General features: G+C 37.2%; 1 protein-coding gene across 3 annotated transcripts; it reads right to left on the reverse strand.

Moving 5' to 3' along the window:
- Positions 1–28289: 28289 nt before the first annotated feature.
- Positions 28290–205755, reverse strand: PREX2 (phosphatidylinositol-3,4,5-trisphosphate dependent Rac exchange factor 2). 3 transcript variants are annotated; one of them, XM_040058544.2, is made up of 41 exons: positions 205620–205755; positions 200618–200821; positions 156144–156215; positions 155947–156069; positions 154021–154125; positions 150972–151073; positions 149147–149308; positions 141687–141820; positions 139520–139623; positions 132422–132571; positions 129673–129817; positions 127984–128084; positions 124131–124234; positions 122769–122818; positions 122145–122220; positions 121328–121400; positions 120043–120185; positions 119799–119891; positions 118365–118513; positions 113755–113840; positions 111387–111523; positions 108175–108292; positions 107148–107332; positions 106109–106270; positions 102519–102741; positions 101963–102170; positions 96855–97034; positions 94077–94171; positions 92024–92106; positions 91602–91692; positions 89780–89908; positions 84940–84981; positions 82105–82322; positions 79372–79474; positions 77517–77660; positions 73391–73505; positions 60506–60572; positions 58313–58503; positions 46305–46407; positions 36553–36620; positions 28290–33725 (listed from the first exon to the last, which is right to left on the reverse strand). In XM_040058544.2, exons 2-41 carry the CDS (start codon positions 200756–200758, stop codon positions 33680–33682), a joined length of 4821 nt encoding a protein of 1606 aa, XP_039914478.1. In that variant the 5' UTR covers positions 200759–200821; positions 205620–205755; the 3' UTR covers positions 28290–33679. The 3 variants fall into 3 exon arrangements, with proteins under 3 accessions (XP_039914478.1, XP_039914487.1, XP_039914496.1); XM_040058553.2 differs by lacking the exon at positions 205620–205755 and adding an exon at positions 200918–201050; XM_040058562.2 differs by lacking the exons at positions 28290–33725; positions 36553–36620; positions 46305–46407; positions 58313–58503; positions 60506–60572 and adding an exon at positions 73053–73185.
- Positions 205756–215962: the final 10207 nt, after the last annotated feature.

The following is a 215962-nucleotide window of genomic DNA, read 5'->3' on the forward strand; positions in this document are numbered from 1 at the left end:
ATTAGTATCCCACCATTTTTGGAAGCAGGATCATAACCAGCTTTTTTTTTTTTTTCCTTTCTTTCTTTCTTTCTTTCTTTCTCTCCCTCTCTATTTAGAGAAGAACAAACAAAAACATGTTTCTTGAGGTTTGACACTTCTGTTCTTCTGCAATAACTGATTCTGCTGTACTAACATTAACCTGTTAGGTAAAAAATATACATATATTTTATTTTAATAGGGATTTTTGTTTTGAAGACACAAAACAGCTTTGGAGACTATTGGGAACATTTAGCACATCTGCTGAATCAGGCTGCCTGTTCCCAGTCAAGCAGTGTTCTGCAAATGCAGGAGTACAAGCATCTCCTGATTCAGAAACCGCTAAAGGTAAGGATGAATTTTGTCAGGAGTCAGAAAATCCTGAGTTCCACTCCCATAGCCATTGACTGTTGTTTGACTTCAAAGTCCTCCGTACTGACCTAAACCTCAAGCTTCTACCTAGAAGGAGGTCAGGTGTAAGTATGATAAAGAGTTTGCAGTGCATCCTGTAGTGTAAGCAATAGCCTGTAGAATTCTTTAATGGTTTGCTGGAATGTGCTCATCCCAGTCTTACTGAGGCAGTGTTTGTTTCCATAGTAGTCACTTAAAAATGGCACATTTTTCTATTTGAATTCTTAGTGGGTAGTCTTCTAAAATTCATATCAGCTCAGAGTTTTAGTTCATCTTCTTCAGCAAAGTACTGCCTGGTGCCACTTAAATAATATGGTGCTAAGCTAGTTTAATCAGCCTAATGAGGATCATGCAATCATAAGGGTAATTGCCAGTGATGCAGGTTCTCTACAACAGCTCTAATGATTCCCATACAGTGGGGATGCTTGTAAAATTTCATAAATCTCACTAGAACCCAGACTGCTCCAATAAATAAAAGTCTCCCACTTTGTAAAATGGTGCCCCCTCCCATGATGCAAAAATGAGAGCATACGTTTCTATAGCCCTAGACAGCCTGATTTCTCAAAGTAGCAGCATTTCCAGACCTGCTGGGACGTGGCCATATCAGGACCTGCAAACTGTCACTGTGTAGACCAGGAAGAGGACTGAAAAAAAAGAAACAAGACCGTTAGCAATATGAATAGAAGAGAGAAATTATTAAATGAGGTTTTAAAGATAACTGTCTATGGTTGTGTATTATACAGTTAGATAGATGCCAAAATCTCACTGTCAAAACCTGAGAGTTTTGAGGATTTCTGTGTTTTGGTTTATTTTTTCTTTCCTCCCACTGAATCACGGAATGCTTGAGGTTGGAAGGGACTGGTCCAAGCCCCCTGCTACAGCAGACTCACTTAGGGCTCATTGCCCAGCACTATGTCCAGATGACCTTTGAATATCTACCAGGGACGGTGGATTTTTTTGGTGTCCATTGTCATTCTTGCTTCGTTTTTCCCTAGACCATTTTTCCTTCTCTTAGTTCTCACTCAGACATATAATCTAGATTTTCCAGTTGGCTTGAGAGACACAGTAGCAGTTCTGCTGTGGCTGGGAAAGTTTCCAAGGCCAAGTGCAGAATTAGCTTTCTAAACAGATATCTCTTGTAACCCCCACAGCTCCCATGAGACTTAAATGACGCGTTATCCTTTGATATGGATTAGGTACTTTAGGGAGACATGATCACAGTTCCTTACCAAGAGCTTCATGCTACTGTTACCTAGTTGAAGGTCTTCAGCAGTTCCCTGACAGTAAAGCCTTCTGACTGCTAAAATGTGGGAGTTCAGGCATCTCCTGCAGAGTGCACAGGCTGAGTGACATGGTATAAGAGGAAAAGGAACTTCACTCTTTTCTCTTTTTTGCCAAGAAAGCACAAAAACTGTTGTGAGATTTAGGATGTGCCACACCAAGATAGCAATCAATAAATACATGTGATTTGCAAATAAGCACAGAAAGTTGGATATGTCTCTGCTGTCCTCTTATTTGTTAGGAGAAAAACATTAAAAATTAATTAAGATATTCTAAGTTTTAAAACAGGTATTAATACAGTCTTTTAAAATTAACTTTCATCTTAATACCAAAGGAAAAAGATCTCTTGAATTAAAATTACTGGTATTTAGGCATGCCTGAATTTTTATGACTTTCAGCAACCTTTTTGTATGAGCAACTGAACACTAAATTACTTTACAATCTAAGTAATAAAATATAGTCTCTATATTGCACTTTCCAATGGTCCTGGTTTCATTTCATGGATATTTTTCTTTCAGGAGCAGTATACAGGATGCAGATCTACAGAACACTCAGCAGTGAACTGCAAGAACAGAAATGACTGAAAGAATTTGCACACAGGCATCAAAAAAAGAAAAGTATCCCAATTTTAAGATACATTCACCTCACAAAACAAGATTCCCAAAAACAAGGAGAAAGAGTCACAAGAACAGGGCTAATATTAAGATGCTCATGACCACAGTCTATTCAGTTCTTATCCTGTGTCTATGCCTGTGATATCTGAGCTCACTGCTTCTTACCATCATATGATGGTGGGTTTCTCACACTTCACTCTTTTCTTCAAGAGAACTGTGTGCATTTTTTGATAGGTTGTTTCTGGTTTGTCTTACTCAGTTCAAGGACTTCGCTAGAGTAAGGACCCTTTAAATAATTCCATAGTATTCTACATCATTTCAGTCCTGCCATCCATTTTTCAGGAATAAGTTTGCTGCAGTTCCAATGCTGAGCACTGAATTTTCAAAGTTGCAGTCAGTTGCAGTACCCATTCATCATTGCCAGAGTTAAGTTACCCAGGCTTCACATGCAAAGGTGTTCTTCAGGAGTCAGAGCTGCCACTGCCTAGCAGAAAAGGAAAACTGATGACTTGGCTGGCTGTAAAGATACTCCGTGGGTCACAAATACTGAGTGCCAAGTCAACAAATTTTTCCCTTCTGGCTAAAATTTGATCCATATTATCTGTATGAAGTTTATTTTTTGAGATGGCATCTGGAGTACAAAAGAGACATTACAATCTAAGAGAAATATAGTGACAATATATGAATTTATTACAAACCTTTAAAAGACTTTCTAGTTCCCATTAAGTGCTTTATGTTTCAGCTATCAAAAATCGTCAGAAATTCCTTAACAAACCTTTCAAAAACAATTAGAGAAAAAGTAGCAGGCGCATCAAAAGAGGTAGTATTCATCAAAACTTGGTGATGTTTTCCTTAGAAATCTTTCTGGTTTGTCAATGTTTCCTTTCATGTAATAACTCTATAACAAAAAATTCTTTTTCTGTTACTGAGATTGTTTCTATTGAGTTTAATATTCTATGCAAAGTCATTATCTGCTTATGAGGAGCTAAGAGCCATTAGTCAACAGCTGACTAAATGCAGTTCTTGAAGTATCCTTGTACTTTTAAAAAAACGCAACTGAAGTTACATCCAGGAGAATAAAATCTCTGCACTTTATAAATGAGGCATTATTTTTTACTGCCAAAGCACGGCCTTGGAACATTACAAACCCGTGTTATAAAATTTTCTATAAAAGCACACATGCACACACACACTGGCTAAATATTGCAGTGCTCCAAGCTATTTAAAATAATGGTCTAGCAATTCCTTACCTAGAAACCTGTCATCTTGCTTTTTATTTAGTATTCCCCTAAAAATGGATTTGCTCAGGTGTCATGTTCTCAAAAGAAAATGAAGCATCTTACTCTATTGAGCTGAAATATCCAATTTACCTTTTATCCCATATCAAGTCAACTGACAGAATTGGGAATAACATCACTGGAGGGATGATTTTATACACTTAATTTTATCAGTGGAGAGTTTTTAAAATGTACTCGGTAAATGATAATATATGCACAAGCTTGAGGTTAAGCAACCTCAAATATCCTTTGTATGGTTTTCTATTCACATCAAGACAGGAGACCTACAGCTTCAAAATCTGGACTTGACCAAAGCTTGTTGTAAAGAGCAAGGATTTCTTTGCATCTTCATTCTCACAGAGGATTGAACCTGTGGTTTGGGTATTTTGTCTTTTATACATTGTGATCTTGACCACAGACAGCCTCTGTGGTAAAGGATTTCCTGTTCTCTGGAGGGCAAGAGCTCTTGGGAGCTTGAAAGTTTGCATTATCCTCAGGCTCTCAGTAAGGACAAGAACAAATCACTGGGAAATCCAAGATTCGTAAACCCCCACTGTGCTTAAGGAGGATGAGTGTCTACCTCCTTGACTCCTCTTATTCTCAGATGTATTCTGTAATTTGTTTTCATGTATCATGTTCACTTTCCTGCTTCCAATTATTTGTTTGGGAATGCTCTCATCCTATTCAGAAAAAAAATCCATCTCAACTTGAAGAATTTAGCTCATATCATATTAGCAATCCAACCATTAATGGAAATCACTACTCTTTCAAGCCTTTAGTGCAGCTTATATCCATTTTTAGCGCCTTTATGGTTGTCTTCTTTTTGTTTGGCTACACATTAACATAACACATAAGTAGCACTGCTTATGAGAATATTGGTAATAGAGTTGGCTGTATATATTAAATACATTTCAATGACAAATATGCTCTGAGAATTTACTTTTATTTGCATTATGGAAGGCTGCGGACAGGCTTTATTCAGAACTCTTAGTACCCTCCTGGGTTGGCCAGGTTCATATTTGGCTTCACTGACGCCCAGGGACTAAAGTAATTAAATAAAAGACTTGCAACACATACTGACAGTTACAATCTTCTTCCTTTCTGAGGAATAAAACTATTAATTTAATTACTTGGTAGCGACCAAGAACATAAAACCTCAACCCTTCAAAAACTGTTCCTTTCCCCTCCTTCTGTATCACTGCCAGAGCACAGACCATTTTTCTGTGCACTATTGGCTTTCTGGTAGCGTGGATGGCAGCAGGGACTGAAGCAAAACCTTTTGGCATGTCCTGCTGTCCCAAGAGTCTGATCTAGTTCTTCTAGCGCTCGACTAGTAACTAATACTATGCAGACCAGCCACTAGAGGGGAATAAAGAATCATACTGTTCTAACATAGGTTACTGCATAGTGAACTGCTTTGCAGGGACATTTCAGCCATGGCCATGAACAAGTGCTGTATCTGACTCAGCTGGCAAGGCTGCTTCATGCTGCAGCCATTACATTTGTATTCAGACAGCAAGTTTACTTAAGGGTCTTTAAACCTATAATATGTTTGTACACTCACTGCATAATTATTATAAATGTTTGTACTGCTAACTGTATCCTAATTACTTGCAGTGGTAAAGTTATGTAGGCTCTGAACCACCAAGCATTTCAGCATGTTTTATTAGCTGAAAACATACATCCAAGTTAGGTTTTTCAGGTGCTAAAGATAAACATATTCGAAGTGTTTTGCTAGATGATGACGTTTTCAAGGGCAAGGAGGTGTGGCCATCAGAGGAGATCAGTCACAGCTAACTAGCCTAGGAGGGCTGTCAAGCCTTAGATGCCTGTAAGACCCTCATTTGGGAAGCTACTGAAAGCAGGTAAAGCTGCTGAAGAGTGAGTGAACCAGTGTAAGTTTAGGACAACTGATTTTCAGATGGTTGAGTTGGCTTTTATCTATACAACTTTGATTTCTCTGCTCAACAATGCAAGACTAGTCGAGAATTCTCATTACCCATCAGGAATCCCCCAAATATACAGGAGGCTGTTTTGCAGGCTGGTTTTTATTACCAGAACAGACCTAAGAATGAACAGGATTGTATTAAATGAGCATAGCAGTAATGTTGTCTTCCAACACTTAAAAAACCAAACCAAAACAAAAACAAACAAACAAACAAACAAAAGAAGCAGTTCTAATCCAAAATCGGCAAGAGATACCTTGAAATAAATTTTAAACTATTAAATTTCAGTTTCAAGGCCTCTGAACTCCCCTTCTCTTCTGCCCACTTTCCTGACACAAAGCTGTGATCTCTAGTAACTCTTCCTTTTAATAAGGAAGGCAAAGATTCTGCTATAGCCATTTGATTGCAGGAAGTAGAGTCAGGAGGGGAAAAAAAAAAAAAAAAAGGAGTAGCGGTAAAAAATATACTAGTTGGCAATACCGCTGTATCTTATTTTCCAGGCTTAATAGAGCTGGATTTGAAGACAATATCCAGGGACAAGAGCTTAAAAATGGAAAATTTACTAACCTAAAGATTCTTATCTTCACACAAAAATCCAGGCAAAGAGGTATGTATTGGTTTTTAGTAAGAGGGAGGCTAGCAATGATCCCATTTAATTTCCTGTAGTAGGAAGCTGAGCAACTATTCAGTAATAATATCTCCTTAGATGATTGCTGCTTATACTTGGAAGGATGTGAAATTAGAGGAAGTCCTTGAAATATTAATGCCAATGCCCATTAGAGTCCTTGAAGAGGAAGACAAGGACATTGGACTGAATGTGCCATTGAATGCTTGCCCTTGGCAGTGTTTCAGCCATCACACACACATCTGATTCTCTCTAAAGTGGAAAAATTCTTGGCTTGGGACACATCCCCTTGGGTTGTTTCTCATGGAAAATACTGGACACAGGGTTACTTCATCACGACTGATTTGCTTAATTGGAAAGAGAGAATGATATTTCTGCTGTGAAAGTAATTGATGTTTAACATTTTTGCATCTAACTGCTTTCAGAAAGTTTCAACTGATTTTCCTAAAGCAGTGTGTGCACAGGTCTTCACAGGCTGATGATGAGTTGTATTTTCCACCTGATACACCAAATCTTAGCCATACAGCTGTCTCCCACTAGCAAGTATGAACTTGAAACATATAAAATAATATGCATTACAATAAGAACGTACATCAGGCAATTAGCAAAAATGTAATTGAATTTGTCTCCTCTCTGAAAATAGAGGGAAAAGGTTGGCTTGTTATTAGTGACATGACATCCCTAATAACATTTTAAAATGTATATTTAATCTAGGATTAATTTTCTAGCACTTGATAAAGCAATTTAAATTTCATAAGCTTCATTGTCCTAAACAATTTGGAAATAAAGGATTATCTGCAGCAAAATTGAAAGGCTCATTTGGAGACTATGTGCCTAAGCTTTTTTATGAAAATATGTGGACAGTTATTTTGCTGGAAACTTTTTTCATGCAAATACAGGAATATATTGTCTATTTCACAGAAACATTTTAGCTTGAGTCATGTTCTTATCAAGAAACTAAAATTCCAGACTGTATATAAAAAAGAAGAAGTGGGTTGGTACCAACTTTCCCTCAAAACAATAACCCATGGAAATACACACTACATATAGAGATACTAATTCAATGCTTATAAACAATACTGCAATCAACTATTAGCTGGATTTTATATGAGTCAAGATTCTAATTTTTTTGTAATCACTGGCAGATCTGCTTTAAATCTTCTTACTAGAGTGTTTACATGAATTGGACTACAGTTCTATTCTCGCTGGATTTGTGAACTCAGTCTTGAATGTTTTGTTTGAAATATTCAGGCCAATTGACTCATGTAGAATTAATGTGGGTTTTTCATAATGTGCTCTAGAAATTTAGCATAGTGGCTTTCTTTACTGCAAAAACTATTTTCTAATTATTAGGTAAGCATTTGTACATGATTTACAAAACTGTAATTTAGGGACTTCAATGCATAAGAAATTTGTCACAATTTTTCTGGCTTTCAAGGCTTTTCAGTAAATTCTGTAGAGGAGGGATTTTTTTAAATAGAAACAGGAATACTCACAATACTGTGAATCTATATAACAACTTTTTGATGATGTCTAAATGATGGCACAGAAGCTGTAAAAAACATGGAGAGAAGCATAAAGACTAACTGATAGGGAAACCACTAAGGGAGGTATGTGTGTATCTATATAAATACCATGAGCAGAGTGAGTGAGAAAAGTGCTAGATTCAAGTACTGTATCACATTAAGTTGCGGGAGAATGTGGAAAGGGTGGTGGACCAGGTATCATGGTTCATTAGAAAAAGATATCTGCCAAGCTTGCTGTACTATGCTATGATGACAGTTTAGCCAAAAATGACAAATTTATCTACTTGTACCTGGGAAGGGAGGAAAATATTCCAAGAGATTTGGAATCCCACCTGCAAGACAGAGACTATGAATCAGTATCAGTTCCACAGTAAAGATAATGGGTAAAAATAACAGAAAACCTAAAGCTTTGAAAGGAATTTTTAAAATTATGTTTCTGCCAAATTTGTTGGTGCAGCCTTTTTTGTAAGTAGCAATATGCTGCACTTGAGGGAGGAAAAAGAAGCATGAATGAGCAATCTGTTCAAACCAGAGAAAATGTAAGAAAGGTAACACTATTGTCAACGTATTGTGAGCTTGTACACATGTTGCTATTACTGAGCTTTAGGAAAGTGGTATTTGGAACATTTCAAAAGGTTTGGAGAATCTATTCAGATAGTTATCAGGACTGATACAGAGATGGAGGTGGTGGTGAACATTCTGCTAAACAATTTATCCACAAGCCCATTCAGGAATGCAGTACCCATCTTACTCATATTTTTTCTATTTCTTTTCCCCCTGTTCACTTCTTATTTAGAATTTATGACTATTATCAAGAGTTACTCAAAATAGATGAGTACATTTTCTATCAGAGTAGATAAGTGCATTATCTACTTCTTTATTGTTTATTAGTAAGGATGGTCTTCAAATTCTATAAAAATGTGGGGGTAAAAAAGAAATAATTATTAATTTTTGGAACCTAAGCACATCACACAAAATAATCCAGATGCTCACTGACAATGCATTTTCCTACAGTATTTCTCTCTCTTTTCCTACTTTCCAATTACTTTTCTATCTAGTCAGTAAAGGCTTCTTTCATACCCCACTATCTCTTCTACTTTTTTCTTTGGCATATATGAAGCATTCCTGCCACTGAAAAAGTTCTGTATCCCAGGATCGACCCTAACTATTCTCAATCCAGACACTGACATGGGTTCCAAGGATAGGAATATCAGTTTTAGTTACTTTAGACTTTGTTATGTCCTTCTCACTTCCTTTATGCTGAAACATTTGTAATAAAGATACTTCTGTTTATCTTTAAAGAAGTCTCTCTAAAGATACTTCTGCTCTGTTTGGCACTTTCTGCAGATGTGATGTTTCAGTTCAGTTATAAAGAAGTTAATGAGCTTCAGTATAACTTTGTTCCAATGACATTAGGAGATATTTCCTCAGGAAATTATTAATTTACTCTTCTGTCTCAACTACTGGTAAAGTTTTGTTTCAGGGAATCACCATTTCTGCCTTTCTGCTCAAGGTCCTTAAGTCAGAAAAAATAATTTGTCTCATAGCAGCTCTATGAAAAGAATTAATGCATTGCAAGTGTCCTCCTTCATCATGAAGTTCAATTCACTTCTGCACTAGTATTGAAGTTGCACTGATGTTCAAATCCTTCAATGGTCCTTTTCTTCACCATTTTTTTCTAGAATGTTTCAATCTCGGTTACTGCACTCATTCCCTCTGTGTCGTCATTTACCTGTTCCATTGTCTGCAATGATGAAAAGTTTATATTCTGCCTCATTCATTGGAATATTAATATTTGGGATATTTCTCCAAATCACTTATTTGCTAGCATCCCAACAAAATGTTTATTTATTTTTAGCTTACAAATGAATGTCTAGTTGTTTCATTATGCATTACCATAATGACATTATGAAGAAATATATTTTCTTTATAGAGTTATGATTGACTGGTCCAAATTGATGAGTTGTTTTCTATGCATTTCAGTGCATTTTAACATAGATTCCAATATTATATACACCAGCATGAGTTAACAAGTTACAATCGGTTTCATGACAAAGCCAAATCTCATGAAAACAAAATTTTCTTCTTAGTTTAAAAGTAAATTAGCAGTAAGAAATATTATCCTTCCAGTTAATGTTTCTTGCTATCTGAATAAACTGCTGTTTCAAATATGAAACCCCTTTCCATCATAACCCCCATTTTATACAAGTACATTCAAGTCAAAACCTGGATAGCATATGGACATCTTCTCTAGATTTCCTTTCAATATATCAAAATAACAAGCAAGCAAACAAAGAAAAACAACATTATATTTCAAAATTATCTGGTTCAAATTTCTGAAAGACACTGAAATTACTTCTACCTCTTGTGAAGATAATCCTTAAAGAGAACAGGAGAATTATTTTTCAAATATTTTTAATATATCTTTAAGTATTTATAAAGTAGTTTAAATGTTCACAGAAAGCAGTGCATTGAAAAGGAAGGAAACGGAAAGAAGATATTTTCCTTTAGAAGTACAAAACAGTGTAATTTCATTTCAGTTCACATTCAAGAAGCTTGAAAAACAACGCATCAAAAATGCAAATGCATACAATATGTTTAAAGACATATAATGCAATTGGTCTGTGTAGAAGCTAGATCAGGAAATTGACTGTAATTGTAGTTTATTTTATGAGAACATAATATAATTACAAGACTGTTGAAAGAGAAGCTTATATACATCAAAATTAGTGGATTAAGACATAATGTTCTTGTATGAAATTCTGCCCTCAGACTCCGAGGCAAAGGATAAAGTGGCAGTGTGTGGTAATGGAGTTAAGAGCCCTACAGAGGATTAAAGAAAGCCATACTGCCAGCAGTGCTCAGCAGGGGAGCAAGGAAGGAATCAGAGTATCATTTCAAAAAGAATTGACAGGAGAACATGGGATGAAGGACCTGTTTGAGCCCTAAAACACACTCTTTCTTTTTATAGGCTTTAAATCAGCCTTGCCCTATACCCATACAGAAAGTCAAGAGTGTGAGGACACATGCAGACTTCAGTGTCCAGCCACATAATGTTCCCAATGGACAAAAAGATCTCCCAACTCATTCAGAGATGAAAGAATAATGCTGTTTTCTTAGAGTTCAACAATTGCAGAGAGTAAGATTTGCCACTAGCACTGATCATAGAGGGCAGGAAAAGCAAAGCTTGTAGATTTCTTGGACATAAAAGTGACCTGTAAAAGGACAAGTCTTACACAAGTCCTAGAGCTTCCATTAAATATATAGAGTAAGTGAAATAAAAATTATAGGATGACTAAAATATTTATGTGGAATACAACATTGACAATGAACTAAAGGATAAGATCAATTGTGTTTTCTCATACGAGCTACTGGAAAATAAGATCAGAGACTATTTTGGATATAGTCCAAGGTGCATGCCAAGCAGAGCAAAAAGATTATGACCTGAAAGAACATTAAGAAATGAGTGATTACAATAAAATCAGATATAAAATATGTGCAAAATGCATGCCGCAAGAAGAGCTAGTATGCTTTTAATAAATGGAGTGGAGCTGAGGTTTGGGAAGATATAAATTACAATGGTTGATCTATCCTAATGACAAAAGTAATGTCCGTTTGGACAAAAAAATGAGAAATTGGGACATATAGATAAAAAATTCTCTAGTGGCAGACTAGGAATCAAATAGGTTTCACATACATTCTATACAATGAACCATGATTATAATTTGCAGTCTGATATTAATATGCCTCCCAAAAGATTCTTAAAATGCTACCCTATGCTTTGGCTAAGCGGCAGCCACAGTACAATCACATTTAAAACATTTGTGAAACATTTCAAAAGTGTGATCCAGCTGAAAAAAATTGCTACTTGTTACAAAGACATTTCTGTGGTGCTGTATTTTCTATCAGCACTTTGCATAAGTCCACCTGAACTTCATTCCTAGATAATGCAGGAGAGCTTTTAGTTTTTTCAAAAATTTCAAATTTCTTGGGTCAGGATTCTAGAAAGATGAGTTTTCCTCTTCTGTGTTAGACTAGGCCATGAGACTGCCAGGCCTCATTTGCACAGAAAAATAAAAGTGTTAGTTTCTACCAGCATTAGAAAAAGGCATTATCTTTTCCAGTTAGGAATTTCTAACACATATGCTAAGTAGAAATCCTCCTATAATGTGTTGAGGGGTAGTAAAGGTCTTTGGTATACATGTTTCTCCTTATAAAACAAAAATGTGCAGCTTAATGCATTACAAATGGTGATGTGAACTTTCCACTCCAGTTTTATCCCTTTTTATAAGTTAATATAGAGTAAACAACTACTAAAACTACTGCAGCTATGTAGACTTGGCAAAGATGTAGATTGCTTGGATTGGCCTTGTCTTACCCAGTTCTACAATGGAGCACACATTTGTATTTGCAATAGAAATATGCAAAACACCTTAAAGTTTCAATTAAAGAAGATCTAAAATCTAAGAGTTTTCAGTCAGCACATCTAACAGTAACTCTTCTTGTCTATGCATGAGGCAGTTTGTGTGTTCCATCCACAGAATGTAGCAGAAGCTAGCCAGGAGGTAGGAAAGTTTTGGCATTCACAAGTATAACTGTCACTGCAAAAAAATCCAAAAAAACTTTCTCTGCCCTATGTCTCCCTCTTTCCTTTCCTCTGTCTGGCAGTCAGCATGAACTTTCAGATTCACAGTGAACAGCTACTCTTATAGTTTTCTACTACAAATGAGTATTTTATTTTGCAACTTTTAGCTATTGAGATGGTATTATGCATATGTTCATATTTAATTATTTAATGTAATTAGCAAGTCCTTGTGGCTTTCCTTTGTATATGGTCATTGTATTTTTTACGTGGTGACAGGAATGAACAGTAGTTCTTGTTTTGTGATCTCATCAGCTCATACAAAATATTTTAGATCAGGCTGCACCAGGTTGGGATGCTCATCGAAAATCCTTAATTGAGCTAGTGATTTGCACCTTGAGAACTAATCTGAAGTGATTTAATGCCAAATTATCTAGAAAGTACTAGATTGCTGCACAAAGGCTTTGTGAGGTGAAGAGTGGATTCCAGTTCCTGACCAAATTCAGCTTCCTTCCTCGGAAGGCTTTTATCTAAGTAATATTATTACCACTCACATATATAATAAAAATTTACACTCACACATATATCAGGAATTCCTGTGGACAAAGGTGATATCTGTGCTGAGTAAAGGCAGGAATTAGAGGAGTATGACGGAGAATACACTGTAAACCTAACAGCAAAACAATAACTAGCTTATGGAATTTGGTAGAAGACTACTGATAAATATCAGAACTGGAAAGGTGAATCATGAGACAAATTTAAAGATTTTTCTTTCAAGTAGGATTAAACTTCTAGGACAATATTTACTAAATAGTTTCAGTGTCTCCTTTGGGTAGTTACTCCAACAGATAACATGGCCAAAATTTATAACTACTTACTACCTTCAACTTCATTGGTCATGTATGCATTTCCTCTAATGTGCATATATGTTAATTTAAAAATGTTTAAAATCTTTTAAGGCAAGTGTTCTCTATGCAAAGAAAACATATTAAAAGACATATAAATGTACATATATGACATTTCAACAGAACCAATGCTTTTAGTTGCAGTTAGATTTTGCTTTCATGGGGGTATTACATAGCAAAGCCAAACAAGTTCTGCATCTGGAGAATAAGTGACACTTTGAAAAAAACCACATCATATAATATATAAAATATCCAAACATATTTACAAATGAGAAGGAAAACTCAGTAATTAAAAAGTGGTGACAAATTGAACAATTTTTTTGTTCAGGAAAAGATTCACTGCATAATTCAGAATGGTTAGAAACTCCTAGATAAAGACACACAAGGCAAAAAAAGAAGGCACAGAAATTGCCTGCTACAATTCAGTGGCAATCCACATGACGTGATGCATAGTATTTCCAGTATCAAATAAGTGAGTCAACAGGCACAATAGGATCACATAGGCAATTAAGTTACCCTTGTTGTAATAGAAGTAATGGAAATTGCAAAATTAAATAGGAGTAATATCCAGATGTTTATATTTTGGTGCCTAGAGACAACCAAGTCCTTGTTCCTTGGAAGTATTTATATATGTACTTAAATTTACAGAACTTGGAGCTTCATGAGCCCAGAATTGTCAGGAGTAGAGTGATCTGCATCTCAGGAAATGTGAGATCAGGCCACAGAGACAAACAGGACACATGGAAAAGAAAAAAAGCCAAGGTGAATGCAAAAGAAAGGATCATATTTAAATACGTGCATACACACATATATTTATGTACATGTGTGTACATATGTGTCTATATATGGCTGTATTTATGAAGCCTGAGGAATGAAAAAGACGATATAAAAAAGTACAAGATTCCATGTCTGATTATAAATGCCTTGAAAAAATAACACCAAAGCACAGTTAATTTGAAAATTCTCCATATTTCACTGGTTATTAATAATTCTTTATTAATATTAATTAATAAATATTAATGATAATATTATAATTAATTCTATTATTAATAATTTACAGGAGAATGTGAGTAGGAACTTTCTAGTTCCTTTGATTTTCAATTACAACTTTTACACAAAGTGAAAACACACAAACCTTTCACACAGACCTTCCATATTTTTTTTCCCCCTAATCTACAGTTGGCTGGATTTAGATCTTATATATTACACAATTTATGGTAGGTAAGACAATCCAATCCTGGCAGGTAAGACGGCAAGAGTCTTCCCAAAAGCCATGGCAGACAGTAATTTTTACTCCTGCAATGGACACACAGGTGTGTTACAAAGTGCTAAATATGAAATAACATTTTGGAGCAGACAGAAGTGGTTTCATTGATTTTGATAATGCCTTCTTATATATAGCAGATAAAAGTATCTTCACGCTTAATTCTATTTTGCATAACTTTAACACAAACTAAAACAAAATTACTACACTCAAGTCTAAAAAAAACACTTCTGTGGTAATGGTAGCTCTTGACATAAATTTATGTTTGTTCTACATGACAAGATACTCTCAGTTCCAAAATAGAACTTTGAACATTGAAAGTAAGGAATGAGCTTTTCTTTTCTATTGATGCCAGAAGATGTGCAAACCCCCAAATGATACAACATTAACATTGACTGAATTTCCTTACCAGGCTGTGGGTCAGGGGAAGCTCAGGTTCACACTAGAATGTCATAACAACTTGAAAATTAGGCTTTAAAAGGGTTTTGAGATGTCCTTTAAGCCATTCTGTGGACCAAAGGCAAACTCAGCCATATGTGTAACACTCCTTAAGATTTGCAGTGTGAAAGTCTGCACAAAAAAAAAAAAAAAAAAAAAAAAACAAAAAAAAAAAAAAACCAAAAACCAACCCCCCACCCCCCCCCCCCCAAAGGGGGGGGTAAAAAAAAAAAACCCCCACAAAAAAAAAAAAAAAACAAAAAAAAAACACCAAAAAAAACCACAAAAAAACCCCAAAACGGAAACAAAGAAGAAATTGCTTCGTTTCTGGTTGGGGAAAAAAAAAAAAAAAAAAAAAAAAAAAAAAAGATTTAACAGAAAAGTGTACTTGAGTAAACCACTTTTTTTAAAAAAGTACATTTTTCTTTAGAATATTTAACAGTCAAGAAAACAATGCTTATTCTTGGCTTTCTAAGTTTCTCTGAATCATTGTGCTGTCACTGGTTGCTACACTGGATGAAAACATGTATACTTTATCATCAGTATCTCAGTCACCTATTGAAAAATTAAAAATAGAATACAAAGACCCTTCCAAAAAGGGAGGAAGCAGAGTCTTACAGTCCTCATGAGGAGGCTTTATTTTAGCCAGATTTCCATCTCTGGATTCCCTTGAGGAATCCTGTAAACTATTTTTACTGACAGCAAAGAAAACGAAGTTGTTGGAGTCCAGGGCATTCCTTTGGTTGCCCTGGAGGGTCAGGGACCTGGGCAGGGGGGTCTGGGACCCCAGCCCAGAGCTCAGAGAGACACTGGCTTTGATTTCAGTCCATGGGAAAAACTTCCTATACTAAGAGAAGGTTTACAGGCCACAAGAATGTGAAAAAATAGTAGTTTAGCTTATCACAGGATGAGAAAATAGTAATTTTAGGTTCCTAGCATTAAAGTAAATGGGGACAAGATGGAGAATCTGGGGCATTGTCTCCTTCTTCTTCTCCTTCTCCTTCCCTCACTCCATTGCTGCATTGACGTGGCACAAAGTAGTTAGTGAGGATTGGGTCAAAGTAAAGATGACCTTTTTAGTAATAGTGATAGACATTGGTAAGAAATAGTAAACAAGAAATACGTAACAATTAGTATAAAAGATAAGGACAGCCCAGCTCGGGGGGAGACGTGAGGAATCCATACAGCTGCAAACATCTTGTCAGACTCCGAGAAAATTGTAAGATAAGAAACAATAAACGAAGTATGCAACATTGAAAAATCTAAACCTGAGAACTCCGTCTCTTCGGCTCGGCTCGGCTCGGAGCTGTGCAGGGGAGCAAAGGACCCTGAAACCACCTCAATGTTGGGGAAAGCCCCCGACACGAAGTTTTCAAATACTTTTTATATTTATACTCATACCTTATCTTCTTTTAAAGCTCTGGTTTGGGATTCTGTTCTCCATCTCTCATCCAGGCCTAAAAACTTAGAAGATTTGTTACAGCTCTTTTGTTTGCATGTTCTTGGATTGAAACTTTTTATTATAGTAAAGGTATTCTGACTTAGGCAAAAAGTCATGCTATATTCATTGTTCAAGTAACTACTGTATGGAACAATTTGATGGTCCTTGACTATAATTTATAGTCTGGAATGCCCTGCTCCTCCTACTTTTGCTCTTTGTTATGCTTTTTCTAAGTGTATTTACTACAGAAAATGAAATCTCTCAGCTCCTGACATGTAGATGTCAGGGATATTTGAGACGGCCTGAAAATGTGGTATTAGTTTCAAAATGGCATTCACCTTTCTACTTTATTTTTTATCTAATAGTTTTATCCAGAAACTATTATATTCAATCTTTTTTGCTGTTTTTTTGCCTTTCATCTGACAGTTAAATGAAATTGCTGACACATTCACCGCACATTTGAAGTCAATTGTAATAATTGGATAAGTGGCATATATTCACATTCTTGGCATGGAAAAAAACGTAAATATATGTCTCTATTATCTCTGAGATCTATAAAAGGGCAAAGAGCCCAACTACTTATGGGAAGGACAAATTAAAGATAGGTCTTTGTGGAGCACCTTGGCTTCATCCACTCTGCCAAGCCGCTGCAGTGCAGCTTGGCACACCCCTTACCTTGCGTCTCTTCACACCTGCACAGAGGCTGCTCACGTGGCGCCTGTAAAGCATCAGGGAAGCAGCACAGCCAGAGGTATCCACAGCTGCCAGCTGAAGTGCAGAAGTAACTGCTGCCTGCTACTGCCCCTCTTCCTCTTCCTGCTCAAGAGTCCATGCCATTTGAAGTCTATCTGTCTTTCCTGAGTCTCCACCATTGCAGAGAATGAGCCATTGCTATGTAGACAGTAAACTTTCTGCAACAACTGGTGTTCGAAACCCAGGTATCCAACCACTGAGCAGTTTGACACCATTCTGGCCCGGCTTCCCATCCCAAAGACAAAGTTTGAATCCAGAGGAGCAGTGCTACTAGTTGAATACTCCTGGTGGAACACCCCTAGCAAGAGCTTTCAGAGGCAGGTGTATCTGAGTCTGTGGCTCACATCTAGCACCTACAGGAAGCCTGTGGAGTCTACAGCCCTCAGCTTGTACTGACCAGCTGGCCACCAGTGTGGGGTCAGCGTGACTGGAAGGAACATGCGGGTGGCTGAGGGCTTCATCTAGTGGCAATTGATTCAGCAGCCAGAGTAATTTAGGTCAGAGGGGGCATGAAAGCCATGCTGCCTTCAAAGTTAGATCATATTGCTTATGGTTTTCCAGCTGAGTGTTGAAAATCTCCAGGATTTTACAGCTTGTTTGGGGCAGAATGTGCCAGGGGTTGAGGTGGTGTATGTTTTTTTCCTGTTACACTTATCATTCTGCATGTCCCGTATTTTATCTTGTGACCATCACATCTTGTGCTTCAACTCTGAACTTATCTGAAGAATCTGGCTTTTCTTCTGTAACCCCTCCTCACATGGCTATGTGCCAATCCTTGAACCTCACCTTGTCTGCCATGTGCTCCAACCCTGTCTTCTTCTGCTGTACATTCTACAGTTTGTAGACATCTTGGCTCACATCTATGATATGAAGTATAGTTTGAAAATGATAAAATATTTTAAAACAAAATCCCAAGTAAAGCAAAACACATTACAAAAGTACATAATTGTTTTAAAGTTGGGCAGAAACAACTTTCATCCTAGTTTGATTCTGTCCCATTGTTGATCTCAAATGTACAAGGTGGCAGCTTTCTTCATGAAAGGCTTGGTGATATATATAAAAAAAAATGTTAGGGCTAATATTTTGCACAATGAGCTGTTCTTTATAGAACTTTTCTTTACAGAAATTGATACAGTAAGTACCTAATGAGGCTTGTTCTAGAAGAATCTTATTTTGGAGGAGAGGATGCATTTCTGTGATTGCTTGATAGAAAACTTTATTATTTGAGTTTATTCTTCTGTTAAGTTCTTTATATTTTAAACTGTTCAATTACATTATTTCTTTTACCAATTGAATTTGGAGGTCTCTCAGTAAGACAGTATGCCTTATATCTTCAGTTTTTCACCAAGACAGAACTCTCTGCTGTACGGATATGGATGAAATCAATGGAAATTCTCTTTATTTGTACTTCTCAAAATTTTATCATAATGAGCATATGCTGCTGTCTTCTAAGATCTTTAAAGTACATGGAGTTGCTTCACAAAAGGGTATCACCCATAAAAAACCCACATAAGCTTTTTTTCCCCCTATTACTATGTATATTTTCTAGAAAAGGAAGGGTTTTTTTAAAAAAAACAAAACATAAACCTTCTTCTCAATGTGACAAATCTAACAAAATACTAGAGTATCAAAGAAAATCCTACCTTCTGTCTGGCAAAAAAAAGCCTTTACATTAAGAGCATTCAAAGTGTTGTTACTTTATAGCAGAACACAGATGCAAGATGTGATATTGACAGTGACTCATTTTACCAGAAAAACCTGGCAGACGTAGTTGTAGCTTGGTTTTATGTTCATAGCCATCATGCTGCAAAAAGCTTTACCTCAATAAGCTTCTTTTGCTGTAGGCCTAAATATGAAAGCTTATGGTAAAGTACTCTGGACTCTCAATAACACAGCCCTGCAGAGACTCATGAACTCGGCTGATGTGGTCTGTTTTCAGAATAAAAGCATTAGGGGCCTAAATCTTATTCCTTTTTGCTCAAGTCTTAAGCAGCTTTTGATCGAGTTCTCCATTTAGATATGCAATGACTCCTGCATCCAGTAAGAGGCCATGGACCATGATGAAATCCAGATTCAGTTCTGTGTTATAAATTCCATCCAAAACAAACATCTTGACATTCTGGGTAAGTGCCATGACTAGTATTTCAAGAAGGTGTCATAAAACTAGAGTTACTAGAGACATTAATGAGTCAGAGCCGAGCACACCTACTCTTTAAGCTAACTACCCCTTTCTCTGGTGCTTCAACAGAGCCAAGCAGAAATAGCTTTGCTAACACACTGCACGAAAGGCAAACCCATAGAAGGATGCTGTGTTTGCCTCTGGAACCATGGGAATTGCAAACTCCCTAATTCAGGCTCTTTCCTTTCCAGAGGCGATAACACCAATCTAATTCAGATGTCTGTAGCTGTCCCTAAAGAACAAAGCTCTGGTAATCATTAGCCAACGTTCAGCTCTAGGAGTCACTTCTGAATAAAGTCTGAAAAACTGAAACGATTGATGCAGTTTCCATCTTACGGCTTTATTTAAATGCTTAGCAAGTCTGCTCAAATGACAAGTTACAATGATTTTTCAACCTGTTCACAGCTTCTAAGATGCCAGCCTTGGGTTTTTTCCTGAGATAGGTGGCAAGAAACTATAACTAATACAGTTTACCTGAATATAGAACCCTGCAAATTCCTTTAGGGATAACAAGATGTGACAGCTCAACTGCTTCCGTTTGTATTACTTGCTTTTGCAACCATTGAAATAAAAAACCCTGTAAGAATTACATTTTTATTCATGTGCTTATTTTAATTTAAGCTTGAGCCAGGAAACTTCATTCAGGGAGTAGAATCTGTAGGAGCAGACATGTCTGAGAATTTTGAAAATACTGTGCAACAGTGAAAAGCTATCATGATTGTTTTTTCTAGAAAGGGTGACCCTTGATATTTAAAATGCTTCACGAAAAATATAGAAATGCACTTCAAATTAACCATGTCAGTCCTATGTACAATTTTCATAATTTCAATCCCAGATATTTAGTAATACATGTTTTTCAGTAGTCAATAGTCATTGTCTCATAAGGACGTTCTCAATATCTTCTTTATCACAGAAAAAAAAGTTGCTGGATTTTGTTTCCAACAAGTAAAACTATTTGATGTTACGCAAAATCTACTGGGGAAAAAACAGAAAGGAAATATAAGTGAAGCAGACCCACCTCTACCTGGAATTAAAGTTTTATTCAGTACACAAAACTTCTTGTTCTTCACATTTCTTTGTTCCATCACTTGCGTTTGCATTTGTAATCCAACCATACTGAAATTTCTACCTAAGTTTTGGGCGGGTTTGCAGAATTACAAAGTTACAGTTTATAAAATTTACTCAGCCCAAATCATAGTAACTACACAGTAACTACAAAGCTATTATCTTAGCAATTTTTTTGAGAAAAAAAGTCACCCTGAATTCAATCCAAACCCTATTCAAGTCAAAATTTTCCTGAATATGCAATGCTCTTTGTACTTGCTCATGTTCCAAGACCAATGAAATGTAAGAACTGAACTTGGAAAGGTTTTATACTGCCACTCCGATCATTCTTGCAGTTTCATTTGTCAGATTGAGAGCTTTCTCTCATCTTCTCATTCAAATGAAGGCTCATTTAGAGGCACCTGAAGCCAAAAGAGGTTTTGCCATTGGATCTGAGTTTTGAGCATGGCCTCTGTCTAAAAACCTTACTCATCTTACCAGCTTACTTACTTCCCCTTCCTCCTCAGCTGCTCTCTTCTTCCTTGCCAAATCCTAGCTAATTTGATTTGGAGGTACTTGAGGAAAAAAAGGTCTGTACGCTTAGAGAATGACACCATACTAAATTATTAGTACACTGATGCAAAACTTTACTTCTCTAACCCACTATGTAGACAGAATACAGAAATATTGCTGAACATTTTTTCTTTTTTTGCACCTGACCTATTTGTTAGAACATTTAGGGCAAAGCAGAGCTAATTATCACCAACAGAATTATAGACTCAGCAAATTGCATAGCTTCTCCTTTGATAGCTTCAGAATAAATACTAACCTAGTAGCCTGAAGAGTATTGACAAGTGCCTGACTTGGCAGGTCTGGTCCTTGAAAGCCCTTATAGGAATAATCTGTAGTTACGTGGTGAAATAATTGGGGCTCAGATGTTCCTAGAAGCCTCTGCCAAAAGAACTGAGTGATTAATTACTGCAGTCCCTCTCTCAGTTGATGCCTCTAAAAAGTAACTGATTCTCCGGAGAGTCCAGAAGATGCAGATCTTACTCTTCCACATTCTGTATATAGTGCTTTACTCATAGTAAAATCAACACACATGTGGGCTGTATTCCCTGGAGGATGACCTGGTTAGACTACCTCAATCTCAAGGTTGTATGTGAGCTATGATCTGACATTTGTATTCTGACAAAGCTCTGGCTAGTGAAATATGCAGGAGAATGTCTACTTTGTATTTTTAAAGAAGTTAAATAGATTACTAGATTGTGGTTGAGACTTGCGTAGTTTTGGGCACGCCCCAAAGCCAGCAAGCAGGCAGGCAGGCAGTTGACTACAGCAGTTTACTGGTGCAAATATGAGGAATTAAGTGTTGGTTGGCATGAAGAGCATCAAAAACTTGGATAGGGATGCTTGGAGGCTGCATTTGAATGCTTTTATATAGAGAAAAGGGAAAACCCTAAAAGTCAAGGGAAAAGTATTATTTATGTTCTACAGATGTTGAAACAGAACAGATTCTATAAATTAGGGATTTACCCTAAGTAAATACTTAAGTTCATGTTAGATCTGAAAAGGGTTCTTAATTCCTTTATAGTAATGAACTATACCCCTTTCCTAACTTCATTACAACCTTGCAATAGGATAAGGAAAATATATGTAATATTTCCAGGTGGATCTAAGAATGATGTAGTACCTAAAGGACTGAACAACATAAATATGACAACTGTCTAGTGATACTTTCAGATGATTATGGTGCATTTCATTATCCTAAAGGAAAACTAGTTGGGGATTTGTTCTATCTCTAATGTTTCAACAAATAACTGACTTGACTTCTGATTTTCCAGATTATGCACAATTTTTAAAAATCTTTGGATAGTTGATGCGTCTGGGAAGTTGCGGTATTGTAAATGCAGCATGAATAATAAGGTTCACAGTAAGTGGGAGCTGGTCAGAGAGCCTGTCATTAGGTGTTTAGCTGAGACATTCATATATTGAGGGATATTTTTAAAAGAAAGAGAAGAGGAAGTTCTGAACATAAACCAGAATCTTTGAATAACTGATGAATTTGCCAGTAAGCATTTAAATATAACTTGCCTTACAGTGGGATTGGCAGTGAAGGGGAAAGGTCTCTCAACAATGACTCAAGCCAAATTAGATAAATATGTAGTGAATGGAGTTATATATTGGAATTGCATGTGAGTATGAAAAAATGTGCATACGTAATAAATGTAAGTGAAAGATCAAGCTTGTTTATAAGAATTGGTACTTCACTCCTATTCTGAAGGTAGTTAATGACACCATGAATATTACCTCATTCATCTTACATTTTTTAGCTATCTAGATGAGATTCTTAAAGCTGGTCCTTTAGAAATAGTGCAGATAGCCAGGTGGGATTTTTAAGAGCATTCTGATGCCTAACTACCATAGAAATATTTTGGATTAGGCTTCAGAAATTTTAACTAGTGTTTGTGTTTATGATTAGGTAACCAAATACAAATGCCTCATAAAAAGGATTTAAGACTTTTCTTGCAATAAACCAGAAGAACTTAGGCATTAACTGTAAAATTATTGGAGCTTGCTAATGGACAGGAGAATTAGCTTTGTTCTCAGAGTGATGGATATATCTGGACACTTATCATTTGTTGACACCAGTACCTAAATGAGGAAAAGACAGGTTGCACATCAGAATCAAAGTCCAAAGTTATGATCCATATCTTAACACCTGTTGGATATACATGTGTGTGTGTGTGTGTGTGTGTGTGTATACATATATATGTATGTGTGTATATATATATATATATGTATGTATGTATATGTATATACTCTGATAACCCAGCCCCAAGTCACCTCTAGGAAACATGACACAATTTCTGGTTTTACTTTTAGATAACTACAATTTCAGTACCTATGCCATAATGTCAATATTGCTCAAAATGGTTTGTGAGTCTCTCTAGAATCTCCAGATGTCTCCCTTCTGACTGACAAAAAATCCTGAGTGACTCTAGCTCTGCCAGGTACACCTAGGGGGCTGGTAGGCAAATTGGTTGCAGTCTCGTCTCGTCTAAGTGCTTCTGGAATCTGAAACAAAGAAGACCTGATCCCAAATACATACATTTAAAACATCTAACACAAATGAGGGTATAAAAATCGTAGAGATTTTGGCCTGGCAACTGAAAGTTTATAGTCCAAGCTAAACAATATACACTCCTGTGAACATGCTTATCCCAGGACTGCACCCCAGTGGCCTGGCTGTCCTTTAGAAAAGGAGAAATTCTTTATCTCTCCTGCTGTAGCTATACAGGATATTTACAGATATTCTGCACTGGAGTAACAAGAGTGCGAGGCAGAACCACCTCAACACCTCCTCTGGTCTGTCCTATCTAACTCCTCCCTGCTATTCTGCAGTAGTTGAAACACTGCATAGCTGCACTGCAGGATGCAGAAAGCAAATTATTCTTCAGCAGACTGTAAAAATCTAGGTTGACAAAAAGTCTCATTTCCCATAAAAGCGTAGTTAAACAGTCCTGTATGGGAGACAAACTGCAAATTCACAGGAAGGGCAAAAGAGAAACACATTTCTTCCATTTCACCCCATCACATTCAAAGCAGACCTGCTTCCATGTATCACAACTTCTAAAAATCTGTCAGCTGCACTGAAAGCCCTGCTCCATGACACGCTTCAAACCAATTCTGAATGAAACAGAAAATGGTTGTGGTTCAGCACATTTAAAAGCCCTCAGCATCTGTGATTTTCTTTCCTTTGAATATGAGCAGAGTCCCTTTTCCATGTTGCTTTATTCTTTGTCCTCCCCACTGAGTCTGTTTTAAGGAAGGTTCACAGGGATTATTAGCATTTTGAAACACAGAAATAGAACTCAGTAGAAGAACTGTAGAAGGAGTTCCTCACTTTATATCAAATTTCCTACTTCTCTGGAAAAAAAATTTGAACTGCTTTGAAATTTACTGAAATTCTGATTATCATGAGGGATATGTCCCCAATTCTTTTGATGTAATGTGGTCTAAGGCAGATAAAAAATGTTGAGAATACTTAGGGAGAAAGTAGGAATTTCCACTGTTTTTCCTGCCCTTCTCATTGTAAAATACAATATAGATTGTCCAGTTTGTATTTTAGCTGGTACAGAACATCTGTTCCCTGTTCTTCTGGCAGTCAGATATATGAAAGACCATCAGAAAGGCTCATATTCTACTTTCACGACACCAAACTGAGTTTTTTGTTATAAGGTCATTTAGATCATAGATCTTAGAACACTAATGTGCACAGGGTACATTTTTACCACAATCTCAGCAGAAAGCACTTCAGTCACACCTCCATCTTCAGTCCTCTCTTTGCCTGACTGCTCACCACTAAGAAAAATGCTCATGCAGGGAGCTCCAAACATACTGTGGCCATCAACAGAGGTGTTGAAGGCACAATAAGCTCATATGATCAGTGAGACTGGAATATTAGTTCCTACTGTTCCTCTGAAAGGCATGTCATCTAGCTGAATAAATGAGTTTATTAAATAAAAAAAGGGGGGAAAATTCTTAAAATCTCATTTAATATATTGCTTTGTTACTGAAGAAAGTAGAGAGATTATTTCTCACCTTAGATATAAAAATAGGAGTTATGATTAGGTAGGGGATTAGTGTTTATTTAAAGATAAGGCCTAAGACTAAATGAGATTCTCTTTCTCCTCATGACTGCTGTGTAGTGAATACCCAGATAACGTAATCTTATCCTATGCTACAATTTCAAATATTAATGCCTTCTGTCAAAGTCATGGGAATTAGTCCAGAAATTAAAGCCTACTGTCTGTTCTGTCTGTATCAGGCCCACAAATGTCCTTTAAAATTGGCACATGACTGTAATTATTTCCCTGTTCTCCAAGCTACTAATTTTCCAGGGTGTGCTGTCAAAATTCCAAACACCTACTCAACTTCTTAATGTATAAAAGCTTTATGTATTTTCCTATTTCGGAACAACATCTAATATATTGCTAAGCATTCAATCAAGCTTCACTTTGTCTTGACTTTGAATTCAGCTGCCACTCAACATGTTTTGAAATGTATTACAATATGAGCAAGTAGCACTGATTAGCATCAGACATTATTTCCGTCTTAATCTGGATGATACTTTGTCATTAAGTTTTGTGATGATGCACTGGCTGTAGATAATACAGTGCTGATGTTCATTTGCTTGCAGTCATGTCCTGTATTGGTTTGATTAGACCTACTCTATGGCTGGATGATGACAAAACCTCATTGATTATATGTGGTCTGCTTCTCATTTCCAGTCAAGCTTTCTGTCTTGAGACATGAATAGTTTCATTAATTAGGAGAACTGAACACGTTGACAGCCATTCAAGCTAGTCTGGGTCTGGCATAATAGTGCTGGTATTATGGATTCATTCTCTCCAGTCAATGAAAATTTGGTTATTCATTTAAATGAAAGCAGAATCAAAACCTATTGGTGTTCCTTTCATTTGATTATGCTCCCAGAATATATCCCATACAATTTCCTCCTAGTTTTAGAGGCTGTTATACTTCACAAGGGGAGACATAGATTATTTATTCCAGATGTTAAAATCTCTACTGCCCTGATAAGGAACTCTAAATAACTAATGCCTAGTTAAAACCTAGAACTTAAAAAAAATCTAGATATAAGTTAAAATTCTAACCATTTATATTGAGTCTTCTATAAAGCATGCAGTTGTTTATAAAACATCAACTGTGTTAAATACTGGGAAAAACTAAAGCCAGATCTTCAGGACATTCCACTGCTGTGTTTACACTGCTCAGCACTTGCCTTATCTTACACTCCTCCTAAGTACCCAGTGTCTTTTTCCCCCTCTCCAATCCTGATTACATTCCGGAAATCCATTTTCAAATCTTTTTCCCAAATTAGAGATACAGACATTTTTGTACCTTACCTTTAGTCCCAAGGTTAAAATGAATGGAAGAAGCCTCCCTTGTGACTGGAAATGGGCATTTCCCCTTCCACCTCCCCATCAACATAATTCATTGGTCTGCTTCAAGACAACATAAGCCAGGAGTATGTCACACATGGACAAACCTGTACCAGCACTGGATATTCCTCTTGGGAACGGGAGCAGCAAGAACAGGTCCACTCCCTGAAGGAGGACAAGCTGGGACTTGTGGGTGAGCACAGTGCAGTGGCCTCCCCCCGAAAGGACCAGGGAAACAAAAAGCTGTGCTGATAGCCCAGGGATGATTAGACAGGGCAAAATATTGAAGCAGGTTCAGGTTGTAAACAGAAAGTCCTACCACAAAGAGTAGAAGATGGGACTAGGGACAAAGCTACCCATAGCCCAAGTTTCAAGGTTCACCCTCGAGGTGCTGACAGGAGCTGCCCAGGCCTGATCTGAAATGCTGCCCAGAATACATGGCCAGTGAGTGCAGGGATGACACTGTTTTGGGCAAATAGGGAATTTTAGTGTCCTCAGTATCCTGGCAGTTCCACAGAGCAAAATGAATATGAAAATAAGGAAGGGGAGGGGGCAGGGAATCAAGTACTATCTGGGAAAGTAGTTTCAGAGAATTAAGATTCTACAAGCAAGAATGTAGTAACTGTTAGCAATTCCAATTCATTAGTATAAGCTAAGTATGAGCTTCATCTATCCTGTTTCTGCATGACATAATGAGGTATTAAAAAAATCTCCAAAGCAATAAAATACACACTAGAAGTAAGTTTATGAGTAGCATTTAAAAGGAAGTGTCTTTACTGTCAAAGCTTAGCAGACATATTTTGATGGGAGGCAAAGATATATCATCTTTTTGAAATCATGGACTCACACTGCGCTCATTTGACATATAAGTGCCTTTGCAGACTTTTTGACTTTCAAATCATGATGATAGCAACACTTTCTCATGAAAGATGCAAAATTACGGGACACTAAAGTGCAACCAAGGTGTAATTGATTATCTTTCTCAACAGTTGTTTCAAAGTGTTATGTATTCCCATTGTGTACCCCGATCAAGAAAAGAATTCTTTGGACTTTATTTGAGGTATTCATGGCAGCAAGACCATAGAAATGAGGAGCACTGAAAAAATAAACCTCACTTGTAATGGTAGAAAAGTAGACCATAGTTGAAATCCTGTGGTCACTTCTGCTGCTGAACACTAACATGCCAGGCTGCCTTCCCTCACAAAATTAGAGAGAGGAATACACAGACAGAAAAAAAAAAAAAAAAAAAAAAAATTTAAAAAATCTATCTTTCAAGTCTAGTTATCCAGAAATACTTACATCCTCCTCCTTGCTTGCATAAGATGGAAAACAAAAGGGATTTTAAAAAGTAATTGTAGTTGCTTTTGGTCCTGTCTCCACTGTTCCTTTCAGTCCTGAACATCTGTTGATCACAACAACTATGTAGAAATCAGGACTCACTTCACATAGAGCCAACTGCTCTGTGAGGTCTAACAGTTCATCAGCTTTCAGTCCTACAAAAGAAACAGTGCAAACTCCTCAACCCCCTGGCATCCCAGAAGATCCCCCTAAAGAATAAGTCATTTATTGGTGTTTTGTTGGCACAAGGAGTACAACACTCCACACTATGCTTGGCAGATTACCCTTGCGCAGAGCAGTAAGCAGAAAGTCCTCAGACAAAGAAGTGCAGAAATGGTGGGTATTTCAGAGCTTTGTGGAACAGTGATGGCACCACAGGGCCAAAAAGCAATTTTCATGCTTGTGTCTCTTCCAGCCTTCACAAAGTACAGCTGCCCAAAGCCAGGGGCTACTGCTCTTTCAGTTTTCCAGTGGTTATAAAGATATATTTCAATTACCAGCAATGAGCCTCAGTTGGGCCTGGGTTTGCAGAAGAGATTCTTATTTTAAACATTTATTTCTAGAAGTTTAATTTCTGTTCTCCTGCAGTGGAATTCCTAGGCAGGCACAATGAAAGGGCCAAAGACCCTCAACCCCCTCCCTCCCAATTTACTTCTTGCTTACAAATAAAGAGGTTTGCCGTGGCCATATTATGAATGGTTTTATTGCCCTCTGACATTTTGTAATACATTGTTACCATTCCAGTCTTTACTATGTAACTAAAAAAATAAACCATAGATCTAAAAGTACACAGTATTAGTTTCACCCATAATCAATATAGTAACTGATTCAGTGTGCTACAGAGGCACTTTACAAAATAAAGGAAAAAGTAATTTAAATCCATCTTCCAAGGATCTTTATTTCCAAAGGTTACTCCCAACAAACTTAACTACCCACAGAACTGCTAGTTTGATTGTTTTCAAACAAAAGCTGACTGAGACGTTCTGTGTATGGCTGTACTTACAAATAATATTTCAAAGCAGTAATGGTCTCTTGTGCTTAATGAGATGTTACAAAATATATTCTTAATTTGAAAAATGTGTGCAATACTCAATGCAGAAATTAAGTTCATTTTTAAAGTGTAACACAAGTAAAACCAAATACATACACTATATACAGGGTGTAAAGAAGTTAATAAGGCTGCTTAGTCTTTTAAATCTGGTGTATGGTACTGCAGATAGGACACACATACACACACAGACGATGTCGTGGATATTCCCATGAAAGTCCAAATCTAAGTACTTGCAGAAATGTCCCAACTACTTTGAACACTATATTCGACTTTGAAACTGATGTAGAAGTTATTTCTAAAGCAGATTTCTAGTATGGAGATATATATATTTTAGAGAAGAACATAAGGGAAAAAAGCCTGATTACCCTCTGGACAATCTGAAATTTCTCACCGGTGTTAACATCTGCATGACTGTGCATGCTGTATATTCATTTTTGCATACATAACAAGAAAACATAAACCCACATCTTCTAGCAGGAAAAGGGAAACATTAATAATAATAAACTTTCTTTAGGAAAACTTGGTTGATATATACAGTATATAAAAAAACCCTACACAACTGTCAGCATACAAAAATATGAGTTAAGTATCTTTTTATACTTCAAAAGCTTAATGATGAAAAATCCAGGTATCCTGAGTCAGGTATGTACTGCACATCTAATTTACCAATGCCAGAGTACTGTTGGAGTACAATTAGAAAAGCACTACCTGCATTTATCAAGTACAAAGTTAAAATACATAAGGCAATGCATTAGCTCTTTTCCCACTGTTAAACAAAAATGGAGCAAAATATGTGTAAAATACCGGCAGACATATCCATGAAGGAGATGTAAAGCAAAGAGTATGGAACAATATGTATATATAATACAGTTACTGATTTTCTCATTTAAATGGAATAAATGAAAGACACTTTCCTTTTCTGAGCATCATGCTTGACCACGATGTGTATACTCACATTCAGGCAGTTGTCTTAAATACATACATATATGTATATATATACACACACACACACACTCTACATCTGACAATGAATTAATAAAACACATTTGCTTGTGAATTTCTCTCACTAAAAACAGATCAGTAGAAGTGGTTCATTTTGTTTTTCCATTAAAGGATTCTAAAAAATGAAATTAACTATGACTATTATAAATCCTTGTTGACTGAAGGTTAATTGTTTTGGCTCAAAACCAGTACAAGAGCAGTTCTGACCACTACTGACTGCATTAAAATAAACAAACACAAACCAATCCAAAAACCTGATGCATTTGCTAAAACCCAGTGAAATCTACCCAAAAAGCCACTAAAGATTCCAGCTATCTCAGTGGACATGAAATTGGTTGGTTGCTTCAGCTGACAGCAGGAACATTGACTTTAAAGTGGATCTCTAAACACAAAGTTTGACATTGAAAAACTGGCCTATATACATTTTTATATTTATTTACATTTACAATCTACAAGGAAAATAGATATTAAAAATAACTAATTCGGGGAACTAGACTGAATCAATGGCCATTTCATAGACTAAAGACTGTTTAACATCCTATTATTCATAGATGATAGTTGGAAAGATAGGCCAAACATCCTAAGCTTTACTTAAAATTTACATTTTCTCCAATCATGGATGCTATGGCAACTCAGCTGTTCCTTGGCCTGTAACCCTCCCTTCCCAGGCTAGCATTGAATCATAGTAGTATTTTGTAATGTATGCCTCTAGGTTCTTGAATTTATTCCCAGAAGAATTACACTTGCCTTGAGTGAAAAAGTAAAAATTACATACAGAATGCTTTCCCTAAACCAGTGCAACACATTGTAAAAAAAGGCTACATAACCCATTTCTGTCAAAACAGAGATTTAAGAAGCTATAGGTGATACAATTCTTGTAAATCATCACTCTTGGTCGTCTCTTCTTGTCACCTGTGAGTTTAAAATTTAATGAGAGGATAAACATACTGTGATGAGAATAGATATATATATTTTTTTTTTTTTACTCTGCAAGTGCACCTTGTATAAGGAATAAATACATCCTATACATATAGCAAACAAGATAAACAGCTTTAATAATGAACATGTCTTATATTTTAAGAATAGACTTATTAAAGTCCATTTAATGTTAATAGAAATCAATAGGATGGTGTTAGAATGTGCAGTGTGCTCTGTAAGCAGAGGGACAAGAAAAGCAATCTGAATTCTACACAGATTTCACACACAGAAATTTCTGTGTGAAACACTACAGAATGTTTTATACAGGCCACTGAAGAACATTTTGAGAGATCAGGTCTCACCTTTTTAACAGACAGTAAGTGGGCCATTTGTGCCCCAGTTCCTCAGAAAATAGATTGGACTGGATCTACAAGTTGGAGTCAATGATCCCAGAGATCTTTTCCAACCTAACTGATTTTGTGATTTTGTGTGTTACTGTGGAATCATATTTTTATGTGTTATCTGTAATCTCACAAAACCAGGGCTTAAGTTTTGCAGCTCCTTTGATACCTGGCTAAATAGACACTATACTTTGCAGTATGGGTCACCAAAACAACTCATAATGTTGAATAGGTTTTTGAAAACTGTCTCTAGAGGTGGCACAAAAGAATAAAAGACCAAAAGTTAGATACCAAAACAAGAGGTCAAGATTTCTGATGCACACTCATGAAACAACATCTGAAGAATTTTGTCCAGTGACTAGCTTATAACTATTTATCCCTTACAAATGTCTGTTATCCCATGATTTCAACAACAAAATGAAACAGGGAATTACCATATTATACAGGGAGACTATTTTGGAGTATTTGCACTCCTACCGTTTTCAATGCTATATAAAAAAAAGCGATGACTAGTTACAATAATGCATGTACATGGAACAGATTTTGTCCTCTAGGTTATTTTATTGTATACAGGCTCAGCAGCTCCATGCAGCCGACAGCTGACTTCCCTCACAGTAAATCAAACCTCATGTGAGCTCAGAGCTGGGCTGACACTGGCACACCCTTGGCTTGAGGTGCTTATGGCTTCTCTGTACTTCTGATGTCTGAACAAGCAGAAACTGAACAAGCAGAAACTAAGAAACTGGCGCTTTTGTCTGGAGCAGGAATTACTGTAGCCAATAGAGCTGCTCTGAAGGAAACACATCTGAAAGTATGAGATCCTGACTAGAACAGCAATTGTAGAAAACATAACTCTTTCTTATGTGTAAGCATTAGATCATGCTAAACAAAAGCCTTTAAAAATATTTTTTTTAAAATTTTGATTTTGTTTTTGTGTATTAAGGGGTTTTTTTAATCAAAACAACCATAGTACAATAGCTTCCAGTAACTATGAAAGAGAGTAAACTTTAAAGCACAAAGGTGAAGTTGTTACTGGAGTGTTCATTACTGCATGTCTTTGTCCTTGTTTACGGCAAAAATGCTCTATTTATGGTAGGACTAGTTATTGATACGACTACATAAATATATACGTGTTGAAATGTACATATATGTGCAGACATATATATTTGTAGAGATATAAAAATATTTATTATCTTAGCAAAGTTAAGGTCTGTGTAAAAACATTTAGAATACTGAAAAAGGTAGGAGCTCTAGTTCCTCCTTTGGAGAAAAGTAACAAGTTCCCTAAATATCCTCTATTAAAAAAAAACCGCTCTCTTCAAGAGTACAGATCCCTTTGAATTCTCACTTATGTCATTGCAGATGAATAGAGTCATAAATATTTAGATCATATATAAAATTATGTTGTGAGGTTTGACTGCTACAGCATGACTACAGGCCGCTGTTGTACAAAAAATAATTTTTATTCAGACAGTATGTGTCTTGCTGTAATGGAATACACAGCTAGTGCTACAAGTAGAAATATTTCAGAATACAGTTTTTGTTTTAATATGTTCATATAGAAATCCTCATTTGGGGGCATTTTCTCTGAAAATTCTTTGGCCATAAGAACAGCCAAATGCAGATAAATTCTCCCTGGACTCTCTAAACAGTTAGTAAAATTTCAAAATAAATCTATAACAATTACCACTCCAAAGAACTGAGATGCTATACAAAACCATTCTGTCAAAATGTGGAAAATGGTAGCATAAAACATCAAAACCCCAAACTATACTTGAACTTCAAGCAGTCATTTCCAGTTTAACAATACTGACTCATCTCTGCCTTATGTAGATTTGTTAATGTAGTGCTATAGAAGAATATACACAACTGGAAAACTCTGAAGTGCAGAGATGTAATAATGCAAAAAAATCTATTAGAGTCTGAAACAGCCTAACAATGGATGAAAGTCAGACTCATCCTTCATTATAAGGCAGCTGCAAAAGGGCAGAACTTTACCTTATATGCCACACCATTAGGCACCCCTAATGCCATGTAGGCACTCCTTCCAAAGCAGTGCGACAAGCACTACTTCAGACATGGCTGAGTTTACTGATTACAAGCACACATCCATAGCAGCTGCCTGCAGTCATTAAACACAATTCTGAAATGAGCATTCCATCTTTAAACCTCACATTATATTCTTGAAACAGTAAAGTCAACATTCCAAGAAATTATGATGGTGGCAGGAAAAAAAGATTTATCAAGTGCAAAGGGTCCCATATGAAGTGCATGCTCATTATCAAGCCTCGTTTATCTAGGCTTCCACAAGAACACAAGAACATTCTGCAAAGTGTACAAGTGAAGACATTCCCTCTAAACAAGATTATTTTTTTCAAGCTGCTGGCTATACCTATCATGTGGCTGAACAAGACACAACAAATTAATCTGATTCCAGTGTAAAATTCCCAAGGAAGAGTACTATCCTATGAGTGTAAGGCTGGAGTGCACAGATTTCAGAAATGCTTTTGGGAAGACATTTTTCAATGCTAGTAGGTAATATTCAGGGTATTTCTTTCTTTTTCCTGAGTAAAAGATTTTTTTTTCTCTCTTATTTATCAAAGCTGCAGAGACATACTGCTACAGTGCAGTTGGATTTTTGTCATATAGTCCCAGTATCCTGAAGACCATTACTGGGTTGTTTTCTGGAGCAGATCTCCTCATTCTTCTCCAACAGGTGGTGGTGGCTGGCACAGCTTGTATAATCTGACAATGACAAGAAAACAAAGCAATTATTATTCTGAGAACCTGGTCATTATTAAGATGAGTAAATTTAAGGAACATAAACTACATCTACAACTTTCTGCACTGCAAAACAAAAGATACTATTAAATTCAGTTTAATACCATCAATGTAAAGCTAATAAAATTGTCTTCATAAGTATTATTTACATTGAAAGTAGAATCGTTAAAACACGTTTCAATATTGCAAATTTTCGTATTTCTGCACTGAAGATGCCTTCATTAACCCTATTATCAGTTGTTGCCCTGGATTTCTCAATTGGAAGAGCTGCTTGATGAATGTAATTGCCTCCAGTTCTGTTTTGTCTTGGCGCAGTCAAATCTCACTCTAAAAATATTTCCCTGAAGAACTGATGCTATTTGAAGCACCTCAGACAGGTGTCAGACATGTGGCACTAGCATGCAGATTTTAAACTCTCTCCCCCCTCTAGTATTTCTTCATGGATGAAGTCAAAAGCAGTTAGATTTGGTTCAAATGACTACCTCAGTACAGACTGAAGTAGCCACTGCTTTTATAAAGGTTTTTGGACTTCTATTAATCCCTTTCGCAAGGACTTGGTTTGCAAGGACAGGTGTTTGAAACTTTACCCTAACAATAGAAATACTGAAAATACAAGGCACTCATTCTGATCTCACACCCCACATTTTGTACTCCTGTCCAGCATACAGCATCTCCTCTGAAACCACAGCAATTAGAACCAGCCATAGACATGATCTCATTTGGAGATTACACATATTCCTCAGGGAAAAAGTATCACTGAAGGAATAACAAAGAGAAGTCTCCACCATAATGTGTTCTGAAGATAATTGGGCTCTTCCACATAGTAATACGGCAGATTCAGAAAACACAATCATTCAAGGTCACATGGTGGAGACACCAAAATATCTGTTAGGCATATTGTTGTTGCCATATATAAGGCAATGTACATACATCTCACATTTTTATACTGATGAGAGGATAAGGTCTGACCTTTATACAGACAAGGAAGCAGAGAAGAAGAAACAGGGGTTGAATTATTTGATTCTGCTGTCATTACAAAGCAGTAATATTCAACGCTGGCAGAAGACAGAAAATTACAGTCAGAATCTCATCTAGAGTAACTGCAGTGGGATTAATACTTGATGATGTTGTAGCACTGTTTAATTTCTATGGAGCAATGTGCAGAAAACCTCAGCTCCAAGTACTAAGGTCTGTGTATTCTTCAGGTTATAGCGGTAATCACTAATACTGTCTTCAGAGCAAGGGATCTAAAAGAATTGTGAAGCAAATTAACAATAAGGCTGCATAAATCCCTAAGGATCTAAAGTTGCTGAAGATGCTATAGAGCAGAAATAGCCTGTTCTAGGTCAATGTATATGGAACTATTTGAGGTGATACAAAACAGAAACAGTGGCAGCTACAGAAAACAAGGGAACCCTGTCAAGTGATGTTAAATGAAACCAATTATAAAATTGCTTTCAAGGCAGAGAACTGAGAATCATAGTATTGTTCAGCTAGATATTTAAAGCATCCTGCTGTTGACAGATCTGACTTGTGCATTTAATGCCCTGGCCACAGAGGTTCAGGATGCTCCTGTGACACTGCTATTGCTGCTCACTGGCAAGACTGCCGGATACATCAGTCTATTCTATGTTCACATAATCCATCTTCAGCATTTCAGTGCAACATTGTGGGCATTTCAGCTGGGAAGAGGCAGATTTTTTTTTCCACAGATGCAATGCTAAAAAAATCTTATTGCTAAGTTTCAATTTCTGAGAACTTGATTTTTCCTTTATCACAAAAGCTTGAAATCTAGATAAGTATTCTGTCTTGTTCGGATGGGAAAAGTTTAGGTTGCAAGAATTCTTTGGCTGTCTCCACAATTATGTCATGAAGGAGTTAATTTAAGGTCCAAATCATACTGTTCAAAATATGAAAAGTCTTCTCCCAGTAATGCTTTAATGGCTTTTAGTGTAACGAAATCATACTTTTTTTGCCATGGATTCGCACAAGACAAGACAGCTGATCAGGGATCTCTGGTCCTGGACTGCCTCTAAGTTAATCGCATCATTCACATATTCATCTTTATCAGGTTTTACTAATTCCCTGTTTTCTTACTGAAATTTAAACACCACAGTGGATCTGTTATGTATTTCCCATATCTGTCTAGCTCATTCAATGTGTTCTCCTTAGTTAACAAAACCACTATATTCAAATTGGTAAAACCCAGTTTAAATTAGTTCTGAATTACTAAAACAATTTTAAGATCAAATTAAGAACATGGTTGTTTGGTTATTTTTATTTATAAGTATTGTGCTTTTAAAGAAACCTTCCAGTTACCTGCAATCCATTACAACATTAAAAAGCTGGATAAATATAGAACAGCCCATTTTTTATTGTAATGCATGTTTCAGAAAGAGACAAAGGAAGACTACATCATCCCCAAATGCAACTAGAACATGATTTTGCTGAGATAGTGAGGTACAGTATTTCATTAAAATGGGGTTATGGATCTAGTGACGAGTATTTACCCAAATGAAGAACATACTCCAGTGTTTTCATAATTAACATGAACTAGGTTTCATTTTTCGAAAATGAGCATGTTTTGAGTGCTACATAGCGTAGTTAGTTCAGCAACTAATCACTTGAAGTATAATTGTATAGCTAAGAGTGCAACTGATTATATTAAGAGCCAAATCTTACCAGCTAGTTCATGATATAGTCAATGTTTACTGTTAGTTTTAGAGCAGCTAGGACTGAATTTGGCACAAAGTAGACAAAACCATGGTCTAGGACACAAAGAATCAGTTACCGTGGCACAGACTGTGGCGTTCGATCTCTCACTCCTAAATTCTTGGCTGTGTTTTGTACTCTCGCTCCCTGTGGAAGAAGAACAACAATTTTACTTCATTTATCCCACAATAAATTCAGAAATTTTCTGAGCTTTGTAGATGAACATAACTATTGATTATAATTAATTAACACAAATGTTTCATCTCCCAAGACAACTATTATCCTTTAAGGTGAGGAACAAGTTAAAGCAATAAAGAAACAAAAATCTTCCCGCTTGTCACCAAATAAATGCACACGTATAGATCTTGCTAATTTAAAAAAGAATCACAAAAAATTGACATTTAGAGTTTAAAACAATCCAAACACATCTTGTTTCAATTTGTTTGATTTTTGTCACCATTCTGTGATGAAGTCATAGATAAAGTTCTTTTCTGACACATCACTTGTTTCCTATGAACTTTTAAACAAACAAATATTACAGATTATTATCTATGAAAATACTAAATAAAACTAACAAAAAAAGGGCCTAAACTCAGGCACTAAGTAATGATTAGAAAAATGCAGGTCCTTATCTTCCTTTATAATCAGAGAATCTCAAAATAAACCCCAAAAACAAAACAAAAAACAACCCCCAAACTAAAAAAAAAAGAAAAAAACCCCCACCCCTAAACAAATAGGCAGGAACCTCCTGAGATTGTTTAGTCTAACATCCCTTAAGCAGGGACAAAAGAAAAGTTGGTCTCTCTCTACCTCCACTGATCCTTTCAAAAACAATAGTGAAAGTAGTTTTGTCTCACTGACTCATCTAGCAAGGAGGAAATTGATAAAACATGCACAATATTCATACACCATGAACTGTTGTGTGCAAAACACCCTCTTCTGCAAACATACCAGCTTACACATATCAAAGAACTTAGTAAAATTTCTTTTTGATTGATGAGGTCTAGCTCTCAAAGTTCCCTTTTTTTGATGTAAAGTAGTCATAATAAAGAAATATCTGTTAGGCTTACTGTGTTTTCTATCATTTTAAAGGAGATGGAAACTACTTGTTCAGTCAATAATAAATATACTGACTCTCCATTTATTTCTCCGGTACTATGTAAGTTCAGGACAAAAAAACAGAGAATAAAAATATATAACCTCAGATTTCTTACTGCGTAATCTTAGATTGATGGGAAGCATCAAAGATAATTTATATTTCTAACAGAGCTGCAGTGCCAGATGCACATGATGTAAAATAGATATAATAACTGGTTCCAGACATAGAGTAAGAGTAGACCTTTCATTTAACTGAAATCAAGTACACAGGTAATTGACAAGGTATGAATTCACCATCATGGGCTGAAACAGCATATGAAAAAGGCTGGCTGTTTACATACAAATAGGCTCTCAGATTGTATGTAAATCAACATGTTCCACAAAAATGTACTGCGTCCTTACATTTCTTTAAGGCAATAAAATCGTAATAAAGATAGTAAAAATAACTAGAGTACATATAAAACTTAAGACAGAATATAAAATTATTTTACTATAGCTGCATCAAAGTAAGATTGTCTCCAACAACTGCAAAGGCACGTAACTACATGACAAACATATGTCTTTCCCCAGAAACTCCTCCGGAATTCAGTCATTAGTCATTCAATACTTCCTTTCTTCATCAACAAGTATGTATTTAATCAACTTTAGTGATTCTCTCCTCTTCTTTCCCATCTCATTTTGTACTCAGTAATAAAGACACATCACTAACTTTGTGAAAGATCCACATCGTTGGTACAACCGTAGCTTGCTACCTCAAGAATCAGAGAATGGTTTGGGTTGCTAAAATTTTAGAGATCATCTAATTTCAATCTCCCACCATGGGCAAGGACACCTCGCACTAGACCAGAATGCTCAAAGCCCCATTCATCCTGTCCCCAAACATTTCCAGGGATGGGGCACCTATGGCTTCCCTGAGCAACATGTTCCAGTACCTCACCACCCTCACAGTAAAGACATTTTTCTAAACCCAATGTCTAAAATTTATTCTAAAATAAGGAATCAATCTAAGCCCACTTTCACTTTGAAGCTATTACCCCTTGCCCTATCACTACAGGCACTTGTAAAAAGTCCCTCTCCAGCTTTCCACTCTTTTCATTTGTTTTAAATCTGACAGTTTAATTTGATGCTTTTAGTTCTGCACTGGTGAGGACAATGGTCAGTCCCTACTTGTGATACATGTTCTTCAGAAGTCTGTTATCCCACTACATGAAGTTGAACAGTCCTATATTAATTTGTCTTTCTGTCTGTTCTGTCTATAAACCTTTCCCAACCATTGGTAAGTTTTTTTCTGACCTCCTCTGAATCTTTTCCATTATGCTATATCCTTATGGAACGGATAAGAACATCAGATCATTCCAAATGCAGGGTCATAACAGCATGAGTTTTACTTTGTCATCTATCCCTGCCTAAACCATTATAATTTCTGCTTTACTGGTAACTGCTGACAATTGAGCTGATGTTTTCTCCTCGTATCCTGAGGTCTTGAACATGAAATGGAATGGCAAGCTCACAGTCAATTATTCTGAATGTGAACTTAGGGGTTTTTTTCCCCCACACTGTTCTTCACTTAATGAGTAATCTACACTGATTTTGATCTACTATTTTATTGCTCAATCATAAAGTCCCACAAAATTATTTATAATTTTTCAGCGTTACGTCTCATCCTTAATAAAATAATTGAAAAGAGCTCAGTGGAGAATAGGAAGAATGATTAGTTAAGAAAACACAACTGAAAAATGACAGATCAGATAAACTGATCTCTTCTATCTACACAAGTGACGGCTTATCAGGGAAATGATAATCAAATTTGGGACAGACTTTTTAGCAGGAGCTGTGGCAATAGGAAAAGGGGTAATGGCTTTAAACTAAACAAAGGTAGATTCAGAATAGATATGAGGAAGAAATATTTTATGATGAGGGTGGTAACACAGGAACAGATGGGCCAGAGTATGCTAGATGCCCCATTTCTGGAAACAATCAAAATGCTAAAACTCTACTGCTGAATAGGGAAGAAAATCTGGTCACTAAGTTTATGGCATACTGGACAGAAAAGGGGTGTTGAAGGGGAAAAAACAGAAGAAAAAAGCCACTTAAATGAGGCACAAAGTAAAGCATCCTAATGAAATGGTTAACTCTGGAACAGACCACATGGGAAGCACTGGACAAGAGTCCCCAATACTGGAGGTTTAAAAACAGATAAAACAAGTATCTGTCAGAAATGATGTAAGGATAGATGGTGCTCACGGGTAGACATGTTGTGTCCAGACCTTCAGCGCCTTCAGTGGCCTTTTCTCAGTGCTGTTTTCTAAAATTTTATCATAATAAAGAAACCTCACCATGACAGACTGCTGAGACTGGCACATATTAACATGAGAGCCAGAATATGCATATATTTGCAAAAACTATCTAAATTAATCACACCCTGATCCTGGATGTCAGTGCTGTCACTACCTCTGAGAACAAAACCAGCCTATTTTTACTTGCATCATTCACTAGACAATTTTAGTATCTTGCTCACAAAATAAATCAAATTCATTGATTTAAAAAGGAGCCTAGCTTTATATAATCATGTAATTTATTGTTTAGTTGGGACACAAATTAGACCTTACTTAAAACCACCAAATTCTTACTTCTTTTGAGGAAAAGCCCCCAAGAATCGCTAGCAACTTGCTATATGACACCTTGTTGGCACCACTGAGCATCATTATACCATTTCTATTTCAAGATACTGCTAATTTATACTTCTCCTATTCTATTCTTAATTGACACTGTCTCACATGGGCATAATGTGAGAGGGAGAACTGTGCTACATGACTCTAGACTTTATACTGTACCTTTTTATACTGGTACTACCAGAGCACAGGGAATGATGATGTCAGTTCTGAGACACCATCAATCTGGACTCTTCCATATGAACTAGTATGCCCATCCATTCAATGGTTCCAGGTCTCTCTGCAGAGCCCTCCTACCTTCCAAGAGACTGACACATGCTCCCAGCTTAGTGTCATCTGCAAATTTACTAATCAAAGACTCAATACCCTCATCCATGTTGTCAATAAAAATATTGAACAGAGCTGGCCCCAGCACAGACCCCTGAGGGACCCCGCTGGTGACTGGCCCCAGCTGGTCGCAGCACTGCTCACCACCACTCTCTGGGCCCGGCCATCCAGCCAGTTCCTAACCCAGCACAGAGTGCTCCTGTCCAAGCCACGGGCTGCCAGCTTATCCAGGAGTGTGCTGTGGGAGACAGTGTCAAAGCCTTTGCTGAAGTCCAGATAGACAACACCCACAGCCTTTCCTGCATCCACCAGGCAGGACACCTGGTTATAAAAGGAGATCAGGTTGGTCAAAGATGACCTGACTCTCCTAAACCCGTGCTGGCTGGGTCTGATACCCGGGCCATCCTGTAAATTCTGTGTGATGACACTCAGAATAAACTGTTCCATTATCTTGCCAGGTACTGAGGTCAGGCTTGACTGGTCTATAATTACTAGGATCCTCCTTCCCACCCTTTTTGTGAATGGGTGTCACACTGGCCAACTTCCAGTCATCTGGAACCTCTCCAGTGAGCCAGGGAAATTGGTAAATGATGAAGTGGCTTCACAAGCTCATCTGCCAGCTCCCTCCTCACTCAGGGTTGGATCCCATCTGGGCCCATAGATTTATGAATATCAAAGTGTCTCAGCAGTTCTCTGACTGCCTCTTCCTGGATTACAGGGTGACCATTCTGCTCCCTGACAGAACAGCTGTCCTGAGGACAAGCTGTCGTCCCACTAAAGACTGAGGCAAAGAAGTTGTTAAGCACTTCCAGTCGTTAAGCACTTCCAGCTTCTCCCCATTTGCAGTTACTATGTTCCCTCCCTCATCCGATAAGGAACAAAGGTTAGTCTTACCCTTCCTTTTACTGTTAACGTATTTGTAAAAACATTTTTTTATTACCCTTTACAAAAGTTGCCAAATTAAGTTCAAATTGAGCTTTGGTGTCTCTAATATTTTTCTACATGCTTTAGCAGTCCCCTTAAATACTTCCTGAGAGACCTGACCCTCCTCCAAAGATGATACATTCTCTTTTTAAGTTCCTTCAAAACCTCCTTGCCCATTCAGGCTAGACGTTTACCTCATCGATTCATCTTTCAGCACACAGGGACAGTCTGCTCCTGTGCCCTCAGAATCTCTGTTTTGAAGCACACCCATCTCTCCTGAACTCCTTTGTTTTTAAGGGCTGCTTCCCAAGGAACTCTCTGAATAAATCTCCTAAGCAGCCCAAAGTCTGCCCTCCAGAAGTCCAGTGTAAGAGTCTTATTGGTGTTCCTCCTGATTTCACCAAATATCGAGAACTCTATAATTTCATGATCACTCTGCCCCAAGCGGCCTCCAGCCACCACATCTCCCAGCACCCATCTCTATTTGCAAACAACAGATCTAACATAGTCCTTTCCCTGGTGGGCTCAAAATATAGTGCTGTCATTATACTTTTAAAAAAGCATGATTAGTCACTTAAAAGACAACATAAATTCTCTTCTGGCCTTTTCTGTTTATCAGCCTCTTAGTTACCTTTTTTCCTCAGAGCTCTCTGCCCTCCTGCAGCTCTTTTCCTAGGCCTCTGTCCTCTCCACTCTGCAGCATCCTGAAGTCACACTGCTGTCAGGATGGTTGACATAGTATTTTTTGCATGCAGATGTTTACATGAGTATATATATCAGTAAAAAAAAAAATTACCAGAAGATAGTTGTGATGTTTCAACAATTTTTCTCTATTTTATTAATAAATCAAAACTACTTAACTAAAGCCATCTCACAGACCCGAGTTTATACCTGCTCTCACAAAAGCTGGTCTCCTTTCTTTAGTTGTCACAGACCAAGTGCTTATTACCTTAAAACAGCTGACAAGACATTTACTCTGAACATTACAACAGTAACAGTTGAAGCTACTATTAGTCTTGTTCAACATGATCTTGACCTTATTCAATTAAAAAAATAAAACCATTATTATTATCCAAAAATTTATCCATTCAATCAGGTGTCTACGGTTATTCAGTACTGGTACACCAAGTTGGAAAACACATCAGCTTCGAGTCGAGACAATTTCCTCTTGTGGAAAGCTGATACTGATAGGAGTTAATGCTGCTGAGTAACAGATGGAATATATGTCCTTTGACTTGTACCTCCCTGTGGCTAATATCTTTATCCCACAAAGGGTTTAGTGTGTAAACGGGATAACAATTTTGTTTGTTTGTTTTATTTGGAAAAGGCACTAACCCTTAACTAAATGTTCTTGCATTAAGCCCCAAGAAGCCTTTTGACTCCTTTTTCTTCCAAGTTTTATGGCCTGCATAATTATCCTGACAGTTAAGTCCTACAGATGATTTGAACATTAAATCCAAACAGATTTCTAGAAAGTACCATCGTGCATTGTCAAAATTACTCCAAAACATTTAGAATTTAATGGAGGGTTATATTTCTACTACAGAACTCCAAGACTAATTGAAAATTACAACAAATGGTTATTACCCTACCAAATGCCACAGTGGTTTCCTGCAAGAGAAAGAATGTGTGAAAAATCTCTAGATATACTAGCACACCTTTTTGCAGTGTCTGTGTGTGGTATTGAGATATTGGTGTCTTTAACAGATATTGATCACCTGCTGTTTTACTTCAAAGAATGTAGCCTCACCAAAAGGCCTTTTTTCACATCCATACTTGAGCAAGTATAGCTATCGCTGCTCAAAGCCAAGTTAGTTTCTTTCATTTTCATTAAATAAACTGAAGAAGATACAAAAATGAATCAGCATTTTTAAATGGCCTAGATCTGTATTGTGAAAATGTACAATTTGACAGAACACATCCTACAAGTAGATTTATGCAAACCCCAACAACCATATTTTTTGATTGCAAAATACACAGGTCTGTCTTTTGTCTAGAACTGCAGAAACAGCCAAATCAACCTATATACGCAAGTTCATCTGTATAAAGCAGCAGCCTTCTTCTCTAGTCAAGTTAAAGCGGTAATTCCTGAGCAGATGTACATGACCTGATTCAAGAATCTCGAGGGTGTTTATTCACCACAGAAACTTAATTTATGCACCAAAATAAGTGAAAGCACAATACAAAAAGGAATGAGACTAAATACTCTGAGTCACCCATGCTCAGCAACAATTCTTACATACAACTAATGGGAATCTATGGTTTCAAACTATCCACAAAATTGCTTTAACAGACTCAAGATCACACCAAGCTTACATATATTTTTCCCTCTAGTGAGTTAGAAGTAAAGTACAGCTTTTTAATCATTTTCATTACTGCAACTGTTGCACAAAATACATAGCAAAATTAATGACTAGAATAAATTAGGTGCCATCTAGAACCCAGAAATTATGAACCTTGTCTTATCTGTGATTAATTGTTACAATATTTAATTATGGTTTTTTTCACTTCAAGATTGAGTGCATCCTGTATTTTGCTTATGATTTTGTTGTAAGGTTGAAAGCTGCCACAGGCTGGGATATATGTTCCATGTGCACGCAGAGTGATTAAGTCCCCCCTCAACCTCTCTTTCATCAACTGAACAGGTTAAGCTCTTTAATCTTCAGTTTATAAGCTTTGTCTAACAACCTCTGGACCATTCATGCTCCTCCTTTGAATTCCTTCCAAAATACATACTTCTGAATGTATTTTCTGATAACAAAATATTCTAGAAAATGTTGTGCTAATACAGTAGAGTGCATACCCCATTTTCAGTTGATATTACTTTTTAATCCAGTATTTTTGGCATACCTTAGTGCCAAGTTTTCATGTTGAGGTGGTTATCTATCCTCAACAGCTTCTAGATCCTCATATCTTACTATAACCAAAGAGTGAAAAACACTGTTTTGTAATAAGAACATTGTCCTCAGGAATCTTGCCTGGAAAGTTAAAAAGAACGGTATTTATTTCCCTCCTTCCCTTCTACACCTCCCTTTAATTCAGTGCATGAGTCACTTTTTACTGACAATAGTTAATAATCTCAAGTTGTTTTTATCGATCATATATATATATTAAAAGAAAGGTTGTTTTACTCAACAGATTACTTTGATATAAGGTGATAACAAGGCAGCTACTATACAAAAATCATTTAGTAAAATAATAAGAGAAAGGAAACAACTGGTTAAAAAATGGCCGGGTTTGGTGCTAAAATTAAATAAAACACCTTCAACAATAAGGGAAGAAAATTAAAACAAACCCACAAACAACAATATACCCAAACTAAGAGAACTCAAATAGACACTGCACAACATTAGGATGGAGGTTAAAAAATGCTTGGTCAAGTCATTCCTGTTTGATGACTGCTGGATTTTAATGCTTCTGAATGACGGGACTGGGCTGCCAGGAGATGTTCCACAAGCTTTATTGCAACATCAGTCTCAGTATGAGACAGATGTCTCAGGTGAGACAAGAGAGATGGCAACAGCTCACATCTTGCCAACAGCAGCCAAAATTCTGTGTTACAAGGCCTTTTAAAAGTTTTCTGACTAATATAAATTTTTAAAAGCTCACAGACATCCGCATAAATCAATCATTAAAACTACACATATACCTTATATCTAACAATATGTGCTTGTTTCATATTTCTTATTACATTAAAAATTCTGATACTCCAAATATTTCCAAAGCCTAAAATTCATCAATTCTGTTTCAAACCTCAAATGTAAGCTTATTGCAAGGCTGTGAAAGTCCTCTGCTTTTTCAGTTCCCACAATATTCCCACAATTCCCCCTCTTGCTAAAACTAAAAAAAAAAAGAAATATTTTTTGAAATCTCTGTCAATTATTAACTATATTGCATTACACAGTTCTCCTATGTTGCATTACACAGTTCTCCTATAGTGCATCTTTTCTCATCTAATAAAACAGTGCTATAATTTTTCTAAACAAAATTACATTGCCATTGCTACTGATGACTACATGTGTTGTTTGGAGGCACATAGATGTGTTGGGTTCAATGCAAGATGTATTTCATTCCCATCTGTTGAAACTGGTTGGGGAGGTGTTGTTTTTTTTTCCTTTATCTCTTCTATGACCCATTCCTCATAGCTCCGCCGGGGGGCAGGGAGGGTGCGGGTGTCTTCTATTAATGGGCCAGCTGCTAAAACCAGGTAGGGCAGTGTTCTTATCTCTTCCAAGACCCATCCTCCCTCTGGGGGATATCTGCTGTTAATGGGCCATTAAGGCTCACCACTTGACTGAAACAATTATATCATCCCATTGTGAGACGCTCCACCCCGCAGGAGGAGCCAAGATTTCTACCTGGATAAAATCTGAGATTCAGAACACCAGGACAACCTGTTTTCCACTGGCTTCCCAGAGGAAGACTGGACCCATTTTACCACCATTGGACCCTTCTACAGGATCATCTCCACTCTAACAGAACCACATCTATCACTCCAGGAGGACTTAACTGGAATGCTACCAACACCCTGACCAACAGGGTGTCAGGTCATGTTCTGACTCTGTCAGTGTTTTTTTCTTTTTTGTTCATTTCCTTTTCTGTACTACCACATTTTTAATATTCCTAGTAAAGAACTGTTATTCCTATTCCCATATCTTTGCCTGAAACCCCCTTAATTTCAAAATTACAAAAATTCAGATGGAGGGGGTTTACATTCTCCATTCCAAGGGAAGCTCCAGCTTTTCCCTGGCAGACATCTGTCTTTCCAAACTAAGACGACAGCAGGTCTCCCCCACAGCGAGCACCTCACCTGTTTGCGCATGACGTCCGTCGCTTGCATGATGTAGCGAGGGGGCAGCCCATGGCTCCGTGCCAGCGTGATCGCCTGCTCCAGGGTGACGCTCAGAGTGCAGCTGCAACAGGGGAAAGAGGTCAGCTATCTGCTATCTCCTTAAAATAACTGCTTTTAAAGCTGTCATCTTTTAAAAAAACTTATAAATAAAAAGATTACAAACATTACATGCCCCCTAAGCCTCCCTCACCCATGCAGGCATTAGCCTGATGTATAATATTTCTAAGATTTTGAATGTAATAAGTGTTCCTGCCGACTTACAATCAAATGCATTTGTTTTGTTTCATTCTCAAGGAAAAAAACCCAAACAAACAACCCTAACTCACTAAAAAAAAAAAAAAAAACAAAAACCAAAACAACACGAAAAACCCCACACTAAAAATTATGGCTTGGCAAGTGTACAACTTGGAGTGTAACAACCCCAATTTTTTTTTTTTTTTCAATTGTATAAATCTTTTTTCAGGTGGTTTCTGCATATTATACCTCACCTTCTACTCTTAAAGCAGACCAAGGCTTTGTACCAGGGTCCTAATCTCTTACAATTAATTTAGCTTGGTTATTCTCTTGGTACATCAGTGCAGTGCAAAATTAAGAAACATTTACCCTTTTCAAAAAAGAAAATAGATGAAAAGTGCATTTCTTCAAATGAACTGTCTGTCCTGTGCCGCTTTGCCAATTTTTTTCAAATAAACACCTGAGGACAAAAACTGATTGTGATACCTCATCTAACAGAAAGGCTGTCACTGTTGTATCAGAGCAACCAGAAAAGTGTCACAGCTAAAGATTGTGCTGTAGGACAGACAACCTGCCAGCAAACCAGGCAAGAAGTAGTAGGGAAAGTCACTTTGGACATGCCATCTCATTTACATTGTCATCATGAGGACAAGAAAAAATGGTTGGTTTCTCATGCAGCTAAGACCAAAGTCATAGAAAACTCATGGATAAAGACAAAACACCTGAATAGAAACAGTTGCTTTTAAGAAAGAACCTGTTTGAGGGCTGCTGTCACCCAAGAAGTGAGAGTGACTATTCTGCACCAGTAAGTTGCTCAATGATTTTTCTCTTTACAACCAAAGTACTGCAATAATCAAATCTCTTGAACCAGAAAGTTGAGTTGTACAGAAAATGATTCTACCTCAGCAGAACCTGACAAAAGCTTTAATTTTTAAGTTCAAATAACAAAACTAAGACACATTATTAATATATAATTTTGAGCACCCTTTTGGCAAAATCCCGACAGAAGTGTTCTGCATAGTTTATAATATGCACACGGAACAGACAATATGTTTCAATCAAACACTTATCTTGCTGAGCAGAAGATCTGTAGGAGGAAAAATGTGTCTGTACTTATTTTCCTACTGAACTGAAAAAAACCCGAAACCCTGACACATTTTAAAAACTGCTTAAGTTAATTTCTAGACTGCAAAAAAATTCACAGAAGTGAGCGTAGAAGATACTAAATTTGATCTGTAGCTTCATTAATGGCCTTTCATAAAAAATTTATAAGCTAAGTGATTTACCTTGGTAATGAGATAATTTTCATTCCCCAGTTTCTTGTATACACTGACCTCAGGGTTAACTTGAGGCAAAAGTGTATTGATCTTTTCTGTTGTGTTTGATTAAGGTGTAATATAGCTAAATGTTAGATTAGAAATTCTAAACAGTTTTCATCTTGTTTTTGCAAAGTGAAATACTGCAGAAAATACATGCTCATAATATTTGCCAGCACCAAAATTTAAACATCCAGCCTTCAAGACCAGACTGCAAAGGAGGCTTTGTTCTACTGACAGTGGAAAAAAAGCAAAAGCATCTGAAATGTAGTTTGACAGGTATAATCTAAACCAAACAAAAAGGGCAAAAAGCTTCTCAGTAGGTATAATATGTATTAATGGGCTTAAAGTGCAGCTCTCGAGCAAGCAGTTCCTGAGAGAAGTTTCCCAGAAATCCCATCTTCTTGGAAGCCTTGAAGAGTGAAAGAACTGCAAAAATTATATTCTGCATGCATGAATCAAAACTAACAAAAGAACCTTCTAAATGAAGGTCACCTTGAAGAATTAAGTGCAATTTTGTGATTGAAAAGGACTGCCAAGCTGCTCCCTTTCCAAAACCTGATGAAATGGCTGATGATCATGGACATTACAAGGCCTCTACATTTGGACAATGCCAACCGTGAATCAGAAATAAGGCTGCCGTGGAAAAAGCAGAGACAGAGCAAAATAGCATAAAAAAGGTTTCTTTAAGAAGTTTCTCTGGAGGCAGGCAACAACTACAGTACAATTCTATATTGTAACATATGAAACATATACGCTAAAATTGAAGATCTCTCTTCACGGCAAGTAAGAATAGCAATTCTAAAGATAGTATTTTTAACATATCCTATGAAATTAATAGCAAAGGCACTCATAATGACAGCAGTGATGATGTTAATTATCATCACACCTCTTCAAGAGAACATTTTATGTTTGAGGTGAAATGCTGGAGTAATGCTGGTTAGATACATCTATTTTCTCTTTTAAAAAACCTTCTTATTCTTTATCAGATGTTAAAAGATGTTAAAATACCATCAGAGACACGATTGCATTTGAATATACTGTTACATGCCTCCTATGGCAGGTAAAAGGTTCGATGAATGGCTGAGTTAAATATAAACTATAGATTACGGCTTTTGTCCTGTGATTATGAAATAAGGTTACTATTTTCTAAATAAAAAGACCAACAACACACAAATAGTGTCATTTTAGTTGAACACCAGATCAGTGAGATGGCATCTTCTAATACAACTGATCATTTAACCTTCCACGAGACTATGCTGGAGTGACTCACATTCATCTACATACTAGTGCTTTCTCTCAGCTCTTCAAATAGTTTTTTTTTTAATTAGTACATATCCCTTTTCACAAATCAAACTGCCCTAGACACCTGCTGTGAGAGAAAAAATGCACACACAAAACATCAGATGGTAACATGGAAAAGTCATAACTGAAAAGTACCTCAGCAACAGGGCTGCCAAGCATGGAGAGATTAAGCAAATGCAAATTTAAGTCAATGTAACTTCTAAAATTTTATTAAACAATATGAAATCTGGTTATTCTTCATCTTATAAGATTCTTCTGGTGGCCTGAGCAAAGATCAATACCAAGGACTGTAAGCAAATATGAGCAGTAAATAATAATCCACTCATCTCTCACATTTTGAGAGCTGATAAACAGATGGTATTAAAGTTTACAAAGCAATCTGGAAGCAGTTCTGACCTCGAAAGTATCTGGTCATTTGGATGCAATCAGCCCAGACAAGCCAAACAAGGAAAGTATTTGGGGAAAAACCCTCATAACATTCTGTTATGGGAAGCATAAAGCCCAAATCCATAGATTTTACAGTGTAAACAAATCAAAATCTGTTCTGACTCCCTTTCTTCTCCTCTCACCCCTTTTTTTTTTTATTCAAGAAAAACAAAATACCTAAATTCATCATCTCAGAATTTATGTCAGTTAGAATGACAAATTCCCTGCCTTGACAGATCACAACAGCAAGGCAGAGACATTTTGAATTCCCAGGACAACAAGACTGAGAATTCCTCATTTCACCCATTTGGTTTCCAAGAAACAGAAGGGGCTGCAGCTGCTACCAGCTCCTGCCTGCTATCCCCAGTCTCCCATCAGTCATGACAATATTGATGTGAAGATTAAATATAAACTTTCAAACAACTTCTGGATCAAACCATTCTGAATGTGCCTGAAAAAGTAAGATTAAATTATTTTCTATCACCAATAGTCCATTTGTTTCTGACTGGATGTGATTTTCACTAATGGGCTGCAAATTGGTTGGACAGATACACCTCCAACCTGAAAAATGGAGTTATAAAATATGAATACAGACAGAAATTTTCTGAGAAATTGATTATCTCACTATAGCTTGTCTAATGGCTAACTTGAAAGGAAAGATAATTTGAGTTTGTGTTCACTACCTACAGAGGTGCCATCCAGCAAAGTGTTTATCTAGGGTACCAGAGTAAAAGGAATCTAAATCATCCAATTCATTCTCAGGTTTCAATTAGGCTTTCAGCCATTCCACATCAAAAAAATGCACCAAAACATCCCTTAGAAAAAAGCCCTGAGTAGAAAAGATGAGGTGAAGCAAATCGGTTTAGTAGTTACCACAGTCAGAGATGTCAAAATTAATTATCTCTGTGAATAGGAAAAAATATGAAAAGGGTACATGTATGCTTAGTCTAATTATAATCTAAAGCTTCTACTCAACATGTAATTTAGTGCCATTATTATTATTTTAATTACTTTTCCTCCTGTACATCATAAGCTAATCATTCCTCCCTTTGACCACTTTTTTAGACCAACTACACTACAAGTGTTCTTTTTTTTCCTGCTGTCATTTAACTTAATATGCATAGAAGCAATATTATTTAAGTCAGTGCATGCAGTAATTAAAAATTTAAAAGATTTACTTGTCAAAGTAAATCACTCTGGGGTAAACATTTTTGGGGGCAATTGTCTATAATTAATAGTGATGACTGGGTAATATGCATTGATTCTGATGAACAACCTGAAGAAGAACACAGACACCATAAAACTAAAAAGAAAGACAAATGTTGTTCAGGACAATAAAAAATAGGTGTACAAAGTATAGGCAGGTCTAATTTAAGATTCTCCCACAAGCTCTAAGATGTTCTCATTGTGGGAATATGTCTCCATTCAAGGAAACAGAAGCTTGCATTCTCTATGCCTGTATACTGAAACTGCTGAACAGCATTGCTTTTCAACAGAGATAAATTTGGCCAGCCATTAAGTATTAGAGAGAAAAATTAGCATGAAGTTCATACACCAAACTACAATACTGTATTTCATAATTACAGTAAACTCTGCTGAAATTCAGGATCTAGTTTTAGTCCCTTTATGAACCTTTGAGAAGCTGAGATGCTGCCAGTGTGGAAAGGCCACTACTTTAAAATCAGTTTTGGATGGAACCCATCGACTGAAGGCCGATCCAACATATAGAAAGACATTATTATGCATATGAAGTGTATTTATTCCACTCTGAATCAAAAACAACACTTCAAAAAGTAACTGTCTGTGGAACATACACCATCACCACACAGAGCGGGCATGTGCAGCCCATATTAAAGGGATTTTCTGCCTTTTATCCATTAACCATCAGCATGCAGGTGTTTCAATCACAAAAGGCACCACTGTGGTTACGTAGTTGTGTAAACCTCAGAACAGAGGTATCCCAACTCCCTTATCAGGCATACATCCACCATATTACAACAGGATAATCAAACCCAGCTCTACCAGATATTTTCAGACAAAAAAATACTTTTCTGACCCACTGAAGTAGATGGCATGAACTTATCAAGCCAGAGAATCAGTCTTAGGAGGTAAGTATTCATAAGTCATACATCAGACCTATCCTTGGTTAATTAATTCTTTTCTAAGTTACAAGCATATTTTTATCTGGAGTACTTGGTTCAATATTAGTAATTTTTAATAATGAAGTATGAAACACAAAGGACCTTGTAGAATTCCCCACGAGACTAGACGGCCACCGATGGCAAAAGTAACAGAGTCTGGCTCTCTGGCACCGGCTTGGATATTACAGCTTTTATTCTCAAGTCCTGCTCTGCTTGCTGGAGACCTTTCCCGATGACTCGCCAATGCCAGAGAGCCCTGGCCCCTCCCCTGTCGGGGCTTTTTCCCCAGGGGGCAGGGCCCAGAGGCAGGGCCCAGAGGCACCACCCAACAAGGAAGAAGTGGGAAGGGAACAGAGTTAGGTTACATTTCAGTGTGGGGGATGGGCACTGCTGGGCAAGGACAGATCACATGATACATAGAAAAAACATTACAAATCCGATGAAATATAAACCCAATTAGTGCACTGCAACAGGACATCATATTGATTTTTTTTTTTTTTCTGTAGATTGAAAGATTATTGTCATCCAAGCTATTTCCAGAAATATATTTAACTATTCTACCTCTTTTAAAACAGAGATTTTCAAAGAAAAATTAGGCAGAGAAAAAAAGAGCACTTCTTTTCACTGCACATCATCTGTCAGTGTTAAAAAACTGCAGGAAGCATTTTTTCACAATCATTTTTCCTGTAAGATCTTCACACTTCTAGTCAGCTGCAAGGAAGAATTTTCACTATTAAATATTTTTTGCTCAATGAGAGAACAGCACTTCCAAAAATTTTAATTATTCCATGCCTTTTATTTACTCATTTTCCAGCATACTTGCTAAAATAAACACAATCTAAAAGCATCTGAAGCCCCAGCTTTGGTCATTATCTTTCATTCTGTGCAGAAAGTCTTTCCATTAATGGCTTCTTCCTCTGTAAGCAAGCAAGTAAATCTGGTAAAAAAATTGCAATTTACTTTTTGTCTTGTAATAATTCAGGCTATTAACTTACCTCTCTTTTTGCCAAAAAATTAAAGCAGATCTGGTTAAGTTTTTAATATCAGATTGTCAGAGGTCCTATTTCATTTTTATTGTATAGTAGAAGATTTTGCATGAAAACCACCAGTTTAAAAGACCTGGACTGCAGATAAGGCAATCATGCAGGAACTGAAGCATGAAAGGATGAGAGCACAGTAATAGCACTGCGTGTCAACCCTGCTACTAAATATCCATAATGTTAAAAGATGATCAAATAGAAAAAAACCCACACCTTGAAATCCATACTAGTAACAACTTAGATCAATCTTTTCTGTCTCACTGCATTTAATTCACTTCTCTGCATTTTCAGATTGCATTTAAAAAAAAATAGTGTCTCAGAATTTAAAATATGCAAGAGAACAGTAAGACTATAATCTATCCTGTACATGTATTGGATATACTAGAGGTGACAAAGCAAAGATGTACCAGATTGCCCATGAAAGAGAAATATAGAGCAAAATAAAAAATTTGGAACAGTAGGAAAAGTATAGCACTATTTGTGCTAAATGTCTTGCTTATTTTATTCTAAGACTCACATTTTGAAATTCTCGTGTTTCAATTTTTTTTAGCTGGTTTTAGGTAGTAACCAGTACAGAATGTAATACTCTATTATCCTAAATTTTTTTACACAAAGAGAAATTTGTTTATGCCTCAGTGGGTATGGTATCATAAAAATACACTAATTGTAAACAGACATAACATAACTACCATTCAAAAAATAGAAGAGAATCCTGACTAAATGGGAAGGCAGCAGGACTGAAAGCCCAGGACTAAAACCAGAAGGCTGGAGAAGGGTATGGATCGGTTTTTCAGTCTGTGCTCATCCGTCTCCTGAAAGCAGTCCCATCGATCCCCGAAAGCTTTCTTACTGGGGAATTGATAGCCTAAATACAGCTGCAAAACTCCAAAGATTTTCCTCGCAGCATGCACTCATTGAGCTCAGAACTAAATTCTTACAGGAAAATTTCTGAATCTAAAAGGAAGAATTCTTATGATAGAATGTCAAAAATACAAATTTGGAGTACCTATTTTTCACCTTGTTTCACTCGATTCACAGAAAGGCAGCTGGCTGTGATGGACAGCTTATGGTGCTACTCTGCCTCACAGTGTGGAAGATGAAGCAGGTTTAGCTGGATTGCAGGACCACTGCCAGCTACAGGAGACAGCATAATCAACACTTGGCAAAACCTGCCTCATCCTTCAGCCAAGTGTCTGCCAGCCAGAACCCCACTGCTTGAAGGATGGTAACGCTAAGGAGAGAATTTCTGTAGGGGAAATTAAAATTCAGAAAAGAAAATAAAACTGTGATTTTTCTGGGTTTCATCAAGATTATAGAAGATTTTTCCCTTGATCCTCCAGGAAACACAAAAATTTAAATAAACTTGGGATTTGTTTCATTTGGATGTTTTAAATTATTCCTTTGAGCCTGTAAGGATGATGGTCCCTGAACAGACTTCTGCAGCTGCTGCACCTAATTTCATTTTGGCACAGAAAGAGACTAGGACATGCCTGTGCAGTGCAGTCTTGCTCTTCTCCCTCTAGCAGGAGCTAGAATCATGATTCAATAAAATTTAAAAGTGCCTTTCATCACCTGCATTTGTACAGACTGATTACAACTTCAAACAGAATGAACACAAGCAAAGAAAACGGAACATTGTTTACAGGGTGACAGCTGGCTGGCAGGCAGAAATATAATTATGACTGATTAAAAAAAGGTGAAATAAAAATACAAACTATTGATTTCTCAAACTAATTTAGAGCTCTGTTCCTCTTGTTGATCAACAAGGCATTTTCGCTTATCCAAGGGGAGGTTTGTAGCACTCATACTTCGCTTAGGACAGTGAAGGTTAAAGGGACTTATCTTCCCCCACCCTTGGTTTTCTGGTGCTCAAAAAGTATTTGAAAAGAACTGCTGTCTGAAATAGATATAGGATTGCAGGCTGTGATGTAAATTGGTAAACATATTGTCATAATAAAAATCAAAGAAAAGCAATCACTAGCAATTCAAAATCCCTAGCATTATCTTGGATATAGGGATGAAAGTATGAACTCTGTCAAGCTGTTTTAGCCTAGTGCAGCGTAAAAAGCAATTTAATATGGATCACAGAGAAGTCAGAAACCAAGGCACTGCTGATCCAGAGATCAGCAATCACTGTCAAAGCAGTGAAAGCTGCTGTTTCATAGTTCTTGGCCTCTTCTGCATTCGACTGTCACTCAGCGCCTCCCTTACAAGCTACCTGGGACTTGCTTCTGCTTAGTAGGAGCCGTGCCAGAACCTCCCCCTACTCCCTTGTCACCCCATGACATCTAAATTGAGAGAACACAGAAAGGGCTCTCCAGTCAGTTCAGTAAGAGATGAATACATTGAGTGAGGTATATATATATATATTTAATTCTATTAAATGTATTTAAACTTTGATAGATTAATGTCTTGCTCACGTCCCACTCCCCATGAACAAAAGGAAGGTGTTGATGAGTAGAGCACCCTGTACTCTTCCAGAGATTCTCAGACATTCACTCCCTTAAAGACCAATCAAAGAAACTCAGTTAAAATTAGGGCTTTTAAAAAGAAAGTATGGGGGAGCCTTGCTCCAAGTTGAGCTTCATTTTTAAGCTGGAAAGACTGAAAAATGAGATTTTCAAAATTTAATCTGCAAGAAAAATTCACATCTTTCCCCCATCCATTAATCTAGTAGCATCTGTAGATAACACCAGTTTTCAACTCATTTAATATCTGCGGCCTAGTGTTAAAAAACAGTAATGAGTCATTGATCTGGGCCAACAAAATGTGAAATTCTGCAACTGAACGCAATCATGGACTTCACAGTATTTAGTTTCTAAGAAAACAGGAAGCCAGACACACTGCTGGATACAACCAGAGATAAATATCCCCTCTAACTGAAAATCAGTAGCTTGAGCTTTAAAGAGCTAGATAACAAGCTAAGGGACACTATTTCACAACATTATCCACCCTGATTAAACACTACTCCAACAAACAGAATTTAGCCTTCAAGACTGCAAGCATAAAACAAAATCCTCTGTGTCTATTGGACTTGATCACATCCAGCACCTCTTTCTTCTTTTCTTCCTCACAGGATTTTGTGCTGCTGCAAGACTGTCTCACTCTGAGAGCAACAAGGACTGTAGGTCCACAAAAACACTCCAAAATTTAGCACTAGAAATTCTGGGCACAAAATTCACTGAGCAAACCTACTAGCCAGAGACAAAGCAAGTTTTCCAACTGAGCAAAAGCAATTTCAGAACGTCAAAACCCAAAACCCACTTAGTACTGAACTGTAGGATGTGTTCTAGGGAGACCAGAAAGAGAAAACATGAAGTGACTTTATATGACTCCAAATGCTAAGGAAAAACTTCTTCATCCATCCAGTTTGCATGTGCAGCAGTAATTTCAGGAAATGGTTATTAAAAAACTTTCTTGCTTTTAACCACTTAAAGGGACTTACTCCCCCAAGAAGAGTCAATTAATCCTTTCTTTTCTCTAAATACATGAGTTTTCTTCTGAACTTCTGGGTACAAACCGCTGAGTACCTATACAAATTCTCACCTACCCCATTCATTTTGCCTGGAGAGCCTATCTTGAAATATTTCTGATAATGCCAAGAGCTGATGTTTCTTTCTCTGAACAGATGGTAGCCACAAAGGCAACATTAATTCACAAATGAATTAGCAGCATCTTTTATCAAAACTCAAATGGACTCACTGTAAAGCAGAACTAGTCATGCTTTAGAGAAAAGTATCTTGCACCTTTATGTAAATAGACGATGATGACATCCTTTAACATCTAGACAGAAACCCATACATAACACTTCTAAATCTCATTCCCTTGTTCCTAATACAGTCTTTAAAACCAGTATGTTTGTTTTCTAATTTTTTGTGAATTTTAAATACACTAACATAGACATTTTAGGAGTTTTTACCTTTGAATTAGCCCTAGTTTGAGCAGAAATTTGATGACTAATTAATTTTCATCTTAGAACAGCTCATGTTCAGATTTAAGCAAACCACTTTTTATTCAGTTACCAAATTACTCTGAATAATTTGTGACCCACACACCACAGGGCAATAGTTTATTTGGGCAGTTCTGACTTTAGCCTTAAACTACCAGAATTTTTGGCACAAATGTACTGATAAATTCATGAAATGGTGATCAAACCCAGAGGCAGTCTTTTTCACCCATCAAGAATTATGCCTACAGTCTTTTCTGATCATGTAAGACACGAAACTGAAAGCAAGACAAAGAGAAAAGCTGTATAGCCTCATGGTCTTCTGAAACAACAGTGTTCATGACAGCCCATGCTCTATAGCATCTTCATATGATATAGTGACTAGTGTTACATAACAAAGCTTTTTCCTGCTATTCCCTAACATTAAGGACAGTATAGAGTATGCCATATACACTTGTATCATTGACAGAGAGTAACACAAATACTCTGTTGCCAACTCTCAAATGGTAAACACTGTCTTTATACAACTTTTTTTTTTTTTTTGGCTGTATATGAAGCTTTTCCTTTTTTTCATGCATGATAATCTGCATTGCAGCTTATGGTGCAATTGCTTTTTTTCTTCTCCCTTCCTTAAAATTCTTTGAAAGAAAGGATATTACTTAAAATGAGGAGAAAGTAATGCTCATTCTAACACAAGCTGTTGGTAACAAAGACTGTTAAAATAAGGACTTGCATAGATCAGAAACTTAGCAGCATTTAACACACTTCTACCCCAATCTACAGTTTGGAATTCTTATGAAAAGAGCATATTTTTAGTATCAGATTATTTGTTATGTTAATTCTTTTCTTTGTTGGGGCTTTTCCTGCTCTCCAGTTTTGGTCTTTGCGGTTTTGGTACACTGTCCCAAAAAATTGTAATCTGCCCAGCTGGAGTATAAATATATTGCTGCCTGTGACAAATATGATTAAGTACTAGAGAGCTCTGTGTTGATGCCATATGTATATATTTGTCTATTAAAATCTCTTAGGGTTGATGAAAAAGTTCAGTTGATTATAGGTCAGTCTATTTTTTTGTATTGTATTAAACTCATCAACTGTCCTTTAGGCTGAACCTCTTGTTATCAGAAGGTGTACCTGCAAAAATGCGTATGTCTTATGTTTCATCTTTCTTAAATCAAACTCTAGTATTATTCCCTGTACCATACAAAGTAAATACAAATTTCAGCATTTCTTGCCTGTATTAGGAGTTCAGTATCATACGTATTATTCATCTAGGCAACAATCTTCTTTTGACTTCAGCATTTAAGATTTCTGCCTTTTACCGACTCGAATAAGGAACAATCTCATTTAAACTGCACAAACCAAAAAAAATTGTACTGTTCATTTCTGTCAGTCACTGCAAACACAGTTCTAGAATTTCACCACAGATCTTTCAAGCGCACTCACTATTTCATGTAAGATATTTAGTGTAAGACCCATCTCTAAAACAGCAGCAGTCTCCAACCTGCAATGACGGAGCGACAGACTGCAACAAAAGGAGGGGGAAAAATTGTCATACCGGTGAACTCCGCTGTTGCACATGATGATGTGACAAGCTCCAAGCCTGCTACAGAGTTCCGACGCCACCGAGAGCAGTCCAACGCCGGAAGCGCTGCACGCGGTGTAGGCACAGGCAGCCGTGCGCTTGGATCGGATGAAGGAGCCTATGAGCCGGTAAAGCTCCTCCAAGCAATTGAGAGGCCTCATCAGCTGCAGGAGAGGAAAAGAGAGGTATTTGAATGTTTGCTCCTGAGAGCACATGAAATGCTCTAACAGAGTAGGTCATCAGAGATGCAGGTAGAACACCAGGTCTGGCTGAGAAAGCCAAATTCCATTACATAAATACAAAACACAGGGTCTTCTGTTACAGGACATATGACAACCTTCTAAAGCTTTTCAGTTCTTCCCATCACTGACTGTTTCATTACCAGTCTTGCCTACAGAACTGTTTTTCATGTCAATAGACTTGACTAACCCATGGGTGGTGCATCCATTAACAGACTGGGAAAGAAAGGGAAGCCATAAAGAGGCAACCAACAACCTACACAGGAAAATACCAAGACTTGTTACTTGACTTGCTAAGAAAATCAGCTTACGTTTATGACAACACTGTCCTTTATTTATCAAATGTCTAGTTCCTAATCCTGACTAACAACATTAAAAAATAGAAATGAACAGATGTGACAAAAACATATTACAAAGCAAGAACAGTTAACTTCGTACCAAGACTTAAAATAATCCCAGCATTACTGTACTAAGAATGAATGAAGTAAAGAAGGCAGCTTTCAAGTGCAAAGCTTATGTCAGAAGAGAAGCCTTCAAAAGTGGTCTAGCAATGAAAACTAGTATCTCATGGTGTTTTGTATAAATGAGATGTTCACAACAGAAATTTTCAGACCACCTAATTCCAAATTCCCACTCTTCTTTATTTCAGAAACACTTAAAGATTCCAACAAACCCCCATGCTACTCAAGGAATTAATCTCTTGAAAGACAGATTAATTCCCTAAAGACAGTTTTAATTAGTTAGAGAAATGGCCGCCTCACTTGGTCCCATGATAGTTACTTCATTGAAAAGCACAGATGTCACGAAAATCAGCTATAACAAAAAGCATATTTAAACCTGGGTGCAAACAGATTCAACTTGGTTTAGGTCTGACTGGTTTAACTGGCATCTGTCTGAATTGATTTTAGCTAGTGTTACCTACTTACACAGAGCTACAGACAAAAAAGTGAAAGGCACAGCCAAAAATGGGTCATGCACTCACTCTTGGCTTGCTCCATCTGCAAAATAAATGCATGAGCTTAACCTAGCATCCCTTGGTCAGATGTGGATTATGAGATACTTTTCTCTTGCCCTTGAACTTTTTGCTGAAATACATAGGGAACAGGTTTAGGGATAACAAGCACTTCCCTCACAGATAAACATCCCCTCCTGCACTTGTGACTGCTAGGCAAGCTGCTGACTCCCCAAGGAAGGAGTGGCAAATGTCCTTCTCCCCTCATGTGCAGTCCTGAATGGATCCAGGAATTACCAGTCTGTTAACACTGGTGCTGGATGGTACTGACATGAAATTTCAGTCTGTCATAGGGCTCAGCTGATGAGCACTGTTATTTCTCAAGCCACAGTAGTTCAACCACTTTTGCAGGCAAGACCCCAGGAATTTCCTTACTCCCCCTACTGGGGTGCAATACGGGAATTAACTCGCCAACAAGAGAAGAGAGCATTAAATTAATTTTTATAGCCCCTGGGATCTCTCAGCCACAGAGGTTTAAAGACAGATGAAAGCATTTGAAGAAAGCCTAAATGAGAAGATTCAGAGGAAAACTCTGAGCAGGATGCTGAAGTAGTATTTAATTTGGAACAGCACTTCCAGCTTTCAGAACAAAGGATTTCTGCCTGCACCTGTCTTCCCCTACCCCACATGCTCCTAGGACAGTTGTATTGCTCTGAGAGCACAGTGAAAAAGGAAAGTAATGATTCCTCTTCTCAAACACAGATAACCTCCAGCCCCACCATTTAATACAGAACCACAGGGCACCACCTACCCCAAAAGACATAGGTGGGACAAAACGCTGCAGGAGAGCTCCTCCTTTCCCTGCCCCTCTCCTCCCAGCTTTAAACAATTCAATTTATGATGGAATAAAGAAAGTCTCAGTAACATAGTGCATAACATGCAGAGCTTAATTAGGCACTTAATATTTTTATTTACCTTATCTATATAAGCTGCCTTAGATGTTGAATTTGGAGGCAAGTTTGACTTGTCCAGGTAGAATGCCCTGAAAGAACAAACAGATAGAGTAAGGTAAAAACTAATTGTTTCAAGTCCTGAACCAAATTTCTACAAGAGACTATTCTTAGACACCATACTAAGGTTGGAGAGTTTTTTACCTTAAAGTAAGAGAGGGTCAAGGATCAATACAGTAATAAACAGTCACTATAACTCTTTCTTTTAAAGTAATAAGGAACATACTTTGTTCTGAGACAAAAACAGTCCCTCTGCTCTTTGACAGTATAGTGCAACATTTTAACATCTAGTTATCAGGGGAAAAAAAAAAAGGATCTGAAAGCAATTTTAAACAAAGCTACCCATGAAAAGGTCTGTGGCAACTGTATAGATTTTAAGAGTGGCTTTGGGAAAACTGGCATACAAACAGTGCCTGATCTTCACATTTTACAAGCTTTTTGTTATATTTGCTGTATATAAGTGCAGTAATGTAAATCAGAATCCCCAACATGAAACATAGTACTGACAGAGGAAATATATACATGTTCATAATATAGACAGAAACAAAAAAGCAGAAACCCTACAGTGGACAAATATGCATTATATATGTCTTCTTCAATACAGGAACCCTAGAGGAATTTTTGTTTTAACTTTCCAACTTATAAGCAACTTAATTGCTCACCACAGAGGAGCTATCATTAAACACAGGTAGAGTAAATATCGTATATATCTTTGTGATAAGATCACAGGTTTTACTGTCTCTTCAGCAACACTTTTTTAAGTCTGCCCTGCCACAAAAGTGAAGTTGGACCAGATGATCTTTAAAGGTCATCTAACCCAAACCATTCCACGTTTCTCTGATCACAAACTCATTCTTCTGGTTGTAAGGCTCCTAAAATCTCCTGTGGCAGCTGAAAGTAGAACTATTTGATAGGCCTCCCTACCTACCAGTGCGAACCAGGCAACAGCTACTAATACAAACTCTGGGCAACATTTAAATGAAACAGAACAAGAGAAGCCCAACTGAAATGTGGAACATACAGGAAAAAAAAAAAAAAAAAAAAAAAAAAGATTCTCTAGAGACAACCTTAAGGTATCACTGTGATCTAGCTCCACAGTGTGTGCTCAAGGCACAGATCTGGCTAAAGGTCATAAGTGAGCCACAACCCAGGCTGGAACTGAGGGGTTTGGCAGCCAAATTTCAGTTGCCCTATAATATGGGATAGAAAAAAGAAAAAAGAAAAAAAAAAAAAAAGGAAAAAAAATGGTCTCCTCATAACTTAACTCTTAAACAAGAGGATCAGTTGGATCCTGCAGTCATTAAAGCTTGATTCATGCAGGACACAAGGTTAAAAATTTCTCCCCTTCTTATTTTATGATTTCATCTAGAAGAGAAGTTATATTGTTGCACACTTGCTGGGCAGGGGTGCAGACCGCAGATCTGAATATCCGTTACTCTTCAATAATCTGGAATAATTGAGCTGATTAAAACCTCCATCCATCTTTTATTTGTTTGTAGTTTGCAGTTTTGAAAAACAACTTCTCTCAAATTTAAGGTTTGAATACATTCCCTCAGAAAGCACAGCAAAGATAATCTAGTTTTGTTATTCCATTAAGCCTGCTGCATGATCCACAATGCACTCTGTGCAAAGGATGCTGGACACTACTGAAAGGAAAAGAGGTTTGCAGAGAAAATTACTCATAAATCATTTTGAGTGGCCACAGCACATAAACGCTACCTCAGCAGCAACAGACCAACCTTTCTTTCTTAGCAAAGCTACAAAACAAAGCCTCATCCCGCTCTGCACTGAACACTATCAGACTGAAAGCCTACACTGCTTTTTCTTGCCATACAATAGGAAAATCTGCTTCATTCAGAGCCTGTTCAGCAATCCCATCTCTTTGGATTGTTATTCCAGCAAATTCAGATGCATTAAATGGAACCAGAAACCAAATATGGAACAGTACACTAATTAATGGAGTACATGGAAAATAATTAACTCAGGATATAAAATGAAGCAACATAGACGCTAGAATGGGATATATGATTATAGGAATTACTCCATTAATTCAGGCAATTATTCATTAACCTAAAAAAAAACCAAACAAAATATCAACTATACGCAACATTCATTTTAAATATCAAAATATCCTATTACAGCTGAAACTATTCCTTCCCCATCAGATAACACTCCCAGATGTTTCTCAAGTGCTTTATTTTATTGCTTTTCATAAAAACTGTCTTCAGTATTTTACAGAACATGACAACCTGTGGACAGCACATAAATTTCCAAAGCACTTCACTTAATTACTAAATGCTTGTTAAGGTCCTTAATAATATTTTATGGGAAAAGTTAATGGCAATCTTGGCATGGTGCCCAATTTGGACAATATTTTCTAATCCATTTGAAATGAACCAGAATGAAATCATAGCTCTTTGTCTCCAAATGTGATGTTAGTTTAGCTTTTAAAGCCTTGCAATTTCTCTAAGATCCAGCAGAAAAGCTTTCCTTTAAAAAAGAAAAGGTAGATAATCCAATACACAATAAATCTACTGAGGATTGTTGCTGTGTTCAACTTTTGTAGGATATCCCTATACAGCAATGTCAAATAATAGGGACAAGTATCTCAGGGAAAACTAACACCTGGATAAGGTAACAAACATCTTAGCGTTCAAAAAGAAAAATCTCTCACAAGATAAATCCTTTCCCAAGATGTCTTCCCAGAACCTGAGTACAAAGGAAATGCAAAAGTACTGATGTTTCCTTAGTGAAGCATTTTACAGGGTACCCTCCAAAACTGACACAGACATGTATAAAATCCTGAACATTGAAATTTTGCAAATAGAACCCTAAGATTTCAGACCTGCAGAGACACACATTCCTGAGTAACTTCGAACAGAAAGATAATTCAAGCCAATCCGAGTGTTTAGTCTTATTCTGTTTCTAGTGCCAGTAAGCCCATAGGATTATCCTAGGTATTGCTAATCTTTTCTTCAAAACACAAGGATAGAAAAGAAATAATTGGAGAGGAGGAGGTAACTGGGTTATGGCAATAAATACCACCAAGTTGATGGTTCTGCTCTAGAAAGATTCTCCTTTGATGTTATAGCGCAGAAGAATTTATTTATATTTTTTATTTCCACATCCCTGTGGCAAACATATAAATTAATTCCTACTGTCCTCAACAGAAGCATGGAACTGGATCTTAGTTCTACAAGACTTTTTTATCCCTCGGTCACAAGATATTCAAGATGATGTAGAAAATCACAGTCAGAAACCTGAGAAAGAACACATCAGAACAGAGGCGTGGAGTAGGGAAGTGTGGGAGCCCCTAATTATTTTCTTCAGTTCAAACTAAAAAGCACATATTTATTACCCAGATAAACAGCATCTCTGAATTTTTGATCTATGTGCACACATACTTTTGTATTTCTTGAATAACAATTCTACGTTCTGACATCTAGTTTTTAGCTACACAAGTGAATGTGTGTATAATGTTTATATATATGTACATTTGTAAATACATTTATATACATATAAAATATATGTAAAAAATATTTTTTCTGTAGTAAATGTATCCATTTTCTATTATAGAAAATTATTTCATGTATTCTTTTCACTAAATGGCAAATCTCAATAAATGATAAATTACCAAGTATAATTACATTCTTAACCCATGCTAAGACGCAGAAATTTTAAATCATGTCTCCTAGCATCTGTCAGTAATGCAATTCTATGTATGGTGTCACCAGCATCCTTAGTAGTTACAGAAAGGTTTAATTTTAACACTTGAAAAGCTTCACAACTCTACCAAGGTCTTAACTTGTCAAAGAGCACATACAGTAATACTTTGACCTCTCACAACTATTGTGAAAACGAAAGTGCAGAACGGAAACTTTCAGTACCATGTGGCTCTAATAGTGTGTAACATATTTCAGGAGTAAGCAACTCAGTAAGCCTTACCCTTTGTTAAGGTCCTAACACCCTTGTACTCAGCACTGGTGAGGACACACCTTGAATTCTGTGTTCAGTTTTGGGGCCCTCACTGCGAGGAAGACCTTGAGGTGCTGGACCGTGCCCAGAGAAGGGCAATGAAGATGGAGAAAGGCCAGGAGCACAAGTCTAACAAGGAGCAGTTAAGGGAGCTGGGAAAAGTTGAGGGAGGTGGGACAGGTTGCCCAGGTTCAGTGACTATCCCTGAAGGTATTCAAAAGATGTGTAGATATGGCATCCAAGCTCAAGGACATGGTTTAGTGGTGGACTTGGCAGTGTTGGGTTAACAGTTGGACTACACCTCCGAGATGGACTCCATCTTTTGCAAACCTAAATAATTCTATGATTCCTGGCTTACTCCGATCACAAAGTGGCAAACCAACGTTTGTCAGTCTCTACTGATGTCATGGCTTAGGAATGATATTCTCCAATTTAGTCGTTCTTCTGAAACCACTCTAAGCCATGCACCATTACTCACTCCCCCTTCCTCTGCAGCTGGTTGGAGAGGAGAATTCGAGGCACAAAAGCTAAAGATCACAGGTTGAGATCAGAACAATTTACAAGAAACAGCAGTGGTGCAAGAAAACAAACAGCGAGAACAACAATATTAATGACAAAAGTATACAAAAGAGAGAGTGGTTCCCCAACAAAAATGCTCTCTGGGGAGCTTACAATCCGACCACAGCCACCCTGATTGCCCCCTCTGGCTCAGGACCAGCACCACATTTACTCCGCCAGAACGAACCTCTTCTCCTTGGAAGAGACTCCCTTCCCCTGCCCTTGGCAATGATGTAGGTGCTAGCCATGTCCCTCCTGGCTAATGCAAAAATTAACCCTGTTCTGGCTGGACACAGGACAACTATTATTTCCCTCTTCTGTGGGAAATAGCACAGGCTTTGTTGAAGGGAATGTGACTGATGAGACAAGAAAAATACACAGAAAAGAGAAAAAAGTTAATCAGGTTTAGAAATGCATTTAAATACTTACAAGTGGGGAGGGATATTAAGAAAATTTCAAGAAATGAAACTTAAGGACTTCCTCGGCAAGCAACTGCTTTAGTGGATCAGACTGGGAGTTCACTAGCAGGGACACAGACTTTCAACTCTTGAAAACCAAATTCCCATGAAACTAGACTCGTTAACTAAGGGGAGGAATCTTCACAATGCTCCTCATTTTCTTGCAAGACTGCAGCATCTGGTTAAACTACTGACTGGTCTCCCACCAATTTAAACTATCTTCAGCCTGTGAGTAAGGTATGTTGAGCAATTGCCACCAGAATGAGCACAAGTATCTGAGGTAGAAACAGAGGAGGATGCTTGCTATCGAAGCAGGTCTTTCACAGCCGTACACTTAAACCTTTGTAAACACAAAAGCAGAGGATAACATAAATGTGAGCATAGAAATGTGAAGACAAAGTCATGGATGACAAAAAAAAAAAAGGAAAAAAAATCCACTGCTCTATGTAACACTGCCCATTTTTCACCTGTTTTCCGGAATTTTGCCTCCAGTGTCTCTACCTACATCCAAGAGCACTTGAAACCATCCTATTTGTGATGTGAAAGAGAAGTTCTTTGACCACAGACCACTTACAGCTGCCCTCCTGCTTCTCCCATCGCTATCAAAGCAGCCAAATCCGCACTGAACCAAATAATGCTTAGTAATTGCTTCCACATTTGTCTTTCAGACAATGGATGTCTCTGTTTTAGCTCCTGATATTCCAGACGTGGAATACACTGTTAAAAGAGACAGCATGCCAAATATTCATCAGGTGGTTAGGGTTTTGACTACTAGGCTTAGGCTGGACTCCTATCAGTGACCAGGAGTGAAAGAAAAGGCTCCACCTCTGATCACTGCAGATACACATTCTCTGTGTTTGCAGCAGATAAAGAAAGCAGGATGAACCCGATTTTCACCTCAGTGAGCTAAGAGTCAGTACATATAACCTACCAAGACTCATAATTTTCAATTACAGAACACTACCAATAATAAATACCGATCCTATTCTGTCAAAAGTCTAAAGAAACAATTAATTTACATTCACAGAATGAGCACAGCATGGAAAACGGAAAAAAAAAAATCCCAAAGCTAAATTGAAGCCATCTGGCAGTATCTTTTAGACCAGCTAGAAAAATTTAATTTACTTTTCCCAGGATCTCTCTATTCTTTCTCTGGTCTTGCTTCACTTACATGCAATGAATCTTAATTTCTGTTCTATCTGAAGTAATTCTCACTAAGTTCATCACGAGACAAACTTAGCTATTATTTTTTTGTTATATCTTTTATACTGAATGCTTAATTTTCAATTTCTCTTTCAAAAAGATTCTGCTTTTAGAGAGTTATGTCACAAATTTCTAAACATTTAGAACCAAATCTTAAAAATCTAAGATTTCCAATGTTTATAGTAATATAAAATACAGGATAAATTTGTCTGTGTAGTATTGCAGTCCAGCTTTACTGCTCCTGTTTAGAACACAAAGCAGTGTATCAAAAAGGTAGTATTGAACAAAGGAGAGCAGTTTTTCAATATGATTTAGAAACATCTCACTGTAACAAAAAGAAAATATTATCAGAGAATCACTCTCTGAAACCCATAACACTCCTCACATCACTCTTCTGAATTTGATGGCAATGACAGAAACTGTTAGTTGTTCATTAACATGTCACCCACCAAACTGAACAGACATGAAGGAAAGACCTGTCATAGGACAAGAGCAGCACAAGGACAAGCACCATAAGTTTCTTTACCACTCGAGCATTTGCTTTGGAAAAGCTTTCCCCTGGAAACAGTGGGGCAAGGAGTCTGTCAGCCTTAAGGTGGATTTTAATGTATTTACTACAAGAATTGATATACCATCTAGCCTTCTGAAAATGCAGGTATTGCCTTGAGGCTTCATCATTTTGTTTCTGAGACAAACAACTTCTTTCTTTCACAGTAATTAACTACCTTTAAGTGGGTACATCTTTTATGTCATTGTAACTCATTTATAGCAAAGCAACTATTAGAGAATTTTAGTTCAGCCTGAAGCCATGAGTGCCATCACATCTATTTTCTGCCTGGACTAAATTATACTGGATACAGAAAACATCGTCCTGCCACGAAGCCTGCAGCTTGAGAGGCTGTTGTGTGTGCATACCTGTGTGCATAAATAAAAAAGATGTTAAGTTCCTCAGATAGTTTTTGTTCCATGTTTGCAGATATTCTAGGGGCAGAAATAGTTTCCTTTTCTTATCTTTCTGAAAATTAAAAGAAACAAGAAAACCCCAAAACAGGAAAACCTAATGAATTGCAACATCCCTGAAAAAATAATTCAGTTAAATTTGCCATTGCTCTGTGGAGGATTACTTATGACATAAAATAAATACAGGAGGCCTCAGACAGAAAAAATGTTTGAAGTTACATTGTAAATGAAACTCTTTTAAATGACAAATATTACATTCATTGTAATCAGATGTTCAGTGTAATGAGGGTAGTTAGCTAAATCATTTGTCATTAGATTCACTGATTGTAATTGCTTCCTTAGCATAACAGACTTGTATTTACCTCCTAAAATGACATCCAAGAAACCAGCAACATAGGGAGAAAAAACCCAACACAAAACCAAGAAAACTCAAAACAATTTCCACTTTTTTCCCTTTACTGCTTGCTTTAGTTTTTCTTCCATTACGGCTGTACACCAGACTACAGAAGTAGCTGCCAATAACCCTGGACACAGCTGACTTCAAAGAATAGTTCCAAATCACACAGAATGGTAGGCAGGAAGGAAGGAACATTTTTTTCCAGACTGTCTTTCTCTATTGATGCACAGGCAAGTTAATTACTACACAGCGGTAATTAGCACCCACACCAGTGGTGGGGATGTACAGCAATCCTCAGCTGTCTTTCCCACAGCATGATCCTATCTTTGGAGTAAAGAACTGGGTCACCATATAATCAGAGGTGTCACAAGAAAGTGCCATGCTGAGGATAAGAGAAAATTAATGGAAAAGTAGAACTCTCCTGACCTCACCTTCATCTATTATTTTTCTCATTTCCTCTGTAGGTTCCCAATCCTAGACATCATAACATCAGAAAACAGATTTTGAAAGTGTATAGATGTCTAAATGCAAGCATACATTTCTGAAGAAGCATTAAAAATGTTCATCTATCTAAAAGCCATTAATTTCTCTAATTTCTTATTAGCTAAAAATTATCTGCATAGACAGTTTTGGAATCCAAGCACATACACTGATGTGCAGTTTTCAGCACCTACAGATCGCCATCGTTTGCTCTTGCAGTAAACAATGAAAAGGAAGCACACTGCAGAGACACAGAAGCTGGAAGTAGACTTGGTACAGCCACAGCCCTGCACCCTGCTGAATGACCTGTGCCCTGAACATCCTCTCTCTGCCTTTTTGATACATCCCTTATGTGCACAGACGTATCCAGGAAAAAAACCTCTTAAAGCACAGATGTGCTTGGACTTTTCTGATTAAGACAAAAAACTACATTTTAATAGAATGTCAATAGGAGGGACAGCTTTTGCCCAGAATGAGAATTCACACTGCAAAAAACAAACAAACAAACAAACCCCATCACCACCAGGAAAAAAAAAAATCTGATAAAATGTCAAATACAGAGATAGGAAGACTGAGAGAGCCAGCTTCTTATTGCACACTCCAATTCCCATCCTGGGCCAGCAAGTCCAACCTATGATAACTCGGACAAACGTTACAGAAGTTTTCATTCTGACATTGAAAGTCCATTTGCAAAAATGGCTTACTTTTTGCAGAAAGCTAACCCAAACCCTATTTCTCTAAGGATAAAAACTATTCTCATATCCAACTAAATGCTTTACTTTCAAGTCATTGTTCAGTCCAAAGAATGGCTGAGCTATGGCCATGAAGCTAACCTGTATGTCAGGGTCTGTCCCAGCTTCCAGCAGGCTTGCATCACAACCAATCTGACCATCACAGCAAGGACCATAACATTTAATTCCATGCAATGCAGTAATGGCTAGCATACTGAACCTCACTGCAGGAAATAGACCTTTACCAGTTACAAAGACCATATTCAAAGGACAGAATGTATTTTTAAACAAATAATTCTTAAACTGTAATTTTGAAGCATTACTGCTTTAAATTTACCCTCATGTTTTAACAATTACATGACTCAAGACTTGCAAGACAATACTTAAATCAACCAAGCAATCTGAATAAATATAGTGCATTTGTGAGATTTTGTTATTCCTGTCAGCATTTGTAGTAGTTATGGATTTGAACAGCATTGTGTCTTGCATTGTTGAGGCAAAATAATGTCTTGTATCTGTAACAGCAAAAGGATTGATTCAGGACAAAAAAAAAAGCCTGTTTGAAAGTCAAGGAGGAAAAAAGGAGGAAGATGGGGACAAGTGAGAGGAGGAAGGAGAATACAAAAAGGTCTCACTTGACATTGACCTCCACAGTGGTCAGATACACAAGTTCTGTTTAGTCCGCTTCCAAATTAGAAGACAACTGCTGAGCTATCAAACATATAGTAATAAAGATCTTGAAAATCTCTGCTGACCTAATTACTTTCACTTGGATGTATTGAATGTTTCTCTTCAGTAAACAATTTGATCAGGTTCAACTGACATTGCTGGCAACCATTAACACCAGCTCAGTTTTCAAACAGAATTTGAACATAACTCTATTTTCCTTATTAGTGTCACAGAAACTGAATTGGTGAACTATAAATGTAAGTGCAATTTAATTAAAAAAAAAAAAAATCAAGCATGATAAAGAATAATTGGGGGTTAGATGCTGAAAATTTCTCAGCAGATTGAAATTTCATGAACTAGGTAGTGGTTGTTTTGTTGGTTTTCTTTAAATAACATCTTTATTTCAATAAAGCACTTCCTACATACTGCTGGTCAGGAGGATATTGCCTCAGGAATTGTGGAAGAACTCAACTTGAGCTTATTTTAGAATAAAGTTCCCTTATATTACTAATAAGATTCAAATAGCTAGGGTTAAGTCCATTACAGAAGATGGAGGGACATTTCCTCCATTCCACATAAACATGAAATTCTATAACCTGTTTTCAACTGTCTTTCATGCATTCTCATAAAAATGATAATCTTATAAGCTATTTCATAGCTGAGGTAGAATTTGCAAAAGCCCCAAAGCAAGAACCATGAAAGACAGAAGCTCTTATGATACTCAAATCAGTGTCAAGGCAGACAATTTTGCACCTGGATTTATTGCATCCATTCTGATACTGTAGAAAAGCTGGTCAGAGTTCCAGAGTTATGAATGACCTCTGCAATAAAAGCAAAGGTTCATCTTCTTGACTCAACAGCTATCCTTCCTGAAATCCACAAAAAATTTCCTAATATATCTGTTGGTTCTTTCAAATAAATAATCTGTATATTAATCTTTTTAAAGCACACGTCAGTATGAAATCCATCACCCAAAAATATTCTATGTACTAAAACTTTAACAAGACTTTACTACAAGAAATTAAGAGGTAGCTGAGCAAAGATAATACTCATTTTTTAATTTACTCTCCTCCTTGGGTACATACCAAGCTAGGCCAACACCTCTGTATGCAACTGGGACCATACACCCTCAAGCAGTCTCTTTTATTTCACATTACTAACTCAATGCATCAGGAATAAGAGAAGCTAAAACTGTTTCCTGAGTTGTTATCAATGGATGCCACGGCCAAACATTGCTTCCTTTCCCCCTAGTCCCCGCACTCTTCTCCCAAGACGTTTTGCATAGCTGTTGCTCACACTTGGTTTTGGCTGTTGTAGTGATGGAGAGATTATCATAAAATGGTCATCAGACAGTCATCTAACAAGCAAGCAGCAGATTCCTTTCCTATGGAGAGAGAATGGCTCATGGGTTGTATCCCGAATGACTTGTTTTATTACTGATTAAGAGGTGCTGCACAGAGGATTTCTTCCACATGAAGAGTTTTAGTATTATTGCACTTGAATATGTTTCCAGGAAATATTCAATTTCATTTTTTTGTTATTTTTTTATTCTTTTGCTCTTTAGAGCAATTACCCAAATGTTAATATCTTTTGCTGCTGTAGTTACTTCATTGGATTCTCCTGGCCAAACACCTACACAGGCTAGCAAATAGCAGAGTAAGAATGAAGCATCTGCTTTTCTGTTTTTCCTCTTCACATTTTGTCAGTTACTTCCTGAAGCTGTTTGTGCTGCACTTAAGAAATGGGCAGAGTTCACTAGAAAGCAAACAAATCAGTTACTGAATGTTCTAGTCCAACATTAGAGCTGAAAAAAAATCAATTCTTTTCCTGTTCTTCTGACTGGGCAGAGATACCCATGGTAATTTTTGTTAATGATAAGTTTTTCATGGTAACTTCTTATAAAGCTAGGCCTTGAGGCTTAGCAACTCATCAGAGCCGTGAGTCACAACACTGTAGGAATGTACCTCATTATAGCCACAGCATGAATGGAGGACCTAACTCATGAAGTAAGCAAGGTCAAGGAACATTAGAACATAGAGTCAGGAAGAATTTAGTTTAAGGATTTTTATGGCAGGTTAAATTAGTCCTATTCATAGGGGGGGGAGGAAAAAAAAAAAAAAAAAAAAAAAAAAAAAAAAAAAAAAAAAAAAAAGGGTCTTGCCTTGTCTGATACAATCTCTTCCCAACACTAGCCGATTTCATCTAGGCCAAATACTGGCATGACCAAAGTTCTCTGTAAAACTGATTTATAACATAAGCCTTGTCACATAAATACTCAGGAGGCACTCTTTTTCCCAAATAGGAAGTGTGAATACAAGAGGATGGAAAACAGACTAAATGAACACATCTGTCATTGACGTACAAGCACGCTGAGAGATGTCACACCAAAAATAATCAAATACACCATATTCACTGAATGTAATTGGCCTTAAAATCATTTTTGCTATAGCAGTACTTAGATTAAAACAGAATCTAGAAATCCCACTGCTTTAATAACAAGTAAGATAAATAATTTTGCAAGATCATCCATTAAGAAAACCTTCCAGAGAGAGGACCAACAGGTGAAAGAATTGTAAAAGAGACCCTCATTTATCTTATTCCCCCTTCTCCATTGTCCTTGAGCTTATTTTAACTCCTGTTCTCTGCTGCTTTTATAAACCAAATCATCCTGGTGAAATGACATTTCCATCCAATTCAAGAATTTTAGAAGTGAATAGATGTGGTTTTACCATAGTCCTTCGCACTCTTCAACGCACGTGGCAAGTAAGAATCCTCAAAATGGTGTTTTGCACAGACACAGTGAGACACAAGAGTGGTCTATGTACCCGTTTTCCTTACTTTACTTCATAACTGATAGATGATTTTGTATAATAGAAATTCTGTCTTTGTGTGCAACTCCTTAACGAAATATGTACCAAAAGACACAGCTGCATAATTTCTACATATACTGGCAAGTATGCACTCTGTCATCCATAGCCAACACTGAGGCAGATATCCAAATATGCCGGTATTCCCAATAGTATGGTGGGGTGTGGGGAGAAAAAGCAGGAAAAGAACATCATTTTTCAAGTCCTATTCTGTAAAATTAGGTAAATATCATCTATAAAATCAGGTCATAAGGTGGAGCAATTCTGATACTCCACTTGTGATCAAGTAGACCTTTCCCTTTCTATATGCAATAGTATAACAACCTGAAGGCAATTACAGCTAGAACCTGCAAGAGAAAACAATTTTTGTAAAAGTAACTTAAAGGTGCAGAAATCAGAAAAGTCAGAATCATGAATCTTGGATGTTAGTCAATCATGAAACCAAAAGCCAACCACCAGACAACACATTTCAGTTTAAAGCTGTGTCACAGAAACTGAATTGAAAAACAGAACTCTGTAAGCTAATTCTAGGAATGTTGGTTTATTACCCACCGTAGTTTCTGGTTATACTGCTTGACTTTTTCTAGTGAGGCAGCATTAATCTGAGCTTGAAATTCTTCCACTGAGACACTGTCTCTGTAATAGTATCCTTCCATGCTCTCTAATGCTGTGAAAAGAGAGAGTGGAAAAGAGAACGATCAGTATTAAATATTTAGTAATTGCCTTCTTTGTAGTTTTGTTCACACACAAGTGCATTACTTTTTAACCTTGAGGCTGTGAACCCCCTGTGAATTGGTGAGCTCTTTCTATATGCCATCAGATTAATACAGATCTCTCTTTAAAAATTTCATTTACAAAAAAAATTATATTTCTTGCCCTGTGGAAAATATGAAGGAGAACACAAATTTGAGTTCCGTTGCTCTAATTAAAGAATTCCTGCCTTTTGAATGCAAATGTGAGGTTTAATTCTGATATAGCCTGGAAGAAAACAGTAGAATTAGAGGGGGTAGAGGAAAGAAAGGATCAGTGTAACTTTCACAGAGGGAGACCTAATAACTTCTCAGGAAGCCCAGTTTCGGGAGACGTGGAGCACCTCACCTAGAGGTTCCTCTAGTTATGCCCACTGATAATGTGAATACTTTCTTCTCAATCAAGTAAAGCAAATTTTGCTCGATCTCTGAATACGGCCTAGAAGCTCCTTTTCAAGGTAAGTGAAGTCAAATACTTGTCTGTCTCCACTTTTGCTGTATTCATTTCACAAACTAAGGATGAATATTGCTACAAGAACTCAGGAACTAAACAGAAACTTCAATGAATGCATTCTCATGAAATATTGGACTGGAAATAAAAGGTCAACCACATTATAACAAACCCCAACTCTTGGTGAAGTAAGTTTTTTTGATGGAGAAACATTAAAGGCTTTATGATTAGGAACATGGGCACTTTAGCAATCCAAACACATTCTAAGAACTCATCAGCATATCAGAAAATGCAAGCCATAAGCAGAGTTTTCATGGAAACATGCTGCTGCCTTACAGCTTCAGCTGAACAGAGAATATTAATTCTGCTTGTATTGCTTAATATGACCAGTTAATAAATAATTCATTCATTGTGAAAGAACATGCAAATTGCACTCCCCTTCTGTGCTTTCACAGTTTGTAATGCTACTTCTGCGCAAAAAATATTGAGTTTCAACAGTCAGACTTGCTTCCTCTTTGGTTCTAAGTCACACAAGAAAGCTCAAACAAAAATATCCCATTTTTACTCCATTTATAACATCATGCTAACACGAACAGAATTGATAATCCCTACTGCTTATTTTACTGGCATGAAGTTGGTTTTATTCAATTAGATTATCCAACCAGGAAACTCAGTCATCTGTGAGGACTGGCAGGAGCACAGAGTTCTGCCTCTGTGGGGCCACGCTCACAGGTGCAGGCAGGGACTCGCATGCTGTGTGCTTTGTCCCTACCCTCTCTGAAGGGTTTAGCATTTTCCTATTCAGCATATTAGAGAGTTCTTCTGTAAGGAAGCTTTCCTTACAAACACGCCTCCTATGGTATTCTTCAATCTAAGATAGGATATTATGGTCTGAAGGGATAGAAGAAGTGATTGGGAAAGGCACCTGGAAGAACGGGTGGATTCAAAGGGTGGTAGCTAAAGGGACATGGTGTGCCCAGGGGCCCACTGCAATCAAAGCATCACAGGCATCTCTGGTGTTCAGTGTCATCACCACTGACACGGGGAGGTAAAACAAGATTGCCACTAATGCTAATCTGGGACAACCAGAGGATTACACCCAAGTGCAGGGCCACATAAAGAGCCAGGCTCTTCATAATGGTACAAGCCAGTGCAATGAGACAATCCACACAAATTGAAACAAGAGAGAGGTTCCAACTCAGTAGAAAGATAAAACTTTTTCACCATTAGGGCAGTCAAGCAGAGTAACCCAAGAGGTTGTACAGTTTCTGTCCCTGGGTGCTTACAAGATCCTACTTGTTAGGCATCCAAGCCACCTGGTTTCATGTCACAGCTGTTGCTGTTATGAGTGGGAGGTTGGAATAAAGATCTCCTGAGGTCCCTCCCAATCTGGATTATTCTAACACACTATGAAAAACTTTAAAAAAAAAAAAAAAAAAAAAAAAAAAAAAAAACCAACCAACTATACATAATTAAGACACTATGTAACAATTTTAAATGAACAGAATTTTCATTTTAAATATTGTCATTAAATTCATTGCTGAGATCTTAAGTCTAATGTAGGAAATAGAGAAAGCCATACGCCAATAGCAATATCTCAACATCCTCAGCCCCAGTCCTGCAAACCAGGATCCTTTTGAATGTATACACACTTGAGTATGTGGTTGAACAAAACTGTTTTTTACAAATGGAGGGATAGAAAATACAGCCTGGGTAAACACCAAAAAACTTAAAAAACTATTATAGCGTGAATCATGTAAATATGTAGACTTGTAATTTTAGGCATGGAGCTATGACACTCAGAATAGGGAAACACATAAGCAGATAAACAGTCTGATGTGCCTTTGACAAAGTATTAAAAAAAATTTTCTAAATGTTCCATTTGAAAATATCATAAACCATTGTATTTTAGGCGGGAAACAATCTACCAATGTTTAGACTGGGGGAGCAAAAATTCACTTCACAGAGAAACTTAAATAAGATTTCTACATTAGCAGCTAATAAATTTCAGTTACAGATGGGAATCTACTGAGTTTGCTTGATGCCAGGTCAGCCAAACCTCATAGGAAAGAAGTAAAAAAGAGAATCCCAATCCACTCATTAATGAGGTACAAAAAACTCAAAATAATGATTTTAACACTAGGATTTAAAGGACTTCTTATTCTTGGAATCCAATGGACTATTTTAGAGGATAATCCTTGAAAATTAAAGAAATATGATATGATAAAGAAAGAAGAAACTTTCCATTCTATTGAAAAATATTAAGCAGATGTAAACACTTGAATGGATCCTTTCCCCTTAGCTGACTACAGAGATGCTTATCCTAATTTTTTTTTTTTTTTGGGCTATTGGAAACAGAAGTGGAAAAAATTTTGCTAAATTAATCCTGTAGCACACTGAATCCCCTCCCCAATCTAAAAAAACCCAGTATTTCCAGGAATTTAGCTGAACCAAGGTATTTTCTGTTCCCTCTCAAGTGCTTTTTTTGTCTGCTCTACTGAAATTTGCCTCCTGCTCAGTGTTCTCATTTTTCTCTATGACTGAAATCAATCTGTTCAAAAGAAACCACCAAAGCCTTCACTAATTTGTTTAAAAATCAAACTCCAAGGATCTTATTTTTATAAAAAATCATGCGTTTTAACTTAATAGTAAGTTCAGCTATTTATTTATGTTTCTGTGCAGTATTTCCCTTTACATCCTCCTTGTCTATCAGGGACCAAGCTCCCCTCTAAAATTTCATTTGTATGCCTGACTTCTGCCTATTCCAGACAGACCCTGAAAGCCTTTCACAAGGTATGGAGTATTTTCAGCTCCCTGTGAAATCAAAGGCAGCTCAAGGCAATCAGCAGCTCACATTCACCATTTCAGTGAAGCAAACTTCACGCTCCTGATGACTGTAATGACACTGCAGCTAATGCAGGCTGCCTGTAATTTATGAACAGTCTGAACATCAGCGCCACCATTCCTCACTTTGTAATATTTGCAGAGCAATAACTACGTAAGCCAGAAAATGCCATTTAACTCTTCATAATATTTTGAGGAGACAGAATTCTCAGGGGAATAACAATAATTTAGTCCTCAAACATGAAGTAATGGGAAAAGATTATGATAGCTTTGGAAGAGCAAAACACTTTTAAGGACAAGTTTCATGGTCTGACTGTTGTCCATTAATGGCTAAAAAGAACATAATGATAATGATAAATGAAGATTCACTCTTTGTGTTTGGAATCATGTAACTGACATAAATTTAGAAATGTATAACCATGCCTCTATTTTTAATTACAGGCATCAGAATTTCTTCAATTTAAATTTTAATTCCAAGTCCTCAATAAATGTTCACATTAAACAATATCTAAATATAAGCATTGTACCCTTATGGCTACAGGGGACTCAAATCAGAGTAAATAAGTGGGAGTTTAAAGAGAGTTAGGTATTATGTGAAAAAAAGCAGGGCAGCATGAATTTAACCTCAAGTTACCTTGTGAAAAAAGTACTGGGTGGATTTTAAATCCTCCTCCATTCTTCAGCCTTTGAGGAAGCTGTTCAAAATGGTAACCATCAAGGTAGAAGTAAACCTTCAATGTTTGCCGGCTTCCTTCTGCTTGGTATGTGATTGGTACATCTAAAAATACAGTCAGTGTTACAATTTCATTGTAAGCAATGACACTTTTTTTTCCAGAAACTGTTGCACACAAAATTCATGCAGTTAGATTTAAAAAAATCACTGCAGACACAATATTCATTATTTTTCATTAAACACTGTTAAGTCTCCAAGTTGAAAACAGTAACAACAAAACATAGTGACTTTCATTAGTATTATTATTACATAAAGCTTTTCTTACTATGCGCATAAATCACATTGTACCTAAATGGTAACAATTACAAAGGAACATTTTTCACTACTTATAAGAAAGAGACTTCTTTTCTCTTATTGATTATGCAGAATCATAACTGGGGAAAAAAAAAAAATTGCTGGTTCTTGACTACGGTAAGCATAGTCAGAGTGACTGTGGGGGCAGCATTTAAACCAAAAGAAAATACAGAATTCATTACAATCCTTGAACACATGGAGTTTCTATTTGTTAGCACAGACAGATTTCAATGAAGGTTAATTGGGCAAGCTTCCGTCGCTTTCCCTGTACTTCTTGTCATCCCATTCACTTCTTTCACGTGCTTTCAAAACTTTTCCTTTTAAATTTTAAGGCTGCGTGTCTTCAAATTCTTTTCCTGTCCTTCCATTATTTACATTTCTTGCCTGATTTCAATATTTGAACTGGAGTATTTTAGCAAGTCTGCAATATGAACAGCTCATGACATAGATATAGCATTAACTCCCCATCAGGAGGCCGTCCTGGAACTGCATTTCCATGTTGTTACCTGGTTTAGCAGGGCTTCTTCTTAAAACACTCTGAGCAGGGGCCTTACCTGAATCAAACCAAAATAACTATGGTCCTACACAGGCTAAATCCTACCTGACTAGCAGCCCTGGGCTACTGAATTCTCCAGAGCACAGGCAGCTTTGTGGAGCAGCTTTGTGTCTTCTGGTTTTGGTTATTGCAGAAGTTCTCTCCAGTGTGGTCCTAATCCAGCAAAGGAATTGTTTCAGAAGGGCTTGATGTGAAGCAGACATGCTTTCCTCCCTTCCCAGGGGACTTATGAGACAGAGGGAAAATGAGGCCTTTCTGCTCACTAAACAAAGTTCACTGCAGGAAAATATCTCCTGGCTGAACGTATATTAATAAAGGAATGGCTGAAAATGAGCAAAGTGTATGAACAGCAGACTGCAAAGACAGTCCTTTCCTGCTGACTTGGGCAAGTTTCGTGAGGAAGGGTTCAGGGCCCTGATCGTCTGCAGTAGCAAGTCTCAGAGAAACTTCTTGCCCAATTTAAAGTGATCCTAACAGTGCCTGCCCTGTCCTTTCAAGGAACTCTTCAAAGAGTTATCTATTTTTCACACAACAAAATGAAATGTGGTTTATGCTTCTTCATCTCGTATCGGTTGCATTTCCCTACCAAGACCTTCAAAGCTATTTTTACATGTTTCTTCAGCAAGAGGTGGGTCTTCCAGGGACTTTCCTGATGCAGTCATATACTCCCAATGGAAAGTTTAGCTAAGCAAACAATTTTGCCCCCAAGGTTACTGACATTGCCAGATAATGATTCTGCATTGTAACCAATGATAGCTGCATTTCAGTACATCTAGGAATATCAGCAGAGCTATACATCTACTTATTCTTCAAAATTCCAAGTTACATAAGATTCCCTGTGGGAGGTGATGTTCTAGGAACAAAAAATGTTACAAAACCAGAAAAACCCAGATATCAATTACTCACTTGCGACTAGTGGTTCTGGCTCTGATTGTCTGAAGTAGAAAGTAACTTTTTCCAAGTCAAACAATGCAACCAATGTATCTTCTAGCATAGCTTGTTCATCAGCCTAAAAAAAGCAAAATAAAAATTGGAAAGGTCATTTCAGCCAGATGTTTTCCCTACCAGAAATAACATAAGAGAGCAGGACATAAAATTAACTACAGAGGGTTGCACAACATTTCACTGCTGCAGTGAAACCTATTTAACTCCTAGATGAGGTAAATATCTTTGTTTCTATTGGCATTTATTACCAGTTCAAGATTATTAATATTAATGTTATCACATCATACAGTAAATCAATAGGTAATTTTTAACTATCATTATTTCATATCATGTCTTCTAATCAAATCATTCTGTCATTATTCTGTACAACATCAGATTTTAACATCTTGTCTTGCCACCAGGTCTGTTTTGTAAAGCAATAGAAGGGAAGTGTGAAAACTTTGTATTTATTTAGGAATATTCTTTTAAAATTTCCGTAACTTTAGGAATTCACTCATGAACAGCATATAAGAGTTTACTGTGTCCACTCTAAGCACCAACAATTGAACCAGAAGCTCAGAGAAATTACAGCTTAGGATGATTTGCACTCCACCTACAAAACTGTAGGCACAAATCAAGTACACAGACGTGCCAATATTCTGATTTGCACCTGTAGTTCACTCTGCAACCCCCTGAGCTATAGAGATAGTTAAAGAGATCCAGAATTTCTCAAGACATTTAACCAAACCTTTAAAAAGGAAAATAGTAATCTACAATTATGGTTATCTTGAGTTAACTATGCAGAACAATTATAGCTTGAATCAATAATCACTTGAAGTAATTCTATTCCTTATACAGCCCTCTCCTGGTTCTTCAGATTAGCAAGAGCCAAAAGGAAATCTGAGGCATGCATTTTCCCCCTCTAAGAACTGAAACAGTAGGATGGCAAAGAATAATAAATAGCTGCCCATAAACTGACAATAAATTATAGTTTACAGAATGATAGAACAGAAGAAAAAAAAAAACCAACATGATTTTCCCTGCTCTATATAGTGAAATAGCATTCCCCCTTGTGCTTATGAAAAAGCAAATCTGCTAGAAATATCTTGTCTTCTGGTTCAATTTATGAAGTCTATGGACAGAGTGATTTTGTCAGCAGAACAGTCTGAATACCATAGAGCAGCGTGGGAAACACTTGCACAACTGCTCATTCTTTACTGAACTTGGGCCATAATGAACGTAATTTCCTTCAAATACCCTTGTTTAAAATAACACGGATCATTTGTAAGCCAAATAGTGCTGAGAAAGTATTGAAAAAGCAGCCTTTAAATACATTTCCCTTGGTTAAGAACTGTTAGGCAGAAAAGACTGAACTTTATTTTCAATTGGACAATGCATACTGCTGATATCTGATTAGGTGAAAATAGCTGAGTAGCACACATTTTCCCTACAAAGGAAACCACTGCAATCTTGAAAGAAAAACTATCATTATTCAGAGCCGTAAAGACAACAGTTGTTTTGTGGTAACAACAAAGCACGTGGAAAAACATTAGACAGGCACCAATGGAATTTACTCTTGAACTCTAAATATTGCACCACCTGTTGGTGCTACACCTTGTCAAAAAAGCATCCAGCACTCAAGACACAAGTCTGAGCTTCCCAAACAGCACCTTCTTCACATGTTCCTCAAGTGGATAAAGAGTTTCCCTGTTTCTCTGAGGCCCTGACTGTTGGTAAGCTACACACACCCATGCACACCCAAGTACCACAACAGCCTGTGAGGTAGTTGGTCACACTGGCTTAAGTCAGTGATCTCCAACAGTAGCATAGACTAAGACTTTATGACTGTGATTTAGAAATATCTTTATTTGTATTGGTTTCTTCTGCTTCTAAAGTTTCTTATGTCAACTTGTCAGCAACTTGCTGCTGAGGCAGACAAGGAGGGGAGAGAACATCTTTGATAGTAAGAACATCATCTGTTATTTACATGGAGTTTTATTTTTAGTGAGCAGCTCCAGAGGTAGAGAAGACTATCACAGAGCAGGCTATGCAGACTGTTTCACAGTTCTGCTGGTTAGCAGGAACCAGTCTAGTGTGAGAAGCATCTTAAATAGCTCAAGAAGCACTTTGGATAACTGAGGATTAAGGGACCACAAAGCCATGTCCCATTTTTGTTTCTTAAGCCATGGCTCTTTGCCAAGCCTTGTGAAGAAACAGACAATTTCCAATTACTCTGACAGGCTACAAGGATTTTCCATACGACAGCAGCAAAGCAGACCAGCATGTTTACTTCTTCAACTACTATACACCTGTAGTTTTTTTAGGGGAAAGGGTGATAAAATTACCTAAACTGGGTATTTTATTCATCTTGTATTATTGCTTATTGCAAAATGAAGTTCTGCTTACCACCTAATACTACATTCAGTCCCAGGGAAGAGCTACAACAGCAGCGGGGAGTCAAGGATAAACTCACCATCTGCTAACTCAAAGCAAACAGAATTTGTGGAAAACTTATTTCCCATATCATAACCAAAGTCTGTTTCCCAAATCTGTAATTATCTGAATTGTACCTTTTCCAAACAGCAGGTAGCTAAATACCAAGATAAGCACAAGGGACACAGAAAATCAGATTTACATCTGAGATTATTTAACCCTGTCCCAGGCTCAGGGAGCAAAAAGGGGCTCCAACCAAGCATGACACATGAGGAGTCTTACCAGGTTTGGAGAGAGCAGGGACTGGAAATGAAGGAGGAGACCTGCACTGGCTATCTGTTCCAACCACCTTCTGCTGGCCTCCAGGGTCTCCATTTCATACTCTTTGTTGCTGTCAAACATCTGATTTAAGGCCACCATCAGCTGCTCTGAAAACGCGCAGACTGTGGCCACCAGGCTCTGACAGAAGACCATGTCTCGCCTCAGTTGTATCTCGCTATCTGTGACGTGTAAAAGCCAAAAGAGGAAAAGCAAAATTAAGCAGATTAGTTAACAGCAAAGAAACTAGGCTGGAATCCTTGTTCTTTTTCTAAAAAGCATGTCATTTTAATGGCAAGCAAATTTCAAGTTTACAGCCTAATGTTATCCCTAGTTAATAGTACTCCATGACCCAATTAGCCATTTTCCTCATTAAAATATTGTGTTATAATTCTAAAATTGCATATGAGTGTATTTAAAATCTGGAATTTAAAGTATTTCTTCATAAACAATGTACGTTTCTCTCATAGATTTTAATGTAATGTGCTTACTGCCGTAAATTCTATGTACTTTTGATGTCACAGGACAATGGAGGCAAGTCAGATCTCTTTGCTGCAATGTGAGATCAAGCTGGGCCCACAAACATTTACTTTCCACCAGAAAGCAAGGACAGTCAGAAGCTCTAAACATGACTGCATCATCTGGTCGACTCGAAAGCTACCAGCTGGGAGGGGCAGATGAAGACTGTCCGCTGGAAAACACAGTATTGCTACCAGAACCCAATCTATCCAAATGAAATTTATATGAATGTGGATCTATAAAACAAGTACACAGCATCATCACATATCCCGGAAACAGCAGAGATTTATGGTGCCAGGAAAGTCCAGAACAGGTCAGTAGGTAGACAGCTATGGAACGTTAGCAGCTGATTTAAATTAGGGACTAGCTAACCTACCAATTTATTCTGAAGGGCACAGGTATTAGATTAGCAAAAGGTCTAAAGAATTAGAAACGGAAACATATCCTCAATAAAGAACAAAACTGTGATGATAAATATTCAGCGCTTCCTTCTTGTCCTCTTTTCTGAAGGTCTTCAAGTAATTTTATCATTATAAGCTGTTAGGCAAACATCAATCACAATGGTACAGGTGGGCTTAATCTTCCTCAGAGCAAGAGAAGCAGATCAAGTGATAACAGAGGTCTTTCCAAAGCCTAAAATATTTGTCTTTGCTACTAGATTGCTCTGCCTCTAAGAGGTTTAGGTCCTTTTCCAACTTTTCTATGGAGCTGACAAGAATTCTGATGACTGGATAAATCAGCAGAAATTACTCGGTACTCACAAAATAAGTACCAAATTTAAAAATGTGCTTTTTAGGACTCCAAACATTTCTCAAAGTAACCTCATTCTGTCTATTTTCCTCTGAGATCTTCCTCAGGCTTTTCCTCAGCTATTAATAACAGTGAACACTCTTTTGCTATCATTTCCATTTTATTTGACAGTTTCTCAGAACCTTGGGAATATTTTCCATAAATGGTCAAAGCACTACTGTTTACGCACTGCAACTCAATGCTTTTTTTTTTTTTTTTTTTAATTGTTCATATCAGCCTCTATGTCTCTCTCAAATTGTGCAAATCCGGAACAGAGAGAATTTTCCTTTCTAAAAACTACCTACATCTCCAGCTTCAAAAATCCCACTGGCTTCTCCATTGTCAAAAAACTTTCCAATGTTACAGCAGTGCTCAGGAGTTGAGCCCAACGCACTTTGTTTCCTCACTTTGCTGAATTTTATCTCTTTCTCTCTAACAGCAGCTGACTTCCTCTGCATTTCCTGCTTCTGAAGCAGCCCTTCTGTGTCTCAAACACATTTCTAAATCTCACTTAATACTACTTGAACATCAGATATTGAATACAAGAGCACTTTTGGGTCCTACAAAAATATTTTTATACAAAATGAACTAGAGAGTTTAGCAATTTATAAAACAACGTAAATAGGGAAAACTGCTTTTAAAAAATTAAGTCTAGGACATTTTCTCAACTCACTTCTTCTTTTAGGATAAATGAGGAATTACTAAAAACTTTTCTAATATTTTGAAGAAATCTGACAACAAAGATTATAATCCCCTTTATAAAATTGTTCTTGAGTGCCGTAACAAAAATAATTCAATAATGCATTCATATAGTGCTGTAAAATGGTCAAAATAATGAGCATTTACAGTGAAATTGGACTGCCTACTTGAACACATAGGCACTTAGAAACTGTAGGGAAACTTGTGCCATAGGTATTATTTTTTCATGTAACTGATTCAGTGACATTAATTTTGCGGACACACATCCCTATTTTGGTGTATTTTAAGCTGTATTCTGTATGGCATGATAGTAGAATTAATACAGAGAATAATCAGAGTCCTTCCAGAAAGGAGGAACTTAAATATTCTCTAGAAAGAGATAAAAAGAAAGGCATGGGTTAAATAGCAATATAAATCTAGAAACAGATGGGAATGAAAAGAAAAACAGCAAATAAGAAAACGCCCAGAGAAGAAAGACGGATGAGACACTGCAAAAGCTGAGTGTTTAGCACTTACTTTATCTGCCAAGATCTAGAGTAAATGACCAGATATGGTATTTTGCATTAAAAGAAGAAAAAAAAAAAAGAATGTGCAGTGTTTGTTAAAAATATCTGAAATTACGTTCTTCAGGAATCCTTACTCCAAACAGTGGGATGAAGTTGCTGATTATCAGGTTTTATCATATCTGAGATTTCCCCCCTTAATGTAAACACAGTACTTCTGTTCACAAGGAAAAAATTATTTCAAGCCATCCACATTCACTTCCCTCCCTCCCAAAACAAGCAAAATTACCTGTATATTCTAGAAGTGCCAAGAGTATTCGTGCCTTCACCTCTTAAAGAAAAAAAGAAAATATTTTGAGGTAATTGTAAAGTGTTTTCATCAACATAATATTGCATTTACAGTTTCTTATTTCATACCAAATTCTTTACAGTTTCTTATTTCATACCAGCTTCTTTCTAGGCAATGCACACCTACAAAACAGTAAAGAATCTCCACTTCACTTAATTGTACATATGGCTTGATAAAAATTGATAATAATCAAAAGCACCATCACTGAGAAAGACACATGAAAGGGCAGCTGCTATCTCAGAGTACATGTATAGCTGGCCAGAACAAGTCCATACATGAAAAATTCCAGACCCAAAACTTTGAAAACCAGTTTGAAGACCAGTTTTCATAGATTCCCACATTACCCTAATTCTTTCTTCACCTTCTCTCGTACTCTTTTGTTCATACCCCAAAATCTCAAATCACCCCCATTTTAATGTATACCAAAGCATTTAGGAAAAATACAACAGCATTTTCACTTTACTTCCAGCCTTCAGGATTTTATTTTGCTTCAAAACTGTCTTTTCACTTAACGATCTATGAAGTAAAAAAGTACAAATTTTTAAAAAAACCCCAAAACTTAATTTACACTGGCAAAAATGTGGGTTTATCTCTCTTTACACTTCACCCTCCCCACCTTTGCTTTTCCTTGGAGAGGGCTGCTTTTCAAAGGCTGCAGACAGGCTGAAGGAAGTGCACTTTATGTACCAGAGCACAAATTTAAATACGTTAATCAGTGCTGCAAGAAATAGGATGGTTAAAATCCGCCATAACCTTAGAGAGTGCCAAACTTTCAGCACATCAGTTGTCCTACAGGTACTTCTTGGAGAAACACATTACTTCACACGCTTTCACATCTTTCCAAACCTTCTTTCACACACCCAAGTTTCTCTGCAGTCCTATTCAAAGCCCTGTTCAGTGCACAAGCAGGGCTGAAACTGGCTACATGGACAATAAGGTAATTCGGTAATGTGCTTCCCCCTACACTGTTACCGCCACAGTATCTCAAATACAGACACCCAAACATTAAAAATTACTAGTTATTCCTGAAAATTCCTGGTTCTAGGTCTTTGCCTTAGCCTTCTGTCTTCCAGAAAAAAAAAAACAAAAAAACCCCACAAACCACCAAAACCCACAACACCTTACGGAGATTAATAACCTGGCGTCTTGGAGTCTGAACATAACTTAGTAAATGAAAATATGGTGTAGGGAAATACAGCTTTTATCTGAATAACTGAGATACATTGAGGCTATTACTTGCAGCTTGTTTTAGATAAGATTTCTTGGATCTCTGAGTCCAAAAGAATTTGAGGTATCTATAAATAACGATTTCCTGCTTATGGGGAAATCACAGGACACTGAAACTCTCTTTTATCACTGCTGTAAGTCTTCTGTGCCTCAAAATATAACCACAGGCAAAAGAGTATTTTTAGATTATTTGCCTACTTACCTGGGGTCAGAAGTGAGCCCTGGATGTCAATCATTTGTTTTTCAACAAATACCAAATGCTATGGAAGTTGTCACTCCTTCTTTGCTACATGTTGTATGGAAAGGAATAACTCCCTAGAAGTTTCTCTTAGATTCTGATTCTTAATGCAAGATGCCTTCTTTTATTTTTAAATATTCTTTTGTACTTTATTTTAAAAAACCTACATTATTCTGTTATTCTGATCTTCGCCAGGAAAGGCTAGATTTCAGTTTTATTTTGGTTTTGACACCTGAAAATATTTCAAAAAGACAGATTTTGCATTGCATGGTTTATGATTTAAATTGACATACTTTTTTTATACCTTCAATAACTGAAAGTCTCCATCACACCTCACTCCTAATTTAAAATAAATGCTAACTTTCTCAATTGCATTGTATTTCCTGTTTAAACTTGAAGTTACAGTGCTAGAAAAACAGCTTCATTTCCTCATGTAGTTACATGACTAGCTGGCTAGAAACCTGGCTTGCTCGAAAACAACTCTTCTTTTGATCAAAAACCTTACCAATTTTGTCTGTAGGAAAAAGCAATTACAGAAACACTTCCTTCCCTTCATTTTGTTTACACCCTTCTGTTGTTGAGTCCCTTTCTTTCCATCAGTCTTGTTCATTTTCCTGGTTACCGCTCCAGTCTTTTCCTCCCGTGCTTTACGATTCTTATGTTAGATATCTCACACAGATTCACCATCATGCACCTACGTTATTCTTCCTCTGTTTGGTGGCTGTCCAATTTGTGCCCTGACCACTGCCCTCTCCACCAAAATTGAGTACTTCCCCTTCAAAGATGTGCCTGTGCCAACAACTTATCTTTAGTTTTATTGGTTTAACAATTTATTAGGTCCAGTCAATCCAAGAAACAACTTCATTCTTTTCTTTAGCTACTTAGCTCCAGATAAATCTTCCTAGAATCTGCATATTGCTTCAGAGAACTCTTCAATTCTAGCAACTAGATTATCCATATTTTAATTTTTCTGTCAAGGAAGGTTTGTTTGCATTTTTCCTGGTTTTTTTTTCCTAATTTTTTTTTTTTTTTTTTTTTTTTTTAATATATAGTTCTCCCAACTATAGCACTAATAAACAGAAAACTGACAGACCAGGGCAACCATCTCAAGGCATTCTATTAAACAAAGTAAACAAAAGGAATCTTAGTATCTAGGACTTAAAATGTTTCATTTTTGTGAGGCTCCCATGTCTCCTACTTTATTACACTAATCAATCTAATCTAATACATTCTGCAATGCAACATTTTTTATGAATAAAAAATTACAATATCCTGTGATACTTTTATTAAAAGAAAAGTAAGTCAGTTTTCATTCAATAAGGAGATGAATTTATTGTATTCATCCTTACTTCAGTATTGAGTAACGATGGTTAAGTATGTTTATAACAACTGGTTGTTTTAATTACTTTTTTTTTTGCCCACAGTGAGTGAAGTTGTATCCGTGGTCTTCTTTGACTACTTCCTCTTAGAAGAGAAAAATACATCTGCTTTCCTCAATTACTAAAATATTGCCTTTTACTCAAAAACAAGCAGGAAGATTCTTCTAAAATCCCAAGACATTGTTCAACTTGTTCTGATAATCCCAACTAAACATACTGGGTGACACCTTTTGGGTTTTTTTCTAAATCAGGCGAATAAGAGGGCAAATGGGGAGATGACTCTGTACCATGTGTTAGGTTTTCAGCCATAAATAGCTCAGGGCAGTACTGGTGGTTCTCCTAGGTATCCAGACCAGCTGTGAACACAATGTATGATGGCAAGACAGGAAGGAAGTAAACCAAGCAATGAAGATACAAAGGGAAAATTTAGCTGTTAAAAACATTATTAATCCTGCTCCTCGTTCATCTGATTTCAGTTAAATCCAGCTGCTAGTTGTGTCTCAGTACTGAGCTGAGTATAGTAAAAAATAATTTTTATACTACAAAGAGGCAGCAAGTCATTTGGACTTTGATGAACTCTCCCACAAAATTTTGAATAATCTCGGCTCAGTATTGAGGGTATATGACCCACATTACAATGGGTTAGGTCTACTAATTCTATTCATGGGCAAACAAGCTACGTGAAAATGGCCTGGTAAGCTTAGCTTCTGAAAGGGAGTAAGGAAGGACTGCCCACAACCCATTTCCATTCCTCCTCAACTTTGAAAGAAACCCTGATTAATACTTGAAAATAATTTTGTTTAAACTGAAGAAAGACTTGTAGAAAAAAAAAGGGATTCAAAACTATAAGATTTTGCACTCAGTGACAGCCACCATTAAAATAAAAGGGGTTTTCTTAGTATTGGAGAGTCAGCTCACTCTGAGTGACTTCAAAAAGGAGACATTTATGTGGTTGTTTTTATCATTTCCTTGCCCAGAGTCTGAAAATATGATGTATCTCAAATGAGAAATGCCAAGTCAGAGAGCGAACAGTTTGTTTGGTTTGGCAGGTTGGTTTTTGAAAGTTTATAATAATAAAAGTTATCACAAAGTTCTTTCCCATTGGTCTGATATTTAACAGCTTAAGGGACACCGTAACAACTAGCCCACACACAGAAGAAGCTAAACACACACACACAAAAAATTTAAAGCTAGTCCTAAGTTTCTGTTCCCACATAGAGTGCTAGCAGAGGTATTTTTATAAGAATATTCTTACGCTTTATTTCTGTTTCTTTATCAAGCAGAACAGGAAACAAAGCAGGAATTACAGGCAAGATATTCTGGAGGGAAAAGGCCAGTTACTTTCTTATGAAGATAGGGGAGAAAACCTAAAACCTCAGCTCACATTGTCACTTGGTGATGAAGTGGAGCAGAGTACTTGGTAACTTCTGTACAGTGGCGTTAGTGAGGCAGAGAAAGAGGAGTCCATCCATCAATCCGGATGGATTAAATTAAAACCATGGCTTTGCAGCAGGAGAAATAATGACTCCAGAAAAGCACAGAGAAGACCAAGGTACAGGACAAAAGCTTGCAGTTAAAAAAAGTTGAATTTCAATAAGAGCCTCATTTTGGTGTATCAGTCCCATGAAGTTCCGTGACAAATCAGTCAAGCCCACTGGACTTCAGTAGCAACTGAAAAACCTACCACATCCAACGAATGGTTCCTTTGTTTTCACTTGTCAGAAGACTATTTTCTCTTCAGCATTTAAACCTAACAGGATAAGTACAAGACAGCTAAACTCCACTAACCTTGTTATTAAGAATACAACCTATCCATAGACTACACAGTGTTCCACAAAGCTTGCCTAGAAGCAGCAGAAAGCAGTTGTATCTCCCCCTTTCCCTTTCTTCTGTATGAAATGAAGTGTTTATTTGTGATCATGTTGTCATTACTAACCTTCAACAAATTTTCTGATATTCTGGGCAAGGCTCCGGACGCTGCTGGGGAGGTTCCAAGGGTCTTGCTTGATGTGGAGTCGTAGCCTCTTTGGGCAGTTGAGCTTTGGTTCCATTTCTTGCTGAAACTCTAAGCAAGGATGAAAATAGTATTTTTCTGCTTAAGCCTTCTGAGAATGTCACAGTAAGACTTTGTTTTTCCCTAAATGTTTTCACTGCTCTAGGAGTTGGCAACTTCTTTAACTCTAGTCAAAGCTACGGTGACAGGTCTAAGAGTCTTCTAAGCTCCCTGCTTAAGTCTAAGGGGAGAGTGAGCAGGATCCCCAAACATGATTCTTTCTGAAGCAGGTACATAACACAGAATGAGCATGGTAAGTGGGATCTCAGAACTTTCAGAGGCAAAATTGTTTCAATCAGAAAATTAAATTAAACCAAAATTACTTATCAGGGAAAACAAACAAACAAACAAACACAACACCCACCCAAACCAACAACAAAAACAAACAAACAGAAAACCCACCAAAAAAAGGAAACAAAAGAAAAAAAGGAAGTTATATGCTCTTCCATGCAAAGTCATTTAGCAGGTAGTAATTCAGGCTTTGTAAAACTTCATAATTGGGGTAAAAAAAACCCGTCTGGCCACCTAAAGCCAGTATTCTTTGCTAAAAAACACATAGTCAATATATCCTACTATTGCTATTTATAAAACATTCAGTTTCCCATAGAACTTCTTTTTTTTTTTTTAACTCAGTCTGCTGAAAGAAGTCCTTTCTATTTTTCATCACCTGTCAGATTATGCCCTTTTCTGACCCAGAGATGAGGCAACTGAGGGGCATTTTTTAAACTTTTATTCCATTTTCAGTCTCATGTGAAGGGTGAGGCAATACAGGTGTTAAAGTTCACGCCATCACAATCAGAAGCCAATGATTTCCTAATTACAATACATTATAAGCGTTTTTGGCCTACCAGCTTTTGCCACACAATGCTGCTAATACTTTTAAACCAATCATCTAAAAATATCTGTCATGGATTCTACTACAATATACCTTTCATAGTTCTATTTCTCTGAAGTATCTAGTCTTATTTGCAAGGCCATCCTCTGAAACTTGTTTCTAGCACCACTTCTCTCTCAACAATGTCTGTCCTATTCCACGGTATTTCTATGTCAGCATTTTTTATCTCAAAGTTTGCATACAGATACATACTATGTGAGCCTTCTGTCAGGCTTTGAGAATTCTCTACAAATCCATTTCCCACAACTACCACCAGATGCTTATTTATATCCTTAGACTTAAGCAACAAGTTCTAGTAGTGCCTGAATTTACATACAGGATATTTCTTTTTAAGCAATCAGTAATACTTAAGTATGTATTTGGCATAAATATTGCTGTGACTATTTATAAATTACTTATAAATCAACTTCAAACATAATGTAATGACAAAAATAATAAAAAAAATCTGGTATTAGTAATAAAACAGATCATGAATGGCTTCAGTAATTGTGACAAAAAAGTATTAAAAATACCTGCAATGTAAAAAAACCTGCTTTCTTGCTGCAAGAACCTCAGCAATATGACAGTCAGTTCAGAGTCTACAATTTAATTTAATTGGAAATTTTTCCTACATTATGCAATAAAACATAAGGAGCCAGCTTTCAACAAAGAATGGACATCCATTTAACATGAACTTCAACAACCAGTTATTGCAGAACTTACCAAGATTAAGCAAAATCAGTTCTTTAACACCAACTCAAGGAGTGGACAGCCACTTCCATGTACCCTTCACGCTATCTTTTCGTTCTCATAGCTAGAATTAAGTGTTACCTTGGAGGCCTCGACCTGGTGTAAAGTACTTTGTCTGCTCAAAGGCCCTCATCACAGCTGGTCCTTTCAAAAGATTGACGATTGAATCGACCTGTTGGGATCAAGGTTCTGTGAGAAAGATGGTTTTTTACAGCAACAATTAGAAATTCTTTCCGTAAGAAATGTGGACTACTGATGAGCGACTTTGAATTCTTTCTTACCTAATGGCTCTAGTTAAAGTAACAAACTAGAGAACATGAGACTAAATTTAAGGACCTGTTTAATTTGCAGTTTTGGACTATTTACAGAAAACTGAGGGAAATGGGTAAATACATACCATCCCAGTAAACAGTGGGAAGTAAAATTAAAAATAAGTATTTTCTAAAGACATCTTAGCTCAAGCACAAACATCAGTATCAAAGCCAAGAAAAATAGTCTCATACTTGACCAAAAAGATGCTCCAAGCAGCTATGGAGCTTGTCCTGTTTATCATGGGAGATTCGGACACTTATGGGAAGCTCATCACCTGAAAAATATTTTAAAATGAGAAACTGTTTAGAAGTTTCAGCATGTTTTCCAAAACCTTCGCAGCTTAGATAATCTGCTTTGCACACAGGCTGATGCTTACACAGTCAGGACTATAGTGACTGTTCTCCCTACATATTTTGCATTTATTACTCAATGATACAGAAATAGCTCTTAAGCAAAGGACCATATTCAAAACCCAGCTGGTCATGGTTCTGGAAGACATGCTCTATATGAGCCTGCTTGGGGTGGGGAGGGCCTAGACTAGATCATCCCAAAAGGTCCCTTGAAACCTTAGCTTTTCTGTGACCTGAACGCACAATCCTTCACTTCTGGAGAACATACTAAACTCCAGACTTTATGGCCAAGTAGTGTGAACTCAGCGTAGCAGACAACAAAGTCACTGAAATGCATTCATTGTAAAGTTTTTATAAGGACTCCACAGATAATTCACAGTCCAAATATTCTTACTAACTAAATGGTTCTGAGATTTTAGTAATTCAGCAAAAATATAATACCCAAATCCTGTATTTGATATGAATCTTTTAGTAGCACATAACACATCATTTCCTAAGAAAGTGCAAAGCAAAAGGACTCTTTCAGGTCACTGCCCTGTCACATGCTCTTTCAGACAATAGGTGATATACCTTGAACTCTTTCAAAAAATGTTGAAAAATTGAGCTTAAAACTGTTTTTCCTCCTTGATGTTGGTGACAGATAAGAATTAGCCACTTGATAATTTATGACCCAAATTTATTCAAGGTTAATCTAGACTAATTTTTCTTATGTCATTGAAACACTTTAACAGTACTTTTCTTTCCTCAAATATTTTAGCTCCTTTAGGCACCCTTTACAACCATTATACCTCTTCACAGGATTTTAATTGCAACAGAGCACAGTGCCCAAGAGCCTTGATCTGGAGTTAGCCAGGTTTACTTTGGAACCAGCTGAAAATTAAGTCAGCAGAGAGTGTGAGTTTCACTGCGCAGCAGTATTTGTCATCTAAAGCACTGTATCTGTGCTTGGCTAGCAAAGACATGTTCTTTTAGGCACCTCAGCTGATACTTCAGCTTGATGCTGCACAAGAGTACATCAGCTCATTTTTATCTTAAGTTGAAGATATGGATCCTGAGTCTCCTCTTTTATTAACAATTCATTATGTCCTTCATCCTTTACTCTGTATTAGCTTAGCTGTGTATGTATCATTTCTGGAAACGAAAATCTGTCTTATTCACATTACTCTGCATTATTCACAAGTATCTCAGATACCTTGCATAATGTCTTAATACTTTCCTGTTCCAACTGAAAATATCTCTCCTGGTGCAATGAGCAATAAAAGTTTGCTTTCTCTATGCTCAGGCCTCACTGGTGGGTCATATTCAACTAATAAGCTTAATTTTTTCTTTTCCTAAACCATTCCCAAATGATAAACTCCCAGCTTAGAGCAAATATTTTTTTTATTATTAGTCCCTGAGCATGACCTCTTTCTCCATGCAGTTAAATTCCATCCCATTCCTATTAGCAGCTGCAATTACTTAAACCCAATTTGTCATGGCATAAACAAGAATGTGCTTCAATGTGGTCTCACATTCTTTCCTACAAACACACACAGCCATATCCTGCTGTCTAGGTGCTGACACTGGCTAGGAGAGCATTCCACACTCACCTAAAATACTCCTTACCCTGTGCCACTCAGTGCATTGTCAAGACATGAAAGACATGAAAGACATGAAAAGCAGTGACTCCAGGAGCTCTTATACAGTCTACTCACAGAGATAATGGAAGGTTGGCTCTCTTTTACACAATTCCTGAGTGCAGCACTAGCTAGGCAGAAGCACAATCATGCAATTCTATTACTAAAGAGGATGCAATTTTTAAAATAAAACCAGTAAAACTGCCAGGCAAATGAAAATAAAAAAATTGAATAAAAGAAACGGAAGATAGATTCATAGATGACTTTTCCAAACATACCTGAATCCATTTCATCACTGTGAAAATAAGAACTGCACTGACTGCTACAAATGCTGGTGAAAGAGGCAATGGAGTTCCTATTGCTGTTGCAGTCACTTGAAAATAAAACACAAAACAAAACAAGAAATAAAGCTATGACCTTCAACACAGGCTCTGTAAAAGAAAAAGTTATGGAAATTCTTGTCCCATCCTAAATTTAATGATGAGATGGTCTGTGTAATTCATTATACACAAAAAAGATCCCTGTGTTTAGGCTTTCATTTAATTTGCAGTCCTGGTAGGACTCAGAAGACCAGACTCCCAAAATAGATGCTTCAATTATCTCCCTTCCCCTTACCTGTGAACAAGTACTTGTAGAATAGCAATACAGATTTTGAATGCAAAACAACCAACTTTTCTTGCATGAGTGGCAGTTTTGAATATGTGGCCTCAAATGTTTTAGTTACTTCCTATTTTCTCCTGATCCCAAGCTAATACAAACATTGAGTCTTTACAACTTGCATAACAGAGTATCACTGCCGGTTTACAGGAGATTTGATTCATTTGAGTAGCACCAAAACTCAAATTACAAACTATTTGCCTTGTCAGTCAAAACAATTTGTGATCCCATCTCGTCCAGCTGTTCCTTCTTTTTTATACATATGAAAGTTCAGCCACATTGGTCTAATAGGGAGATTTTGAGATTTAAATTTGTAATTTTTAAATTTTTTTTTCTGCTCTTCTTTCTCAAAACCATTTTGTTCTGTACAGAGAATACATGAAGATATACTTACTCCTGCAGTAAAACTGGAGTAAAACATAGATTTTTGCACTAAAAATCTTATGAAGATATATTTGAATAACTTTAAATACCTCTTCAGAGTTTTTTAGCCATATGAAAATCATTTTGTTTCAATATAGGAGATGCTAAAGTAACTATCCAGCAGAGGGAGTCTTAAAAACCCAAGTGAATGTAAGATAATGTAAAAGTGTACCTAAGGGATGTTTACACATAATTATATGGATCTTATTTTATGATTTGGGTGTACTCTTTAACCAAGATTAACATATCTGTTCTTAAAGTAACACTGCAATTATACATATTTGTTTTCTTTATTTGTGTAGTCACAGAAGTGACTTTTCACTAATTTAGGCAGAGTGACTTACATTTCCTGGCTAACGAACATGTTTTGGACCTGTAGTCAACGAGGTAAGTGAATGAGTTAAACTTTTAAATTAAGCAATACGATGTAATTACAATCATAACCATTAAGTAGATGAAAAGACATCAGTAACAACATGTTCCTAATAGCGGGTGAACAGTCCCAAGGAGTATTAAAAATTTCTGGCTGGATATTAAGAAATGTTTTCTAACTAACTCTATTCACTTATTAAAGTCTCCAAAGGGGAGATGAAGGTTAATTAAAACTGGGTTGTGCAAAGCATGAGAAAATAAAACACAGGAAAATGAGAAACAGATTAGATGCATTTGCTGTATCATTCTGCATGATTTTTGTCTTGTGTTGTATAGTTTAGAAGGAGACCCTACACAAAATGAGAGCATTATAATGGCTGAAATTAGCCAGACAGTTCCAATAATGACCACTGTGGCATTATGAGAACTGGAGATCTGAAGTATTGACTAATACATTTAAGCAAAGAAAAAAATATTCTAATCTCACTCTAACACTTGTCCTTAATGCACAAATTTTATGAGTATTCTGTATATGGAACCCCATCTTTTATTATTCCTACACAGCCAGAAAGGGCTATAAAGGAAAGGAATCAGAAGAACGAAAATGTTTTGAACAAAGAAATGCTCATGTCCCAGTCACACCTTCTTTCTCCACATACAAATCCTGTGCCAGCTGGGGAAAAGGGCAAGGACACATCACTGGAGCAGCTCATGAACAGTCAGTTTGACACATGCAGGAAACTCTAAATGCGCTTCTGCTGGACCAAGAACTTTGCCTGTGTGTTCACCATGTTAATAATGAGACAAATTTAATCTGTGCAAATTATCTCTGCATTTATATCTGTATGGCTCTTTACACTCTGATGAAGAGTTTATATCCAGCAGGCTGCAGTAATCAAGTATAGCTTAGAAAGAGATCTCAGCAACACAGGGTTCTGTACAAAAATTATGAACCTACTGGCATTCTAATTTCTGAGCATAATAATGAACTATGATACTGAACAAATAATGAACCCTCATTTTACTTGCAGCTAAAATTTAAATTTAGGTTTCATATTATGTAGTTGACCCATTTTCTCTAAGTAAGAGCAAATAATCAATATAAGAACTATACTTGCTAAAATTACTCCCCCCTTTTCAAAATTCTTTGTATTCTCATTCACAGTAAACATAATGCACTACAAATTTTAGAGGTGAATTAATGCTACAGTATTTAGAGTGAAAGAAAGTGAGAAATATATGCAGATAAACAGTATATTTTTCTTTAGGTCAGGAAGAAAGGGGGCTCTATCACCTTGCTTTCCATGGCAGATATTTAGTTTGTTGTTGGAGACTTAATAACAAGTTACTTCTGTTTTTTTTAAGACAGGTAACCTAATGTAAAGTTTTACACGTCTGTTTGTGATATCCTATCCAGATTTGGGTCACTAAGGACTAATAACAAATCTGTACTCATAAGACTTTATTTTACACATCTTGAGGCTAGTTACTCCTCCATTAGTAATGTCAGAATCATATTCTAATAGCCTTTATAACCACTTGAAACTTTACAGACTTCCATATTTGATTCAGTTGAAAAATAAAAATATTATTAATAACGTTACCTGTAAGAATCCCTGTTACTGATGGTATCATGACCAGAATCTTCTTGTTCATCACCTGTTACACTGAAACAGACTTTCTTCCCATTCCTTTCACCCTTTTCATTATCACTGTCTGCTGGTATTAAAGGCTCAGGCGTTTTACGTTCTGATTTGGGAGAATATGTTATTGAAGAAAGAAGGCTGTGAAACACAGAAATAAAAAAGGGAAATTCATGTTTTTCAAAAGTGAGCTAGCAACAGGATAACATTTCTCATCACCATCCTCCAACTATTATTCTATAATATGTGAAGGAAATATCTTAATTCAGTCAATATCTATTTGAAAGAAGGGAAAGAGGTAACACATTCTATTGTTAAAAGTCTAACAGTGAAACCCATTAACCTTACCATAGACTTAATCACATATGAAAGCAATGATTCCAGAGAATACAGGAGAAGAAATACAGCACATTCCTGGACACTTGGGATCAAACTGCATATAAACTTAACTATTTTTAGATATTAATTCTGCATTTCTTAGCACAAATCAAGAAAACAAACAAAATAAACTGTATGTCTGTGAAAAGCATGTATTTTTCTAATTACTACTGTACAAGACATGCCAGTGTACATCACAAACTATTCTACTAGAGCATTTTGAAGATCTTTATTAACATCTCTGCGTAATTCCTGGCACTCAAAGTGTCTAAGCCATTATCACTAGTAAAACTGATGATTAATATAAAAGCATCCGTGACAAGCACAAAAGTGACATCCAGCCAAGAAGAGAGAACAGTGCAGATTGCTACTTTTAGACCATGCAGAAATACTGGCAGTGAAAAATTCATATTCTTGGATGATTAATTCATACTGAGATGCTCTCATTTACTTTCAAGATCAGAACAGCAATAATGGGAAATTGTCCTTTAATTCCTATTGCTCAAACACCCCATTAAAATCACATTTTCAAATTAATATTTGGATTTAAAAAGTAGCATTTTTCTTGCAAAAACTACTTGCTAACTACCTGAAATCAGAAGAGACTGAACTAAACTTTTTTTTCCCCCTTGAATTACTTAGAAATAGTAGCAGAGTTTTATTGAAGGAGCTGTCAGAATGGTCAACTGGCCAACTTTCTACCAAGTACACAGTAGGATTCCAACATATGTTTGATCTACCTACACGAAATTCTTGCTACTGATGGGAATAGACAGACAGATGTTATCCCACATACAGTTAAAAACACTGATCTGAACTTCAACTAGAATACAGAAAAATTATACTAGAGATATAATTTCACTAGAATTTAAACTCGTCCCTCCACTACACTGATGTCTTCTTGGCTTTAAGCTTAACTTTAAGTTATCAGTAGGAAATCGCAACTCAGTTCTTTCCAGTCACTGGCAAGCATAACTCCATGCACATGGGAAGAGAGACAGGGCCCACATTTTATGCCAGTGTTCAATGTCAATCTCGTGCTAAAGTATATGTATTTTTGAACTTGTCTTAAAATAAATTTGTTATGGAAGCAGAAACCCTAGGAAATCAGTTCTTCATACCTGTAAAGCTTATTTCTTTGTAAGAAATATGTAAGGGGTTCAAAAAAGGATTAGGTGAATTTGTGGCAGCTTATCCTAACACTGCTCTTAAACTAAGAGGTCCATTCAAAAAAGACCATATAATATAGTTCTGCCTTCTGAAAGATGAGATAAAGACAAAGACGAATCTATACTTTTGCTTGTTCTTGTGCTCCCACTTTCACCCACTTAAAAATAAAAGTGTGAGGTTGATTCTAGTAACTTCTAGGGGATTTTGTTGTTGCAAGAAAATAATTAAGAGTAAGAAACAAGCATAATGAGCTGCAATTTCAGCTCCTGAATATATCTTCCCCTGAGTAATTATTTGTCAAGACACAGACAGACTATTATATCCCCTTCTTTTATGTGACTGTTTAGTCACTGCTGCCAAGAGCTCAGTAAAAGACTGATTAAGGTAGCTGGATCTTTTCCTAAGGGGGCTTTTCCATTTCTCTCAGCAGGCAGGCTCCTTTTCTAAGGAAATTTTTTTTGCTGAACTACCATGAACGAAAGATGGAACTTTGGATTATCAAGTTCTGGAGCAAGTAGTTACTGAGGTCACTGACGCGCTCTTAAAGACTCAGTCCAGGGAGTTTAAAGTAAAATCCTGGATACATCCCCTCGGCAATAATCATGCTTAAATATACTTTTGGGTTTTTTTCTTAAACACATTGTGTGCACAATACATTTTCTCCAGAGATGGGCCTAGCCCAAGCAAAATTAACATAGACGTCTAGCTCTCAAAGGAGAAACACACAAGTATGAATAGTGACTAACAGCTAGAGAGTATCTATGAAGAGTATTTCAATGAAACAGTGAAATATACATCTTAAAAAAAAATCCTCACCTGTAGAATTACTCTTATGTGCAACACAAGTCAACACAACCCTGACAAACAAAACCTGCTATGGTTAGCCAAAGAATTAAAAACAACACTAACAAAAAAACCTCCTGCAACCTCTGACCTTCTTCGCATGTTCCTCACTCCACAGAGGATTGAAAATGTTCAAGCCTCTTGCATGCTCCCGAAAGACATCTTTCCAAAAAATAGCTGGGATCATGGGAGACCACTCAGTGCATGAGAAGCAGGAACACAGCAGAATCACCATACAGAAAATAATTTGAAAAAGGATTTATTTCTCTGTAACACCTAGCAGCAACATGGGGTGTCTGCAGCATCACTGAAGAACTATTGGGATACCATTAACTATTTGAATGTGAGCACAGTGGAGCCTTGAGAAGCTGAGGAAAGGGGATACATATTCTATGTGTATCTCTCTCTGTCAGTACTACACCACTTGTCCAACCAAACCTCATCAGCAAACCATCACATAAACTCTTATGCAGACAATGCTAGCAGTAAAAATCTTCTCTGAAATGTTCCCTTGCCACAATCCATAGGCTCTCACAGCCCTGCTCTTCAGATAAAACACTCATTTTTCAATTCACTAACAGACAGCACAGGTTGAGCAGATAACACTGCCCCAAGATTTTGTGAGCTGAAACTCAGACCAATACTGACCTCAACACAGAACAGAGACCTCTAGCAACATGAATGAGCAAGTTTTTCAACAGTAAGAGTACCAAACAGTCATTCAGTAGTCCAATTTTTGTCACACAGTATCAATATAAATTAAAAATTGTGATAGATGTTCATGTTATCTGTCCTGAGAATATTAAAAATAATGAGGATTGTTTAGGATAATAAGCAGTTCAGTAAAAAAAGACATCAATTTTATTGTTACTATGCCACAACAGAAAAAATAAATTCCACTGTCTCTATAAAACCCACAAAATTAGTATGTTCAAGCATTTCCTCACAGCTGTTTAGGTATGAAAATTTCTAATTAAAGCACAGCTTTTGGATTATCAACTGCATCATCATCTTTTGTTTCTTAAATCCTAAATCTCAAGAGTTAATTAGTATCTGTTACTATGCTGTAATATACCACCTACTTGTGAATTGCTCAATCTTCCCTGTTCAGCACTTTGAAGTAGGTCTCTTGGCTATCCTGTTTCCTCTATAGAACTGCCTTCCTCTACAGTAATTACTCACTGGCAGCCCACTCTAAGTCCACGAGGAATAAAGTATGAAAAGTCTGTCTTCCAATCAGCCAAAGGTAAAATTTGCTAAATACATCTGTGTACCTTATACAAGATCAGCTACAAGGTCAGTGCACAGAAAATTTACGAATGAAAAAAGTGAACCCTCGTGTTTACTGTCAAAACTGCATGACTCTTAAAATGAATATATGTATAAACATACAGATATTCCTGTACACAATTTTTCTGTGAGTATGTGTATTTATATATATATTTATACAAAAGAAAGGCTCAGAATTTCCTGTGTTTTTGCATCACAAGCTCAAGGGAATGGAAAGGAAAGGTGTGGCATAGTGGCAACTGGGACTTCCTGAAATATTGACTAAAATTCCATATATAATTTTCTGACTTCCATGAGGAAGAGAGACAACACAGGCTTTACAGAGAGTAATGTCTAAGTGCACCCAAGCACTGAAATTATCATGAATTTAACTGATTTAATCTTTAGCATGATAAGTAGCAGAACTATGTAAAGGCACGGGAAACAATATTTTCTTAAAAATACTGAGTCAGCTCTTGCTTTCATTCCCATTGCAGTATGTGATATACCACAATTACTTATTAGTACATAACTATTGCAGTTACTATGAGAACAGTAAAAAAAAGAAATCCCATTCTTAAGTACACGTGAAAGAACAAATCACACTACAGTCTTCAAGATAACAGGAGAAACATGATACACCTCTTCTTGATCATGACAGATTGTCTTGTAAACTCAAAAAAATTTGCTGTTTTTATTTTCAAAAGTATTTTCTGATGTTTGCATTACATACAGGATCTTTCAAAACTTAAGTACTTTTTACCCTTCTTCATCGTTATCCCAAGATAGTAAATAGCCCAGGAGTCAACCCACATACTTTGCAAATGAAAAAGCAAGTTATATATCCTTGTCCTGAATTAGGACTATCTGTGATGAGACTCTTGAGCCTCCCACATTAAAGCCAAATGTCCTAATCACTCAAGGATAACTCTCCCTAAATCCATAGTTCTTCCTTAAGGTCAATTTGGTTTTGAAAAATGCCTAACAAATAAATGCTTTCCCCATAGGTGAGTAATGCCTTACCCAAAAATTCATCTGTGGGACTATTCAGCAATGCCTGAAGAGTTCAGTAAAACCCATTCTTATAGCTCTGCCCTTTGTTTCCATTCTTAGTGAAATTGTAGGTGACACTGTGTGCCTCCTATTTTCCTCAATTCAAATTAATTAACTTTGCCACCTTCTAAAGAGAATCTACAAGCTGGAAAAAACCTACAAACTGTGGGGAGAAAAGTCAGGCATGATGCAAAAAAAGATCAAAATACAACATTACCTGCACTTAATTCTTTACCTTATTTCAATCCTATCTGAAGTCAGCATTGATTCCTATGCTACACAAAAGCATTGCCCAGGTTTACTGTTATCTTTAATGGAAAAATTAAAGGCAAGTCCAGATGGTAACATTTACTTACTCATCTATTTGGCAGACACATGTTTCCACCTCTTTCAGCGCAGCTTGTAATTTGAACAGCAATTTTTGGTAGACATCTTGTGTTTCTAAGTCTTCTTCTTTTAAGAGGTACCTCAGACCATGGCCCTCTTGCTGGCCAAGAGACTGTCCTGAAGGGGCAGCCATAGTAGTAAGGGTATGTTGGACATAAATCATGGGATTCAGTTTACCTGGGAATAATCCAAAGGGATTTTATCATTATCTTTTTTCCAACATACATTTTGAAGTTAGTACAATACCTAACAGACATTGAAATAATTTTCTGTTTAAAAATTCATGGACTTATTTAATTTTGCATTTTATTTGCATTTCAAAGTCAAGCTTTTAGGGAAAAGTTATTGTGAAATTATGAGGACCCGTTATTATGCTTTAAAATAAAACTAAGAATCAAAAGCAGGGTGATTTCAGAAAGGCTTGTCCTTAATTTTAATATTTGGGTTATAAACCTATACTGATCACCTTTTAAGACTCTCTATCAGAAGCACTGGAAGTAGCTCTTTCAAGCTTAATTGACCTACCTTGATCGGTGTTTTTATTTTCCTTTTCATGGGAAGAATGTTTTCTGCTGTCTAACTGTACACCAAAGGCACTACCAAGGGATGTTGAGGTCTTAGGGTAAGACACTTCCATCACATTGATATGGCAATTGGTTGGACAGAAATCACTGCTGTGAAGTGGTGAGATCTTTGACTTAGCTTGTTTGAAGGTAGGCCAAGCTCTGTTTTTTAATACTCTTGAAAACTAGAAGTAGGAAAGAAAACCAAATTTTGGTTATCAGCTCTTCTTGTGTCTGCACTTAGCTAACAATTTTTGCATACCCAACAAGAAAATAAAAGCATAAAATATTTCAGTCATCCTTGACTTAAGGTGCCTTGACTTTGTAATTTCCATCTTTCTCTAAAAGGGAAAGAAAAATCTTTTTCATTTTACTTTTTTTAGGGGTTGATTTTTGAAGCAAATTATATTTTAAGAAGTAAACAGCTTTATAACAGAGATAGAATTTATTTCCCGTGGAACATAATAAAAAATTGTCTTTCTGGGGAGCAAGTCTGGAACAGCTGTACTGCTCATGACATTTATAAACACCAGTGTTTTTAAAAAAAATCATGAAATTTTTGTCTGAAGCTATAATGAAGACAAAATCAGAAAGTATGAATTCTGGATTTCCTATTCAGGAAGGAGGATGTCTTCTTCAATGATCTCATCCTCCTGCATTAGGAGAAGCATTCCCAGGGGTTGAAGGGAGGTGATCCTGTTCTACTCCTCAGCACCAGTGATGCTCCCCTCAAGTCCTGGGTCCAAGTCTGGGCTTCCCAGAGATCGATATGGGCATATTGGAGAGAGCCCAGGGGAGGTGAGCCCACGGAGATGATTCAGGGACTGGAGCATCTCTCCTGTGAGGAAAAGCTGAAAATGCTGGGACTTTTCATCCTGGAGAAGAGAAAGCTCAGGGGGAAACACATCAATGTATATGAATACCCAAAGGAATGGTGCAAAGAGGACAAAGCCAGGCTCTTTCTAGGGGTGTTCAGTACCAGGACCAGAGGCAATGGGCCCAAACTTAAACACAAGAGTTTCCTGTGAATATCAGGAAACACTTTTGCACTGTGTGGGCGACTGAGCACTCGAACAAAGTTGCTCAGAGAGGCTCAGGGAAGAGAGGTTAGGTCTCTCTCCTAAAAGATGGTCTTGGGAAACCATCTCCAGGTGGCCCTGCTTAAGTAGGGTTGGCTGGACAAGACCTGCAGACATTCATTCCAACCTCAACCATTCTTCTGTTTTGAGTGACACTAGGAGGCTGATGAGCACAGAGTTTCCTAGCCCAGCACCTCTTCTGCCCCCTATATATCAGCTCAGCAATGAAGAATGTTTTTTATGGCCTAATTCTAATACAGTGCTTAGCCACATCTTCTTGACTCTAACATCTTAAATTTTGTGCACAATCTCATATAGGCTTAGAGTTATTTGGTTGTTAAGATGAGAAGATGTCAACCCAAAATGGGGAAGACTGAACTGGACACTCAGAAACTACATCTACTTCATAATCAAGTCATGTGATCGAGCTCTTCAATTGGAAAAGAAATTTGTCAGTCACAAGTAGGATTTTTGTCAATATGTGTCATTTCCAGTGCTATTTGTTGTTAGAGTTTTTTCTGGCAAGATGTAATCAGTGTTTTAATTACAATATCTCTCCAGTCAAAATATTACACAGACCTGCTTCAGCTATGAACCACAGCTCATGCATAACAATATTTTTAAAGTTAACTTGCAAAGCTTCTTCACTAATAGAAGTCAGTAAAAATTCAAATCAGTCAACTTTTTACTAACACTTCAATTGAATTAAGACACATCCCTTCTGCAAAGTGAAATGTTTCTGTACTGGGACTTAAATTTCTGTTTATTTTGGTGTCATATTTCTTCAGCCTGATGAACACTTGTTGGGATAATTACATTTAAATCTTTAGATCACAACAAGATCTGGAGGGTTACAAGAAATCCAATTATGGAGTTGTTCAAAGGCTGAAGAATGTACAAATTGTTAAGAAGGGTACTAAGGACATTCAATGATGAAAATGTTTCTGCAAGCAGTACATATTTCGCATCTCAATCTCCCACACATCCTGCTCCAGAGAGACCAAATGCTGGCTATGATTTAATCAGGTCATAAGTCAGGACCAAAATTCTTTTCATATATGTGTTGAGAAACATCTGGGACTCATGGCACTAGAATCGAGGTCCATTAGGAGCAAAATGTTCTGATAAAAATTAATAGTAGGAACTGCAGAAATCTACAAGACTTTTATTTATAGAATTCAAACTTTCACAGTAAATCCAGGAGCCAAGCAGGGCTCAGGCACTCTGAAAGTCTCCTGTAACTATGGTTACCTCTACCTTGCCAAGAAAATGACACATCTATTCCTGAAATCCACTTCAGTACTAATTGTCATTAAAAGCTTTAACTGTGAAACTATTGATTTTTGAGCAGATGAGACTTAAAGTGCAGTCTGTATCAGGAATATCTGCTTCTAGACAGTGTAAGAGCTATGAAAACTTCCCTGAGGCTGTTTGTTTCACATCCAGCCAACACAACAAAATTTGATTTACTGTCTTGGCCTCCTCTGTAGAGGCTGTATATCATAATCAAAATTTTCAGCTACAGAAAAACATATAAATCACCTGCATGTTACTTGAACTGTAACTATTAATATGAAAACTAATGAATTTTGGTTTTAAAAAGGTATTTTGAATTTTAAGCAAATTGGAAACGTGGAGGTTTGTAATTCCGGCAAACATGAATGTCAGAACTCAGATACCAAATGAGGTAAGACAGGGCAGACACTTTTTTGGACCCATTTTGAGCCTACTTCAAAGTAATTCACCTCCCCACAATTAGGTTCCATAAGAGAGGAACTAGGAGTCTGGATGAGGAAATGAGTTTGCATTAACAAAATGGCAAATGGTTGATTCATTTACGCCCTGCTTGGTTGAACAACTATAGAGAAATGCACTGACAGCAATTGGAGGTCATAGTCTGGGCTATTTATTCATTCACATATCATTAATTTAGATCTCAAGCATGTGAAAAGTCAGTACCTTCTCCATTTTCCATGCTATTATGTTTTGTTAAACCAAGTGAAGCTAATAATTTACAGGGACATTGCTATTAACAGTTATGCTAGGGCCTAAAAGTTGAATAAAAGGGTTAGAATTTGGTATTTGAGTTGCACTAGAAAAGAAAAAAAAAAATCTGTTGTTATTGCTACATTTTTGGTTAACATCTGCAAATTCACTAGAGTATTGGTTTAAGGCATTTACAAGAATGATGGCTCTTTTGCAGAATATTCATTTGATTGTGTCTGCAACTGAACACAGCAAACAAGAATAGAGACTAACCCAATGTCTAAAAAAGGGATAAGAAAAAGAATGGCTTGAAAAAAAATTGATACAATTATTCAATTAAGGCATTCATGCTTCAAAACAGCTAAACTTTCAGCCACATTTTTGTCACTGCTGTAGACACTCTGAAGAGTTATCCAAACTGTACCACATTCCCCTGTTTTTCCCTTAAAATAAAAATATAATCAAGCTTAGGACATGCATGTCATACCTTTTTATAACTAGAGATTCTTCTGTAGATATGCTCAATTTTCTCACTGCAAATAACGCTGAATTTACTTTGAAGTTCAGTGGGGATCACATCATTTAAGGAATTGAGGCTGTTGCAATTCTGCACAAAATGTTCATCACTTTTTGCCAATGCTTCAAGAATCTAAGATAACAGAAACAAGAGAAGTACGTTATGAAATTAAGTTGACCAAAATTTCCCCGTACTAATCATCTCTTATAACTAAAGCTGAAAAGCCTGATAAGATTACAGAAAATGGTGTACAACAACAATGAATGAAGCTTGGGATGCAAAGAGGTTTTCTTAAATCTATTCCCTGATAAGTTATACCCATAAGTATTTTTGCTTGGCTTCTCATGACATTGTCTGATAATGGATTTACTACTAATTTCCTACTAATGTAACCACTATGGCTCCTCTGAAATACATTATCTGGTGTATTTACTTGATCAGCACATATTATGCAAAGCTGCTGAATTAATTTATTCATTACTTCTAGAAAATCTTTGCTTTGGCAGAATACTAACACACTGGAAAAAAGCGTAAGAGAAAATTGAGTGCTATCCTCTCGTATATTCTGCATAAAAAGGCCAGGAAATAGGGCACAGAATAAGCTGTACTGCCCAGGAAAGACTGAAGCCTTGCTATAATGGTGAGAGAAAACTATATAAAAGGCATGTTGAAGAGATGAGGGTAGTATATAGCAGATATTTCAGTGGATCTTTGACTTCCTTTCAAGTTTTATTTGATAATTAAGAAATAAGGGAGAGAAGCAGGAGGAATGGAAGACTTTGAAGATCTTTTAATATGTTTTTAGATTTAAAGGCTCAATTTATAATGACAGCATAACTCACTTTTCCTCCTGAGCCAACAATCGTCCTCCAAAACATCAGAGAGATAAAGGTGATCAATTAAAAGGTACCAAATGAAAGACATATCATCATAAGAGGAAAAAAAGATGTAAGTTTCTCCATTTCTCCATAAACTCAATAAGCATTAATATACAAAAAATGCTTCATACCTTTGCAGTCAAACTGAAAAATCCCTTTGGTTCAATCATTTTTTCCAAGACATGGCATTTTATTCCAGCTGTGCTGTCATACTCATAAACCACTCCATACTCCAGATGAACATTGTCAACAGTCAGACTCACATGATCTTTCTTTCCATCAATTATTGCCATCGTGTTGAATTTGTCAATTACCTCTAGAATAATTAAAGTAACACAAATCAGTTGAAAAGTCCTGACCATTAAATGAACTATGAAGGACATAAGCAAGCATTCTGAAAAGAGGTATGTTCCCATCACTCTATTTAAAAACATGCATTAAAAAACCTGGCCGAACAATATAACAATCAAAACACCCGTAGATTTATAGATGTCAAAATACTGGACTGCAAAACAGGCAATACTCTTTCTTTACAAACAATTATTAAAGGGAGATAATTCCATTTCACTTATAATCCAGAGACACTAAGAAAGATCCAAAAAAGGGAAAACTGAAAATTTCTAAATAATGCAGAAGAAAATCACTGTGAAAACTGTCAACATTCAGAAACGAAACCACAAGAATTGCATTTATGAAGAGAACATCAATACAGTTCATGTGTTAACTGTCTCTTTAATTACAAGTTGCAGATTAATGCAATTTTATCTAAATGTTAATTGCCTGAAAATAATCTGAAGGATAGTCAGTTTTTTATTTCCAATGCAATAATGACTAATGTATCAAGTCTGCCATAAATTATTACTAGGGAGGAAAATAAATCAGGTAATGCCTAGGTTTATGTTTCTTATAAATGAAAATAAACAGCTTTTCCCCAAAGTGTTCACAGAAGTATTTTCTATAAATGGGAAAGATAATAGTTTTCAAAGAATAGCATGCTAAATTTATATGTTTAAAATACATAAGGAAACAAATCTTTACGTAAAACACATCTTATGACCTGCTGAAAATTTCCTGTCTGCAAACAAACCCATTGCCAACATTTTCCTTGTATTATAACAGAATTCTCAGCAACAAGAAAATCAAACAAGCATCACATACCTTCCACTTTACAGTCAAAGGCATCGCCTCCATCATCTCCAGAGGGTTTGGTGTTTGTTTTCTGAAGATCTTCCTGTGCACTTTCAATGCTATTGTAAACCCACTGAATAGAATCTTGCTAGAAAAACAACAGAAAATAGACAGCTAGAAAAAGCTTTGCAAGTGCAACTGATAACAGCTATTTCACTGTTTTAAAGGCCTAAATTTAAATTTAAAAAAAAAATCATAGAATTTTGGCATTTTATAAAACCGTCCAAAGAATTTTGGCAAGTTATTTTTTTATTTCAGCATATATTGTCATGAGACAGTATGAAGTCTGTGACAGCATGACATCCATCATTTTCACGTCTCTGCCAAAAAATAATCTAAGACATTTCAAATCAAATTTCAGATTGAAAAATATTTTTCCCCAAGAAATCATGGGAGGGAAAAAAAGAACCAATTTTTGCTTTGCTAAATCTGCTGTGCAACCACAAATCTGGTGGCAAATATGACAGAATATCAACCAAAGGCAGAGAATGTCCAGTTAATCCATCACGTGTCATTGGCACAAAGAACCTATACTACAGCTTTCATTACTTTTATTTGACTTTACTAAACTTATTTTACTAGTGCAGTAATAAATGTTGGGGTTTTTTTTTCTCACAGATAAGTACCCCCTGAACCTCCCAAAGTAAAGAACCACAGACTCCAAAAATCCACCATCTTCTGTAGCTGAGTGACACACGAGCACAGGCGTGGTGGCTTACACGGGTCACACAACTTTTGAAGAAGCCACATGTATGTCTTACATCTTCTACCCAGTCTGTAACTCAGCCACATGTCCATCATACCCTTGTGGAAGGTCCTACCAAGCATGGCATCCCCAGATTACTCTTTGTCCCTTACACTTCAAAACAAGTTTGACAGTCAGTTAATCACTCCAACAGCTACAGCAGAATAAATGACATGTTTATGAGAAATCTGAATTAAAAAAGAAGTCTGTGGAAGAATTCAAAGTTAAACAAGGACAGCAAACATTTAGGCTGAATGTTAAAATCTTCAAGCAAAGTGCCAAATACATTATGCTATCCTTTGCTAAAATACAACATTTGGCTTCTATCTTTATCCCATTGGTATGGTTCCTCCAGGTTTCTTAGATTCATCTATGCCTTGCTTTTCACTCAGTGGCATGAAATATTTTAGTAAGAAAGCTTAACTTTCAGAGCTCTGTGTTGATTGCTGGAAGACACCTGTGCAGAACCTGATCAACAGGAACGTTTCTGAAATCCACACTTCTTTGCAGGTTCACCTCAAAGCTTGATGCTTAGTTATGGATTCTTACAGACTGGCTTGGCAGCATTAGGACTGCCATGCCAATCTCTAATAAGAAATACCAACTACTTAAACTGGAAGCCCCTTTCCCAAAAGTTAGCAACCGATCTAATGCAATATGACTCAGAGAAATGTTCTTCAAAATCATTACAGGAGAACAAACTAAGCAGAAACCTGTGACATCATGATTAGTATCACTGCAAGGAAATTGTACTTCCAAGAAGTAAAATCTGGTCTCAATCTTCTTTGTTCAGACAAGACAGAAACACTGTCCAACAGAAATTACACAGTAATTGACTCAAAGAATCTGAAATGAAGCTTCATGCTCCAGGCAATTTAGGAAGACTTTTTACCCTGAGAAGTAGAAGATATAAGAAGGAGGAAAATATTCCCTTTCAATTACGCAACTGGGAACCACAGGAGAGACTGCAATATTGCTGGTAATGAAATGATAGGCTGTATGCACTGTACTTACAAAACATTAGAAATCCATCATAATTTTCCAAATAATAATTAAAAAAAACCCTCCAAATTTCTGAATAGGAAATTAAATTTTAGCTGTCTTTGCACCTGTGGGAATACTATTATTTACTTCAGTCTAGACAATTCTCCCACAGGTTTTGATAACACTGCATCCTAAATGAAGTTCTTCTTGTCTGTCTGAGGAACTTCATCTGTGATTTGCTGAATTATGATCAGCTACTTTTTAAAACTGAAATAAACACTATGTTTGGAAAAAACTTCAAGTTATTATAAAAGCAATTTAAAAACTCAAAGTAATTTTTTAATGTCAAGGCATTCACACCAGCCAGCATTAATCAACCATCTTTGGATGTCACTAGTATCCGTAGGAAGTCTACAGTTGAACACAGAGAGAAAAAACTGCTATAAAGAACTTAATTTATCTTTTATTCTATCCAGTTCTGCTACTAGTGAACAGGACATACTCTCTTTACTAGAGTGCATCTTCCTTTAAAGCATAGGTGAGCTTGATCTCGACATGCCCTGTAACAATTTCAATTCTGTATTATCATTTAAACACAAACATCCCAAGAATATTTCCATAAAGACTGTGTTTATATGACCCAGTTCTAACTATATAATTCTTATAACTATGCAGTAGGTGTGGGAGAAGGATTCAACTCTTGATTTTAATTGAATTTTTCTCCTCAGTAAACATGTACTTGAAGAGTTTGTGAAGTTAATTAAAAATATTGGTTCATAGTTTATGAAAAATTTGCAGAGAATTGGAAAATTACATTATAGAATCCAGCTTGGTTTGTTTTTCTTCCTAAATTTGTGTCTTGGAAGCCTGAGATTTTATCCTTAACTAACATGACAAAGATAACAAAATTTGCATGCACTGAAAAAAAAGGAAATTATGAGTCCTTGAATATCCAGAAAGTCCAGAATGTTTATTCTCAAGACCGAAATGCAATGGGAACTCTGACTTTTATGGATGGAATATATGCACTCTGCTCTCTGTGTACTGAAGTGTAACAGAATTCTGGAAGATCAGTTTTGTGCATTTCATTCTCCTGCTGCTGAGCAGGCAGCAAGTTGTGGGACTTCCTCTCCATCAAGACGAGAATTTACCTCAAAATTCTTTCTGCATAACACTGCAGAAAGAATTGAAATAGCCACTTAAAAACACCATATAAAAATTATCTATGATATTTATTTCAATGCAGAAACTAAGCAGATCTTGAACATCACTGTTGAGCAACCTTCAGCTTCTATGTTTCAATTGGCTTCCTTTCAGTGTTATTCACCACTTCTTTCCTCTCACCCCACTCAAACACAACAGATATGTGCACAGAGATAAACACCACACTGTTTACTCCGACCAAAACCAGAAACCTAGAAGAAAATCTGCAAGGGTACCGAATGAGACATACCTGCATTGGCCGCCTGTACTTCCTGCAGGCTGTGACATGAGCAATAACACTCGCATGAGTCTCTTTGCTGACATTAATTCCATTCACTTTGATTATGCACTGGCCAGGGTGGAGACCTGCTGCAGCTGCCACTGTTCCTATTAATAAAAACCCACACAGTTAGAAGACTTCTTTTTCTAAACACCTCCTTTCAAGCTGACAGTCAAAAAACCCGACTCTTTTCTAAAAATTCAGAACCTGGTCTGACTGATCCTCACATATTTCCCCTGACCACAGAGTACTTCTGTAGACCAGCTGGATGCCAAGAAAATGGAATTTGCCAGCAGATGTTTCCATAAAAGACACCAGACCATTTTCTAAAGGCTGCTTTATAAAACAACAAACATTGACTAGCAATATGAAAATGCAGAAAATTCACCTCAAAGAAAAGGACTTTAAAAGGATAAAATGGCTCTAGCTTGAAAGTCACTAATTACAACTTAGCCTACTTTTATATGACCCAAGCTTATGAGCCTCTTGTTTAATTCAGGTGTTTCAATTTTACATACAAAACAGAAGGTTGCTGGCAGTACACAGAGAAGTATAAGAGCATACTAGAGTACCATGTTAATCATGAAGTGAAATATCTGAATTCCAAAGACATTTCCAAAGATATTGTTCTTATTATCATCTTCCCTACCAACGAAATTATAGCAAAGGGCCTTACAGCTTTAAATCAAAATCTCAAAGATAATTAAGTAAAAGATCTCAAATTAAATTATCAGAGAGTGGGACAGGCAGACACGCATGACATGACATCAAAACAAAACATTCTCTTTAAGCAGCATAAAAGATTTCATTCAGTGACTTATTTTCACAATGGAATAACTACATTGGGAAAATCTAGTGACTGAAGAGGCACCACAAAAATAGCAATTGTCTCCAGGTGTTTTCAGTGCAATTCAAACTCACTGCTGAAAGACAGCCTGTTGGAGTATCCAGCTACCTGAACATTCACCTCCTAATGTCTCTTGATACTGCCACAGAAGTGCCAAGGAAGTAAAAATCTATTTCCTAGAGACTGCCAAACTGACGTGCAGAAGCTAGGGGCTGTGAAAGAAAAGGCTAGACCGAATTTGCAGGGCTGACAAATAGAAAGCTTGTCACGACTTCATGACTTGTCAGTTGAGCATATTTGACAGGGAAATAACTTACGGAATATACATGAGCTTCCCTCATTTTAGGAATTATCACTATTAGACTAAAGCTGTGTTTAAAATCTAATATAAAATAAAGTCATGGAAATTACACTATTACCAGCTACCGCAATCTCCCCTCCCCCCCCAAAAAACCCTAAAAATAAAGATATAAATTGATCTTATTAAATATCCTTCTCAAAAAAAAACAAAAAAAAAACCAAAAAAACCCCAAATCTCTCATCAGAAAACCCCATGGTACCAACTCAGTAAAGTATTTAAGCACATGCTTAAAATCTTCCAAGTTTAGCAAACCACACGAGCAAGCACTTGCATATTGTTGAGGTTAATCGGAATAAAGTATGTGCTTAATGAATATGATAGGCAGTTGAATTGAGATCCAGGTGCAGAAATAATTATCACATCACCTACTAAGTCTGTAGTTTATTAGTATTTCTTTTGAAAATCGAGTTTCTGGCACCACAGCCTAGAAAAAAAGGCATCAAACTCTGTTCAAATCTGGCTGTTTTGCAGATCAGTTAACTTCTAATTCCTCAGTTACAGAGGCAGGAGGGAGGAAAGAGACAACTGTCCCACATTAGCTGGAAATACAGTTAGTTTGCTCTACCATAAACATGAGACAGCAAGAAATAATGCTTCAACTTCTTTTAGCACAAGTGCACTGCTCAAAAACATTCAGTTAGGATAGCAAGCATGTGAAAATCATATCCCAAAATAGTATTTACATGAAATATCTGCAATTACTAAGACAAAGCCATTAACACTCTTGAAAAGATTGGTAAAAAGTACTTTTTTTGTAATGTTTTCAGAACATTGCAGAACCACATAGCCACCTAACAAATTAACACAGGGGTTCCCAACGGCCATTCACTGGACAAAGTTATATTGCATCCTTCAGCTACTCCTTAATCTGTAAAGAGTGCACAACTTTAACTTAACCTTCCTACATTTATCTGACAATATTTTAAAAAAGAGTTGGCAGATGTCTCCAAAGTTTACAGAGTATAAGTACACAATACAATTATGCTTGAGTTTATTTAATAACATTTGCTACCTTGGGAAAAATAAAAATCTAAGATGTATTGCTGGACCCAATTTTGACTTATCTCAACCAAGTCATTTAGACACTGAATATATATTTACCAGTACCATTGACAGCTCTTATGGCTTACCTCTACCAACAGCATGGACAACAGATGGGCCAAAACCCCGGATCTGGAATCCTAGTCCATCTGCAGAGTCAGGAATCTTCACTGTCCTGATACAAGGAAAGATGTAACATGAACATAGGAAAAAGGTAGCATTTTGATATTCAGCAGCATATAGATTACAAGGATATAAAACAGCATGCTTTTATTCAAATCAGTTTTCAGATTCTGCAGCCTTCATATTCCAGATACCGTGCACCACCAACATCAGAAATAAGAGCAAGCTGAGACAGCACAAACACCCTATTTCACAGGGAAATTCAATATGCTGATTATAATCAAAATGCCACAATAGCTTTATAATTCCTCCCCAAAAGGACTGATATTTGGGTAAGTTGCCATAGCACAACAACACTGAAAGCCCTGGGAAGGCAGGCAGTCTCTCCCAGCTGAGAGGACAGAGCCTGGGGACCAGAGATCACAGCAGGTCTGATCAGACAAGCTGCAGAAGACTGCAGAGCCTAGATCCATATTACAGTTTACAGAATCACAGAATGCGCTGAGTTGGAAGGAATCCACAAGGAACACCAAAGTCCAACTCCTGGCCTTGCACAGACACCTCAAGAGTCACGCTGTGTGCCCAAGTGCACTGTCCAAACTCTTCTTGTACTCCATTGGGCTGGTGCTGCGACCACTTCCCTAGGGAGCCTGTTCCAGTACCGAAACACCCTCTGGGTGAAGAATATTTCTATAATATCTAACGTAAACCTCCCCTGACAGAATTAGAGGTCTTTCCCTCGGGTCCTGTCAGTGGTCACCACAGAGAAGCAATCAGTGCCTGCCTCTCCTTTTCTGCTCCTGAGGAAGTTGCAGACTGCAGTGTGGTACCCTGTCATAAAAGGGAATTTTGTTTGATAAGCAGGACTTTCCTCTCATGAAGCCATGTTGGCTGTGACCAACGACTGCATTGTCTCTCAGGTGTTTTTCAACATCTCCCAGAATAATCTTCTCCATAACTTTACCAGGCACAGAAGTGAGACTGACAGGCCTGTAGTTTCTCAGGTCCTCTGTCTTCTCCTTCTTGAAAAATGGGACAATGTTTGCCAGCTTCCAGTCAGCTGGGACCTCTTCAGATTCCCAAGACAAAAATTATCAAGAGAGGCTTTAAAATGACATCAGCTAGCACTTTGAGGATTCCTGGATGAATTCCATCCCATAAATTTGTAGAGTTTCAACTGAAGCAGCAGATCTCACACAGTTTCAGAGTTGGCTGATCGTTCTTGCAGTCATGGTCTTCCAGTTCAGGGCACTGAGACCCCTTTGGTCCATCAACCCATGTCGAAGATGAAGGTGAAGAATAAATCAAACACTGCATTGTCCCTGTCCCCATCTGTGAGGTGACCACCCTCATCCTGTAACAGGTCAATGTGTCCCCCACATTTCCAGCCAGCTTCGTCTCTAGTTGACCTTTGACCATGAATTTCCTCTCAGCAGTAGTGTGCAGCATCTCTGTATTCTTCCCATATCACTTGACCTGCTTTCATCGGGTAGACGTTTTCCTTTTTGGCTTTATTTCCAGAAAATATTCCTGTTCAACCAAGCTGGCCTTCTGCCTGACATGCTTGAGTTCTGACACTTGGGAATTACCTGCTCCTGTGCCCTTAGGTGGTGATGTTTAAAAAGTGACCAGCACTGATGGACCCCAACAACTGCAAAGACATTTTCACCCTGAAGTAATGAATCCCATCAGGCGTCATAGACAAGGTGTTGAGTAGATCATCCCACGGTCAACAAATCCAAAATTTTTCTGCTGACACCAACCTTGGAGCCATGCATTGACCTGATGGATCTGCCTAATCTTATTGATATTATTTTCTTTGTTACTGGAAGAATCAATGAAATCAACTACTATGCTCCTGATCCCCCTACTAATCATCCCAGAGCACTGAAGTCTTTTTTGATTGCCCTCGGATTTCCCTGTTTTATGTCACTGCTACCAGTCTGAACAACCAAGAGTGGATAGTAATCAGAGGGCCTTACTAGACTGGATTGTTTTCCAGTAATGTCGCTTATCTGAGCCCCTGGGAGGCAGCAGACTTCCCTGTGAGTTGGGTCAGGTCTGCGTATCGGACCCTCCATCCTCCTTAGACTGGAGCCTCCTGTCACAACAACCCTTCTTCTCCTGTTAACAGAGGAGGCTCTGATGGAGGGTGCAGGTGGTATCATTTCAGGAGACCCCACCATTCCAGACAGACCTTCCCCCACCTCATCAGTTCTTTGGCCTTCTAGACCGAGAGCTTCATACCTGTTGTAAAAGGTACCAGCCCTACTTGTCAAATTCAGAGAAAGAGGAACCTTCCTCCTGGTACATGCCGTGATGTGCCGCCAGCCTTCATCTTTAACAGACCTTTGGCTAACAGTCCTTTGACTAATTACCTTACAGGGTTCTGACTCCATCTGCTTCTTCACCACAACGGAGTCCGAGACTGTAATGTGGCTGAAAATAACTGATCTCCCTTTTGCTCATTCACATGGATACTGTGCAGCCTGTTCACTTCTTCCTGTAGCTCCACCTGCAGCACAGCTCCTCAAACGCAGCACACTTTCTGCAAAACTTCTCTTTGTAGCCCCCAGCCTCGCAAAGAGGGCTCAGGCACTCCCAGCAACCTGTGCCTCTCCTTGCTGAGTTTTCTTGAAATAACTTTTTGTTGCAGTTTTTCTGAGCACCTATGAAAGTACTGAGTTTTGTGAAGTAAGAATCATCCACTGCTGTTTGTATGACTTGTAAGCACATTGGGCTGCGCTCCTGCTTGATCTGAGAACAAGAGTAATAAACTACCGACAAACCTAACCAACAAAAACACAATTCCGAGAATCAAAATTCACATCTAGTCCTTAAAATAAAGCCCTGATCTTGCCCAAAATAAGCTAGCATATCCTCACGATATCGGCTCAGGGTCTACAAAAGGCAAAACAGCTGCATTAGCCCTTATCAGAGCTAGTTAGGTCATGCATAACAGTGCACTGATTTAACTTTGCAGCCTTTCCATCCAGAGCCAGCTCTGTTATTATTTCAGAGATCTTCGCCCCAAGCTCCATTTTCCATTGCAAAAGCAAACAAATTCAAATTGATGCTGAAAAGTGATTTTAAAATACATTTGGACTGTAGCAAACTTGATTTACAGGCTGTTTTGAAAAATGGAATTGCATAATTTCTTTTAGTTCCTTTTTCTTCTAGTATACATAATGTTAGGCACTTGGAAATTATTATCAGAGAGGAGATCCAAACTTCATTGAGGTCTATAACTTTTTTAAAATATAATATTATATAGAGATTAATGAATTTTCTCTTGAAACATTTTGTAAGTATAACATGATTTAATGTACTCATATTAACTATTGATATCATCTGTATGATGGCATTCTGAAAATGCTTTGAGAACCTGCTAATGAACTATGAAAGACCATCACTGGCAGTTTAGGCTAAGAATTCAGGAGAGAACTGTCTTCTGTGAACTCTGTTGTGCTAGCAGCAGCTGCTGACAAAAAAGCAGGGAACTCTAAGAAACAAATTCAACTCCTGTGAACTCTCTATTCACTAGATCATCTCTTCCAACCTTGAAATTCACTCACAAGTTGAGTCAGGAATTAAACCAAGGTTTGCATTAAAGAAAGGCCAAGATATGGCCTTTATGCCATATGCTTTCTACAATCCTGTGGTCTGGGAGATTTTTTAATTGCTATTTTTGTTTGCTTGGGGGTGGGTGCAGGTGTTGGAGTATCAGTCAAAATAAGCAACTTTATGCCTTATTTCTTTCTTTGCTCTTTTTCCTGTTCTGGGTGCCATTTTACTTCTCAAGACACCTTGGCTTATTAAGATCTTCAATCTACCACTTAACCAGAGCCATTTCTGAGCGAAGCACTCTGTATTCTGTAAGGTAGTAAGGTAACAGAGGATGGCACATCTTTATTCTGCAAATTTTGAATAAAAAATTACTCCTGACAAGTTTTTCTGGGTCTCCTTCTTCTTTGTTAAATATAACCTAGTAAAAACTGCATTAACTTTACTAGTATACTTATGCTCATTTTCATATTTACTGAACCCACCCATTCAGCCTCACTTTGTATTTCTTTTACATTACAAAATTTGCATTTAGGTAGGAATGGTCAAAACTGTGTACAGAAATGCATCTGTTCCATAAAGATGAGGAGCTGCTTATCTCCTCCTGCTGTTTACACAACCAACACACAAACTGAAAGGGCCCATGAGACCACAGAGTCTGACGATGCCAAACCAGCAACTAATCCCCAGACACCGGAATTTGTTTCATACACACAGAGAGAGATAAGTGACCAAAATTGTCAATATAGTCAACAAAACTTCATTTAAACTTGCAGTACCTGCATGTATTTGAAATGGCAGAGTTGAAGATCTAAGGTACTTGTGTGATTCTTTTGCTGACTCACAAATAGGATGAAACAAAATCAAGGCAAATCAAATTGCTTGACTTCACAAAGTGAGATCAGAGACAACATTTAAAAATCCTTTACAGTAGTGCTCCCTGAAGTTCCACTGTTTTTTTTTAAATTCACTTCAATTGTTGCTTATAAAATTTCCAAAAGGAATAACTTACTCTCGAGGTTTAGTGCTCACAAGAATCCGCAGGGGCTTTCTGCTGTTTAAACAGGCTTTCAGAAAGCAATCCACTTCACTGAAGGGTCGCAGAAAAACCAGGTCACCATTAATGGCAAAGATTTTCTTCCCAACTTCCAAGCCTGCCATCTAGAAAATAACAACAGTTGTGTATATGTTTGCTTTTTATAACCACTAATATGACGTTTTCTTCTGCTGGCATGTAACCTCAACAGAAAAAATTATATTCATTTTTTCTTTACATTCTTCATGACTCCTTCACATACCACACGCAAGGGACTTACACCACAAAATGCTTCTAAAACAGGTTAAATTCATGTGAAGGGTAAACACTCATTCTGAAGAGAGCTAAATACGAGACCTACTCTTAATCAAGATTTTGGAACAGAATCACAATATCAGTTAATTTTTTCATGATTAGCCGCAACACCTTTGATTGAGCCATTTATTTTATGACAGTACCTAATTTTTCATCCACCATTTTCCAAATGAACTAAAGCTTCTTTTCATAAAGAAAGACCAAATTAATATTTTAGTAAGGGAATATTTGGTATGTTCCAAAACAAAAGAGTATTTAAACTTTGATCTAACAAGAAAAGCGCCAGAGCAGTTAAGTGGCTCAGGGTATGGGCAAGGCCCTAGTGCCATCCAAGAATACAGCAGAACCTGACCGCTAGAAATCACCCTATTTAGTCCTGTGGCTGAATTATATTATTCATTTGTTGTATCTATTTAAAATCTAAATTTGTACTCCACCATGAGATTTAGAAAGCCTTGAAATCTAAGTCCAAGTTTTTCTCTCATGAAAGAGTGTTCTACTTTATCTTTACGTATATAGAGACTCCCATGCTGCTCAGCAGAATATTAATTAACCCAAAGAGAATAAAAAGCAATGCAACCAAATAGGAAGGCTGTCATTTATTCATTCAGATTCGCAAATTCCAGACTTGATCTAAAGCTTTATGCATCCTTTACCATGAAATGTATCAACTGCAACTCACAGACTAGCTCTATACTCATTTCATGTTCTACCAATAATGTTTATTTCAATTAGGATTAATTTCATCACCAGAATATTATAAAATGCATAAAAATAAAATGGCAACTTTCATATCATCGCTCAGTATGACAACTTAGCTGAGCAGAAAATAAGTGTTAGACAATGGTCAAAATAATATTTTCAACAAAGCAAAACATGAAAAAGAAAACAAATAAACAAAACACAACATCAAAAAAACAAAACAAAAAAACTGAACAAAAAAAAGGAAAAAAGGGAAAAATATTCATAGACACAACTTTCTTGGTAAGTGTTCACTGTCACCTACTACTACTGTAGACTTTCATAAGTGGTGTACAAAAATACATCTGTCATCAAGTAAATTAAACAGGGAAGATAATTTATAATATTCGATACCTCAGCATTTGATCCTTTCTCCACCACTTTAATAATCGGCACTTTATTTTTATCTTCTAAACCAAAACCATAGGTTCCTTCATTAGATTTAATCTGTAAAATAATTTTTAAAAATATTGTTCAGAGAGGCATTAATAACAACTGAAGTATGTCTTCGTTAAATAGCAATAAACTCTCCTAATATATTGTCACTATGACCAATTTTTTTACTCATCAAAGCACAAAATGATGGTATTTCACTCACCAGTAATGACTTGGCTATGACATTTTCCACTACTTTCAGATCATGTTTCATGAGTCTGTGCTTCATATTTGATCCTTCCATTTCTTCATCCGCATAAAAACGGAACAGCAGTGGTTCATCTTTAAATTCACTTTTCTCTAACACTGTATGACAGAAATCCTCACACATTAATCTTTATTTTCTTTTGAAATTTTGAATATCATGTATTTCATGAATCATAAAATACTGAACACGCATATACATATTGAATACTACCGAACTATTTTTGTGTGTGTGAATCTAGGGAAATCTTTTAACATGCACAACCATTGTTATTTGGATTCATTACAGAGGGATAGGTATCACTAAGCTCATTTTTTCAACTACAGCATCTGGATTCCACCAAGCTGAGAAAGATATATTAACCTGAACTAGTTTTAGTGAAAATACCAAGCACAAGATTTCTTCCAAAAAGGGATTTTAAAACATGACTTTGAAAAGTTCTGCCAGGTAGCTGCTGAAGATGCTCACCACCAAGTTCTGGCACTCTCCAGATGGTTCAGAATTAGAAACACGTTTGCTGGGGACGTGGAAGCAAGTAGAACAGCCAATGGATGCAGTTTGTGTGTTCAAAAGTCATAGGAAAAAGAATGAACAATACCGGAGAGTATGTTCCCAACCCCTCGGCTAAACAAGCTGAGAAAACAAATTTCTTCCTCTTCTCCTTTCAGTAAATGACCTACTACTTCAATACTTTCACTGAAATCTTCCCCCTGATGGTATTAAATGGGTCCTTGTTCACCTTAATTTTGGTGCTGCACATATCTCTGGTCTCCTCTCCTCTTTGTTCTTCGCTATCCTTATGATTTTCTCATTCTTCTCCAATCCACTTTCTCCCATTGTCACCACTTCATTTTTTTTGAAGTCATGCTCCTCTATACTTCATTAATTCCCCCCAAAATCTCACATTTCTTTCCTACGTTATTTTTTATTGTCTCATCAGTGCCAGCATGCATTACTTTTTTAAGACAGTTCTTGCAATGTGACTAATAAAACTGCCCCCACTAAATCCTTTAGTGGATTTTATAGCACCTCAGCAGGTGCTATAAAATTTGACATAATCTTCAGAGTATACAATAGTTAATTTTTTTTTACTTGAAGATTGTAGCATCAATCTCTTTAGTGATACAATAGAAGAATTTTCCATCTGTTCTGTAATATCTTTATCAGCCCCTGCATTTCCTTCCAACTGTGCAGATAACATTAAACGAGATACGCATAGCTTGTACAGAATGTATTTACTTACCATGGTGCATAAACCCGTTATCACAAAGAGCTACACCAAATATCATAGCTTCCTCCCTCGTCCGGCAGTCCCCCTGTTAAAACACAGTACATTTTAAAAATTAATTTTAATATATTATCGAAATGGAAACTGTGCACAACGGCGTAATCTCAGAGGGATGGCAATTTCTGTAGATTACATTCACCACCACCACCTTTATGTATACATTTCTAGCATGCATATATATATGAACCATACATGTTCCATACATCATAGACCTTCCATTGGGGTGGAAGGGACCTTTACATATTATAACCCTCTATAATTACAAATAACTAATAAAAGACTTCAATAAGATTGCATTTTCCATAAAAATTGAATGTAATAGAATCTATAAGAATCAAAGTTTTAAACTTATTTTATGGAACTAGTGCATGTTGACAGAGTGAACAGAACACCATGCTGTTTTTTCTTGTTAATTTAAAATGAAACAGAATTGATGGGAGCAAATTGGCACTGACTTTTGCTCATTGAGTTAATAATTTAGAGTTTCTAATTTCATTTTAAGTCATAGACTGTTACATGCTGAATCACAAAGCTAAGGTGCATCAAAACATTTCAATTCCATTTCAAATAAGGAAGATAAGCACAAGAAGTATGGAAAGCAGAGCTGATGACAGCTGTTTCTGTTACTCTACTAGTTTAAGAGAATTACACTTACACATACTGTTCTAATAACCCCTACACAAAGTGTTTGTATGTTGTTCTTAATATATCACTAGCTTTCAAATCAGAATTTAAATGCAAAACATACATAAATCCAAAGGTGTCTACTTGCCTGAGCAATCAACCAATCTATGAATTTGTTAGCCATAACCACAGATTTGTAGGTTCTCAAATGATAGTCTTTATCTCTGTTCAAAATAACACAAAACAATTTTTAAAAATCAAAGGCTCAGAAGAGAGAGAAAAACACTTGTAGTTTATAAACAAGTTAGTGCAAGCATGAATTGAACACTTAATGATTGAGAAGTTTTCTCTGGAGGAGAAAATGGCAATTTAAGTCTTTCTTGTAGACACAAAGGAGAAGGCTGACCACATCTTATTTGGGTGATATTGTCACTGGAGTATAAAGGCAGGTGTGTTGTTACAGCTGGGACTCTTCAAAAGAGGAAATGATGTGTTAGTAAAGGAGTGCACTGATATATAAAGTAAGCATATAAGCATATCCATTAGGACCTAGAAGACTCTACAAGTCCATTAAAAAAGTTATACTGAACAGAGTTGGCAGCCATTTAGTAGTTCAGTTATGCTTTTTGTCTTGATAGCATTTCAATCTTATCTGATTACTCTCAAAAGACCAATCTTGAAAGGATGGGTTAGGTTCCAACATTCAAACACAACATCTTCAGATGACTACTTCTTCCAAATGACTCCCTCAGGCTTTCCCAATCAGACTCACCTAATTACTGGGGTAAAGAGACTGTGAAGGCGACAGTACAGTCGTACACCCTGTTAAAGAGAAAGAGGTGGTGAGTTAACCACACATTCACATCACAGTCAAGAGGCAGGGACACAGTAAGGAAGCCTGTATGCTGTCAATGGATTTCATTTACATAGTAAAAAGATCTGTTAAAATTTCTATGTATTTTAATACGCCAAAACAACATTTCCCGATAAAAATATTGATGAATAAATTATGAGAATGAAAACATTTGCAATCTAACCTAAACTTACTGAGACACCTGCAAAACAGATTAGCTTCAAGGTAGCATTAAAATATCCTGAAGGTTTGAAATACTTAGAAAGAAAAGCACACAAAAAATAAAAAATTTCTACCCATTAAGGTTATCCCAAACAGTGGTTGTTATTCAACACACAACTGATTAATTAAAGTAAAAACCACTGCATTTCATCATATGCATCAATACTTTGCTTATAAATAAGAATTGTAACTAATCAACTTTTAAAATGCAAAAAGATTCAAAGATTAGAAATGTTTTCTATCAAAACAAGTAAGTTATACATCTGGAGTAATTTAAGAAACTACCATCAGAAAATTGTATTTAAAAAAGGAAAAGCACATTAGTATTACTTAGGAAACCGTAACAAAGTAAATATGTTTACAATATGCAAGTATAATGACTAAAAGTTGTGTCAAATTAGATTCCATCCTACTTTGCTCTGCCTGGGTGTTCAGTATTGTATATTTGTCTAGATACACTTTACATTAACCAGTGGAGCAAAAATTAAATTATACTGCAGTGTAATACCCAAATGCAGACATTTTCTACTGACTCCGCATCATGACAAACTTGAATATTAATGAGTTTAAAGGCAACTTTTATCAATCTTTTCATTCTTGTCAGTAGCACAGATGAGTACTATAACCTATTATATTTAAACATCTGTGTGACTATAGATTTACAGCCTTATTCGGGCACTAATAAAGGACACTGAGATTTTAGGGAAATCCGAAAACTGTTTCCTACGTATATCTTCATATCTATGAGAAGGGACTAAAAAATACAGTAGACTGAATCTCAGCTTCAGGATCACCCAGAAACACAGGCAATGCATCCTGCATACGAAACCACTGAATAGCAACTGTAACTACATTATAGTAAATTGTCATTTTGCATTTAAAATGTATAAAAACTAACCAAAAAGCTTACAAATGGAAAACTGAATTTGATTCACATAAATATAGAGTGGCAACTGTGAGGGTATGTTGTTTATCCCAGCAAATCTTCCATTACTTTTCAAGCGGAATCTCAGTTTCTGATGTACTCTTCCTAGTAATTTCAACTATTATATTCTGTACCTTGGAGATCACATCCTGCATCTCATTTCTGGGATAGTATGTTCCATCATCATATCGGAATCTGTACAGCATGTGTTCAGGTTTGAATTGGTGCTTATCTGTAACTAAATTAAAAAAAAAAAAAAAAAAGGCATTGTAATAACTTTCCAAAGAAACCAAGGAAAGAGAAGAAGGTCAGCATCATTTCTCCTACTAAGAGCCCTAAACACAGCAATAGGTAGATTTCAGAAGGCCAAGAACCCCAATTAGATCATCTGCCCTAAGCTCCTTTACGTCACTGGTGACAATATTTCTTACAACATCTAAGTGGTACAGAAGAAAACAAACCATTTCAAGTCATGGGGCAAAGATCAAGGAAGACAGGCAGGGGACAGCATGAAAAATTAGGCACTCAAACTTTTTTAGTCTTCAGTGCTTTTGCAAAGCTTTTCAAGCAAATAGCCAAATAAGATTATTTTGCAACTATTCATATTATTCTCCCACATTATTTTCTGTCCTCAGTCTTGATGAGGCCAATCTCAGATGATTCAGTAAATATACAAATAGTCCACAACACAATGACCAGTCTTGCAGCGAGAACAAAGGAGAGGAACATCTTCCTCTATATATAGCCACTTAAACGTCATAAGTGCAAGAGACCGGGAATTATTATGAAGATGTTGATAGTCTATTTTCTCCAAAGACCTGGGGAAAAGGATCTTAACAGGTGGACTTCCAGAGTTTCATAAGATTCCAGCAATAAACCTCACAACTTCAAGGGTTTTGTCAAAACAAGTCATATCATAAGATACAAAGATTCTCCTGGGAACGGTACTGATGCAAATCTTTCTGAAAAACAGCTGATCCATTTGATGGCTGAGGACAGGCTTAGGCATCATCACCATCCTAGGACAACTACTTTATTAATTACAGCTTTGCTTGCAGTTGTAAGCTTTAATTTTGAAAGTCAATTTACATGTCATCAACTGATAAAGGAGGGCGGTGTAATGTCTTCATTTATCAGAATAACACACCTGACAGAGTTAGGTAATTCTGTGCATGGCTTCCTGTAGCAAGTGATTAAGCCATCATACATAATTCTCTTCTAAAAATTTAGTTGGGCATCATAAACTTTGTATAGTGAAGTGCCTTCCGTCTGTGTCATTTTTCATGCCCCGTCAAGCTCCTCAGTATTTCCACACATCATCTGATACACGGACATAAAAACTGAACTTCATATATTAAGTGGTTTCACCAGTGTCATGTGCAAGAGCAAAATAACATCTCTACTTGCATTTGATACACCCACTAATAGTAAAGCCCAGGACACTATTCCAGTTGTCTTGACCTAATGGTAGTTCAAAATAATTCCTAATCTCCTTTACGTATCATTGCCTCTAAATGAGATACAGACTACAAAATTTTCATATATAATGCCTAATGTAAGTAACTAAGTGAATTTTAATGGACTGTGACCATTTAACTAAGAAAAAAAAAGATTTATTCTAGCTCTATAGTTAAAAAGTATTCCTACTGTTGAAGAAAAAAAATGTATTCCAATAGATTAACATATAAAGAGTTCTTTATATGCACCAAGTTCCGAAAATAAAAAAATAAAAAAATGCCATCAAGATAGTTTTGCCTAAAACCAAATTATTCCTCACTCTTACAGGGATGCACTGGGAAAGACCCAGGATGACAAAGCACCTTTCCTTTCTTGCATGCCCATGACAAACAGAGCTATGCTCTCTGAGGAACACAAGTACCACTCTGTCTCTGCAGTCCCAACTTACCACAGTGCACTAGAAACTAAGGGAGTAGCTCCACAGAACACGCTGGGTTTCAAACACTTAAGCTCACAAAAAGCTGCATTACCACTAAAATAAGAAAGGCCAAGTTGTTTTGTAAGTCATATCCAACACTCTACCCACATTTATGCTGGGATAGGTACTTATATGGCATATGCTACAAAAAGGGACCTGAATGAGGTTTAAATTGGTCTTTTAATTCTTTTTTGCTAAGATAGTTTTAAATCAGATCATTACATCAGTTGAAGAAACTGCACAGCCACCTATTCGTTTTAATACTATCTGATATTCAGTTTGTTTTTGTAACTACAAAGATCCTTAATCCACTGAGACAAGGTTTCCATCTCTAATCAGCTGCAGCAAGTGGACAAAGTACCTCACTCCATTGACTGGTATCAAGTCATTTCAAGTATCAGAGAATTCTGCCACCTAGATTTAAAATAGCAGCAGCATACAAACAGGTTTTTCCCATTATATAAAAGTGGAGGGGAGAAAAAATGAAAAACTGTAACTTTTCTACTCGCCAGAGTTCACACATCAGGAAGTACAACAACAACCATCACAACATGGTTCTGTCACTGCTAGAATGAACTCAGCACAGTGACAATAATGGCCAGCCTAGTGAATATGCAAACTCTCAACAAAGGCCTCTACAATATTTGCAATGTAAATAACAGCCAAACGTTCTTCCTCCCTTGCTCCCTCTGTGAAAACAGATGGTTCATTCAACTTTATTTTAGGAATGCTATTTTCAGTGAACCACAGCTGGATTCTCTATTCAAAGTAGCATGTCTGGCTCTCATTTCTATGCTTTAATATAATTACCCTTTTATCTCATGGAGTTTCACAATATTCATTTAACTTTGCATTGAGAAAATCTATGGGTGTATTTAGGATATAAATTACAAGATCAGGAGAAGAATCTCTGGCAACCATTCCATTGAAAACAATTCAGTGTGTGTAGTAAACATAATAGCATTTGACATTTGAATGATGGAGGAAAATCACGTAGGCTGACATTAAAGAAATGAAGACTACGTGGCTACTGATGAATAACTAATATTTTTCCTCCTACTCCACATATGTTTAAAACACACATAGCGCAGTAGCACTACGTTTCTCCCACTTTCTCTCCAGTCAAGGACACTAAAATCACTGCAAAGGAATTAAATTCAGTATTAAAGTCACTGCTGGCTGGAGTACAGAAGTATTAAAATGTATATAATCAAAGATTCCATATAAATTTACACCCTGAAACTATGATGGAACGGTAGCTTTGTTTTGAGTGACTGTACCTATCATATGTGATTCTGTAAAATACGGCTTCAAAACCAGAAGTTTCTGCAGTTTACTTATATGGTCCTGTTAGACTATACCTTATAATAACAACAGAGATAAGAACATACTCTGGGCTAAGAGAAAAATGTTGCCAATGCAAATTACCTGCAGAAATCAAACCTTCTTCCTGGCTAAAAAAAATGAACCCTTTCAGTGATACTTCTCTCCACAATGAGCTAAATGCAGAGTTGACTGCAAATTTCAGCATCAAAATACCAATTTTAGTAACTATACAAAGTAGTGAAGGCCTTAAAATTCAAAAGATTAAACTGTTGGGTTATAGATTCATCAGCTCCACTTGTAACACCTTACAAATGAGCAGGCACATTTATCAAAACAGCCAGCTGTGACCCACTGTCATGTCCAAGTCTTAGCTGAACACCTATCCCTAAAATGCCTGGCCTTAATAAAGAATCCTTAGAATCCTTACAAGCAGTGTACAGTTCTATATTCCTCCAGGATATCTTTTTGCTTACAAGAGAACAGCAATGTTTCTCTAGGTCCCTTTTCCCGATGTTGTGATCCCAACAGCATAGAGGAAATCTGATTAAATCAGTGGAGCCTTTCACAGTAAATCTGCTATGGACGTGGACAACAGCCCCATGAGACCCCTGTAAGGATATAATGCAGATTCAACAAGCTTGTGTTAACAAGACCATGAAATGAAATGAAGTCCATTCTAGTTGTAACAATTATCTTGAAAAAAAGTAAGTTTAAACTGTATTTACCATGGTGAATAATACCATTCTCTAGTAAAGCTTGGCCAAGGTGAACACCTTCTTCAGCTTTGTGTATCTCTCCAATTTCCAACAACCAGGACACAAATTCACTGAAAAACAGATACAGAAAACAAGCTATACATCTCATACCACCAGACCTACTTGCATGTCCCGCTCCATTACTAGTGTTTCTTACTAGTCTCGTAAATGATTCTTTAGCCCAATGATCCTCAAAATGTCATACCACCTTTAAAAAACTCACTCTTCACAGCTTTTCTATTATTTTGACATAACCACATATGGTTTTGCATGATACGTCTTTTCTGCTCAGTTTTCCATGCATGAAATTAACCTGGCACATAGCAAAGATTTTCCATGTTTTCTGGGATATCCTCAACTAGCATAGCTGCATGTGTTCAGACAGACCAATATAAGGCAAACCCAGGTGTTCCTTCTGCACCTATCCAGGGCAGATACGCCACAATGGCAGAACATAACCATAGTGTGACAGACCAGTAGGCTTGTCACTCCCCAGGTGTGTCAAACATACTGACATCCAGAGCATATTCACCAGGTATATATTCATGTGCAAAAAATGCCTGGCTTCTACCAAAGCAAAGCTGATGCTTTCATCAGAGTTCAGAGACGTTGGATCTATAGCACATAAGATGGGCAAGTCACAAATCAAGAGAAAACGAGGCAGCACAACCAATCAAGAGAAAATGAGGTAGTGCAACCTTCACATTCATGGGTTTTAACTGGTGACCCTAGGTCCAGGAGAAGCATTCTTCAAAACATTTCACTCCAAAGAGAGCACTGAAAAAAAGCCATTTGATGGTAGATTTAAATGGCTCCTCACCACTTCACACCAAGAAGTGTGTTCTTCACCGGCAGCCAACAACTTCACAGAGGAAACATGATTCCACCATAACTGAATCATTAATCTTAATCCTGATTTCACTTCTCTTCAACTGTGTCACTTCTGACAGTGCTTAAGAATCTCCCAAGTTTTATTTCACCATTTGAACTCAGTGCTATCTTCTCAACAACTTTTTTTGCACAAAACACTCTATTTTATAAAAATGCTTTTCACACTTAACTTATGGTCGTAAGTCTTCATACTTATCTCATGGCCAAATGAAGTAAGTGATAACCCTCCTGTCTCCCAAACTTTCTAATTTTTTTTTTTCATATACACATTTTTAGGGCATCTATTTCTCTTTCAGTCTTTTCAAGCCACAGGCATAATAAGGCATTATAAATAATTTAAACATGTAAACCTTATTTAGTAACTCTGTTTCTGAACTTCAAGCAAGAGGACAGGAGCTGTTTTAAGAGACAAAGACTACTTTTAGGTGGAATAAATCAAATTTTACACTCCAAACTAGTCATCACAGAGAAGAGACAAAATGCATTCAACAAGTTGCGATTTCTTGAGAGAAACTAATTCACTTGATGCATTTCCATATTTTCATGACACCCTTCCTTTAGCAGCCTTTTCTCATTAATAGAGCTACTTTGCAATACAAGTATACACTCATAAATTTCAGGCTGATCATTTCACATTCTGGCTAAATTCTATGAGGCAAATAGGCCTAACAGACATTACAAATGAAGTATGGTTTTACAGAATCCCAAAGAAGATTTAAAATGTGGGTTTAGATGGTAAGAATTCATGCTATCAAATGCATATAATACCTTCCAAGAAAGCATTTGGGGAAAGTGGTTAATTTCCTCTTCCTGTCTTTGATGAGATTCCCTTGTTTGCACATCATTTTGTACAATCTTTCTCCTTGCTCAGAGATCATCACCCAAGTGTCCTGTTCCATGCCCAATTTTAAACCTGCCAAAAATGCATTAACATTTTATGAAGTGATATTGCCATTATATTTCAGTATCTTCCTTGAAAAAGAGAAGCAATACGGATATTTTACATACAAAAAAGTTAAAGAACTGTTTTTCATTATTTTCGCACGATCAAGTTAAACTTTGAACATCTGATCTTCATAAAGCAGAACCAAGAGATGGTTTTCTCACAGGGAAGTTAAATTGCTACTCTATCAACATCATTTATTTTGTACCAGACTTCAGTACATGAACATTTGCAAGGGAGTAGTCATGTCTTCACAAGTTTTAAATAAAGAGCCTTGGGTTTGCTCTTACCATGATAATAAAAAGACCTTTACCTAAAGGAATATTTTTCAAATTTCCTGTTAATAGTTGTAACAAGTTATCAGGTATACATATGCTAGTTTCACATAGATAATCCACCCCTTTTCCACAAAGGCATTCAGGCTTGGCAGGGGAGCTGGAACTAGAAGATCTTTATGGCCCCCTTCAACTCAAGTCATTCTATGATATTCCATCTGAGTAAGGCACAGGCACATCTTTAGTTTTGAAAATACAGCCTGAAGAAACACGCCTGTCATGAGAAGAAGCTAACAATGGTACCGGGCACTAAGTATTAATAAGGATTTTCTGTATGAACCAGGTAGCGGTGATGTCACAAAAACAAAATAAAACTTGGAGTAGCCCAGGGAAAAGGAAACTTCACTAATATACTACTTCTGGAGCCTATAGGATGTTGATGCTGTTATTTGTATTGACTTTTCAAACAAGGTCATCACAGCATGATCAGTCTTAAAGATGACCACCTTTGAAATAAATTTCTAACTTGCTGAATGCCTCAGGCATTCACAGGAAAGCCACCAAATTGACAGAAAATTTCTGCAAGGAGTTTCCAATACATCTTGATTTCCCCTAGCAAGTAAATAAAATCTACGAAGTGGTCCTAATTTATTATTTATCACAAAAGCTGAAAACTCTGCTGAATCACTTAATTCAGGGCATTGTCTCATTTTTGTTCAGCATCTGCTACATGGATTCCAAGTAAAAGTACAGGTTTAGCTTCTCTCAGTCCATTGAATCTCTGAGTCTCCCAACTCATTTGGTTTTTGACACATCTGTGTTGCAATCTGAAAATGTGCGCCTTGTCTCCTCCTTGTTTCACCGCTGTCTTCTTGTTGGCAAACCCAATGAGAGCATCAGGACCTGAAAGCTTCCACAAATCATAGGATGCTAAAATCCTAAGACATGCATTGGCTTTGGGATGGACACCTCAGACCTCCAGCTTGCCAAAGTTTAGCTCCAACTCATTTCTACTACGAGCTGCTGAGTTGATTAGTATGGAATAGTAAGAACTCATCAACAAAAAATACTACTACCTACTCTTTGTATTTCTTCCCTAAAGCATAAAAAATGTAAGGGAGACATGAAGCTCAACAGAAAAGTTAAAATGTACTGAAAACATTTTAGTCAGTTCCACACAAGGTCCCAGAGAGAAGCAGACAAACCTGGGGTTTCTTTTGCATTTGGCACCATGTCTACCACATTGCTTTTTCATTTTTTAAACATTTTTCATATTTTAAAATTGTTGAGTGTTTAGACCTCTAAAGACTATCTTTTTAGTTTTCTGCTATAAATTCCTGATGAGACTACTGATTAGCCAGTGCTGAGACACCCTACTTGAAACTCCGGTCCTACAAAAGATTCTAGAACATCCAGTATTCAACTTTAAAAGGCCAAAGAAAAAATTGTTATTGTCCATTTACAACAGAGGCACAAGCCAACAGTTACTGCAACAGGCAATGGAAAACCTACAAAAATCGGAAAATAATCATATATCTAAATGCAAGGTCATATTTTCTTTCAATATCAAGGCTCCAAATAACATTACTAATTAGGATATTTGAGCTTGAAAATTAAATTAACTACAGAAAATTATAATGTGTTATCTTTCTCTGCTTCGTGCTAGGTTCACCTTGAACACATGAAGTAATTTGTGGTCACATCTGAGACCAGGATTGTACGTCATCCAAGTATTCTTCCACCTTAATTCAGTTTCTCAGAAAGGTAGTGGTTTTCCAAAGGTAATTGGAAATGGTGATTCCTTTCTTGGGTAGGAGATAACACATCCAAGATGGAGTCATGAATGTATTGTGTACCATTTTAGTTTGGATCATCTGCATTAAGATCCAACACAAAAAGCCTGCTCATTTCAGTGATTCAAATGGCCAGGCACAAAGGAAATCACTGCATACAAATCCCACAAGGCATTCAGGATAGACCCTCAGATACCACAAGTCATGATAATAAACAGGTCTCAATGAATTTATGACAATTTATACTGGTTGAGGATAAGTTGTAAAATCACAGATTAAATCATCTCCCCATTTCCCAAACAGCATTTATTACCTGCATATACGATTCAAGATTTTATGTCCTTCCCAGTACAAGATTGATTCATTTTTCCCAGGCTGGTAGTCATAAATCTTCAGCTGAACCCGACACCACAAGTTTGCCTACCAGCTGGTTTTGCTTTATATCTCAACATAAAAATACAGTATGGCTTTCTGGCAGAGTGACACAAGGAAGTTAATTGACCTACCTTTTCTTCTCTCTCGCTCTTTCAAAATAGCTTCCAGCCATTCTTGCTTCTCTTCAGGGGTTTTTGCCATGCATACAAACCATTTATTCTTTGCTGTGTTGTGGATCTTCCAGCCATTAATGACAGTGTGGCCACTGCTGTGGTAATCAGCTGAGAAGAGACAAAATTGCTAAAAGAACACAGACTCTTAAAAAAAAGCAACAGCAATAATTGCCACAATTATAAAAAACTTATCACCCCACATAAAAACCCAGAAAATACAGAAGAATAAAAATTAAATTTATCTGTGCCACTGTGAACTATGTTATAACTAAATAAACTCTAGTTTTAATTTTAGTAAGCAGTGTCCTTTGTAAAGTGTAACAGAGATTTGCCTAGCATATGGAAGAAAGTATAAAGTCAACACTAAAACAGGCAGAGTTCTACTAAAAGGAAAGATAATGGTACTTGGAGTACTTTTGTGTTAAACTGTAATAAATAATTCCTTAAACAAGAAGCATTGTGCTTTTGCCCCTTAAATTTCTCAGAGTTGCTTTGCTGATTGACTGATTTACTGTTAAGTGTAAAAAGGACTAAATATACAAGGGGGGAATACAATTTCAATTTCACAAGTAATTAAAGCACAGCTGTTTGGTGTATCTTTACTGGTTACCTGAATAAGCAAATATCTACTCTTACTAGTTTAAACAAACTGAAATATAGTAAAGATGTTTCCGATCTAAGACCAAAGGCATAATTAATGAAATATGTTCTTAACAGCCTTATGGACACACTACGAGAGGAAAGGGTTGCTGATATTCTTAGATAACTAGATCTCCTGACACCTACCATGTAAAAATATCTATGCTCTAGAAATTAAGCTATTTACTAGTTATTACTCTGTATGTACCTCTATAGCAATTGATTTTACCATGTTAGTCTCATTTAGAAATTCCAAAACTAACCCCCTAACTATCCTTCACTAGGGCTACATGACTTTCCTGGGGGAAAATTTGTGAGGCATAAATGCCTTATGATAAGAAATAATCTTTTTTTCATAAAACACAGACTAAAAAAATAGAGCTAGCAACTCCCATACAAAACATTAAGAAAAATCAAAGGTCAATATTTTCTCACCACGAATTTTCATTAAGTAGCAAAAGAAGTCCTAAGGTCAACCCTGAACTAATGCAATAACTACGCAGTGTTTTGTTTAGTAAATACTTTTTCAGCTCTATTTTTTAGGATGAGATTTTCTGAGACTGAAACCCTTGCTGAAATGCTTGCTAAGATTTATCATAAATCTCAGCAGACATGCTAGTATCCTTTCAATAACTTTGCATTTTAATTAGATGGAAAGCAGCCAAGCTTTGTGTACTGGGCTGGGAAATGTCAGGAACTACTAGAAAATCATGAGACTGAGGGCTAATTTCTAAAATTTCTAAATCAAACTTTCTCGTACTCAAAGCACGTAAAAAAGTGCAAGCAAATCTATGACGGGAAAAAATGAAATTATTTTTCTTACATCATGCTTATGCCACTTACCTATTTATCATATTTTTATTTGCATAGCCTATGCATAGTATCCTTTGTTTCTTTAAAAACATTGTTTCTTGAAAATTACCCATCATACTATTCATGCACTCTTAGAAGATCAGACCAAAAAGTCAAGGGTAAGAAATACATCTCAGACAGAAACTCTCAACTAACAGACTGCAGACCCTTGGAGTGCAGAGGCAGAAGCACTACTAGAGGAATTAAAGCTAATGTTCTTTTGTTTATTTATTAAGTTAGAGGTGAATACATATAAAACTACAGGGTCATAATTTTCCTGTAGTCTTTGTTACTTGTATGTCTATCATCACAAGACATTGTGTAGGGAAATGATTACTGGTACACTGAACCATAACACCTAAAATTGTGGCAAAAAAAAAAAAAATTAAAAATGAGGACTCAGGTTCACAAATGGAATTAGATCCTCCCACTTTGGACAAAAATTTGGTGTTAACTTAGTAGCTTAATTCAGAAAAAAAATGGTGTGTTCAGACTTGAGCCTCTCTATGTAGAGATGACTACATATTGATAAATTGCATATCGATAAATATGCAACTTCCTTGGCATCTAATGACCTGCAGGGCCAGGAGCATTTCACCACAAACTCACAGAATTCTAGGAAAAGCCCCATCACCAAGCAGGCACTGTGACTACCTAATGTATACAGAGGGCACAGAGCTCAGGTGAATGAAAATGTGCAGCAGTTGTCCAGCTTTGCTATAGTAATGCAGTGCTGTGATGCCCACTTAGACTTCAGTCTCTGTCTCTTACTGCAACACATCTGCTTTCTGCTTTGCTCTTGACATTCTCCATGAAGGAGAGCAATTCCTACAATCCTTCAAGGCTCCCATGAGCAATTTATTCTCCCCAACGCACCTATATCCATAGTCCAGAGCAGTCTGGCATTACACTGTCATCCCATATGAACTCCTACCTTCTTTGGACTGGCTGTTGGGCAAAATCTGGTCAAGAGCTGCTGGCCAGCCAGGAGGTGTGCATGTCCTGGCTGCCCAGCTGCTCTGCACATATTTCACATCAGTTCAATCACAGCTGCCAGTCAGGTTAAACAAACAATTTGCAAACCTGACATAAAGGTTACAAAAGGAAGAAGAGCATGAGACTGCCGTTTGCTCCATACAAAGTCGGAATAAGCAGGATCAACAAATCATTAAACCTGCAACTTCCCTAAGAAAGGTGATGAAAGATGACATCATCTTTTAATGTGGTTTGGTAATACATTAAAGCTGGTAATTTGAACTGCAATATATTGTTCAAAATTCAAGACTCACATCTTTGAGTGATGCATAAGATGACATTTGTTGCAGCCATATACAAAAGAATTTCCTTCTTCCCTTAAGAATATAAACAGAAGTCACTCTATTGAAGGACTTTTAAGCTTCTCAGAGGTTCTTAGAAGCATCACTGTTCAGAAATACCAAGGGAATAATTGCTGCACAATATCAACTGCCATCCTCTGGATATACTTTTTGATGCAGTTTCCAGCTACTTTTATCATGGTGTGTTTTTTTCTGTATCATGCCTCCTTTCAAGACTAGAGAGAACAGAACTACTATACTAGAGGCAAACATAAATCTGGCCTTCTTTAAATCTCAAGTGCTTTTCTTCATAAATTAAGTACCATTCATTTAATGGCTGGTGAATGTCTTTAGAAATGTATTTTTCTCTCATTTTAGAAAGTGGGAAAGAAAAAAGAATGCGATTACCATAAAACCACCTTTCTATTACTTGCAAGTGGTTGTGTAGCTACATTTTTTTTAAGATCATAAATAGTCTGCCCTGATAAGTAATATGCATTCCACTTTAATCAGTGCAATCAAGAAAAACCAGAGTGCTTCATGGTACTGAAATAAATAAATAAATAAATAAATAAAAAGAAGCTTACACCAACTGTACTGCTCAGCCAAGGCCTAATTTCATCAAAGAAAAATTGCTTCTCAGAAAAAGCTTTGTTAATTTCTGTAGGCATGTCATTAGCATGATAATAAACCACACTGGGAATCTGTTTTGTTATTTCTATGCTTCTACTCACAAACAACGAAGGCCACATTCCTACATCTATCAATGCTGAGGGCAAACACCCTCAGCTGGCCTGTTCCCTGGAGCTCCACAGTTCCTCATATAAAGTGAGCAGGGGATCCCAAAATCTGCACTAAGGAACTGTGGAAGCATCATCTAGACTCAATAGCCTTTAATGCCTATAAAGAGATCCATTTGGAGCGCATGACAAAGAGTCCTGCACAGATAGGAAAACATAAGCACTCTGCACCCAGAGCACTCTAAATTAGGAATTACAGAAATTGATAGGTAATAAATTATTAAAGAGAATAGAATAGTACAATACCAAAAAAAGCACATGCAAAGCTAATGTGAATGACACTAGGACAACCATATTACTCCTCTTGGGAATGCAATGAGACAAAAAGTAGGCAGCAGAATAGTACTGGGTTACAGTTCAAACACGGATGACTACAGGGGATGAGAACAAGACATCTGGGTGAAACAATGAGAACAGCCAAGAAAGCAGAACAGATGAAGGTCAAAGAAGGACATCATGATCTGAGTGAAAGAAAAAAAATATCTGTGTGAGGAGAGGGAATACAGAAGTCTCACAAGGAAGGAGAAGAGCAGGTAGAGTTATATAAAAAAAGGGGAGGGTGACAAGAAAAAGGCAGAAAGAAGTCACAGGCCAGGGAATTAACACAGAAATTTCCATATTTCAAAGAGAACCACAAAGAGGAGGGATGAAATGGCAATAATTACAAGAAGAAATAAATTTCTGGATATTGGATAATGGAAAAAGCAGAAAATGTGGTAATAAAAAAACAAAACAAAACCCAAAAAAAGAAAAAAAGGTAAGAATCATAGCACCGTTTGGGTTGGAAGGGCTGTTAGAAATAACCTGCAGTGAGCAGAGACATTTTCAGCTAGATGAGGTTGCTCAGAGCTCCATCCAACCTCACCTAGAATGCTTCCAAGGACTGAGCATCCACCAACAACAATAAGTTAGAAATCAGACTAACCAAACTAATAATGATACTACAGAAATATGGAAAGGAGCATGGATTTTGGAAATAATCTCTATAGTAAAGTGACAAGGTCTGATATGGCTCAGGAGAGCAAAGGGGAAGGAAGCATGGACCCTCCAGGACTGGGTGCAAGGCTATAGGAAGTGGGGACAGCAGCAAAATTTCCTGTGGCTGAAGGAAATTAGACAACCGGTGTCCGGAGCATAGAGGAAGACTATTTGTGCTTAGCCAGATTATAATTGAAGATTCATTGAGGAAGAAAACAAACAGGCAGGAAGGAAAATAATCAGTGTGAAAAAGACCAAGGAGTGAATAGCTAGAACAAGTAAATGAAGAAAGGTAGGATAAATAGAGGATCAAAGAATTTTGTAAAGCCATCACTGAACGTGTGGCAATATGTGGGGAGGAATCAGTTAAAGATGAGTAGTTACAGAATTCTTGGAATATTCATCAGGAAGAAGATGGTGGGTATCATTTTCTGGACACAGTAATGTTAACACAAGAAAAGAGATGTCGTCATAGAAAGTGACATGATACAAAAAGAGAAACTGCCTTTTATTTCTAAAGCATATTTAGGAAGATGAAAGAAAATAAATGAAAGGAAGTCAAACAGTACAAGACTGAAATAATTTACTCTCTTTTTTGCATACACAAAACACTGAGATTTTATATTAATAATGCTAAACGTTGGGCAGGGATACAGGCTGGAAAAGGGGAATAGCAGGGTAAGGAATACTGAATAAAATATATTCAACTCAAAGAAGCTTCAAGAAATTCACTGCAGTTTACCCATAGATAGGTTGAAATAACTAACCAAATCAGTGGGCCTGGCGAAGGACATAACCCAAAACAGATGTAAAGAAGCTCTTACAAGAAATATCTGGTAAGCAAAGACAATGAATCAAGTGTGACACCACACTGCTCTACCTTATGTTCAGCATTTTTCATCATCTTTAGCAATAGTTTAAACGGTCCAGTGGTAACATTGTTCAGGGAACCAAGTCAAGAAGCATTGCAAGAGCTTTGGGGAACAAGACGTGAATTCTGAATGCTTAACAAATTGTAGAAATGGTAAGATAAAACTCAGTACAGAAAAGAAAGCAATTATCAGTCCTACTCTCAGACATTAATACAGCATAAAATATAATGGGATAGGCACCAGTACTGTATAAAACGCTCTGCTCTGGTATTCTTGAACACAAATAAAAAGACAGAAAAATAATGCACTCAGAAAAGCCAGACAATCCTGGGATTAGTAGCAGACATCCCACGTTGCAGCACTAAAGTAATTATTCTGGCACCAGTAAAATTTCAGCTCTAGACACTTTAGATATGAATTCCAAGCATTTATTAATGAAATTTCTTTATAAAATTGAACATGAATGACAAAAGATGGAAGCAAACTGATCAAAAAACAAAATCCAAAGGACAAAAATAAAATTATAAAATAAGAAATAATAAAATAACAACACAACACTTGAAAAAAGGTTGAAAGACTTTAAAATATGAAGTGGAGGAAAGAGACAAGTCTTCCAATAAACTATTTTGTTGCAATAAGAACAATAGTCAATTTGTTCTCCAAGTCAATTCCACTATCTACTCTGTAGATAAAACAAGAAGTGAGCAAACTATTCTGAACACAAAGAGCTCAAGAATATTAAAAAAAAAATCTTAATTTTAAAGAAATATTGAATTCCTATGAAGCTTACTTAGAAGTAAAATCATTGTTATTAATGCTCAATTTTAGAACAAAATTACACTGAGAAATGCTTGGAAAACATAATAGAGGACAAACCTAACACTATTTTAAAATATCAGGAGAAGCAATATATAACTCACAGAAATTCCCTCCAGATTTATATATTTGCAATGCCACTGCAAGTTTCACATACCACTTTTCTTTTTAGCTTTACATTAAAAAAGCCCAAACTATTTTAATTGGAAGAAAAAAATCATTGCTGTTAAACTCAAAAGTTAAACTCAAGTTTCTAAAACAAAAATTGACATGTCTAGGAATACATTGGGTTTTCACTTTACTAATATGTCAAGAAAATTTCAAGTAATCTTATGGCTTATATTCCCTAAAGATATTTTTTAAAAGCCTTCCTTATGTTACAATTTCAGCATTTATAGTGTTTCATCCCAACAGAGGTACATTTTCCACCTGCTGTTATAAATGTACCAGGTACATAGGGATACATTCTTTAAGAGTGCTGGAATGCTGTAAAGTGAAGTTAAATATGTAATTTCAGTTGAGCAATAAATGTCACCTTATTTTATTACTCTTCGCATGTAAGCATAAAATAGTCATCTATGGCTGCCCTGCTAATGGATGAAAACAAGGATATGTCACAGCAGCAGAATTTTGATAGTAATAGAGAGTGCATTTAAAGAGCCATCATCCTCTTTCTTTCTAAATATAAGGAGCATCCTCCATTCTCAAAGAAATTATGAAGCTGCATTTGATTTCAGCACCTCAAAAGACAGCTCTGTAAATGAGCCACACAAATATACTCACCTGTTCCATCATCTACGTTCTCTACTTCCATAACTTCTGTGTTTATTCTGCCCCGGAAAAGGTAACGGTGGCCATCTGTAGATGCTTTGCTGTTCTTCAATCTCCTGAAAAAGAAAGAGCAGACAAGCACGTCATCCACTCCCTTCTTCTATGTTTCGACGCTGTACCATGAAGCATTTAGAGACCACTGGGAGCATCACAATACCTTTATCCCTGCACAATTGAACTGCGGAAACCATTGCTGAATGGGATGCTGGAAATGTGGAAATGCTGAGATGCAAAAATGTGGATGTTGAAATGCAAAGATGCTCTGGCTGGTAAGAGTAAGCTGCAAATTCCTGCCTGAATGAGAGTTCTTTGGGAAAGCCTCACTCCATAAAAGCTCTCTTCCAACACTTTGGTACCTATATGCTGTTGTCTGCCATCAAAGACCAAAAACAGAGTGCCCTTCCTCCTAACTGATGTGGTCTCCCTATGTTAGTCTAGAAATTCAGCATTTCTAGATGTGGGGTAGTATGACTGAAAAAAATTAAATGAGAATGTCTTTGGATACAAATCTTGACCTTTGTACAGTAGTATCATAAATGGAATTTATCTAGAGAAGAATGAGGACAACATGTTTCCTTCCCAACATAAGGGTTAACCAAGAATTATAATTAAGGACTGATGAAGTTTTGTGGCAGTTTCACTGCAATATATTCCAAAGTAGTTTTCATCGCTGTAACTGTTCCCAGAGAAGCCAATGACTTTGGAGAACCCCAATTCTAGACACCTCAGATAAGCCAGGGATTATTGTCTATCCGTTTTTTCCTGTGATGATAATTAGTATTGTATATCAAAGGTCAATTCCTAAGAATTAAGGATCTCCTGAATTTTGACCTTCATTCACTCCAAAAAGGTACTAATTTTCAGAAAATTACCTGCCTCTCAATCATTACTTCATTACTGTCTTATGAGTAACTCTACTAAACATAAATTTATCATTCAAAAATTGAGTAATACATTAAAAATACAAAGAAAGCAAAAATGCAAAGCAAGCATAAAGCTTCAGAATTCCATTTTTTTTTCTTTTCCAAGTGAGTAAATCCAATAGCTCTACTGAGTTTTAAAACTGTAAACCCAAATACAGCATTCCATATTTACACAACACTGTCACAAGAGGACAGTTAAAAATTACATAAAATACCCCATACTATAAAGGCGAGGCATTTTTTGCTAAATTGCCAAAATACAATTTCTCTCTTTACATACTTAACATAATCAATACTTACAGTATCTTGCTGGAAATAATAAATTAATTCCCCATCTTAACTTTGATATTATACTCTAAATGGAGCTACTCCTATATCTGCAGAGATGCCACCATGATACCAGCCAAGGACATGATTGTTCGAAACTAAAGAAACCACAGAGAACCTTTCATGCACATTGAGATTTTCATCCAATAGTGAATTTTAGCGAGAATACGGCTACAAAAACATGCAGCTTAGCGGAGGACAACTGAAAAGATACTATGTAACCAGCAACTTGTTTCTAATTGCTGGACAGTAAACTACAACAAATCTCAAAAATTTTTAAAATATTTATAATGTATCCAGGGATCTATAAAATATCTACCCAGTAGTATGTATTTAGTGGCTACTCTAAAACTATTTCTGGATTAAAAAGACAAACTTGAGCATCAAGAGGGATATACATACGTCGGAGAACCCTTATTTCTCACAACATTATCTACAGAAGCATTTTGCTGAACTAAGGAATTGCTCTTTGGAATGCAGCAAGCAGCAGCTTTCTGGCTGTTTTCTCTGATTACAAATATAAAGCACGAAACTCTTGAATCTGAAGAGACTTATTTTATTGCACAAGCTACAATTCTAATCTGTTTGAACTAAAAAATCAGATTGTTTACACTTCCTAGAAGAGAGTGAGGCCATCACATACCTGCTGTGGAAGGCTGACAAAACAGATTATTTTTCCCCATACTTCACCACTAGAATTCTGCATCCGTATTTCTTTTTCCAATTGCTTGAATTAAATACATTTCTCTTTAGTTGATAAGTTTCTTTTTAAAAATGCTAACTCTTGTGCTGTGTTTCCTATGGAACAGCATACTCACGATTAGCTCTACCATGAGAAAAACACATCACTTTTGAAAGTAATAATTTACCTGTGCTTTTTTTTGCAGTAGACCAAGAGATTATCAAAAAGAAAAAAAATCCTCTCTTGGATATTTCCTGCTGAAATTTTCAGTAGTAGTCCACTTCTCAGCATTTCTGTACACGTGTCCGTGATGTTGGAGCCCTAAAATTGAGTGGAAAAAGATTACTTTTAAGTGAAGAACCGAAGTACTTTGCACCAATTAAGAAGTTTCTTACACAAACTCACAAGTATAACAATTCTCTGGAAAGACCGAAAAAACAAGTCATGGTAATTTGTTGCATTGTAATTATGTAATAATCTGTAATGATGCTTAACACCACCTTCTGAATAGATAGTTTAATCACAAAATGCTTCCAAATTACATTACTTTTGTGCGAAGACCTCTCCTGAAAATCAGGCCAACTTCATCCAGTAACTCCTACCCTCAGCAACTTTATTCAGAAAAGTCTGAAAATGGGCCTTTACAAGACAATCTATTCCATGATGAAATGGAAGCTGAAGCAGCCTGGGACTTGAACTTCACTAAGTGTAGATACTTCTATACTAGATTAACCTAAGCACAAAAGCAAAAATTAAAAAACAGCAAGATATAAAACTTGGGCAAAGCTAAGAGTGGCATGTACAGCTAGGTCTGTCTGGTAAAATTCCTCCTAACCTACTCCAAAGACATCAAAATTCTGGTAAGGTTTAGATGTTTGGGGTAAAATTTCCCATGCCTCATTTTTGCTTCAAGACAGATCATTCATGTGAAAAGGTGTCAGGCATTTTCATAAAAATTAATGAAAGAAAAGTAACTTTAATGAAGGAAAATATTTTTTAAAAACCAACCAAAAAAAAAACCATGGCACTTCTCTTTCTTGTAAAGAGAAATTTACTTCTCAGGGAAGCCTACCTTGAATTCTGAGATGCATTTTGCTAGTCTGAAAAATCATGGTCCTGGGGGACAGAGCTGCTGTCCATGTGCATGTCCATACAGTCCTATTGATAATTGTATTATCTACTTTGTTGGCTGCATACACACAGGGTTTGAAGAGCTTCCTGACTTGAGGGAATCAGCTTAGAAAACGTGCAAAAGCCAGGACTCTCCTGTCATCTACACATGTCCTGAATGGTTTAGGCATGTGATAGCTGCAGTTACCTCCTCTTCTTGATCTAACCACAGTAGTCCAAAGAGAAATGGAATCAATTAAGAGCTGAGAAGGGATCATGCATTCTGCTCTCACAGTCCTTCATCCTACTGTTCATCCTTTGTATGTCACAGCTGTGAATATTGAGCAATAGCTCAGACTGTCCTAAGGAGAATGCAGTCTGTTTACAGAGGTGAGATTGCACAACCATCACACTGGAACACAATCCAGTTCTCTAAGTAAAGCCACTTCAGGATCTGTATTAACTAACTACCCCTGCTTCCATTCAGGATCAAGAGTTCAAACAAGCCAAAGATTAATGCCACCTATAGCCACTACAGCGTATTTCCCTTCCTAAGACAGCATCAGTACCAGCATGCTAATTTTACAGTTTTATTCAAAATCAAACACTGAAACATTTTAGAAGCACAATGATATAAATTAGGCATAAATTAGGGCTGTGTGTAATGTTTGTTGACCATAATTACAGAAAAACAAGTAATTTTTCTCCATTTCATTACTTTTGTGTATTAAAGAGTAAACAATATCTTCTTCTCTGTCTCAAATCTGCTGGAATAGTACTTACTAACAATTTGCATTTTTAAAGGTTGGATACTTTCTAAAGGGTCTTGGTTTGTTCATACACAAAACTTCAACTTGCAGAAAAATAGTAGTTTTTTGTGCGGGAGCCAAAAAATACCAGCTTAAGGCTTCAGAATTGTACGAGAAGTTTCAGCTTTCTAAAAAAGGATAGGATTTTTTTTCAAAAAAAGGATTCTATAAAAAATTGTCTTCTTATTGAAGAATTTAATTTTCAGTATAGAAAAACACAACCTTTTTCCAGCAGTCCTAACAAGATCTGCTATTGTGCCAGCATCATGTCACAAAATAACACATTTAAAACATATTTTAAGTATATATAATTCAGGCTACCTGACTTATTTACAATCGCCTCATTCATGATTCAAGTTCAATGTGACAGTATGGCAGTGAGGGTTATCAGTCTCACATTACTACCCTTTGCTAATATTATCCTCCTAATTTTCTTCTTCTTCTAAAATACAATGCTAGGTGATGAAAACAAGGTTCTAGAGATACTTTTTTCCCTTCTGAGACATTTCATCCAAAGATTGGACAGTGTTAATGTCACTTCTCAGATACTTTCTGACAAGATCACAACCCATGCTGGTGTGATCCCGAGTCAAAGAATTTTGTTAGTGCTGTTTCATTTGCTGAAATCCAAGGGAATAAGAAAACAGGGTCAGAAGTCGGATCTTGTTGTCCTGCATAACACTGCTAGTGCAGAAAAATCCCCTGTCACTCCCCTACCTATGTAATACTTAGGTTTGCCTGTTCCTAGACTTTGGGTGGGCATGGAGCTGAAATGGAGAAAAATGGAAGGACATATTACATGAAAGCACTGCTGTTTCTACATCTGGGGTGAGCATTGCTCTCCACCACATCCCTTAGAGATGAAAAACATGCCTGAGGAAGGATGAAGCAGAGAGCACACATGAGCACTGCCATCTCTACCACGCAATTCCAAGGGCTGACAGCCACAACAAGCTTTCACGAAGGTTGGAGCTACACCGTAAACCCCCCCACGGGTTCTCAGCAGGAACACCAAGCTACAGTGGATATCCAGCCCAGTAGGACAATCCACTTATCCAGCTCCAAGTTGTCCCTCTCATGGGGTAAGGGTCAAGGTTAGAGTGACATATGAGGGGGTCACTCTCATCCCAGAAGCAAGTGAGACTTTCTGCTGAAAACAAAACTGAAACTACATTAGCTACAATATTTTTGGAACAAGTACTACCAAAACCTTCTGACACAAACATGTTTTCATTAAGCGTTTGCACTGAAACTACCACAGGAATTTCCAATATGAGCAACCTGAACTTGAAAAGCAATTTGCTATTTCAAAGTTTTCACAGACATTTAAACTCAGTGCTTGTAAGAGGAGATGACAGAGTCGCTCAACCTAAATGTAAAATCCCTACTACTATGCTAGTCTTGCTTCTGTATATTTAAAGTTCCTGCAAGTAGAAATCATGGGCTATTTTTAGCAAAACAAGCATTTTTGTAATCTGTCAATGTGAAAATGCCACATACTGTAGAAACAAATCTATTTTAATCATCTTCCAAAAAATCATATAAATGATTCAGATGGGGAAAAACTACTTGCAAAGCAGGCTTATACTGCGAATCTAGACTAGCTTTACCTCCATCTGTCCTACAGGGTCACTAAAGACTGTACTGCAATCCTCTTTTCTGGGTAGCACTCCAACCAAATACTCTGTGCCTTTTGAGGATAGCTGGTATGGAAATTAAAAGCCCATAAAATCTTGGAGCCTGAAGGCTATTTAGGTATAATTGGCTTCTGATAACTGACTGTCAGTCAGACACCCATGATTCTACCTAAGGAAACAACTCAGGTAAGAGGTAGGAAATGTGGGCTACCATGATCATATTGAAAAATAAAAACACTCATCCTCAGTTCATTAAATATCCCTCTTTGACATTAAAAAAATTACTTGCATTACCTTGAGACGAAGAGCAGCATTGGTTGGTATTTTTTGTTACAAAAAATGGTACTTAGCTGTATATTCTGGGCAAATTTCTGTAAAGTACAAAGGTTTGACTATACTGAGTCGGTGGCAAGCATGTTAATAGTGATAAAAGCCAGAAAATACAGACTAATACTATCTTACCCTTCTTTACTTGCACATAGGAAACAAATAAATGTGAAAGGGCTAGAAAGTCTAGAGTTTAAAACCAAAATCTTGGGTAAAATATTACTTGATGATATGCTGGAAGGGAAAGGAACAGAATACCCCCATGCTACTGTCACTAAGTTGGCCTATGACTCAGATTGGGTTGTTCAGCTTCCAGCTTACTACAAATGCAACAACTTGTTTTTTCTTCTCTGACTGAAACATCCACGCAAATTTTACTGAAAGACTCCTTCTGCTGCTGAGGCATTCTCCAACTGAGACAGCCACCTACACAAGTTCTGAATTCAAGCCAATAAATTTTACCACCTAGGAAATTAAGTGAGAAAGTCATTATATTCAAAATCATCTTTCTTGAAACAGATGTTCCATTTTTTCCATGAATCTGTATTTTTTTTAATAATAAACACAAGCTTCATTTTATGACACTTAAGTATAGGAATTCAAGTCATGCTTTGATCAGATTCTAAAAATAGTCTTTATTTTTTTCCCCTTTCCTTCTAGTTGGGGCCAAGCAATGTGCTAAGCATTTCCTTCTGGAAGGAAATCTCCAACAAGTTTGCCTCTTTATTTTCAGCATTGCAGAAAACCAGATGTTTATTTAATTAAATCCACTCTCAAACATTGCATTCAGGAACTTTTGTTTTTTTGTAGTTGTTGTTGGGAATCCTTCAAAATACTGTTAGCTCATATACATGCTCTGGAATTCTTACCATTTCAAGGACTAACCTTATACTATGTCTGAAAAAGATGCACATATTAAAATCAAGGCAATTTTGCCAGATTTTGTACCCTGTGTTTGTCATATGATATCAAACCCGATCAGCTAAAATACAATAAACACCACATAACTCTACTGGAAACATCTTATTTTAAGACAACAGCACTCTTCCAGAGTTCAAGCACAGGTGAAATCCTAAAATGAAATCTAGGAAGAGTGGAGGTGTAAAAAAACCAAAACAAAGCAACCCACCAAGGTTGATAGGGAATTGCTTTGTTACCGAGTAGAGAATACATTCTGAGCACAGGGAGAATAGGTCTGTTTCAAATGCTTATGTCCCTATTGTTACCATTCCTTCTTTATTGCTACCTTTGCTCGTTAGCACATTTCCAAAAGCCACCATATTTCCTACAGGCTGTTTCACCAAGAATTCAGAAGAAACTTAATTCAGGGAAGTGGATTCCCTGTTCAGGGACAGAGGTTTGAGAACAGTAAGTTCTTAACCATTTTATATGACTAATAATGCATTGAGTTAATAATACGGTAACTTTATACTTCAGTGTGTTCATTAAGAAGGATTTGAAAAATATCTATGACTCAGACTTTGGAAGCAAATAGAATTTTAATCACTGTAGTGCAGTAGAAAATTTAATTGAAAAGTTAAAAATAATAGAAGGAATAAAGTGGTGATATGCAATAAGGATTATTTAGCAAATTTCCTCGCCATTAACTTGCTATTGCTTCTATCATGAGGTTATCACACAAACATTTAAATGGTCAGATACACTAACCTTCCCAAGTTACTGCTGATGACAGCAACTTCAAGCTTATTATAAGGAGAAAGTCTAAAGAACCAGCTGTTAAGTGATGTCAATCAGACCTCCTCTCAATTTGAACATTTATAATTTTACTTTATATTGGTCCATTATTTTTCAAAATCCTACAAACAGTACAATGGCTTTTTTTAAAAAATCATTTTATTTCAGATAGAGGGTTACAAAAAAGTGCAGAAAGTTTTGCCTGAATATGGACCAGCAATTATATTACTTTTCTAAATTTATCACTTTGCTAAAATTCCATCACATGATGAACAGTGAATTTTAATAGTATTTCATAGTGACCATCCTGTACCAAAACATTACAGTGCACTGAGCTCCAAAGATGATTTGCCAGAAATGGAAAAGCAGTTCTTGAAAATGCTGCTACACAAGGAAAAAAATACTTGAAATGAAACATTTCAAATTACACAATGCACTGAAGAAACATGATGGATTTTGATTAAAGTAAAATTAGTCACTTAATTCACATTTCGAATGAACCAAATCTTCCTACCCTACTCAATCAACAACAAACCAAAGGTTTGTGAAAGTCCAGTGATCAGGAGATTTCACATGGAGCATATAGGAAACAATTACGTGGTGTATGGGTAGTAATTAGGGGGGAATTTGTTCAGATCTATGCTCCTTTCAGAGAGTGGTTTGTTCTGCTGAATCCTTCTGGATGACAGGGGAAAGCTAAATTCACTACTGCAGAACCAGAGCACATCCTTAGGCACAGCAAAGTTCAAGAAACAGCAGGTACAGTAAAATATCAGGAGGTGTAAGGGAGGAACAGAGTTGTGTCAAAGCTATTTCTTATTCCTGCATTTTTACCTATTTCTACAAATATCTACTTAAAAGTTGTCTATTCTAGTCAATGTTCTAGTTGTTATTTGTCAGACATCGTGGGGAACTCTCATTTAAAGTTCAGACAGGTCTGTCTTGAGACTTTCTTTCCTTCAGCATCCCATCCACATCCCTAACTCTTTCTTTCCTTGGCACCATACAAAGGAAATTTTCCACTATATAGGCTGAGATCTTTCAGTACCAGACTAACATGCAGCAAACACATTTTTCTTGCTACATCTCCCAGTCTACAAGCCTTCCACAAAGCTTAAAGAGATAAGACCTCTTCCTCCAGCTCTTAAGCAGCTTTCCCAGAAAAAGAAGTAGCATATTCGAGCAAAGCATTCAAAAAAGCAAAGGACTACTTCCATGTTGAAATCTGCCTCTTAAAAAACCTGTGTCCTTTTGTTTTTTAGAGTCAGTTCTGAATATGGTTATACTGTTTGCTCTGTAGTTCTTTCACTGAAACTTCACTTGTGTCTGCCTTCCACCCCAGTGCAGTCATCTCAGACACGTCAATACAAAACACCCAAGGCAGTTTGAAGATACACTCTTACCTGCACCTGTCTTTCCAGATGAACTAATTATAGTGCTCAGAATAATTCAAAAGGAAGATTTTGGTGCTACAACTACTTGATCTTGTTGCTTTCTTGGGGAAAGGGTGGCTCTTCTGGTTACTACTTAAAATTCTAACTCAGAATCAGATCTATAGTTTCTTCACAAGGCTTGGTTGGAGCACTAAAATTCTTCCATTTGGAAACCATTAAAAAGCCCCACAAATCTCGCACAGAGTGCATTTAATATGTTTAAATTAGTTCAGCTCACCCAATATTAAGAGACTACCAACAAGTTGACAAAAACCTATAGACTCCAAGCTTAACCAACAATAAACAATAAGCAATTTTTTTTTCAATCAGACAAAGTGCTGCTAGACCAGCATAGACAGCAGTAAAATAAAATCAGCATTTAAATTAGGATTTATAGATGTGTCTGTGTCCACAGGCTAAATAACTGTCTTTCCTTGAAATCTGCTATTTCATACAGCAATGCTCAGTCATGGACAACCTAATTTACAGAGTCAATCTCAAAAGCTGTGATTTTGCACAACTGTGGACTTGACAGAACCTCAGGATCACAAAAACAGTGCAACACACACTTGTTGGAAACTGTTACTTCCACCTCAACACAGAAAACAACAAATCTTACGACGGTAATGACAGTACCTCCCATCCTTCAACATGAGACTGCCATTCTTCCAAAAATTCTAGTTTTTCCATTTGTCTCTTGGCCTCATTTATGTTGGAGCAGACAGCTTTCATGGCCTGGAGAGCTTCCATTAGGGCCGCATAGTCACTGTGCTTCCTTGGAGTCCGCTTCAGTAATTCCTATTTAGACATAAGGGGAAAAAAAAGGGGAAAGGAAAAAATAAAACAAAACAAACAAAAAAAACCCCTCAGTCTTTGATCTCTAAAGGTCCATTACAAGAGACTTAAACCAAACCAGCATGCAAAAAAGAAAGTATCCAGTCTTCTCTTTCCCTAAGCATTGTGTCCTAGTAGGACACTAAAACTCAAAAGTAACTAATTACTAACAATAAATAATCATCATGATTTAGGAATAAGTTTGCATTTCAACTACTTTCTCCCCCAACAACATTTCTTTATGTTGAGCTTTGGGGTTTGGGTTTGTTTGTTTGTTTTTTTATATTCCGCAGGATACAACTGTTCAAGAGCAAGGATAAAAATTCTGCTCAAAAAGCAGCAGTTTGCTCACATCAAAATTAACACCTGCCTCTCCTTCACATTCCTTCAGCTCCACACTATTGTTTAACCTCATGCAATGCAGCAAAGCACTGAACAATAGCTTATGTGACTCACTGGTTTCAGAGGGTACTGGCAGCCATGCTGATAAACAAAAGTGGAGTCACCAGCATTGATTTGAGATTTCCCATCTCAAACTACCAACTACCCACTTACAGCTGGGCTAACTGAGAACACCCTTCAGCAAAGCCCTGAACCTGCTGCAACCACACCCTGTATTTAAATTTTCTTAATATATTTGCTCTAGAGTAATTCATTAGTCATTTTCCCCTGTTTTATCTGTATGTCTTTCAAAAATAGAACTAAAAATAATTTCAAAATAGACCAAGGGAACTATAAAGCCACAGCTATCTGGGATGACTCACACCTCATTGTAATGATTATATTTTTTAATTGTTTTTAAAACTTTTCTCTTAAACTGTTTCTTTTTAGATTTTTTAATGTCATATGCCTCAAAACCGGCAGTCTTGAAGATCAAAACTCACATATGCACTGTGAAAAACACTGTCCAGTAATCATTTTCCAGGTAGCTTTTAGAGTAGAAGTTTCTCTGGTTTTCCTCCCAGAGTTTGGAACAATGAACAATACAAGATCTTAACTGGTTAAGCAACGATTTGCTTAAAATACTAACTTTCTTGTATTTTATTTCCTAATATGGTAAATTACAAATTCAGAGGCTTTAATATCTAATGTTTATCACCACATTAACATTTTTCATTGATTTAAGCTCTCACAATATAAAAATAAACATATAACTGTACATAAAACCATTTACAGCACCTTACTGTTACTCCACACTTTTTCTTATGAAAAAAATTAATTTCTATTCTTTCTTTTTGATTTGTTGCTGGTAAATCCTCATCATCAAAGTACATCATCAACAAATTCTGCTATCCCAAGCATTTTAAGCAAGGGCACTATTAAACCCAGCTGAAATTAGACTCATTAAACTCTCCCAAATGGCTCACTTCTGTCCAACAATGGAGAGGCAACCTTACAACTACAAGAAGAACAGAGCTAATCATCTCGACCCAGTCAAGCTCCTCCGTTCTTTCAATACCAATGTCAGAAGACTTGCCACCAGCTTTAATGAGAGCAAGGCTGGGTCCAATATCTTAATAAAGAGATAATTCACTGTGTAGAAAGATTGTTCCTGGAGTTCAGAAACATGCTTAGCAAACAGTTTTATGTAGGAAGTATAAAGTCCTCAAAAAAATCTGGTAAGTACCTTCAAAAGAAGGGGATACTTGCATATTCTCTGTATTGGTGTCACTAGATAGCCCTCCAGGGGTACATCTGTGTTCTTGCGTCCTCCAAGGAGCATGCAGTTCTGGAAGAGGTTCATAAATTATTGAAAAATCCCAAGAAAATTATTAGAAATAAAGACAAGGGCATAGATGAACAGCAGCATTTGGCTAAAATATACATAAACTAATATATATGGAGGCAGGTTTGTGTTGCCATGAGTTTTAGCCTTCTGAAGTTTACATTCCTGTAGTGGAGTCTTCTCGTGCTTGTAACATAAACAAGTGGCTGCTTTTCACATTCCTCTCTGATGACGGACAGTTGATGGGCTTCTAGCCTGGCCAGTGAGAGGGAGAGGTGGTAACCTTGTTCTCCAATCCCTGGTCATTGTCCAGAATCTATACAAGGAGGTCATCTAAATAAAGTTCTGAATGATTGAGTGTGAGTATCATTTCTCTTCATGTCCTCTAGTGACAGGTTTGCAAGACTGTCAAAAGTCCAGGTTTGAACACATGCACAGGCATGCACACATGACAAGGAAGTCACAAAGGCAGAATGCAGGCCTCTCGCCTAAGTACCCTCTTCATCCAGTCTGATGAAGAGAGGACTTTTTCTTAAAGTTTGAAACAAAAAGACAGTAAATAAAATGCTCAGAATATGCTTTCAGATGTCAACAAACAAAAATATTCATATTTCTGGGTGATTATTATAGCTGTTGTTGTTTCTAGAAAGCGTTTGCAATATTAAGTAGTATCAAAGATGGTTTGAATTTTTGAACATGGCCATCCTAATACACACTGGAAAAAAACCCCATGTTCTGCTTTCATGCTACTATATTCAAAATTTGATGTGCAATGAATAAAATATCCTGAAATCATGGGCAAAAGGCTATTAAAGAGTTTCAACAACATGTGTGATTATGGAAGCAGAGAGTAAATCAAACATTGGGTGGAATTACCCAATAAAAGCAGCTGAGATAAAGAAAAGAATAAGAGCTTTTGGGGACAAGAAAACATGCAAAGGACATCACAGCAAATATTTGGAATTGCAGCAACTGAAGTCTAGGTAGATAAAGACCCAAAGTAGTGATGACAATTATTTTATGGAGAGATCAGAAGGAATTGTGAGGCAATGGTATGAGATAATCACAGCTTCAAATAACAAGTTGTCTAAACTGAGGGCACTAAACAAAAGCAGTTTAAGACAGCCAGATGAGATGTCGACACATTGTTGATGGAACAGAGGCTGCACAACTGGGTGGCCACCCAACACACACATCCTACCACCCCTGCTGCTATGGGGATCTACACACCCACCCGTAAGTCTCTGCTTTGTACTCATGTTTAACCAGCTTCTGTCTTATCCTAAAGGATCCCACTTAACCTGACAACACAAAAGCTTTACTAATAAAGACCAAGTAAGATAATGGCAAGGCAGACTATAGTTATTATAACAACTGCCCCTATACTCAAAGGCTCAAAAGATCTGGTTTCAGCTCTCAGTTATTTATAGATAACCACAATTAATGATCTGAACCCTTTGGTGCGACTAGAAGGCTTTGACTGCACTTTCAAATCATACAGTCAGATGTCTTGTTCTCTCAGTTAAACTGCTGCCACTTAATCCTACAGAGATGCCCCAAATCTATGAGGAACCCGAACCAGATGAGAATGCATGTGCCCCAGAGAACGTAACACTGACACATCATGAACTGCCACAATGGCACACTTGGCTTCCTTTGTCACAAAACAAGCCCTTTGCAATCTTTCTAAAGAGTATTTCACTTTTTGCCTCTCAAGTCAGCATTCACCCTTTCTTCTTGAGTCTGGCCATGCTGTTCCCAGTGCAAGAACCACGTCTATGAAGCTCCTCAATCTGGGACAACGTAAAGGATACTGTGTCAACCACCAAGGAAAAACAGGACAACTTTGAAGCAGTTTTTAACTATGAATAACCATTTCTGTATAAGAGATTCTTAGCTAAAAGGCAGATGGTGCTTCATGTCACACAGTATCTCCCACAATAAGGAAATTCCCACACTGCTCGTTAACTTGGCTGTAAGTAAGTGCAGCTGGGGAGTCAGATCTGGTATCTTTCAGCGAGCTGCAATAGGACTTCACCAAGAACTCTGTCAACAGCAGTAGTGAAACCCTACTGCGTGCTAAAAATAATTAATAAAATTAAATAAGATTTATGATATTTATGATATTGACAGAATCTTTTTTATCAAACACATGTGTGATGCTTTGCTCTCCAGTTCCCAAACACAATGATCGAATCTGATCGCTCCAAAATTTGATAGCATATCCATGGACACATCCTCAGGTATTTAAGTTTTAATACAGTAGGCTACATATTTCAAAGCTGACTTTTTTACCACAGGACACCATGGAGGAAACACAAAAATCATTCCACACTGAATCCTTCTTTTAACAACCAAAGTCAACTATTATCAAACTCAGTATTACATGGAAATTTGTTTTGCTGTTGAAAAACCATGAGGACTATCACACTTTCAAATCCCTCCTTACTTGTCTTAAAAAGTGAAAGACTACTGGTGGAGCTGTTTCTTTCAACCTTAGATTAAGTCAGTGTCTAAGATTAGAATAGCTACTCTATGATCCATAACAAAAGATTTTTCTGTCTGCAACAGTGCTGGCTACAGTACCAGAACACGGACCTCCCCTTCAGAAATTCTGCCCAGTTTTTCAGCTTCTTTCTGCAATTCCTTTCCCTATCCCTCCTCAACTATTTTATCCTATTCTCTGTCCTTTCTAGAGATTCACACCCTGGTCTCCTGGCCAGTATGTTCAAGGCACACTGCCTAACACTGTACTATCCACAGATCCAAGTACATCAGTGAAAACACGATTTAACCACCCCCTTCCTCTGGAAACACCAACCCCAGGCGAAACTGTCTGTAACCACTTGCAGGTGCACTTGTACTTGTTACATCGTGGAGGTGACAGTGCTAACAATTCACTGGCCCGTCAAAAAATTGAAGTTAGAACAGCAGTTCAAAGTTTATTTACCAGAAGAAACGTCCGCACTGTTCTTATTTTGTTCAGGTCAAGAAGAACTTTCTGTGCCTTCTCATGGTTACTACAGTATTCGTCATAGATACGGAATTTCTCTTTCTGCAGAAACAAAAAGAGACATTGTTTTTCACTTGCTATTTTGATTTTTTTTTAATTAATAAAACATGGAATGAACACTTTGCAAAGCTGCATAGCTAATACAGCCTTCATTCAGCTTCATTCAAGTCAGCTCTTCTTCATACATTTATTATTTGAGGTCTAGCCTCAAATTATGAACAGTCTGGATGCACAACTTGAGAATTTCAAACAGAGATTCATAGAAAACAAAGCTGAAATGGAACTCAAGGACCATCTGGTCCAACCTTTCTTGGCAAAAGCATGGTCTAGACAAGATGGCCCAGAACCCTATCCAGTGGAATCTTAAATGTGTCCAATGTTGATGAATCCATCACTTCCCTGGGGAGATTATTCCAATGGCTGATTGTTCTCACTGTGAAAAATTTTTCTCTGGTATCCAACTGTAATTTCCCCAGGAGAAACTTGTACCCATTAGCCCTCATATTACCCATGTGATCCTGTAAAATGGGAGTCTCTCTCTTTAAATACTGGAACACAGAGATAGAGTCTCATTTAAGCCTTCTTTTCTCAAGTGTGAACCAACCCAGTTCTCTCAGGCAGTCACATGGAACCCTTCCCATCATCATCATCTTTGTGGCTCTTCTCGTAACCCTGCCCAGACTGTCCACATCTCTTTTGTATAGCAGGGACACAGAATTCTGAACACTGAATTCCAGCTGTGGCCTTACAAGAACTGAGCAGACAATGGTAATGATTTCTTTATCTCTGCTGGTGTAATCCAGCATGCTCTTGGCTTTGGTTTCTTTTGTCACAGCAGCACACTGTTCACTCATATTGAGATGGTGCTCCACCAGGACACCAAGGACCCTTTCCACAGAGCTGATCCCCCGCTAGGTAGATCCCAGCCTGTGCTACACTCCTGGATTATGTTTTCCCAGATGCAAGACCTCAGATTTGTCTTTGATGAGCTTCATAAGGTTTTGCTGGACTATTTCAGAGCTTGAACTACCACAAACACGCAGGATAAAAACATACATGAAGAAAAAACAAAATGAGTGGCTACTTTGTTGACATTATTACCCAATTTGTCTTCTACACTTGTTTTCAAATACGATCCATTTTTCCGCAGAGTTAAAAGATGATGTTACTCAACTTCTGTAAATTTTTTCCACTATTAATAGATTTCTCTGCCACAATGAATAATCAAAGACTTAACAAACAAATAGAACTCTAACTAGAGATAACAATGAAACCTAGACTTTTTGTTAGGTCTACAACTGAAAGTAAACTAATTTGTCCTCATTTTGCAAAGCTCTGTAACAGTAACATCCTTGTTTTGCTCCAACAGGAAAAATAATACTCCTAGAAACCAATTACTACAGGATATACAAACACTTGTGGAGGTACCGCAGTTGTTGGAAATAAAATACCTTCACAATCCAGAACCATGGAAGTACTTTATCCAGTATATACAATTCTTTACTAAATAATCATATTTTTGCATAGCACAATGGGGGAATAAAATGATAGTACTACTCTTGTTGCACGCAACCTTGTGCCTCTGTCTAACACACAGGCGCAGCTTCACCCAAGTTGCAGGGCTCAGTTTGTCAGCCTGAGCTAATTTGGCGCAAGTAAAAATGATGAAACAACAAAAGCGTCATTTAATATGTTTGTTCTTCAATCTTTAACCAAGATATCAACTTCAAAGAAGTCTTCATTAAGCAATCGAGTCATATTTAGGCTTCATGAGTATGCAGACTTATCATCACAATAGTAATTAATAAAGGCAAAAAATAAAAGAAAGACATGAAAAAAAGGCTGAAATAAGAGCTATCATACATAATTCAGAAAGCAGGTTCCAACTTCATGCTGTGCATTAGGTTCTGGCTGTAAACAATCTTCCACAAGGGACAGGAAGTTTTTGTGAACTGCAAGAATATCTTCAATATTTGAAAACAACATCTGCAAAAGAATAAGACACACATAAGTGAAACATCAGATACAAAACAGAAGAAAAATGCAATTAGGAGACTAACCTTAACTGTTTCTTCTGTGACATTTTTATCCACTTTGGCTGCAGCACATTGGATCATTCGGTGAAGAAAAGCCTGCATGAAACAAGACAAATAAGGAAAAAGTTATTTCAGGAAGATTTGAACAACTTCTGGCATGTTATGTTTTAATTTATTTCCCAAACTGGATATAGAGCCACATCAGAATATTATTCAGAATCTAAAACAAGCATTTTATTTATAAATCATTTAGTAGTCCTGTTATTCTAACAGGATAGAAAAAACCTATCTACATAGTGTTAAAAAGAGTAAAATATTATTGAAGCTGAGAAACTGAACATTCTCTGAAGTACCACTTCCACCCTGCACTCATATTACAATCAAGCAAGAGGAAAAAATGCATTGATTTTCAAAATCCCACTCTATTACTTTACAAATTGAGTACAAGACAAGTCAAAATAAGCTGCTGATTTCCAAATTAAACTAATCAGGAGATCCTATTAGGTCATGTAGCTTTTACCATAGCAATCAAAAGTCAGATTTCAGGCACATTAATGATCAAACTTATTGTAAAGGAAATTGGCTTAACAGTCAGCTGCACCTGGTTTTGCTTCATGAAAACTCTTCCTTCTTCCCTCCCCAAGAAACCAATCCCCAGGGATCAAATAAGAAATTAGTAATTCCACCAACAAAATACCAAAACTTTTTGGTAAGTTTTGGTAAGTTTTCTTTTATTTTACATTCAAGGCCTGGACACAAAAAGAAGATGACTATAGCATGTAATTCCTAAAGAAATAAATATCTCAAGTACAAAGAACAGAATTCTTTTTTATCAATTCGTGTCATTACAAAGATATTGGCATGTTCTAAAAAATACCTACGCACTGTAGACTAAAGTCTTACATTGATAATTCTTCACACAGACATGGATATTCTTCAGTCATTAAAACCTGGCACCATGAGTGCACAAATGTCACGTCTTTCATAACCATTTAGCTCCGAGTCACTGTGCATTGTACACTGCACATGAGCTCATCTAAATTCTGGCGTGGTGCAAATTCCATAAATAACCCCTGGGTGGAAAGACAGCAGTCACGGCAACCCTTTTTGCCCTCGGCTGGGACTTAAATATTTTCATTCCCAAGCAGAGCTCCTTTCTCTGCTGAAGAGGACTATATAACTGGCATTACACATTTTTATTACTGAAGAGTCAAATCTAGTTATCCAGGACATAAACCAAATTAAGTTTGGAATACTGCCAGCACACTGTATGTTTCCTATTGCTCTCTACAACGATGTAGATTTTCTAGTTCATTAAATCTTTTTCCTGACTATTTGTGCTTTCTTTTTGATGTTTTACTGGTGTTAAAAAAATGCCATTAACTCATTTGCAGCAGTTAACTGATGGTGGACAACAACCCTTTACATCATTCCTCACTACAAATATCCCCAGGGGTTATGGCAAATTTTCTGCATGCATTATCTGTACAACCAATCCCACAAAGAGCAAAAGCCTGTATGATTCAGTTAAATTTTGGAAGTTTTCACTAAACCATGAAACACCACTAAATACGCTTTAGAATCAAAGAGGGGGGAAAAAAAAAAAAATCTAAAAACTGCCTCTGAAACTCACATCTATTTTTACTATCTGTAATTTCTCCCTGTTCACATTATTTCCCCATAGACCAAACATGCCGCTCATCTCCACTTACGTTATCTCAAAAGACCTTCATTTCCTGTAACTGTGAAGGAAGGTGAACATTAAGTTGGCTGATGGTGAAACTAAGAAGGAACGGAGAGCTGAGGCATCAGTTATTCCCAAGTGATTCAAGACACTAGATGGGAGTCATGAGGTCAAGAAGAAAATATATCAGCTGCAATAAACAGTTGTCCAAGCAGCTCTGTCCCAGGCATCACATCTGCAGAGGTTATCAGAAAATAAATCCAGGAAAATCCAAACTTTTGCAGAATCCAGACACAAATCACTGATTAAGGGAGGGAGCCCTGGGACAACTTCAGTCCCTTCCTGCAACCTCTTGTAAGCCCCTGTACACTATTTTACCATATTTATTCTGCAGGGGTAGTGCAGTCACGAGGCCAGGTTTCTCCCTAACATTTGCCACCTAGTCACAGTATCATGAAATCACAGAACAGCCTCTGGATTTGAAGAGACTTAAAAACCATGTAGGCCCAATCCCCCTGCCATGGGCAGGGACACCTTCCACTAGATCAGGTTGCTCAGTGCCCCATTGTTCTCTCTATCAATGAAGATTTCCTTCCCAAAAAAAAATCATAATGCTGTGTCTCAAAAATCAATACGTGACCACCTGAATTTTTCAAGCACTTACATGAAGTTCTACAAACTGCACATATTGCAAAATAATTGGAATAATTTCACACTTTCTAGAAGAATAGTGTTAAGAGATTTCAGGGGAGTGCAGGCAGGGATGGATGTGTCTGCCTCCAAGGCTGATCCCTGGCGGACTTCACCCGTTGTGGAGTGAATAATGCAAAGCATTGATGAAACCCAGATTTCCAGGACATAAATCCCCTTATCACCTCCCCTCCTGGAGCACAGAGACACCACGGACTCCACACACATAACGCCTCTGCACCAGTGCTTTGCTAGGGAGAATGGACAGCCATCATCAGGCAGGAAGATGGAGAAGTAATTGCTTTTTTTACAGTGTAAAATAACCTCAATCCAGCACTGCAACTATGAAAAGGCCAATGTCTCTGAACTTATATAACCACACAGGTGTCAGAGAGGGCCGACTACTCAAAAAATCTCCAGAATTATTTAAGCATCAACCAAGGACAACCATAAGCATTTCTTCAAAAATTAGTATACAGAGAAAAAGCAGGTAATTTGCAGACACAACTGCAAGGAGAACCCCAGCACAGAAATTACAGACTTTAAAAGGAAAATATATAAAGATGGACAGAAACTACTCAGGAGCTGTCAGCTCTTCAGTTAATGGGAAAAATATATATATATAAGCTTGGGAAAACACAAACTCTAATTAACATAGAAAAAAACACACCTGTAAAAAATCTAAAAGTAGAATGGACATCTCAGCCAATTTACAATTCACTAAAGGAATGAACACATGAAAACAAAAAGAAAAAAAAGTAAACCAAGAAGCCAGAAACTTCTCTGAAATAGCACTGAGTTCCTTCTAAAATTTTCACCATTACTTCAAGTCCACATTTGTTATTGAGCACGACATTATATGAAGGAGCAAATCAATTACAAATTGCAAGGAAACAATAGAATGGATCCTGCTCCCGGACTGACCAAACAGCTGTAGAAATCGATTTTCACACATGATTCCCATGCTTACAAAAAAAGCAAAAAAACAACAAAAATCACCAAAGTGAAAAATCAGTTCAAACTTAATACAATTTCAACAAACATGCACGTCAGTAAATCATGACTTATCTGTGTTTACTGGAGTATACATTACATCTTGCTGAAGTTACATCAATATTCATCTACATTAGTGTAGAAGTTGCATAGCACTACATCAAACACAGAATAACAAATACCTATGTGCACTCCAGGATCCCAATGTCACCTAGACAGGGATCCTCAACTTTCTCAAAGCTTTTCAAGTGGATTCCAGAGTTTCCCTTAGCTTCCTTTCAGTTCCCAATTTTCTCAAAGACACAGGGTAAAACCAGAATGTAATTCTCTAGATATTCCCCTTGTGCCACCAGCATTCTATCCACCTTGCTATAGTATAGGGATTCAACCCTGCAACACAGCAAACAAGGATTCCTGGCACTCTCTGCCAGCCCAACTATTGATGATTCCTCTTTTAAGAGATCTCATTGCAACATTACAGAGCAGCAACTTGACTGGGTACCATGAAGAGCAGTCTAAATTTCAAAGACCAGATGAAGAGCAAATATAAAGGAGGATGTTTGTTCCCCACATTAAAAAAAAACAACACTCAGTTTTGTTTGCCAGTTTTTAGAACTGTTTATGGAAAATTCTGTCACTCTAGGAATATTCTTGAGTCACTCAGAGTGCCATGACTCCTGACTCCACAAAGCTTGGCATTCAAATTACAAACCTAAACTTTCTAAAGCATCTTTCTGGAAACTTCATTAACACAAAATGGCATATGCATGATCAGTGCATATCTGCTTTGGAGAAGAAATGCCCCAAAATGCTGATAAAATTCTAAATATGGAGAGTCACATTGTAAGAAATTTTTTGATCTTTACAAGTCTGACAAACATGCAGACCAAAACATGGGGTTCCAACTAAGTGCTTTGGAATAGGGGAGTAACTACATAGGAAATATGCAAGATAATGTTCCTGTTGGGAACATAAAAATGCCTCTGTTTTTGGCTGTGACTCAGGGTTCCTGTACCATGGTGGTATAGAGAAGAATAACTCACCTCAGCCTTTGAGAAATGTGGTAAAGAATCATTTGGAGATGATTCCATACTAATAATAACAATGAAGCTAATTACACACTTTGATCATATTACCTGCAAACTGTTACATGCTTTCTGTACTATTCCCTATTCTAATTATTTTACCCTTTATCTGACATTGCATTAACACAATACAGGAAGCAACTGCCATGAAAATTAAACCATAAACCACTGAAAACCCAAATTCAAAGAAATATAAAATAATTTGTTCATTATGACAAATAAACACTAATGTTTTTTGTCTGTCTGCTGATCAGCTGCCATTTTGTGAAGCAGCATTTTTTTACAGAGAACGCACACTGGGTTCCTGTTATGGGGATTTTTGACTTCTGGTCTTATCAAAATAAGAGTTTCATTGTTTGTTGTTTGGTGGGTTTTTTTCTTGATGGTTGCTCTGTGTGTTGTTGAAACAAAAAACCAAAACAAAACAAAAACCTAGCACTGCTACAGATAGCACAAGGAGCTGCCAACAGCACAAATGACTTCTCTGACATCTGGAATGAAATCAGGGAAAACAAAGAAGTCTGCCTGCAGAAGACTCCCAGGGCCGAAAGAGTTTCCCCCCTTCTTTACAAATAAAAAAAAAAGACCAGATATTATGTCAGAGCTCCTGGACCACAAAAGATACGTTACTGTCTTTCTGAAAGTAATAATCCTACTTAGGATTAAACCTATAAATAAATATTGGGCTTTATCTGAAAAAAAGAGGTTCTAAATAGTTACTTATTTTTCCCCTCAGAATACTTTTAATGGTGTTTCTACCCTTAAATCTACACTGTCATAAACAAAACCAAGGTGGACTGCAAAAAACCACGTATTTTTTAATAAGGCAATTTCCCACACATTTTCACTTTAGGAAAACCAGTCCAAGTGAAGTGCTCAGTCTATCATAATGCCTTCCAAATAAAGTTATCTAGCTGATATGGAAATTAAAATTGAATACTATTTTATTTTGCACAGTGTCAAAGACAAAATCCTATAAAGGGACCCACTATAAGGAAATGTTTATATTTTTATACAACTTTCCTCTGTCGATGATAATAGCCTCATCTTCACAAATTTAGAAACACAAATATGAAATAATTGTAGTTTCTGTGTTCTCTCTTTACATTCTTAGTGTAACTATAGGCATCTGCATGGTGGAAAATATTTTGGTCTTTTCACAGTATTCCAAATGATCCTAGAGAGAACACAAAGATCTATACTTGGGAAGAAGACTGCTCCCCATCATAGCTGACTAGCCTATTGCGGCTAATTCAGCTCTCAGGCATCGAGGTAGTATTTAGCACAGCAGTTCTGCACACTGTAATTAATGCACATCAGATTCCAAGTCCCAGAAGAACAGCAAGCCAGTTTTGTTGAAGCCCTGTTGTTTGATTTTGCCACAAGGAGGAAAAACACAAAAATCAATAGAGTAGACTCCAGCAGCAGTAGCAGCTGTGGCAAACACTGTGTTCTTACCCTCCTCTTCCCATTAACCTGTGCCAGCAGCAGTGGCAGTAGCTGCTCAGGCTGGCTTCTGCTACTGAACAAAAGACTCTTCTTCTCTCTCCAGTGATTCACCAGCTGAGGCACCACCTGTTTCTCCCATCTTGCCTGCAGGACTGGATGAATCACAACCAGCAGTGAGAGCATCAGCCAAGGTCAGATACATTCTTTCTCCCCGCTGTACCTAGAGCTACTTTCAAAGCTGGCTTCATATTCTGGTGCCTGTAAATTCAGAGGGAATAAATGGACAACATCTGCAATGTTTCCTCTTCTAGAGATAATTTCTTTTCACAACCTACCAAACAAATCCACTTCTCCATTCGCCTGATCCTAAGGAGCATCAGTCTGTCTGAAAGAGCATCCCTAACTTCTTTCCTTAAAGTAAATGTGAATTCTTAAGTACACACACATACAGAAATTACTACTTGAAAAAATACATATCTTCATAATCTTCTCATACGTGATTAAAACGATGATACATTTTGGGATAATCTTAACCCATTCTCCATCATGTATATATATATTTTTTTTTTTTTTTTTTTTGGTCTATAATATCAGAAAATGTCTAAGAGTAGCGCAAAAAAACCCTTTCCTCATCCTCTTCTGTATCTCAATCACCTTTTCTACATTCTGTGGTCACTGAAGATATTTTTCAACTTTTTAATGGACATCTTGTTCCTTCTTTCATGTACTGTGAGGCTTTTAAGTCAGTTCCCTCCTTTGACGAGGAAGTGCCTCCTAAACTCATGTTCCCCACCTCTAAAATCACCTGAGCTTTCACTTTTGATCCCTTCCTTCCTTTTGGCTCCATTGCAGATGAAAGTAAAAGATTTATAGTTAAACCCCAGTTCCACACAGCCAAGCAGGATGTCCAATGTCTCCACCCTCTTCCTTGCACTGAAGCCATTCTCAAAAAGATTTAGTACAACATTTTCCTGGCCCAGTTCAGAAGATACCTATTCCTTTTCTTCCCAGATGACAACAATCCTGTCAGCCATATCTAGTGTCCTTATTTGGGGAATCTGTTCTTCTGAGAACTAGCTGTGCTCTTGATGGCCCACAGAAGTTTGGTTGATGAGTAACGATGGACGCACTCGCACGCTCGCAGTTGGGATCATTCCAAATCTCACCAAACCAGAGGCTGGATGTCTGGCTGGCTCTCATATGCTGCTGTGATCTGATGCCACAAGCAGAAAACTTCTAGAAGACCATCTCAATTTTTGCTTTAATAGAATAATTAATTATAATTAATTAATATAAGCTATATTTTAATTATAATTAAATTATAGCGTTTTAATTATAAATAAATTAGCTTTAGTAAAAGGCCATATACGGGCATAAGTGATGCCCCCCCACCTGCTAGATAAGCAGAAGGAAATTTGTCTAATATTTTTGGCAAATATTTTATGTAACATGCGTTGCTGCTAACCAAGATTTTATCCCATTAAAAATACAAACAGGTTAGATTCCAGTCCCAGCATCACCAAGAGAGGTTCTGGAAGGCAAAAAAAGAGATCGGCCTGATGACCCCTGTGAAATTCTGAACAGTCTGCTGTATTGCAACAAACTGACCAAACACGAGGTATCCAGGTCAATAAACAAAATGCTCCCTGCATGCCAAGATTCCTCTTAACTAAATTTTGAAGATTTTTTTGAAGAAAAAGATACTCTGTACTAAAAAACATTCACATGTATGTGGAATTCCCTGTGGCAATGCATCATGTGGTCCTGTTGGTGTATGTCATGCAGTGAATAATGTACTGCTAATCACATAACTGACCTTGTAACACTCAAGTTGAAATGGAAAAGAAATGACGTCTACCATTACAGCTTACCTCTCATAAAAGTCAGCTGTTTCCTGAATTTATAGAACACTAGGTTCTTGTTAGGAAATCTCAGTGAATTCAGCTGTGTCCACTACTAGCAAACTAAAACAAGAATCTAGGAAACCTCAGAACAAGTGTACATCTGGAAGTAACAGTATGTTCCTATTATATTGCAATCATAATTAGAAAAGAATTCATATGTTTGAAAAATTTACACTTCATACCAGAGTATCTGCTTCTTTTATACGAGAATATCTTATTCTGTTCAATTGGGGGGAAAAAATCTTTATTTTTTATTCAATTTTTACTTGCAAAGTTAGGATTTTCCTAAACTTTTTTTTTTTTTTTTTTTTTTTTTTTTTTTTTTTTTTTTTAATAAGAGAATACCAACTAGGAAGAATTTAACATTTCCAGAACATTTCTGTGACAATTCTTTAAATTCTACAGATCAAATTTTATTTCTTTTAGCAAATCAGTAACTTCATAAAGTGTTAAAGATGAGAAACACATTTGTCACCCTTCCATTTCTGTTCGTTTTGTTTTCTGATTCAATTTGAGAAATAATAGTTAGATATCTAAAAAAATATTGCAAGAAAATCCTCTACTCACCATCTTCTATAGCTTTCTAAAGTTTATTAACACATTTGAAAAAAAGTCTGAGTCTTTTCTGACTCAAAAATACCCACCAGAATAGAGTCATAACCTTTATCATTCATTTTGAGGAGGAAACATGAAATAACATTATCACATCTCAACTTTTAGAATTTAAATATCAGAATTAATTCCTATTGTATCTGAATAAGGAAGGAAAGTTGACTCAGCACCAATGAAAACAAATTATTTGGCCTGTCATGATTCATGCAGCTTATTACAAATGAACAAACAAACAAACAAACATTTTTACCTATAAACTGAGAAAACTTGAAAATACTGACAGGCAATCAAAATGGAAGCCCACCAACCCCTTTTTACATGCTCTGTTTTCAGCACTAAATATTTTTTCTAATTTTGGAATGCATAGTCCTTAATTAGGAACTTATTTAATGTTTAATACAGCTAGAGGCTAATTACTAATTAGAATGCTTGAGAAATATATAATTTTTATTTTTAGATTTGTATAAATAAAATGTACTCTCAAACACTATTCAGTGCAAATTCTGGCTGCCATTTGCACTTGCACACTCATGCCAAGAAAAATACGAAGGAAGAATATGAAACAGCAGTTTTCTTATCCAATTTCAATTCTTTGCAAAGCCTGCAGGGAAGCTTTAGTGAGTACAGAACTTTTAGAAAGTGCTCACTCCTGATCACAGAAAAAAAGTTGAAACATCCCATTTAAGTTCTTTCCCAATCAGTAGTAATCAGAACCCTTCCCTACATAAGAAAACTTATGTCTTGGATAATTCCTGTTGCTTGCCATTCACACAGGTCCACTTTTAGATAGACTGGTAGGCAGTGATGCCTCAGTTCTTGCAACCATCATTTAATAAACACTGCAGTACAATATAGGTATTTAATGTTTTTCATTTTGAACCATAACTTTTATTTACTATACAAATAATAAAATAAATAAAGGCAAAAACTACTGGTCTCTGAAAATTAGGTGCCAGTGTTACCTGTCTTAACTTCATTCCAAAAAGAACACAATAATAGAAAAATTTAAATTATTTTACACATAGCTTCATAGAAACAGAAGATTGTTAGGTGTCTCTATTCCCTACCCTGAGTTGGTCTCATGAATTTCCATCTGCCTATATGGTTTTGAGCCAATTTCCATGAAAAAGCAATAATTAATAATATTATTTTAGACTGCATTTAATTCATGGGATGCTTCAAGTGTGCAAGTACAAAGAATAGCTCATCTTTTATTTCTTTATTGGTTTGATGACTATTAAGAGGATGATAAAAAAATTAGCTCTCTCTTTCCTTTATGCTATACATGAAAGAAATACCTACACAGCTCCATCTGTAAATTCGGTGCACATTAATTATGCCACAGCACATTTACATGCTAATCACTGTTTACATCTATCAAAGAGGTTCCATATCTTGAAGGATACAATGTTCACCAAGGTCACGATTTTAAAAAACCAAACTGAGCATCCCGACACCCAGAATACAGCTGTAGGTGTAAAGCCACACCATTTGAATTTATCCCCATTAGGTAGATTGCCCCAATATCAAATAAATTCCTAATTTCAAGAAATATGGACCAGGATTCTACATGCATGCAAGGGAGAAATAACCCCTCATTGATTCACAGGCTATCCTTCTCTCACTGGTCCTTTCTTTTCTCCTTCTTCTATTCAAGCACAGGCTCTTTTTTTGTCTTATGTAGGTCTGTGGCCTGTCTTTGGCTTTTATGAGTTCCCAGAATAATTTCACAACACACTGCCCTGTCTGTGAAGCATGTGCTCCTCAGGAACATAGCTCTTCTTGCCCTTTTCATTCATTTTTACAGGGGAACAGAAGAAAAAACCTGATTACAGTATCATTTTCTTTGCCTTCTTAATGAATTTTTTTGTTTGAATGCTGGGACCCTAAGATAACACAGTTTATTATTACCTTTTCCTGAAATAAGAGCCTCATTCATTTAGACTGTAATCAAAAGCTTTAAACCGTCCTCTGGTTGAAGCAGAGAGAATTAGGGATTTTTTTAGACATTAAACCTGTAAAAATAATACAAGGAGACTGTCAATCTCAGTCAGTCCATGGGGACAGTCTGAAGGGCCACTATTTAAATTAAAAGGAGAATATTCAGCAGTTAGAGCATCATGCAAATCACTCTCCTCAACAAACCACCTGCAACATAACTGCAGACAAGCACGAACAGAGCACATTGGTGGCAGATGCCATCTGTAAATACTCCACCAGAGTTTGACAGCACTGAATACTACTCATACCAGGATACTCTGCTGCTTACCAAAACACCCACGTTAATTCCGCAGACTGAAGTCTCACTGAGTCTTTCCACATAAGGTTACATAAGGATATGGAATGTTTTTTATTAATAATTTTTACTTCATTCATGAATTTGCTGTGAGCAACATACTCTCAGTTCGTATTCTCCAAAGTTAAAAAAAAAAAAAAAAAAAATTTGTCTAAACCATTCAAAGCTCCAGATACCAGATTTCTAAGAACAACATAAGGGAACAATAGTGTTAGTGGGACCAGGAAATCAAGAAACCATAAATAGATATTAAATACTGTTTTCCACCATCTTCAATAGTTCTGGATCCTGCAATCCATTCTTTCTCTGGATGAGGAAATGACGCCTCTGCAGGTTTTCCTTGTTTCCATAACAGACCACTGTAATTTGCCACACTGAGGCCAGCCAAAGGCATTGCATTTGCAGACAGTGAGCCATGCAGAGGCTCATCTGTTGGGCAATAATAAAAGCTACTGTGACCACAGACTCCTTTCTTGACTACAAGGTGCTGCTTCTCCACTGGGAAGCCTGCTCTATCCCTTGAAAGGAACGGGTTATAGATGGCACAGGTTGTGGATGTCACAACTCATCTGAGCTGTGGGACTACATGAATGTATTGGTAAGGATGGGTTGGAAATGAAGGCAAAATAGCTTCAGGAGCAGACCCACAGCTATAGAGTGGCTTTAAGAAGAGACCCAACCTCAAGATGAAGATGGAAAATCTTCAGTCTCTACGTGATCCTGATAGAAACCTCATCATCTTCCTTCTTTCTTTAGATCCTGCATGTAGGAATGGTCAGCAGCTGGAGGCAAGCAAGCAATGAGGTCAGGGCAAGAAACTCTATCTACTAACACTATTCCAGATGTTCAGTTTTCACAATTATATCAAAATTTAAGGAAGAAAAAATGCAGGAAGATGGGTTCACTTTATGAAGTGCGAGCCCAGAAGAGTAACTAATACATCTCACACACAGATTTAGCAGACACTACACTAACAGGATGAAACTTTGTCAGAAGGAAGACAAAAGAAAAGCAGATTGCTTGGTCTTTCAGGCTTTATCTTACTTTCTTCAAACTGCCTGTTAAAAATTACTAATTGCTAAACTTTGATTTTTTTTCCCGGCAGCATGTGAAAGAAACTGGGATAAGAACAGAGGGAGATTGCCAAATCCACAGTTAGAAACTTTCCACAGGCTTTTTTTTAGAAGAAATGGAGTTTCATTTCAAAATATTTTTCTAGCCTCTTCTACTGTGAAGACTGCAGTGCAATAATTTACAGAATGGATGCTATCTCTATAGATAAACAAAACCATTATTCACAAGAGATTTGACCTTAACCTTCCATCCTAAAATAGTATGGCCAATTACATAGCAGCAGCAGCCCACATCCTTAAAATATCTTTGACTGAATTATGGAACTAAGTGATAGTCTTGACTTCTCATGTTTGCTACAGACTGCAGCTAACTAGAAGAATAAAACATACAACTAAAACAAACAGCTACGTTTGTGACAAAATAAATTCCAGCAACTAAATGGTGAAGCAGAAGTATGTACTGTTGAATTTGTCGCTCTTGTTAAAAAGAAGAGCCCGAAAAAATGCACAAACTGAACTTTATCATTACATCAACTTAAGCAATAAACTAAGAGCTTCCAGGAAGTTTATCATCCTGTTTGCTGACTATAATTTGGCTTGTTTTGATACCATGTTCCTTTTCCTTCCACTCATGTCCCCCAAATCAGGCAAAAGCACTAGAACCTCACTGCCTATACTCCCAGCCCATATATTTTGTGTTATAGGGCAGAAAGAGCTTCTTGTCTTCCCTCTAATCTGAGGGAAAGAGAAAAACTGTGGCTTATTTGGCTAGAGAGGGGTAACAAAAACATGTGTCAAAAAGTATCCTAAACATACTGGGCATTTACCGAAAAAAGCCAGTGCAAACATTTAGGCAACAGGATGTTAGTCTGATACATTTTCATTTAAAGAGAAAATCACTGTGGGTCCAACAAACAAAAAGATTTAATGTTTACAAGAAGACCACCATTTGTCGGATGTTATGATATATTTTAATCCTATTTTTAGCATCATTTTTATGGAATTTCCTTTCCGTTAATACTCTACTTCACCAGAACTGCCAGCAACAAATGTGCTGAAGAGCACAAATCCAAAATACAGTGTCAGCACTAATATCATCATTATCATGATGATAATGTGACAACAACTCATTGATGACCAACATGGGATACTGCTCACTACATAATGGATATTTTCCTGTAACTTAAGCGTTGTTTCTAAAAATCTGTTCTATGTCTGGAATAGTGGGGTTATATCTATCACACAAAACTACAGAAAACTTAAATCTTACCCATGATTTTATAAGCCCTCTCTTGATGACCACTTCAAAGTAACAGCTTTTGAAATACAATAGTCATCAAAGAAAACTGCACTCCCTATTGTAATAGATAAATCAGCTGAACAACACGAGTTCAAACATTAGCATGAGACAAAAACTGATTTGGTGTTAGGGAACATTTCCTTTTCTTCTTTGCAGCCTCTGTCATTATCTACAAAGCACGGTAAGCACACATCACATTTTACTCTCTGTGTAATGAAACTCAGCATCCAGGACTAATATGAGTGAACAGAAGTTTGATAACATGCAAATTTTGCACACTATCTTTCCAATACCTGAGTGGACAGGTCTCCACATAAAACAGAAATACAACATCCATTGCAACAGAAAACAACAATATGACAAGGGCTTAGAGCACAGAACTGTCCCACCTGAGGGTGGAAACTTCTAGATGCAAAAAAGTCCAAGGAGGAACACAGGACACACAGGATCCCTTCTGAAAGCACCATAAAGCTCATCTCATTTTCTGAAAGAATGGCTGACATCCAGATATTGTTTTTCAACTATCCTTTCAGACAGCAAGGACACTTCTTTTTCACTGCCATTCAAAGAAATAAACTAAAGGAAAGGAGCACAATTTCCTGTCTATTTTTAAAAATCAAAGTTCACCTAAGGAACAAATGTGGGTGGAGGCACTGACAGTACTAAGTCCTTGTGGACAAGAGTAAGTGCATGGAAGTAGGCAAGATTTAGAGCAACCAGATCATGCTCAAGTAATTAAGCCTGACAGAAGAAGAAGAAAAAAAAAAAAAAAAAAAGTCTCCATGTGCAGAAAAGGTGAGTCAAACTGAAGCCAAATCCCCAGTGAAGATAGAGCTGCTCCCAGCTGAGCTTAGCAGCTCAATACATCAATATGTTTTGCAAGGAGTATTTAGAGGATTTAATGGCCAAAGGGGGCTTCCTGAACATGCTGTATTATAGAGCATTGGTGTATTTTAAAACAGAAAGGAGTCTTAGCCATGGGCCTTTTTCAGAAGCTAAAGAATGAAAAGGATCAGATCAGCAGAAGGATCAGACCGACAAGTCAACTAGAAATACACACCCTGTCTGTCACATAGCCTTTATGTAAATGGATAAAAGTGAATGGCATGGCTTTATACACATACTTACCTATGCAACAAACTATGTTCAAGGAAGCAGGACTAAGTCATTCTCTAAATACCCCGCAATAATCTGTATTTTTATTTTCTCTTCCCAAACTGGAAATCAGTTTGAGGAGATTTCATAACATGCTCCCTTCTCAGCAAATGGGGAAGTATATTATAACTGCACAGGGTCTCTTTTTTAAAATTTCTCCAGCACATGAAAAATTAACACAGCAAAATTCTGGATTACAGCATTCTGTGAAACCAGAAGGGTTTCTGAATGTACCTTGCACAAGTCTAAATGCAATGTTGTCAGTCTGGCAGCTATCCCAAAGCTACTTGACATTCTTTGTTTAAGCAGCATGCAAAGCTGTCTCAAACTAAGGAACAAGCAAAGTTGTCAAGAGACATGAACCTCCTGCTCCTACACAACCAGATTCTTACATGGTCACCCCAGACTATCATATCAGAGAATTATACGAGAACAAATAATAAAACAAAACTCTTCTTCCTTAATGGTTCAACACTTATTGGAACTGAATGTGTGCTTCCCTTCCTCTCCTAGAAAAGAAGAAAAGAAAAAAAAAAAACAAAACACCTGATTTCTTATTGCATTTGCCCTGTTCTGTTCATTTCCTCTTTAATGTAGGAACTGAGGCAAAGTTTTGCTCTTATGTCTGAAAGAGAGAGAATTCCATGATCTAGATCTAGCTCCTTAAGTTCACATCTCATGTCCCAGAGCCTCCTTTTTAGGAACAAGCCAGACTACTGTTTTTCCATGGGATCACACAATACAGTACAGGACAGCCAGATTTGGCCTCCTAAGGTCCAAAACCTCTTCTGTATTCAGTGGGAAGTCATTACATAAGGCTGCTCCTGGTAATTCATATATCGTGAGACTGCTGAGCTATGGGTAATTTAAAACTTTCTCAGATTAAGCAGTAGAATTTTGTAATTCCGATAACTTAATGGAGTCTGGATGAGCTTGACCCGCAGTACTGAACCAGTGGGTTCAATGTTCACGTGAAAGGCCCTGTGATCTCCGGAAGAAAACTCATCGGCAGTTCCTTCAGGCTATTCGGTCTCAAAATTTCCAGTGCTGTAAAATCTGCCCAAAGGTCTGATATGTCTAGTTTTTGAGATTCCTGAGCACTAGAAACAAGCCAAGTAGACACAATCCTTCCAGCTCCTATGTTTAGACTATGTATGTGCTTTTCAATCCCCATGAACGCCAATGGATTAATTTCTGACCGCAGGAAAACATCCGCAGCTTTACTGTTTGTGTCTGTTTGGAGCGAGTGCTGCAATAATTTTGACAGGCAGGAGGACCTACACGTCTGCTTTTGCCTCACCTCCATGAAGCAAGTCTTGCTCTCAGAAAGGAACCGCATGCCTAGTCACTGATTTTGGCCAAAAAATGACTTCGCAAACTGATAATGGTCTTTTCAATGTTTATCCTGCAACAAATTTTGTTTATTGACCACTTCATGAATAAATCAAATCAGATTTTGCTAAAGCTGACTTTTCACTGTGTGTATACATACAGGACTACCACTGTAAAAGGCTGTGTTAGAAGTCTTCACAAGCACAGGAGCTGATAAAGAGTCAAACACATCGACTGCTATCAGATCCAATACCATGATAAATAAATTCAGCACTCTTTAAGTACAAAATAACAACAGGACTGTTAGCAATTTAAAAGTGACCTGGAACTTCCAAGAAAGACAAATGCTTGGGTAACAACAAAGACTTCAGAAGCCCAGAGCAGACTTCCTACCTAGTCAGATATTTAAGTCTAAGAAATAATAGTCATTAAGCGCTTTCTTTAGAATTCCCTTACATAACATATAAAGGCTTCTTCGTCAATCAGCTTGAATCAGCCTTCCAAGGAAGTAAATAGCACAAGGAGGCAGAAAAAAAGGCGATGTGACATTAGTATAATACCCTCTGTTACAAAACCCAAAAATACCAAAATTTGCAAAGTGGCATACTTTCTCACTGGCTAAATCTAACCTAAAATGGAGGCCAGAATACAAATGGATTACAAATGCACTGTTTACAGGTAGAACTAGTCAGGCTATGATTTAACTGATGCATAATTAGGAGGACATTTTGTCCCAGGTTTTTGATTTTCTAGTACTGTCACCATTGTATATTGTTGGGGAGGGTGAAGCCAGAAAGCCCTATAAATATGATTGCTTAGATTCTGAGAATGTGAAACCTGTAAGTGAGATAGAATTGAAAGTAAGTTTTGATGTTTGAGGTGTCCTAGCTACTGGATGTCTGGGAAAACAGTTATGTGACCAGCTGAAGGTTACCTGCAGCCAGACCCAGAGGTCAAATGGAATGTCCTGTGTCACCCCCCAATGTATGGTTCATCCCACACCTGTACCCCTCCCCTGAAGTGTCAGGTATCTGTAACCCCATTGGCACAAGTCCTGTTCCAGCCCACCTTGAGACCCCTTATCAGGGGAATTCAAGGGTGGGCCGGTCTCTTGGCCCTCTTCCTCTTTGCCCTCTCCTCTTTGCTCTTTGCTCTTGGAATTTCCTCTCCCTACCTCTCCCTTCCCCCACCTCCCTAGGCCTTGCCACGAGCTGCAGCCTGGCAGCTCAGAGCAAGGCCTCATATCCTTTACAATAAACCTCATCTTCTAAAACCCAACTTCAGAGATCTCTCATCTACGTTCATCCACACCATACTGGAGTCCACAGCAGCAGCAGTGAAGCAATTTCTACAGTATATAACAGGTTTCTTCCCTTGTTTGGCTTTCCTAACAAATTACATATTCCATCTGCCTGGTCTAGTCCTACTCCTGTCTATCTCATGCTATCAGATGGCTCTCAGGTGAAAATAACTGAAATCAGCCACTTATTTTAAATAAATGTCACGTTAACCATTTAAAGTATGCTATACATATGATGTTACACCAGACTATTTTAAACAAAATTAAAGTAAAATGTGAGTGCTAGATTTTGTTAGAATATTGCTGCTCTGTCACACATGAACTAAACATTAATGCTTTTTTGGAATTTAGTTTAGATAGTTACAATAATTTTATAACATTTTAAAGTTCCCTTACATGATTCTAAGGACCTTACTAGGTTCTTACTGAGTTTGAATTTCATGATCAAGCTACTCTGCTAATTTGGTATACTGGTCATTCACTTCTAGAAAGGATAGAAACTCTTACTGAAACATATTCATCAAACATTAACTGTCAGCCAAGTTTGCAAGGCAAAATCCTTGTATCTAAGGATCAACAGTTTACTCTTTTTTCTTTTCCATAGGACTATGCTAAAGCTATCAGATTCAAGTCTCAAAAGCTTATAAAAGTGCTAGTTAATTAGATCTTTGGGACATACAAAGAACTGGTTTTTCCATTTAATTTAATGTAATATTCTGGAAATAGAGTAATCCTCAGTAGAGTATATTAGCCTAAGTAGCATGTTCCTGCGTTTTTCCCCCCACATTAGACTGTATAAACTTTCAAGGTCCAACACTTTCTTCTACACTCTATAAAAAACAAAACCCTGACAAACATTTCACTCAATTTCACTCTCAAAGTTTAAAATAAATAAATAAATAAATAAATGGATGAAAACTGGAGAAAGCAGTCAGAACAATAAGGATGTACTGATGCAAACAGGAACTCAACCCTTTTTTTTCCATGTTAGAAGAAAAAGAACAATCTTTTCAGAGAGGCATTAGGTCAGAGACCTCAAAAGCAAGAGGCTGGTAGCTAACACTCCTGGATGAAACAATGTCAAGGATATACTAGAGTATCCCCAATGTTTGTGATGCAATGTCAGGGAATTAATTAGTATTTTTATGCCCTTTCATGCATTAGTCGATTATGCTCACAGTTTCTAAACAATGTAGTGTTCTGTATTAAATTTTAAAGACTATCCAGGTTATATCTTAAAACTAAAATACCAAGTCATGGGGGAAAAAAAAAAATCCTTAAATTATTAAAGGCTTACAAGCCATGCTTTTAGAGTCAGGTGCAAATCCCCAGAGGAATAAACCTTAGATAGCATTTTTTCCTGATTTCTGCTCGCCCCTCCTTTTTCTGGTTGTTGTTTGCGGGCGGGGGGAGGTGTGTCTGTTTGGGGGCTTGGGGTTTTTCACAGTACAAGTGCGAAAACCATCAGCTTCTGGATAACTGGAGAGCAATAATTGTGCCACTCATCCAGCAGTAAGGAAGTACATTAGAAACAACACAATGAGCTTCCACAAATTTTTTGCAACATTCAGTAACTTTTTCCTACATACTGCAGCTGTAGAAGGTAGAAGTGAAAAGAGGGTGCTGAGACACATCTGCAAAAAATGCACCACTACATATGTGAAATCAACTGTCTTTCTTTGCAAAGAAAAGTGAGTTCTGCAAAGACACAATTAAAAGGCTTAATTTTCCATGAAGGAGAATCAAAACTGAGAGAACTAAAGCCAGAAAATCATCAAATCCATTTATGTGGACTTATGTTCATCTGGAATACTTATTAAGGCCCATATTCCCATAACAGACCCACATATAGGTAAATATACTCTGGTGTCTAATAATTCCAGACTGCACAGAACACAGACACAGATCTGCAGTACAATAAACTGGAAACATCACATGTATTCACCTTCTCTACAGAATTTCAGTATGGCTTGACAAAATCACACAGACAGGGCCTTGATGATGTAACAAATCATCAGCACAATGGCTACGTGGGACATTTCTGCTCCCTAGGCATCACACAGCCCTCTGAAAGTAATGATCTTATAAATTCATATTACCAAAAAAAAAAAAAAAAATATATCTTAGTGCATAGTCAGTGGCTGTACAAGAAGCATTTCCTGATGTTCATACAGGAAATAAGGCAGATTGCTGTCTCGGCTACCTTCCGCCTCAAGTGCGGAACACATTCTTTGATTTTGTCATGCCTTAAAAAAAAAAAAACAAAGCAAAAAGAATATTTAAACAAAACAAACAAATAACCCCCACAGCCCTCCTGGGCAAAAAAAAAAAAAAAAAAAAAAAAAAAAGAAAAAGAAAAAATCAACCACTCATGATTTTCCCCTTCTGCAAAAAAGATGAAGATGCAAAACCCAACTGCTAGTCATATCACTTAGTATGTAAATGGCAGAAAATCATCATAATGTCCACAATGTGAGAATTTACTTGGGGCTGGAAATTTGACAGCACTCTTACTATTGTAGATGAATAATTTTTCGTGAACTTTTTAAAACCCATGCACAATTGAATTCCATTGGTGTCCAAGTTTTACAGAAGCATACAACTTGGAAAACTTCTTTTTACACTTATGTTTCAGTGTGCCTGCATTACACGCAGCAAAAAGCCCATTTTGGAAATTGGTAAACTCTTGCATCAGGATTAAGTTAATTGTATGTGTTTTCTTTTACAACATTTGAAGCAAGTCTGAACGGCAGAACTTGCCAGTCTACTTCTTACCAAATGTATTTTTTTTTTCCTTTAAAATGAAATACACAAAAGATAAAATATCACACGTTTCTCACAGATACTTCTGTGAGGCTTTGAAGTGAATTTTATATGAAGTTCTTTGCTTTGGAAATTAAGATATCATTAAGCAAGGTTTTGAGATACAGCAATTTTTTATGTCATTAACTTGGAAACATCATTAGCATCCTTTTTTTCTTTTAATAACTACTAAGAATAACTAGAAACTAAGCATTTAGAATAAAAAACAGGTCAGAGTCGTGAACCTTTATCATAATACCAATTAACTGCTGCCCCAGAACTGTGAGAGCATTGACTAGAATGGTGGGTCATTCCTAAATTTACACAACATCCTACAGACACCAGACCACTGTGGGTTAGACTTAGCATATGGATACAGCAGAAGGAGATGCTCTGTAAATCTAAAAAAAAAATAACTGTGGGGATAATTTTCTTCTGTGGGGATAAGAAATTCTTCTTGAAAAAGCATATTTGATCTAACGAGATATGTAATTTCCTTCCATTTTTCTCCATGCAGAATTAAGGATCAACAAGGCTCTTCAATACAACTTTTTTGTGATAATTGTGAGATGCCATTTTGAGGCTATTGCTGAATTTTACTGCCTTTCTAAGAACAATTCACTCAAAGTCCCCAGGAAAAGCATCATCTATTGCAATAGCAAATTAAATTGAGATGTGAAGGTTTTCTTCAAGGCAGTTAAAAATCCAAAGCAAAACAGAGTACATCAACTCATCCTACTACTACCATCCCAGGTAAGAACACACAGGAAAGAGCTGCCTTTGCAATGGGAGGATTCACCATTTGCCCTCTCCACACAACAAAGGAATTCAATGTCCTGAGAAAAAATTCAGTTTAGGTTGGAAATCACCACTCACAGCAGCTCTATGATCACATCCAGGGAGCCAAGCATCAGTTCAGACACACAATTTATATAAAAATAAGGGGAACTCTATAGCAGATTATCATGGCTTGTATTTCATTATTATTATTATTTCACTTTCAAAACATCAGTATGAATGAAATGAGATTTCTTCAAAAGTAAGAACTTGCTTTCTATGACCTCCTTAATCATTACAGAGCTGTACTTCTAAGAGCAATGTCAAATGATGACTACAATCCTCATCTGGGCCATCTACAAGCCTATAAAGGGCCAGTATTTGAGAATTCTGTCAATCTGCTTCATGAAAGATTTCTGACCTGCATACAGCAGTCCCTCCAGCAGATGATTTCTTCAACAGATCCCTTATCACAGATGATCCCTCATCACAGATGATCCCTCAAGTCTGAAGCTAACTGTGTATTTTCCCAAGACAAGCACAGCCAGCGCCTATCTTTGACTTTTTATACCTTTTATTAACATATTCTCAAGTACAAATAGTTCCTACTTCCTTACGATAATAATACAATGTCTGGCTAGATGTTATTATCTCACAAAGACTCCTTTGCATGAGAACTCACAGGCTGACACAGGAAGATAGTGCAGCCAAGACATACACATATACATATAATTTATAAATTTTTTATGTGAAGGGGGGATTGGTATAGCAAATGAAGGAGTTGAAGGTATATCACTGTTGCTTGCTTATAATATCAGTAAGAGAAGTTGCCATTACTTTCTTTATAAAAAATCATTTTTATGCTTCCTTGCAAGCTAAAGAAGAAAAACCATTATAAATTATTACCACCTCAGAACCAAAAGAATTTGTCGTAGATTTGTTCAAAGACCATTTTTATCAATATCTATTATGTAAATACCTTATATCCTAAGGTCACCATCATCTGTAATACCTACAGTTATTAATTAGTAAGCACACACAAACCAGATATTTCAGAGTTAGAAATGTATTGCACATTCCTAGAAACAGGTTCTATCAGTAAGCAAATCACTCAATTTAATGGACTGTGTGGAGGAATTTATCCACTGATCAATAGATTTAAGAGTGCTTTTAGTAAAGAAGACTAAGAGAAATTACAGAAAGATTGGGAGAGGAAATACATACTTAGAAATGCTAATAATCTGCCCATGGACCAAATTTCAAAGACATTAGGTTTAAGTATAAATTTGGACTTCCTTCATTTACTGTAGCATGAATAGTATCCTAGTCCTGTAAGGTTTGGTGCTTGCAAAGAGCATGATGATCAGGAACACACAGTATTCCTCATTACCTGCAGAGCACAGGAATTCTGCGCTGGAGACATTTGTTAACAGCTTTCTTTGGACAGACACATACACCTCAAAGTCTGTCTGTTAGCCATGCCTGACATGTACGGGTCTTATCTCTAATTCACACTGAATTTTAAAGGCATGATCTTCAGACTTTCTGGACCATCTTAAAAAACCTGAGGCTTCATTCAAAAGCAATGAAACTAAGTTTAGGGAATTAAAGTATTCCTTTAATGAAATTGTGTCATCATCAAGAATAACCAATGTATTCTTTCCCTCAAATTCTTGGGTGGTACATTGAAAAAAGTTTAAGAAGTTGAAAAACTTAAAAAATATGAAACTAGAAATTTTTGATACTCAAACTATAGGTGCAAAATCAGGTAATCCATGTAGTAATGCAAGAAGTTACAACTTTTTCAAGCATCAAGAGGAAAAAAAAAAAAGTTGAATCAGAACTTGTCTTTTACTTCACATTTATAACTGTCAACTCATCCAGCAATGAAATAAAGAAAGTAAATAATTTTTCAAGCGCCATGAAGCAATGGAAAGAATATCCCAAACAAATCTGGGTATACAGAGCCTAATTTTTTGAAAATGCAAAACAGTGGTGAAATTCCATAACTGCCATTGGATTTTGTGAGAATAAAAAATTCAGGTAATTCTACTATCACACTGAGCTTCATAAATTAATGTATATGTTTCCAAAAATTTCTGATGTTCAATTCAAGGCTCATGGCATGTGAGGTGCAACACATTGCATTTCAGATATAATAACATGTTTGAGACAACTTTAATACATCACATCTAGGGGAAAAAAAAACAACAACAAACCTCGTAAAAAAGACCCCCTTCTAGACTCAAAAAACCCATCCTTTAAACCAAAACTTTATGGAAGAACATGGAGAACCACTACAGCCCAAATTGTATCAGAAAGGAAAATGCCAGAGCATAATTATGTTTAATTATGTTCTACTAACAATGAGAACACTTCTCACCAATTGAAAAGCCACAAAAATAATGCTCTAATCATCATCATTCAGGGCACTGTCGTAAGCACTGCTTTGTTTTTATACACTTTTTGGGGTCCTTTTTCCTAAGTATCTTTTCTATTGGTTGCAAATAATTTAAATACCACCTCTCAAATGTGCTTTAGTGCAGTTGAGTATATTCAAGGACTAAACAAAACAGCTACACAAATATTTTAATTATGAAGGCTTGTTTCCATTTTTAAGCATCATAAGAAACTGCAGACAGCTTAGTGCAACAGAGGGGAAGAAGAATGTCCTCAGACAGCAATAATAAACAAACACCCTTTTATTCTGCTCAGACCTAGTAACGATTGGGCACAACAGTACTTAGCTCATCCGATGAATTTAGATCACTAAGATCTTTTCTTCTAATCCATCATCATTTTTAATTCCTTGAAATACTTAATTTATTTTTTTTCTCATGCACTGAACCCATACTGTATTACCCCTTGAATGCTTTTGACTGCAGTTTGAAAAGTTTTGGGACCCTTTACCTACCAGCCAGTGGGATGTCAGGCTGAGAAGACAAAAGTGAATCTGTTGTGGCTTTAATTTCATTTTACAAAATGACTGAGACCTAAATTAACCCAACATTTGACTGTATACATCACAGTGATCATGCAAAACAAGCCACAACACTAGAGAAAAGCAGTACTTCAAAAGTGACTGTTACTCAGGCATCTAAGTAAAGTAAAGAAAAAATGTGCTCACTTTCCTACCTCTACAAAACCTATTCAGACCCAGCAAGGCAATGACAGTACAAGACAGGATTATTTGACCCACATATATACAGAACTTCTATGCATATTCTTTTTCTAAGTCATACAGACTACTTTCTTCTTTAGAGCATTAATAGCTAGTAAGTGGGAAGTCCTTTTGTAATATTTTCAACTGCCCACACAACTGTTTCCAGTAAGGAAACAGTCGTCCTCCAATTAAGTTTTCAGTAATTAACATAATTCGGAGTGGGGGAAAACAGCCAGCCCACAAATTAAAAATTTCACAGTTCTAATTAGAGATGGACACAAAAGTGTTACATGTGAAAACAGGTATGGATAGTTTTCAAGGTTAAAAAAACCTTGACAAAAAGCAGATTACAGTCACGCCGATCATCACAGCCTTATTCTAAACTCCCCATAGTCTTTTTCTTTACAGAAACAACAGCGACACAGCCCATACTTCAAACTGAAATCACATTAATTAGCTAGGCAGCAAAGTTTCAAAGCATACCAAATGCTTACTAGAGCCCACTCTGCTATTGTGTTTAACGTTGAAAACAAGTCATGATGAGGGAAATCTACATGATAAGCATACTTCAGCTACGGCGCAAAGGTTTTAGTCTGCCTAGAAATTGGCAACCGCTGGCTGTGTTTTCTATACTCCATGTTATGTTTCTCTGCTCGCTGGAACGAATTGGCTGCTATGAATGAAAAGAAACTTTGCATCTAATCAGTGGCATGAATTTAGACTGAAAGCTGCTGTGCAGGACTTCTATGAAGAGTCTGGGCCCTCTGCCATCCTTGTGCTTGTGAATGAAGCAGCGTGAGCCACATGCCCTACTCCTCCTCCCCCCCAGCTGGGGCCTTCGCCCTTCCCTTTGCTGGGGGGACTGGGGAACCAACCCTTCACTGGTGAAACGACCATGACCCAGAAAGGCATTCAGTGCCATCAATGCCCTGCTTCAGAGATCTCAGCTGCGCTTTCCGTCCTGCCGCTTTCACTCCTGGTTTCTAAATCAACTCATGAACCAATGGTGAGGGAGCCCCCCATGCTCATTCCCTTGATAAATGGGCCCCTAAACTGATCTCTGACCTCCCTGCATACTTTTCCCAAGTTACTGCCGACCCCAGAGACTCTGCAGCCCACCGTCCTTAAAGGTTTGATTTTGGTTTTGTGTCAGGACATACTGATCAAGAAGAAAAAACAAGCCCACAACTTTATTACCATACAATTGCTCCAGCAGCAAAATCCTTATTCTTCTATTCACTCATAAGGACTACCATATGCTTTTGATTAAAGTACCACGTCCAATGAGTTTTCAGGACACACAAAACAATACAAAATCTATTTAGGTTAATAAAATTTCGCATTTTCTTCAAAATTAGTAATATATGTCCTACTTAACAAAAAAAATTTAAATGTTAACTATTTCTGAATATGGAAAAAGAACCAGCTGCTATTAAGTAATTAATTTAATTAACTTCAGAGCTGAGTCAGACTTGGAATACATGCTATTAAAAATTTAAAAGAACAATCACAATGTCTGTTTCAGATATTTATTTGTTTAGTTCTCTTCTACAGTCTTTAACTATATTCAAATAATGCTTAGATTGACTTCAACAATTCACCTCCCAAAAGTTTTAAATATGCATTTAAAACAGTAGAACTACAAAATAACATCTTTTTCTGTGGAATACTGTATTAATGGTTTTCTTCCATTGAAAATATCAATATGCTAAGGTGCCCAGCACATAATTCAAGCTTATCACTTCCATTTTCAGGAATTTGTCTATATATAACTACCCAAGTATTCCCATTCTAGAACTGTTCTTTTTATGCATCTACCCAATGAATTTATCCAGATATGCTGCCATACAAACTGTAAATATTATTAAACCCCTGAGCTTTTAGATTTTTCATTAATGAGCATTTCTCTTTTGCTAAATTACTTTAAAGGGATCCCATTTTACTAAATAAAATGTATTGCAGTTCATGTTAAGTAACCTACAGCTATATGAAGACCTCAACAGATTAATCCCAAAGTGTGAAGGAAGCTTCTGACTGTGAGCAGGAGGAAGGTTACTGATCTCTACTTCATACAGGGAACTTTTCCCAGGCAGGGGACCAGCAGGGCTCCAGAAGCAGCTTCACTCATCACTTCTCTCCACTCAACACAAATGACATCTCTTTGTCCCATACTCAAAGATGCATTAGACAGCAAAACTACAGATTAAGTGTGAAGTGTTTTGCCAAAAGCTGAGAGACAGGACACACTCAAAAAGCAATGGACTTCTAGTGCGATCACTCCCATTCCACGCCACATGACAGATCTTCAGTTAGACATACTCCCTTGCTGTTGCAAAAAAAAATGGGATTGGTCAAGCAGAGACAACCATAGCAGGAAGAAGAATAAGGATTAATATATTGCTTAACTGAAAGAACAGGGACTGGCCATGTCTTCCCTGATATCATAACAATGTTGCACAAATTACATCTATCTACAACACTGAGTAGATACTCTACAGTGGAAAAAAAAAGCTGTACCTATGACAACAAAATCACCCAAGAGGATTAATAGAGTTGGCAGAAGTTCAACAGATACCAGTCCCTGGCACTGCATTGAAAACTAATCTGTCCCTGCTCTCCTCTGTCCAACAGAACTGCATTGATATGAGCAGTGAAGTACAACTCCAGTAATTGTGTTTAAGCTGAAAAACGTACATTCTGACATGTAAATTGTATACCTCTGTATAAGTCATTAGCGTTTATATTCAAAGCAGAATTCTCTACTGCTTCAGAAGACCAGCTAGTAATAGAAATAGATTAAATAAACCCTGGAGTTTACTAGAGAAAGGAATTTCACCTTCCTAGTGTTTCATGACTATTTCTGAATAACCAAGAACAAACAAGACAACCTAGAAACCCCAAATTTCAGAGCAAGGTTTTTATGCAGAGCGCACTCAAGTGTTTTTATCTACTGATTTCTGCTTACAATTCATTGCCTTTTTCTGCCTGTTCTCACTTGCTCACCATTTCCACTGCTATCATCCACTCCCAGCTCATAATTCTGTTGATTTATGCTATAATACCCTTTTTACCTGATCCTGTGATTACAAACATATTCACCATATGGGAAAAGAGTCAAGGTCTTTCCCAATCCAACTTTAAGTTTTGGTACTGAAAGGGTGCAGGCTATCAGAGATGCAACTGCTTGGAAAATTCTGCTCAAGCCAGTGGCTCTGGACTGGAACAGGCTCAGAGGCTGTAGAAAGGTGGCAGATGAAGAGTGAAATCAGTGCAGCGGTGTGCAGGGTGCCAAGAACACTGAGTGCAAACAGATTCTGTGGGCAGTGATGGTGGAGGCTTCTAATTAGCCTCGAATGGGCGCTTCCGAGCTTTTCACTTGGTTGAGCTGACTGGATTCGCACACAAGAGTAAAAGCCTATTCTCTGCCATTAGGAAAATAACCCCACTGCATCCTCCATTTTGCCCCTCCCTCATGCTTAGTGAAATTCTACAAAACATGAAGGTGTCAGTTTCCTAACCAAACACACAGAAAACTCTGTTCTTGCATGGTATCTGTTTATTAAAAGCAAATGAACTGTGCTTTACAGACTTGGCCATAAAAGAGTAAAGATAAGCATTTCATTTGTGCTAAGTGCTTAAATGCATGCAGAACGATGTCACCACTCGGTGTGTTGTACAAAATCAACATTATCATATTTTCCCAAGATTACAGAATTATTAAAATATGGAACTTTAAAAATCACTTTTGGCCATTAAAACTTTAACTACACCATGAGAAAAAAAAATGAGTAGGATTTTTTAAAATTGATTCAATAAAGCACTATCTAGGTACCCCTCACTAACAGAGAGCACATGCCTATCTCTGAAAAGCACCAGTTTATATTTAAAATATTTTTAACATCTGAAGCACTGTGTTTTCTTCTATATATTGTTGTGTTTTCCCTGCAATATCTTAAAATTAACCAGACCTCTCCTTCATCTGTTTCAAAAGACATTTATCTCCTCCAGGTCCTCAAAGCCTGCTCCTCTTTTCCCCCCACCAGTGCTGCTGGCTACTTTTTCATACCAGCGATCCTGCTCAACTGAATGGTGGAACAGCCTTTTTACATCATGTTTTCTTGCACTATTTCTAACACAGACTGCACAAGGCCAATCTATGTTAAAAAAAAACTAGCTAGAGGTTCAGACATGTCACTAGGAGACAATTAAATTTACCCTCCATACTATTTCCCTAACCAAATCCAGGAGAACCGTAGAAAGCCTCCAAAATCCATAGGTACACACTCAAACCTTGTCACTCATAATTTTTAAAATGCTTGGGCCACAAAAATAAAATTCCAGACACTCAAGTCTCCTATTTTGCAATCTGTTATTGGCAGGACTAGCAGTTTTTGTAGCATTCCTCAGTCTCTGTCTCTGCTCCCTCCCATCTTTGATTAAGCAACGACTCCAGATGCCAGTTGTCAGAATACCCACCCCACAGCAAGGGGCACCCCTGCCAGGAACAGTATGGCTTGAGTTCCAGTTGGTCCAAACAATGGAATTCTGAATGCACCATAAACAACAGGCAAATCCCAGAATAACTCTGGTGTTTCTACGACATTTATCCATTATGTGTTATCCAGCACTATTATCAGAATACACAATCTACAATACACATTAAGAGTCTTCTTAGCTAATGTAAATTTGGACGTTCAAAGTAAATATTTATTTAAACTAAGACAAAGCACTTCCATTATGACACTAGAGTTCCAGGATAATGTTAACTTCTTTTTGCGTTTTTGAGCATGTACAGTAGCTCCAGTAAACGCCTTTACAAACATTAAGTATGCTTCTGGAAACAAGTATTTTATTCATGGTCACTTAATTAATTCAGTTTCTGGTTACCAAAGAGAGGTGACAAAAGCTGTCATCTTTTATTCATACTAGAGGCAGGCAGAAAAGACTGAAAGTGGAAAAAACTGAATATGAATGAAGGAATTCTTCACAGCATAAAGAACAGTTTCCAATGGAAATCTCTACAGATAAATCAGATGGAAATCTTCTGAAGTAACAGGAAATCAGGAAAGAATGCCAGGAGGCCTGCACAGATGAACAAGTAGGCCCTGGACAAACTTAAACACAAACAGGTGGCTTAAAAAGAGTGGAAGCAGGGAAAGGTAGCCCAAGAAGAATACAGAAAAAAAATGTCTGAAGAGCCAGGGAGATGGTTAGGAAAACTAAAGCAGAAGTAAATCTGGCCAAGGACACCAAGGGTAACAAAACAAGATACAAGCGTCCTTAGGTCCATCAGCAGCAGAAGAAAAGGGAAAATGTGGGTCCACTCAGGAAGAATACTGGTAACCTGGTGACCAGGACATTGAGAAGGCTGAGGCTCTCAATGCCATTTTTTACCTCTGTCCTCACCAGCAAGTATCTCAGCCACATTACCCAAGCTTCAAAAGGTGAAAGCAGGAACTGGGAGAGTGAAGAAATACTCACCGTAGGAGAGTGAGTTTGAGAAGATCTAACAAACTCCTCTCTGGAACAGGCTGCCCAGAGAGGTTGTGGATTCCACCTGTTGAAGGCTGACTAAATGAGGCTCATTGTTAGACCTTCTCATACGAACAACCTGACCTAATGGAACGTTCCCTGTCCATGGCAGGGGGGGTGGAGATAGATGATTTTAAGATTCTTTCCAATCCAAACCATTCTATGATAACATCAATAAAGAAACAAGGGACAAATCTATCAGACAGCTTTTAGGAAGGTATTTAACTTCATTCAGTAACTGAGCAAAAAAGCAAAAAAAGAAAGCCTATTCAAGGCTTTCTATCCAAGTTTGTTTTCATCCATTAATTACCTAGATAAAAAACTCCTGACATAGGCATCTCTAGTAAATGTCTCAGGTTAGGACCAACCCCAACCATATATTCTTACATATATATACACTGCACAGCCGTAATTATTTTATTATTCATATTTAGCACAGCTTTACTTGCCTCTAAAACAAATCCGAAAAGAAAATTGGTATTAGAATGGCATCAGCAGCCCGTTTCCCACCTCAACCTAAAATTTAAGGAAAGTTTGTTTTCCTAAAATTTCCAGTTAAGTATGAACATACAAATTTAGAAGCCTGTTGCATAAAATTTTGCTTACATAAAACTGGGAACAATCTAAATGTACTTTCATTCTTCAGTTATCAAAGTACTTATCACTGAAGACATTGTCTCTCATTAAGGGAAAAACCAGACACAGACTTTTTAATTTAAAAATAAAAATTTAAAAAAAAAAATAAATCAAAGCCTCTGTTGGACAGGAGCAGCAGTATCTAATTCCCCAAGGCCAAGTGGCAAAGTCCTGAGTAGTAGTTATAAAGAAGAGCAGTTAAAAAAGTGTAAGATTATCAAGTCAACATGCATGCACAGACTGAGACAAAGTTCCTTGCCTAAGTCCTGTCCCCCCATGAATAGGTGGGGGAAGCAGAGTGCTGGCAGCTGAATTGTTCTTGCTCTACACCAGAAGCACTGGAGATCTGAGGAGAAGCTGAAATTTAACCAGCACTCTGGTTCCTCAGGTTTTTGTCTTAGCCTGGGCACAGAATCAGGCTACCTCATAATTTATGTTAACCATATTCACGTCGAAGGTCTGGTCATGACTCATCATGGCTTTAAAATCCACATCATGTTTGGTGTATGCATGTAAATCAGAATTAAAGATACACTAGGAATAGAGGGTTAGATATCTCTGTATATGACAATCTGCTGAAGTAGAAACTAAACTATAAAGTGATGTGACAAGCCTTTTATATAGAAAGGCAATATTTGATAGTTACCTCCTGTAGCCACTTTTCCTAAATGAAAATTCTTGAAACCACTAGTTCCCTAAAATATTGGGGTTTACTGCAGTAGCAGAAGCTTTCCAAAGGACAAAAATATTATTTTAAGATGCTTTATTTTCTCTGAAAACCTTAGAAGTGGAATTTGGTTGCATGTGCAAAGTCTGCAGTTTGTGTACATTTTTCATTAACCGTAAAAAACTCAAATCTTTGGCTGTACAAGACTTCATACCACAATAAGAATATTTACTTTGCAATTATTTGCTTCCCATCTGTAGTGCACAGGAAATCTACAGCTGCCCTTTTGACAATGAATGTTGCACCTATCTCAAGTCTAGTTATCTATCAATAACCATCCACCACCTCCTGCAAGACAAAACCAAGTAAATAAATTTCCAGAAAGAAAAATAAAGGGTCAGCAACCAGAATTGCTGCGATATACTGATAAATTCCTTTTGGAAGTTTGTGGCATAAACACAGTAAATGCTTTATTTGTTACCACTAGTCAGAATATGAGAAACATTAACTCTTATTAAAACTTAATTAAAAGGATTTTTTTAATTCTCATTTTTTAAATTAAAATTTAAAATTAAAAATTTTAGGAATAAATAGGAAAGTCAGAGCTCTCATTATCCCAGGGCTGTTTCGCGGCTTGAAAACAACAGGAAAAGGACTGGAATAGCCATTACTGACTTTACTGCCATGGTACATTAAGAAAGACAACAGCATACAAAGAACAAACATTTTAGACACAAAAAAACATTTTGCCAAAGCCCTGTTTTACATCTAACAGTTCTTGCAGTCAAAAGCCAAATTGCACTTGGCAAGTAAATACGGGGAATTTTTCATTACAAAGATACACAATATGCAAATGGATAATGGTTGTCATGGTGGTCATATTTTAATATTTTATTTTTTCATTTTGTAATAAGAATCTCATTTGGTCCAAACACCAAGCTTTTTTCATTAGCAAAATCTACAAGTGCAAAAATTTTTACTTCCTGTGCTGGATGCTGCTGTAATAGGGATGAAAACTAATTAATCCAGTGTATTTCCAATACACGTTTCTCACAGGAAGCCCAAATAAACTTCAGTTGTTCCTTAATTTTTCAGGATACAGTAACTGCCAGCACCACTTGCTCACACATACCGTATAGTAATCTACATAAAATCCATTTAGATGTCAGCACAACTGAGTATTTTATGTAATACTCATTGAGGACCATTTTAAGCAGGCATTTGTATACCAAATAAGTTTGACAGAAAAACAAGAGAAGTGTTGTTAATTAATTCACCTGAAAATTTTGACTCAGAACCAAAAAAGTGTGTGAAGGAATCAAAAGTATTTCTCAGTGAAGATGTACCCTGCAAATTAATTTGGAAAACCTATGTTTTACTGGACTCTATATGTTGAAAAGTGCATTACAAAATTAAAGTTAAGAACTTAATGAGATTGAGTCATAACTAGTCAACTTAATTACTGAAAATTTGGTAGTATAACTACCAAATAAACTACTGTAACTATAAAATACATTTTTACTTTTTAAAAAATTATTTTTTAACTTGGAAGAAGTTTCTTCACTGCATGAAGTGAAGGTCTACAGAATGAAATTCTGAAGTAATTCTACCAGTATTACAGCTCCTGTTTAACTTTTATCTTCATGTATTCCAATTAAAATTATCTTTAATCATGGCTGATGGTCACCCCCCACAACTCACGGGATTGTTCCATTACACAAGTATGTGAAATTTGAAGACAAGTAATCTCTTTTGAACTTACAAGTTGAATATCGACTAAAAAGACTTTCATAGTATTTTGGGGGGGGGGGGGGGGGTGGGCAGTCAGAGTCTGTCTTTTCTTGCCTATGGAAAAACCACAGCTTATATTGTAGCAGTATCAGCATAATTTATCCTCAGCTTCACACGAAAATTTCATCCAAGTATTTGCAGAGATGCTGATTTACCAACCTTTCCCAATTTTGTCCTGGCACAGTAGACTAAAAACAAAGTATGATTCATTTTTGCAGTTCAAATCCTTACTATTACGAAAACCTTCCAAGTCTACTATATTTGTATTCTCCTCTGCTTTCCTTTTGAGGATAGCAGTCAGGCCCAAACTTTATTTCATCATCTACCTAAAACTATTCTAAACACAGCATAATATATCTGAGTGCATATAAAGAGGCAACTTGAAGCATTCCCTGCTGTCAATTTGCTATTTCTAAGGGCAGATGCTGGATATAATTGAGACAGATAGAATGGACAGTAAATTTCCTTAAAACATTTAAGAGTGAAGCACTGCTTTCCAAGAGAGATCACAGTATCTTCATACAGTAATGACAAGCAGTTCTCTGTGCAGTCACAGTGGGACTGAGGATCTTCCTTGGTAAGGGTCGAAGACCACTTCAATATCTGCAGAAAACAGGAAACTTTCCTTCCCATTGTTTCTGTCCGGTCTGACTATTGTAACAGTTCAGTGTAACTAAACATGGGAAAAAGTCCCTTTATTTCCTGTGAGGACAACCTCATAGCATATGGGAAGAAATTAACACACTCATACAGAATATAACTGCCAACTTCCAGGCATTATTCTTAATAAACAGGATCTCATGCAGTGTCAAAGAGATAAATGAATCCTTCAGCAAATAAAAAGTTATTGCCATCAGCTCTTTACTCTTCTGCCCAGATAAAGAATTCTTCCAAATATATTACAAGATATTTAAATGTGGCCTACAACCAATTAATTGTGTAATTTCCATTAATTAATTCCCATATTATTATTAATGGTGTTTACGTGTTGTTCTGCATAACTGAATTCCAGAACCAACATCTTAATAGAAAACAAACATTTCCACTTAAAGAAAGCAACAGATACAATCCTTCTGATTAATATGACTCCACTGTAACTCTAAGCCACAGAAAGATCTCTGCTCTACAAAAATATTTCTAACATTATGGAAGCAATCTACAACTTAGCATTTTTGAAATCAGTCACACCCTTCTGAAAACATGAAAGTTTCTTCTATTGATAAAAGAGATTAACTAAAGACAGCTCACATGCTGTTCTCTCCAATAAAACATTCTGAATTATCTCTTGATAATTATTGAAATTTAATATTTTAACATTAAATAAAAACAAATTAGCACACAAAAACCGAATTCAAAGGTAATGGTATTTTCACATCTTAAGTCGACCATATTTGAAGATGTCTAAGAAATAGACTGATACTTGTAGTGCTCTACACTCACAGCAAACATCCAATAACACAGTTAATTTCTGGGACCATTAGCAGCATCTAATCCAACACTGCAAAAGCCAGTGATTCCTATCCTATCGAAACATATATTACATATATGAGGAAATCTCATCACATACTTGCCATGTTTCAAAGGGGATTTTTGTGCAGTTTTTTCGTTCTTAGAACTAGTTTTAGTAAACCTTTCCTCTTCCTTTTCTACCTTGCTAGTGTATTTTTCCTTAATATTTTCTCCTTCTTATTTCCAGAACACAGAAATGTAATCTCATAGCTCTTACTGCTTGTATTTATTCCTGGTGTGATTCTTGGTTGGCCACTTAATCCTTCACTGAGACCAGTTTCTAGATCTTTTCCTCGTTCATGCAGCAAAACAAAATGGTAAGAAAAAGCAAACAGCAGCTACAAGTCATACTTAAGAATCTTACCAAAAATACCACTTTTGATGTTTAAAGGTAAGTAGAGAGGTGGAAAAAGGCCCTAGGTAAGGTGTTAACTACACACTGTAGAATTCTAACATCTTTTAGCCAAGAAAGATGTTATTATGACAAGTATGAGGTACTTAACTATGACAAGAAAAGTCATAATTCAGTACCTCAAACATCTATTACGCATATTTGCTGATGTTAATTTTTGCCCTCTGAAAACTGTATGCAAAAGACTAAGAACAAAGCTAGGCAGAAGATCAATGATACTGACACCAGAAGAATTCATCACAAAGGAATGTGAAAGATGATTGAAAGTATGAAAGGGATTTCATAGAAAGAATAGTAAGATTTGCAACAAAAAAAAAAGTGATTCAAGTATTTAGCTAAATTTTCAGAAAGTATATTTAAAATGCATAAAATGAATTATTTTATGGGCTTCAAGAAGTTACAGATGCCAAAAAAAAAAATACACAAACACAAAAATAAAGTAATCAAACCAAGAAATCACTTAGTTTGCAACCAGGTACTACACCTACACTCTTCAGGAGAGACAGCACCCAATCGTGAAGCACAAACTCCCTAAGTAATGCTACTACTTCCCATTATTTAAAAAAAAAAAAACCTAACCAAAATAAAATAAATAAATAAATAAATAAACCCACCACCCTAGAGTGTGCTGTAGTTTAGGAACGGCATTCCCCAGTTTAGCGCTCCCACTGAAACCACAGATCACAGACTCACTCAGCCTCTGCTCTCCCCTCCCCTTGTGGTGGGCTGGAGAGGAGAAATTGAGGCACAAAAGGCAAAGATCACAGGTTGAGATAAGGACAATTTACTGGAAACAGCAACGGGATATGAAAACTAACAGCAACCGCAACATTACTAATGGCAGAGAGCGCAGAAAGAGGTGAATGATTCAGATGCAAACAGCAATACCTGATCACTGCCTCCACCACACTACCCTAACCAGAAGGGACTCCTTTCCCTGCTCCCACCAATGATGTGAGATAATGCAGAATAAGCTCCAAGTCCTAGCCATACCCCTCTCCTGCCTACTGCAGAAATTAACCCTGTCCTGGCTGGAATCAGGGCGGTGGGATAGACCTTTTAAATCTGTCATAGCAATTCACAGGTTCCTTCCAAATGTCTCATTTTTAGGTCTTTATCGTATTCTGCAAGTTCATTTTTAAGCAGTATTTTATCATACCTTTCATGAACAAAAACCAACAGACACTAGAAGGAAGGAAGCAGCTCTCATTATAAATGTAGGGTGGCCATTTTTATAAAGGAATTCTATGAATCAGGATTTATTTATTGCCTTCCTGCTTCCTATGGCTTCTGTAAAATAGCTCTCCCTCCCAGACAACAAAAAGATAAATACAAACTATTCAGCCACAAACATTTTACAAGTGACACAACACCAACTCTACAGTTGCGTGCCAGTTTTTCCTCCCTCTACCTTGTCAGGCTGTGGTATCTTTTTAATGGAAGTGGTGTTTATACGCTGCAGAGCTTTAGTCTGCCTCTGTGACTCTGTGCCTCTTAGAGCAAAGACCACACCCACACTGCAGAGTCAGAGGACGGTTTCTCAAAGCATGCTGTTGCACGCTATTTCTCCTAGGAATCCAGATACCTTACCCAAGGAATTTAGGGATATGGTGTAACTTAGCATATACTAAGCAATACAATAAAATGGTTTTCCAGCCTTGTTGGAAAAATTCATAGCACCTCAGACATCAATCACTCTGTCACAACATATGTGATTTAGGCATAAAGAGATTGGGATTGTTAAATTAACACATAGGAACACATTCATCCCTCACTCTAGAAATGACTCCTTTTAAACATCCTTAGAAAAAGGAACAATTTGTTTCACAGGTCAAATTATAAAACACTAAGTTAAATTCACCATCATATCAATTGATACTGGTCACTTGTTCTAGTTATTATAATAGGCAAAAATGTATTTAGAGAGTAAACATGCCATTACATATGTGTTTAAAATTCAGGCACAAGTATCAGCACCCATGGACAAATTTCACTTTGAAATGAGAATTCATATAAAACTTCCCTAGGAAGGTCAAGGATTAGATTATTTATTCTGCCTCACTCATCACAGTATTATCAATTTGTCAAAGGGCCTGTATCACACAAATTACACTGAAATAAAGAAAGCCGCCTTATTATGATTTATTACTGCTTTTTTCCAGTACTCACTTCAGCTGAACTATCTGTTTCTCCTGCACATTCCCTTCATGTTGAATCTTCAGCCTTAAACTCGAAAGTTCATCAGGGATGACTCGGCAGTTAGACTGTCCTTTGTGCTTTTGGCAATATGGAGATCTCATGAGACCTAAAATAAATGTCAACCCCTAATTTCCCAGTTCTGTCCCTACAACAGGATAAATTCAACTGTGAGCAGCCTATGAGACAATCCCAAAAGCAATCAAGCTTGCACAAAGTGAAGCTGGCTTTGAAGAGTTATCCATGCAGCTTCTCAGACATTTTAAGCAGACAACCATTCTTTTAGCATCAATTATATATGAAGGGAAAGGGTTGCTTTGCTGTCAGAGTAGTGAACTGGGAATCATATCTTCAGATTAAATTTCTGGTTCTGGCACAAACTTCCACAGGGACCCAAAAATCAAGATCTACGTTTCCCATTTGTAGACCTACACAGACTTGATTTATTAATGAGAGCAATGCATTGAGTCCTCTCTGAATAGAAAACAGCACAAAAGTGCCAGATTATCTGTTTTCTGAGCAAATATAATACAGCTGAAATTAAAAACAAAACTAAAACTGTGTACCTGGCTTTTCTCTTGAATTTTGAATAATTATTTGCCGAACAGTCCAGCCTGGCCATTTGCACTGCAATTTCAGCGTATAAAGGAAACAAAGTAGAGATGCAACCCTGAAAATTCTGTTCTCCTGAAACAGGCTGAAACTCCAAGGCAGTCAGCCTTTTTTTTCTGTCATAGCAATAAATTGCAAATTGATGAGTCATGAAGGTTGGAAAGGAGGTCATCTAGGCCAATTGCTTGAACAGAGCAGTGTCAACTAGAACAGGTAGTACAGTCTCGACTAGATGACCTTTAAGCAAAATAAAACCCAGCCTCTGAGCAACTTAAAACAGTTTTTGAACAGTTTTATTGTAACCAATATTTCTTCCCTTCGCATTGCATTGGAATTCCCATTTCCCATGGCCTCTCTTTCTTCTACTGTACACCTCTGAGACGAACGTGGCTGCATCTTGCCCACATCTATCCACTGGGGAATTGTAGACAATAATAAAAATACCACTGAGCCTTCACAAGGCCAAAGAAACCTTGCTCTCTCAGCCTCTTTGCAGCAATATGTTCCTAGCCTCTCCTCACCTTGCTGCTCGGTCCCAGCACCAGACTTGTGTCAGCAGGTAAAATTATCTCTTCAATTAGGGAGCCAAAAATTTGACTCTCAGAGGCCCCACAGATGTACAGCAGAGGGCAAAGAATCCTTGTAGGTAACCTCCCTTGACCTACTGGCAACACCCTTGCTAGAACCATCCCAGGATGCGAATTCTTTTCTGCACTGCAAGGGTGCAATGCTGACTCACAGTCCACTTCTTGTCCACAAGCACTCCCAGAGTAACCTCTGTAAAGCTGCTTCCTAGCCCCCAGCCTGTACAGGTGAACAGAGCTATTCCAGGCACAGGACTCTACCACTAAAACATATCACCCAGCACCAGATTCAGACTCTTCTTGAACACCTCCAGGAGTGGTGACTCCACTTTGCTATCTTCATTCTTGCATTCCTCCTGAGTAGCCAATCCCACATGTTCACCAAAGACAGTGATAATCCTGCTCAATCCCAAACAAAATTGAATCAATACACATGTAGTTGGGTCCTAAAGCAAAAACAGTTAGACAAAATTTCTGAAAAAGAACGTGCATGAGTATGTGAGTACAAGTTCTTCAAGACATTTGTATAAAAAGGTAGCGTCTTGAATAAAATTCATTCCCTTGCTCAAGCCTATACTTCGCTCATGGGTACTCCAATTCCTTTTCAAACAGGGGCATATACTTAGAGATACAGGTAGCCTTCTACAGATCAGCAAGTCAGGCCAACCAGTGTCTTAGGTCAGTAACAGCCAGTTTGGATTTATTTTGGCCAAAAGACAGTTCCTTTTGGTTTCCAGTGTAAAGAACTTTTCAATTTCTCACGTTTTAATACCGTTACAATGACTTTGACTTTGTCTAATTGACAAAATTGCTCTTCATGATAACATTACCAAATAAATACAACCCAACCTTAGGATACCTAATATTAAAAGCTTGGTGTTCATAAAATGGTGACAAAAATTACTGCTGAAAGAAGCTGAAAATTATGTCTCCATAAATATTTGAAATTACTGCCAACAGCATACTATTCAAGAGCATCAGGCTGTATGAAATAACTTAAACCTGGATGTTTTGACGGATGGTGCCCTCCAAGCAGCCTCTCCTAAATTAGCAGCTCACAGTACAAATTTGTGAAATATATGTCAGCAGAGTTCAGACTGAGCTATAAGGCAGAGCAAAGAAATAAATGCAAATATTATTTATAAATACAGATAAATCATGAAGTTGTATAACACTTCTAAGCACATTATAGTCTTCAAAAGATTAAGTCTTAGTCTACAATAAGGCTTAAGAACAGAAAAGTTCCTTAAATGCTGTGGAACAATGATTTCTCCTTTCAGTATTCTAAACTTTTCACTGACCAGCTCAAACAACTACCTTTCTTCCTAAAGAAGAGTTTTTCACAATACAATCTAAGTGCATCTGAGAGCAGTAAGAGGAAATACATTGAAAAGTATGAAACATTTGTCATTGTCTAGCATAAATCCCTCCAACTCCGAACAAGAGAAGATATGTACTTGAAAATTCTTCAGGAAAAATTCTGCTTTTTGCCGTTGTCCTACATTGCAGGAACTCTGTGCTCACCTAGCAAAGACATACAAACACACATACACAAAAAAAACCCCACCCCACTTTCTTGCTAATCCACTCCATAAAGGAGAAAAGCAGAGTGTTCAACCTTGGGGTAGGGGTTACAAAGAAATAAACAGCATTTAAGCAGTTACCCTTACTCTGATAGGAACCACAGGTAGTGCCATTGATACAGACAAGCAAAGTCAAATAAAAATAGAATGCCACATTCACACTTTTTGTTAACACTTAAGCAAGTTAAAAACACCAGAATTGGAAGGGAATGGAAAAGATATTGACTTTCTATGGTAATTGTGTTTGCACTTCCTTTTGACTTTTCATGATGAAGTAGCCATAGAATGTTGTTTTTCTTTTCCTGAAGAGAAAGGAAATCACAAAACCTTATCAAAAAATGCAGCTAGCCAAAACCCTTCCCTTCCATTCATTTAAATCCCTTTTATAAAATATAATTGTAATTATGAAAAGCACTATGAAGTCACTAATCATCATTGTAATTGAGATACACACATATTCAGTGAGTGGGACTAGATGATTCCTACTGGACCATTCAAATTTAAGGTATTCTGTGATAATATATACACATGCACGCAAAAAACAACACACAGACATTGTTTTTGTATCAAACCACAACTATTAAAGATCATTTACAAACTGTTCTTTTTTTATGGAAATCCCAACATCTAACTTTATTATATAGCATAACCATTTTGAGGAGTTCTCATCTGTGACATAAATCCCCTATTGCTAGTCATGGTTAGTAACAATGAATTATACTATAAAGGTTACCTGAAATCTCAATTACTTGGATTACTTCGCCAAATGATTAGTCTGCTCAACAGTCAGAGAAATATGTACTGAGCCAAGAGACAGGGAATGTTCAGCAGGGGAACACAGATCCTGAGGAGTCACACAGATACTGAAAAGGCTGCACAATAAACTTCATAAACAATATCTCTTTATACCAATTGGAAAGCAAGGATTCAGTTTCCCTTACCAGGGCACATTTAAAGAAAACTAACCATTTGTTCACTTTAGTGCAAGCAGAAGACAGTAAGCAGGATGTAACAAAATCAAACTGATACTTGAGAGTTAACTGGCAGAAACATATATATTCACTGAGAGATGCTGTAAACCATACTACAGTCTACATAATAAACTAGCTTTGTTTTTTTCCCCCAGCTGCTTCAAGATCTAACTAGCCACCCCAGCTGAGGCCATGGGGAAGGCTTACAGGAGTGCCAACATCTGCTTCTATTCCCATCAACGTCAAATTTGTCAGAACACAAAACTGCGCCAGAGAAACAATCTCTGCCATAGAAAATTAAACTCTGCTTCCATGGATATTCCCTGAAGTACCAAGTGTAGCAGATTGATTACATTTCCAATTTCTATTCCAAAATAAAGTTCCTTTCCAAAAAATATATATGTGCATTTTACATATGTCTATGCATATGTGTATATATACATACATATGTGTACATGCATCCTAAAATTCTTTATGGCCTGGTTCACCTTTACTGGACTGTCAATTTGTGCAAATCACAAAAAGAACTAAGCCTTATATCAGGTAAAAAGGTGACAAATTAAACTAGCCACTTTTTAGCAACTCTTTACTATTATACACTTTTTAATGTCTCATCAACTTCCACCCACAGTTTTACTGGTCTCTTGACTACTGCTATGCTGAGCAGTCAAACGAGTACCCTGATTACACAGTATATGAAACCTTACATGAAAACAGTCGGCAAATCACAAAAAAAACCCCCGAATATTTTTTAAAAACTCTCATTAAAAACCATATATTCCCCAGCACCAAATCATAGAACAATGAGACTCTTAGAAAAGTTTATGCAGTTTTTCTCTAGTTTGCTAGTCACAGAATAGAATTGCTAATGTTGGAAAAGACCTCCAAGATCATCAGGTTCAACCAGTAACCCAGCACTGCCATGTTCACCACTAAACCATGTCCCCAGGTGCCACATCTACATGTTTTTTGAGCACCTCCAGGGATGGTGATTCCACCACTTCCCTGAGCAGCCTATTCCAATGCCTGAACACCCATTCAGTGAATCAATTTTTTCCTAACATCCAATCTACACCTCCTCTAGCACAGACTCTTGTCCTGGCACTTGTCAGCAGGGGAAGAAAGACAGACCCTTACCTCACTACAGCTTCCTTTCAGGTATTTGTAAAGAGTGATAAAGTTTTCCCTCGGTCTCGTTTTGTCCAGATTAATTGTGCTGATAAGAGTAATATAGGAAATTTTCCCTATGTTTATATGGATCACAGTAAATACAGACATTGAAGAATCAAAGAGATAAGTTACACATTGATAATGTCAACTTTTTTGAAGCATTTTTAGCATAAGTACTCAAGGTAACTATTAATTAATCACTCACACAGTTGGATGACATGGAATTATTTTAGATGGTGCAAATATTCACCAACTGTTGCTTTCTGTCCCCTCCAGAAAGTGTATTTTGCTCGGAGAAAAAGATTTTCCTCTCTTCTTGCAAGTAAAGCTTCTCTTTCATGGGAAAACAAAGATTTTGCCACAGGAGGATGGTATGATCACCAGCAGGAACATTCAGAAGCAGAAAAAGTCCAGTTGCTAATTCAGCCAGTAAAGTATCAATTGTTCAAAACAGAAACTTAATATTGTAGCTTATTTAAACAAATAAAAAACTCCATCAACAGATATAGTTTTAAAAGGCATTTTAGTGTCTTAAGTAAATTCTTCCATCACTTGTTACTCTTAAGAAATGCTACAAGGAGCAAAAACTCTGGTATTTCAATGACACTCTAAATGTTACAATGAAACATCTGAAGGAAAAGTATAAGCATTTATTCATAATTTCCTGTGCATGCCTCCTCCCTCCAACATTGCTGCCACTACTGGGCAACTTAAGTTTCTCCACCTCACATATGTTTACATACCTCACCACAACTGGCCCAAAACTTCTATTCCTCTGTATCACCGCAATCCCAACAGACTACACTACAACAGTTTATTACTGGAAGATTCAGGAGATACAAAAGAATAATATTAATACAACCAGACCTTTCCACTCAGATTTGTTTTGTGATGAGTGCAGATGTAAAACAACATACTGCATTTACACAGCATAAAGCCAAAAAAGAAGAGATGAATGAATCCATGTGGGAATGACTACTCAGCTACTTCTACCTAATAAAGTAGCAAATACATCAAATCTTCTGCTTTGCACCTTACAGCGTTACAGACTTTTGACAGAACATACAACCAAGCTATTTTTCACTACACTGATGAGTGGAAGATAAGCAATCATAGAGGAGTAGGCCAGAAAAAAAAAAAAAAAAAAAGACTGTAAAAACCTGTAATGAACCAGAAACCTGTTCTGAGCAATACCCTTCAATTCCAACACAAACAAAAGAACCTAAATAAATCTAGCATATCATAGGTATGTTTCCAGTGTAGGGAAACCAACAAAGCATTTCCTGTGTTGACAAACACCAGCAAGGCACTTCCACCTTATAACCTCTTCATTCTCTAGCCACGTACAGCAGGTTTTTTTATTTACCTAAGAGAATACCCTATTTCCTATTAACTACAGTGAAAACTGCAGGTAATAGGAGACTGTAACTTGCTTTGGCTTCTCAGTCATAAAGGAAACATGGTTTCTACCACAATGAGCTCCACTGATGATGCTGAGATGACCTGGAAGCCCAGCTATTAACTTTGACTGGAACACAAACCCCTCACACAATGATGGTTTTGATGGCTTATGTAAAATCAATGTGATGGTCTCCACACTGGTCCTAGCCCATAAATCCACCACCACAGTTGATCGCAACAGCAGCCCTCGCAGGCAGACCAAAGGAAAGCTCAGAAATTGTTTCCTCAAACAAAACTGAGAGGTATAATTAAAACATGTGACATTTCTCTGTGATGGATTTACATCTCTGAACTGTCACTTGAACCCTGTCCACAATCGTTAATGAATCTGGAAAGCTTATGTAGAACCAAGTACTTAACGCCAACCAGTCTCCCTTTCTCCACATGATTTATTCAGATCATCTTGATCCAAATTGCAAAAAGACTTATTACTGAATTCGGTGTCTGGATAGAACTTGAAAAACATACAGACTCTGATGCTTGGGAGCATGTGAGCACTTACTGTTTGAACTCAGATATCTTATGTCTAAAACCTTAGAATTCAAAATTAAAAATATTAAAATCCTTCAAATTTGCTGAAATCCAAGACTCTGGCATACACCAAATTTCTGGCTTAAAGTAAAATACGGAAGAACATTGCCTTAGAATAGGTTTGTTTTGGTTTTTGTTTTTAAAATAGGTAAAACCCGATCGTTAAACGGAAGCACGTAAAATAATCACACAGCCCCTTATTCAAATATACATCCTAACCTTAAAAAAAAAAAAAAAAACAAACCACAAAACAAAACAAAAACCAAAACAGAAAAACCCAACACACTGGACCATTTACCATTTTTCATGGTTCTACTGAGGATAAACATATGGAGAAAATAAGCTATTCTGTAGATCTTATTTCACTCCAATGTCTGTGCTTTTATTCTCCCTGTCACAGCCAACTTAAGAATTTCCTCTTTCATGGTAATAAGCAGAAAGTCCACAATTCTCAAGGCAGCAAAGCAGGAAGTTTGCAGTTGGAAGGATTTCCCCTCTTCAATGGGACAGGAGAAGAGAAATGTATGATGGGGCTACCGTGAAGACTTTTGCAACCTGAAGCAGCTGATTTGGACTTACCACATCAGAGCCCTAAAGTGATGCTACCAAGATCAGGCGCAAATGAAACAGTGCCCGCATCTGTTCTGCAATAATTTCCTGCTTCGGCTTTTTGAAAGAGTGAGAACTCCTGTCTCTCTGACCAAGGTATTACCTGGCACCAATAATCCTATCAACAGTGATAGTCAAACGCAGAAGGAAGCTCAGCAGAATGCGCCAGCTTCCCAGCTGACCCTCTATCACAAGGCAGGAGTGAACGCCACATGTGGCTTTAATGCCAAGCAGCTGCTGCACACCAGCACCCCCTCCGTCCTGCTCCCTCCCCCCTGCACCGCTGGGGTTCCAAGACCACCGCAAGTAGTGGAACTGCGGCGCCCTAAAACCAACACAAGTCCCCGCACCCCTTAGGCTCGGGGGAGCCCGAACGCGTCTCTCCCATCCGCTTCCAGGCGCGGAGGTGCGAGATCATCAGCGCCAAAGCGCGGCCGGGGAACCGGGGGGAGGGGGCAACGCACGGCCCCTCTTCGGCTGCTTCAAAACCTGCTACTCTCCCTCCCTTCCAAGCAAACGCTCGGGGTGAAGCCCCTTCCCGGCCCGGAGTCCCGCGGCTGCCGCGCTCCCGCCGCCTGCCCCGCGCAGCTGCGGGAGCGGCCGCGGCCCCGCCGCTCACCGACACCAGGAACTCCAGCGTGCCCACGTAGTCCCGCTCCGTCTTGAGCAGCTCGTTGAGGACGCACACGCGTAAGCGAAGCTGCTTCTCCAAGTCCTTCCCGCTCTCCCCCTTGCCTTCCCCCTTGCTTTCTTCTGTCATGGTGCAGCGAGGAGGATCGGTGCTCCCAGCCCGGCGCCTTCCCCGGAGCGCCCCGGCGCTGCGCTGCGGACAAGGACAACAAAAGACCCCGCCAAGTTACACAGCGGGGCCGGGCTCGGGCCGGTCCCCGGCCGCGCTGCAGCCGCGGCCCCCGCTCACCCCGCTCCCGCGGCGGTCCGGAGGCGACGAGCCGCCCCAGAGCGCGCTCCTTTCCCGTCAGGAAGGGGACACAGCCTGGAGGAAGCGAGCGGTCACTGGCTCCCAGCTCGCCCTGCTAGCTGAGAGGTTGGAAAGCCTCCGCAGCGGCACAGACTTGGACATTAATCAAAAGCTTTGTATCCATGTGACTCCAACCCCTTCCCCCCCTTCGCTAAATCTCAGGAAAAAGGAAAGGAAACAACTTCAGGGAGGATTGCGTGCCAGCAGCTGCCTGTTTCACACACAAGCTGCGAGCTCCAGTTTGAGGCTAATTGGAGACCTCCAACAAGAGAGTAAAAGAATTATAAAAATGTCCCAGCAAGCTGGCCGGCCAGGGAATCGGCAGTTGTTTTTGTTTTGATTTTATCATCAGCAAAGAGCCATTTCAACTTCCCCTTCCACACCTTCCCACGAGATGTACATTACAATGTGTATTATAAAGACGAGCTGTGAAAGTCTCCCGAGCAAACATACACAGCTAAGCGTGTGCTGAGCAGGTACAGAGAAAGACTTTGAAGATAGTGAGGGGGGTTTAGGTTGGCTGGTTTGCTTGTTTATTGAAACAAAGTGCTATAAACTCTACGTTTTACAGTTTTCCTATCTGCCTATCAGACTTGCATGATACATTAAAAGGATAAAATATAATCCGGTAGGTATTTCAAACAGCTAGCAAAAAGTATACAGCTACTTTAGACAAGGGGAACTGATTTCTTGAAGACAGAAATCTATGAAGGACACTACCATATGAATTTGAAGACCACTAATGAAAGCTGAAGTTTTCTCTGGCTAGCTCTTTAGTTTGTGACTGGAAAAAAAAATATAGGTCTTCAAACTTATGTATTCCATATCAACTCTTTTTAAACCTGCAACATCCTAAAGGGACAGAATAAAATTAAAACCTGAGAGTAAAACTCTTCTACAGCTGTAGATACAAGTTGAGGGAATGAGGGGAATCCTTTAGTGGGAGAAAATAGGCAAAGACATTTCTGTTCTGATAACTAGGCATCAACAAGCTGTCTGCCTCAGACATTTTTTGTGAAACAGAGAATACACTTCCCACAAGAAGTTTCCCAAAGAGCAGAGGAAAAGAAAAAAGAAAAAAGCCTATTTCTTTGAATCTGACCTACTTCCTTGCATCCTCCCCTTCCCAGACACAAACAGTTCCTGTGCATAAAGCCAAGGCAAGGAGCAGCAGTTGCTGAGACAAATTCTGCCACATGTAACCTGCTCAGCCATTTATGCATGTGCAGATAAACCTGGAACTTGCCTGCTGACCTCAACATAAGCTCCTTTCTCAATAAGGCACTGGTCCACTTCAAAAACAGACACTGATTTTCACGGAAATCAAAATTTCAGGTTATTGAGTACCTCATGGCCCTGCTAAATTTGTTTCAAATGGACTGATGGATTGAAAAGCCAAACACAGCTCATTGAAGCCTCTTTCTTTAGAAAACGTGTTTAAAATAGACAACATGTCTGATATTCAAAACTTTTTCATCCTCTTGGTGGGCTTCATCAGTGAGACACTGCCCCAAAGTCCTGAGGTTCTGTGGCATCTGCCCTGATCGTGTGGAGGAGATTAGGTGTTTCACATCTGCTTGCATTAGCATCAAAAATGTTACTTCTAATCACCCACGAACCCCATGATGAAGCTCTCAATTGGCAACCAGAAAAAAAAAGATCCAAAGCCACTGGAGTAGGACACGCTATTGTTTCACATTCATGAATGCATGTGGGTGCCCTTCTTCAGGGGCACTCAACCCTCAGTCATAACCTAACACCTCAAACTTGTTAAATTTCCTGTCAAAAAGCACCCTCTCTTTCTTTTGGGAAAGCAGAAATAAAGGTCCGCTCCATGGTTTGATTTCAGACACTCCCCTGTGCTCTCAGCTTCAGCCGTGTGCCATTTGTTGTCCCGTGACACTCACAGACCAAGGTGACAGCTAAGAGAGGCAGGAGCAGCAGCCTAGTATTTCTTTCCCATTGTCTATAGAAGTAAAAACCAAGAATCCCTACAAGTTTGTATCTCACTGCCAGAAAACCTCAAAGCCAAAGTGATTCTTGTCCTAGTTTACACTCCTGCTGCCCTCACACAATGCTTCTTCATTGAAGCAAGCAGCTCCAGCTATCTGGGCCAGCAAAAGCATTAGGGACAACACACAAGAGATTTTTTTTATGACTCATCTAAAGCCACTGAACCCAGCAAAACCCACAGCAGATGTGCAGTGATAGGAAAAGTCATTTTAAGTACCAGACACAATCTATGGAAAACATACGTGCCTACAGGCTCAGCCAATTTTCCTGACAAACCTGCTTGAAGTAATAAAGACATAGGGCAAATTACTATTTTCCCCTAGTTTCAGGTAAAAAGCTAAATTGCTCCAATTGTAGTTTTCACTACACCAAAATTGAGTAAAAAAAGGACAAAGTAGAAAAACGGTAAACTATGGAGACAAAGGATAAAAAAGCCTGAACAAGACATTTCAAGCAACTAAACGGCCGATTTTACACTGTGATGTAGCAGGAAAGCTGACTAGCAGATAACTTTCTTTCTGTATTTTAGACAGGGAGTGCTGGGTAAAACACTGTATTGGTTATGCTAGGATGTGGGAGACAGCAATTCTTGCTCCCTAGGTGGAAAGACACTGACTTGGAGAAACTGGAAAAACCATACCATTCCCATGGAATGTTATAAGTCTAGAATCCAAGAAGAACTATTTTGATCCAAGGGTATCTGAGGCCCAAGCTGGATTTCTACTTAGAATCCTGTTGAAAAAAATATGGCAACACATATGGCCTGTACAAATAACTGAGGATGGATGTGACCTCTTCAGATCCAGTCCAGTTCTCCTGCGACAGAATGCCCAGAGCAACAGGACAGGTTGTCCAGCCAGGTTTTGAATAACTCCACAGACAGAACTCCATAGTCTCTATGGGAAACATGTGCCAGTGTTTGACCAGTATTCTACAGTTTAAAAAAAAAAAAAAAAATTCTCTTGTTCAATCAGAATTTCATGGTTTTTAATATGTACCCATTGCTTCTCATCCAGTCAGCTTGCACTACTAAGAAAAATCTGGCTCCTTGTCATCATTCCCTCCCATTAAGCATTTAGAAACTAGGATAAGATTGCCCATGAACCTTCTCTCTTCCAGGCTGAATAGTTCCATCTGCCTCAGCCTCTCCACATATGTGAGGTCCTCCATTTCCTTAGTAATCTTTGTGGTCTTATCTGATGATATGGACCAAGATTCTTTATTAAATATCTTATGCATGACAGATGATAGCAATTAAACTTTAATGATCTGCCATGACACTTATGGTTTCTATTGGAAAACCTCACGGATTTGTTTCTGCATTGCCACTCAATGATGGGTATCAATGCAAGACAGCTCCAGTATCACACAAGAATGAAGTCAAGTGTTCTGCAGGGCACATTATTTTGTGTTACAGAACTGTGTTACTGTAAAGGATTCCTCAGTCCAGCTGGGAATTTAAAATTGTCTATTTTAAGAGAGAGCTAAAACTAATTTTTCTATTAAAAAAAAAAAAAAAAAAGACAAACAAAAAGTCCTTAAGAATTACTAAGAGGCCCATGCATCAAATGTGGTAACAAACACTAAAAAAGTTCACCAGAATAAAAACAGTTTCTTTACAGGTGTCTCTAGTTACCATACAGTGCAATTAAAAGATTAATATATACGGGACTAGCTGTAAAGCGTTACGAGGTAAGTGCTGGAGAGTAAATTAACTGCAAAATTCACTTTGGACACATTACTGTCAGTTCATTCACAACAGAGTTTACACCAAACCAACTTTGCAACCACAGGTTTTAAAGGTAAGTCATTATATGTACAGGATGAACCAAAACAATCAGTTCTATAACCTTCCTTTATCGCATTTTGGAAAAAAATATGAAGGTGCTTTAACTACAAAGACATTTAAATGGTCCCAAGCATAGTAAGTTATAATCTTCACTGTAAAATAGTCATCAACATCATGAGTGAGCTCATATAATCAAAAGCTTTCTACAGGTATTCTGGATACAAGCTGATTTCCTTCCCAAAACCAGACTTTTTACCCCAAGCTGTTACAGCATTGCTCTCCCAAGTATGCATGCAGAAGACTTCACCACAAAACTTTTCCAGGAGCTTCTTATGATGGTGTGTATCTTTGCAAAAGTCTTTTAATAATTTTATTCCCACCAACATGAGGGACACAGCAAGCATCTGTAGTAAACAAAACCTTAACGTTCAGCTTTACTTAGCATGGAAAGAACTGCTGATGCATGAGCCAAACCTGATTTATCAAAAAATAAATCTAAAATTATATACAGAGATTATAGCTCTTAATAAAAAGGGTGATTTGCATTTCACTTAAATGAATGTATTTGATTTTCCCTGTGAGGATAAATTGTACCTTTAAGAAATCCTACAGCAAAAGCCACCCAAGTCCTAGAATAAGAAGTGATCACTACAGATAGTTTTTCTTCAGAAGGGTATCTAGCATGGGCCAGCATGAACACAGAATCCCAAGAGAGGAGCAGAATTAGTCCAAGTATCTTTTGACTTTAAATTGGTATTAAAAGACACATACTAACACAAATGCATGGCAAGATTTCCTCAAGAAACTCTAATTAGTTCAGGAAAAAAAAATTGCTTTTACCTGAAACCACCATTACAAAATAAAAACAGGGTCCACAAGACTCTAGCCCAACTTAGGTACCCTGATGAAGGCTATTTAAACCTCACCTTGTGTAAAGTCTAAGCAGAACAGAAAGAACAGCTGCAGACAATTAATCCAGCTTGATTTGCAGACATCTGATTACAGCCTCTTCATATTAGCTATTTTAGCAACATTTTTAAAGCTGGTAAGAAGTTGAAATAATATTAATTGTAAACCATACAAGCTGAAATAAGAGGAATATCGTTTACACAAGTAATGGCAGAAAACACATCTTGATAAGAAGTACCAGGTGTTTTATGCTGCTCGCCATCTTTATATCACTATGTGAGTGAAGCCATTGCTGATCAATTAAAACACCTTTTTTGATCTCTGCAAAGCAACCAAAGTGAGATTGAGCAACAGGGATTTGTGTGGAAACAATGACAGAAAAATAACTACATCTTTGGCTTTTAGCTAACAGACAAAGTATGATACAAAGAAAAGCATAATGAATTTCCATTCAGTTTACTTTAGGGTAAAAGTAAAAACAATCTTATTATAAGAAGAAACTGGTTAAGAGCTTTCAGGAATAATGTTAGCTGATGTACAGAAAGTTCTCTAAATTTAGAGTGTAGCATGTTTGTTTGTTAATATTTAATCCCAGGGCAGTAACTCATCAATAACTTTCCAACACTAGTTGTTGAACTGTTATATAAACACATGCAACTATTTTGAAGGACTTTGGAGATAGAAGGAACATTAGATTCATCAGCTGGTACAAGCTACAAGACAGATCTGTATCTGACTTTTACAGGCAGCCATTATATTTTAGCAAGTACATTAAGTCTAGACCCAGGCTCTCTTTCAGCTTGAAATACCTTTGATACAAGGGGTATTCTTTTCACATCTTAGTAAGGAACTTTTGTCCCTCAGAGAGCAGAGACTTACTATTGTTATTCAAAGATTAATACATTAAATATTTTATTTAACAAAAATCTTTGCTTTGATGTTCAAAAAGGTGGGTTTTTTTGTTTTTTTCTCCAAGTATTTTAATGTTCTTACTCTTGGACAATGACTTAGGTATTTTTTAATTATTTTTTTTTAATAATAATCTCTCCAGTTACTGCATGTGTGGTATAAGATACTGTTAATGTTTGCTGAAAATATTAAACTAAACAAGGCTTCTAATTGGGTTAAAAAAAAATTGTACTTTGCTATAATTGCTGGATTGAGTGATACAGGACCCTCAAATATCAATTAACTTAAAGCTCAAGACCAGAAAAAAAACTTACATCAATTCATACATTGTCAGAAATTATTTTTATGCTCCCAAATATGTGTTTGAGATAGAGGGTGGGGAGCAGGCAAGGAGAGGTAACATAAAGCAGATGTCCAGAAGCAAGCTAGACATGCATGTAAAGAGAACACCAGTCACACTGGCAATACCAGCACAAAACAAAAAGCATTTGATTGGTCTCAAGATTTCCATTTTCTTTTAAGTGACCAATACTTGCACCATCTCCCTGCCTCTGGCAAACCAAGAGTAAATACAGATTGTTCAAGTTATGATGTGCTATAAGGTACGTGACAGCTAAGCTCCTCTTTTCTCCGAGCTCCTTTTGCCGTGCAGCAACTTCCACAGATAATAAAAAACAGCTGAGATACAGAGTTCATTGGTTAAAGTTGAAAGTACAGAACAAACTGCTATTATACTCCAGGGATTTAATGTTGATGATACCCAAAGCAGATATTTTGCATCTCCAACCCTTCAGAGAGTACAAGACCGGAGCAGGAAATATTTTGAAACTATTCCAAAGTAAGGGCTCTAGCAAGACCTATCAATCAAGAAAAGACGACTTGAAGCTGAAAAATTAATTTGGATTTTATTATGGTTGATGCATTTTCATTATTAAAGAGCTGAAAGAATGATAACTACTGCAGAGAAATCTGAATTTTTTGCTTCCCTAGGTAGGATTGCTGCTGTCAGAAGATGAAGCCTCTGCCAAAATGAAGGCTTTAAAAACTTAGAGCTTATCAGCAGAAAAGCAGAGTAAGACTGGACATGCCCAAAGATCAAGGCCAAGTATAGCAGTGTTCCAGTGTTCATTTGCTAGATTTTTCTATGAAGAACTAAAACCTTCTGGTTTTAAAAGCAGAATTAAGCGAAAGCAAAATCTGAATGACAGGTTTACCACAATGGCAGCTTATTATTTTATAGTAAGATAGTTCACAGACAAACTATGATATGTATATTTGGATGTTCTTTGTTTGTTTGCCCAAACAGGGAACAAGACAAGGCCCTGCAGGCCCAGCCATGTGCTTCAACCACAAAACAACATGAAATAAGGTTAGATCATCAGCTGACATAAATCATCATAACTCCATTAGCTTCACTGACCGTTAAAGACTCAGATGAAATACGGACTAACAGCATAACCCTACTTGAACTATCACTCATTTATTTTAGCTGTGTATAAGAAAAGAATATTTTACTGCAGGTTTTAATGTAATTTTCTTCCCTAGAAAGGTAAGAAAAAAGAAAGAAAATATTAAAAAGAAAATTAAAACTCACTGCCAACAAATATCTATGAACTAAACAAAAACACACAGATTTCTTTATAAATATACTTAGGTCATCAACCATAAAATGATTATACATGATTACACAAACTAGATGTTTGTAGAATACTTTTCATAAAACATGATAATTTGCTCTGAGTCACTTTCTTGTTAAATTTCCCTTTCACTTCTACCTATCATGATAACATATATGATGTTATAAATATATTCACATCGTTTGTCCCCAGTGGAATATGAAATGTCAACCCTAGAAGTAAAAATTTCTTTCAGGCAACACTGATTGAACAAGGATGTGGAACTTTTTTTTTTTTTTTTTTTTTTTTTTTTTTTTTTTTTTTTTTTTTAAGACAAACTTATTCATTCAGCTCCTCTGACTTCCAGGATTTAGCTTCCATAACACAATTTGATATATCAATTTAAAAAATAACTTTATGGTATGATGCAAATGACTACCATTCAGGCATTAAGCAACATGACTGGGACCTGGTACATGTTTATTCTCCTACACTTCCTATAAGGGAAAAGACCTGTGATGTTAAGTGTTAAGGTTAGGATTAAAAAAAAAAAAAAAAAAAAAAAAACAACCACATTGCTATTTTTTGTTACTAGCTAATTGCTGTTTATAATGGAAGAAAGATAGTCAAAGTAACAGTCCTTGCACTTCAGGTAGGAACTGTTCAAGACAACAGCATTCCCCAATTTTGGGACAAGTTGAATGCAGCCATTTGAGACTATGAGAAACTTCCTTTATTTCACATGTACAACTACTAATGCAAGTGGTTCAAAAATACTTGGCCTGGTTTACCTCTAGATTTGGAGGCTATGTCTCATTTTCCTGCACTGTGGGACCAGATAATAACCAGTTCTGAATCCAGAAAAGTCAATCAGACGGGATTTGTCTAATTGGTGTGGGTTTATCTGTAGTTATAAAATACTTTTTCTTGATCCCTATAGCAGAGACTGTAAGGAAATAAAGAATTATTAAAGTAACATATATCAAAAAGATCATATAGATTACAAGGACCTCTGTCACGCCTAGATTACACATCCTGCTCAAAGTAAGTATAATGAGAGAAAGCCATGTAGCTGAGTTTGTAGTATCTACTACTCTGGGAAACCTATTCCAGTGTTTTACCACTTCTATGGGGTTTTTTCACCATGTACCATCAACATTTTCCATGTTCTTATTTACGTCTGTTGCCCATCATCCTTCTACTGTATAACTCTGAGAAGATTCTGGCTTAATCTCTCCATAATTTGTAGAGAGTTACCGAGAGCAGCACCACCCCTGCCTGTTCTTCTACAGGTTGAACAAACCCATCTGGTTCTCTCAGCCACTTCTTGTACTCCATAAGCTTCCTGCTGGCTCCCTGCTGGACTCATTCCAGCATGTCAATGTCTGTCTGGTACTGATGATCCCAAAATTGGCTATTGTGCCCCAGCAGCATTCTCTGAAGCGCCGGACACAGGGGAGGAATTACGTCCCTCAACCTGCTGGTTACACTGTTGTTCTTTATACTCAGCCTGGTATGACATCCATCACTGAGTAACTTCTCCTTATGAATGGAATGCACGACTTGCCAACTATGCTGATTTTTGAAACACTTTTGTTCTGCCAAGAAGCAATGAAACCTGAGAAGAAGCCAAGTAATGTCTCAATATTACCCTCTTCTTCATTATTAGCTAAGTTAAGTATTGCTCTACGCCTAATAGAACTGTTTATGTTCAGCAGCAGTGTAATGCTGCTCTAAGACAAAAGCTTGCTAGATGCAGGATATAAATGTGTCTGCCAGTGGCAGCACACTGATTTATGAGTGCTGAAAAATCAGTAATTTGAGTAGAAGTTAGGTGTGGATCAGCAACCATTTATGGCCATCTATAAAGGCCATGTAGCAATAAGTGCATTATGGCAGCTATGGGAATAGGTGATTAGGAATTTCCTGTGGAAGCAGAATTTCTATTTTCCACAGTAAGAATTCCCACTCAGCTGCTATGACATTGTTTGGACTCTAGAGAGTTTCCTGCACAGGTGCTCCATGACCACTGGAAGGAACTGCAGAAATGTTTGTGCAGCCAAAAAGCACGCAAATATGTTCTGTCAACAATATGAAATCACAATTTAAAAAATGTTTCACTATACATGATGAAGAACAGGATGAAAACAGTAACCTAATAACTGAATCTGGAGTTTACCACTGATTTGTTGTGCAAGCACCATTAAGCCATTTCACCTCACACACCTCTGGGTGCTTACCACTTACTAGTTCCATTTATGCATTTGAGTACCACTAACCTGTAAATCAATAGAGGCTGCTTTTTTTTTTTTCTTCTTTCTTTCTTGACTTTTTTTTTTTGGTTTTTTTTTTCCTGGCAGCTTTTATGTTTTCATGGGCCTTCATCACTCACACTTCCTTGCTCACATAATGTCAAAAATACCTGGCAGTGTTTCCACAAAGTACATCCTACTGAAAAGAGACAAAATTTGTTGCTGTTGTAAACCAGAATTATCAGTAAAGGGCAGCAATCCTACACTGACAGGAATTTCACCATAGGAGACTAAACAGTAACACCTATGCTAATCTGTATAAATTGTAATATCTGATAGACTTTCCCTTCTCCGACAACAGAATTTCTGTTACAGTGATAATGTTGCCTCAATGATTATCTTTCCCATTGCTTTTCAAATTAATGCAATAAAAAGATTTTATTTTTACATTACAAAGGGGGTAATACATAATACAGCTCTAAGACCTGCTGTCCCAGTGAGTTATCGCAGATTTGCCCAGCACTTGTTAGTGCAGTTTGGCTTCCCTGTGAGACAGTGATGTTAGAGCCCTGGCACTTCATTCCATAAATAAATGCCTGGTGAAATAGATGAAATTGATGGAATAAATTCCATAAATAATGCCAGATGCAGGATTTGGACTTCCAGCAAGGACTGGTGAACTGAGGTTTATCAAACCAATGAAAGGAATTATTGCGGTAAGATCTAGCGTACCAAGCCTTGGACGATCATATTACCTGGATGAAGAAATTGAGCCACTTCTGAAGTACAACTCCAAATTCCAAGGCTTGCATTCCTTTTGGCAGAAAATATCCTTTTTATTGCATCATTCTTTGATAAAACATGACACATTTCATAATACAGGAACTTGATCTGCTATCATTACTGTATATATCTGGGTCAGTTTAGCCTAGACTGGGGCTCTGTAGCCTGGGGAAGAGGAGGCTCTGGATTGGGAAAGGGTTGGATCTCATCCATGTACACATACACTAGAAGTGAGGTAGTAAAGGTGCTACAGCATTTCCAGCAAAGGGCAGCAGGGCTTGTGAAAGGACTAGAGAATGTGTCTTCCGAGGAACATCAGAGGGAGTTCAGTCTCAAGAAGAGGAGGTTCAGGTTGATCACTGTCAACAACTCCCTGAGGTTTTGGTGAGGTAGGAGGTAGTCCCTTCTGTGCCTGCAGTGAGAGGACCAGAGGAAACAGCCTTAAGCTGAGACAGCAGAGATTCAGATGAGATAAGAATTTTCTTTTTCATTGTTCAGGTGGTCAGGCATTGGAATAGGTTGCCAATGGAGGTGGTGGAGCCACTATCCTTGGAGATGTTCAAGAGCTGTCTGAATCTGGGTGATGGTTTAGTGGTGTAAGAGTTACAGTGGTAGTGCTGGGTTGATTGTTGGACTTCATGATCTTAAAGGTCTCTTTCAACCTAGATAATTCTGTTCTAAAGCAGAAAGAACTGGCTTTTTTCAGTGGCACCCACTGCCAGGACCAGAGGCAATGGGCACAAACTAAAACACAGGAGGCTCCTTCTGAAGATTAGGAAACACTTTTTCACTTTGAGCTTGACCTAGCACTGGCACACCTTACCCAGAGAGATATCCATCCTTAGAGATATTCAAGAGCCATCACAAATGTGGTCCTGGGCAACTGGCTCTTGGTGGCCCTACTTGAACCCCCTGAAAGGGATTGGAACACATGACCTCCAGAGATCCCTTCCCCTATCAGTCATTCTGTGGTTCTTTGAACTGCCAGGCTCACAGGGTTTTTTGATCACTGGCACAAATTCTGGGTGGAGGCAAGTTTATAGGGTTTTATATGGGAGCTGGTGCTGGATCTAACACTGTTCATCCACTTCATTAATAATCTGGATTATGGGACAGAGTGCATCCTCGGCAAGTTTTCGTAAGCTATAAAACCAGGAGGAGTAGTGGATACGTAAGATCATTGGGCTGCTATTCAGAGGCACCTCAACAAGAAAAAGAATCTATGAAGTTCCCACAAGAGAGAATACAAAGTCCTGCATCATGGAAACATTAGCAAGCTCTGGCTGCCAACAAGATAGAAAGTAGTTTTGCAGAGAAGGACCTGGGGGTTCTGAAGGACAGCATTAACATGAGCCAACAATATGCCATAGTCCCACGGATAAGAGCAGCACAGAGCAATGGAAAACTGTAAGAGGCAGCAAAAGAAAAGAAGTAAGGAGCAGCAGAAGGAAACTGCTACACGCTGATCCAAACTACCTCTGCCACCTACCACTTCACAAAAGGGACTGGGAGTAACCCTCAGTTTCAACACGGGGAATGAAGACAAGGAAGATAGAAGAAATGGTATCTGGAGTGAACTTAAGCCTCAGAAAAGGGAAAGAAAGGTGTTTTGCCTGAGTCTTTCAATACTTGTCTTCTTTCTCAATACACAAATCACTAATTAAATGTTTAAGGCAATTAATTCTCCCACGGGAGTCTTCTCATAATAGCACAGCCATAACCTACCACTCCACAAGCCTGCCCTTGACATTTCTCCTCGCATGCATACACACAGCAGCTGACCCCACACTGTTTCTTACAGATCCTCAAAACTTCCCTTCACCTGTACCCAGACTGCACCAGCATCCCAACAGTAATGAATCTATCACAAATCTATGGTGTCAGCAGTGCCCCCAATATTAAACACTATCCAAGTATCCCAGTGTCTCTAGTTAGAAAATCTTTTCAGCATGTTGAATCCTTTCATCTGGAATTTAGTCTAAGATTGTTGTTCAAGAGGGTAAAAGTTGCTTTCTTATCTCTGTCTTGTTTCACCCCAGTGCTGCCATATTAGTTTGTGTGGCCTGTCCTGCATTCAGGACCAACAGGTTATATAGCTCTTTCACTGTTGTGATCTTCCTGTTTTCCCATCCTCCCATGAAAGAAAGCAGAGTCAATAAGATAACATCTGCAAGTTACCAAATGTTAAATAAATCTGCTCTGGTTTTAACCTAGAATTTAGCCGTGTAAACAGCTGTACGTATGCAAGCCAAAACCTACAGGTTCTGCTCAGGTATTGGCACAGTATCTGAAAAACCAAAACCAGGACATCTGTTATATGATTACGTAGTATGTCACCTAAATGAACAATTCCCCAGTCTAAAGCAACCAGAGAAAGAAAACTTTCTGAAGCAACTTTACTATGAAAGAAATCGTCAGTCTTTAGAACAAAGTGCAATATCTGGTGTTTTCCCCTGGAATTGCATGTGCATAAGAACAGCTGTGTTGAGGATCTAAAGAGCATAAATATATATGAGATATAACTTATTTCCCACAAAAAAAAAAAAAAAATCCATTATGTATACAGCAGGGAATCAGTAATCTGATCTAAATCAATTAGAGACTACATAGGAGTGACTGAAACAAGGAAATGTCTGAAACACAAAGTGCTGTCTAACTGCTTAAAAACATCCCAGCTGGCTCCTTCAGTCAGCTCAGGATACCTGAGGCAAGACAAAAATCCATCATATTTTTCTTCCAGGATCTTCTGCCAGGGATCAGATGCCTGGACAGGGTCCTGGACAGCTGGCTCTGGGTGTCTCTGTGCAGGCAGACACTTGTTGATCCAAGGCCCTTCCCACCTCAGCCTTTCTGGGATTGCCATTGCACAAACTCATAAGGATGACTAACCCTACTTTGCCATTTCAGCCTTTAAAAACTCTCAGACAGAAACCTCTGGTTGAGAGTATTAAGACATGTATTTTCTGTCAAGGGTGAGTAATAGAGACACACATTTCCCCAGGTCCCTTTCCAGCCTTAGCAGCCGTGCCCTGACTCCCCAGGGCTCACTCCGTGCTGCCCATTGGTTCAGGACCCCACGTCACCCCGCAAGGTTCCCCTTACCCTGCTCCAGTTTTGGAACAGGAGGACAGATCCAGCTTCCCCCAGCCCTGCCCTCCCCAGAGCCAGGCCCAGCCACGGACTGATGGCCCAGCCTGGCCTCTGCACGGTGCCATTGCCATGGCACTGACCAGCCATGTCTGACCCTGTGCATATCGTTCATCCACCCGTCGCCATACGTGCAAGTACGCTCCTAAATACATTAAGTGTTAAATTTATCCTTGAACACATGATTAGCATCACCAGAGTTAAAATTTAAGCATTTATCTAAGTGTTTACAGTCATCACCTTCAGTAACATGACAGTATATAACCTGTGTGAGAATAACTGAAGAGTATTTATTAAAATTAATAATTAGGGAGGGTTTAGGCATTAGTAAAATAATTTTTTGCAGCCATTTTAGGGTTCCAGAGATTTGGCCATGAATTTAACCTATGTAACTCACGTTTACATATCCTGAGGTTATTTCTAGGGGAGAAGTAAAATTCAGAGCCAACATTAAATTATGTTGTGTAATTTAAAACTGAATAAATTGATCTATACAGTGGCATTATAAAAGTGTGGTCTATATTTTCACAGAGTTATTCTGAATATGCTCATTTTAAATTTGATGGAGCTTTTTGTTTGGTTTGGATATGGGTTCTGTGTGGAGGCAAATATACTTTCTTTCACAGAACCACAGAACAGCTGAGGTGGGAACAGAACTCCAGGGGTGATCTGATCCAACACACCCACTCACACAAGGCCTCCTAAAGCTGGTTGCCCAAGACCGTATCCAGAGAGCTTTTGACTGTCTCCAACGATAGTGATTCCACATACCTCTTGGACAACTTGTGCCAGTGTTCAGTCGCTCTCACAGTGATTTTCCTGTGATGAGTAGCAGAAGAATTCTCTCTCTAACTGGGTGCAGATCTGGTACTATACATCCTTCTTTTTTATTTACTTACCCTGGTAATTTATCAGCTAACTGGCAAACAGCAGTTCCGATAGTGCAATTATTTTTATGCTTATTGAAAGATTCGAATATGACTCCCTTGTCTGAAAAAAAAAAACCCAAAAACAGGGAAAAAAGGCAGAAACTGAGGGCCTCTAATGGCACTAGAGAGTAGCTTTGAAGCAGAATTTGTAATGATTACAGAACTAAAAATACATGAGAACTATCAAAAATGTTCATGAGGAACATTTGAGTAAATTACAGAACAAGTTGAGTCATTTTGTAGGACACAACTGGAGGAACAAGAGATCATTGATATGCCACTGGAAAATATGTCTTAAACATAGTCGATCCACTGCCAATCTTGCAGCATTGTTGTAGCAACTGTAATTAGGACAGAATAACATTTAAGAGCATCTAAACTATTAAAACAAGTGAAGTGGTGATGGTGCCCCTCTCTGGTCATTAGCTATGTATCAGATGCTGTTTGATCACATTTTTATAGCTTCCAGACTGATTTACATGTGTAGGAAATTATCCCACAACATTTTAAATATCAATCATCACAGCTCTTCAGAATGTGTTTTAACATCATTTGATTTCCCAGTAGAGAAACAGACACATGCAGTGTATTTATAGGTCTTCCAGTGCTGTCTAGTCTGGGAAATGAACCATCTATTT

Source organism: Hirundo rustica, chromosome 1 (assembly GCF_015227805.2).
Source record: "Hirundo rustica isolate bHirRus1 chromosome 1, bHirRus1.pri.v3, whole genome shotgun sequence".
In the NCBI taxonomy this organism is placed as follows: domain Eukaryota; kingdom Metazoa; phylum Chordata; class Aves; order Passeriformes; family Hirundinidae; genus Hirundo; species Hirundo rustica.

Bases quoted from the DNA above. Each gene is read 5' to 3' on its own strand.
- PREX2 (XM_040058544.2), bottom strand. From the start codon at position 200,758: ATGACAGAAGAAAGCAAGGGGGAAGGCAAGGGGGAGAGCGGGAAGGAC. The intron at 94,172-96,854 runs GTAACGTTATTA...TTTATTTTCAAG, and splicing joins AGTAACAGGGATTCTTACAG to TGACTGCAACAGCAATAGGA. The intron at 89,909-91,601 runs GTAACACTTAAT...ATCCTTGCTTAG, and splicing joins ACCAGGTCGAGGCCTCCAAG to AGTTTCAGCAAGAAATGGAA.